Source organism: Sus scrofa, chromosome 6 (genome assembly GCF_054392235.1).
Source record: "Sus scrofa isolate SSC_HxYL_T2T_F1_AM1 chromosome 6, Sscrofa_HxYL_maternal_Yorkshire_Landrace_v2.0, whole genome shotgun sequence".
Lineage (NCBI taxonomy): Eukaryota > Metazoa > Chordata > Mammalia > Artiodactyla > Suidae > Sus > Sus scrofa.
In genome coordinates, this window is record NC_139388.1 from 91956818 (window position 1) to 92220444 (window position 263627).

At 44.5% G+C, this 263627-nt stretch overlaps 2 protein-coding genes, 5 long non-coding RNA genes and 4 other non-coding genes across 60 annotated transcripts; 3 read left to right on the top strand and 8 right to left on the bottom strand.

Moving 5' to 3' along the window:
• Nucleotides 1-2063: 2063 nt before the first annotated feature.
• Nucleotides 2064-40448, bottom strand: SDC3 (syndecan 3). The gene is made up of 6 exons (XM_084965703.1): nucleotides 40338-40448; nucleotides 39639-40196; nucleotides 10847-10964; nucleotides 9714-10327; nucleotides 7306-7597; nucleotides 2064-6062 (listed from the first exon to the last, which is right to left on the bottom strand). The coding sequence occupies exons 1-6, from the start codon at nucleotides 40446-40448 to the stop codon at nucleotides 5896-5898; spliced, it is 1860 nt and encodes a 619-aa protein (XP_084821829.1). The 3' UTR covers nucleotides 2064-5895.
• A 12927-nt stretch (nucleotides 40449-53375) lies between these two features.
• PUM1 (pumilio RNA binding family member 1) lies at nucleotides 53376-194704 on the bottom strand. 50 transcript variants are annotated; one of them, XM_084963640.1, is made up of 22 exons: nucleotides 194603-194704; nucleotides 190094-190467; nucleotides 158507-158575; nucleotides 137219-137324; nucleotides 136078-136256; nucleotides 124511-124677; nucleotides 122234-122504; nucleotides 110107-110200; nucleotides 108692-108793; nucleotides 103485-103636; nucleotides 96909-97047; nucleotides 95292-95435; nucleotides 94087-94383; nucleotides 92763-92999; nucleotides 76742-77009; nucleotides 75260-75389; nucleotides 73166-73294; nucleotides 69699-69836; nucleotides 67123-67248; nucleotides 65892-66013; nucleotides 59598-59790; nucleotides 53376-55249 (listed from the first exon to the last, which is right to left on the bottom strand). In XM_084963640.1, the coding sequence occupies exons 2-22, from the start codon at nucleotides 190454-190456 to the stop codon at nucleotides 55118-55120; spliced, it is 3558 nt and encodes a 1185-aa protein (XP_084819766.1). In that variant the 5' UTR covers nucleotides 190457-190467; nucleotides 194603-194704; the 3' UTR covers nucleotides 53376-55117. The 50 variants fall into 50 exon arrangements, with proteins under 50 accessions (XP_084819766.1, XP_084819764.1, XP_084819768.1 ...); XM_084963638.1 differs by having other exon boundaries at nucleotides 73160-73294; XM_084963642.1 differs by having other exon boundaries at nucleotides 93889-94383.
• Nucleotides 58649-58733, bottom strand: LOC146402644 (small nucleolar RNA SNORD103/SNORD85). Its single transcript, XR_014808731.1, has one exon. It is a non-coding gene; the product is annotated as a small nucleolar RNA SNORD103/SNORD85 (small nucleolar RNA).
• Nucleotides 71978-72062, bottom strand: LOC146402645 (small nucleolar RNA SNORD103/SNORD85). The gene has a single exon (XR_014808732.1). It is a non-coding gene; the product is annotated as a small nucleolar RNA SNORD103/SNORD85 (small nucleolar RNA).
• On the bottom strand, nucleotides 96718-96794 carry LOC146402646 (small nucleolar RNA SNORD103/SNORD85). The gene has a single exon (XR_014808733.1). It is a non-coding gene; the product is annotated as a small nucleolar RNA SNORD103/SNORD85 (small nucleolar RNA).
• LOC146402647 (U6 spliceosomal RNA) lies at nucleotides 111759-111864 on the bottom strand. Its single transcript, XR_014808696.1, has one exon. It is a non-coding gene; the product is annotated as a U6 spliceosomal RNA (small nuclear RNA).
• Nucleotides 115116-119955, bottom strand: LOC146402648 (uncharacterized). Its single transcript, XR_014807381.1, has 2 exons — nucleotides 116528-119955; nucleotides 115116-115512 (listed from the first exon to the last, which is right to left on the bottom strand). It is a non-coding gene; the product is annotated as an uncharacterized LOC146402648 (long non-coding RNA).
• Nucleotides 122791-130081, top strand: LOC146402649 (uncharacterized). Its single transcript, XR_014807380.1, has 2 exons — nucleotides 122791-126264; nucleotides 126549-130081. It is a non-coding gene; the product is annotated as an uncharacterized LOC146402649 (long non-coding RNA).
• On the bottom strand, nucleotides 141867-146965 carry LOC146402650 (uncharacterized). Its single transcript, XR_014807383.1, has 2 exons — nucleotides 146736-146965; nucleotides 141867-145826 (listed from the first exon to the last, which is right to left on the bottom strand). It is a non-coding gene; the product is annotated as an uncharacterized LOC146402650 (long non-coding RNA).
• Nucleotides 153700-159284, top strand: LOC146402651 (uncharacterized). Its single transcript, XR_014807384.1, has 2 exons — nucleotides 153700-155498; nucleotides 159024-159284. It is a non-coding gene; the product is annotated as an uncharacterized LOC146402651 (long non-coding RNA).
• Nucleotides 161043-169217, top strand: LOC146402652 (uncharacterized). Its single transcript, XR_014807382.1, has 2 exons — nucleotides 161043-162667; nucleotides 163738-169217. It is a non-coding gene; the product is annotated as an uncharacterized LOC146402652 (long non-coding RNA).
• Nucleotides 194705-263627: the final 68923 nt, after the last annotated feature.

The window sequence follows — 263627 nt, forward strand, 5'->3', positions numbered from 1 at the left end:
CAGGGTGGGCGGCCCTCGGAAGCTGAGCACGCTCTGTTCTTGGCAGCTTGGCAGGCGGCTGTGACCTCTTGGGCTTCGGGAAACAATCAGCTATTCTTTCTTCTTCCCCCTCTGTTTGTTGCGCATCCCTGGGCCAAGGGCCGCCCCCCGCCCCCCCGCCCCGGGAGAAATGCTCCAACTCCCAGCCCAGCCCAGCCCATCTGCACAACCTACATGGATGATTTCCAGGCATCAGCCTTGGTTCTCACTAAGCCTCCGTCAGAACTCACACATGAACTGACACCCAGCGTTCTGACTTCTCCCCAGATTCCCCGTCCTTTACTCATTCCCTAAGCAGCAGGCTGGACCCTGAAGGTAATACCAATAATAATGAAGTAATGACAACAACAAAAAGAATAGTAGCCCACAGTTAAACAACACCCACTGTACCCCAGACATGGTTCTGAGCCTCATGCATATGAGGTAGGGACTACTACTGACCCCAATCTGCAGGTTTGGAGACAGAGCACTGTGAGTTTGAATAACTTGCCCAAGGTCCCATAACTAGTAAGTGGTGGAGTTGGCATTTGAATGAAGGTTTTCCTGTTAAAAGATGGGTGCTATGGGGAGTTCCCGTGCGGCTCAGTGGATTAAGGATCTGGCATTGTCACTGTAGCAGCTCAGGTCCCTGCTGTGGTGCGGGTTCAACCCCTGGCCCCAGAACTTCTGCATGCCGCCATCAAGACCCCCCCAAAAAAAAGACCTGACGCTACAAGGAGGGAGGGAGGCCCAGCAGTTGGCAGCTGCCACACCTGCCAAGCTCCATGCTAGTTGCCTTCAACATGTTATCTCATTTAAGCCTCACAAGAGTCTCCAAATCTCAAGCTTTGCTGTCCACATTTGCGTGGGAGGCAACAGGCTCAGAGAGGTGGAGCACTGTGCCCAACGGCACACAGCTGGGTCCGCTTGACTCCAAGATCAGACTCTTTCTACCCTTCTAGGCTAAGAATACAATACAATGCACCACCCTTGAATTCAAATGAGGTGGTAAGGGACCCCTGCAGGAGGGCAATAACCATAGGCTGGAGGAGCTCAGAGAGGATGGAATTAACTTCCCAAAGCTTCCTGGGAGAGGGACCACATCAGGAGCTGGGACTTGACTGGTGGCAAAACCACCCTCACACCATAGCAGGCTTCTAACTGGGGCCCGGTCTTCTGTGAGATGCTCGATGTGGCAAAGCTGGCCCCTGCACCCCATCTTATAGCCGTGCAGCCTGAGATGATCTGGGGACATGTCGTCTGAGGCCGCACAGTGAGGACTCAGGCCTCAGAGCTCTGTCCTTGAACTCTCTGGCAGTGACAGACATGCTGCAGGGTGGGATGGGGGGCGGGGGTTGGAGGTGGGGGCTGAGGAGGAAAGACACTCCACCCAGACCAGCGTCATTAGCCAGTCATAAGCTCTCATCATTGGTCTGTTTCCGTGACTCTTCGGGCTCCCAATTCTAAGCACAGGTGCAGAGTTGACACTCAAGAAACTTGAGGGTTGGGGGAAGGTGGAAGGGGTGGGATCTTGTACCAAACCCAGGGGCCTCAGACACCAACTCAGCCCAGAAGCATCAGGGCCCATTCTCAGGTGAGAAGACCGAGGCTCAGAGAAGCCAAGCAGTGTCTCCAGAGTCAGAGCCAGGAAACTTCACCTGGGCTTGAAACCAGGCCCTTCAGATCTCACCGCGGCCAGTCTGACTCTGACATCCTGCGGCCCCAAGATTCTCTCCTTGTGGCCTGAAACCACAGTTCTTCCCCTGGGGGTGGACCACAGGGCCCCAACACCACCACGGCCTGGCCCCTGCCCAACCGCAGCCCCCACTCAGCCTCGCCACAGTCAGTTCCGTGGTTTCCCGAACACTCTCAACTAAGAGCAGCTTTTACCATAACGGTTCCCACGAGGGGTTGTCGGTCAGTGGTCCTTGCCTGGTTCTCAATTTCTTTTAAAGGGGAATGTGGCTGAGGCCCAAGCGGGACCGGGGGCTGCCCCTCCCCAAGTGACCCCCTCCACGTGGATCTCACACTCTGACCACAGTGCATCAGTTCAGCTTAATTTTATTTCCTCTTATAAATGGGCACAGCACGGGAAGTGTTAAAAAACAAAAAATCAATTAACCAAAAAAAAAAAACAAAAAACAAAACCCCAAACAGTTCCTTCGCAAGGCTGGGACAGTAAGCGCCCGCCACGGGGCAGGTGCCTTGGTTTCTTTTTCCACCGCTTTTTCTTAAAGTTTTGGCCATGAACTTAGGACAGGTATGGTTAATAAACAGGTTATGGGGGAGGGATGGGGCAAGGAAGCCTCGGGGAGGGAAGGGCACGCGCCCCCCAATCCCAGGCAGGGTTCTGTACAGGAAAAAGGACGCACGGGAGGGGCACTGTCTTCAGGGGGCTCCCTGGAGCCGCGCTGCCTACAGAAAATATTTACATGCATTCGCCACGCTGCGGCCGGTGCGCTGAGCTGCCTGGTGGGCGCCCGGGGGGATGCTGGGGCCATCAGCCCTTAGATGGAGACTCTGGGGCCCGGCCTCGGCGTCTCTGTAAATCTGTACACAGTTTGTGGGCTTCTATTTACAGGCGGGAGGCCTGGGGAAGCAAGTCCAGGGTGGTGGCTGTCAGAAGAAATCCAGGAACACCGAGGAGGCCCAAGCAACTCCTGTCCCAAGAGCCCCGGCCTGGAGGCCTGGACAGGTGGCTTTGCCAACCCCAGGGGCGGTCTGGGCTGAGCGCCCCAAGCCACTGCCTGCTGACCTGCCCGGCCCAGCTCTGGTGACCACCCACTGCTTCTAGCAATCAAGGGGATGAACCCTTCAGGAGAGGGACCCCACTCCAGCCCGCTGAGGAGACAGAGCCTGGGCTCTAGAAGTCACAGCAGGGGAAGGAGGGGTGGCCCTGGCCAGTGTCTAGCACACAAGCTCCCTCTTGCTTTGGACTTGGCCGCATTCCTCACAAGGCCCGGGCCCCACAGGATGCGTCCCCAGGCGCGCCAGGGTGGCTGGGGACCTATTTGGGCAGGACTTGCACGCATCACACACGTGCCCAGGCAGGGTGAGGCCTGCACCCACACTGCACCTAGGAGAGCTCCAGCTCGTCCTTTTCACCGCCTGCTGCCCGACTGCCCTGCGGACTTGGGCTGATGGGTCTGTGTTAAACCTCGTGAATACAAAGCCTGGACATTTGACTCATCCAGGCTGTGAACGAGGTCCTCGGCCTCCCACCTCAGACAAAGAGAAGAAGCCAGTGCCAGGAGGCAAACCCCCAGGCCTCACATTAGGCTCCAGCCCATAGAATGTGAGGAGTCGGGCCTGCTGGGGTCAGGCTGGAGCCACCCGGTCCCTCCAGCCAGCCCGTGTCCCACTCAGCTGTCCTGGGCTGGGCTCCACGCGCAGGCTGCACCCACTGCTGGGTCTCATACCCTAGTCCCAGCATCCTGGGGCTTTCCTAGGGGGGTCCAGATTCTCTCTCTGTGCTCCCTGGCTTCTCAGCCTCGGCCAGCCCAGGCCGTCTCACCCGAGCTGCTGCCCCGAGACAGCATCCTGCCAGGGAGCAGGGCGGGGAGAGACTGGGATTTTGGTCTCTCCCCAGCCCTTCCGTGCCCGCCCAGTGACGGAGGCCAGGTCACCCCCCTCGGATCCTGGGCCCAGGATGCCTCTCCCTGCTCCTGCCCCCCTCAAAGTCTCGGACCGGCTGGGTTCCTCACAGGCCTCCAGGCCCTGCCCAGGGGACCTTTGGGTCTCAAAGACGGAGCCCCAGGCTGGAAGCAAGAGAGTGGAAAACCCAGGCTGGGGAAGCTCCCCGGACCCCTCACCCTCAGCGCCTCGGGCACCCCCAGCTCTCACCCTGCGGAAGCCTATTGCCAGCCAGCAAGTCTTGAAAAGGGAACAGAAATAAAACCTGGGTTCTTGATTTTAACCTGGGTTGTGGGCAAGGGGTGGGGGGTGAGCCCCAGCCAATCACAACTCAGACCACACCCCTCGGCTCCAAGAGCCCCCACAAAGCCCACTCCCCCGGAGGAGATTTGTGACCCCACATTTAAAATATCTACATAAGTGGCCCCACTTGTAAGGGTAATAAAGAAGGGGAGGCGAGTCGGGGTGTTTGACACGCCCACCCCGCCTGCCCACAGCCCTCGGCCTGGGGTGGTGAGGCCTGGGGTGGTGCGTCTGGAAGGGCTGCTTCCGGCTGCCACCAGATGCGCCAGGTTGTTTGGTCACAGTCAAGGGCAGGTGTCCACCGGAGGGCGCCTGGGAGGGCCCAGGGCCGGGGCTGAGGTGGGCCTGGGGAGGCCGAAGGGAGAGGGTACCGAGGGCCTGGGCGCAGGGCCCACCCTCACAGGCACTTTGGAGACTTGTGTCCTGGGAGGCAGAGTCAGCCCCCTCACTCAGGGCAGGAGGGGGACGAAGGGAGACCAGGAGCCCCATAGCACACCCACTCCCCTCCCTGGGCCTTTGGTCCTGGGAGACCCAAGCCTCCTCCCCCAGCCTAAGGCCGAATTCCAGGAAGCAGCCTGCCTTCCTCTGTAAGCGGGGACTGGCCCCGAACCAAGCCCTTTGCAGACTACAGACTGGAAGGGAGCAGGCAGGGTGAGGCCGGGCCAGAGGGTGTGCAACGTCCTGCAGGGGGCGGGGGCGGGGGGGAGGGTTGTGGCGACGTCCCCCGCACCGCACTTAATTCCAGGGAAGGTGGGGGTCCACCCGTCCTCCTCCAGTGTGAAAGCAGGGTTGTGTGGGTGAGACTGTGTGCATCCACGTGGGATTGTGGCTGACTCCCGGGGGTTGGTGGCAATGTGGCTGGTGCAGGTGTTGTGAGGGCTGAGTGTGATGGGGTGACTCAGGGGACCCAATATGGGCTGATTGTTCCAGTCTAATTGCACCCTCCTCAGTAGCCTGATGGCTGGAGACAACGTGTGTGATGTTGGAGTGTGTGGGGGTGGGGCATGGGGGAAGGTGGCAGAGACGGAAGGAGGCCATGCCGTCACCACTGGGTGATGACTAGTGACTTGCATTGTCATAGCATCGGAGGGGGGGCACATGAGAAACGCACGAGAATAAGCATCTTTGGAAGGATGTGTGTGTACGTGACATGTCTCATTTGGCTGGGTGGTCAAGATTGCATACGATTTTGTCGTTGCGTGCTTCTGTCTTTGTGTGTGACGATATGTGCGACCACAGTGGAGGTGGTGTCTTGGGAGAAGGAGGTCCAAGCACCCCAGCCCCTCCTCACCAGAGGCTGCCAGGGCACTCTTGAGAAGCCAATACCTTGGGGGCAGACTGGGAAGGAGGTGAAGCCTGTGGGTGCATGGGGATCAGGCAAGGATGAGGAAAAATGACCCAACAACCCCAGAGACCAGGACAAAACAGGCTGGTGGTGAGGGGTACCCTCTCACCCAGGCAGAGAGGGGACCTGGGACAGGGGCAGGAGGTTGCAGTGTCTCAAAGATTTCGAGGGCTGAGCTTGCCAAAGGCTTGTCCTGGAAGCTAGCCTGCGTGCTTCTCTGCCCCTCGAAAGAAACCTCAGGCAGCCCTGCGGGGCCATGTTAGGGCTCAAGCCCCACCCCTTCTTCCACCAGCCAATCAGGAGCTTCCTTCCTCCTGTCCATCTGACATGAGGTCCTGAAGCCCCAGGCTGGTGGTCGGGGGGGAAAACAAGTGATGAGCTCATAAGGGCACAGTCTGGGGCAGATGGCAGTGCCCCCTGTCCCTTGGGGAAGAGCTGTGTGAGGCTGGCAGTCTAGGCAGACCTTGGGAGGGTGGCGGAGATGAACTGGGGCCAGGTTGCCTCCCAGGCCCAGTCCCAGGCTGGGGCTGGTAGTGCCAGGCTAGGGACTGGGCAGAAGGGTGCTGCTGCGGCTACAGGGAGGCACTGTGGCTCCGCTAGGCGTAGAACTCCTCCTGCTTGTCAGGCTTCTGGTACGTGACGCTTGCCTGCTTGGGCTCCTCCAGCGTGTAGCTGCCCTCGTCCTTCTTCTTCATGCGGTAGATGAGCAGAGTGACCAGGAAGGCGGCGAAGAGGGCCCCCACCACCCCGCCCACGATCACAGCTGTGGAGGAAGAGGGCAGAGGTCAAAGGCCAGAGGCAGGCGAGGGTGAGCCCAGAGCCTGAGGAAAGGGCAGAGGGCCCTGAAGGGTGGGACAAGAGTTGGGAGAGGGCTAGGAATATCCAGCCTGGAACCAGAGCTGGAGTGAAGCCTGGAGTCAATGCTAAAACACCAGCGCTGGCCACCATTTACAGCCCACTGAAGCGTGGCCCTGTTCTAGTGACCTAACACACAGGAAGGCACAGAATCTCCACCCAGCGCCATGAGGGAGGTGCTGTGCTATGGTCCTCATCAAATGTGAGGTGCCATTTGTTGGGAGGTGCTCCAGGATTTTACATACCCTCAGGAAAGAAGAAACTTCCAGGAGTTCCCGTCGTGGCTCCGTGGTTAATGAATCTGACTAGGAACCATGAGGTTGCAGGTTCAATCCCTGGCCTCGATCAGTGGGTTAAGGATCTGGCATTGCCGTGAGCTGTGGTGTAGGTTGCAGACGCGGCTGGGATCCCGCATTGCTGTGGCTCTGGCGTAGGCCGGCAGCTACAGCTCTGATTAGACCCCTAGCCTAGGAAGCTCCATATGCTGCAGGAGCGGCCCTAGAAAAGGAAAAAAGACAAAAGAAAAAAAAGAAAAAACTTCCACCTAAACTAGGCCACATCCTCACTGCAGAAGAGTTCACATAGGAACAGATGAGCACCGAGAATTCATTAAGTGCAGAATGATTATCCTTGTTCTACGGATGAGGAGAAGGGAGACTGGGGGCAGTGAAGGACCCTCCTGAGGCCGCACTGCTCTTAAGTGGGGAGCAGGGTTTGGACCATGAGTCCAGAGACTCTTCAGGAAATGTGGCCAGGGCTGGCCCTCAGGACTGGCATCAAGGCTGGGAGCAAGTCAAGCAAGGGATGGGGTCAGAGATTAGGATCCAGGGGGTGAGGGCCAGGAAGGGTCAACCAGCATGGCCCAGGGAAGCAAGGGTCAAGGGCAGAGTCTGAGGAGGGGTCAGCGGGTACTGAGGAAAGTGCTGCGGGTAGGATGAAGTCAGGGTCAGACCCTGGGACAGAGAAGTCCAGAGAAGGAACCAGAGGATGGTCCCTAGGGTCCCCAAGTCCCACGCTTTGCCTTCCTAGGAAACTAGGCTTCTAAGAAGCCCACACCCTGACCGCCCCCCCCCCCCCGCCGGGGTTCCTAGAGGGTAAGTGCAGCCCCACCAGCTGCTCCCTCCGGGGTCCTCCCAGGCCCCAAGTCTCACCTACGAGCACCTCCTTCCGCTCCAGGATGCTCTTCTGGGGCAGCTGAGCTGCCGAGCTGCCTGGGTCGATGGCATTGTCCAGGAGGCCGGGGCCTGGGCGGGCACCCTTGGGCAGTGTCCCGGGGGGAGGCGATGGCTTGGCCGCAGCTCCACCCACGGCCACTACCTCATTGGCTGTGTCTGGCTGTGTGGTCTCTTCCTCTGGCAGCTCAAAGTCCCCGCTGGGTCCCCCGCTCACTGGCACCTCCGGCTCATCCCGGATGGTGGTCAGGAAGGACTCTGGAGTTGGGGTCTGTAGGGAGGGTAGCATGAGCTCAGGAGCCAGGCCCCAGCACCTCCTGCCACAGGGCAGCCACACACATGGATACAAGGCCGCTACCACCACTGCACTTCCCTGGGCAGGGCTAACACTCACAAAGCACTCACCATGCGCCAGGCATTGTGCTGAGCACCTCGCGGGCAATTTATCCTCAACAATATCCCCATAAAGGAGGTATTACTACCCCTCATTTAGAGAGTAGGAAATAGGAGTTGCCATCGTGGCTCAGTGGTTAACGAACCCAACTAAGAACCATGAGGTTGCAGGTTCGATCCCTGGCCTCACTCAGTGGGTTAAGGATCTGGTGTCGCTGTGAGCTGTGGGGTAGGTTGTAGACACAGCTTGGATCCCACATTGCTGTAGCTGTGGTATAGGCCGGCAGCTACAGCTCCGATTCGACCCCTAGCCTGGGAACCTCCACATGCCGCAGGTGTGGCCCTAGAAAAGACAAAAAAAAAAAAAAAAAAAAAAACACACAGAGTAGGAAATAGGCTCAGAGAGGTTAAGGGAGTTGCCCAAGGACACACAGCTAGTGAGCAGCAGAAGCAGAACTAAAATCTCCAGATGCTGTGTTCCCAACCACTCCACTGCTCTGCCTCTGTTCTCACATCCTGGTCCCCATCCTGTCTCCATCACTTCCTTCTCTAGCTGCCTTTGTAACAATCCTTAGGGGATTCCTGTCAGGGACTGCTAGTTGGGGACAGCTGGGTGCTGCATCCTTGGATCCATGTGCCTGAGGCAGCCCCGAGTCCCTTAGCCTGGAGGTCAGTCCAAGAGCACGGCAAATCTCGATGGCTCCCACCACATGGAGACAGGACCAGAGCTGGGGTCACAGCAGGGATGGAGCTGCTTTACGGGTGGGCATGGAGAGAGCAGGCCTGGTGTCTGGGCCGAGGAAAGGCCATGTGCAGAGGCCGCACCAGCCACCTGGTCTCCGTGGCCCAGCCCTGTGTCCCCCGCCTGCATGCCAAACATCTGAGAAACACCAGGTTGCCCCAACTGCTCAGAGGCGCTGAGATCAGGGCCTGCGTCCTGCCAGGACTGGCTAAGGGATCGGAGGGGCTGATGCTGACCCAGGAAGGTAGCTCCATAGCCTGAGCGCCCTCCTCTGTGAGGCAGCTGCCAAGGGCTTTAACACCCCTGCCAATGCCACGACATCCCTCCTTGCCCAGCACACCTGGCAGGGACCAGGCTCCTTCTCCCATTTCTTGATCCCCCCCATCCTGGCATTCCTTACATCCTCATTCTCTTCCATATAGCCTCCCACCCCATCCCTAATACCCCAAACACCCACACACACTCTCACACACACACACCCGAGCTCTGGAGCTGACCTCAGGGTTCAAATCCTGACCCTGCCATTGCTGGCTGTGAAGCCTTGGGACGTGGCCTCACCTTTAAAGGAGGAGGGCTGCTGTGCCACACCCCGGGACAGGTGTGAGGGTGAGAGGAGAGGGCACAGGTCACGTGTTCAGCACCAAGCCTGCCACCCACGTGAGCTGCAGTATCCCTCTCATATCACCGGCTCTCAGTCACCCTCGGACAGCTAATAACAATCACAAGCACGGGCATGGAGATGACAATGACCCAAGTGAGGCCTCCCGTGTGCTTGGAATTGCCAGGCACTGTTCTTAGCATTTGGATGTGGCAGGAAATGTAATCCTCACCACCCTCCCGTTGGCATTCTAGAATGTGCTCCTTTTCGCAGGTAAGGGAAGGAAAGTAGAAGAAGGGTCCAGGACCTCCTGTAGGCGTCTGGCAATGGAGGCGTTCTGACCCGGGCCACCTGGCTCCTGCTTCTGTGCTGTTAACCAGCACCCCAGGCCCTCCCCCCTGCAACACTCCCATTCGACCAGCTCCTTCCTCGTCAGCATCTTGTCCCAACATCTGAAGACCGGGGCCTGGTCCCTCTTGTGTCGCCACCCACCTCACCCTCTGTCCTCACCCTGTGGCCCATCCCCAGCCTTGGCCCCCCAGCTTCACACCTCTCCCCCTCCCCACCTGGCTCGCCTCTGCCCAGCTCCATCCTCCCCGCCAGGCCGGACCCCCCTCCTCTGCTCTGACTCCCAAACTCTCCCAACCAGCTCACCTGAGCCACCTCCGTGGGTCCAGGGGCAGTGGTTCCCAGGGGCAGGGTGCTCTTCTCAGGCATGTCAGGCTCTTGGGTGGTCACCGGCCTGGGAAGGGCCCTGGGCCTGGAGGTAGCTGTGCTGACCAGCCTGGGTGTTGGGGCCTCTGTGTCCAAGACCGCCACCGTGGTAGGAGGTGAGGGCACCGCTGGGGTGGTGGCCCTGGCTGTGGCTGCCGTGGTCAGTGGAAGAGGCAGAAGCCTCCATAGGCCGGTGGTCCTTACGCCAGAGGTGGTGGCCGTGGAAGGGGGGGTTGCGGGGATACTGGGGGCGGCAGTGGCCACAGTGGCAGGCACCGTGGCCACAGTTGGGGCTCCTGTGGTTGTGGCAGCAGTGGTGGCCGTAGGAGTGGAGATGGTGGTAGCTCTCTGGCTGGGCTCTTCTGGGACCTCTGTCACTAGTGGGGGGCTGGTGGCTGGCTCCGGGGTAGGGCGCTCCGTGGGGAGCTCTTCGAAGGGTGTGCCCACAGGCTGGACGTCCATGGTGGGCAGCACCGCGGGTGTAGTGGACACTGCCAGGGCCACGTCTGGGCTGAACCGCATGGCTGTCTCAATGCCCGACTCCTGCTCAAAGACTGAGGGGGTGGGGGAGAGGAGAGAGCTAGGGAGCTGCGTGATTTGAGGGGCACGAGGACCCCGGGTAAGCAATGGCCACACGATGGGGACTCCCAACCCTCGCCCTTTGCATCGTTATCCCAGGACAAGATGCGGGAAAGGAGGAAAGGCACTGTCTGGCCACAGGTTACCAGTTGGCCGATGGCTAGGGGCGGTTCCCCAGCTCCTCTCTGCCTAGCCCAAACTTCTAAGGGACCACCTCTTCCAGGAAGTCTTCCCGGACAACACCAGGAGGGTGACCCAAGCAGCACTCACAGAAACAGAAGCACAGACAGAAACGGTGGGGAGGTAGGGGTACTGGGGCCTGAGGCCTTGAGGTCCACGAGCTGCCCCTGCCTGATCTCCCCCACCTCTACCCCCCACCCCGATTTACGTGAGCCTGCATGAGCTCCTCTTTCTTGCCACCAGAGCCTCAGACATGGGAGGCAGAGGGGCACTGCCAACGCAACACACACAGGAACAGGGAGGGAAGTACTCACAGCCCGAGCCCGAGCCCGAGTACAGGTCGTCCAGCTCATCATCCGGGAAGGAGTCGTCGTCCCCGGAGCCCTCGAGGTCCACGGGCCTCTCGAAGTTCTCGCTGCGCCAGCGCTGAGCCTGGGGGGAGGGCAGAGTTCGGGCACAGGGCTCAGCACCTGAGGCCAGCAGCCAGGATATGCCCAGCAGAACAAGAGATGCTCTCATGGGCCAAGTGACAACAAAGGGAAGGCATCAGATACAGTCTCTGAGGGGGTAGACAGAGAGCCGGGGTGGGCCTGATCGCCACTTCCCACCCTCCCAGAGCCCAGGGCAGCCACGCCACCTTCCTGCCTGATGGCCGCCACAAGGGACCCCGTCACTCCCTCATCTCCTGGCAGAACTGGAGTTAGAGCCAGAATGCTGGATTGGAGTCCTGGCTTCCTCACCGACTCAGTCTCTCCAGGCCTCAGTTCACTCGTTACACGTGGATAGCACCGGCCTTGCCCGTGGCTGGGAGCATGCAGTGTGCCAACCTGCTGAGCACGCCTCAAAGCAGCAGGTGCTCAACACAGGTCAGCCTTACCCTCGGTGTGGCCAGAACCATCTGCCTCCTTCCACAGAGAGGACAGGACTAGGGCCCCATTGCCCCAGGTCACCAGTGCGCATGTGATATGGTGAGATTCAGACTCTACTAGGGACCCAAAGTGTGACACCCCAAAACCCCAAAGGCAGGGCAGTTAGTTCCATCAGCTAGACATGAGTGTTGGGGAGCTTTGGGGCTCTGGGTGGGAAGCATCTTGGATAAGGGGGGGAGAGAGAGAAGGGAGGTGCGCTCCAGCCCTGGTCCTGGGTCCTCCCCAAGAAAAAGTCAGCCCCTCTGTCTCTACCTCCCCCCAGGGTATCTCAAAGTCCAGAGTCAACTCAGGGCCCAGATGCCACTTCCACCTCTGCCACAAGGGTCTCCTGGGGGCTCCTCTAGGGCCAAGCTCACCAGGCCCAAGATTCCTCCCCGAATCAGAACCTAGGGGGGCCTGATGCTGTGGCTCCTGGGACTGGAACACCCCTCCCCAATGCAACCCCGGGCTGAGAGCCAGCACTAAGGACATCTAGGACCAGAGCACAAACCCCACCACACCTGTGACCCTGGGTCCAGACTGAGCCCAGCTACAGTCCCTGCCCCCTGAGAGCTTTCAGAGAAAGATGACCTGGTGCTCAGGTCTGAAGGATTAGCACTTGGTCTTAAACAGCTGACATAGACAGAGAAAAGGCATCTCAAGCAGAGGGAACGGAATAAGTGAAGGCTCCGAGGTGGGGAAGAACAGTACACAGCACACCTTCCGAGCTGGGTCTGGTGGCCTTATCCAGGCTCCTTGGAACCCCTACCATCCCTGGATTCCGGCCACCAGGCCCCTATCTGTCCTTGAACATGCCTGGTCTCTCCCACCTCTTCCACTCAGGCTGCTCCCTCCACACTCTTCCCCTCACCCGCCAATATCCCATCACCTAACTCCTGCTCCCCTGTCACTTCTTCCGAGCAGCCCTCCTACTTTGATCCTTCGGAGCATCCTCCGCATCTGAATTTACGCCCCTCACTGCTTGTCTATATACCTTTGCTTGTGTATTTGCTGGAGTAGATACTTTCTCCATGACTGCGCCCACTCCCACTAAACTAGACCCCAGTGGAGGCAGGACAGTGTGGTGTCAGACACACAGTAGGGAGCAGGAAGCATCTGTTCAGGGGCTGGCTAGGAAGTGGAGGATGTGAATAATTAATTCCTAGGACCGGATCAGACGGGGCAGAGGCAGACCAGATTTGGGGTTGGGGAGGGGCCAACCTAGGCTCTCAGCATTCAGGCGATGACATTTCTCTTGGAAACTGGTCACTTTTTAAAATTCTGACTGCACACCAGAATATGGGGAAAAGGCGGTTCAGCGGTTCTGAGATGGAGTCGGGGCATCTGCACTGCCTGACTGATGTGGGGAGCCGTGTGAGCGGGAGAGCGGCTGGATGAGCACCACTCTCTGCCTCTGCCTCTCCCACCCCGACAGGCCCCCTCCTAGAGTTCCTCCTGAGCTAGAGAGGACCCCAGTCCTGGCTTCCAGCCCCAAGCCTCGACCACCTGCTCCAAAGCCCTACCCGGGCCAGGCAGGGCAGGAGGCCAGGGCAGGGAGCCAGGAGATTCCCCCCACCACACCCGGTTACCCCCCCCACACACACACACACGCTCAAAGTAATGAATTAATCAGTATTTACTTGCTACCAGTGAGTCATGGAGTGGAACAATTAGAGTAATTGCTCCGTGACTAATTGCTGGGTCTTCCTCCGTTTTAGACATTTCAGGAGCTCAGAGCAGCTACCCTGCAACTCCCCCCAGCTCCCATCTCTGCTCCCACTTCCCAGAAGGACAAATCCCCAGGACCCAAGGTGAGGGGGCTAGAAGCTCCCACACTCCCAGCTTCTACAGCCTGGCCCAGCTTAAGCTGGGCTCCCTTGGAGACTTTCGGCTCCATTCTTAGGCAAGCAGCCTGAAGCCAGAGTCGAGCAGCAGGCTCAGGACTGAGCAGGGACGGGGCTCTGACTGCTTCTCCTAAGCGGGGCCATCCAGGTCTTTCCAGCCTTCCAGGCAGCCCAGGAAAGGTTGGAAGCCCTTTAACTGGGAGGAGGAGGGCTAAGAAGTCTTTGGTCCCTGGAGACCCCAAACTGGGGTAAGCGGGGGGCCGAAAAACAAGGAGTCCTGATGATTCCTTGGTGACCAGCACCACACACCAGCCCCTAGCACCCTGCTCCCTCCCAGAAGGGCTGGCACAGATCCTGTGCCCCCTCTAGGTAAACCGCACACCCTCCCATGCTTGATAAATACATCCAAACACACCCCCACAAAGCCACACAGACCCTGGAAATGACACCCCCAGAGATACAGAAAGAAGACACAGAGACACACCCTGACATACACTCACCTAAAGGCAGCCACAGAGAGGTACCGCAGGTTGGCATGCCTTTGGGTACTAATAGGCACATGTCTAGGGGGAGGGGACGAGATGGGGGAGCATGCTGTGTGGTTCTGAGGCTCAGAGACAAGTATGGAGCCTCCTGTGAACCCATCAGCCTCCACTCAGGTAGCTCTCACCTAGCTACTATTCATCCCCAGCTCAGTAGCCATCCACATGACAACCGTTACCATGACGACCATCTCCTCCATGCTAAGGACCAGGAGCTCCAGCTCCCCATAGAGATGGGGGGGTGGGCAGGAGAGGGAGTGACATGGAGGAACAGAGAGGATGACAGGGAGGGGGAGGGGGAGACACTGGCTGGGGACAGAGATGCAAGGACAGAGGGAAGCCAGGGGTCAGAGGGGCACTGGGGGTGGGGACAACAGGGAGGAGGGAGGGGAGGGAGGACTCGGTGTGGTGCGCGAGAGAAAGGGAAGGCGAGAGTGGGAGGCGAAGGGAGAGAATTCTCTCACATCCTAATTTAGCCTCACGCTCATCAGACAAAGCTGGGGAAGGGGCCACCTCAGTGATTTTCCAAACCTGCATCCAAGAGAACATTCTTTCCAGATAAAAAGCAGCCCCCAGACAGGGGAGGCGGGGGTGGCGCGTAACCCAGTCACCCCTGAGTTCACCCTGGGAAACTTAATGCCGGGGACACCTGAGCCCTGTGGGGTACAGGTGGGATGCAAGGATGCCATCCTGCCAAGCACCCCCCAGGTCTGCTAAGGGCCAGCTGCATCCCTCCCAGGAGGGGCCAGGGCTCATGGGCTCCCCCAGGAACACCACAGGGGTGCAGAGGAGAGAGGAGGGGGTGGGGTTGGGGAACCAGGCCTGGGAGGCAGCCGGGAAAGCCTCAGAAGTCACAAGTGCCAGAAAAGAACGGTGACAAACAGCCTTTGACCCCCAAATGACCTCTCTATTTGCATAATTCCATGCATAATTAGCATAATTATCCATGCCATTCCCTTAAAGGAGAACTGAAACCAAATGCCGGCCTCCCCCTGAGCCTCACTGTGCCCCCTCCAGGTAAACCACACACCCTCCCGCGCTTGATAAATACATCCACACACACACACACACACACACACACACAGAGTCATGATCCCCATTTACTAACCCCAACCTGTGTGCCCATCACAGCTCACAGACAACAGCCCGGCACATACCATACGACAGGCTCACCCATTTACCGCCCAGCCCCCAGCTGCACAGAGACGCACGCGCACACACACACACCTGCACCCCTCCCCTCTCCTCACCTAACACACCCCACGATGCCCCACACGACTTCAGCAGGACCCTATAACCACATGTTGGTGCACACCGACCCTCCCCAGGTGCGAGCATATCCCCTAAGCCACTGCCCACCCTCCCCAGAGCAGGGACACCCTCGGACTCTGACGCAAACCTCACAACGTGTCAACAACCTTTGCTCGTGCTCCCATCCCCACAGCCACCACCCAGCCTACTGCTTCCCCCACCACCAGTGGTGAAGGTCCCAGCTCCCCAGGGAGCTGCTGAGGGTTGTTGGGGGTTCCAGAGACCTCTGCCCACCACTTCAAAGACCCTGCCCCAGGTCAGGCGCTGGAAGCACTTCGGCGCCGTGGCCTTCACAGCCTCCCAGGGTCTATTAGTCCCATTGTACAGATACAGGCACTGAGGCTGGTGTTCAAAATGGAGACATGAGCATGGCTCCTCGGCCTCTAGAACCCTTGCTCCTAACATTCCAGGGTCTCTGTCAACCTGCTGCTCATCCAGCATTCCTACCCCTGTGACTCAGAGCCCCTGTAACAACCTCAGCTCATAATGACCATCCCCACACACCCAACATCCACACAAGCCGTGCACACACGCCAGCACATGGCGAACACCCAAATGCTCCCAGATACCTACTCCTGCGCCCCACACGCTCCACCCACGTGGCCCTGAAAAGGCACCCACCGCACCATCCATAACGCCCCACTCTCAGATACCCCTCAGCAGGCTCCTAATGCCAGCATCCCACTCCTCTCCACACACGCGCGCACTCACGCACCAGGTGCACACACCATGCACACTTTTCCTCTGGGGTAGGTACAGGCACACACATAATGCCAGGGTGGGACATGGCACTCTTCCCAATGGACTGACACACCCCATGCCATTTTCCCTTACCGCCCTCTTGCCACCACCCCACTTTGAGCTGTTCCACAGCCTTTCCCCAAGAAGCACCTCAGGTTCCCCACCCTGATGGGATCAGGCCCAGTGTGACCACAGTCCCCACCCCCAGCTCAACCTCCCCACCTCAACGTGACCCTCTCCAGAGTTTCAGAGCCAATGGGGCGGGAGAGTAAATTCCACCATCACCCCTCCTCAGCCACTCACTCTGAGTGCCAGGCGGGTATGGAGGGACATTCAGAGCAGGCCGCCTCTCTCCTTCCACCCCCAGCCTCCTCTGAGCCTCCTCCAAGACCAGGAGAAGGCTGGGGTAGCTCATGCCCAGCGCCTCCCCACCTGCTCACCCCCATCAGGGGTCTTCCAGGGTAACAGAGGTCCAGCCAGAATGACTCAGCTCCTCCCTTCACTACCCCCTGGACAGCAGGCAAACCACTGCTCGGCATCTCAGTGTTCTCATCTGTAAAATGGGGGTGATGATAATAGCGTGTGGCTCACAGAGCTGTCATGAGCGCCAAATAAGACCATGCAGGGAGAGGGCTGAGCACAGGACCCAACACTGAGAACTGAATAAATAAATGTGGCTGAGATGACTTTTAGTTAATATTTCGATTATGTTAGTTCCTATCTCTAATGTTTCTATTATGAATTCTCAAGATTTTATCTCATTTAAACCTCACCAGCCTCTCGAGGGGAAAAGAATCTGAATAATTACACCCATGCTGCAGGTGAGGCTATTCATGCCCAGAGAGGCTAAGTGGCATTGCCAAGGCCACACAGCAGGGGAGAAGGCAGAGAGAGAAAAAAGGAGAGGCTGGATGGCGGGGAGGAAGGGCAAGTTGCAGAAACAGGCACAGACACACAAATTAGGTCAGCTGGCGGGGGGCCAGGAGCCCAGCACCCTGTGCAGTGCTAATCATGCTGCAAAAACTAAGAATAAAATCAAGTATAATTAATTCTGCCCGCACTTCCTCCCCACATCAGCTGGACTTGGGCTCCAGTCTCCCGGTGACTGGAGGCAATGTCAGCAGTGGTTGCTTTCGGCTGAGGCAGCTGGGGGTTCAAGTCCAGCTCTGCTTACTTGCTGGGTGACTCTGGCCAAGTTACTTAACCTCTCTGAGCCTGTCTGGTTAAACAACAATATCTTCTTCATGGAGCGGCTGTGAGAGTCCAGTGAGATGATGCAGCAAAAGCCCTCCTGCTGCCCAGCACACAGTCGGCACTCAATAACGGCTTGCTGGCGTCCCTGTGGGCACTTTCCCACCTCAGACCTCACCCGAAGGCCTGAGTCATCAGTGAGTTCGGCGCTCCCTGCTCACAGCTGTGGAGCTTGAGCCTCAGAGAGGGGACAGAGGGGTAGGTGGTGGGGAATGAGCCTGCCAAGCAGCACTCAGAGAGGTAAAGAGATCTATCCAAAGACACACAGCATCTTCACACTAGCTCCCGGAAGCAGGGTGGGCTCAACAGAGCCCTCTGGGTCCCCATAGGCTCCATCCTCATCAGTGCCCGTCCCCAAAGGCCCTCAGTCCTGTGAGAACTCCGTGCCCCTCACGCTCACCAGCTCCAACCCGGAGACCCAGAGCATCACCACAGGAATGTGGGCCGGGGCCAGGCTCTGGGCGGCAGGACGGCCAAGGGGGCTGCACAATGGACAGCCTAGACCGGGAAGGCGGGGGGGGGGGGGGAACGGTCTCCGCCCCCCCACGCCGTCCACAGCTGCCCTGGCTGGGAACTGGGCACCCTCCACATTCACTGGCTGCCGCAGGGTGAGGGGCACGAAGGCGGCATCTGCTGGGCAGGGGCCCCCAGCGCCCAGGTCCCAGAGAGCAGAGGGCCTGGGGGAGGAGCAGGAGCAGGAATGGCTGAGAAGGCCCGCTAGACAGCCCACCCCCACCCCAAAAACAATCAGCGAAGCCCAGACACACACTGACAGCCACATTCGCTCCCACCGCCCTCATTCCAAACACCTGCCCCCCAGATCCTCCACACGGGCAGCTGAGAGGGCAGGAAACACCCTTTGGCGTCCACCCCATCCCAGCCAGCTGTTCTGCCAGGGACATCCTGATAGCAGAGCCCTCCCTACCTGATAGATACCCTGTTCCACCAGCTCCAGCCCGCCCCTCCATCACCTTCTCCACTTCCCACCCCTGGGCTCCCACCATCCTCCCCAGAAGCACTGCCCCCCCAGCCCCCCACCTCCCAGACCCAGACAACCCCCTCCCCCTTCTCTGCACTTCCGCTGCCCCATTTGGAAATGAACCTTCTGCTTGGTGCTCTCAGCGCCTTTCTGAGGCTTTCTGATTCGGACACTCCCGGCGTCCAAGAATTCAGCCCTCAGGTCAAAGAGAGCCAGGACAGGATTATTTATGAGCAAAAAGGGGAAAATAACCTACATTTCCAGCATCAGGGGACTAGTTAAATAACTTAGGGCAGAGCTACGACACAGAACACCACGCGGCTATCAATAACTGTGTTTTAACCAATTCACACTTTATAATCAGGTCCTTAAAAGGCATAAATGCATAACAAAAGGCTTCTTTTTTTTTTTAATTTGTTCCAAAGAATATGCAAGGACATGGGAAATGTCTACACTGGCAGTCAGGAGGCAGTGAAGCAGGGCCATGACAGGATCATTCTGACAGGTCTGTTTCTCAGTCGGTACCTGGGTGACCTTGGGCAGGTAGATAACTCTCTCCTGGTTTTCCTGGTAAACAAAGATAATAACCACCACCTCGTGGGGTCTGCGGTAGGAGAAGCCATGTGCCCACAGATTACCGAATTGCTGGATGAATGTTGGCTACTAAGACTTCATCATCAAGTTTAAAAAATAGATTACAAAAAAAAAAAAAGTAGAGCTCAATCCTGTTTTAACGAACTTGGTACCCAAGTGTATCTCTAGACACTGAATTCTACTAGAGGTTCCCAGAGGCTCTCTCTGAGTGGTGGGATGACAGGTAGTCTTTCATTTTTTCCCTCAGGTCCTGTTTGTATTTTCCAAATGTTCTATGATAAACTCAGAGTACTTGGTTATTAGAAATAGCACGTTCAGGTTTCTGGGTTCCCATCCCTGTCACTCCCCGGTCTCTGAAACTCCGCAGCCCCTGCGTTCTGCTGAGACCCCACTGGGGCTGGTCGTGAGTTCCAACAGGGAGCAGCAGAAAGGAAATAAACACAAAAGCCTCTGAGGGAGCTGGCAGACCCGGTGGCCCTGTGCCTACGTTGCTGCGATTTGCTGCAGACAAGCCGGCTTGGCAGGGCCCGGCTCCCTCCCCCCCGCAGTGACCCGCTGGCGGCCACGGTTGGCTTCCAGCACCCAGACACCTTGCTTGGCCCACCCACTGCCTTCTTCCATCAGCCTAGTTCCCTGTCCCAGGCGGGGTGCAGGCTGGCCACCCTACAGCTGCTCACCCTTGTCACCTACACCTGGCCAGAGGATGACAGCGCTGCTCTGAGAAAACCAGCCCTGGTCGCCCCATCCATCCCAGCCACCTGCCCTCCGGCATCATCCTCGCAGCCACCCTGACTCACCCTGACTCACGCTGCTCATTTATCCCCGTCCCCAAGCTTGTGTCTGAGAGCAGGACCACCCACTGAGCACCCCCCCCCTTCCCCGGCTGCCCCTCCCACCCCCCACCCACTCTTCTCACACTGAATCCTTTGTGGATGCCTTCCAGGCCTTGCACATGCTCTTCCCGCTTCCTGGAAGACCCATTTCCAGTTCTGCCAGCCAGCACCTACACCACCAGTAAGTCAGGACATGCAGTATTTATTAAGCACCTACTGTGTACCCGGCACTATTCTAGACACCCAAGGTCCCACAGTCAGCAGGACAGGTATGAGCTCAGGCAGCTCTGGCAGCTCAAACACTGCCTCCCCTTCGAGGCCTCCACACACCAACCACCTACAGGGTCTGAATTAGAAAGTCCCTTCTTGGTGACTCTGCCTCCACTGTGTTGTCATTTACTGTGGGAAGAGGGGCCACCCACTATCTCCTGTCACTCCGGTGGGCTTCTACCAGATCTCACGGAACCCACTTGGCCACCTGGGAAGCAGGTATTACTGTCCCCACCTACAGATGAGGAGACTGAGCCTGCTAAGCCACCAGTAGGGGGGACACAGGGGGATTTTTTTCTGGAGAAGCCCTGGGGCCATTCTCCCCTGACCACAAACAATAGTTACAGCACCCACAGAGGCAGCACCCGCTGTATGGACATGGCCTTATTTCTCTTCACAAACATCTTACCAGTGAGGGATTATTATCCCCATTTCACAGACGAGAAAACCAAAGTTCAGAGAGGTGAGGCAACTAGCCCAAAGTCACACAGCAGTGGGGCCATATCTGAACCCGGGATTAGCTGAACTCCAAGGACCACACTCTTCATACTATAGCGTGCACCTACTCCGAGCCTTCACCATCCCCTCCACTAGGAAGCTCCTCAAAGGGGAGCAAGCTTTGGGGTCTACACATCGTCCCCCCCTCCCCAGCACCCTGCACAGATACAGACAGACTGAATAGGAATGAGAGGAAATGGAAGACAAGTCCCGCTCCCAAGACAGGTGGCCCGGCCCAGGTGAGCAGCCCCACCAGCCACCCCAGGACTCATCAGCAGGTACTCCTGGGATTGAGTTTCCAGGCTCTGCAACCATCCTTGCTGACGGACTTGGCAAGAGGCCATGCACTCCAGGGACCCCAGTCTCCATGAACAACCCAGTGTAGGGCTAGGTGTTCCATCCCAGCTTCCAGAGAGCCCTGGTCAAGGTCCTTTCCCTCACTGGGCCTCAGTTTGCCCTCCTATGCAATGGGAAAGATGGCTCCCAACCCACCAAGACCCCAGCTGACATGCGGAGCAGTTACTAGGCAATCAGTGGGTGCTGGGGTGTGACACCACCGGTGGCCTACTCAAAGCTCACCTCCTCAGAGAAGCCCTCCCAGACCACCGAGTCCAGTGACATGACCTCCTCACACTCCTTCGCTCTGGCAACACTGGACTTACTCCTCACAGCTCACTGCTGCCTGAAACTGGCTTATTTACATCCTTGTCTAAGGCCTACTCCTCCTCCAGCAGCTCCTGGGGGCAGTGACTGGGACACAGGCGGCCTCCATCAATATTTGTTCAGTGAATACTGCGAATGGGATCACCCTTAGGGACCCACATCACCCAATTTCCGCTTCTAACCTACCAGATCTCACGGTGTGTTCTGTGTGTTCCCGGGCAGGGCCCTGGCCTCTGGCCTCAGCCTCCCCATCCAAAACAGGTGGCTGGACAAAGGTTCTCTCTGGTCCCCCCCAAAATCCAACCAGGAGGGCTCCAACTGGCCTGGGAGGAGGAAAGAGGGACTGAGACGGATCCCAGCAGTTTTTCATAAAATCACTATGCAAATTATAGGCAAAAATATGCAGGTGAGCAGGTTCCCAGTGGAGCCTATGGTTCTGGCCACTTTACAACCAGACCTGGGCTGGGAGGAGAGCAGCATTTACTGAGCACTGACTAAGCACCAGGTCCCTTACTGATGGGACCAGGTGACATGAGCCTCCTAACTTCACACCCTCAGGCCAGGGGGCTTGCTGCAGGTTACAGAGAACTCAGGTGGTGACAGGATGGAGCTGAGGGAAGCAGGCAGCAGGAGGAAGGCCTGGTAGAGGGGAGGGGCTGGGAGACAGACCCCAGTGCAGTTCATCTGGTTCTAAGGAAAGGCAAGCCCGAAGGATCCAGGATGCCTAGGCCAGCTCTTAGGGGCCACCTGAAGCCAGGTGAGGGGGCTCAGAGGACCACGTCAGCTCCAGGGTTCCACTAGGCCTCCAGGAGACCAGAGAGACCCTTCTGGCATTAGCCTGGTTCTTCTAGCTGCATCGGGACACGGCACAGCTCTGACACTGTCCCCAAAGCTGCCCTCGGCAGGTGCTGTGCATACACCCCGAGGACACACAACAAAAACCCGCAGCCTGCCCATCTGTGTGGGTGAGTGTGTATCCAGGCCCAGCCTCCTGAGGAGTCCAGCTGTGGTGCCCCTCACCCTCCCGTCTGCTGGGTTATTTAGAACCTGCACAAACTCATGCTTGATGGAGATGCAACTCCCCCCCGCCACCGGCCAGGGACTGTCCCGCTGGTTTCTGAGCTGTCCCATTTCAAGGGATAGAAGATGCCAGACTCAGTGTGAGCCATGGGGCCCTCTGGGGCCGCCACCACCACAGAGATGGGAAACTGAGGTGCAGAGCAAAGAGGGAGGGAGAAAACTGGAGGAAGGACAGGCAGAGGCCCTGGAGGCCTGCCTGGGGCCACACTCGTCTCCAGGGTCACCTCCAGCCCAAGATGACACCCTGTGAGACACGGGTGGGAGGGATGCCAAGCTCTCACCCTCGTCTCCTGAGTCCTGGGGGACAGGCGGCGCTGTGCAATGAGGAGGGGCCCTGAAGATAGACAGTGTGGGTCGAAACCCCAGCACTGGCCCTCAGCAGCTGTGGGACCCGGGGCAAGAAAGTCCACCTCTCTGAGCCTCATCTTCTTCTCTTACAAAATGGGCATGATAATAGTACCAATCTAAAGGGCTGGGGTGATTAAACGAGATAATCCAAACAGGCTCAAGGCCCAAAGCCTAGCTACCTCTCGGCTGGGTGAACTTGGGGCAGGCTGCCTGGCCTGAGCCTCAGGTTTCCCATTTGCAAACGAGACAACAGTACAGCCCTGAGTCATAAGGACCCTCCCGAGAAGCAAAGGGCCTGACACAGAGTAGGTGGTCACAGCACCCAGGCTCTGTTCCCTTCCTCTGTTCTCATGGGGCCCGTGAAGCCTGACCACCTCGGCTTCTCCCCTTGACAATCTTTCCCCTATGGCATATGGAAGCTCCCAGGCTAGGAGCTGAATCAGAGCTGTAGCTGCCGGCCTCCATCACAGCCACAGCAACACTGGCTCCGAGCTGCATCTGTGACCTACACCACAGCTCTCGGCAACGCCAGATCCCCAACCCGCTGAGAGAGGTCAGGGATCAAGCCCACATCCTCATGGATACGAGTCGGGTTCATTACCACAGAGCCACGCTGGGAACTCCTGCCCCTGATAATCTTTATCTCTTGTTATGAACTGCATGGAATATTTGTTTTTTATAGATATGGCGCCACTGAAGCTTCTGAACAAGAATTCTCTTCCCAATTTTGTAGTAAGCACCCTGCCTTGTCAAATACAGGTGTTCTATAAATACCTGGGGGATGAATGGATGCAAGAATGAATGTGATCGGAAAGTCAGAAGATAACAAGTAGTGGTGAGGATACGGAGAAATCAGAACCCGCACGCTCCTCTGGTGGGGATGGCAAATGATTCAGCTGCTCTGGAAAACAGTCTAGCAGTTCCTCAAAAGGTTAACCACAGAATTACCATAGGCGCCAATAATTCTAGTCCTAGGATATATATATATATATATATATATATATATATATATATATATATATATCCAAAGGAAGTGAAAACACGTCTGCACGTTTTGTTAAAAGTAGCATCATTCATAACAGCCAAAATATCGATCAGCTTAGAGATGGATAAATAAAAGGCAGTGTATCCATACAATGGAATATTCATCAGCAAGAAAAAGAAATGAGGCACCAATACATGTCACCATGTGGCTGAACCTTGAAAATATTAAGCTAACCGAACGAAGCCAGTCACAAGAGACCACATACTGTATGATTCCACTTATATGAAATGTCCAAACTAGGCAAATCCAGAGGGACAGAAAGTCCATCAGTGACTGCCTGAGGCTGGGTGACGGGGAAGAAATGGGGAGTGGCTGCTAATACGTATCGGTTTCTTTGGGGAGGATAAAAGTGAATAAAATCAGTGATGGTGACACAACTCAATATATTTTAAAAACATGTCATTATGTGCTTTGGATGGGTGGATGATATGATATGTGAGTTAAACCTCAATAAAGCTGTTGTTTAGGTGAAAAAAAGAAGAATGAATGTGCGGTTGAAGCTCAGAAAGGGTGGGAAAGTTGTCTAGGGTCACACAGCAAAGCCTCAATTTAAATACTCAAAGCATTATCCCTGCTTACCCCTTCTCCGAACTCCCAACCAAGGCCCGGGAAGGCCTCCCCAGCCCCTGCCTCCGAAGCACAAACACTGACACTGCAGACCACAAACGGGAGTGACCCAGCCCAGCAAAGGCTACTTTGTCAGGTGGAAGGGGCAGGTTTGGCCCAGAGTGACCCGAGAGAAGAGGAGAGAGAGGCAACTTTAAACTCAGGCTGGCTGCCATCTCCATCACTAGACCCCAGTGTCCCCAGCTCCAGCCCTTAATGGTTCCAAGATGTCCCCACCCAGACCCTCTGTCCACGAGGCTGGCTCCTGGCTGACCTCGGGAAGAGGCTTGAGGATATGTCGCTGCCAGGGAAGGGGTCAGGAGGGAGGCAGGGCCCAAGGGGTGAAGCACATCTTAGTTGCAGACTGCCCCCTCCCCCTGTGGCTGTCTGGGGCAGCCTTGAGGAGAGACATGTCATCAGGGGCCCAACCACCATGCCCTGCCCCGCCTCCCTCCCCTTGGGTCCTGGGCACCAGCCTCCACTCAGCCCAGCCGGCAGCTGCCGAGCCCCAGGCTGGTTTCCGTTCCCTATTCTCTGCACAGAGGCCCATTGGTCCTGAGGGCTGAGCCCAGGCGCCAGCTGCAGGGCCTCTGACAGATGTTCAGTAACCCCAAACCCCAACAAACTGAATCCAGGATCCGGGGGGGGGGGGGGTTGGGTTTTGTTGTTGTGGTTGTGGGTTTTTCGGTTTGCTTTCTAGGGCTGCACCCACGGCACATGGAAGTTCTTTGTTTTTTGTTTGTCTTTTGTCTTTTTAGGGCCGCACCTGCAGCGTATGGAGGTTCCCAGGCTAGGGGTCTAATCGGAGCTATAGCTGACGGCCTACACCACAGCCACAATGCGGGATCTGAGCCACATCTGTGACCTACACCACAGCTCACAGCAATGCTGGATCCTTAACCCACTGAGTGATGCCAGGAATCGAAACAGCAAACTCATGGTTCCTAGTCGGATTTGTTTCCACTGGGCCACAACGGGAACTCCTGACATATGGAAGTTCTGAGGCTAGGGGTCAAATCAGAGCTACAGCAGCTGGCCTGCACTGCAGCCACAGCAACACCACATCAAGCTGCATCTGCAACCTAAGCCGCAGCTTGAGGCAACACCCAGATCCTTAACCCACTGAGCGAGGCCAGGGATCAAACCCACAACCTCATGGATACTAGTTGGGTTCTTAAGCCACTGAGCCACAATGGGAACTCCTAAATCCAGCTTTGAAGCCTGCACCTAGTTCCCTGCATCCAGCCCACCACCTGGGCCAGCTCTGCCATCCCTGTCCACCCACCCAAATCTGGTCACTAAGAGGGGAAGAGACCCCCTCGCAGTTCAGACCACATGGCAGGAGCCACAACAAATGCTGAGGAGGGGAAAGCGAAGGACACACGAGGACCCCCTGGCCCTCAGTCCCAGCTGAGGGTGGAGGGAACCAGAGCAAACCCCAGCCCCACGGCCCCTCCCCAACAGCCTTGCCAGCCTCCCGCAGGTCCAGCAACCCCCGTATCCAACCAGCCCATCCTCAGCCACTGCCCTAGGCTTGGCCCTCCCTGCCGAGTTCAGACAGAGTGCAAACACCCTCAGGGCTTTAGGGACCCTGAGTGGCTGGCCCCCAAGTGCCCTGCAGTCCAGGGATGAGGCATGCCTTCCTCTCCTCACGTCACTCGACCAAAAACTCCTTCAGCTGACCCTTCACCTGACCCTCTGTGGGCTGAACCAGAGGCCCCATCCTGGGCTCTTGTCATCAGAGCCCCAGTCACACCAGCTTGGCTCCCCTGCCCGTAAGGGACTCCACCAGGGCCAGACCCATGCCAGAGCAGGACCTCAGGCTCCAGATGGATGACCCAAGTGGTCTGACCCAGGAACTAGAGCAGACAGGGCTTGTGGGCAAAAGGTATAGGATGGGAAAAACAGGGCTCAAAGATGGACATGTGGGAGTTCCCAATGTGGCTCAGTGGGTTAAGAATCTGACATAGTGTCCATGAGGATGCAAATTCAATCTCTGGCCTCAGAGTGGGTTAAGGATCCATCACTGCCACAAGCTGTGGTGTAGGTCACAAATGTGGCTCGGATCTGGCGATGCTGTGGCTGTGGCACAGGCCAGCAGCTGTGGCTCCAATCCGACCCCTAGCGTGGGAACCTCCATATGCTACAGGTGAGGTCTTAAAAAAAAAAAAAAAAGTGGACAACAGTCAAGGGGCTGTTCCTGGAACCTAGTGTCTTGTTCTCCAAACCCCAGGACAAGGACAGGGTGATGGCTGTCACTTCTGCAGTGATAGAGGCCTCTCGCGATCACTGTCCCCACTAAGACCATCGTTGGTCACCAGCTCTGGGTAGGACAATGTGCTGGATTCTGGGCCAAGTAAACCCAAATTCGCAAAACTACCCTGCAGTGCAGTGGTCACCATCCAGCTTATAGAGGAGAGAGATGAGCTGCCCAAGGTCACCCACCTGACAAGCAGAGGTCAAAGTCAGAGCCCAAATGGGACTGCTGCCCCCACCACCCTTTCCCACTGTTATCACAGCCCCCCCTTACACATACGCATGCACATCCAGAGGTGGGAGGCCAGGCTGGGCTCAGCCTGCACAACCTCGGCACATCTGTACAGTGCCCTGGGTGGCGTGCATGGCCTTCCCTCCCACTGCGTGCTGGGGACAGTTCCGCCTCTGAGCTGTGGCCCATGCTGACCCCTCCCATCAGGAGCAGGACCTGACAGTGTTCTCAACAGGAGCACAAAGGACACTTGGGCGGGACAGTTCTCCAGGCCCTGCCGCCATTTAGCAGCACCCACGTTACTGTGGCAACCAGAAGAGGTCCTGTGCATTTCCAAATGCCCCAGGCGCTGACATCTTCAGCACCCAGCTCAGGCCCCACTTTCTCCTGGAGGGCCCCCCATCCCACCCTTGTCCCAGTGACCCACTCTCCTCCCTGCTCAGGACCCCAAATTCAGCATCTCCTGGTTGGGCCTCATTTTCCAGAAATGCTTCATCCAGAAACAGGGCTCTCAAGAGATCAGAATCCCCAGGACACCTCATAACGAGGACTCTGAGTCAGGGTCCACAGCAGGCAGGTGGTTAAATGAAGGGACTGCCTCCCTTGGCCCCTCTGACCCAGCTGCCCCTTTCCTTGAGGGCACACAGACACACCTTCTCCTCCCCAGCATGACTGCACCCAGGGTTTGGTAAATTACATGGAAGCGAATCTCAGAGGAAGCCACGTTTTGAGTCTGAGGTACCCCTTGGAGGTCAGGCAGAAGATAAAGCGCTGAGTCCCTCAGCACCGCCCCCGCCTTAATCACCTCTAAGGAGGCCAGATGACCAGCTTCCCCGCTGCCCCTTTGGCCTGGGCTCCCTCAACTCCGGGATTAAGAGCGGGGATTAAGGGCGGACACATGCCTGGTAGCTTAGAGCCCCAGCAATGCGTATGTGTGTGCACAAGCAGCCGTGCAGGTGCACACCTGCAAGCACATCCAGGGTGTTTCTGGGCATGCGTGCGGGTGCATTCGTGTGTGTACACCCGCGGGTTGTCTTAGGTGGCTTAGATGCCTGGGTGGGTCTGGGTGTGAGTACAAGGGCTGCATCTCCATGGGATACTCTTGAACCTGGGGGAGTGTGTGTCCCCGTCTTTGGGTGCCTGTGTGAGTTCCACTAAGTACGTGGGTCTCAGGCTCCCCGGGTGTGCACAGGACGGCGTGTGTGCTCAGGCCTGTGTACTCTTTCACATACACACGTGGGTCTGCAAGGGCACACGTTTCTATCTGAGCATCGACCGCCGCCCCCAGGGTAGGAGAGTGTCTCCCAACTTCCATTCTTTTCCCAGGAGCTGCTAATACCCAGTAACCCCAGGTGTTGGGAGCAAGCCCTCGTGAGCTAAAAAAGGAGAGATGGCAATCTGGGGGCTCCCAATCCCCCCAGCCTCACATCAAAGCCACAAAAACAGTCCAAGGCAAAGGAGCAGACCACAAAGGTCTTTCCCTACACAGACCCCAAAGCCCCCACACATCAGCACAGACACACAGCAACACACCACCAAACAGGTGCCTATGCACACAGACCCGGCCCTCACCTGAACCTAAACAGAAACATGGCCTTAGTGCCACACAGGTAAAGAAGATCGCCCTGGCCACAACCACAGCTTTGCAGACCGTCCCAAACAAGCCTCTTGGCTCCCCTGCCTCTTGTGAGATAAGAATTCAGCCAAGCCAGGGCTCAGCTTCCAGAGGCCAGGGAGGGGCCTGCCCTGGGGGGGCTCTTCTGCCTCTCATCATGGGGACTCTGAGCAGCCAAGTTCTGAGTTTGGGTTCCATGTCCTCACTTGAACAGAGAGGCGAGGGGCTGATTTCCTGTGGTTCTCTGCCCTTGAAACTGTACTTCTGGGGGTGGGAGCGGATGAAGGGCATGAGGGGTTCTGGGTCCAAAGAAGCAGTCATGTCATCCTTCTAGCCTTGATCCCAAACACCCCGTTGGCCCTGAAGACCCCTGTCCCCCAGGGAACTCAGGTCCTGGCCCCAGTGAGTCGCAGGCAGGGAGACGGGAGGTTTCCATCAGCCAGGGAGTGAGTGAGGTAGAGGCCTCAGGGGAACAGAGCAGGAGAAGAGAGAGATGAGCATGGGAGGGAAGCAGAGGGAACAGTGAGCAGATGGAGGAGGTGGGCAGGAGGATGGTCGGCGGGGGAGATGGAGGGCAGAGGGGGGGAGATCTCTCATAACCAAGCCTGAGCCTGCGGTAATGAGGCAGGAAGCGCTCTCATGCCCACTGCTCCCCGTTGCCAGCATCCACCCTCCTCTTCTCCGAGCTTGGGGATCACAGAAGCAGGGGGCTGGGGAGCAAGGACAAAGTGTGACAAGAGAACCAGAAGTAAAACAGACTGAGGTGTGAAAGCATGAAAATAAGGCGGCAATGTCCAAACTGAGGGAAATGAAACAAAGTCCTAAGTGTGAAGCTGACCAGGGAGATGATGTAATGGGGGATGAGCTGCTGCAACAACGTATCCAAGTGAGGGCTCCAAGGAGGTAACTCTGCAGGGAGCCAGACACTATGAAAAGATGTAATAGAATTGGGGCTTAGTAAAGAATCCTAGCATGCAGAGGAGCAGTGCCTGGGACACTAGAACAGGGAAGCAGGACAGAAGGGGCCAAAAAAGGGCTCACTGTGCTTGGGAGCTAGGAGGAGAGGCTAGTAAATGATTCCTGGAGGAAGGGGCATTTGTATTGGGTTTTGGAGGATGAATAGGAGTTTGATGGAGAAGGGAAAAATCCATGGGGAAGGAACAACATGGGGTAGACATGAAAGCAAGAGAGATAATGTTCGCTCTGCACGATCTGGCATAGAGTCTTGGGGATGAGAGCAGCAGGTCAGGTCAGGTCAGGAAAGGCTTCCTGGGAGAGGGGTGGGAGCTGGGCCTGTAGTCTGGGCAGAAAGAGACAAGTAGAGAGAAGAAACATGGTACGAGGGATGGTACCCCACCTAGGAGTTAGGAGACATAGCTCTTAGTCCCAGCTCAGCCACCAACCTGCTGTGTTACTTTGGGCAAGCCACTGTACCTCTCTGAGCCTCAATCTCCTCATATGCAAAATTAAAAAAGGCTGAACTACCAGTTGTCGGAAGACCCTCACTATGACTCGCGCTCACTCCTTCGGCTTCAGTCTTCCTTTCAGGACGATGAACACGCTGGATGGAGTGTTTCCAAGGGCACTTCCAGCCTCGGCTGGCCTCAGGCCATGGCCCAACTCAACAGAAAACATGCAGCAGAGAAGACCCGAGTGGAAGCCAAGAGCCCCAGGCCTGGGTCAGGGCTCCCCCACGCAGCCACACTGGCTCACCCAGCAAGACCTGCCTGGGAATTCCCATCGTGGCGTAGTGGTTAACGAACCCGACTAGGAACCATGAGGTTGCGGGTTCGGTTCCTGCCCTTGCTCAGTGGGTTAATGATCTGGCGTTGCCATGAGTTGTGGTGTAGGTTGCAGACGCAGCTCGGATCCCACGTTGCTGTGGCTCTGGCGTAGGCCGGTGGCTACAGCTCTGATTACACCCCTAGCCTGGGAAGCTCCATATGCCATGGGAGCGGCCCAAGAAATAGCAAAAAGACAAAAAAAAAAAAAAAAAAAAAAAAAAGATCTGCCTGGCCTTACATTTATCCTCTCAGGACACCACACTCAACAGTTTGCAGCGCACAGGGTAGCACGGAGCAGCACTTGTGCACCAGATGGGACTGAGGCCAGACTGCTTGGGTTCCAGTCCTGGTAAGGGTGCCACTTACGAGCTCTGTGATCCCAGAGAAGTTTCTTAACCTCTCTGTGCCTCAATTTCCTCTTTGGTAAAATGAAGGTAAAAATGATGCCTCCTTCACAGGGTGGTAAGGATTAAGGGAGTTTTTATATGTTAGACATTTGGCAGCAGATTCTCACACAGGGCAGGCACTCAACAGGCATAATTCAATACAAACAGTATCACATCCCCTTGGGGCAGCGTGGGGCTGCACCTGCTTTACAGACCAACATCCTCTGCCTTGACAAGGGAAGCCACTGTCTTGGTTTGGACTCAAAGCCCACCTCAGGAGTCACTGGGGTCTCCCATGCGGAGGCCCTGTCGTGTTCAACTGTTCAGCCCCCTAACACCCTGTGGCACAGGCCAGGCACCCAGGAGGTGCCCAGTGAATGTCTGTTAAATGCAAGAAGCAATACACCCTCCTTAGAAACAGCAGCCTCTTCAACACTGGCTCCTCCACCCCAAAGGGAGGCTTGTTCCCACCTCTGCACATGGCTCTCCTTCCCCAGCAAGGAAGTGTTACTTTTAGCATCTCTTCAGCTCCCCGACACATCAGGGCCTTTCCCACCTCTGAGCTTTCATCCACCCTGATCCCTCTATCAATGTGCTGCCCTCCTTCAAGGCTTGGTATAAATGACACCTCTTCCATGGAGCCCTCTGTGATTCCCCCAAGCCCAAAGCAATCTCTTTTTCTCTAGACTCACTCCCTCAGCCCCTCTCCTAACTAGGAGCTCCCTGAGGTCAGGGACCAGCTTGAGCCCCCTCGGGGTTCCTAGGGCTCAGCACAGGCCAGACACAGAGGGGAACATCAGGAAATGGCAGCTGAAGTGACTGGCAGGGAGCAGCAGAGTAGGGATAAGAACCCAGGAAACCAGACTCACAGCCCAGCCTCCAGTCGGCCCGGATCATGTCCCAGAGGCTGGGGAGGAAGGCAATGGGCAAGGAAAGAAACCCTTCCCAGCCCAGCCCAGGAGGAAGCATACCCAGGGCACCTGAAGGAAGCAAGCCTCCCGCCCTGTCCCCAGCCTGGCAGGCCTGCCCTTCCCTCCCAGCTGGGCTCCCCCAGGTCAGGCCCTGCCCTCTCTGGCCTCTGATGGTTCTTCAGATGTGAAGACTGGGAGGGCCTCTGGGCCACGCAGTCCCACTTCCCCACCTTACAGATGCGGAAGTAGAGGCTGGGAGGGTGGGGTGGGCAGCCTCCCACGGTCACTTGACAAGCCTGGAGCAGACCCACCTCTGAAATGCAAGGATCCTGGGGGGAGTGTAATAGTTAGAGTAAGTAAAATAAAAGCAACTGCACCACAGCAGCTTCCTCTTAACTAGCTGCCCCTCTCCCAATACCGCCCCTCACTTGGATACCCTGTTGCAGCGCTCCAGCCTGGTGAACGAGACATTACTGGCCCATTTGACCAGCTGCTTGCTGACTGCCTCGCCTGGAGGATGCTGCTTAAGCTCTCAGGTCTCTGTTGTGCCATCTGTAAAATGGGTAACAATACTCACTTCCTAGGCTCCCTAAGAACGGAGGTAAAACACGTAAGCACTTGGAACTGTGCCAGGTCGCAACACGCACCCTGTAAGGACTGGCCATTATCACCACCATCATCATGCCTGGCTCCCCAACAAGGGAGCGACTTCGGGGCGGGAACCAGGTAGAAGGCAGCTGCAGACACCCCCACCCCACCCTCAATGGCAGCCTGACCATGAGGAGGTGGCGGGAAAGGGCATATGGACATGGGCGCCCACCCTGGCGGTGCACCCTGGAGAGGGTGGCGGTACATGGGTCCTGCCAGCCTCCCCGAGAAGCAAGAATATGCTTCCCCTGCTCTCAGTATAAGAGCCCCCACCTATCCAGGAGCCTTGCCTGCTCAGCCCCCACACAGCCCCCCACACCCCAGCCCAGGGAGGGAGACAGGCCTAATGAGCCACCCACAGCCCCCTGGTGCCCGCAATCGAATTGGCAATCAGTTTGCTGCAATTAGATTTCCCAGATCTTGCTGGTGATTGATTCTAAATTACCCTTATTAAAGTCTGGGCTGTGAGCAGAGCTTGCGGGGAGGGAGCAGGCTGGGTGGGGCTTGGCTGGCAGGGCAGGTGGTACAGAGGCTGACCCTAGGGTGAAGCAAGCCCATGGGCCGTCCCAGAACCAAGATTTAGGCCCTAATCACATTCTCCCTCACTCCCACCCCTCAGATTCCTTCACACCCCACCAAGCCCCCCACCCTCCTTCTCAGCTTGAAGGGGTGTGATGACAAGGGTGGTCATGGGACAGACAGAACCCAGAGTAGGTGAAAAGTAACTGAACACCCAGCTCCACCAGTGCCCAGCTGCGTGAGCTCTGGCAGGTGGCTTAACATCTCTGAGCCTTTTTCTTATTTTTAGGGTTGCACTCTTAGCAGATGGAATTTCCCAGGCTAGGGGTTGAATTGGAGCTGTGGCCACCAGCCTACGCCACAGTCACAGCAATGTGGGATCCGAGCTGGGTCTATGACCTACACCACCGCTCACAGCAACACCAGATCCTTAACCCATTGAGCAAGGCCAGGGATCAAACCCACATCTTCATGGATACTCGTCAGGTTCATTGCTGCTGAGCCAAAACGGGAACTCCCGAGCCTTCTTCTAAATGAGCGGAATGCCACCAGGGTCAGAAGGCTCAGTGAGGCCACCTAAGGCTGGCGTAGAGTCCCCAATCCTTGGGCAAGGCCCGGGGCCACCTCCAGGCTTCAGGATTTCCACCTGTGAGATGGTAGGCTGTGGGGCCAATCACCTCTGAGGTCCTTTGCAAACATCAGCAGTCACGTCCTCTGGGCCAGGACCTGTGTGATGAAGGGAACACAGCCGAGATACTTCCTAGGTGGGAGGCAAACAGAAAGAGCCCAGTGCCACAAAGTCCTGAGTGAATACCACAAACAGCAAGGTCTCTCTGGGGTTCCAGGACTGGAAGGGCCTGAAGAGTCATCAAGTCCCATCTTCTGCCTCCAGACTGGCCGCCAACTGCTCCAAGAAACCAAATTCCCTGTGAACTTCATACCATGCGGCACTGGAAAGTGCTGCCTCTGATCTGGCCCCAATCCTGCCTGCTGCAAATGGGAGTCCTCGCCCAAATTCTCCCTTTTAGCGTCACCCCACCCCCACCCCCAGGGTTCTGCTCTGGGTCATCCGAAATCATTCAAACTTGGTCTCCACATTCTCCAAAGGAAAACCTTATCTCCGCCCCCCCTAAAAGCAATTCCTCCGTGAGCCTGGGAACAGAAGAGCAAAGCCAAAGCAAGTAAATGGGGGAAATCACTATTTGTGGGAGCAGCCCACTCTGTATTGGGCACTTTATTTTCTTGTGTTGTTCCTTCTCAAAGAACTCTGAGGCAGAAGTATTCTTTGCTCATTTTAAAGAGGAGACTGAGGCTCAGAGAGGTAAAGTAAACTTGCCAAGATCACACAGCAGGATATTGACAGAACCAGGACTGCAACCCTGGTCCACTTGGTTGTGGGGCCCCTGCTCCTTCTGCTGCCTCAAACTGCACCCTCAGGTTTGGAGACCCCAAAATAGAGAAAGTGCCAGCACCCAGGCGGGGCCTCGGAGTTGGGGTGGTGGGGGAAAGAAGGCAGCCCTCGGCCAGTTGGGGGGGGCCTGGAGGTTGTAAGGCCCTCTCCACCTGGTATAAAAGGCCGGCACAGGCATTCCCTGCCCTCCACCCTCAGCCGCCAGGTAGGGAAGGGGCCGGATCATTTGTCAGGGGCCACCCTCACCCCATCCCCCAGCTGGGCCCTCAGCCACCACTGCTCAGACTCCCCCTGTAATCGCGGCTTCCTGTTTGGCGCTGGGATGCGGCCTGGTCAGTGGGGGAGGGGAGGGGCCACCCCGCTGGCCAGGGCCTGCTCTGGAGGAAGGGGGGCCGGAAGTGAAGGCTACTCGGCCTCCTGGAATCCTGGGACGCTGGGAGCCAAGGCCAGGGGAGCGGGTGTCTGTCAAGAGATACACCCCTAGGTGGTCCAGGACCAGCCCAGACCCTGCTCCCTGCTCAAAGGGGCACACGGGGTGAGCAAGGGATTGGGCCCTGGGGCAGCTCCTAGATCCAGCCACCCTGCACCCTCCCCCCCTCCGCCCCCAACACAAAAATCACAGGGCTCCGAGCGGCTGGGCTGGAGCCCAGAGCCACAGGGCCTCTGTCCCTCCCAGACGTGGTGACCACACCTTGGCACTCAGACCACAGGCCCACCCCACGCAGGCCCCCCTCCCCGGTGCCTCCCAGCCCATGGGCACACGCCTTGGACTTAGCAGGACTCTGCTGGCCTCACTGTCCCCCTAATTCATTGCCACAGGAGAGAACGTAAAGCCCCAGCATGGGCTCCAAGGTTCCCGTCCTGGCTTCTCGCCTGCCTTCATTCGCTTCCTCATTCATTCATTCGCACCATTCAGTTCTGGGCCAGGCATAAAGGGGGCCTTATGGGTTCTGCAAAGAGCAAGGCAACCACAGAGCCTCCACAAAGGCGCTCGTGGTCTATCAGGAACGTATTCTGACACCTCTCCTGACTGCTGTGTGCCCTCCCCTAAGTCACTCCTCCTCTGAGCCTGTCACTCAGGCTAGAGAGCAGCTGAGGCACAGTGGGGCCAGGACTCAGGCCGGGAGGTAGACTGGGGTGGCAGGGAGGTAGACTGGGGCTCTGCACAACTTTCTAGGGGTCAGGAGGAAAGGCAGGCCTGGTCGCCTATGCAAAGAGTGCACCCCAGTGCTGGGGGCATCCAGCGTATGTCCAGGGGGGATGGTGACTTTTTGACCCCTCTCACCCTGCGGTTCTGAACATTTCCCCTCTCCTGTGCTATATACTCCCAGGACCCAGACCCAGGCCCCGCCCGCCCCATCTTGTCCGCAGCCCTCCACAATTTATAAAGCTCGCCCTTGCTCCAGCCCCAACGACCCCAGAATACCCCAGAATAGCTCGTTTGCAGATGACAGGGCCTTGGGAGGTGGTGCAGGAGCAAGGGCTCTGGGGACAGGCCCCAGGCAAGCCCTTCCCCACATCTGCCACAGCACAGCATCACCCACCTCCACGGCTAGGGTGAGAATTAAATGAAAAAAGACATGGGACACGCCTGTCCCAGAGCCTGGCAATGAGCAGGCATTCATGAAACAGGTAATGTGGGCATAATGGGGGACGGGAGCAGGGGTAGGGAAGATCCAAAGTACCCCGCCCAGGATCGCACAGCAAGAGAGGGTGAAATGAGGGCTGCCGTCCGGTTCTATTAGCCCGCCAGGCCCTGGCTCAATCCAGCTCTGCCACTTTCCAGCTGTGTGACTTTGGGCAAGTCATTTAACCTCTCTGTACCTCAGTTTTCCTCATCAGTAACACCTCCAAAGACGTTCTAACAGTCTCCATCTCCAAAGCCGACCATGAGGATTAAATGAGCCAATACACTTAAAGCGCTCAGTGGGCAGCGCTCTCGGCAAGCAGGAGCTGCTCTTTGTATTATTAAGCCCTCAGAGGTGTGGAAGCTGCCTCCCAAATCCTGGCCTCAGCCGCTGCCAGGCTCACTACCTCCCATCCCCAAGATGCCTGTGTCTGGTCCCGCCTTCAGGAATCCTATTGCAGCCCCTTCTAGAAGGACCCCTCCCCCTCCCCCAGGCAGCTTTGGGGGGTTGGTCCCAGCTAATGGGAGGGGCCGGAGAAGGCCTGCAGCAGGCCCTGGCTTCTGGGGGAAGCTCTGCCTCAACCCTCCCCGCTTCACAAAGCCCTCTCACCCACCCCACTGCTACCCCAGCATTTTCCAGATCTTAAGCTGAAGCTGCCCCTGCCCCAGTGCTGCCCTGGGGCCTCCTGGGCCCCCATGGGGTGGGACCAGCCATTTATCTTCAAAAGGCCAAAGTGCTTTTTCTCCAGCAGTGCTCAACTCCACAAGAGGGAACAAGAAACAAACGGAATTCACGGTGGGGGCACTGCACTGCTCCCTAGGGAGTGGGAGGCACCAGTTCCAGTCCCAGCTCCATCATGAGACTGTTGTAACTCCCAGGTAACAGTTCTATAAGCCAAGAATTTGTCCCCCGTTGACAGGTAAGAAAGCTGAGGCGCAGAGCAGGCTACAGCTTGCTCAGTATCACGTGGCAACCATTTGTATAGCTTAAGCTTAAAACCTCCTCCTCCAGGAAGCCCTCCCTGATACTTCCAGGCTCCCTCCTGCAAAGTCCCCAGCTCCTGACAGCTCACCACTGGCAGGCTGTGCTCAGTCCACCCAAGGAGCTCATTTTCTCATCACAACATCCCTGTGAGACTCCACTGTTATTGTCCCCATCTTACAGATGAGCAAGTTGAAAGAACAGCCCCTTAGCCAAAGCCTCTGCCCCTGGAGCCCCTGCTACCTTGAGTACTAAACAGCAATGGATCCCTAGGGTACCCCTGTGCCAGGGCCTAGTCTGAAGCAGCCCATGGATCCCCAACATTTAATTTTTACAGTGAGGACAACCTTGCCCTGCCAACCCAATGTCCCCAGTCAACCAGAATATCAGAGGGGAGAGGAATAGAGTTCCCGGATGCTTGAAATCCTGGAGGTGGGGAGGGAGCAGGAACCACCAGGCCTAGGGCTGGGGCTTCAAAAGAACCCCTTGATTGATTTCCCCCCCCTCATGGTCTCTCACCGTTCCCTTCCCCTCCCCACCCTGACCACATTCCCAATCACAGAATGGCAACCTTCTAAAAGAACAAGAAATCAGCATTACTGTGTGTTTACTATGTGCCAGGCACCGTACTAAGAGCTTTACATATTAACCCCAGTCTCTCTCCATCTTACAGAGACGGCAAATGAAGGCACCAGAGAGGTTAAATAACTTTCTCAAGGTCACACAGCCACAAAGTAGTCAACCTCCATCACTGAGAATTGGAACAAGACTAAGAAACACCTAAATCCCTTTTGGTCCTGAGCATCTAAAGAACATGCTTCAAAGCTAACATTTCCAGAATCCTCATACTCTGAGTCTCTCTGGGTGGTGACTTAGGTACAGAAAGTGAAGGGGCCCTGAAGGTAGATGTCCCTCAGAGTTGCACACACCCCCCAACCCACCATCTGCAGCATGAATGAGACCTACCGCCCCTGCTGAGGCCACCCTGCAAGCTGACCCCCCGACCTCCCTTTCAAGCTGGTGGGCAGACCTTAGGGTCACGCGGCCCCTCCTCTGCCCTGAGCCAGCCACTGCCCATCCCAGCGATGTCCTTAGGGGCCCCCGTGCCATGGAGGCCAGTCCTGGAGCCTTGTTGGTGGAGCTCCTCTGGTCTAATCTCCGTCCCTCCTGCCGCAGGCATCACCCTCTTCCTCTGGCATTGGCACCCCAGGCCACCAGGCACCACCCATTAACCCCTGCCTCCCAGACCAGTCAAGGTGACGTCCCTCCTGGGCAGCCAGGAGAGGGACTCCCCCACCTCATCTGGAGCCCCGCCCCGCCTCTCCTCCGAGTCAAGCCCGCCATCTCCGCTGCCAGGCCCAGACCCTGGGGGGTTTGCTTTATCTGCCACCCAGCACTGGATGCGAACCACACCCATTCTACCTTGGCCTCAGATCCAGGGGCACCCTGCCTTATCGAGGACTTTCACCTCAAGGGTGCTCATTTACTTCCTTCCACCGCCTCGTGGGACAGGGATTATGAGCCTTGCTTTACGGATGAAGAACAGTTGGATGAAGAACAGTTATCCAGCGAGGGACGCGACTTGCCAGAGGTCACACAGCTCCGGGTTCCCGCTGGGCTGCGGCATCTGAAGCATGGTGTCCTAGGCCGGCTGTCATGCATCTCTACACCAAACATTGACTGAGCCCCTCCTGTGAGTGACCACACACATCATCTCATTTAATCTCTCAGGAGGTGTCAGGAGCCCCATTGCGCAGGGAAGACAATGGAGGCTTAGAGAGGTGAGACAACTTGTCCAAGGTCACACCACGGATCAGGGGCAGGAGCAGGATTTGAACCCAAGGCTGTGTGAATTCCAAGTCTTTGATTTCCAAGATGGTCTTCCAGAAGTGAGGTTGAGCAAGTGGCCCAGCTGCTAGGATGGGCTGGGTCTCCCTGCCCACCCACCCTCCCCCGGACCTCGGCTGACCCTACCTGGGGGAGACCCGGGGAAGAGGCACCCAGCCCACCAGGCCCGGTACTCAGCTTGGCATTCAGCACTCCCCCATCCCCCACTCACAGCCTCCACATGGGGAGGGCTGGGGAGTAGTAGCCTGTGTGTCTGAGAAGCAACCTCTGAGCCCCTGCCTGACCTCCTCCCATTTTACAGATTGGCCCCAAGAGACTTGCAGGAGGAGACCAGGCACCTGGGGGTTGCCTGAAAGGCCTGTGTCCCTCTCAGCCTGGGAAAAGGGGGACAGGCGCAGCTCCCAGAACCAACCAAGGGAATTGGACAGTTCATGACCAGGCTTGGCTCCTGATATGTGCCTATGGGGAACTCACTTGGGACCTGGGTCCCTGAAAGGGGAGGAGGTGGCCTTTCCTCCCTATTGCTGCCTCCTCCTCCTGCTTCCCCTGATGGAGCTGGGACTGAGCTCAACTCCAACGCTGCTGCGGTCACTCAAAGGGACACTCAGGGGTCACCTCATACATACATATTCATCCCTACCTGCATACAATCAGCCCCTCAAGGGTGCACGCTCCATGCACGGGGTCACCCATGCACCTGCCTGCACACATATGCACACGCGTGCGCGCACACACACTCCCATGGGTCAGAGCACACACCCACCACAGTCTCTCCTCCACACACACTCACCCTTTGCCGGCACACATGGCATGGCCAACAGTCCCCATCCTCATCCCTTGCACACACCGTTCACAATGGGTCACCCTGACACGACCACACGCAGGTAGGGCAAGGGGGCCCCCACCCATGGTGGCAGACTCGTCCTCTTGCCTCATCCTTCGCCCATGCACACCCCACAGGTCCCAGCACCCTCCACGGAGGTGGCCACACACGCGGCCACCCTCACCCACCCCCTCAGGTCACCTTCACACAAATCACCCTCCGCCCCTCCCCTTCCCCTCTCGCAGCGACCCTCGGAGGGAGGAACAGAACGCGACCCTCCCCCCACCTGGGGAAAGGACCCGATTCCCTAAAAGTGGCCACGATCCGGGCACACCCACGAAGCCAAGCCACGTCCTCTCAAACCCGAGACACGCCCAGCGCGGCCTCGCGCCCAGACCCCAGCCCGGACCCGCCGCCGCCCGCGGGGAAGGGTCCCGCCGGCGGGGAAACGGGCCCGCAATGAGGCGCGGGCGGCCAGCCGCCGGGTCCCCCCCACCCCGCCAAGGCCGGCGTGGGGCGCGAGCCAGGGCGCAAGAACCGGCGGCACTCACCCCCGCGGCGCGCCCCGCCAGCAGCAGCAGCAGCAGCGGAGGCAGGAGCAGCCCGCGGGCCCCGGGCCCGGCCGCAGCCCCGGCCCCGGCGCCAGCCCCGTGGGCGGCCCCGGCGCGGTGCGGCGGCCCCGGCTTCATGGCGGCGACGGCGGCGGCGGCGGCAGCGGGCGGGCGCCTTTGTTCCCGAGGCGGCGGCTCGGCGGCGGCGGCGGCGGCGGCGCGGCCCGGCGGCTGGCCCGGCGCGCTCTCGGTCGGGGCTCCGGCTCGGCGGCCCGGCTCCGCCCGGCAGCTCCGCGCCCACGGCCGCCGCGCCCGCAGGAAGCGTGCGCCGCCGCCGGGCCGCCCCCAGCGCGGGGGGCGGGGCGGGGAGGGGCGGGGCCGGCCGCCGAGCGCCCCCCCCGCCCGCCGCCGCCGCCGGGGTCCTCGCGCGTCCCGCACGCGCCCGGCCGCCGCGGGATGGGCGGGGGAACCTGCGACCCGAGCCGGGCGGCCGGCCTCGCCGAGCCTCGCTGGGGCGACCGGGTCCGGCAGCGCGCGCCTCCGCGAGCCGTCGCGGGCCTCGGAGGGGAAGGACCCCAGATGGGGAGGCGAGAGACGACCTGGCTCGTTGGAGGGTCTGGGTAGCTGGGTAGCATCTGCGTGACCATTAGCAGCCTCCCGCTAAGGGCGTGATTCACCGGGTCTCCCAGGACCCATCACCCTCCCGCCCCCAAGCTGGTCCACAGAGGAGGCCAGAGGTCTTCCACTGGCTCCACTGGCTTTGATGTCTGCAGGACACACGAAAGGGCTGCGGGACCTCAGAGTTGGCATGGCTTCTTCCTCAGTCTCCCCTTACACATGAGGGTGTTGATTTCTGCCCCCTGTCACTGGGTGGGCAGACCTGGCCTGATGTCCCTACCCCACCAGCTGTGTGACTTCAGGCTGGCGCCCCCGGCTCCCTGAGACTCAGATTCCTCACGGTAGGATGCAGAACCCCTACTCCCAGGGCAAATGCGGTGTGAAAAATATGTCCCAGATTGGGTGTGCCCTGCCCCACGGTCTCCCCCTACTCCAAGAGTGGCCACTTCTTTGTTGCCTTTATCCCCTCTTGCCCTACCCCGTCATACACTTCATTTACCCATTAGGGTCTCTACCATGAGCACATGAACCCCAGGAGGGCAGGGGTTTGAGTCGACTTGTTTAGTGCTGTGTCCCCAACACTAGCACAGGGGCTGGTGTGTGGCAGTGGCTCAGTACAAATTGGTTGACTCCATGAATGTGTTTCCCCCTCACTCCCAGCCATTCACTGGGTGGTGGTGGTGGGGGGGATTATTTATTAAGCTCTGAGTCACCAGGCATGGCACCAAGGGCTTTACGTGGGTTATCTCACCACATTCTCTGAGCACCCCCACCAAGTAGGTGCTGTCAGTGTCTCCCTTTCGTAGATGGGAAACCCTGGCCAGAGAGGGGAGGTTATTTGCTAACGGTGGCAAGTTGGAGGTCTTTGCCCTTGCCCCCATGTCCCCACACCCAGGGCAGGGCCTGCTGTCAAAAAATGGGAAGTCATTCTCCGAAACTGGAACAATTCCCTCAAGGAGAAGGGAACTGAAACCAGGACTGGTGGAGCCAGTGGGGAGAGTGCTGGGGGCAGAGGAATAGACATGATTTTGAGGGTGTGTCAGAAAGACCTGGACTTGACTTTCACCTTGAGAGGAGGTCCAGAGCAGAAAGGTCAGCTCCACATTAGGCAGAACCCCACCCATTCCGTGTTCCCTGAAAGGGATTGCGAGCCCCCTCTCTAAAAGATAGGTAAAGCCAGGCTGGCTGCCCTTTGGCAGAGATTTGGGGAGGAAGGGAAGGATACTTCCTGACTCTGAGCTTCAGCAATCTCTGGGAATTCTGAGGTCCCAGCCTCTGGGAATCCCATTCCCAAATCTGTAGGAATTCTGACCCATAGGCCCCTTGGGAAGATGGGTGGAGAGGGGCTGAGGGGGCTCAAGAGGTAGAGAGCTGGCTGAGGCAGCACAGCATGGAATTGAACAACTCTGGCTCTGGTTTGGGCAGATACTTGGGTTCAAATCTCAAGGCTGCCAGTTGAGAGCTGTGTGACCCTAGGTAAGTGAGTGTACCCCTCTGAGCCTCAGTTTTCCAACTGCAATGTGGAAATGACCACAGGGAGTTCATTTTGCTCGTTCATTCATTCGTCATCCAAAGATAAACTGAGTGCCTGTGTGTGCCAGGCCCAGTGCCAGATTGTGACAATCAAATGAGCTCTGCCTGCCACGGTACTGGAGGGTCAGTAAAGGTGGCTGGGATGATTCTTATAAAGTAAGGGACCTGGATGTAGGGACCATCACGTCCCAGACGGATTGCCACTGGCTCAGGGAACAAGCTGGCTCTGAGGAGCCCCCAAAGGACAGAACTGAGGCCAACAGGGTTTAGGTGCAGGTACAAGAAGCCAGATGTCAGCTCAGTGTAAGGAAGGGCTTTGGAGCAATTGGATGGCCACAGAAGGCATGAGGTCGTGAGTACTCTGTCTTGGCAGGTGTACAAGGCTCAGCGAACTAGCTATCAGGGCAGTTTCCTTGCTCAGTGTGGGCAGTGAGCACAGCCTCCTTCCCCTTTCAAGGTTCCTGCCAGTTCTGAGACCCCTGGAAGCAGCAGCCCTCCTCCCTGACATCCTGGGGAGAAGGGAAAGGGGAGGGTCTTTGGGCTGGGCAGGCCAGGAGCGCCACCTGCTGCTCCTCAGAGACACTGGTCCCAGCCCCAACTGAGCCAGGTTTCGTCTTGCTCCTGACCCCCTGTACCTGCTACCCCACCTGCTTTCCTTGGGCTTCAAAGCTGCACGCATTCACCACGTTCTAGCACACGCAGCTCCACGTGATCACCCTCCCCCACGCCTACCTGTGCCATGCAGTCACATCCCAGCATCTCAAGGTCTCCTTCACCTGCCAACACCATCCACATAGGCGTCCACCGCTGCCCCGCCCCAGGAGCAGAGGTCCCACGGCCCCCTGGGCCCCTCTGGGGAAATTTCCCGACTTCCTCAGGCAGGGCTGGTCCCACCCCTGCCAGCGCCCCTGGACAAGCCCCATCTTTGTCCTCCCCCGCTTTCAGTCTCTGCTATCTGTCACCACCTCCTCCCCGAAGTGGGAACACCTCAGTATCCCCACCAGAACTCAAGCAGAGCTGACTCTGTGCGGGGCACTGCTCCCCAAAATGCACTCTGACATTGTCCCCGCTTTACAGATGACAAGCCAAGACCCAGAGAAGTTAGGAAATGTGTCCGGGGTGAGGAGTGAGGCCAGCACACAGCGGGCATTCAGTTACCACCAGCTGTCTTTGTATTAGTCATGGACAAACTCTATCATTTCAATTTGAACTCACGCTATAGGAACTGAGTGGAAGACATACATTTAAACTAACGAACTCAAGAATTGAGAATGCATTGTCTGGGGGAACAGTACAAGGAGCATTATAAGGAATGTTCCAAAAGTGACAATGTGTTTCATATTATGGAAAATGAGAAGATGGGGATGACACAAGTGACAGTGTCCGCTGAGAGCTTTGTGGAAACCGAAGGTGGTGGCGATGAAAGAATTTAGAGAGAATGCTTCAGTGGGGGTAGCAATATAAAAATTACAGTCTGAAGAGAAGTGTCTGAAGAAAAAGGACCATAGGGTCAACTTGTTGTTTCTATGAACTTCCTGTACTTAAACAAAAATGGTTATATGGCAGAGTTCAGAGATCGCGAGTGTGTCAACAAAGTTTTCTTTCATAACAAACCTTTACATAGATACTAACAGAACACGCCGTTAAATCTCCTTTTCACCGTTTATTAAGCTCTGTTGATCCACTTGAGTTTGTGTTACCATTTAATTGGGATTTGCAATATGTGAATACCCATTTAATGCCACCTAAAATATACAGCGATGGAAGTGTATGGATTATATATGTTTATCTTAAGCCATTATTTTATTTAAAGGATATCTAATTTTCTCTTCTGTGTTTACTTAAATTGAAACAGTAAAATATCTCTAACGCCAAAGGAATTGAAAATATCTATTTCAGCTTTGCTAGTATGTCTATAAGAACATAAAGTGACAGTGCAACAGCCTTCCAGTGACATCTGCTAAACAACCAAATTCTTCCTGTAGTAAATATAAAAGGAGAAAGTATTTCTGTTCGTAAAACAGAAGAAAAATGAATTATCTGGAATTATTATTATTTTTACAAAAGTAAAACATGAGATTTAAAGTCAGAAATTGGATGGATTTAAATTGTTAACTGTGACAGTATAACTAATTGAAGAAGAATCTTGACGATATTGACACATCAAGAAGTATAAATTATTGCCAAAGCATGCTGCCAATTTTCCTTCTCTATGATCCCCAATCCTACAAAAGTTTAAGAGAACATAGCTTTAAGAATTTTTTTAAAAAATTTCTTACACCAGGAGGTGCTGAAGATAAACAATGCAAATATAAGGCTAAAGAAAGTTGGAGAAAAGAACAAAAGATATACTTCATTAAAATTTTTAAAATGAAAGAAAAGTACCAGTTATTCTGTAAAACTGAACAAAAGGAAAGAGACATAGAAGTCATATTTATAAGAGCAAGCAAGATTTAAAAAAAAAAAGATAGAAAAAAATGAATAACACAGGTTTTAAAAAGTTTATAAAGAAATTAAAATAAATTATTTGAAAAATTCTAAAATAAAAAATTATTCATAAAATACATATTAGCTAAATTAATCAATTAATACCAGATAGATGTATGACATGGGTCAATGATTAGTGGAAATATATTAAATATTTTAATGTGACACGACCAGACATGACCAGATATGACCAGACCAGACACGACCTGACCAGACACGACCTAACCAGAACAGACCAGAACAGACCAGACACAACTAGACCAGACCAGACACAACCAGACATGACCAGACATGACCAGACCAGACACGACCAGACCAGACTCAACAAGACACGACCAGACATAACCAGCCCAGACAACCAGACCAGACCAGACCAGACCAGACACAACCAGACCAGACCAGACCAGACATGACCGGACCAGACTGGATCAGACCAGACCAGACCGGATCAGACAGGACCAGACCAGACATGACCAGAGAGAGGGCTAAGGTCTTGACCCTGGCTCTTAACGCTTACACTGTAACGCCAGGTGCAGAGGTCTGTCGGGAGCATTTGATGAATGAGTTAAAGAGTCAGGGCCACGTGGGCACAAGCAACTGGTGGACGCACTCAGATGAGCCTGGAAACCAGATAACCCCCTGCAGGCACACTTAACAGCCAGGCCTCACCACCCACCTTCTCTGCGCCCTTGGCAACTGCCAGACGCTCCCTCCCTCCTTCACGCAGGGCACATGTTGTGACCTGTGTGCAACAAACACACTTGCCTCCCAGCGTTGTCGCCAGCAGGACTGAACGAGTGAACCCTTGGGAAGCCTGGTAGGCGGGGAGCATGATGCATGTATGGGCAACCTCCTTGGTCCCCGTTGTGCAGCTGGGAAACTGGGTCCCTGAGAGGCTGAGTGGGTGGCCCCGGGTTCCACAGCCAGGAAGCAAGGTGCTGACAGGGCACTGCTGTGCCGTCCCCTTATGGCCCCAGGGGACTTTGTGCTCAAAGCAGTTACAAGACTGGAAAACCAGTCCTACCTCTATTCAGCCACCCCTACCTTCCCCCCCTTCCCCCGCCACTTCTCCCATCATAACTTCCAGTCTTGCCCAAGACCCAGGATGGAGCCTGGGTTTGCTTCCGAGAAAAGTCTGAGTGATGGCGTTCCTGAGGTCAGTGACCCCAAAATCAGGAACCAAAACAGGATTCTGGCAGCAGGACTCTGCTCTCGAGCCCACAGAGAGAACTTGGGAGACTTGGGCGGTCTGCTGTCCCGGGATCAGTGGAGGGGCTGCTGGGAGAGTCTGCAGGGCCTGGGGCCTGGTTGGGAGGGCTCGGCCACCATCTGTGGGGAGCCCTCTGCCCACCAAGGGGAGCGTCTCCAAGGGCTGCGCTGAGAGTCTTTCCTGAGCCATGTACAAGGCAAGTCCCTTCAAGATGAAGGGCAGGTGGTGCCCCTCCCCACCCCACAGGCACACAGCTGCCAGGATCTGTGAGCTGGGGGTTTGTAAACCAAGATGCCCAAAGGGGAGTTCCCCTGTGGCTCACTGGGTGACGAACCCAAGTAGTATTCATGAGGTTGCAGGTTCGATCCCTGGCCTCATTCAGTGGGTTAAGGATCCTGTGTTACTGTGGCTGTGGTGTAGGCCAGCAGCTGAAGCTCCCACTTGACTCCTAGCCTGAGAATTTCCATATGCTGCACGTGCAGACTTGAAAACCAAAAAAATAAAAATAAAAGGCCCAAAGTGTTCCTGGGAGGCCCCTCAGGACAGGCGTGGGTGAGAAGGAAGGAGTGAGGCTGATTTTGTTTGAGCTGAGTGACCAATGGGCCACAAAGCAGGCCTGGGCCCCAGCAGAGGAATAGAGGCCATGGAGCCCCAGAGTGGGGCCTGTGGGTGCAGGAACCTTTGTCTCTGGGTCAGTCTGGCCCAGGTGCCAGGGCTGGGGCAGGGGGCAGCGGGAGAGAAGCTGCTTAAAACAACTGTTCAGGGAGTTCCCATTGTGGCTCAGTGGTTAACGAATCCAACTAGGAACCATGAGGTTATAGGTTCGATCCCTGGCCTCACTCAGTAGGTTAAGGATCCGGCGTTGCCGTGAGTTGTGTGGTGTAGGTCACAGACGTGGCTTGGATCTGGCATTGCTGTGGCTGTGGCATAGGCCAGCGGCTACAGCTCCGATGAGACCCCTAGCCTGGGAGCTTCCATATGCTGCTGGTGCAGCCCTAGAAAACACCAAAGACAAAAGACAAAAAAACAGCTGTTCAGGCAGAGAGGCAGGCTCTGCCCTCCAGCTGCATAGGGATGAAAACGGGAGTGGCTCTGACTCTGTGGGGCCTGGAGTGTATATAGTTTTATGGGATCATGAATACAAAATAAGGAACAAGGCTTTTTTAAGGGGGTCGTGCCAATGAGGGGCCCCGAAGCTTAAGCTTCATGAATTTGACATTCATTCTGAACAGGAGCTCACAGCCCAGCCCAATACCATAGACTGAGTCCAGCGGTCAGCAGGGGGAATGGGCAGGGAGGGGTTAACCCCGCTCGGAGGGTTCAGAGGTCATGGAGGGAATACAGGCAGGCTTCCTGGTGGTGGTGCCATCTCCACTGAGCCCCAGCAGGCCAGTCATGGGGAGTGGGCGCTCTGAAGTGGTCCTACCACAGCTTCGCACCCCCCATCCCCGGAAGGAGGGATTCTGAGATCTTGAGCTCCAGCTGGAGGCTTCAGATGTCACGTGTGCCGACGAGATGGAGAACGTTCTGGAGGTCTTGCTCCCTGTCACCTAGAATGGATGGCACGTAGGGCCTTGAGTTGCTCTCTTCACTCTACTTCTTCATCTGCCCATTTCACAGGCAAGAACACTGAGGTCTGGAAAGCCGAGGTGACGGACCCAAGGTCACACCGTCCATCTGTGGCAGAACCCAGGCTGCTTCCCTCCCCCAACTGTCCCCCTCCCCCACCTGTCCCCCTCCCCTCTCCTCCACCCACTGCCCCTGCATCTGCAAAAGGGCTGACCTCATTCAACGCCACCTCCAAGGCCTCATTCAAATTCAAGACTCAGTCCCAGGGTGGCCCGGTCTGAAGTCACAGGACTAGAAAGAAGCAGGGGTGGGATGGGGTGGGCATAAAACAGCCCAGGCCCAGGAGCAGTGCTCCCCGTGCCTGCCCTCTTCTCTTGAGCAGGTGGAGGGGAGACGGGAGGGGGCAGTGGGGATGACGAGGACGCAGAGACAGCAGGAGGGGACGAGGCCACTCCCGAAGGCTGTCCGCTCACACACCCCCGTTCCTGGGAATAAATTGCACATTTGGCATCGTTTTCCTGAAAGAATTAAAAAAAAAAAAACTCTCTAAAAATATATTTTCTTTCTCACCTCATCCTGGGGCTAAACAGCCCAGCTGGGTGACAACCACAAAAAGCTGGTGGAGGAGCCTGACCTGGATTGGGGAGGCGGGGAGGGGAGAGTGAGAGGGGCTGAGGGGCGCGGGGAGATGCCCTGCCCTGAGACGGGGAATCCGGGGAATCCGAGTGAGCAGGACTGTCACTGAGATACTGAATGTGTCTTGTGGGGGCTTTTATCTTCCAGAGTCACAGAGGCCAGCGACGGTCACCCTGGGGATCCTGAGCCCCTGCTGTGAGCCCAGCAGACACGGATCTAAGCGCTGCAGGAGCTGCCTTCCCAGGGAGGGACAACGTGAGCGAGGACCAAGGACAGTCAGCCCTCCACATCCTTGGGCCCTGCATCTGTGGATTCCACCAAACCCGGGTGGAAAATATTCAGAAGAAAATTCCAGAAAGTTCCCAAAAGCAAAACTTGCATTTGCCACAGGCCAGTAGCTATTCACACAGTGTTTACATTGTATTAGGTAGAGATCATTTAAAGTACACGGGAGGGGAGTGCCCATCGAGGCTCAGCAGTCATGGACCAGACTAGTATCCATGAGGACGTGGGTTCAACCCCTGGCCCCTCTCGGTGGGTTAAGGATACGGCATGGCTGTGGCTGTGGCGTAGGCCGGTGGCTACAGCTCCCATTCGACCCCCAGCCCGGGAACCTCCAAGGAAGGAAGGAGGGAGGGAGGGGGAAAGAGAGAGAAAGAGAGAAAGAAAAGAAGAAGGAAGGAAGGAAGGAAAGAAAAAGAAAGAAAAGAAAAGAAAAAATAAGAAAAGAAAGAAAAAAGAGGAGGACGGGAATAGGTCCCATGCAGATACTTTGCCTTTTTACGTGAGGACATGGCATCCTTGGACTCTGGTATCCATGGGGGCTCTGGAACCCATCCCCTGTGGGGTGGGTCCTGAGGGACACCTGTAACTGCATTTGCCTGGGACAGATGGGTCCCTGCTCTGTCCCTCGCCCTCTGTGTGGCCCTGAGCAGGTCACTTCCCTGGCCCTGGGTCTCAGGCTCCTCCTCTATAAACAGGTCAGACCTGAAGATGCCAACTCCCTGCCGGGGGCCCTGGGACAGCGGCAGAGGGAGGGTCTCTGGCCCCTTGGCTCTGAGAGGAGGGCTGGGGGAGGCTGGGGTCAAATTCTGGGTCTGCCAGTTCCTGGCCAGTGCCTCGGAGGCCACTTTCCTCCCCTGGGAGCTAAAGGGAGTGACTGCTCCCCACTCCCAGGGTTCGAGACAGGTGAACGAGGTAACACAGGGCAACACCCAGCTCAGGACAAGACCCACAGTCACAGCTCAACTGGTCGCTCTTTTCCCGTCGCTCCCGCCTTGGTACAGGGGTGTGGCTGGGGTGCTCTCCTCTGGGCCCGAGAGACAGAGGCCAAGGCAGCTCCAGAACGGGATGGCTGTGGCCTCCTAGGAGTCCCTGGTCCACCCTGGGCCCTGAGGCACTCCGGGCAGTTTCCCTGGGTGGGCAAGGCGCTGCCGGTGGGGGTGGGAAGGGCAGGGGCAGAAACAGGCTCTCCAAGGCCAGGACAGAGTCAGGCTGCACCTGCCTCACGGGAGAAATGACAAATGGGCCTTCTGATTTGCGCGGAACCGTGCTGGGCTACACCAGGTGCTGTGGGTTAGTTATCCATTGCTGCATAACAAATCACCCCCAAACACGGCAGCTTAAAACAGCCACAAACACTGACCCTCTCACGCAGTTCCTGTGGGTCAGGGGTTAGGGAGCAGCGGAGCTGAGCCGTTCTGGTTTGGGATCTCCCGTGAGACTAGAGTCAGGGTATCAGCAGGCTCGAAGGAGGGCTTGACCGGGGCTGGAGGCTCTGCTTGCAAGATGGCAAGGGTGGCGGTGCGTTAACCCCGCCAGCAGCAGGAGCCCTCAAGTTCCCAGGGCATGGACCTGGCCACCGAGTGGCCTAGAAAGGGATCCAGGGCTCCCTCCCGGAGAGGGGAAGCGGGAGCTATGAGGTCTTGAGTGGCCCAACCTTAGAAGACCTACCGCACCCTTTCCACAGTGTCCTCTTGTTTCCAGGCAGAAGTGGGGCCACCTGGGAGGCTGCCCCCCATGGGGTAATAATTTAGTGGAACCACTTTCATGCTTGGAATTGTCCCCGTTTGGAAGATAAATAAAATCGTCACCCTTGATGAAAATTCCAAGGGCCCCAACAGAGCAGGGAAAAATTAGAGGCAATAGTAGTAAGAATAGTAACAACTTTTAAGTACGGCTTTGCTATGTGCCCAGCCCTGTGCCAAATGCTTCCAGGGTACCCTCTGAAGTGGGACTATTATTACCCCCCATTATAAGAGGGTAAATGACTCATAAAGGCCCCAGAGAGCTGGTGGAGCTGGGATTGAAGCTAGGCAGCTATGGTCATAAAAAGACTCGGAAGTCTTCATTGTCTGAAAGCTTGTGCATAAGCCAGAGATACAGCCCTGAAAAAGTGACCAGGGCCTCAGGTCATATTAATAGAAGCATGGGACCGCCCTCCTCAGCCCCAGCCCTCTGATTTCATACCAGCCCTGTGAGGGTGGCAGGGCTGGGCTACCACGCCAGGTGACAGCCGGAGAAATGGATTTGCCATGGTTTCACAGTGAGTCAAAGCAAAGTTATGGTCTACGAGCCAGAACCCTGATGGTACCCCGATGGTACCCTGCCATTCCAAGCCAGAGTGAGGAGAACGGGGGTCCTCTGTCCAGGACAATGTGGGAATGGAGGGAAGCAGAGAAGCTTAGTCTTAGGGCAGATGCCAGACCTCAGGTCTCTAGATGAGACTCTTCACTCCAGAGCCCCTCAAGCCAGGAGAAAGCCACCCCAAGCCCTGACCTTGGAGCCTTGAGCCGGTGGGCTCCGTAATGCTTTCTTTAGGCAGCAGCACCCCCATGTGGCCACATCTGGTAACTACATGAAGTCACAGGTTTCCTCCCCCTGCAAATGCTTCAGCACCGCAGTTTCTCCTGAAACCCGGTTGAAGAGAACAGCTTAACTCTGCACGGTGATGATGGAAGGTTGGCAGGAGCAAGATGGCACTGAACGTGGAGGAAGGAAACCTCAGATAACTTACTTGGTTACTGCCTCAATGTGTGGCTTGGGATGGACCGATGACTTCCACCCCCCTGCCTTGTGCCCTGAAGCTTTCATGAGGATCAAGGAATCACAAATATGAATGTGCTCTGTAAACTGTAAAGCACTGAGACCAGCTAAAGGATTATCATACCAAGTGTGAGAAATCGTGTTGGAGGGACTCTGGGAGACACCAAGAATGCAGGTGGTAGCAGCCTAGGACCTCATATCCTTGAGACTTCTTAAGGGTGGGCACAGGCAGCCAGTCGCATGAGGAGGCAGACACCGAGCTGAGGTCAGCCTGCTCCCTGAAACTCAAGCCTGCGGAAGGCACGGGGGCGGGGGTGGGGGGAAGCCTCAGATCCAGCGTTGGTGTGCCCCAAAGACTTGCCCCAGAATTCAGAGTCTGTTTCCATATCTACATGATGGAGACAAACACATTCCTCACAGGTTTGTCGTGAGGAATCAAGAGAATATGTACAAACCATCTCTTGCGTGGCCTGGCACAGAACTGGCTCACGACAAATGATAGTTCGGTTCCCGATAAACTTCTTTACATAATGGACAGGGATTGTTTGGTTCACCAAGACCTGCGCACAGGATGAGTGACGTTAAAGCTAAAAAAATGGTAAATGCCATTCAGGTAGTGCACCATTGGTGCCAGGCACTGTGCTCAGCGACATGATTCTTTTCATCTTCATCTTCACAACCAATCTTGCGCATAAAAGGTTTTCTCACAGTTCACAGAGAAGGAAACTTGGCCTCAGAGAGATGACCCAGGTAATGAAAGACGAGTGGGATGAAACCCTGTTTTTTTCTGTGGTTTTGTTTGTTTGTTTGTTTTGTTTTGCTTTTTAGGGCCAAACTCGTGACATATGGAAGTTCCCATGCTAGGGATCAAATCAGAGCCACAGCCATGCCACATCCTTAACCCACTGAACAAGGCCAGGGATCAAACCAGCATCCTCATGGATTCTAGTCGGATTTGTTTCTGCTGCTCTCCTAAACCCTGTATTTGTCTGACCCCCAAGCCCCCCCCGCCAGTCCTCAAGGACACAAGATGGAAATAAGGTGGGGGATGGATGTATCACATTTCTAACCTAGCACCTTGCTTTGTTAACACTAAAAACAGACTATTTCACTAAATGCTAAGAGCAAAGGGAAAGAGAGAGAAAAAAAAAAGAACAAAGTCTAAGTATAAATAGTCCGGGTGGAAAAGAAGAAAATGTACACTGCGTGCCTCCTCGGTGCCAGGCAATTGGACATGTTTAACAATTTCATGCTACTTCAGCTCCATGAGTTACTACCCCAGTTTTATAGAAGAGGAAACTGAGGTTCCTCCAACAGGCAAAAGTATCCTCTCAAGGTCACAAAGACTGTAAATCCCTGGGAGAGAAATCAAAGCCTCCTGCTTCACCTACTTTGCGCATGGCCTCTGTAGGTGCCCAGTAAAACCATCTAATAGCTGTTAACTTTCCAGGCCCTGATGTGAGAAGCACTTCACATACATGTAACACCACCTTGCAGCAATTTCCAGCAAGGAATTCAGTTAAAGACGGGGTGAACACCAGCCAGCACAGCGAGCAGTGGGAGCCATATTTGAACCCTGGGCTGATTCCAGAGCCACAATATTCAGAGCTGCACACACTACAGCCACGAAGGAGGCTGGGGGAGGACTCAGTTACAGCCACTAAAGCAAAATAAGGTCCTGGACTTGAAACTTCCCTTATCTCAACTACCCTTCCCTCCTTTCCTGGGACAAACCGCCTGGCCTGCTTGCCCTTGAGTGGGGCGGGTGGGGTGGGGGGCCCGCTAAGTCCCTTCCACACCCACCCTGAGTCCACTTCCAGAGCCCCTGGCTGAGCCCATCCTGTAGTTGCCAACATTGATCTGAGTTTCAGTGGTGGGTTTGGGGGGTTTTTCTTTTGCCCAAGCTGCTTCCGAAGCAAAGGTAATAAAGAAAGGAAGGTGGGCATCTTAAGGCACAGGTGACAGGTACCTTAGTGAGCTAGAGCCTCCTGAACTCAAAGCTGACAGAGATCTCCAGTGTGATGCTAAATTGAGTGAGCCAGGACACAGGGCCAGCGTGGGCCGGCCTGGGTGCACAGGCGCGGATGGGAGCAGCCCAGACAGAGAGGACAGGGGGCTCGGGACGCGGAGGCCTGGACAGATGCCTAACCTACTGCCTCATCTCAGACAATCAGGTGCCAACACTCGTCCTGAATGGGAGACGTTTGTAATCAGCTGGATTCTAATCTAGACCCTGGGCTCACAGAAGGTGCAGAGGCCAGAGGAGCAACGAGGAGCACCAGCAGAGAAGAGGGCAAGTTGCTGGGCTCGGGCTTTTTGAGGATGCTCCCCATGATGTGTGTGTCTATTCCAGGCCCAGGAAGGCCAATATTCTGATTTTTTTTTTAATAGAAGGTGGACATCCTGAGCAACGTGGGATGTCTCTGATTTCGAATGCACCGGGCAGTTTAAACCTGACATCTTTGGGGAAAACTGAGCTCAAGAGCCATCGGTCTGACACCCTGACCCTATTTCCATTCTCTAGCCTCCTGCTCCCTCAAGAAAACAAAATAAGCAGGAAGAAAGAGGCACAAACAAGGAAAAGGCTGTCTGTCCTGGGACACTACTTAGGAAAATAAATAAATCAATAAATCACAAACTCAGATTCCAAAGTTCTGTATTTTTCAAAATAAAGATCACACATTGTTTAGAGACAATCTACACAAGAGTTACAAAAAATAGTTGCCCAGGCATAAGCATACACAGGTTTGTTAATTATACACATATGGTTACAAGTGTGCTTGCAAAAAAGTTCATTGGAAATATACACAAGGCTCTGGAAATGTACACCGTGTAGTGTTACAATTCTATATTCAAACAAGGAAAATTGACAGTATGTTACATTCACTTACAAGTAGACAAAATGCAAAATACAGTTCATCTTCTGTACAAAAAGGAAGGGCAATTCACACTTTACAAGGTGAGAGGGGCTCTGATTGTAAGGAAAGTTAGGGCAGGGCTCAACTTTGCACGTCCTCTTGACTGTCACAAAATAAGCAAAACATTACTTTTTTTAGGATTAAAAAAAAAAAAAAAACCCACTAGTGTGAACTGAATCATCTTGAATAACATTTAGAAAGGATCTTGCTACTATCTGACTAGGTGACAAATAAAACCAAGCTATTTTTTTCTTTTTAAAAGTTAACTAGGCTGTATAAAGAACATTTATTCCTTCAAAAGAAAAAAAAAATTTACTTCTGGTTGAAATTACAATTTACAATATACAACACTATATGCTACGACCATAAAAGGTGTGAATATACACTGAATGCACAGGGCTGGCTAATTTTCTTTTCTTACCAAAAAACGTGTTTATGTTGATTCATACTTCTCCACATTTACAGTACAGGTATACAAATGTACAATTGTACAATCAAAAGTATGTTCGACTACTAGGGTACATTATAGATACAGATTAGACATCAAAACAAGAAAATACTACAAATTTGTATATATGCAAAGTCTACACCAAGTATACACTATATATTTATAGAAGCAAGACCAAAAGCAGAATTGGATTTTTTTTTTTTCTCATGCTAAATAATCAGATTTTTGCCTTTCAATGTTAACAGAAAAAAATCCAGTAGGCAGTAAACAATTACACCCGCCCGGCCTTGAAAGGCATTCAGGGCGCCCCCATCTCCTCCTCACAAAACAGGCTACATTATCTTCTTCGGCATAATAGGCTCCAAAAAAGGCAATTTTTAGAAGTTTCATAAACTTAATGTTATAAACTGAAGCTTTAGCAACTCTGAAATGATTTTCATTTTATATTTATATATATATATATTTATATATATATTTTATAAACATTGTTAAATGCCAGTTTGGGGTCATTTAACTAAAATTCAAACTTCTCAGGTTTTTTTGTTTGTTTTTGTTTTTTACTAAAATGAGGAGGTGGGGAAGAGCTATTTGCAAAACTTGCCGGCGAGGCAAATGAGTTAAAAACCTTTTTTTTTTCTTTTTTTTAAACTTTTTTTTGTTAAACCAACCACCCTGAAAGTTTCCACATGTGGAATATAGATACAACATTGAACAAAATATGTGGCCTCCCATGTACATTGGTTACCTATGTACAAGTATCCTATACACCAGTAAAACAACAGGGCAATTAGTCAATTAAAAAAAATAATTAGTACATGTTATGCGTAATAAAATTAAACAAATTTACAAAGGCTTTCCACTTGTGGATTTGATTCCTTTTTTTGGAGGAGAGGATAATCCTGGAGCAACCATTTACCCATTTCAGATTCTACATTAGAACATCTCTGGTTGCTGGTTGGATTCACCAGTGGGCCAGTGAGGTCAGTGGGAACGAGGGGACAGGGGTGACACTGCCTCAGATAATACCATTGGGGGGGCCACAGATGGGCCCCAAGTCGACGCCGTTCTTCATGTAGTACTTCTCCAGCTTGGCCAGAATGTGCTTGCCGTAAGTGTACTTGCGAAGAGTCGCAATGTGGGGCCGGATCTGGGGAGAAAGCACAGTTTGTGTCACTCTGGCCTGACACAGACTTGCACAGGCTTCCGGGTGATGCTCCCAGATGCCACGAGCACGCCCCACCAGCAACGCCTTCCACTGGCTTGGCCTGAATTCTAGGGCTACAGTGAGCCCGCGGAGGAAAGGAGCTCCTGCCCTGCGCAGAGAGGCAGGAGGTGAAAACTCTGGTCAGAGGGCCACAGACAGACCACTTCCCAACAGAGTGGGAACAAAGGGCACTGAGGGTCTGAGAGTCACACCTCCGCTGGCATGGCGCCTCCCCAGGGAGGACACTTTCAGCCCCTCAGGCCCCACGGCTCTTCTGAGCAGTGGGGGGTCTCTTTCTGGGCACCCTCGATTCTGAGCTCACCACCTGACCCTGATCTCCAGTTCACAGAGAAACAGAGAAGGCTACCGACGATGACAGCAAAAATGACATGAGCCCAGCACTGTTCACTGAAGCCTCATAAGAGAGGTGTGATCACCCCCATTTCACTGATTAAAAAATGGAGGCAGAGTGGTTATGTCCCTCCCCTAAGGTCAAGCGGCTAATAAGAGACGGCACAGACCTGCGCCCCACTGTCTGGCTCCCCCAGCAATTATTTTTCTCCCCACGGTGCCCTCAAGGCTCTGCTCCAGTCTCATCCTTCACCCTCTCCAAGTCCACTCGGCTCACCCCTCCAAGCCATCTCTTCTGTTCTCCCCACTCCAAGCGGCCCCACAACGGCTGGAAGATCTGTGCATCCCGGTCCCCTCTGGACCCACACTTCCTCTCCTGGGAGCTCACGGGGCCTTCTAGGTACCTCAGCTAGAGCATATACCACACTGAGTTCACAATCATTTGCACGACCACAACACAGGCAGTGAAGGCCCACAGCTCGTTAAGCTGCTTCCCATCCAGGTTCCTGCTTGCAGATCTCGTATTGGGGAAGAGGAAAGGTCCCAGGCCTGACAGCTCCATGCAGACTGTTTTGTCTGTTTGGTTGGGTCAAGTGGCTCTTGAAAGCCACTTCTGCACCCCGCAAAGGACACACCCCCATCGGTTTACATCTCACCTCAGAACCTGCTACAAGGGAAACCATTCACAGTCCTTGGCTCAGGCTCTGAGCTGCCTGACCCAGACCATTTGCCTAACCTTCCGAAACACATGCACAGAAAGGATATGACGAAGCCACACTTCCATGTTGGTTGCAGTCAGGACTATGCACACAGCTGATGTGTCTGTCATGAGAACTCAAGGCTCTGGACCCCTTGCTTCTGGCAGCTCCCCTTTCAGAAACGAAGTGAGAGTCAATCCACTCGCCTGTCTCTCCCCAGGACTGGCTCACTGGCCTTTACACCTGTCCTCTTCCAGACAAAAAACTAACAACACACGTGTATGTACAATATTGCCGAACTCCATTTTTTACTTGATTTGAAAGGAAGTGAGGAAGTTCCCTTGGGACGCAGCAGGTTAAGGATCACAGATGTGGCACAGGTCACTACTGTGGCGCAGGTTCAATCCCTGGCCCCAGAACTTTCACATGTCTCAGGTGCAGCCAAAATTCACTAAACAAACATAAAGAAATGGAAGGGTTCCTATTGTGGCTCCGTGGGTTAAGAACCTGACACAAGGAGTTTCCTTCGTGGCTCAGTGGTTAATGAGGCCAACTAGTAGCCATGAGGATGCGGGTTCAATCCCTGGCCTCGCTCAGTGGGTTAAGGATCCAGCATTGCCTTGAGCTGTGGTGTAGGTCACAGACACGGTTCAGATCTGGCGTTGCTGTGGTTGTGGCATAGGCCAGCAGCTACTGCTCCAATTCAACCCCTAGTCTGAGAACTTTCATGTGCCACAGGTGCGGCCCTGAAAAGCAAAAAAGGAAAGAAAAGAAAAAGGACCCAATAGTATAGTATCCACGAGGGTGCAGGTTTGATACCTGGCCTCACTCAGTGTATTAAGGATCCAGGATTGCCGTGAGCTGTGGCGTAGGTCACAGACATGGCTCAAATCCAGCATTGCTGTAGCTGTGACATAGGCTGGCAGCTTTAACTCCCATTACACCCCTAGCCTGGGAACCTCCATATGCCACTAGTGTGGCCCTAAAAAGGGATAGATGGATGGAAAGGAAGGAAGGAAGGAAGAAGGGAAAGAAAAGAAAAGAAAGGAAAGGAAAGGAAAAGGAAAAGGAAAAGGAAAAGGAAAGGAAAGGAAAGGAAAGGAAAGGAAAGGAAAGGAAAGAGAAGGAAAGGAAAGGAAAAGAAAAGGAAAAGGAAAAGAAAAGAAAAGAAAAGGAGGCAGACAGGTAGAGAGATATGAAAAGTAATCAACTGGCTCCACTCTCGATGTTTCCCCTTCCTCAAACAGATACTGTCTAGCACTGAATGAGCTGAAAACTCTTAAGATTTTTAGATTCTTGGGATTCTTCCTACTCTCTCAACTCTCTCAAGCAAATAAGGCACTAAGCCCAATTCTGTCCACTTCTCTTCATTCCCAAAGTCGCCTAAATCTCTTGGCTTAACCATTTTAAAAGCCCCAGTCCAGGAGTTCCAATCATGGCGCAGTGGTTAACGAATCTGACTAGGAACCATGAGGTTGCAGGTTCAATCCCTGGCCTCACTCAGTGGGTTAAGGATCCGGCATTGCCATGAGCTGTGGTGTAGGTTGCAGACCCGGCTCAGATCCCACGTTGCTGTGGCTCTGGTGTAGGCCAGCGGCTACAGCTCCATTTCGACCCCTAGCCTGGGAACCTCCATATGCTGCGAGAGCGGCCCAAGAAAATTGGCAAAAGACAAAAAAAAAAAAAAAAAAGCCCCAGTCCAGTCTCCTCACTGCCTCATCTCCCACTGCCTCCCCTTTCTCCAAGTTACTCATCAACCGAGGCCATTATCTGAAATGTAAGGATAATTTTGGTACCACAGTCCTGCCCTACTGGACTTGCTTTAATTTTTCAAATATACTCTCATGTATCCTGCTTCCAAGCCTTCACACACTTCACACTAGGTTCTCACTGCCTAGAAAAGTTCAGGGCTTCATTCAAATGTCACCCTCTTGGGGAGGCTTCTCTGTATCCCCACATCCCCGCTCTTCCACAGTCTTGCACAACGCTTCCCAAAGTTCCCCCAGCATCAGTGTAAATGTCTACAGCACTGCTGTGTCTATCAACGCAGCGCCCTGTTGAAAAGGAGGGCCTGCTGTAGAGCATGTGTCCTTGTAGCTATTTGTTGAACGAATGAAAGAACTCCGACCCACTGTTCTGTCTCCAACATTCCCTCTGCCTTCACCAGCCTCCTCACATGTGTATCTGGGCCTCCCAGTTGAAGGACTTGGACTCTCCAGCCTTCAACTGCCATCACCAACACCACTGCGGGGTTTTGCTGTTTTGCTTGGAACTGGAGGTGGTGGGTGCCTTGTCTGGCTCAGAACTTGAGTCCAGAACAAAGATTCTCATTACCGAACTCTGTTCTCAGAGAGGGCAAGTGGCTCATCATTGCCAGACCACCGCCACCTCCTCCATCGAGAAGGGCTGAGTGAGTTCAGAGCCCAAAAGCTGGGGCTTCACATCAACAGCACCCCGAGGCTCTCGGCGCTGCCCAGTGCAAACACTGCTGTGGCCCGCCTGCCTCTGGTCACCCTGGCTGCCCGGGCCTTGTGCTCTGTGTGAGGCCTGTTGGACCTGCTCTGTGACTGTTCTGTGCCCAGGGGCCTCCTCAGGTGCCTTCTGTGCCAGCTCCCCCTCACAGTACCCAACAGGTCCGAGTTCTGTCCCTTGTTTCCCAAGTCCTCTTTAGCCTGGACGTTTCCCCCTGCAAAGCCTCCCCTCAAAGTCCCGGGCACGTGCTCTCCCACCTCACCACTGCTTCCCACCACCCTTCCCCACACACGCTCTGTGGGCAGGGCTCAGTCTCGGCCATCTCTGTGTTAGTGTCTGGCCCAGAGTGGGCACCAGGTCCATGTGCCAGGCCTACGGCTGCCCTGAGCAGGCACTCACTCAGTAAATGGTGGTGGAATGAATGATGAGGAGGGAGAAAAAGAAGGTAAGCAAGGTTCACTTGCTGGACTGAGAAGCTGGTCTCCTAGGAGCCGAAGGGTAGAAGCATGGCCTGAAGATCAGAGAGGAGGCTCCCTCACAAAGCCTGAGTTTAACAGTCTTTCACACCAGTGATTTACTGTCGGGGGAGGGGGCGAACCCAGGGATGACAGCCATTCCAGGTAAAGGAAAAAGGAGCACAGCATGAGACACAGTCCAGGGACAAACTGCAAAAAGGTGCAGGAGGCCCGTGCTCCTGTGCATTTCAGAAATGAGAAGCACCAGGGGGCCCTGCACACGTTCTCTCTGGAGGTCTGCAACCAGCGGCTTACCTTATGCATGACGATCTTCCGCTGGGCTGGCTCTGCCACATCGATCATCTTCTGGACCACGTAGTTGGCGTACTGGTCCTTCATCATGGTGTATAAGGCACTGTGAGGACCGTCATTCATGGTGCACACCTCATCGATAAGCACAGCGCGCTCCGTACGGGAGGCGTGAGTGACACACTTCTCCACAACATTGCTGTAATGAAACAAATCCAGGACAGCTTAGAGGGACCCTGTTAGGCTGTATTTGTCTGGCCTCTGCCCTGACCTCAGAATTAGCAGCAAAGAGATGTTAATATTTTCGGGAGATTAATTCATCATCTGTTTGGCTCTATGAGACTCTTCCTCTGCCATCTATCACTTCCAATGCGAACCAAGGCTGAGAACAGGTCTTGGAGAGTACCAGACCCAACCCTCGAACAGGCGAGGGTAACAAGCCCCGGTAAGTAAAGGTTTACAAGGCTGGTTAACAGCTGAACTGGTTAACGAGCGTAACTTCAACTCTATCAAAATCTATCGTTCTCCCCTTGCCTCTGCGAGCACAGCCTGGCACTTAAGGGAGGCTCTAGACTTCCTGAGTGAGGGAATATAAAGAAGAAACCATAGTCCCCATTCAACTACTTCACATTGCCTCTTAAGAGTTTATGAACAAGAAGAACCCCCAGGTATGTCTGCATTTCTAAACACCTCACAGATACATCCCTTTTGGGAAAGGAAAAAAGAAATACGGTTTCATTAAATCAGAGTTTTCTACAATCCAGAGGGACTGGAGAGGCTGAGGAAATTAAACACAGCCATGCTAATGGGCATTCACCACCTTAGAGTGACTGATTACTCATGGTTTTGTAAGTCAGCAGTGCCCTGCATCTGTGGCTCTGCAGGAATGAGGAAGTTGTGTGATGTCAAAGAACAAGAAATAACAACAGAAGTTAGCACCATAAATCAACCACACTACATAGTATATAGAGTATCTCTAACTACAGAACATATGACTATACAGGTAGTATAAGTAACTATATAACAACTAAGTATTAAAAAAGAACAAGGATATTAGTTATTATTTGTATTCCTGGAGCTAATACTTGGCAGAGAGAACATCTGCAAAGAGTTCTCGACTGGGGCAAGAGCTAGCTGCTCTGGCTCATAGAACACTCAAGCAAAAGAGGAACTGTCAAACCTAGCCAATACAGAAAGTTCTTTTCTGACAATACTGAAAGATGGCCATTTAGCTGGGGAATTTCCTATGATTTGGAAGTGCTAGGATAACCTACCATAAAAGCGAATGGCTTGGTTAAATATTCTTTATATACTGAAATAAAATATGCTTTTCTCTCTGAAATTTCACCCATTTATCTTAATTTTGCCTTCGGGGGCTGAAAAAAGGAACTGTATGCCTACTCCAGGAGCAACAGAAGGCAGGGATGGTGGCTTAATCCTTCTTTCAAAGGCCAGGCCTCTGGATAACTGAACAACCACGACCAAAACAACTTCCTATCCCAGACACTTTTAAAATATAAGAGCCACTGGCTTCTCCCTTACCAGAAAAGGGAGTGAAAAGATTACTGAGCTGGTTCAGAAAGCATGAAGCCAGTGACAGTCTCCAAATGTTCAGGCAAAGAACTCATCAGATCATTTTTTTTAGGACTGCTTGGCTGGGTTGTACCTTCGTCCACCCCAGGGCTACTTCCCCTACAAAGTGATCAGGGTAAGAACAGGACTTTATACAAACAACTTATACAACTCAACAGCAAAAAAGCCAACAACCCAATTGAAAAATGGGCAAAGGATCTGAATAGACATTTCTCCAAAGAAGATATACAGATGACCAATGAGCATATGAAAAAATGCTCAACATAACTGATTATTAAAGAAAGGCAAATCAAAACTACTATGAGGCACCACTTCACACCAGTCAGAATGGCCATCATTAATAAGTCCACAAATAACAAATGCTAGAGGGGGTGTGCAGAAAAGGGAACCTCCTGCACTGTTGGTGGGAATGTAAATTGGTACAACCAGTATGGAAAACAGTATGGAGGTATCTCAGAAAACCAGACATAAAACTACCACATGACCCAGCAATCCCACTCTTGGGCATATATCCGGACAAAACTTTCCTTGAAAAAGACATGCACCCCTATGTTCACTGCAGCACTATTCACAATAGCCAAGACATGGAAAAAACCTAAATGTCCATTGACAGATGATTGGATTAAGAAGATGTGGTATATACACACAATGGAATACTACTCAGTCATAAAAGAACAAAATAATGCCACTTGCAGCAACATGGATGGAACTAGAGACTCTCATACTGAGTGAAGTAAATCAGAAAAAGAAAGACAAATACCATATGATATCACTTATATCTGGAATCTAATATATGGCACAAATGAACTCTTCCACAGAAAAGAAATTCATGGATATAGAGAACAGACCTGTGGTTGCCAGGGGGAGGGGGAGGGAGTGGAATGGACTAGGAATTTGGGGTTAATAGATGCAAAATATTGCCTTTGGCATGGATAAACAATGGGATCCTGCGGTATAGCTCGGGGAACTAGTCTGGTCACTTGTGATGGAGCATGATAATGTGAGAAAAAGAATGTATACATGTATGTGTGACTGGGTCACCTTGTTGTACAGTAGAAAACTGACACAACACTCTAAACCAGCTATAATGGAAAAAACAAAAATCACTATATTAGAAAAAAAAATAGGACTTTCAAAGGTTGGGGATAGGACACTCTTTCTGGGTGGAGGACTCGTGCTGACCTTCTTCCAAGAAAGGAAGCAGGGAGATCAGGATCCCACTTGACCAAAAGCTTCCCACCACCTTTGCACACAATGAATACTGTTCCAGTCTTTAAAATTTATCCTAGTGTATCTTAAACTATGGTTCCCAGCCCATTTGTGGGTGTAGAAAACGACTTCGTGATGTAAGACTAGCTTTAAAAAAAAAAAAAAAAGGAAACAGTAATAAGTATCGGAATTAATCATGGGCAGTACAGCTTCAATTAAGTGTGTATGCACATGTCTAGGCATTCAAAATTGATGAAGAATTTACTTTGTATTCTGGGTTACTACTATAAAGTGTCATAAAGTTGCTCACTTGTTTAACTGGTTTGTTTGTATTTTCTGACTTTCAAATTTACTGGCTCGCTCTTCTCTCATCTCTCACTGTTAGGGCCATACAGTGAAAAAAAAAATTTTTTTTTTGGTCTTTTTGCCATTTTCTTGGGCCACTCTCGCGGCATATGGAGGTTCCCAGGCTAGGGGTCCAATGGGAGCTGTAGCCACTGGCCTAGCCAGAGCCACAGCAATGCGGGATCCGAGCCGCGTCTGCAACCTACACCACAGCCCACAGCAACGCCAGATCCTTAACCCACTGAACAAGGCCAGGGATCGAACCGGAAACCTCATGGTTCCTAGTCGGATTCGTTAACCACTGCGCCACGACGGGAACTCCCATACAGTGAATTTTATTTCAGAAGTTTTATTTTTCTACTCTAGAATTTCCATGTTATTTTCTCTATAATAAAGCTTATAAATCTCTACTAACATTTATCTTTTCATTCACTACATGCATATTTTCCTTCAATCCTTAAATATAATTAAAATACTTTACAATACTTTAAAATATAGTATTTTGAATACTAATTACTTTAAAATATACTAACTTCATATATAAAATGCTTTATAATTCTTCTCTTCTAACTCCAACGTCTGGGTAGTATGGAGCTATTTTTTGAAGCTTTTTTCCATTTCCTCTTGAGCGCAGGTTCCATTTTCCTGTTACCTGGGTATGGTGACTGATGCACAATGGAAACTGACTCCGCCATACTCTTGTCTAAGGGCATTACTCCCCCTCCCCCGCCCCCACCTGTGTGTGCAGTTAACTTGGCTGATGGCAAACTGCAAAGTTCTCCCATGCAATAGGCAAGAGATGAAGTCTCATTTCAATTCTCTTAACCTTAGCCGGGTTGCCTCAAAATTTACCCTATGCAAATGTGGTTTCAGGAGTCGACCAGATATTTAGAAAGTTTAAATTTAGGCTTTCTCCTCCTCCCTGGTCCTCTTCCTTTCCAGGATTTCTCCCTGTCATTCTGTCACTCCAATTATCATGGCTGCCTGCCTTTCAGGAACACTAGAGATTTTCTATCCTAACTTAGGAGACCAACACGGACCAGCAGACTGGGAAGTACCTACAGGCTAAACTTTTCCTGATTATAGTCAACTACACTGTATTATAAACTCAAATGTTGCTAACAGACCAGATCCTTCATGGTTCTCAACATAAAAATGATAATTACGTGACATGACAACAACTAACGGTACTACAGAAATCATACTGCAACATAAAAATGTATCAAACCAACTGTACACTTAAAACTTGCACAATGCTGTATGTCAATTATATCTGCCACCCCAACAAAAATAAATAAAGAGGAGGAGAAAATTCCCCCAGTGCAATTACCTTCTTCCAAGTATTAACAACCTTGCCTACCCCTCTCTGGTTATCTCCTTGCTCTTGGTCACTTTCTGCTGTCTTCAGGTAGTTTTTGGCATTGTCTACAATTTATTGTAATTGTCAACTGTGAGACAGTTGGGCCCACAGTAGCTACTGGGTCATTATCAGTCTACAAATCTGCATAACATTAATACTTAATGCTAGTAAGGGTAAGATATAAAGTACACTGAACAAGAAAGTTAATAGGACAATGACCCAAAAAAAGAGACTAAGAGGAGTTCCCAACAAAATAAATGGCTCAGTGGTAGCAAATCCAACCAGTATCCACAAGGATATGGCTTCCATTCCTGGCCTTACTCAGTGGGTTAAAGACCCGGCATTGCTCTGAACTGTGGCATAGGTCAAAGATGTGGCTTGGATCCTGCGTTGCTGTGGCCGTAGTGTAGGGCAGCAGCTATAGCTCCAATGTGACCCCTAGCCTGGGAACCTCCATATGCTACAGGTGTGCTACCATCACCCACCTACCCCCACCAAAACAAAACAAACAAACAAAAAAAGGGAACAATCATGGCTCAATGGTAACAAACCAACTAGTATCCATGAGGAAGTGGGTTCAATTCCTGGCCTCACTCAGTGGTTAAGGATCCAGCATTGCTGTGAGCTGTGGTGTAGGTCACAGATGCAACTAGAATCCTGCGCTGCTGTGGCTGGGGTATCAGCCGGCAGCTACAGCTCCAATTTGACCCCTAACCTGGAAATTCCATATGCCTCAGGTGCAGCCCTAAAAAGACCCAAAAAAAACAAAAAACAAAACAAAACTGTGTGGGGGGGGGCAATTTAAAAACATCAAGGTCATAGGAGTCACACTTGCCTTGCAATTTATTTTTAAAACTAGTGGAGAAAAATATTCTACAAATACAGGGTACTATGTCAAGTGTATGAGAGGGTATAAAGACTCTCCTCACAAGATCAGACCATTAACCTGCTGGAGGGCCATCCATTTCTTCTTCTCCAACCTCTGCTACTTATAAGGTACCTAAAATATCTTTCACAACCTGGGAATAACTAGCACATTTTATTCTTTTTTTTTCAGCTGTGTCCATGACATATGGAAGCTCCTGGGCCAAGGATCAAATCCACACCACAGCAGCAACCTAAGCTGCTGCAGTTAACAACATCAGCTCCTTAACCCACTGTGCCACAGGAGAACTTCAATACATTTTATTCCTAGGCCAGTACATTTATGAAGATGGGAAGAGATTTTAAGAATACTAAGGCCCACTGTGGTTTAGTGGGCTAATAAGAACCCGACTAATATCCATGAGGATGCAGGTTCGATCACTGGCCTCGGTGGTATAAAGGATCTGGTGTTGCTGTGGCATAGGCCCCTAGCCTGGGAACTTCCATATGCCACAGGTGCAGCCCTGAAAAGAAAATAATAATAATAATAACAACAATAACAATAATAATATCACATGTATATATATACCTGCCTCTTAATTAAGGGGCCAAAAAGGAAAAACTGAGTAAAGAACATTTCACAATTCTAAACAAGTAAGTTACTGAAATATCCAGTTTACCAAAGTACAAAATATTCCCCAGATTTCAAAATAGCTGACTCTAGGGAAGTGAGGAGTCTACTAAGAGACTTCTGATGTTTTATACTTTGTAGTAGAACTCTGATTTTTTTAAGCTATGACTACTTTGAGGAAAATAAACATTAAAAAAAAGGGGGGGGGGGAGTATTAAAATCCACTCTTTCTCTAGACCTGAACTACTATTTAATCGTCTCTTTCGGAAAAACCGTCCATGTAATTCAAACCACATACCTTGCAAATTTGTGCTGACTCAATACAAGTACATTGCCTCGAATTTCTGCTACAATTTTACTTTTATCCTCAGGACGACCATGCTCCAATACATGCTGGATTACATAATTCCCATATTGATCCTGTTTGAGAAACAAAAGAAAAGTTTTAATTTATATAAACAAGTTCTATGTTACCTAAATCCTTATATCAAATCAATACCTATCTTCCGGTAGCACCGTGATGGTTTGTTTACCTGAATACCAATGAACACATGAGCATTTAAAATGAATAGGTAATGACAATTTTTCCCTATCACTATAAGACAGGAACACATTATTATGAGATAATGGAACACTTCTATATATATTTTTGCCCAAAGGTCCCAGTTAGGGTCTTCATAAAGTACTATACACAAAAAACTAGGCCTCCTCTCATTTAAAAAAGAGAGAAAGAGGTGGCAATAAAGAGCTATTTTGCTCTAAAACAGAAATGTGGAAAAGGGTCCTGCACCTATTACCAAAGAAAAACTGGAACTACCACTTATGTCCAACAAAGACAAAATGTAATTAAATAACATGAAAAGCATACAATGAAGGTATTCATCAAAAGTGAAAGATGCTTTGAAAGAACACATGTGTGAGCAAGGAATTCCAGAGGCAAAAATATTTCTTTGTAAGATGTAAAAAATTAAGTGTTTGCTTCTGCATGGTAGAATTAAGGTTAATTTGTTTTGTGGCTACTTTCTGCACTTTTTTTTTCTACAATTAATATTTAACACATTTATAGTCTCACATCTCTCACCAAAACAACACTGACCCCAAAATTGCTTCCGGACAAAATGATACATGCAGAAAGTGTTCAAACAGTATAATATGGGGGAAATTTTTAGTATAAGCAAGACAAAGTATCAAAAATAGACAAAAGAAATCAACTAATCCATTTAGTTCATTTGCAACTGTGAAACTGATACACAGAGAGACTTAATGGCCCGCCTGAGTGGCCACAGCTAGCTTAATCCCTGACAGAGCTCTGGCTTTTGACAGTTCTCGGCAGATCTCTTGAAAATCAGAGGCAGATCTCAGCTCTAAGGGCAGGGTTCCATTCATTACCCATATCAATAAAACATGAACCTGCCCAGAGTTTCAATGGGCATTTTGAACACGTTAACCTCTTCTGGAATGGATGCCTGTGCTGAGAAAACACACAAGCCCACAGGTGTTTGCAGTTACTGTACTGGTAACTCCACTACCTGTACAAGTTGCTCTGTGTGCTGGTGAAGCTCCTCTAAAATAGGGAGTGTCTGGTCAGGGAGACAGTGCTCCAGGATCCTCTGAATCACTCGGCAGCCATAAGGATGCGTGGACAAAGCAAACACCTAGGGCAAATCAAGACAATTAAGAAAGCCAAAAATGACAGTTGTTGCCACTTTCAACACTTCAGTATTGTTTATATACATTATCCCATTAATCTTTGATGACCTTGAGAGATAGTCATGGTTATTCCCAGTATATAGATGAGAAAACTGAAGCTCCTAGAAGTTTACAAAGTCTGACCCCGAAGTCCAAATTTTAGGTATGGCATTTAAGTTCTCGATACAAATAATAAAGTGTGTATGTATGTGTGAAGGTAAACTCATTTATTAAACCCATTCTAGGAATTCACAGATGTACATAAATTCAGAGCCTAAAAGGACTTCTCAAAAGGCTTAGAAAGGAACAGAAAATTAGTCAAGGCCATAGAAAACACAGTTACGAGTCCATAGTGTTAAAGGGCAAGTTTAAAAACAGAAAAAAGGGCTGGAATCAAAGCCCAAATGCTTTCACATAACTACACTACAATGCTCTGAATTGAGTCTGGGTGTTTTCCAGCAATAAGAAAAGCTTCCTCTTTTATTGAAGTCTGAAGCAAGACAAGCACCAAGCTTCAGACCCATAGCACCCATATTCTGCCCTTCCTGCCCGAATGACCTGAAGCACTGGCCCCTCAAATCTGTTATCAAGAATAACGTCAATACTCACAAGAATAAGACCAATAGCTAACGCGTGATAGATGTTTTACAAGTGTCAGTCATGGCACTAAGTGCTTTATACATGTAGCTTCATGTGTACAACTATATATACTTAATATACTGTACAGTTCTGCTCAATTTTAGCTTTATAAAAATGCTAAGCACTCCATCTGAAGCAACAGGACTTATCTCACTCAATTATCATATTTCAAATATTTACTTATAATACTCTAGGCTTGTATATGTATATAGTATAATGCTAGGAAACTATATGGTTTTTTGAACAAAGTTCAAACCAACCTGATCACTGCCCCACTCCTTCTCCCAGATTAAGACGCACTTTGTTAGATGCATGTAACCTGTATGACTGGTTCTGTAAATGAATTTTAAAACATGATAAAAAATTTTTAATTTCAGGAGTTCCCGTCATGGCGCAGTGGTTAACGAATCCGACTAGGAACCATGAGGTTGCGCGTTCGATCCCTGGCCTTGCTCAGTGGGTTAAGGATCCTGCATTGCCATGAGCTGTGGTGTAGATTGCAGACGTGGCTAGGATCCGGCATTGCTGTGGCTCTGGCGTAGGCCGGTGGATATGTCTCCAATTAGACCCCTAGCCTGGGAATCTCCATATGCCGTGGAAGTGGCCCTAGAAAAGGCAAAAAGACAAAAAAAAAAAAAAAAGAATTTAATTTCAAGATAAATAGTACTTAACCAAAGGAAAAATTCATCCTTCAAATATGAGATTTAATCTTAACAATTCTGATGACAGTATCTCATCTCAAAATGAGCAGACACCTGCACTGATGGAGAGGAGTTCCCGCTGTGGCACAGTGGGTTAAGAATCCAAATGCAGGTTCAATTCCTGGCCAGGCACAGTGGGTTACAGGATCCAGCACTGCTGCAGCTGCAACATATGTCACAACTGTGGCTCAGTTTCAATCTGTGATCCAGGAATTTGCACATGCTGTGGGGGCGGCCATTGAAAAGAAAAATAATGGGAGTTCCTGCTGTGGCTCAAAAAAAACGAATCTGACTAGTATCCATGAGGACACAGGTTTGACCCCTGGCCTCGCTCAGTGGGTTAAGGATCTGGCGTTGCCGTGAGCTGTGGTGTATGTGGAAGACTCAGCTCAAATCTGGCATTGCTGTGGCTCTGACGTAGGCCAGCAGCTATAACTCTGATTTGACCCCTGGCCTGGGAACCTCCATATGCCAAGGGACCTGCAAGAAAAAAAAAAGAAAAAAGAAAAGAAAAGAAAAGAAAAGAAAAAAGAAAAGAAAAATACTTAGATAGACAGATAGATTATGGAGAGAATATCCATGGACAATTAAGGGAAGAGCCTTGGGCACACAGAGCTAGGTACCTGACACCACTGAACAGGACTGCTACTTACTGCAGTCTAAAATACACTAAGCAGGAGTTCCCGTCGTGGTGCAGTGGTTAACGAATCCAACTAGGAACCATGAGGTTGCGGGTTCAGTCCATGCCCTTGCTCAGTGGGTTAAGGATCCGGCGTTGCCGTGAGCTGTGGTGTAGGTTGCAGACGCGGCTCGGATCCCGCGTTGCTGTGACTCTGGCGTAGGCCAGTGGCTACAGCTCCGATTCAACCCCTAGCCTGGGAACCTCCATATGCCGCGGGAGCGGCCCAAGAAATAGCTAAAAAGACAAAAAAAAAAAAAAAAAAAAAAAAAAAAAAAAAAAAAAAAAAAAAATACACTAAGCACTTGAGAATACGCCACACACCCCATTCTGTTCTCTGCCCACAATGGAAACAATCATCAACTTCTCTTCCTTGTTTCTTTTGTAAGTCACTTACCTGTCCCTTAAATGCATCGATGATAAATTGCAAAGACTGGGGCTGCACACATTCAATGCATTTTTGAACCACATGATTGCCATTCTGGTCTTTCACACACTTTAGGACGTGGCCATCTAGTTCCCGAACCATCTCATTCTATTGGGTCAAGAAAAGAAAGCACCACCAGAATCACAGAGAGCAAACACCTGAACATTCAATGTTCTCCTTACCAAACACAAAAGCGTCAAGCAGGGAATCCATGACAATGTAAGTGGGACAACTCAGCTGTGGCACTCTGACCTAATAACGAAGGAGGACTGGAGTTTCTTCCACAAGTTAGCAAATTCTGATAATAATAACCAGTCTTAAGCAAAGTTCTCTAACTTGTAAAAGACCTCTGGGGGTTACCAAAAAAATGCAGACATCTTCAAATAGGAGCCTACATCAGTCAAATACACTGCATTAGAGAATTTCACATACAACTCATCATATTTTTACCATGACAATCCTGTAGGGTATATATTATTAAATGATTGTAGTTAATCTAGAGCTTACTCTAGGCTAGGCAGACCTCTAAGTGCTTAATATGCTTTGATTCATTGAATCTGCCTCACAATCCTATGCACTGGATATTATTACACATGTGGAAATTAAGGCAAAGACAAATTAGTTGACTTGTTAAAATCATGTAGACTTGCCACCGACTCAAACCCAAGAAACCTGGCTCCTGTGTGTGGCAAAGCAACCCATGTCAGCAAACCACCTATCAATTATATATTACTCAGTACACCCTCCCTCCACTCATATGTATGTATATATGAAGAAACTGAGTCTGAGAGGGGTTAAATAACGTATTAAAACTACAGACTGTAACTGAATCAGAATTCTAGCCTGGGTCTGTGACTCCAACATGGTCTTTCCACCAGGCCAGAGTGACTGCAATGACAGCTGAAACAGTACTCTCAGTTAACAAAAATTGTCCAAACTCAGGGAAATACAGAAGAGGGCCAGACATGTGCGTACACACACGTGCACACAAGTGACAAGGGTAGAGGAAGAGCCATGGACCCCTTTCTCAAACTCACTGCCTCACATTTCAGGTATCCTTAAGCTGAATACCTGCACCATGGCTGGGCCCTAGTATCTGCTCCCCAATTTGCTTGATGTATCTATCCAATCTCTACATATTTATGGTAGCAGACTACAAGTCAGTTTAAAACAATGACACTTGTGAATACAATGTCTTACTTAAATCCCTGAGATGTTAAATATGTCAAAGCAACTAAGAGATTTCCTAATTAAAGAGATTACAATGCTAGGGACTAAACAAGAAAAAGACAACAGATTCAGGAAAGTTTCCTGAAGCAATAAATCAGATGTCAGAAAAGAGTAATTTATTATAGAAATATAATTGAGAAAATGATACAGAATGACATCTTTATAAAGATAAACTCAAGGAACATTTCTAACAATCAAAATGAAGGGGAGGTGGCTTCCTTGAAAATTTTCTTTAACTCAAAGAGGTAAAAACTCCACTGGAGATGAGTTAATTTCATCTAAAATACACTTACACTTGGAAATTACTCATATCAAGAACAGTAGTTTTGAACCAGAAAAAGAATCACAGAGAAACCACACCAGAAAAAAAAAAAAATGCAGAAATAGAGAGTAAAAAGAACAATAGCCAAAAGGAAAGGGAAGGGAGATTTAAAAAAAAAAAAAAAAAAAAAAAAAAAAAAAGCTACAATGTAGCCATTCGATCAGCAAACAAACAAAAAAATGAAAAGCTGGAGATAAAAATCAATCATATCTCATAATCATTGGAGAGGACAAAGACAGGGAAAAGACCCGAGAAACTGTAATGCTCCTGGTTTGCTTTCAGTCAGTGGGCATTACGGTCAAGAGAGGAAGAAAGTTCCATACTCAAATGAAACAAGAAAATTAACCAAGAAAGATTCAGTCATCAAATTTTCATCCCTAAGCATCCCAAGGAATATTAAAACAGATAACGTCTGAACATTAGAAGAAAACATACTAGTAGCCTAACCCCTGCTTCTAATTACCTTACACACAACACCCTCTTATTACTGCTGCATTTCCAGTACAAGGCACGGAATGAAAGAACTCCAGACCCACTGTTCTGTCTCCAACATTCCCTCTGCCTTCACCAGCCTCCTCACATGTGTATCTGGGCCTCCCAGTTGAAGGACTTGGACTCTCCAGCCTTCAACTGCCATCGCCAACACCACTGCGGGGTTTTGCTGTTTTGCTTGGAACTGGAGGTGGTGGGTGCCTTGTCTGGCTCAGAACTTGAGTCCAGAACAAAGATTCTCATTACCGAACTCTGTTCTCAGAGAGGGCAAGTGGCTCATCATTGCCAGACCACCGCCACCTCCTCCATCGAGAAGGGCTGAGTGAGTTCAGAGCCCAAAAGCTGGGGCTTCACATCAACAGCACCCCGAGGCTCTCGGCGCTGCCCAGTGCAAACACTGCTGTGGCCCGCCTGCCTCTGGTCACCCTGGCTGCCCGGGCCTTGTGCTCTGTGTGAGGCCTGTTGGACCTGCTCTGTGACTGTTCTGTGCCCAGGGGCCTCCTCAGGTGCCTTCTGTGCCAGCTCCCCCTCACAGTACCCAACAGGTCCGAGTTCTGTCCCTTGTTTCCCAAGTCCTCTTTAGCCTGGACGTTTCCCCCTGCAAAGCCTCCCCTCAAAGTCCCGGGCACGTGCTCTCCCACCTCACCACTGCTTCCCACCACCCTTCCCCACACACGCTCCCTGGGCAGGGCTCACTCAGTAAATGGTGGTGGAAGGGATGAAGAAGAGGGCGTAAGTGAAGAAAAATGGAGGGTGGACTGGATAAAAGTTGGGTTTGTTGGAGTGGTCAAGTTCAGATGGAAGAAAATGACTTTACCTAATTCAGCTCTTGCCAAACAAAGAACCCACCTCTAGGGAGTTCCTATTGTGGCTCAGTGGAAACAAATCTGACTAGCATCCATGAAGACACAAGTTCGATCTCTGGCCTCGCTCAGTGGGTTAAGGATCCAGCATTGTCATGAGCTGTGGTGTACGTCACAGACGTGGCTTGGATCCCGAGTTGCTGTGGCTATGGTTAGGCCAGAGGCTGCAGTTCCGATTCAATCCTAGCCTAAGACCCTCCATATGCGGAATGTGCAGCCCTTAAAAAGATCCACCCCTGCCCCTATCAAAAAAAATCCACCTCTAAAATTGCACCTACTAAAAAACTAAGTTCTGGTCAAAGAGCAGAGTGTTTGAAACCACTGGTTTTAACACAAGACGCTTGACCCACTACAAATTTACAAAATTAATTGCACAGTTCATGCTTGCCATGCACAGAAAGGCAGCCACAAGCAGTAAAGAAAAACTGTGAAAGAAAACTAAAGACTGACAAATTTGTAAAGTTCACTACATGTACCATGGAGAAACATCAAACACTAAGAAAAAAGTTAAAGGGGAAACTTACAATTACCTGCTGGTCTGAGGGAATAAACTCAAGAGCTTTCTGGATAACACGGCAGCCATACATCTGTAGCGCCAATGACAGGACATGGCCTCGAATCCGTTCTGCCAAAGCCAGCTTCTGCTCAAGGCTGCCAAACTAGACATAATGTGTGGGTGAACACCATTACTTAGGTAGAAAGAAAGAAACCAGAGAAAGCAAAGCATTCATTATTCTGTGTCTACACTGGCATACCTCTTTTGGTCCTGTCATTTATGATTAATCTTTCATTTAAAAAGCCTTTGATTCTCTGAGCCAGTACATCTCAGCCTGATTATGAGAAACTCTTTCTCACGTTAAAAAACTTTCCAGATATGCAACAGTAGTAGTGTCATTACTAGTATCTGCTAAACAAATACACAGTTCCTCACAGGCGCCCTTAAATTCATCAGTACCGTTACATTTATGTGTCATTAATTATAAGGAAATTTACATTTACTCTAAAAACAATAATGTATGTGGAAGATATTGTTTATTAAAGCTTTAGACGACATCTGAGGAAGATTTAAGAACTTCTCACAGCAAATCTACCTCACATCTCATACATCCTATGAGTTGAAAAGCTCTTCTTTCACTCACATGAAGTGTAAGCCAAAGCACACATGCACACTCTGTTCTGAAGATACTGTTTTACATTACTCTAAGAATTGATACTGTCTATTTATACAAGTCAGAGTCAGGGGGAAAGTTAGCAGAATCCAGAGGTAAGGCTGCACAATGTTAAAACGCTTCCTAAAATCTTTTTCCATCCATTGCTTTTTATTTTCATTTGAACAGTATGAGACTGGAAGAGACTTTATGAAAAAGGTTGCCCAACCCCCCCATTTTCCATACAAGGGAACAGAAGTCCAGGAGCATTCCCTAAGTAAGAGAAGTTCCCTAGTTTGTCCCAAATCATACTGCTATAACCCACTGTTCAATCAGCTACCCCTAGTTGCATTAACCTTAGAGTTAGAGATCTCTGTATTTTATACATGTGACAAAAAGGCAGTAAAAAGGCATTCTGAAGTCAAAATTATAAGATACATGTTTAGATTGATTTCTTAATCCATAGCTGGAGAATTCAGAGTCCAAAGAACTGAAGTCTTCATGAGAAAAGTTGGGAAGATAAAAGCTGAGCCAATTTTTTTTTAAATCTTCACACAAACCAAACAAAATAAGATATAAAAAATTTACAAATTCCCTGCCTTTCTCACATTCTAGTTTAAAAGAGGAAACAGATATTAATCCAATCATCTCATCAGTACTTTCCAAAGACAATGTTAATGAGAATGCACATTATCCACATTAATGGAGAAATATTAAAGAACCAAGGCTGAAGGATCACCCAAGAAGCAGCATTTAACAATCTTCTTGACTGTGGTTTATGATGAAAAACACTAGAGTTGGTGTTCACAGATATTTCTTTAGGAATCCATTTTTTAAAATTCATTTTCAGGAGTTCCCATCATGGCACAGTGGTTAACGAATCCGACTAGGAACCATGAGGTTGCGGGTTCGATCCCTGTACTTGCTCAGTGGGTTAACGATCCGGCGTTGCCATGAGCTGTGGTGTAGGTCACAGACGCAGCTTGGATCCTACGTTGCTGTGGTTGTGGTGGCTGGCGGCTACAGCTCTGATTGGACCCCTAGCCTGGGAACCTCCATATGCTGTGGGAGCAGCCCAAGAAATGGCAAAAAGACAAAAAATAAAATAAAATAAAATAAAATTCATTTTCAGAACTTTACTGTGTGATCTTGCTAAAACTATCTTACAAGGATTCTTCCTCCAAAATAGACGTGTTTAGTGAAACTATTTTAGTGATCAGGAATATTGTGCTGGATCCTAACTGGGGACAATGGTTCTCCAAACATATTTCTAAAATACACCAGCATCATCTGCTTGGGTATTTAAACAATGCACTTTTGCTAATGAATTGGAGAAACATTTAAACACACTTCAAAAAGACCACACACACTTATATTGAGTACTAGAATGAAAATGCAATTCTAAAAAAAGCTAATGAAAATCAAAATGCTGTGGAGATTCTCTAAAGTTAAAGGATAAAAAGAACAAAGACTTACTTCAAAGAACTTCTGAATGACGTAATTTCCAAATACATCCACCATAAGCTGGTAAGCAGCCTGGAGGATTTCATTGAAGACAAGCTGGCGCTCAGCTGGTGTGGCACGCTCAAGTTTCAGCTGAATGAATCTGAAGCACAAAGTAAAAAGGGCAATCACAGTATTTTAGGAAGACTTGAAAAGCATATAAAGATTAGCTCAATTTATATAACCTATCACTTCTAAAACTACATATATATGTGTGCATGTGCACAGACACACGGGTGTATGCAATGGTGAATGAATAATAATGAATCTTGTATACATGTTCTGTTGTAATGAAATATGCTGAAATTTAAATACACTCTTTTGGTCGCGCCCAGAAGTTTTGGGGCCAGGGATTGAACCCATGCCACAGCAGTAACAACACCAGATTTTTACCCCTGCTGAGCCACCAGGGAACTCCTATAAGTATTTATTTGCGGGGTTGAGGGGAAGATGAGGGAGGGTGGGCAGGAAAAGAGAAGAGGGTAAAGGCAGGCACAACACAGGGAGAACTCTTCTTTTAGAAACCAGGCCTACATAAACTCAAAGCCTATGGTCCTCATTTGGGTCTCTAATTTACATTCACATGAAGCACTACATATTCCTTAATGATGTGAAAGAGCTGTTACGAATGTGCAGTATCTTCTAAGGTAGTAGCTACTCAGTTTGCCTTAAAAGCTCAGGTGACTATATCAGAACAACCATGCTGTCTCTCAATCAGACCTCTGGGATCCAAATATGAGAAATCCTTGCAGAGGAGCAAGCTGGCGGAAAGAAGAGGTAGGTTCTCTGGGAGTTATTTCAATGGAACAGTCAGAAAGAAAGAAAAAGACAGGAGAGAAGGACGGATGGCATCACCATATTCTGCTTTTTCCCCAGGACCAGCATCCCTTTCTATAAAGCTCGCTGGAACAAAGAGGGAGGGGTAACACAAGCTAAATTCTGTGTTTTACAATAGCATCTTCCTCTGACCTCTATGGAGACTCTCACTTCTACAGAATGGAACAACAAAGAAAAGTGGGGGCGCCATCTTACTCTTGAGCCCAGAGATCCAAACCTGCATTTGAATAGTATCTCTTGGAGATCAAGATTCTTAACAGCGATTTAAACAGCAAAAGGGGATACATAACACCTTTGTGTTAGTGTTTCTGTTTTTCTTAAATTGGAGACATTCTGTGAGCTTCTCATGAACAAGGAACACCAGGCTAATCTTTCAGACTGTAAAAAGGTTTGTTTAAGCATGTGATCCAGAGTACTAAGTGGTTATTTTCAATCACTTCTATATCTGGTAAACCTCCTATCCATGTCTCTCTGAAATAAGTAACAGGAAGCATACTAAAAAGCAAACTTTGTTTCAATTATTTTACAGCAATTTCCTTAAGTGTATACCTTATCTGGGGCATGAAATGTAAGGCATTAAGATTTCAGTTACCTTAAGTGCCAAAGCCAAGTCCTCACCTGGACCCATGCTGGTCTTGGGAAAACTCCATTATATGCCCAGCAATCTCCCGCAGTTGTAAATTGGGATACCGGTTATTTCGAAAATCTTCCAAAAGCCTGCTCCTGCCAGAGGGCATGACATCAGACATTCCATATCGCAAACGGGAGGAGGAAAAAAGGGTGCTGCTGGGGCTGAAGAGGCTGGAGGCACTGCTCGCACTGCGGTACTTGGCTTCAGCGCCTGGAGCAGCAGAGATGTATCTTCCACTGCCATTTGTGAGTCCTCCTGTTGGTTACAGAACAGGAAAACTCAAGACTCATTCTGAAGGAACTTTGTTCAAGAGAGGAAAAGGCATCCCATACATGAAATCTTGGATCACCTCTGATTTTTCAATTCTGTTGCTTTTGTGTTAAGATTCAATCTTATCAGTATCACAACTTTCATAAGGCCAACTCACCAAGCTGGAAGAAAATTTTTGCAGAAATTGAGAGGGGAATGCTATTAACCACTGATGGGAGACTGCTAGCAATAATGGAGTAATGGTTAACGTAGCCCTTGTGGGTCAAATGATGGGGAACGGTCCTGCTGTATGACCCAATACCTGGGTACCAGGATCAGAAAAGATAAAATGCACAGTGACTTCAGTAGTTTTCCACTCTGAGCTCTGTGGAGATTCCTGCCATCAGTGAATAATCCCACTTCCATCTAAAACCCTCCCTTAAAAAATAAAAAATCAGGGTACTCAGCTTAGTCCATTTTATATAGTAAAAAAGTCCTCCCCCCAAAGCTTTGAAGGCATGGTTTTGCCACTTCATAAATAGAAGTCTAAAAATTACTAAGGCACGCCAGGCCAAGGATTAGGTATAAGGGATAGAAAAAATGGACATATGCTTTGAAATGGAAGGTTTTCAAGTTCTTCATCAGGACTGGGCAGCGTTTAACACCTTCTATTGGAACAGAGCCTGAAGTGATTGCAGTAGCAACAACTTCCAGGCCACAGATATTGCTGTTTTGAGCAACGACAAGGGAGTAATTGTGAACCTCCAGACATATAAAATAGAGATAAGACTGAAAGGCTTATCCAAAGGCAAAATAAAATAAAAAATTATAATGAGTATATATTTTCAATATTTTTTTCTAAATAGTGGGTTTTTTAAAAAATGTAATAGATTGCACTATAAAAAGGATGTGAAGTCTTTTTTTGTGTTTTTCCTCTATTCCTACATTGCAAAGTAGGTAAAAAATACCATTAAACAAGGAGCACAGATAAGTAACAATTCGAGATCCATGAGAAAAGTCACTCAATATGAAATGCATGTTAACTTCTATAGAGTTTCAATGAATGTATGGTTCGGGGCTTAATGTAGCTACAAAAAGATACCTAGCTTGGATTCCTCCACAGAATTCTAGGGTCCAGTTTCAAAGGTCTGGGTCTCAACGAAAGCAATGGAAACCAAAAGAAATGGCTCAATATTAACATTTGTTCAAATAAATAAATAAAAATAAAAACCACTTAAATGAGCAATTATCTTATGCCAGGCTCTATGCTAGAAGTATATACTTTCTATCAAATTCTCCATGGCAGAGTTCCCATCATGGCTCAGTGGTCAATAAACCCAACTAGTAACCATGAGGTTGCGGGTGCGATCCCTGACCTCGCTCAGTGGGTTAAGGATCCGGTGTTGCCCTGAGCTGTAGTATAGGTTACAGATGCGACTCGGGTTTGGTGTTGCTGTGGCTGTGGCATAGGCTGGCAGTTGTAGTTCCAATTCGACCCCTAGCCTAGGAACCTCCATATGCTACGGGTACAGCCCTAAAAAAGACCAAAAAAAAAAAAAAAAATTCTCACTGGCATTACAGAAAGAGAGTTTTAAAATCTCATTTATATAACAGAAAATTAAGGCCCAAAGAGGTAAAGCGATTGTCCAAAAATAGAAAACCCCAAATTATAATGGCCAGAATCTGCCACAGAACTCTTGACTCCAGAGTCACTGCCCTTACAACTACATGAGAAGCATTTTCAGACTGTTATACCCAGTTTTCTTGTTCTAAAGGACACTATTATTCTTGCTAAAATTTCACAATATTTCTTCATCCTAAAGGAAAACATCTCTTTAACGAAAGGAAGAGAGGAGGCTTATTAAGAAAAGAACAGCAGCCATATGGCTGTTCTTTATTCTACTTCAGAAACACTTCTTTTCTTCCCTGGCTTGAGATGGGGAGAAATAGTCAAAGATGTGATAATGAGGTAGGTTAGCAGGTACTGGGAGAATGTGATAATAGCAAAGAAAGTAGTTAGAGGAAGGAACAGCACCAATACACAGTTTTGAAAACAATTTAAAGGTATTTTAAGAACCTGGTCACTAAGAGAGGCCCTTATGCAAACAAAAGTAATATATCAACAGAGAAACAACTACACTCCTAAAAGGCCTGACAAACAAATTAACATGGAAGGTAGCCAGGTCATTGGTGACAAGGCCGAATGATGGGAACCAACCCTGAGCATTGCCCTACCTCTATACTTCCAGTTATATGAGCCAATAAATGCACTCATTGTTTAAGCCACTGTTAGTTGGATTTTACGTCACTGTGGTCAAAAGCACTCCGACTAATCTGTAACACAAAGGGCTAGAATGAATAATGGGCAGATTTATACTTCTGCCCTGAAGTCTTGATTTTTGGCTCTGATGTCCTGGATGCCAGACAAAATACACAGGCGTGCACGTGCACATGCACACATACAACTTTTATTACTGAGAGAGGAAGTATACAAATCCGAAAAAGAAATTTCTTCAGTACTATATTATATGGAAAACTGACAGTTCACAAGAATATGTTGTTTAGGACAAATAATTTTTCTTTAAACATTTAAACCAATGGTTACGGAGTTCCACGGAGTTCCCATTGAGGCTCAGTAATTGATGAACCCGACTAGGATCCATGAGGATGCGGGTTCGATCCCTGGGCTTGCTCAGTGGGTTAAGGTTCCAGCATTGCCATGAGCTGTGGTGTAGGTCGCAGACACGGCTCAAATCCCACTTGGCTGTGGCAGGCCAGTAGCTGAGCTCCAATTCGACCTCTAGCCTGAGAACTTACATATGCTATAGGTGTGGCCCTAAAAGGCAAAAAACAAAACAAAACAAAACAAAACAAAAAAACAGTGGTTAAAGTAAATTTCTGCTTAAAATGTGGTTTTCTGGTTGTTTCTGAAAAAATACCTGGCAAACAGAAGACAATTATTATTTGCTGACTGAATCTCCTTTAGATGGTAAATATGCAGAAAGGTGTTGCCCAATTCACTACAGTTTATGCACTTACATGTACTTATACTGAAACTATTATACTGAAGATGGCCCCGAAAATGTTTGAATTTGCAATGCTTGTTTTAAAAGGAACATTTCATACAGGACCTCCAAGGGAGCCTCCTAATGGTTTCACAAAGTTTTCTACAATATTTTGACAGGAATGGATTTCTTAGAGCTGTGTCCTATGACAACGTTATCTACAGAAATTAAGGACTTAAATGTTCTGTTTAAATGGTTTGTGCAGATTTCCCATTCTACATGTGAGGGGCATTCCATCATAACAAGTAAAAAGCTGAACAGACTGAAAAATCAAAAATTCTTGGATCCATAAAAGAGGAAAAGGCACAGAACAAACCACTGCCCCCAAGCTGGAGAGATACAGGTTATCACAGCTAACCAGATCAAGGGACACCAGCAGACGCCACTGCCAGGACCAGTACCACTAGGAAAACCTGAAGTGTGAATAGCAAATTGTTAAAAGGCTCAACATTGATGACTGAAGTTAAAAGTCCAGGAAACCCAGTCATAAGGCAGCCCCAACAATAAATACTGTGATATCTACCTCCAGGAGCCCAACCAGGTCCCACAATGAATACCAGAGCAAATCCTTCCTTGGAAAGGATGAAGCAAAAGGAACAACTGAAAAATTGCCACAGCACTCTGTTCTTCAAAAAACCTGCCCTCTGGGAACACTAGTTAACCAGAGCCTAACTTTCTGGGTTATTATCAGAAACTGACTTGGAGAAGGGAAATGCACAACTCTAGTAGCCTACTCAACTATCATACCCCACCAAAAGGAGGAGAAAAGAAAAGGGAACACTTATGAAGCTGAGAGTACAGAGGAATAGGCTCACTAAAAGACTGAGACCTAATTATAGATCTATAGAACACTTTCCCTCCCCCAAACCTCACCACCACATTTTTACTAAAAACCTATTTACAGTGCCTTTCACTCAGTATATCAGGTATGGCTAGCAAAAACAAACCTCAAGATATACCAAAAGCCCAAGCCAACTTGAGAGAAAGAACAAACATCAGAAACATACATGACAGAAACACTGAAATTATCAGACTGTAAATTTAAAACACTAATGATTAATATTATGCTAAGGATTCTAGAGGATAAAGTAAATAGCATACAAGAAAAAAACAGATGGACAATGTAAGCAAAGAGATGGAAATTCTAAGAAAGAACCAAAAAGAAATGTTAGAAATAAAAAACACTGTAACCAAAATGAACAGCACCTCCACTGGGTTTTCTAGTTGACTGGACACAGATGAGGAAAGCATCTATGAGCTAGAGGAACTATGAAGAGAATCCTTGAAAACCAAAAAGGAAAGAGACCAAAGATTCAAAATAACACAACAGAATATCCAAAGCATACCACACACATAACACACACATAATGGGCATACCAGGAGAAGGAGAGAAAGTAACAGAGTGAAGACCTGAAAAAATAATGACTGAGAATTCCTCCAAAATAATTTCACCAAACCACAGACCAGGAAGCACAGGGAACACCAAATAGGATAAACACCCCAAAACTATACTTCTATCATTTTCAAATTACAGAAAAGCAAAGATAAAGAAAAAATACTGAAAGGAGCTAGAGAGGAAAAAAAACACCTAAACTATAGAGGAACAAAGATAAGAATTACATCCAACTTCTCCTCAAAAAGCATGCAAGCAAGGGAGTTCCTGCTATGGTGCAGTGAGTTAAAAATCTGACTGCAGAGACTCAGGTCCATGCAGAGGCATGAGCTTAATCCCCAGCATGGAGCAGTGGGTTAAATGATTCAGCATGGCTGCAGCTGTGACTCAGATTCAATCCCTGGCCCAGGAACTTCTATATGCCATGGGTGAAGGTAAGAGGGAATACAAGCAAGAAGAGAAAACTTTTTTAAAGTTTTGACAGAAAAAAAAAAAACCCATCAACCTAGAATTCTGTGTCCTACAAAATTATCCTTCAAAAGTGAAGGAGAAATAAAGACTTACTCAGGCAAACAAAAATTGATGGAATTTGTTGCCAGTACGTATGTCTTCCAAGAAATGTCAAAAGAAGTTCTTTAAAGATAAGTATAAATAATACAGACCAGAAACTAATCTATATAAAGGCAGAGCATTAAAAAAGGAATAAATAAAAACATTTATTTCTAGTATTCTTTTTTTTTTTCATCTTTTGGTTACCCTGCAGAATAGGAGTTCCCGGGCCAGGGATGAGATCTGAGCAATAGCTTCAACCTAAGCAATGCCAGATCCTTAATCCACTGTGGAAGCTGGGGATGGAACCTGCATCCCAGTGCTCCCAAGATGCCTCCTGATCCCGCTGCACCACAGGGGGAACTCCCATTTCTCTTTTTTCTTGACTGATCTGACAGATAACAGTTTGCTCAAAATAATAGCAACAATGTATTTAATTACCTATGCTTATGTTTATTTTATACATACACACTCAAGTGCAAGCACTTATATACAGCTGAAATGAACTGCAGCAATGACAAAAGGGATGGGAAGGAAAAGTCAGGATTACTTTGTTTTTTTAGAGGCACGCCTGTGGCATATGAAGGTCCCCAGGCTAGGAGTCTAATTGGAGCTACAGCTGCCGGTCATGATGGGAACTCCGGGATTACTTTGTTATTATAACATACTCACACTACAGGTGAAGTGGCACAGTCTTACTTTAAAGTGGACCCTAGATAGGAGTTCCTGTCATGGCTCAGCGGCAACTAAGCCAACTAGGATCCATGAGGATGCAGGTTCGATCCCTGGCCTCACTGAGTAGGTTAAGGATCCAGTGTTGCCGCGAGCTGTGGTGTAGGTTGCAAATGCAGCTCAGATCCCAGGTTGCTGTGGTTGCCGAGAAGGCTGGCAGCTGTAGCTCTGATTTGACCCCCAGCCTGGGAACTTCCATATGCTTCATGTGGGGCCCTAAAAAGCGGAAAAAAAAAAAAAAAAAGTCTGCTGTAGGAAGAAGGCTCGTGCCCAGAAAGCTGCAGGTCAGAAGGCAGCACCTCCTCCAAAAGCTCAGAAGGGTCAGAAAGCTCCAGTCCAGAAAGCACCTGCTCCAAAAGAATCTGGCAAGAAAGGACGAGAGCATAAGAGGCTATTATAAACATAATAAAAGTTCTTTAAAAAAATAAATGAATAAAGTGGACCTAGATAAACTGCAAATGATCCTGGGGCAACCACCTCCTGGGGCAACCACTAAAAAAGTTACTTTTTTAAAAAAAAGGAAATAGTATAACTGATAGGTTAAAAAAGGATATAAAATGCTCAATTAAAACCACAAAAGGCAAACATATACACCCGACTATATATAAAATAGACAATCAACAAGGACCTAATGTTTAATATAGGGAACTCTACTCAATATTCTGTAATAATCTATATGAGAAAAGAATCTGAAAAAGAATGGACACATGTATAATTGAATCACCTTGCTGTACACCAGAAACTAACAACATTGTAGATCAACTATACTTCATTATAAAATTAAAATTAAACTTAAAAAAACAAAAAAGGCAGAAAAAGAGTGGAAGACAGAAACAAAGAAAAAAACAATAAACAACAAATATGGTAAATATTAATCCAACAACAAGAATAATCACTGTGAATGTCCAACGGCCTAAATGTACCAATTAAGGAGACTGTCAGAGTGGGTCAAAAAATGTAATCCAACTATAGGTTGTCTACAAGAAACTCACTTTAAAAATAAAGGCATAGGAGTTGTCCTTTGGTGCAGCAGGTTAAGGATCTTGAGTTGCTGCTGTAGCGCAGATTCTACCCCTGGCCTGGGAAGCTCTGCATGCCATGGGCATAGCAAAAATAAATAAATATATAAATAAAGACAAAGATTAAAAGTAATGGGGAGTTCCCGTCGTGGCGCAGTGGTTAACGAATCCGACTAGGAACCATGAGGTTGCGGGTTCGGTCCATGCCCTTGCTCAGTGGGTTAACGACCCAGCGTTGCCGTAAGCTGTGGTGTAGGTTGCAGACGCGGCTCGGATCCCGCGTTGCTGTGGCTCTGGCGTAGGCCGGTGGCTACGGCTCCGATTCAACCCCTAGCCTGGGAACCTCCATATGCTGCGGGAGTGGCCCAAGAAATAGCAACAATAACAACAACAACAACAACAAAAAAGACAAAAAAAAAAAAAAAAGGAAATGGATGGGAGTTCCTATCGTGGCACAGTGGAAAGGAATCCAACTAGGAACCACGAGGTTGCAGGTTCAATCACTGGCCTCGCTCACTGGGTTAACGATCTGACGTTGCTGTGAGCTGTGGTGTAGGTCGCAGACATGGCTTGGATCTGGCATTGGTGAGGCTCTGGTGTAGGCCGGCGGCCACGGCTCCAATTAAACCCCTGCCTTGGAACTTCCATATGCCATGGGTGTGGCCCCAAAAAGATCCCACCCCCCGACCCCCGCCAAAAAAAAAAAAAGTAAATGGATGGACAAAAACATACCAGACACTGCTCAGATCTGGCGTTGCCATGGCTAAAGCTCCAATTTGACTCCTAGCTTGGGAATTTCCATATGCCATGGATGTGACCCTAAAAAGACAAAAAAAAGGGGGGGGGGATATGTCTCAATTATTTTCTACTTTTAGCCTTCTACTCCATTTTCTGGCTATGTGGAATGTTTTTGTTCTTCTGGTTTTGCTTTCTGTACTCAGAGATCTAGTAGATGCCTAATGGGCAAAGCCTTGCCTTAAGGCTCCCAACATGTGGTTCTGTATTTAATACAGGCAGAGGCAATGCTGCTCACCAAAATGTTTACAAAATAAGTCCTCACCAATCATCCACTCCCCTAATACTACAGTCAGGTAGCCCTAAAAGGAAATAAGTCAAAGAACTGTCTTTAGTGTATAATATTGAATCAAAGTTAAGTCAATTTTTATATGGTTAGTTTTATAGATAAGTCACTTTCAGAGAACTAGGTAAGCAATCACAAAATACTACATTTCCATTTGGAACAGAGCAGTGCACACCCATGATCACTAAATAACCTAAAATTAGTACATGTTATTGAACAGTAAATTAGAAACACCTACTGCAGTTCAAGCAGGCAGGAACAGAGAAACCATTTGGTGTTTGATCTTTGCTTTTCTTAAACGACTAAGGGCACATACAACCCTGAATAAAAAGGACAGGAAGAATCAATTTTAAGAAGACAGGAATTCTATTATGATAATAAAACTAACTGCTTGCATTCTTCTGCCATGGACAAACTATGAACTTTTGAGCTCATTTTTACTATAGTTCAACACTGCAGGTTTCAGCAAGCACAATACTCTTCTCTCAGGACACATGAAAAGGCTGGAGATTTTCAACCACATGCACAATAATAATGAAGTATAACTGCTACTTCTTGATTAAAATTTTAAAATGGCACAATCTGAGAATTATGAGTAAACCATAAGCATGAAGAAAGAAGCAAGCATTTCAGGAAATGGGGAAGGGGTTGGCTCTAGGATAAAGAGATCTATGGGTAGGCAGAACAAAATCATTAAGGTAGGAAACAAACTTTTGAAACACATATCCGTATCTCTTGTTCTTTTTCATGTTGAGATAGGGAGTGGAATTTATTACGGATGGATGCTGTGGGTATATGTTCATGCTTAAAGATCTCATCTAACCTATATATAAGCTATAAGTGAGCATTACAGATGCAGTTGCTAATACTAATATTATTAGGTAATATTAATAATTCTTAAAACAACAACTAAGAAAGGAGAAAGGAGGAAGAGAATTGAGAGTGGGAGATTTCATTTATTTAAAAATTACCATCCTATGCCAAGAAATTTGACAATTTAGATAAAACAGATAAATTCCTAGAAACTCACAGATTATTAAAATCGACTCAAGAAGAAATAGAAAATCTGAGCCCAGAAGACATAAAGAAATTGAAGAAGTAATTCAAAATCTTCCCACAAGTAAACACCAGACTAGGATGGCTTCACTGTTCAATATTACCAAGTGTTTAAAGAAATAATACTAGTACTTTACAAACTCTTCCAGAAAGAGAGGGGAATGGTACACTTCCCAACCTATGTTATAAGGTTAATATCACCCTGATAACAAGTCAAAGACATCACAAGAAAGGAAAATGACAGACATCATTTGTGAAAATAGACGCAAAAAATTCGACAAAAATATTAACCAACCAAATCCAACGTGCCCACATGGGATTTATCCTTGGAAAGCAAGAAGACAATGCAACAAACCATATTCATAGAATAAAGGATAAAAATCACACAATCACCAATAACTCCAGAAAAAGCATTTAACAAAATCCAAGACACATTCATGATAAAACTCTTAAACTTGGAATAGAAGGAAACTTAACCTGATAAAGGGCATCTAAGAAAAACCTAAGACAATTATACTTAAAAGTAAAAGAGGGACATTTTATCTCCCAAGATCAGGGACAAGACAAGGATTGGTGCTTTTATCTATTCTAATAACACAGTACTAGAGGTTCTAGCCAGTGCAATCAGGCAAGAAAAATAAAAGGCACCCAGACTGCAAAACTGTCTGTACTCAGATGATATGACCCTACATAAAGAAAACCCTAAGCAACCCACCCAAAATTATTAGAACTAAAAAATAAGTACAGCAAATTTATAGACTATGAGCTCCATGTACAAAATTATATACTGTATTTCCCTAAACAAACAACAAAGAATCCAAAATCAAAACTAAAATTCGGAGTTCCTGTCGTGGCGCAGCAGAAACGAATCCGACTAGGAACCATGAGGTTGCGGGTTCGATCCCCAGCCTTGCTCAGTGGGTTAAGGACCTGGTGTTGCCATGAGCTGTGATGTAGGCTGGCAGCTATAGCTCCGATTTGACCCCTAGCCTGGGAACCTCCATATGCCATGGATGTGGCCCTAAAAACAAACAAACAAACAAACAAACAAAACCTAAAATTCCATTCACAATAACATAAGAAAAATAAAATATGTAGGAACTAGTAAGACCTACATTTTAAAAATTTCAAAACTTTGCTGGGTAAAATTGGGCATGCAGAAAGATGAACCATTATCTCATGCAACATACTAAATTAATTCAAAATGGTGACTGGGAGTTACCACTGTGGCACAGTGGGTTAAGAATCCAACTGCAGCAGGTCAGGTCACTGAGGAGGTGTGGGTTCAATCCCCAGCCCACCTCAGTGGGTTAAAGGATCCACTGTTGCCACAGCTGTGGCTCAGATTCAATCCCTGGCCTGGGAACTTCCACATGCATCAGGAGTGGCCATTTAAAAAAGAAAAGAAAAGAAAAGAAAAAAGATCACAGACAATAAGAGCTTAAAACAATAAAATTTTTAAAACAAAACATCGGAGAAAATCTTTTAGGATTAGGTAAAGATTTCAATACCAGAAAGCATGATAAACTAACTGAATCTCATCAAAATTAAAAACTACTGCACTTCAAAAACCCATTTAAAAATAAAAATACAAGCAAAAGACCAGAAGAAAATAGATATATGCAAAACATACATCTGATAAAGGACCTGAATCCGACGAGTTAAGATCTCTTACAACTCAGTAAGACAACAAGCAACTGATATCCAAAAATGGGCAAAAAAAATATAAGTAGACATTTCACCAAAGATATACAAGCAGGAGTTCCTGCTGTGGCTTAGCGGGTTAAGAACCCCACATGGTGTCCACGAGGAGGTGGATTCAATCCCTGGCCTCACTCAGTGGGTTAAGGATCTGGCACTGCCACAAGCTGTGGCATAAGTCAGAGATGCAGCTCAGATCCAGTGTTGCCATAGCTGTGGTGCAGGCTGTAGCTGTAGCTCTGATTTGACCCCTAGAGCCTGAGAACTGCCATATGTCACAGGGATAGCCTTTGAAAGAAAATTACACACACATACACACACACACACACACACGTATAAATTGTAATAAGCACATACAAACATGGGCAACATTCATTAGTCTTTAGAGAAATACAAATTAAAAGTACAATGACACAACCATTTCATGACCTCTAGCTATATCATATTAAGACAAAATGTTGGTGAGAAGGTAAAGAAATTAGAATCCTCATATACTGCTGGTGAGAATGTAAACGATGCACACCAAATTGGAAAATAGTTGGGCAGTGTCTCAGAAAGGTTAACACAGAACTTACACACAATTCAGAAATTCTACTCCTAGAAAAATGAAAACAAAGTGTCCACAGAAAGATTTGCATGCAAATATTCACAGCAAATATTTCTAATAGTCAAAAATTATAACCAATGAACATCCTCCAACTGCGAGTCATTAGACAAAATATGGTATAGCCACAAAATGTAGGACAATTCAGCAATAAAATGGAACAAAGCTACTGACAGATCATATATCACAGATGAAATTTCAAAATTTTGTGAAGGGAAAGAAGCCAAGCAAAAGCAGTCAAGTCACATACTATAAGATTCTATCTGTACGAAATGTCCAGAAAAGGCAAATTTCAAAACAGCAAGTAGAAGTTCTCTTGTGGTACAGCTGGTTCAGAGTCCGGTGTTGTCACTGCAGTGGCCTGGGTCATGCTGCTGTGGCATGGGTTCGATCCTTGGCCCAGGAACTTGCATGCCGCGTGGTCAGCCCCCAAAAAACTAGAAAGTGGATCAGTGGTTGACTGGAGCACACAAGGATGTGAAATGGGGACTAACTGTAAATAGTCAAGAGGAATCTTATAGAGGGGATGAAATACTGTGGTTACACAATATAGAAAGTTACTAAAAAGCACTGAATTGTACACTTGAAATGGTAAATTTATCATATGTATGACACAACTCAATAGTTGTTTTTTAAAAATACAAGTTTGATCTTTAAACAAATAGTGGAAAAAGCACTGAGGAATCTATAGGAGGCACTCAATAAGTGGGAGTTCTCATTATGGCTCAGTGACGAACCCAACTAGTGTCCATGAGGATGCAGGTATAATCCCTGGCCTCACTCAATGGGTTAAGTATCCAGTATTGCTGTGAGCTGTGGTGTAGGTCACAGATGCAGCTTGGATCCTGCGTTGCTGTGGCTGGGGCACAGGCAGGCAGCTGTAGCTCTGATTCAACCCCTAGCCTGGGAACTTCCATATGCCACAGGTGTGGCCCTAAAAAATTTTTTTACAAAGTGACTACTTAATAAATAATGAGAAAAATAACAAAAAAGACACCGATTTTTTCACGTATCCTTACACATGTCTGTCTAATGAAAGGAAGTATGAAAATGATATCATGGAGAAGAGATCCACACTGGGATAATAAGAGATTTAAGTGAGAGGGTGCATTCAAACACTGGCTGTGGAGTATTATGAAAGTCATTAAACCATGCTGAGTTTAGGTTTCTCTTTGTAAAGAGTTATTTGAGTATTTAACACAATGAATGAATGCTTAGTATGGTTGTTAATGATCCAAAAATTGATGGCTGGTGGCAGCAGTGTAGTATTAATAGTAGAAGCTATATCAGGAGAGGCCCAATATACATTTGGTAAAGAAATGTTACATTTCCTTGGTGACAGATGGTACCTAGACTTATTGTGCTGATCCTTTTGCAATGGTTAAGACTAGAGAACACAAGAATGCTTTTTTCAAGGAAACAGATGAGATGAGGCAAAGCACTACCAATTAAGACACAATGTTCCTCAGGAATGGCACGTATTATGAACGTGGTACATGCAGCAATGGAAGTCCAATACATACATATAAAGTGCTTAAACAAAGTAAAAAAATTTTAAAGGGAAGGGAAGTTAAAAATAAAACTAGACAGATAGCAAGTCATTAAAATAAGAAATAACTTGCAACAATTGTTCCTACTTCACAGGGAAAACATAAATTAAGAAGAAGAGGAGATTCCATTGTGACTCAGCAGGTTAAGAACCCACCTAGTATCCATGAGGATGTGAGCTCCATCCCTGGCCTCACTCAGTGGGTTAAGGATAAGGCATTGCTGCAAGCTACAGCATATATCACAGATGTGGCCCGGTTACTGTGTTGCTATGGTTGTGGTGTAGGCTGGCAGGTGCAGCTCCAATTGGACCTGTAGCCTAGGAACTTCCATATGCCACAGGTGTGGCCAGAAAAAGAACAACAACAAAAAGGAGCAAAACATTTTATTAAATTGCTAATATATTGGAAACAGGAAAGGCACCATGCATGCAAGTAATGTATCCAGCTCCATTTTCAAACACCAAGAGCCATAGCATTTACTTCAGAGGTTGCTAAGGCACAGCCCACAGGACAAATCTGGCCTGCTGCCTATTTTTATAAATAAAGTTTTATTGGAAGATAGCTATATTTATTTACATTTTGCCTGTGGCTGCTCTCGTACTTTACTGCAGAGCTGAATATCGACTACAGAGACCATCTGACCTGCAAGCCTAAAATATCCACTATCTGGCTCTTTACGAAAAATTTTTTGCAGATTTATTTAATTTACTACTTCCTTAGTATATGCTGACATAGTTCAAATGTTTAAACCAAAGAATTAAAAAGGGTACGATTTCTGGACCCGATAATGCCCTGGTTTAAAAGATATCCTGGGCACATTACATGGCAGGATATATACTGACACTGCATGCTTCTGAGTCAGAAAGGTATGACTCTAAATCTGCTCAGATATGAGAAACCCTAGGCAAGATATTTAAGCCAGTTTGCTCACTTCTGTATCATAGGCATAATACTCTATCTTCTGAAGTATAGCACCTAAAACCACAAATAGCCAGTAATGACCATTCAATAAATGTTAGTACCTTCCATCTAGATACTAAACTAGGACTTCCATCTCTCCCTTGTAATTTTGCATTAACCCTCACTCTTTAAAGCCAGGAATTCTCCCATAAGAAGCAACTGTCGTGCAATATACCCTATTCCTTATCCATCCAATATGGACTTGGGCAATCTGGAACGTCCCCACAACTTTTCTAAAGTAATATCCATTTCTAACTTCAGACAATGAGTTTTACAGTTATTAGGGTTCTTATCATGTGAAATCTCAGGATAAACATGCAGATACTCTCTTTTTCCATCTCTCAAATGTCTAAGTATATACATATATAGGTTTGCCTTAAAACTCATACCTCAACCTCAGATGTCACTCTTAGTTCTAAAATAATACTATCCTACACCCTCGAGGGTTTGGGGTTGGGTTTTTTGTTTGTTTGTTTATAAATCATTTCCCAGTCTTTGTTTTTCTAAATGAAGGTATACTATTTCTTTTTAGTCAGTCCTCATTTCTGAGTCCATAAAGCCACTGCTACTCTGATTAAAATCAAAACAAACAAAAAAACCAAACAAACAAAAGGTCCATGTCAGCTAGGAACTGTGGATGATAGTATGTGTCAATGCAGCTTCATCAACTGTAACAAAGGTACCACTCTGGTGGGGGATGCTGACAATGGGAGAGGTTACTGTATATGTGGGTATAGGAGAAATCTCTGTACTCACTCCTCAATTTTGCTACGAGACTAAAACTGCTCTAAAAAAATAAAGTTTTAATTTAAAAATAATAATAAATGAAAGTTTTAAAAACCAGAATCTTCTAGGCAAAGTGGTCATGCATGATATTTCCCAGAACAGTCCTGATTTAGGCCTGTCATCACAGAGTAATTATTAATAGCACCACATTAACTCTCAAAAGTGTCCTGGGTTGCACAATAACCTATATGGTCACTGTACTTCTATGCCTCAACTTTCGCCCTCTAAGAAATAAATCAGTACTTCAAAATCCAAACTCAATACATAACTAGAGGAAGGGATTGTGTACCATCTTCCATCTCTTAAGTCATCTGAAATCTGCCACCTCAAGATTTTTTTGAGGCAGAGGGGTGGTTTAATGGCTGCACCCAGGGCATATGGAAGTTCCCAGGGTAGGGGTCAAATTGTAACTGTAGCTGCTGGCCTACACCACAGCCACAGCAACACAGGATCTGAACCATGTGTGCGACCTACATCGCAGCTCACAGCAATGCCAGATCCTTAACCCACTGAGCGAGGCCAGGGATTGAACCCACGTCCTCAGGGATATAGCTGGAATCATTACCACTGAGCTATAAAAGGAACTCTTGAACTTCCCAAATTATTAACACAAGCTTCTTTTCACTCTTATAGCCTGCTGCTTAGCATCCTCTTTCCCCTCCTCATTTTCCAGGATCTAAATGGTAAAAAAATTTTTAACCCCATATATATAACAAGGTAAACATAAAATGGGGAAATACACATCTATACTCATTAGCATACTACATAGTTTAAGAATGTATATACAAATGTATATACAAACATATATTTTTAAAAGAATTTAACAAAATTTTTATAATAAAATGCTTTATGTGAGAAAGATATTAAATATGTACATGGGGGGGTCTGAAAATAAGACTAAATATTAATAGCGGTGATAGTAGGTGAATACATTCTTTGTCTCTATTTTCCAGCTTTACTTAAAATGAAGCTGTACTGTGTTTATAATGAAAGATTCTCACATGTAGCCAGAGAACAGCCAAAGATGTTCATACTAAAACTGAAGTGAATATACAGGGGGATGCACCCAAACTTTAATAAATCCAAAACTTATGTGCTATCTAGGTACAGCCTAAACAACATGAGGTACTTCAGGAAGGCAGAGTACACCCAGGACACGTCTAGGATAAAGGGACTGTCCTTTGCTTACGCAAAGTACTTCTAATGTCATCAGTGGCAAGAGATTTCTAGAGTTCAAGGTGGTGTTATAGTAATGGTTCTTACCCAGGTTTAAGCTTGAAGAGGATCCGTGTGAAGAGAGGGAAGGAGGTGGTGTCTGTGAATGTCCTGGTCCCTGACTAGGGAGAGGCATGCCCACGGGTCCAGGAGAGGAGGAAAAGCTAAGGCCGTTATAAAAACTGTGTCCAATGGGGGTCAAGCTGCTCGATGTCCTCTTATAAAGGTCACTGCTGCCAGTCAGGGAGTCACGGCGGGAGCCACTGCCAGTGTTGGAGTTTGCAACTAAAATGGAATTAAAACAATGCAGATAAGAACAGGCCTGTTCTTTGAAGAACAAGCCCAGTGATCTGTTCCTAACACTTTGATCCAGACTCCTTACCACCGCAAATTTGTCAGCAGAGACAGCCTAACTGTTCCTGTGGCAGTTCTAGGGGCAGGTAAAGTAATAAAGAGGACATGGCTCAGGTTAACATGAAACTCTTTCACAAACCGTCACACATATTCTAAATTTTCCTTCCTTTTGTGTCACATATTATGAGGGTGGGGGTGGGTTAAAAAACCTCTGACGGCCATATAAGTTATGGAAAAGGTGAAAGAAAATGGGCTAGAAAGACTGCCTTTCATCAACCCAAAGGTTCTAGTAGAAAAATGGAGTAGAAAAAAGATTTGTGAATGGGGTATTGCCCCACTACACAAGACTAATATGAAAGCCTGGTTTCTCAATGGGTTTAATCAAGAGTTATTACTAGCCCCCAATCTCCAATTTAAGATACTTTCTCGCAAATAAACCCTTCTGTTTTGAGATAACATTGTTTTACCAACATTATGATTATCCCATTGTTTACCTTACTACTTTCCTGCCTTTTTCTCCCACCAAAACATTAAAAATATCTTAGTCTCAATTTCCTTCCTCCCACTTTCCCATAATATCCACATTAATTCTTCTCAAAAGACTAGAGAAAACTCCTGACTCTTTAGGGCCTTGAGACTGTGGAGTTCACTACCCTGTGATCTTGGTAGGTCTTCCTTGGTTTTTAACATCCACATTTGTATACTTCCACATTCTTCCTCCACATTCTTCCCAATGCCTGCAAAAATCTCCCCGGATTTTCTAATCCCTGAAACAAACTGACTTCGAGAGTATAAATAAGTAGCAACATGAGTGTAAAACCTGAAATAGGCCCCAAATGTATAACTTGGTTTGAACAGTCCATCATCTCAAAGACATGTGGGACGGCTGGGTTCCCATGGGGCTCGGTCCAGATCTGCCTGTGGTATCTGTCCAGGGTTCCATGCATTGCCAGTGTTCCATAAAGATCGTAAAAATAATTAAAATTCAGTTTCAACAGCACATCAGTCTGATTTCTACCTGCTGTTCCAAACCCTCCAAGGGCTGATCCCAGTGTGGCGCCGAGAGAACTGCTACTTCCAAATCCCAAGGATGTGTTGGCAGGCTGGGCAGAGCCCTGGGAGAAGAGGGAGCTGCTCTGTGAATTGCTGCTCAGAGAGTTGTTGCCATAGAAAGAACTGGATGCCAGGTTGTTACTGGGCTGCTGCTGGGGCTGGGGCTGAGGCTGCTGGGTTCCTAAAGGGCGAAATGGTCCATTTGTTGTTCCAGCAAGACCACCGGCCGCTCCATTTGCTGAAGCTGCAGCTGCTGCAACAGCTATGAAGAAAGCAAATCATTTGGCTATGAAAGAGATTGACCACTTTTCCAAACTATATTGTTACCCTTTGAAAGCCTTTTAACGCTCCCATATCTTTTCAAAGCAGACACAAACCTTGTAAAGAACTATACATATCTAGCTTTGATGCCTTTATCTGAAGCTTCTATTTTCTATTTCTACTTTCAATTCAAAGTCAAAATACCACAGAAGCCAAGTTCACTATGTTGGCAGCTTTAAAGAATCTATAGTTTAAAAGCGATATGGATATCAAAAGTATTCATTTCAAATACAACTACTTCCTAAAATCTCAAGTTCTACAAATATCTACATTAAGGACTTTTTTCCAGAACCATATACTGAAGTCCCTCAAATTCCTAGGACACCTGAGCATGCTGCTCTCGCCTAGATGTCCCTATTGTTGTTCCCAAATTTACTATATATATATATATGACTTAAAAACCTATTGCTCCACCCAAGCAAAAAACAAAAACAAAAAACACATCTTAAAATCATGATGTGGATTTCTATGAAAATAGCCTTGTACTTTTGCCAACAGTGCCATTTTGTATGAGTAATCCAACTTCCTGTGTTCACAGCAGAGCAGGTCCTTGCTGCTACCCAGCTGGTACATGCTGTGAACACAATCAGAATCTATCAAGGTCATCTGCTGCTTCTGATTCTCTCTTTGAAATCACAGGGTAATTAGAATAGGTACACCGAGAACTGTCAAAGTATATTACAACATAGTTTAAGAATATCATCCGTCAGGAGTTCCCTTGCAGCACAGGTTCAATCCCTGGCCCGGGAACCTCCAAATGTCATGGGGATGGCCCGAAGGAAAAAAAAGAGTATATCATCAATCATTCCTTTCGGATCTAAGTGCATCCACTAAAATGTAAAAACTCACCTGCTTGTGCAGCTGAGGAACTAATGATGACTGGGGCAGGAGCTACAAGTCGAACGGGAGCTCCAAGACCATTTCTCGCTCCTGCATTCACCACAAGGGCACCAGTTTGGTCATAGTAAGCAGCGGGAGCCAAGACTGGATAACCTGAGAATAATAAGCCAACAGATAAGTATATATGAAACTAACAAATGTCTCCTAGGCACCAGCATAGTGTAAATAGTTTCAAACTCAGCTCTGGGGACAGAAGGACCTAGATTCACATCCTGGCTTCACCACTTAAGATAGCTGTATAGCCTTGAATCTCTGGGTATCCATTTCCTCATCTGCAAAATGAGGTTAATAATAACACTTGCCTCACAAAGTTCTTGTGAAGATTTAAAGATGAGTATGAAAGATGTACCATGCTACCTGGCACTTATCCTCCAAGCAGGACAAGGAATACCTGTGCTTTTTAAAGTGCTAACCAAGGTTATCACCAGCAATCATACGCTGACAATTTTTTTAGTTTTCTTTACTATACAAGTAACAGTGGGTACAAATGATTCCAGCAATCATGGAACTTTAATTCTACATAATAATCTAAGCACAAATATCCTGCAACTTAGCAGGGAAAAACCTAGATAGGACTCAATTAACAAGCTCTTTCAATACTCTGAGATGCAATCTTCAAATCCTATTGACCCATGCAAGAAATACAGTTGAGATCCTAACAAAAGAGAAATGCTTAGTAACTAAGAAAACGGATGATGTGAATTCATAAAGAGATCAGTTGATTTGGCTATGCACCATGATTAGTAAAAATCCACCCCCACCCCACCCCCCGCCAATCCTGCTTTTTAGGGCCGCACCTGCAGCATAGGGAGGTTTCTGGGCTAGGGATCTAATCAGAGCTACAGCTGCTGGCCTACATCACCGCTCACAGCAATGCCAGATCCCTGACCCACTGAGTGAGGCAAGAGATCGAACCCACAACCTCATGGTTCCTAGTTGGATTCATTTCCACTGTGCCACAACAGGAACTCCAGAATCCATAAACTTATACTGAGGTTTCATAAAGACTTGTTTCAAAGGAAGAACCTCAAAACTACATGCAATCCATGAAAAAAATAAGACCAGGCAAGAATAACAGCTAAGAATAACAAACATTCAGGATATATCTATCATGGATAGACAGCTACAAGGTACCTCTACTGCTGGTTTGGGTAAAACCCTAGAAATGTAAGGGTGACCCTATCAAGGAATATTAGGATTGTCTTCCTAATGATACTCTTCAAAGACATCAGCCTTGGAGTGATGGGTGATGAAGCCTGGCTGCTCTTTCCATTCTTGACACTCACGGAGAAAACAGATGATCACCAAAGGACAACAGAATACTCTAAGCTACCTGTGCACGTTGATCCATCTCTAACAACATGTAAGATTTAAGACTGGCTCAGAACACTAGGTGCTCTCATCAACGAACTATGGCCTAAGTGAGGGCAAGTGTATGTCATCCTTGCCAGTCCCCAAATCGTGACAGGCCTAAACAAGCCAAAAGTACTGACCATTCTCCCCTGAATGGCCTAATAAGCAGACTTTTTCTTCCTCAAAGGATTAGGAACAATAATGCAGCCTTACCTGGCATGCCTGCAGCTAGACCTTGTCCAAAAGCAAGGGCAGAATTCACTGCTGCTGCTGCCACTAGCGGATCTGTTTGTTGTCCCTGCTGGTTCTGATTTGGGGTCAAAGGGCGTTGGCTGGCTCCTCCTCGAAGAACCTGGGAGACAGAAATAAATCAACTACTTTCTCCTCAATGGAAATATCTAAGACCAATCACTTGCTTAAGCTGGAGCAACTTTAAAAACTAATGGCTGTAAATCATTTTTCCTATAATGGTTTTATATGGCATGGCTTTTAGGATTAAAAAAAAAATCAATTAGCAACATTTCATGTAGTGAAATTTTATTCTACCAGTCTTAGTTTAAACATACTACCTTTATAAGAAGCCAAAAGCATATAAAAGTGATGATTCACTCAGTAATCAAATACTTAACACTTAACATCTGGCAAGTACTAGGGATAAGGCAACGAACAAGATAAAGCCCCTGCCCTCTTAGAGCTTTTATTCCAACGAATGAGATAAACAGATGGTAACTCCATAATAACGTCAGTGCTCTGACAAAAAGTGGGTGAGAAAAGAGTACGCTGGAGTGGAGGAGAGGTTTGGATAGGGTAAGCAGGAGTAATTTACCAATATAATTAAGCTACAATATCTGTATTTAAACAAAAACAAACAAACAAACGAAAAAAAACTCACAAAAGAGGCTGCATTTTCTTTATGGACTATGAGAATGTTTTCTCTACTCTATAACACTATTCCCATTCATCAGAGCCCAAACGGCCCCAAATGAGAGCAATAGATTCAATTAGGAGGCTTCTGACCCGACTGTTTCTATTTCCTCTCTCATAAATTCTACAAACACGCAGCAATAAATGGAGATGGGTATTAGCCAAGAACACTGACATTTCAGTGCAGAATACCAGAGATGCCACTATGTTGAAGGATCTACTTTTTATTCATGAAACATAGGTATTAAGATGCTGGTAATCATTCTTATTCTGAATGCTCTGAAGAATCTATTCTAAAAGATCTAAGTACTACAGCAAGAAAAATGCAAAACCCAAAGACCAAGGCTCAAATTATCAAAGTTATTCATTTAGCGATATTTCCAAAGGCAAAGTGGTTTTTTGTTTATTTGTTTGTTTTTGCTTTTTAGGGTCACACCCACAGCATATGGAAGTTCCGGAGAGGAGTCTAATCAGAGCTACAGCTGCCTGCCTACGCCACAGCCACGCAGGATCTGGGCCTCATCTGCAACCTACACTACGGCTCATGGCAACACCAGATCCCCAATCCACTGAGCAAGGCCCGGGATCCAACCCGCATCCTCATGGACACTAGTGGGATTCATTTCTGCTGCACCACAATGGGAACTCCCTCAAAGGCAAAATTCTTAGATCATTTTCATTATTGCTCTGTTAATGTGATCAAGAATCCATATATAAATTCTTTTTGGTACCATTTGGTAAAACTGTAAAAGAGACATCACGAATAATCAAATCTATTAAATGAATATTTAAGGTGAACAACACTGTCCATATTGGTAAGAAGAGATGTGCAGACACTTAATTTACTTAATTTAAAAGTTTCTCATTTTCTTATCTGTAAAAGTAGAGTAACAGCTGATCTTGCAGGTTTGCAGGAAGCACTACAATTAATATCTGCAAGGCACAACAACTAGTACTGAGGAGATAATCAATAACCAACAGTTAACTACTATCAAAATATTAGGCAACTTATTTCTGTTTGGAATCTTAAGAATCTAATGGACTTTACAAGAGGAGGAGTGCTTCAATCTATATTAAAGAGAAGGAGAGGAAGGGTGCACAGGTCAGAGTTTGGGCCAAGATTTTGAAGATGCCTAACCAATAATCCAGCAGAGCGCTAACTCTTGGAAAATAAACAGCGTGTACAGAGATAAGGCAAATACTAATAGGTTAAGAACTTTAAAAAAAAAAAAATCAGTAAAAACATTCTCTGCATAGAGCATAATGAATTTGGCTTATATTTGGTTAGGAATTGTGTGAAAGGTCAGAGGACAAGGAAGTGAACAAGGTGCCTGAACAAAGGGATAGTCCGAGTTAGGGAGTCCTATCTTATAATGAGGACAGCAATGTTTCCTTTTTGTCAACTCTCTAGAAATCTATGTTGTACCCTTGACAATAAATCAAAGTTCTTAAGTCAGCTGCCAATATTCATATTTTAACTTCATAAACATCAAGCTTCAATTTAATGGACACAAATGCCGAAAATTTCACATTTTATATCTAATAAAATCCACAAAAATGATTAAGTTTCTACTTGTAAAACACTATCCTAGGAGTTAGTTTACTACCTATCTTCATGATGCAAAATGTGTTAAATTCAAATTTCTTTTCAAACATACTGATTTAAACATAGCATCTAAACTCTACAATACTGGAGTTCCTGTTGTGGCTCAGTGGTAACAAACCTGAATAGTATCCATAATGACGCAGGTTTGATCCCTGGCCTCATTCATCGGGTTAAGGATCCAGCGTTGCTGTGAGCTATGGTGTAGGTTGCAAACATGGCTTGGATCCCATGTTGCTGTGGCTGTGGTATAGGCTGGAAGCTGTAGCTCAAATTCGGCCCCTAGCCTGGGAACTTCCAGATGCTGTGGGTGCATCCGTAAAAAAGAAAAAAAAAATAAAAATAAAAATAAATAAAATCTACCAATACTTAATAAAAAAGGAGATATTTTATTAATAATCAATTCAGCCTTCTGTAGTTCATCATGCTTGGCACAATCATCAACTACACAGTCTCCCCCAGTCTACAAAGTTCAGAAGGCATTCTAAACTCATTTCTCACAGAACACAACATCCAACATCAACTCGTCTCCAAGTTTACCACCTGTGCTTGGGTTCAACCCAATACCTAGGATTTTTTCTGTAAGAAACATTCTGGGAGTTCCCATCATGGTTCAATGGTTAACGAATCCGATTAGGAACCATGAGGTTGCGGGTTCCATCCCTGGCCTTGCTCAGGGGGTCAAGAATCCGGCGTTGCCATGAGCTGTGGTGCACACCGCAGGAGCAGCTCGGATCTGGCACTGCTGTGGCTATGGCATAGGCCTGCGGCTACAGCTCTGATTAGAGCCCTAGCCTGGGAACCTCCATGTGCCAAGTATGCGGCCCTGGAAATGTCAAAGAAAAAAAAGAAACAAACATTCTGAAATAGAAAATAATAAATATTTGTATGAGGTGTCAAAGGAAACTTTAAAAAGAACAAATAAGAAATCAGAAGGAAAATGGAGTGGGTGGAAAGCAATTAACTCTACTGAAAGTTCCAGCAATCAGATTTGGAAGAGTTAGCATGCCTAGAACATAAAAAATGCTTTCTGAAAAAAGGTAAAGACTAAAAAGGCCAAAAGCAAAGTTTAGAAGGGGCCTCTCATTCAGTGACAGTGATAAATAAGTTCACCAAGAAAATCATATTTTCCTAAAATACCTAAAGCCAGAAACTGGCAAAAATAACACTGAAACTAAAACACAGCTTCTTACTAAAAGGTAATGATAGTAGTAACTTTTTCACAGTAGGGCTTGTTATTGTGGATGACACAAAACTTCGAAACACACATGGTTATCACACCCCTGCCCCCATCTTATAGTTAAGGAAATCTATATTGTGCAACTTCCCCTAGCTGCAATTAGTGGCAGAACAAAAGCCAGATCTCAGGTTTTCTATCACTCCATATATCACAATATGGTCAGAAGAAAGCACAAATTGTGAACTTACAGATTTGGGTCAAATCTTAAGAACTTAATAGGTGTGGAGTTCCCGTCATGGCACAGTGGTTAATAAATCAGACTAAGAACCATGAGGTTGTGGGTTCGATCCCTGGCCTCGCTCAGTGGGTTAACGATCCGGCGTTGCCGTGAGCTGTGGTGTGGGTCACAGACCTGGCTCGGATCCCACGTTGCTGTGGCTCTGGCGGAGGCCGGTGGCTACAGCTCCGATTGAACCCCTAGCCTGGGAACCTCCATATGCCACAGGAGCGGTCCAAGAAATGGCAAAAGGACCAAAAAAGAAAAAAAAAAAAAAAAAAAGAACAGGTGTGACCATGGGCACAAAATCCCATTTCTTCAATCTTATGCTAGCAAGCCATAAAATCTACTTATCAGAATTAGAATTAAGTGAAAGAAATTATAAGTAGAGCACTTAGCTTTAAACAAAAAGCTTTTAAGGAGTTTCTATCATGGCGCAGTGGAAACAAATCCGACTAGGAACCATGAGGTTGCGAGTTTGATCCCTGGCCTTGCTCAGTGGGTTAAGGATCTGGCGTTGCCATGAACTGTGGTGTAGGCAGGAGGCTATAGCTCCAATTCGACCCCTAGCCTGGGAACCTCCATATGCTGCAAGTGAGGCCCTAAAAAAGACAAAAAAAAGCTTTTAATAAGTATTTATTAATATTTTTCTTATTGGAGTTCCCGTTGTGGTGCAGCAGAAACGAATCTGACTAGGAACAATGAGGTTGTGGGTTCCATTCCTGGCCTTACTCAGTGGGTTAAGGATCCAGCGTTGCCGTGAACTGCAGTGTAGGTCAAAGACATGGCTTGGATCTGGCGTGCTATGACAGCTCCAATTAGACCCCTTGCCTGGGAACCTCCATATGCCACAGGTGCAGCCCTGAAAACACAAAAAGACCGAAAAAAAAAAAAAAAAATTTCTTATTAAGTCTATTAGAGCTAATTTTAAAACATGGCAATTACTTTAGTCTTCCAAATCCAAGATTTGGCTGCCGTTTAAACACAAAAATCATCATTTGATAAATACCAACTATCCACAAAGAGTAGCTAAGAAATTTATCAATAGGTGTTACTTATTCTGTCAACAAATTATCTGATGAACTCCTTACACACTTGATACTGAAATTGTATCTGTAACATGAACTTCCAAAAAATTATCTTAGTGTAAAATACTGATCAAAAATTCAAAACCTGTGTTCCTCCTATGATTTTGTGGAATCTCAAAAATTAAACATAGACTCTCTTAGTGAGACTGAAAAAGTAGAGGATTCTTGTTTGAATGATATCCTATGTACACACATGAGCATGTTTTTCCTCAGGTTTGATAATGTACATCGGATGGCTAAATACTCATTTTATTTGCTAAAAAAACAAACAAACAAACAAACAACTCCTTTTCTAGGAGTTCCCACTGTGGTGTAATAGATTGGCAGGAACTTGGGAGTGCTGGGACGCAGGTTAGACTCCCGGCCTGGCACAGTGGGTTAAGGATCCAGAGTTGCTGCAGCTGTGACATAGGTTGCAACTACAGCTCAGATCTGATCCCTGGCCCAGGAACTCAATATGACACATGGCAGCCAAAAAAGGGGAAAAAAATTTTGATTTCTAGGACTTTATTCCATGGAAATAATCATGAATTTATGCAAAGGGTATTAATCTTATTTATAACAATAAAATAGTGCTGAGTTATAAATAACTGCTAAATTATAACTAAGTTATAGGAATAGTTACATAAATGTAACATAAATAATAACGAACAGACTGCTTAAAATAAAAAATAAGATACTCTTTGATGGATTTACAAACATTAAATAACATGGAAGAGTGTAATAACAGAATGTAAAGCCATATGAGCAGCATAATCTAATTTATAAGAAATTAATTAAATGACAAAGCTAGAATGACAGATACTAAATATTTATATTGGAGTTTTTTTCCTGATATGAGGACTCAGGGGATTTATTTTCTTTGAGTAATCTAATTCATTAGAATTTTCAGCAATAAGTAGGTATTACTCCAGAAAGCAAGAGAAAGTAGCCTAAACTAATATAAAATGATACTTAATTTTACAATTAACTATCCTTTCTCAACTCAAAAAACTTACTCTAATACAATACTGTAAATAAACTATATCCCAGTAAAAAATTGAAAATTTTAAAAAAATTTTAAAAAGCTTATTCTAAAATAAAAGAGATATAATAACAGGTTTAAAACAGATAATAAGGACCTACTGGATAGCATAAGAAATTATACTCAATATCTTATAATAACCTATAATGGAGAGGAATCTGAAAAAGAAAACACACACATATATATGTATATGTGTGTATAAATCATTTTGCTGTACACCTGAAACTAACATATTATACACAAATCAATTACACTTCAATTTTTTTTTAATTGATGTTATATATAAGCAATGTGAAGAACTAGTATCTACCCTTTGGTGGCAAGCTACTTAAAGAGAGAGCCAGACATGATCTGAGGATGGTGCTTAAGGTGATTATAGTATCAAAGAAAGAAGACTATCTGTATGCATACTCACTTTGCCACTTGCTGACTATATACACTTAACTGGAAAATCCTCTAAGCAGCCTTACATGTGATACTATAATCTATTCACCTAGTTACATTAAGCAAGGTCCTGATACATGAAAGGCACTCAGTAAAGCACAGTTAAGTCTGAGTCTGAACCCAGGTACCACACAGGGGAACTCGCTAATTTACTATTCACAGTTTCCCTATCAGGAATAACATTACCTTTTAATTACATATAACATCTAAAATTCACACTTAGATGGGGTAAATTTTATTTCCATTTACCTGCTGCTGCCCCTGCTGAGCCTGTGGGGTGGTCTGCTGATTAGCAGAATTTGTTGCTGCGGCGGCAGCAGCAGCTTGCTGCTGGAAAAGACTGGCAGGGTAGACTCCCCAAGGAGTAACTCCATAATACTGGTGAGGGACCACAGCTGGGCCTAGAGACAGCAAGAGAAAGGTAAGAAAAGTTTAAACTCTTAAGAATCATCTCAGAGTTTCCAAAGACAACATCTGACTCAGAAGACACTACTGTAAAATATTAACTTAAGAATATATTGATTCTTTCTAGATAATCTTGAATTCTGTTTTTAAAAAATGATACATTATCCCCATACAAAGTCTTTTCAAGTCAGTAATATACTCCAGGCCTAGAGGAAGAAGCTTGTGAAGGACAAAGCACTGAAGGTATTAAAAGGTAGCATAAGTGACAGAAGTTGGAAGCAGTGGGTATAAAGGCAGATGGAGGAACTGGCCTTAGTCAAGAAGGCAAAGGCATAATTTTCCACTAAGAAAAAAAGGATATAGGATAGGTACAGACAAAGTTTGTTGTAAGAAAGGAAATAAATGGAGAGTTTGTATGCTTAAAGTGATGGAACACAACAAAAGACTGAGTTGTACCATGCTTTCTGTGGGATGGATGGCACCTGAGGTGACTAATAGGCAGGGATAGGGATACTGGTGCTTCCTGAACTGCAGAAGTGTGAAAATCCATCAGCTGTCTGGCAACAAAGCCCAGATACACCACTGGAAGCTCCAATGCTCCAATTCTAAGAGGTCTGGTTTTCCTATTTCTATTTTTAATGTCACAAAAAGCAATCAACCCAACAACATTCAGAGAGTGACATACATGAAATTTTAAATTTAGGTCAAAACAGAAACAAAAAAACTAACACATCTTATAGACGTGAGTATCCTCAACAAAACGAAGCATTCTGCTTTAAATAATCTGTTCGCCTTCTTTGGCGACAAGCTACAACTGTAGTCGCTGACGAACAGAAGAGGCAACAGAGAGGTAATAGAGCTATGCAGACAGCAACATGCATAATCTAAACCATAGAATGTGGCAGAAATCTAAACCAGATAATTCTCTGAAGCTAGTGGCAGGAAACACCAAAGTTTATTTGCCAACCAAGACGAAGACTCAAAGCCAGCTCCTCACATCTACAATAAGCACTCCTTAGTTATAGCACAGAGCCTCAAATATTTGCAACTTAAATAATAACTATGCTTTTCGGTGAAGTTCCATAGAGCTGTTTCAAACATATCCATTCTGACATAGTAGTCAATCCTATAGAAATATAAATTTCATTAAGTTGAAATAAATTGGCACAGGAGTTCCCGTCATGGCTCAGTGGTTAACGAATCCAACTAGGAACCATGAGGTTGTGGGTTCGATCCCTGGACTTGCTCAGCGGGTTAGGGATCCGGTGTTGCCGTGAGCTGTGGTGTAGGTTGCAGATGCGGCTAGGCCAGTGGCTACAGCTCCAGACCCCTAGCCTGTGAACCTCCATATGCTGCAGGAGCGGCCCAAGAAAATGGCAAAAAGACCAAAAAGAAAAAAAGAAAGAAAGAAATTGGCACATGTTTTTTGTTTCCCCATTTGGAAGTTTTTAAAACACAAATAAGTCAAATTATACCACCATCCGATATTGCGCTGACATTTTTTTTTGCTTTTTAGGGCCACGCTCATGGTGACTGGAAGTTCCCAGTCTAGGGGTTGAGTCGGAGCTATAGCAGCTGGCCTATGCCACAGCCATGTGCCATCCAAGCCACGTCTGCAACCTACACCACAGTTCATGGCAATGCTGGATCCTTTGTCCACTGAGTGAGGTCAGGGATCGAACCCACATCCTCATGGATACTAGTCAGATTTGTTTCCATTGCGCCTCAAAGGGAACTCCTACTCCTACTCTGACATCTCTAATTTGGCATTTTCTGTACCTGTGGGCTTAGTCCAAGATCAAGAAGCTGTTTATAAAGATGCCCACTGTGAAACAGCGCAAATTGGTACAAAAAGAAAGTGCTACTTAGAAAAGCTATGTTACAATGTGAGCTATTTTTTTAATAATGAGCAAATATCTAGTCATTTGTGATGGAACACGACAGAGGATAATGTGAGAAAAATAATATATATGTATGACTTGGTCACTTTGCTGTACAGTAGAAATTGACAGAACACTGTAAACTAACTTTAATGGAAAAAATAAAAATCATTAAAAAATATATATTTTTTTTTAACTTGTAAGCATCTAACTAGTTTAATACAGGAGTTCTCTATGACATGGGTTCAAGCCCTAGCTCAGGAACTTCCCTGCCTCTCTGCCCCCAAAAAAGAAGTCTAAAAATGGTAACACTTCAAGTTGAAGAGAGCGGCAAGGCCCCAACCTCGTCTGACTAGTGTTTATAAAGTGGGGTGGTCTTGGACAGTTATTCAGGAGTTCCCATCACCGAGCAGTGGAAACAAATCTGACCAGGAACCATGAGGTTGCAGGTTCGACCCCTGGCCTCGCTCAGTGGGCTCAGGATCTGGCGTTGCTGTGAGCTGTGGTATAGGTCGCAGTCGAGATTCGGATCTGGCATTGCTGTGGCTTGTTGTGCAGGGCGGCAGCTGCAGCTCCAATTCAGCCCCTAGCCTGGGAACATCCACATGCCACAGGTGCGGCCCTAAAAAGAAAAAGGAAAAAAAAAAACCCACAACTCAACAAAGACTCTGCGTCTTAGTTTCCTCGCTTGCAAAACGGGTGTTTAATAGATGTTAGGGAGTTGCCACATCTATTGTGAAAGGTTAGGCTGCAACCTGCAATGATAGTCCCAAGGCTCCCCCAAGAGCCAAAAAAGAGCAAATCTCTTCTGTGCACAGACTTCTGTTACCATAAACGTGTGCACTGTCCTTTAAATTTTCTCAACTGGCCTTTCTACTACTTTCCTTGGTCATGTGGCTTATGACTGCATTTAGTAAAATAGCTCAGGGTGCATCATTCATTGGGTTTGACTCCTCAGGATGCCTGCTTCAATTCCTCCAATTAACACTCCAAAAAAAAATAAGCAGTTTTACAGTTTGGGTAGTTAAAATTTCTGGTTCTACATGAAAACACTTCATTTTCAGTCTGGCTCAGCTAATGAGTATAAAAATCAAGATTCTCATCACGAAACTATGATATCAGTGAGAACAAGTGTGCCATCCCTAAGACGAGTTCTTTGTTTCAAATAATATATAGTAGGTTAGTAGAGGAAAAAAGTACAGAGGAGATAATTCAAGATAACATGGACACTGGAATTCCTGTCATGGCACAGCAGAAATGAATCCGACAAGAACAATGAGGCTGCAGGTTCGATCCCTGGCCTCACTCAGTGGGTTAAGGATCCGGCATTGCCATGAGCTGTGGTGTAGGTCGCAGAAGAGGCTCAGATCCCGAATTGCTCTGGCTGTGGTGCAGGCCAGCGGCTATAGCTCCAATTAGACCCCTAGCCTGGGAACCTGTATATGTCGCAGGTGCAACCCTGAAAAGACAAAAAAAAAAAGATAGGATGGACATTGTATACTAACTACAGTAAAGTACACGCATGAGGCTTTGAATTAGATCTGGCTCAAACCCCAACTCTACAACATATAAACTGTGTGACCCTCAAACAAGACAGCTCTTTGGAGTCCCAAATTCCTAATATGAAAAGCCATCATCCAACAACTCCTATCAAAGGAAAGCATTTACTGGCAAATAGTTAATAAGGGTTCAATAAATAGTAATGGTGGTTGGCAAAGATTCTATTTTCCCTAAAGGCAACAGGAGCAAAGAAACTGTATTACATATGTTCTGATCACAAGCCATGCCAAAATGCGAACAATTCAAAAGAAAAAAAAAATGAAATTCTATACTGCATTTGAGTTCACAATTACAAATCACATGCTACACAATAAGGACAGAGATCTCACAAATAATATTTAGTCATGATTAATATGACTTGGAGAGTTATATCTATCTCCAAAGAATACTTATTCTGGAAGAAATTAAGTTTGTCCTAACACTGAATTCAATCTACCATATATTTATGACCCCACTATTTTGAGAGCAACTGTGCCATACAGAGTCAAAGAACAAAAATGACAGCCTTTGAAAGAGTTCAATCAGGGCGTGGGGGGGGGGGGGGGGAGACCACTCATGAATACATCCACACAGGCAAATAAACACAAAGTGATGACAAGAGAAAGAACAGGAAAAGATTAGCAAAAGAAGGCTTTTCAGAGGGAACAATACCAGCTAAGGAGATTCCCAGGCAAAGAATGGGGAAAGAGTTTACTCTAGAAGGCTAAGAAGATCATAATGTCCAAAGACACAGAGGCCTAAATCTGTGCGGTATGGATGTGTAGCAAACTAAAATTAATTTAGGGCTGCTGGGAGTTCCCTGGTGGCCTAGTGGTTAAGGACTCAGTGTTATCACTGCTGTGGCTCAGGTTCGATCCTGGTCTGGGGATTTCTGCATGTCATAAACACAGCCAAAAAAAAGGTATGACTAGTGTATACAGTGGCAGCCAATTTGAAGAGGGAGAAAGTGGTGCATATACAGAGACATCCACAAAGTCATGGAGAGAAACCTATACACACTGGTGTTCTAATCCTCACTAATCCTCAGGAACAGTGATTCCAAGGAACAACCCATGAGTACCATTACCACCACCACTCAAGTACGTTGGAATGACCAGCAGCATCTGACAACAACTGCAGTACACTTTATTAGGGTGGGTAAGACAGAAATCAACAAAGGATTTAAGTAGAAGGGTGAAGGGTAAGATTTGTGTTTGAATCAGTTCTCTTGAACAACTTGGGTGGAGCAGCAGGGAGAAAGAAGGAAATCGGAGTATGTACAGAGAACAGCAGAGAAAGTCTAGGTAAAGATTAAAAGGTCCTGGACTACAGTAAACTAGAGGTAGTAGAAAGACCTGAGCAAGAGAAGACGTTTCCCGAGGTATGTATGAGCAACTGGTGGCCCAGTGGATCAAAAACGTCTATACATGAGGTAGCTGATTAACCGGCCTTTAAATACCAAGCCAGAGGTTATAGCCAAGCAGAGATACCTAAATGGCAGGCAGATGGCCCTGGAAATCAGGAGAGAAATCTGCACAGGAGACGTGGTTTTGTGAAAAAATATAAAGAATGTGCGCCCATCAAAACAACTTTAGTGGGTGAGAAAATCCCTCGTGCAGCAGAATGGCTCACCTAGTGTCGCTGCTGCAGCCAATCCAGCTGTGTAGGGGTCCGTCCCTGGGGGCGCGGCACTGATGATGTATGGATTGGGGACAAACGCAGCGGGAGCTAAACCTGCTGAAAACATACCTGTCAGTAAAAACAAACTTGACTAAAACTGCAGCCCTACCAAACACCTACACAGTTTGGCTAATCATTCCAGGCTATAGGTGAGGAAAAAAAGAAAAAAGAGAAGAAACGATAGGTTGAGAGTAAAAAGGACTTTTAAAAAGATATATTAATCCCTACACTAAAGATTATGGTGTCATCTATTTTTTTAACCTTTGCTGAAGAATTACAATTAAAATCATTATGCGGCTTTAAATTCAGCACAATTTCTAAAAGACTATCAAAATTATAACAGGCTAAAATAAAGGAATTTAAAAGAATTTGTAAAATGGGATGGAGGGAAAGATTTATTTCCATTTAAACAATTTTCCTGTTTTCCGCAAAGAAAATGTACACATATGTATAAAGAGTGCTATCTATAAGTATAAACTAAATTGGACCCAGGCAAAGGCTTTTGTGCCTAGTTAATACAGTTGACCCTTTGACAATGCAGGAGTTAAGGGGTGTCGATCCCCATGCAGCCCAAAATCCGTGTGTGACTTTATAGTTGGCTCACCACAGCCATGGTCCTGCATCAATGATTCAACTAAGAATTGACTGGTACCGTAGAACGTATCTATCGAAAAAATCTGCGTATAAGTGGACCTGTCCAACTCAAACCCATGTTGTTCAAGGGTCACCTGTATATCTAGGTTGGAAGCAAGTCTTTTCTTCCACCGTATTCCACAATCCAGGACTGGTGATTTTTATCTATTCAATCACATCATTTGGACACATTTACAATTTTTTTCTACTTGTACTTGTCTATACTTATAGCACTTTGTTTCAAAGAGATCTGAGGAAGGTGGGGCAGGAGGGAGGTCTACACATTAAGACTAAAATACGCACATCAAAACATCAAATGTGATAGGAAAAGGGCAAAGCTACTTTAAAAGCCAGTAAGATAATACTTGTAAAAAATTTTCAATACATGCTACTTAACAAATGTGATGTTGACATATCCATAGTCTATATAACCCCAACAAGGACAAAACTATTGTTATCTGAGTTCATCCAAACAGAGTTGATGCCAGGCACTACTATAGTAAATAAATCCTGAAACAGATGAAGCAGAGCAATAATTGGATACTAAGAAATCTTAGGAGCTGAGGTCTAGAAAAAGAATGTGGCTAGAGACAACTGGACAAGAGTAAGAGGTCATTTGCTTTGAGGAATCTGCCTGGACTTTGATCATCAGCCTATACTACTGAGTTTCATTGCTGCCGCTATCCTTAAATGGGGGCCACACCTATAAGGGCGCTATCGGCTTAAGGACTTACCGATGTGGGGCTGATGCGCGGCTGCCAGCGCATACTGCTGTTGCTGAGCGGCTGTCAACTGCTGGACAGCAAGTGCGTTAGGTCTTTGGAACAGCTGAGGGAAGAAAAGGACATGATGAGGTGAGGAAATCTGTCTCATGAAATATAAAACCTTTCTGATTAAAAATTTCTATAAGCCCTTGTTTAAATGTGATACTTAAGACAAAAATGTTCTCATTCTCTACTCATTCCTTTAGTATCTCTGATGCTTCATGGTTTCATTTTCCCTGTCTTTACCTCAATTTGGGGCACCCAGTTATCATGTGCTGACTACTTCTCAGGCTCTCTGTCCCCTGAACCACAAACATACATACGAATGCCCTAAGGCTGTCAACAGGGCTGAGGGTCCTGCCTGATCCAGAGCACTCTTAAAAACTAAACAAATGTACTATAAATGACTTACCACATTGGACCTAGTGCTGTCACCTCCCTTCAGTTCTTTTGAAGCCCCCACAAACACTCTGAATTAATTCTTACCTACTCACGTTTTGGACAGGAAAAATAAAGTATTTATTATATCATCCTCTGGCTGCCTCTTCCCAGGGGAATGATATTGGATACCTTCCTCAACCAGTGGCTTATCCTAATGGGTAAATTGCACAAATGGGGGTGTGGGGTGTGCTGAGTTTCCTAGAATACCAATTCTTGTATATGTAAGAAATAAAATAACAGAAATACAGCTACTTTAAAATAAATAAATAAATAAAGACACCTAGGAAAGTTCCTGCTGTGGCACAGAGGGTTAAGAATCCCACTGGAGTGGCACGGGTCACGGTGGAGGCCCAGGTCTGATCCCCAGCCCAATGGATCCAGCACTCCTGCAGCTCAGATTCAATCCCTCACCCAGGAACCTCCCTATGCTGCAAGTACAGCCATAAAATTAAAAAAAGAAAAGAAAAGAGAAAAAACTATCAGCTCAGATTCAGCATGCTGCTTATGTCCCAAAAGAAAAAAAGGAGTTCAAAGGCCTTGACAATAGGAATATCCAAGATTCCCTCTTGTTATAAAGTCAATCATCCACTCACTCATTCCATAAATATTTATGAAACAACAACAACAAAAAAAAAACCCTGGTAGGCACTGTGCAAGGAACTAGAGATATAACACTGAATTAAGTGTCCATACATTTTAGTATGAATAGTATTGGTACAAAGAAAGGGACACGTGATTTTGGATTGCCCTGTTATGCTTCCTCCCAAGGAGTCATACCGAAGACTTCTTTATTTGTTGAAATCAGAATGGAAGAATTTACTGACAGGATCTCCCTAGAAAGGACCTTCAATCTACCTGCTCTTTCTACAGGACTTCTCAACAGCCCAACTAACATCACTGGATGATATATAATAGACACCATGGATCTTGAATTACAGATGTCCTCATAAAGAGACCTGACTGTTTCAGACATTACAAGATAATGCCATTCCAACAACTCAGCTTAATTATATCACAACTGAACTTCTAATATTATCCAAGGTAGTGGACTTTATTCTACAACTTGGCTAATTCTACGCCTCGAATATATGAGTGCACTGATTTGAAATTTTTTTAAAAAGGTGAAAATTCTAACACACTAGCCAACCTCACCACTCTTTCTATATATTTCCCTTTTTTTTTTTTTAATGGAACTCTTCATGTATTTGCTCGTCATCCTTGCACAGGGGCCATGCTAATCTCCTCCATCTTCGTTCCTTTTTTTTTAAAGTATATGTGCTGCAGAGAGAGAACTATAGACATCTTTCTAAAAACCAGAGTAGGAGTTCCAGTGGGTTAGGAATCGATGCAGCACAGTGGGTTAGGAATCGATGCAGCAGCTTGGGTCGCTGCAGAGGTGCAGGTATGATCTCCCACCCAGTGCAGTGGGTTAAAGGATCAGATGATGCCAAAGCTGCAGCGTAGATTACAGCTGTGGTTCAGATTCAATCCCTGGCCCAGGAACTTCCATATGCCACAGGTGTGGCCATAAAAAAAATAAAAATAAAACCAGAGTAAAGTAGTTGGAGAGGCCAAGATGGCAGAGTAGAAAGACCCTGAGCTCACCTCTTCTCCCAAGCACGCCAAAATCACAAGTAACTGTTGAACAACCATCAATAAAAATAAAGACTGCAACCGACCCAAAAAGGTCTTCTACCAATAAAGATATAAAGAACAGACCACAAGATGGTAGGAGGGGCACACTCGAGATATAAGCAAACCTCATACCCTCTGCATAGATAACCCACAAACTGGAGAATAATTATATTGCAGAGGTTTACCCACAGAAGTGAGAGCTCTGAGCACCAAGTCAAGCTTCCCAGCCCAGGGGTCCAGCATCAAAAGAGCTCCTAGAGCATCTACTTTTGAAGGGCAGTGGAGCTTAACTATAGGAGCTGTACTACAGGATTGGGGGAAAGAGAGACCTCACAATTTTTTTTTTTTTTTAGGGCCACACCCGCAGCACATAGAGGTTCCCAGGCTAGGGGTCTAATCGGAGTTACAGCTGCTGGCCTACATCACAGCCACAGCAACATCAGATCCGAACCATGTCTGCAACCTACACCACAGCTCATGGCAACGCCAGATCCTTAACCCACTGAGCAAGGCCAGGGATCGAACCCGCAACCTCATGGTTCCTGGTCCCATTTGTTTCCACTGCACCACGATGGGAACTCCCAGAGACTTTTAACTTTTTAAATCTCACATTCAATAAATAAATAAATAAATAAATAAAATCTCACGTTCACCAGGACCAAGGGCAAAATTGGAGTAGTTTTTTGTCTATGTTTTCACAGTATGGATGTAAAAAGTCACCATGTAGTACAGGTTTCAAAATTACTTTACAGCATTTTATTTTCAAAAGTTAAAGAAAAGCCTCATTATGATGCTGAAAAGACAGCAGTACTTTATAAGCAGTGATTAAATATCAAGTATTCAAAAGAAATACAGGAATCTATTGACAATTATATCAAAACAACTGTTCGTTCCAGGAGGGGAGCCAACCGATAGTGTTTGGTAACTACAACCCTGTGATTTTTCCCAAACTGGTTTCACATTTCTGTTTCATTTAAAGGACAGTACCTCATAGTACTCCTACCAACAGGAGGCAGCCCACCCAAAGGGAGCAACCAGGGAGGCAGGAAACAATAAAAGAGTGGAAAGTTGTTTAAAATTGTTTTCCAAGGTTGTAAAAATATCTCATAGTTCCACTAAATATCCACTGTTTCTTCAATGGGTCTCTGGGATTTTTCTAGCCTAAAACCTTTTGAAATATTTAATATCTCAGACACTGCTCATAGTAGTCTCTTCCCTCTACTCTTCTTTGCCCTGCTGCAAATGAGATAACTCATTTCATTCAACAAACATTCTCTGAGCACCTATTATTAGTTAGGTGCTAGGACATGGAGCTAGGGAAATAAAGTTGAGTATGTTCAGAATATAAATCGTGATGTTCTCTTGATTTATTAACCAAAAACAGCATCCCAATACCATTCTACATGACTTATCCTCACTTCAGATGTTTTTAACATTACATGTAACATACGTATGTACTGTACCTCTAAATATACATATAAATCCCAAAGTGTGTGTGAATAAAAATCAATCCACTTAATACTAGTTTGTGGTTCTCACTACCATGTTACCACACTTTGAGAGTGGGGGTTATTGCTTTTAACTAAAAACATATAACCCTCCCCCCAAAAATATACAGGCCCTCTAAGAGCTCCCATATATCCTGTGTTTGAGAGTTAACATCTCAGTGATTATGGCAAATAGAGAAGGAATTATTTTGAGTGCATCTTGCAGTAAACAATTAACATAAGTAAATTATGCATCAGCAGCAGGCAGATTTGATTATAGCACAGATTACAGCAATTCTGGCACATTCTCTTTATGTAAATGGTTCAACATTAACTGGAAATACAGGTTATTCAAAACAAAATTGGGTAATTGGCAAGTGATGGATTCCAAAGGATCCTGAAAAACTCATATAAATGCCATCTGCTGGGCAAAGCACTGAGCTCTGTTAACATTTTCATGATTTTCACAGTGCAAGCCAATAGTTAACTGAGAAACACAATACTCAAGCGAAATTTGGGGAAAATGCTTATTTTTAGGTCAGTATATGATAAATGCGCCACTATTTATTACAATCTTCTTGTGTAGAATTCATAAGCTATTAAAAAAACTACAGGGGGAAATACATTAATTATTTCAAGCATATCAAGGTTCCTAATATGAACTATTGAAGGCATAATTTGGCAACCACACAAGCAAGCTGGCTTGGCTCCCTTCTCTGTCACTACATGACCTTACAAGAGATACTCTGCAGGGTTTATATTCCAGAAATGGTTCCGGGCAGTCAAAAACACCCAACACAGTGACTGGCATACAGCTAGCACCTTATAAGAGTTAGCTATTATTATCACTGTTATCAATACTAATTGTTGGCATAAAAATATTGGTGTCAAGTTTTCAGAATCTAGACGAGTAATATCTAAATGTGGAGTTAGTAAATGTCAAAGACTACCCTTTCTCTCCTCAAAATAAAACTAGCTTCTTACAGTTTAAGGCAATCTATATAATGGAGAGAGGATAAGAGCACAGAATCTGGGGCCAGAAGGCCTGGATTCAATATCTCAGCTCCACCACTGACTGTGTGTGTGAGATGCTGTGCCCTACTCTCCTCCCCTCACTAACCAGGGACAATAAAGATCTAACTCATAAGGTTAAAATCAATACACATACAGGAAGCACTTAAAATAGTCCTTTACATGTGATATTCTTTCTGATGAATGAGGACAGCACACTCTCCCGCCCTGACCCCCCACCCACAGTCCTTCTGTGGGTCACCTCTTACAGCTCCTCCTCCAGCAAGGCAATCCAGAAGGGAACATAGAAAGCAGAGGGCAAGACTCTCTGAGTCAGTATTTAAGTCAAAACCCCACTGAGTTCAAGCACCAACTGATGTCCAGTCACAAAAAGGGAGAAAAATATTTTTGTTGTTTTTGTTGAGTACTTTTAAAAATATACTCCATGCAGAAAAAACTAAGAATGCAGCTGAATGTGAAGGTGAGACAAGCCCACACAACAAAGAGCTTTTTGTTTCTAGCACTAGGTCCAAAGCTAGAAACCAAAACAAAGATATTACACAGCTTGCAGTATATGATCTTCAGTACGTCTCTCAGCTTCATGATGGGTAAGTTTTTTTGTCTATAAAAATATAGTAGCTGCCCTACCTCATGGGGCTGTTGTCAGAATTCACAAAGAAAAGCCCTTCAAACACTAACAGCATTACATCAATAGCAGAACAATTTTTTTTTTGGGGGGGGTGTCTTTCTGCCTTTCCTAGGGCCGCTCCTGCGGCACACGGAGGTTCCCAGGAGCTGTAGCCTCCGGCTTACGCCACAGCCACAGCAACGCGAGATCTGAGCCACATCTGCAGCCTATACCACAGCTCACGGCAACACCAGATCCTTAACCCACTGAGTGAGGCCAGGGATTGAACCATCAACCTCATGGTTCCTAGTCAGATTTGTTAACCACTGAGCCACGACGGGAACTCTGAGAATAATAAATTTTTTAGAAAAAATTATACCCTGGCGCTAGTCCTCAGTACATGAAATGTGTAAAAGTTTGCTACTGTCTGAAGCTTTCAGATCAAAGTCCATTTTTGGCCAGGTTGTCTGAACAGCTACAATGATCAACTAATAATTACAATGATTTTTGGTTTAACAGGTACATAAAAATGATGCTGTCAATTTTTTTAAAAAAAGAAAAGAAAATCACATTTCATAAGCAGATGAAGAATCTGATTCCAGGAGTTCCCTGGCCGAGAGGCAGGTTAAGGATCCAGCACTGTCATACTGCTGCAGCACAGGTTTGAACCCTTGGAACTTACACATGCCATGGATGTGGTCTCACACACACACACACACACACAAAACCTCTTGATTCCAAAATAGATGATTTCTAAATAAGGTGAGAAAAACAAAATATATCCTTCCATCACGTAAATTTTAATACCTTTTGAAGAAAATCATATCCTAAAATTTCAGGGAAGTCAGTACGTTTCAACTAACCTGTTAGCGAAAGTCAGCATTGTAACAGTGACAATACACATGATACTGCTAGAATAACGTTCCTCTCATTTGTAAACTGAAAAGAAAGCCAGGAACTCTAAACACCTATATTAAAACCATACACCCACTTGGCTCAAGAATCACTACCGGAGTTCCCATCGTGGCGCAGTGGTTAACGAATCCGACTAGGAACCATGAGGTTGCGGGTTCGGTCCCTGCCCTTGCTCAGTGGGTTAATGATCCGGTGTTGCCGTGAGCTGTGGTGTAGGTTGCAGACGTGGCTTGGATCCCGCATTGCTGTGGCTCTGGCGTAGGCCGGTGGCTACAGCTCCGATTCAACCCCTAGCCTGGGAATCTCCATATGCCACGGGAGCGGCCCAAGAAATAGCAACAACAACAAAAAGACAAAAGACAAAAAAAGACAGAAAAAAAAAAAAAAAGAATCACTACCACACTTTTAAAAGTAACGCATGCCAATTTACTCGCCCATCTAACTAGGACTTCCAGAGGATTGCTTTTTTGTTAAAACAGGTCAGAGTTTTAGTGCATCCGTACACAATTTTGTAAAACACACCACATCATTGGGTTATTTTTAGATTAATACAACCCTAAATAAAGAACATCAACAATTAACCAGATTAATATACCTCATTACTAACTTAATTCTGCCTTTGGATTCTGTTAAATATATTCTGTAATATAATGAAACCTACTAATAATTTTCTAAAATATATTTAGGCAAATATAGCTAATTGAATAGCTACTTAAAGACTACTGCTCAAGCATCAAAACACAAAATGATATGAACACATTGTATGTGAACTGTTCACTTTCTTTGTCAGGATTAAAAGACAGGGGAAAGTGGTATCAATGAGCATTTCAAACTACCCTAAATTAATGGTTCTTAACCCCAGATCTTTGTACCTGGGACAGGCAAAATTAATTTTATTTTCAGGAAATTTGACACACCCTACAATAATTATTGAATATATCTGTGATTTAATCACCAGTAGAAACTATCATTATTTTCATGTTACTTCACAATTGCTGAACGTCTCCAAAACTTGCTTCTGTTCACTATGGCAGCTAGTACCACTACTTCTATTTCATGCATCACATGATAAAGAAGCAAGTACATCACTAAATTTGTTGTTAAATATTATGATAGCTATTTTTATATAATTGGCTTCCTTTGTAATCCTACTTACACTATACATCTTAAAATATTCTGAAAACCTCAGTCCATAGAGCTCACCTAACTGCTAAGGAGCTCATGACACAAAAAAAGGAAACCCTGTTCTAAATACATCTTAGGTTAAGTTTGTGATTATATAAGTAACTTAACTACCCACAACCAAAGTACCCTAAGTACAATGAGTTTGTAATGGACCAAATGAAAATTACCTTTTCTATATTTTCATGCTACTCTGTATAAGTGTCTAAGTATAAGCTATAAAGTCTTACGAAACCAACTTATACCAAATGAAATGAAATGAAATAGGATACAAGAAGGAGTTATCTGTCCATTTCCAACCCAGATCTCCTCATAAAATCACAAAGCTTCTCTACTAATTACAACAAATAACTCAAAACTTAGGGAAAAAAAAACCTCTGATGTCCATTTAAGAAATGAAAGAACAAAATGTACAGGAAAAAAAAATGTGTGTCCACTAGATCTTTGGCTCAGTCTGCACAATCATTAACAGGTCTGTACTCAGGTCTGGCTCTCAAGGCCTCTGTGACTCAGACTCAACAACTACATGCATCTATCTCCTTTTTCCCTTCTACGTGTATCTTTACTCTTGTCAACCTATGATCAACCTCAACCTATGACCAACCACAGTCATTTTCACCTACATACCTCTGCTTTCTTAACTGTAGCAATATACATTCCACCTGTCATTCAAGTTAGGTCTATGCAAACTTGGCCTTCATTGAGCCCTGCTCTGGTCTGACAGCATCCCAGACCAACCAACTTTAGCACTTAGCTCCTTAACCATTCTAATCCTTACATGTATGATAGTCTTACTATGAATACTAGCTCTGTTCACTACAGACAAAAGCTGAAGTTCCTTGAAGGACACAACCGTCAACAGTTAGCTAACTAATATGGGTAAAAGAACGTCTAAAGCTGCTACTAAACTAAGAGCACAAAAACACGATAATTAAGTCATCACTTCTTAAAAAACGTCTTGTCAACACCTATAAGGCAGCACAACAAAGTCAGTAAGACTCAAAACACTATCTATGCAACCTCACAAGTCACTTTTTTTCAACCTCAACCACCAGCTGGGGTGACTGTTTCTACCTTATCTACTGAATACATATATGTTAATTTCTAATTTTAAGCCTTTTATTTACTCCTCCACTGAAATTTTCATTCTTTTCCTGGTATAAACAACTCTTTCAAGACACAGCTCAAGATCCACCTCTTCCACAAATTTTTCCTTCCCCCAGCTAACAAAATTTGTTCTCCTTGTGTAAGGTTCCTAGGACATGGGCATAAATGGTCTCATCCCTTGTCATCAAGTATTTTCTTGCACTATTTCAATGATCAAATGAGTCATAATAGCTAAACTGAAAGAGCCATGGAATTGGGGGAGCCCAGTGTATGCGTGAAATATATGCTTGACTAAAAGTGACAACAAAAATGTGAACAGAGGTTACAGTCTTCAGTCCACAGGTCTGTGATCTCCCTGAAGTTATCCACAAAATTAGGTGTCAAGTGAATTGTGTATGGAGTTCCTGCTGTGGCACAACAGGACTGCGACATCTTGAGAGTGCTGGAATGCACTCAGTAGGTCAAGGATCCAGCGTTGCCACAGCTGTGGAGGAGATCAAAATTGTGGCTCAGATCTGTTCCCTGGCCTGGGAACTCCATACGCTGTAGGGCAGCCAAAAAAAAAAAAAAAAAAAAAAATTGTGTATGTTTTTCTGAGGAGAGGACTACGGCTTTTGATCAGATGGCCAAAAAAGGGCTGTGATTCTAAAAAGGCTAAATAGTGATTCAGGCGGGAAATTTCCTGGAAATTATAAAGGTCCAGTTATTTGTCTATGAGACACAATATAATGGGCTAGACCTAAAGAACTCACTCACATATTAGAATGCATGCAAGGCCTCAAGGAGTGGTCTCCAGACCTCTTAGAAGGCTAGTTTTCAATTTCAGTCTGGGGAAGTATATTAGATACAAGGGACATTCTGAGATAATATTAACAGGGATGTGGAAAAGGTTCCCAGAAAACTTGGTCCAAAAAATAAAAATAAATTTTTAATTAAAAAAAACTTGGTCCACTAAAGCAAAGGACAAAGAAGGATCAAGACCTTTGCTTTACTCTCAAGGGGCTTACAATCTAGCAGAGGACTATTAGATATGTAATCATAAAACAAGGCAGAACCCAGTAACTCCTTTTCTTAGGGGAAGCATAAAGCACTACAGACTTCAAAGGCAACAGACAAGACAACTTTTATTTGGAGATCAAGATAGGTAACAGCACTGTAACCTTGAAGAATAAGAACCATTTACGTTAGTAGAAATGGAAAGGGAAATAAAATGTAATGAAAAGCAAAAGGGTAAAAAAAATTAAAAGGATAAAATCTAGGGAAAAAACACCAATTTCCTAATAACTACTGCCTTTATGCAAGAGCCTTCAGGAAGTTAAGGGCCTTAAAAATACTTAGGGGTCTTGAGCCAATGGTTCCCAAGCCTGTTATTAGGACATCTAGTACAAGAATGTACACAATAATCTACTCAGAACAGCAAGAAGTATGAGCCCATGGGACAAGCTAACAATGATCACATCCTATGATAGGTATACCTGCCCCCATATTGCAGCAACCAAGTCACACATGGGAAGCCAGAACCCAAAAGTAAGTTAATTTTCAAAATAATAATGTTTGCTTCCAAAACCTGCTGAAATGGGATACATGGCGAAGGCATTCCAGGCTTTATACATCTGAGTGGGTGTTACCTCTGACGTAACCATGCTAACGATTTGGGGGATGTGAAAAAGTACATTTCTGTTGAAGTTCTAATAATTATCCAGCCTCCTCAAAAATTGATAGAATTATTTTGAAACCAAAGATCAATAAATCAAAGGGTAATCCCAACTCTGACTATAAAGTAAAGAACAATTAAATGAAAGAGAGTCCGATGTTCATTCATAAGACAAACACTTCTTAAATAGCAAGCAGAAACTGGGTTAGACTGGGAACAGAAGCCAAGAACCAAAAACAACCAGAGTTCTAAGGGTTACTAGGGAAGCCAAAGAGAGAGAGTAAAGAAAAGAATTCAGATAAAACTTCTTGATATAACTAGGTTAGAGGATCCTGACCTACACTTAACACACCTCAAGTTAGGCAGAGAAGTTACCATAATGTTCTAAGGTGGACAAGTTGATGTCTACACAATAATAGTGTATCCCTATGTTTGCTGACCTGACACAAAGCAATCTTAAGTCTAATGTCTCCTCAGTACCTGAAGTAATTTCTGTCTTCACTCAAAACTGCTGTTTTGAGGATTCATTGTGAAAAGAGGCAAAACAGAGAGAGGAGACTTTCTTATAAAGACAAAAAGCACAGAAAGTCAATTCCTATGGAGAAGAGGGCATATCTATTGGGCACTACAGGGAGAAGAGTGTATACTTTTAGTTTAACTCTCTCTGGAAAAAAGGTTAATCAAACCTAATATATCCATCTGATAAGAGCACAGAGCATGCTTATCACATCATCCCTTACAGGGACTTGTTTTTTTAAACTTCATATGGTTAACTTTATTATCCATTTATCTATCAATCAAAATTCATTTAAAAATCAGCCATTTGCGACAACAGCTAAAGGAACAAAATGGTACAACTGATCTAACAAAGACTATAAGCCAATCCCCCATACATATATAGTTTCTAAATTTCAAAATGAGATTTTAACCTTTCAAATCCATAAGTTTGTATTTATGTTCCAATCCAAAATTAAGGAGTATCAGAAATTCATGGCCTATCAGACAGCTTGTAGCCACAAAGGAGAACTTGTGGCTTAACATAATCAGAAAGTACCTGCCCCCTTTTTATAATTCAGACAACTAATTTTCCTTTTTAAAAAAATTGAACAGGAGTTCCCGTCGTGGTGCAGTGGTTAACGAATCCCACTAGGAACCATGAGGTTGCGGGTTCGGTGCCTGCCCTTGCTCAGTGGGTTAACGATCCGGCGTTGCCATGAGCTGTGGTGTAGGTTGCAGACGCGGCTCGGATCCTGCGTTGCTATGGCTCTGACGTAGGCCGGCGGCTACAGCTCCGATTAGACCCCTAGCCTGGGAACCTCCATATGCCACAGGAGCGGCCCAAAGAAATAGCAAAAAAAAAAGACAAAAAAAAAAAAAAATTGAACAGAAGAATCAATAAACCCCAGTGTTTAGTCATACCACGCCTTCAAAACCAGAAGGCACACACACAGTATCTTCTAAGGACTTATGAATAAACGTAGAGCCAAGTAATTTCACTGTAGATTTTATGTTGAGTGATTTGTATGTGTTTTTTCCCCTAATCACATTCTAACTCTTGAAAGGTACCAGGTAAATCTGTTATCTACAGTAACTCTCTTAATTAAAAGAGGGGACTAATAAGATATCTGGCACTGGACTCCTGACTGTGGTAGACAAAAGGTTCACTATTTTAAAAACAAAAAACTATAGCAATGCAATCACATTAATTTTCAGTGAGACTGATTTAACATCCAAGAGGATTGTGTTACAGAGGTAACACCACCACACCCCTCCCCAGGCCCTGGAGAAAGAGAGGAGCCAAAGGAAGTATACAGAGCAGGGTGGTGGCTTGCAATCAACCTTAGCATGGGAATCAGCTTCCGGAGGGGAAGATGCAGAGGCTCTATAAACCACATCACTGTTGGGTTAATAAGGACTGGCTATTGAAAGCCTAAAATAATGTTACCCTCCTCCCATCCCCCTCCCCATCCTCAATTACTTTGAATAAGGTGCTGGCTAGAGGGAGAGCAAAAAGAGTGACAGAGACACACACAGTACCTGTTGTTGAGAATTGTAGTCAAAAAGTCCCACAGTTGCTGCTGCTGAGTCCACAGGTACCTGCGTGCCTGAATAATCAAACTGAAGAGGCTCCATGCCCACATGTTCCATGGGGTCCAAGGGGACACTCTGGGACTCCATGTTGGAGAAATCCTCCACAGGCTTGGCACCATTGGTGCTGGTCAGCTGGGCTAAGCCCTCAGAACCATTCTGGTTTGGACCCAGAAGATCCACTTCATTAGCAGAGTTCTGGCAATTACCAGGGGTACGGCTAAACAGAGAAAGTAAAGGGCATTAAACCTTATTTTAAGTGGGGAGGGACACTACAGCAACCTAAATTTAAGGACAAGGTCCTTGATACAGCTTATTACCAACAGTATTTAAAACTATTTCTAAAAAACAACCAGAGACCCTTTATAGTGCTTACACGTTATAGCCTATAAAATCACTCTTCTATTGCTGGTCTTCCCACAAGAACCCATCCCTTAAATTTACGTTAACTGCTATTAATTTACAATTCCTTTAAACAAGGGGCCCAGATTTGATGAACACTGGATGAACTGGAAAAAAAAAAAAAAAAAAAAAACATACTGCCTGTGGCATCCATGAAAATAGAGACCCCAAAATACAGGTAGTAAAGTATGTTCCCTCTACTCTTTAAATAGAGTCAATGGACAAAGTAGTTTCTAAGGGGAAATTCCACATCTGAGAATTATTCTTTTTTTTTTTTTTCAATTTTTTTAATAGGCGAAAAAAAATTTAATGTATTTTCTAGGTACCATGGGCCAATGCTAATAAAAATGTCTCCTCTTTTCCCCTTCTATGAAACTTTTAAGAAGACCATTACAAAATAATACAAAATAAATTCACTGTCTAGGCTAAGACCCTGCGCTAAGGAGACAATTCTAAGAATTAAAAGAAATGCGAGGACGTTACTTATTATTCAAATCAGGACAACCATAACAGCAAAAAGAAGTCACTATTAATAAATATCCTGGGACACAGGTACAAACAAACACTGTCCTGGCTAATCCAAGACACATGATCACTCTACATAAAAAGATTACAGGACTATATAATTCCAATTCAGACTAATATAGAAGAATATTTTATTCTAGTCAGGGGAGTGCAGCCTGTGGCTACATTCTAAGCCTAAAAGAAATCCTATAGCTGGTACAAATTAAAGTTCTTGTCATGTTCCTTGATACACACACACCCTACCACCACACCTGCCTCAAAGTCAAATACCACACAACAGTGCCACAGGCTGCTTGAGATTTTGGATGGAGAGGCTATCCAAACTCATCTGAAAGAACTTAGGTAAGTGTTTATTACTCTGTTCCCCAAATTTCTTCCAAAAACTGTACTTCTTTACACTCACAAGATACAAAAATGAGATTAGGAAGACTAAACAAAGAACATTGTTCTACAATGACCCATAATATATTTTAATTTTGACTCTGTGGATTATTAGAATGTGTTTGTGTTTAGACACACACATATTAGCTTTAGACTAAAATTACTCAAAATTAAATTCTCTAATTACACATAACTAAGGATTTTTAAATGTTTTAAACCATATATGATCACTAAAGGTTACCAAAATAAATAAAAAATACTTGCCAAATGTGAAGACAAATAAACATAGTATCTTTTCAATATTGTGCATATTAAATTAGAGGCTAAAACCTGCAAATCAAGCATGACCAGAGATGGAATGAAAAGCATCCATAGAAGGGATATGATTAAGAACAAGTCACTTGAGCTGCATCTCTGGTTCTTCAAAATGAAGAAAATGACACCTGAGCAACCTACTTCAAAAGGAGCTTTCAAGTCTCAAGTGAAATAAGTTTTCGACTGTTTTTCCCTCTACTCTAACATGCTAGGGGTGATATGACATACTCCAATTAGTAAGCCGTGACTTCTCCCCAATATAGTAATTTGGGAGAAACTTGGAAGAACTCCCAAGGCACCTATCCCAGGCGATTTTGGTATTTGAGAATCACTGAAATGATTTTATGGAATCATTCTGCAAATTATAGTGCTCTATACAAATGCAAAGCCTATTGTTTTGGCAAAACACCAGGCATGGACAGATCTTAGAAAATCCCACCTTATCAATTAATTCACAATCTTTGTGGTATGGCCTACACTAGACCCAATTCTTTAAAAAGACACATAGGGAGGGAAAAAGAAAACTAAAAATAAAAATAAAACTAAATCAAAACATAAACCCATAGCCCCCATTCAAAAATCAGAAGTGTAAAACATACAAACCTAAAATCTTTGACGTCTGCGTCAATCCCATTCTGCACTGGTAAACCATTGGTCTTGTCCATCACATCACCCTCCTCCTTCAAATCTCCTAGCTTATCTCCATCAAACGTACCCTTGTTCTTCTTTTCACCTTTGTCGTTTTCATCACTGTCTGCATCCCTTGGGCCCTGTTTAAAAAATAGCTTCAGCTTCACTAATCATTATTAACTAGTAATAGTGGGCAGCCACTATGGACACCAAGCTACACTAGATGCTAATTAGAACAGGATAGTGCCCATGCCCTTTCAAGACATTACAATCTAATTAACAGACAACACAGAGGCAGGAACACTGCAGAATGTCTTGCCAAATGGGGGAGACAGACATACATTTATGTTACAGAGTTTAGGACAGTCTTATCAGGCCCAATATCCCACCACCCCATTTTTTTCCTTTCTACCCCAAGCCCAACCACAACTTTGTATCTCTTAGTTCTACTTCTCTCCTCTCAAATCTAACTCTACATAACAGCACGACTCCTAGTAAGCCCAGGAGTGACAGTTAAGAGCATAGTTAAAAAGTGGTAAGCCTATAAAATGAATTTCCTACTTCGCCACTGCCTATGTAAATTCAGCCCTTACTTCTGAATATTGGGCTAAGTGTGGTCTAACATTATTCCAATTCAATTACTCTGTACATTTCATCTTGGGATATATGACCTGCCAATCTGTACCACCACCACCCCAGTTCCACAATGTCTCACACTTTATTGCATCAATAATTCACCGATCATCCTTAACTTGAATTTTTTAATCCTTCAAAACATGTTACATGTAACCGTGAAATTCTCTCACAAAGAGTACTCTAAAAAGTGTTTATTGGTTGTCTTCCAGTGCCTGTCTCTTAGTAGGGAGACTTCAAGCGAGCATGTTAAGCTGAAGCATTGACACAATAGAATCTACCTCTCAACTGCTTCAAACTACAAAGATTGAAAGACTGGACCTAAAAGAACTGACATGGTGCCAAGCACACTGATGTCCTGTTTTCTAAGGAAATTCAGCCTACCTCCTCTTACCAACATCCTAAGACAAGGCCTGGACATTTAAAGCAAATGTGTCTTGGTTTCCAAAAGGAAAAGGTTTGGTATAGTGACCTGACATGGTACAGAGAGCTTTGCAAAACTAAACTGAAGGGTTAGGTAATTGTGGCTTTTGTAAAACTAAAGAGAGGTGACCTCGCTTGTCCCCAGCACAGACTTCTGCTTTAAGAAACAAACAAATACACCTGCACCAAAAGAAAGCTCCAGGTAAGAAGTAAGATCCAATCAGAACATGATGAGAGCTACTGTACAGCATTTGAGTCACCATAACCAAAATTTCACTGAGCAGGGGGGGAAATCACAAATGGAAGCTCAAGTAGCAGACACTCTGTTGTGAAGAGGTAGGCCTGTAAATGCAAAATAGATATTCTCAAAGTAGTTCTTCACCACCTCTGGCCCAGAAAGACCAGACTCAGGAATCTTCACAATCTTGGACCTTATAAATACCAGTTCAAAGCCCATTTTACTTTCAAATCATTCTTTGCTCAAAAAAGACAGAAAAAGAAAGATCTCATGGCTAATATGAATAGAGGAACATACAAGAAGGAACTGAAAAGGAATACACAATTTAAGGTTCATGTGGCAATAAGATGTAAACTATAGTTCTGGTTCTGGCAGCAAATGAGATATGACTTTCACATCTTCTAAGTGTAAGACCGTTATTGATTCAAAAGGAGTAAGTGGAGTTCCCGTCGTGGCGCAGTGGTTAACGAATCCGACTAGGAACCATGAGGTTGCGGGTTCGGTCCCTGCCCTTGCTCAGTGGGTTGACGATCCAGCGTTGCCATGAGCTGTGGTGTAGGTTGCAGACGCGGCTCGGATCCTGCGTTGCTGTGGCTCTGGTGTAGGCCGGTGGCCACGGCTCCGATTCAACCCCTAGCCTGGGAACCTCCATATGCCGCGGGAGTGGCCCAAGAAATAGCAAAAAGACAAAAAAAAAAAAAAAAAAAAAAAAAAAAGGAGTAAGTAACAGCCAATTAAGCACGGAGATCCCAAACCAGATGTGGGAATATGACAGGATTCTAAAAACAAGAAGAGCTTTCAAAATGTCCAGAGGTACAGCTCCCCCTCCCACAGAGGTAAAACTGACAGAAGCTATGTACTCATTTTCATATCCCCAGCACTGATTATAGAGTGCCAAGCAGAAGCTCAAAAACTACGACAAGGAAAACCGAAATGATCCAAAAAACCCTGCAAAACTAACTGCTAAAATAAGAAGGATCCTCCCATCATTTTTATCACCAGGCGTCCAGGAGGTGGTGATAACTCTACCTGAATTAAACACCACTAATGTTAACAATAAAAAAGTATCAGAAGATCATCCTACCAACAACACACTTAAGTGATCATCCACAACTCTATAAATCAAGTCACAGACTCAGGAAGAGCAAGTTCCACTCCAATTTTTCACAAGGAGTTCAAAAGGGCTATAGTCAAAAATGGGAAGGAAATGCAATAAAGCAACAGTAGGAAGTTTCACTGACAAGAAAGAAATCTGGGTACAGAACAGACTCACTCACCAAATGAACATTCTTCATGATCTCTCCTCAGTGACCCTTCACGAGGGCTTGCCAAAAAGCTATTCCCCTTCTGTATGCCAAATGTTCTGGCCTGAACACTCATCACTAAGCTTACATTCTCAATTATACTGCCAAGGGCTAGATTTTCAAAGATATCCCTGGAATGAGCTGGTTTTTGCCAATAGTGTATAGTCTATTATGTAAAATACAGCTACCTGGTTCTCCACTCTGAACAGTCTATTAATGCTACAGCAGAACAACAGGTTCCTTCTATTTGTTGGTGAGGGACTTCCACACTTAATCTGGATGGAATACATGGGGTATTTTCAATGTGCAGAAATTAATGAAGATGAATATTTATGACCTGTATCCTTTCATATACATGGGTCATATTTCAATAGAACGTTTTAACAATTCAGTAAATCAATAAAAGCCCTAAATTAAAATAATTGACATGAAGCCTAATTTCTGAATGACACCAAAAGCACAAAGAAAGCTATTCTGTCCAAGGTCTATTATTAAGAGAATAACAGGAGTTCCTGTTGTGGCTCAGGGGATTAAGAATCTGACATAGTGTCCGTGAGGATTCAGGTTTGATCCCTGGCCTCGCTCAGTGGGTTAAGGATCTAGCATTGCCACAAAGCTCGCAGATGCAGCTCGGATCTTGAGTTGCTGTGGCTGTGGCTGTGGCTGACAGCTATGGTTAAAATTTGACCCTAGCCCAGGAACTCCCATATGCCTTGGGGGTGACCATAAAAGGGAAAAAAAGAGATAGAGAAATACAGAACACAGGGTTTAAAATCATAAAAATTATCTCTTAGAAATCTAAAGACCCTACAGAGAGAATAAAGGTAAAAATGGGCTGATATGTTTTATGGTATTCTCAAGTTGTTTTTAGGTTTTTTTTGTTGTTTTCAAAGGCCACACTCAAGGCATATGGAAGTTCCCAGGCCAGGGACTGAACCTGAGCAGCAGCTGTGACACTGGCTCCTTTAAACCACTCCGCTGAGCCAGGGATCAAACCCACGCCTCTGCAGCAACCCAAGGCACTGCAGTCATATTCTTAACCCATTGCATCACAGCAGAAACGCCTCAAAAGTTTTTAATGTTTAAGAGAAGGTATTCATAGCCATAGGATCTTTAGGAAAATACTAACACAGACAATACAGAAACTACAGTCTATCTCAACTGCTAACACTTACTGGTATTAGTATTTACTGGACTTTGAACAGGTCATTAAACCTGAGTCTTTAGTTTTCTTGTCTATAAAACAGGGATCATTTTGTTTAAAACAGAGCAGTTATAAACATCAATAAAATGATACATATGGAAAAGTTTTATAAAGTACAAACCATTTTATACAAATGTAATATACTAGTAAAAACTATACACTGGGGCAGTATTTCCTATGTAACATTATCTATGATATTAAGATTAAAAATCTTCACTGATCCCATTTAGGGATAAATGTACAGAGCCAATCTGGCACCGCCAGAGAGACAGTCGTTTTCACAATGCAGTGTGGCTCTATGGTTGGTATTGAACATCACAATCTTTTTAAATTTTACAAATGTCTGGGCTTTCTCCCAGAGATTCTTGATTTAACTGGTCTGTAGAGGCTCCCACAAATGTTTTTAAAAGCTTTTTCTTCAAATGAGCACTCACAATTAAGTACTGTTTAAGTCCAAATTTCATCCTAAAGGCAGAAGTTAGGTTTTGCTTTTTGTCAATATTACCTAGCACATATTAAGACTAAAAAAAGTCTATTAGATAAAAGAAATAAAAACCAAAGCATTAATAGAATTCTTTTGTTGTGGGCTTCCTTAGATGACTGTTAGGCCAAAGCTATAACTCAAACAAAGGCCTCAATGAGTGCTCAAAATGCAATTGGCCAAGCCCAATCAAAATCTCTAGAATGGAGCCAAGGAGTCTAGACAGCTCAGACCCCAGATCTACACAGAGATGGAGAAATATGTTCTGTCGCTAGAAATCAAAGAACTGGGAGAGGAGCAGGCAGAGAGAAGAACCACGTACTATGGAGGTCAGAATCTATCCATTCATCCAGGTTCCTCAAAAGGCTCACATAACAGGAGGAATACTTCAGGGAATATCTATTTATTCTGAATGAAGTCAGATAAATGAGGACTTAATTTCTCCTGTTATTATTACAAGACCTCACCATAAAGCTCCATTATGACAGAGGTCATGACATTCAATGAAATTAGTAATTTTCTTCCCTTTTTTCTAAAAAGAAATCTTTTGTGTATTTGCTTGACAAACCTGACTACAGAAATGACAACATTAACTAAAATACTGGTTACCCCTGTGTACACTTCTCAGTTTTTCAAAAAATGCCCCCAAAAAAACAAAATGCCAATTTTCTTTAAAGTTCAGCAATTTATAGCCCCACTAGCAATAAAAAATTTCAAATATTAGGAGTTCCCGTAGTGGCTCAGTGGTTAACGAATCCAACCAGGAACCATGAGGTTGAGGGTTCGATCCCTGGCCTTGCTCAGTGGGTTAAGGATCTAGTGTTGCTGTGAGCTGTGGTGTAGGTCGCAGATGCGGCTCAGATCCCGCATTGCTGTGGCTGTGACATAGGCCAGTGGCTACAGCTCCAATTCGACCCCTAGCCTGGGAACCTCCATATGCCATGGGAGCGGCCCAAGAAATGGCAAAAAAAGACCAAAAAAAAAATATATATATATCAAATATTAAAAAGAATAAGTTTGAAATTAGTAGTCATTTGAATTACTTTTAAAGTAACATACTGGAATTCCCGTCATGGCACACTGGAAACAAAACCAACTAGGAACCATGAGGTTGCAGGTTCCATCCCTGGCCTCAGTGGGTTAAGGATTCAGCGATGCCGTGAGCTGTGGTGTAGGTCAAAGATGTGGCTCAAATCTGGAATTGCTGAGGCTCTGGCATAGGCTGGGGGCTAAACCTCCAATTAGACCCCTAGCCTGGGAACCTCCATATGCCACGGGTATGGCCTTAAAAAGACAAAAAGACCAAAAAATAAAAATAAAAAATTAAGTAATATATTAAATATGACCCTTTGAGAGAAACTACTAAACAAGCCAGTGTAGCATATATTATAGTAGAAAGCAATACAGCTAAACACTGAAATTAGAACAAAATTTGAATTCAAATCCCACAACTTCCCTTCTAAGCTTCATTTTCCTCATCTATAAATCCATAGGAACAACAATATCTACCTCAAAGGGTTGCTCCAGGTATTAAATAAGGCAATACATGAGTGTACAATTCCTTTTGAAAAATTCTTGGCATTCCCGCTGTGACACAGTGGGTTAAGAATCCGACGACAGCAGCTCAGGTTGCTGCAGAGGTGCAGGTTCAGTCCCTGGCCAGTTTGATCCCTGGCCCAGTGCAGTGGGTTAAAGGATCTGATGTTGCTGTGGCTGTTACAGGTCACAGCTGCGGCTCAGATTCAATCCCTGGCCCAGGAACTTCCATTCTGTGAGTGCAGCCATTAAAAATAAAAACTCTTAAAAATAATTTATCTATTTTTCCCACTGCCTTTCTTAGATACATGTACCCTCACCTCCACCCCCCTTAAAACTTCAAATTTGCCAGACATCTTATGATTTTACCTCATGACTCTAAGCATTAAACCCTCCGTCTCACTGATTTTTCTGAAATATCTGTACAGAATCAAGTCACCACGAATTACTACATTTCATCAAATCTGAGATACCATCAATTTATAGGACATACCATCATTTTATGTGATGCTAGAAAGGAAAACACTGGCAATTAAACTATATCATTTAAAAAATGCATCCCAATTTCAAAATGAAAAGTAGGAAGGTATAAGCGTTATAAACAGTGGAACATGGATATACCAGGCACTGTGTATACAACTTCCCAATTCCAAGTGTGCAAAAAAGGTTAGAAAAATGTTCCCCTCTGCTGTAGTAACCACCAGATCCAGGGGAGTTGGAAAGAGCTGAAAATCATAAAAGGTTTTCTGAAGGTTGTGGGCTTAACTTTTTATTTAGTCCATGTCTGAAAGCTTGACACTACAAAGCAGAGCACATAGATTTCTCACTCCAGGGAAGCTCAAATCTGAAGGGGTCCTAATTTGGGAGAAAAGTTTCTGAATTTGATCTATAACCTCCTGGTAATTTAAACCTCCAAGAAAATTATTTTCAGGAGTTCCCATTATGGCTCACCAGTAACAAATCTGACTAGTATGCATGAGGACACGGGTTCGATCCCTGGCCTTGATCAGTGGGTTAAGGATTCAGCGTTGCTGTGGCGTAGACCAGCAGCTGCAGGCTCTGGGAACTTCCATATGCCGCAGGTGCAGCCCTAAAAAAAAGGCAAAAAAGAAAATTATTTATCAAATTTAATGTGTATGCAAATCACCTGTGGGTCTTATCAAAACACAGGGGTTTTTATGCTTTTTAGGGCTGCACCTGCGGCATATGGAAGTTCCCAGGCCAGGGGTCAAAACAGCTGCAGCTGCCAGCCTATACCACAGCCACAGCAATGCAGGATCCGAGCCGTGTCTACAACCTACACCACAGCTCACAGCAACATCGGATCAAACCTGAATCCTCATGCATACTAGTCACGTTTGTTACCATTGAGCCACAACGGGAACTCCAACATGCAGGTTTTTAGTCAATAAGTCTGGGGTAGAATCTGAGAGCTTGCATTTCTAATAAGCTCCCATGTACTGATAATGCTACTGGCCCAAGGACTCTGTGGAGCAAAAATTTATAATAAAGCTTACAAAGCATTTCCATATACATTACATAGCCATATGAATTTGCGGGTTTTTTAACTGTCCTCCCTTTGCAAATGAGGAAATTAAGGTCCAGATGGGGACTCAAACTCCTATATTATACTGCATGAAGTTTTCCAAAAAATCAATTAAAGTAGCACTGATTACCTAAAACAAATGCAATGGAGACAAGAAAAGCAAGTCATCAAGTTCTGTGACCCAAGTGAATTGCTATGAGTGTGCATGCATCCTCCAGGTCAAAAAGCAGCCAGTATCTACAGTTAAGCAGAAAGGCCTTTCTCCAAGATATTTTCTAAAAATCCTTCTTCTTTCTTCTGCAAACTTAGGGTGGCCTTCACCCTAACTGAAGTTTACAGTGGTCTTCTCATTTCCTAGGAACCATAAACCAGAAATGTAGAAATTATGATCCACTTTTCTGACTTGCTGGGCTTCTATCTATGTGAAGATCAGCTGATATTCCAAAAGGCCAACAGCGGGGTCCTTAAATGGGCAATTTCACCCAGTGGCCTCAAAATATAGTAGTTACATGTGATTATGTAACCACTCAGAACCATGTTTGGTTTGGAGATTTGGGGGGGGGGGGAGTGGGAGGAGGAGATACAGGGACCTATCTTCTTTCCAGGAATAAGTAAAGGATACAAAAAGAAAATAAATTAAAAGACTTGACTCTGACTTACTAGTATTCTGAGTTTTTCTGTTATTGTGAAAACTGCTACCCTGAAGTTTCTGATTCACAAGTGGAGTATTACCAAAAATTTATGGTGGGTACTGAGAACAAAACACTGCTGTTGGATTCTTATATCAGCCTGTAAGTACTCTTACCACAGAAGCCAAAAATGACTAAACTGAGTCCACTTGTACAATTAAAATGAACTTAAGGAAGGCTCAGGAAAGCTAAACAGAGTTAAACACCTTCATTCAAGCTATAACCATGAAACACCCTTACTGAAGATAGAAAACCACTGTAGAGTAAGTAATTAGTTCTAAACAACTTTAACTGAAAAGTTCATCAGGAGTTCCCGTGGTGACGCAGTGGAAAGGAATCCAACTAGGAACCATGAGGTTGAGGGTTCAATCCCTGACCTCACTCAGTGGGTTAAGGATCCGGTGTTGCCATGAGATGCGGTGTAGGTCGCAGACGCAGCTTGGATCTGGCGTTTCTGTGGCTCTGGAGTAGGCTGGTGGCAACAGCTCTGATTAGACCCCTATTCTGGGAACCTCCATATGCCGCAGGGGCAGCCCTAAAAAGACAAGACGGAAAAAAAAAAAAAAAAAAGTAAGAAAGAAAAGTTCATCAGAGTCTGGATTATCTATTGTATGTATCTGAGAAAGGCCCTTTACTACTTGATCTGGGGCCTACATTATGCCATCAGAGATGATGTTTTCAGCTCTCAGGGGATTAAAACACGGCTTACTGGAGATAATACTGGTACAATCACCCTGAAAAGAAAAACAACTGAGTGTTCTGACCCGTAAACCACCAATTACTACTCTCTAGAAGAATTATCTATGAGAAACAGATATTCTGTCTTCCTTGGCCTCTGAACTCATCAGCACTCTGAATGACAAACTATCGCCTCTTTCAAGAAGATGCACGTACACTATGACAAACAAAAAGTGATTCAGGTTTCGATGACCAGAGCTTTGTTCAAAAGTCACCCTAATCAACAAAGAGCAAAGCCAAGAGAAGTATAAGATCAGCAGGATATAGCCAAAAAGCCAATAAAGCAATTCACTAATCCTCCAGTTCTCCATCCACCAAAAAACTGGATGTGCCATTCTGGTGGTTTAATGTTCCTGATCAATTCTTTTGTATCACCGTTTAGGTCCAACTCAAATCAAAATATGACATAATATTTCACATTACCCATAACCTTCCTTCTTAGAAGTTGAAACACAGACCTGGAGAATTTTCACTTATCTTTATGCAAACCTCAGACGCTCAGTACAGTATCTACTTTTTTGAGAGTTCAATTTTCTGACCTCTATCCTGAGGTCTTAATTTCCTCTGGAGATAGTACTATAAAAGAGCTATATATCACTAGCCTCACAAGACAATTAACAATAGAAGCCACCTTTACACAACTGAATACAAGACACTGAATACAAAAGATACAGCTCTGTCAGAGATTAATGAAATAACTGTTTAAAAAGATAAAAACAAGCAAAAGTAATGTCAGCCCCAGCATTTCATCTTTCTCCTATTTCTAATTATTTTTCTGCTTTCTACAAACTTCACAGTAACCCAGGGATATGCCTCATGATTAATACCAAAGGAAAAGCTGGTCACACACTTGACAAAGAATTCATGGCAAAAGTTATACAGGTTCCAAAATAACAGCTTACCGACACTCGACACTAACTTTTCTCCTATAGTAAGTAACTAAAAGTCAGAAGCAGAAGACAGGAGGCAGTACTTTCTCTAAGGAATCTGCACTCTTGAGATGAGCAAAGTGGGTAAGAAAAAGAGGTGAGCTGGGGTAAATTGAAAGAACAGAAGAAGTAACACCATTCTTCCCAAGGACAACAGACAAATGATCACTTTGCCTGATCCCACTCCTCATATCCAAAACGTAGGTCTTATTCTTCCCAAGTAGCCTCACAAAAAGGTTTAGTCTTTTCCAATCTGATCTACAAGCCACTAAACCTGCCCTATGTCTTTGCAAGGTCAAAAGACCCAGAAGTAATCAGGTTAGCTTTGCAACAGCTAGTATGCAAGACCCAAGACAAAAGCCCCAGTTTAGTCCGTTGAGCTACTAAAGGTTATTATAAAAACAAAAAACCCTATTCTGGCTAAATTCCTCAAACCAAACTTCTAGGTGTGGAGCTGGGAGAAATCCACACCAGCCTCTTAAGTTCATTCCCCCACCCCTTTTTTTGATGGAATTAAAAGCTTCAGCCACATGTCAAGTGTCAGTGTCAGCTGAAACATCATCTTTGACAAGCCTAAAATAAAGCTAACTCCATGTGGCCTCTAGTTACTTTGGATGCCACCAGTTTTCTTCCTGCCAACCAAGTCAACAATCATTCATTTAATGTCCACATACATATTAAAGTATTCAACTTGACACCTTAGAAGACCATACCAAAAATGTACTACTGTGACCCCAAACAAGTTTAAGTGGAACTGGGAAAACAGGACCAAGCCTCTGATACCTAGCAACAGATGTCTGACAATAAAAATACTGACAACAAATGCTATCTGATAAAAAATGTAAAAGGCAAAATTATTAATATGATTTAGGGGAAAGAAGGTCTCTTAAATGATTGCCAACAGGTAGTGTTAGCTCAAAAAGACTTCAGAGAGAAAGGGCTCTGAAAAGGTACAAGCTGAGTCAGGAGAAAAGGAAGAAAGATAGATTCAGAATGCCTTTCATGGCCTTCCTAGCTGACTTAGAATATGAAACCAGTCACAGAATACAAAATGAAGAAGACTCAAACAGAAATGCATCTTAAGACTTCTAGATCTAGAAAGTTAACAGTGTAAGAAAGAACTAGTTTTGAGAAAGGCTATCAAAGACGCTTGAGGAAAACTGCTTAAGACTCAAAAAGAGAAGAGGCTATAGACAGAAGCTGCTTTGGCTACAATTTTGCATCAGAGAGGTCAATGGCAATGAATCTAAAAAAAAACTGTAACCCAGAATTAACATCCTGGGTTAATAATTAATATCCTGACAGGCTGGATATAAGAAGCAAAGCTATTCGAAGAGGGCCAAAAGATCATTCCATAATTAAAGCCTAGCTAGCAAAAACAAGAATGACCTCATATACCTGATCCATTTTAAGGATCCTCAGCTACTGGCAAATCACTGCTCTCCTTATTGACATCCCACCTTCAGCTTTGTGTACATTCCGTCTCTTTTCATTTTTGTTTTAAATTTAAAAATAGTGTTCTCTGGTAGACCAATGAACTGAGATCTAGATTTCAGTTCTCACCTCACATTAGTATCAGTGAGTCCCCCCAAAACATCATTTCTCTACTTTTAAAAAGTTTAGTTTACATTTCCTGCTGTGTCTGCTGAGATCTAATTGCAATAAAAGTGTTTTTAAAAACCCTGCAATTAGTGCTGTGCATATCTAAGGAAACTAAACAGGCATGTTTTGCTTTAGGGGTGGGGGTTGGGGGGGGAGGGAGGGAGAGAGAGAGAGAGAGAGAGAGAGAGATAGGAACAAGTTCCTCAAACCAACTTACAAATCCTCCTTTTCTTAGACAGGAATCGCCCGGGGATGAGCTCAACACATACTCCACCATGCTAACGCCTAGTCCCCCACTCTCCGACCGTGGGGACAGTACAGAATTGACCTCACTGTTCACATGGAAACTCTGACCAGGTCTTCTCTGCACCATGATTGGCTGGGAAACTGAATGATCTACAAAAAAGATACACAAGCATGATACAGTGCAGCCAAAGGCTCAAACAAATTATGAGTGATGACTCATGGATAAACCAATGACTGGGAATCAAGAAACCTGCCATGGTCAGTTGAGCCAAAACCTCCTATTGTGTTTTCCCTAAGTATAATACTGGACATAAGCTAAGGCAACGGAACACATCCCTCATATACCCAGGATAGCAGAGCAGTACAGCAGTTCACATAACTAACTGGTTTATCTAGCTAAGTGGATAAATTAACGTTTACCCCTTTCAAGTAAGCAGGATTTCTTCTTTAATATATTTTATTGGTAATGTTACTAAAACAAAATGTGATTTTACTGCCCTTTTTAAAAACAACCTAATGTAATTTGATGTTTTCTGATGACCACTGTCATCTGAGGTTCCATTATTACACTGTGCTGTAAACACAGCACATCAGCTTTTGAATTTTCTATTCCCTTCCTCCCTATCATCTGTCATTTCTTTCTGCTGTCAACGTATTTGCCTCAACAAGCTCTCCCATCCCTCTCTTCAGGAGTAGTCTGTCAGAAGAGCATCCATGCCCAGTGACTTATCTGGCCCCAACTACATTTACAGATCACCCCATATTCGGGAAGAGAAAGAAACATGAACTTCAAATGGCAGGCATGGATTTTCTAATTCCAAGTATGCTGACAGCAGTATAGAACAAGAAATTACAGCTGAAATTATGGTCATTTTCAAATAAGACCATTCCCCTGTAGCTAGCACTTCAATAAAATTGAAGATCTGATTTCGTGTTAATTATGTTTTAATAAATTACATCATATAAGCTCCTTCATGGCAATTATACTACAGGACAGGACACTGCTTGACATGCTTATGTCACTGATGTAAAATTCATGACTTGCCAATTTGCTGAGGAAAGGAGCTCTAAAACAGGCATAAATCACAGTACAGATGCTAGATCTAGATTACCTGATGTTCCCCAGGCACTGTCTCGCCATTGATCACCCAGGAATATTCCTTTTGGTCCATCTTTGCTGGATTCATCTGTTTCCCAAAACTTTTTACCTGGCAAGAGCTGCTGCAAATTAAAAATAATAGATGCTTTTAAAGAATTCATAAAGGATGAAAGTACAGCAGTCAACACTTTCTTTTAGACAAGGGTACTGAAGATGCTCACGTGCCCTGAAGGTCTTTAATCACAGTGTTCTGACTACATAGATTGTGGTCAGAGCACTACTACATCTTTGGTAAAGGTCACAAAGAGGCCTAAGGCAAGGGGGGCTACAGATCAACCCATCACAATAGAGACTCAGATTAAATATCTAGAATTATTCACTTACTCTACACCAAGATTTTTAAAGGAGGGAGGGGGACTCATAGTTGACCTACTAAGTGCTCGCTAAGAGGATTCTTACTGAAAAAGAAAAGTACCTACAACTACTAAAATGCTTCTTCTGCCTACATGTGTATGAACTGACCCTACAAAGTTACTCAAGCTGGGACATGAACTCAGACCCCAGCTAAGGAAGACTAGAGGCAAAATTCACCTCCTTCATACACAGATTATTTAACCAACACACTTTCAACACCACAATGAAAAAACTAAAAACAAACCAAAAAACAAAAACAAACTTCCCAACCACAAAATTAACTACTCCAGGATTCTGGAAAGACAGAACAGCTAATCCTCCACTACTAGAAGGAAAATGAAACTTTCAAAACCTCAGTTAATTTTAAGAATACTTAATAACGCCATTAAAGAGACTTCACAAAACCTTCCACATTTCATAGAAATGCAGGCATCATGAGCCCTTCCTGTACGAGGACTATAAATCAGCTTCAACCAAAGAAATGCAAACTACCCTTCGAGTAAAACAGAGTACAGTAATTTCGCACAAGATCAAAGCATTAGTGACCACGGTTACAAAATAAATTTCCACTAGAATCCCATCACTTTTCATTCTGGTCATCAGCTTTATTCACTAAAATGTACCTCTTACTTCTAATTATGTTTTCATTTCAGTTGCTGCTAGTCATACAAGAAACTCAAAAGTCCGAACACAGTATAATCACTGCTTTTGAGCATAAAAGACTGCATAGAGAGCTGGACTTCTCAGAGGACAGAATAAAAAACCAGAAAGCCCAAAACATTTGCTCTCCTCCTCAACAAATAAAGGTTTACCTTTACTTATTTATAATCTATAACCCAATGAGGAGAAGTATCTTAACCTTCCCTCACTAAAACGAATCTCAGCTTTCCAAATCTAAATTCTAGGTTTCTCAGCATAAATTTATTCTAGCTCTATAAAACTATCTGGTAGACATGGGTTACTATCCGGACCAAAGCAGTTTCCCACATACTTTTCAGACCCTATCTGTTATTTTCTAGTCCAACGAGATCACGAAAAAAGGCACGTTTTGGTCTGACATTTAACTGCACAGCTGCAATGGTTTATTTGAAGATGAGCAGCTATAAGCAGCCAATTCCCAGTATGCCTCTAGGGTTCATTCTCTGAGACAAACAAGGACACAACTAGTACGTTAACCTGAGAGGATGGGAGGGGACAGGGAGGGAGAGCCAGACCATAGCTAAGCAGTGGAGTCAAGAAGCCCTGAACTAGACAACTCTGATGTGTCCTAGGACAAATTATAGGACTGCCCTGGGCCTCATTCTCTTTGTACTGATGAAGGAAATACTTTTCGGGTTGCTGTGATTAGAGATATTGTTGATGTGTACCTAATACAATGCCCACCATAAAGGAGATTCTCAATAATTGTATTCAGTGGCATGATACCAAGGCTGTAAACCACAGAAGGGACAATGAAAACTAATGTGAACTACTCAAGCACAACTCAAGACTTCTTATTTTTAAACTTATTTTTCTCCTCTTAATCTCAAGAACACCCTCTCATAAGATTACAATTTCTTTCCCTATTGGTTGTACCCTTTCCAACTAACATTCTAATTTTTCTCCTTTATTTTGCAGAGAATGTGAACAAACCAAGGTCTGCATTAACTTCTCCTCACTTGTTGGTTAACCCTGCACCAGAAAAAAAAAAAATGTCACACAAGGGACACCTCACTTGTTGGTTAACTTTAGTCTCCATTCATTGGAAAGAGAGCAAAGGTAATCAAATATATTCATTATGGTACTCATCCCTCTCAACACAAACTTGGATATCTTTACTCAAAACTCAAGCTTCTACAAGTACAAGCCTCCATGTGCAAACACAGTCTGTCTGTAATTTGTCAAAATGCTTACTGAAAGCAGCAGCCCCGGAAGTCAAGGTTTCAACAATGACTTCTGAGATCCTGTCATCTTTCACTGTAGTTTGTCAGGCTGTCATAACATGCAAAGCCAACAAAAGCAGGTACACATATAAGCAGGGCTGTTTCCAAGCCAAATTTTTCCAAAAGTAAACAATAAAGCAGAAAGGTACCAAAAAGTGGAGCCTGAACTTCATAGTAATAAATGCACCAAGTCTCAAAGAAATCCCCCAAGGGGGATCGATTCCAGCAATCTCCTTGGATTGCTCAAGTCCCTTATATAAAATGAGGTAGCTGCTCAAGTCCCTTATATAAAATGAGGTAGTGCAAAGCATACATTACACACCAAATAATTCAAGACCCTAGTCAGATGCCAAGAGGCAACTGTGTCTCCAACTATAGACAATATATGTAAATATAAATGCTAAAGAGATGCTAGGGAACAGCCTCAAAAGTAATAAAACTCCATATGCTTTGGGAAAGTAGCAGCAAGATCGATTAGCTACTATCAATGAAAAGAGCAGGGACTGAAAAGGCAAGTCTCCAAGTGATAAAGAAAAAGGAGGTGAGAGAAGGTGGTAGAAAGCCAACCAATTCTGGGAGAAAAGCTATGGCGAAACCTATGGTTTGCTAGAGTGCTCTGCAAAATGGAAGGAAAGTAAACTACTGAATCAAGGTACCTAGGCAAGGACAGAAGCAAACTTAGCATAGTTCCTCAGTCCCTGGAGCTTACAGACAACCTAGTATTTCTCTCTTCTCCAAAATATACCCTTCTCAGAGTTCCTGTTGTAGCTTAGTGGAAACAAACCCATGGACTAGTAACCATGAGGATGCAGGTTCAATCCCTGGCCTGGCTCAGTGGGTTAAGGATCCAGCATTGCCATGAGCTGTGGTATAGGTCAAAGATGTGACTCGGATCTGGTGTTGCTGTGATGGTGGTGTAGGCCTGCAGGTGCAGCCCTAGCCGGGAACTTCCATATGCCACAGATGCGGCCTTAAATAAAAAAATACAAAATAAAAATTAAAAAAAAAAAAGAAAGAAAACAAACTACACCCTTCTCTACTTCTCAGTTTGTGGCAAGCAGCATCTCTGCCTCTTGGTATTCAATCCCTTATATAAGTCCCCCTCTTCCCTTGACTATGGGATGGACCTAGCGACTTGCTCTTAAGGAGTAACACAGGCAAAAGTGATGAGTGTGCCACTTTCAAGACTGTGTTTAAAATACTGACTTCCGGAGTTCCCGTCGTGGCGCAGTGGTTAACGAATTCGACTAGGAACCATGAGGTTGTGGGTTCAGTCCCTGCCCTTGCTCAGTGGGTTAAGGATCTGGCGTTGTCGTGAGCTGTGGTGTAGGTTGCAGACGCGGCTCGGATCCCGCGTTGCTGTGGCTCTGGCGTAGGCCAGTGGCTACAGCTCCGATTAGACCCCTAGTCTGGGAACCTCCATATGCTGCGGGAGCGGCCCAAAGAAATAGCAAAAAGACAAAAAAAAAAAAAAAAAAAAAAAAATACTGACTTCCAAAAAAGGGGGGCGGGGGGGTTTCCTGCCATGGCTCAGTGGAAACGAATCTGATTTAGGCCTGCAGCTCCAGCTCCGATTCCACCCCTAGCCTGGGACCCTCCATATGCCTCAGGCATGGCCCTAAAAGACAAAAAAAAAAAGGAGCTCTCACAGTGGCGCATCGGAAACGAATCCAACTGGGAACCATGAGGTTGCAGGTTCGATCCCTGGCCACGCTCAGTGGGTTAAGGACCCGGTGTTGCTGTGAGCTGCAGACGTGGCTCAGATCTGGCATTGCTGTGGCTATGGCATAGGCTGGTGGCTACAGCTCCGATTAGACCCCTAGCCTGGGAACCTCCATGTGCTGCAGGTACGGCCCTAAAAAGACAAAAAAAAAAAAAAAAAAAACTGACTTCCATCTTGCTTCCACCCTTCTCTCTCCTCCTCACTTTAATGAAACTAGATGCTATGCTGTGAGCTGCCCAAAAGAGCCCACATTGCAAGAAACCAAGAGAGACCACTGGACGTCTATTCATTAGAAATTGAGGCCCTCAGTCCAACAACCTGTGAGAAACTTAATCCTGATATCAACCAATGGAATGAGCTTAGAAGCAGCCTCTTCCCCAGTTGGACTCTTGAGATGACTACAGCCCCACCTAAAATCCTAATTGCAGCTTGTGAGGGACCCTGAAATAGAGAAACTTACAAAGTCATGGCTGAGATCCTGACCACGGAAACTGTGAGGCTTAAACAACTGTGTTGTTTTAGGCCACTAAATTTTGGGGTAATTCACTATACAGCAACAGTTAACTAACATAGCTGTGAATATACAGAAGAGTTTTCTTATATTTATTTTTACCTTTTTTTTTTTTTTTTTTAAGGGCTACATCCATGGCATATGAAAGTTCCCAGGCTAGGGGTCAAACTGAAACCCCACAGCAATGTGGGATCTTCGACCTACACCACAGCCCACAGCAAAGCCAAATCCTTAACCCACTGAGTGAGGCCAGGAATCAAACCCACATCCTCATGGATACCAGGCTGGATTCATTTCCACTGAGTCACAATGGGAACTCTGACTTTCCCGATATTTAAAACATATTTAATTCTTTGTTTTCAAGAAGCACTTCTTGTTCCATTTCTAATATCTAAAGCCTTGGAATTTAAAAAAAGTTACATCCGTTCCATTTTATGTTCTCCCCTTTGTCATAGCCCTTCTGTATTTAAAAACAAAAAAAAGACAGGCTTTCCCCGCCTCCTCCCTTTCTTTGGCCACACCCATGGCATGTGGAAGCTCCCAGGCCAGGAGTCAAATCAGAGGTGCAGCTGTGACCTACACCACAGCTGGGGCAATAATGGATCCTTAATCCATTGTACCACACTGGGAACTCCCATGACAAGCTTTTAAATTCTGCAAAATGTAATGGACTTAGACATGTTAAGCTTACTGAGAATTAGCATATCATAAGGAGCAATAATCTACTGATGTAAAACAAAGTGATCGTGAGTATCCAATTGTTACCTCAAATTCAGATTCAACTCCTTTGGAGGTAACATCCACAGCACTGGCTAAAACATCCTGCTTAGCCAACTCATATAAGGAGTCGCCAAAAATTCATTTAAGCTATACCTAAATTCAATCACTAAACATTTAAATGCAACTACTGTATGAAAAGACAGTTGCTGCTTACCGCATCAAGAACTTGGAAATTTAGATTTCCCTGACAGGGGAGTCCTAGTTGCGGCTCTAAGGGCTAAGAATCTGACTAATATCCATTAGGATACAGGTTTGAGCCCTGGCCTCATTCAGTGAGTTAAAGGGTCCTGCATCGCCTGGAGCTGAGGTATAGCTCACATTGTTTCTGTGGTTGTGGTGAGGCTGGCAGTTGCAGCACTGATACGACCCCCTGGCCTTGGAACTTCCATGTGCCTCGGGGTTCAGCTCTAAAAGACTTCTCCTGACAGAACAAAGAACAGATCACAGAAGAGGTCTACAAAATTCACTTTAAAGAAAGATTAGGCAATAAAAGGATCAAAAGATTTGACAATTCTAAAGGTAGATAAGGGAATTAAGAATTGGTCCAACAAAAGCAAAATAGATCAAGGAGTCAGTGGTAGCAGTTTTATCCAGCACTTGTATGTTTAGGGAGAGGGCATGTGATGTACAAACAAATCTGTCCTTATAAAAGCAGAATATATCAGGCTAGGTAGTAACTTGTTACAGCAGTCACTAAAAACATCAAAGTAACTTCCCTGGCTCAGACTCTGCTTACCAAGTAAACTTCTTAAGAGAACTTTGCTTCCTCCTGTTGCCAAATATGCTAATCACTGAACACATTCATCCTGTCTACTTGAGAGTTATTATTTCTCCTTGTAAATTAATTACATACATTTTGGGTTTTAATACATTGTGGTTCTAGTTAGTATAGGTCAGTTCTAAAATCCAACTGTCTCTAAATTAGTAATCAAAGTCCCATTCAAAACCTACAAACTGAGAATCAGGGCTTGGGGAGGTCCTACCATTTGCCATAGCAATGCAATAGACCTTGTAACTCTTCCTTGTATTGGAAATTAAATGGGAGTCCTAACCACCCCTCCAATAGTACTTGTTCTCCACAGTCTATGAGAGAAAAACACATACAGTATTTATCCCTGTTTGAACCATAGGACTGTAAAAGAAAAGACTTAAGAGAGCAAAGAAAACCGTAAGCTTATTCACAAGACTTCTGGAGAACAAAGTAGAAATCAAGTGCTAGTTTATGAGCAACATTACCCACTTAGGAAACCTCCAAATCTTGTTTGGAAACACCTTTCATTTAATCATCCAACAAAAAAGACAATACACAAAGCCACACTTGCACAATCAATCATCAAATTAACCCCTACTAAGAGCCCTTTAAACAGAAGTGGAGACAATAAAGGCCTGAGAACATCAAGAAGCCTTACGCTTCTTATTTTAAGAAGTAATACAGTGGTAAAGTACATATAACTACTCTGAAATCATTTTAAAAAACAAAATCAGGAAGTTTCCTGGTGGCACAGTGGGTTAAGGATCTGGCAATGACACTGCTGAGGCTTGGGTTGGACCCCTGGTCTAGGACTTCTACAAGCCATAGGTGTGAAACAAAAGAAAAAACAAAACAAAACTAACAACCTTGGTTTCAAATCCCAACTGTGTGAATTTAACTCATCTAGGCCTCAGTTTTCTCACCTATATATTAAATGAACTGCTGTGAACATTAATAACATAAAATGTAAAGAAACAGCACAACTCAGTAACTGATCCAAGAACTAGCTGCTACTATTAATTTAATAACAGAATATTAACCAATAGACTTCACATCACTAATAGCTTAGCGAATGAAATGCTCCTGTGTACTCAGCTAGCCTGTGTGAGCATATCGTTCACCCTCCTTCAGTGTAAATCTCATAAAATTAAGAGCCCTAACAAAATACTGCAAGAGCCATGATTACAGCTTTGCAGAAACCAAGAGACAAGCTGATTATTAAGGCTTGGATGTGTTTAACTATACCACCACTAATATTTGCACAGGGAAGTATCAATGCAGTTTTCTGCTGCAAACTCCAATAAGCACTCTGTCAAGACGAATAAAATAGTAAACTGCCTACACACTCAACAGAAGCTACATAGGGCTATCTCTCAGAGCAGAAATGTGGCTTCCTAAGGAGTACTGTTCAGAGAGATGCTACAGACAAAAAGGCAAGTACAGGTTTGATCATCTCACAGGGCAATGGAAACTTACAAAACAAGCTTAGTTTCATTGGAATGGAGCCAATGTGGAGTCAAATACCTGGTATTTTAACTAGCTGGTAAGATATAGCCCCTCCCTCTAAATTTTTTAATCTCTTGGTAAATATTCTCATTCCATTCTCATTCCATTTAGGAATCTGACATCAACTCAGAGAAAGAATCTTAGCCTGACTGAAATAACGTATTATTGGTAAACAATGATAGTCACATGTTCTGGTCTGAAATTCTTGATTAAGAAAACTGTAATTTTCAGAAATCCCTTCTCAAAATGTCAATGCCCTAGGGGATTTGCCTCGCCCTCCACATCACAGAGGGTTATTGTGAAATCAAGTGAGACAGTTCATAATAAATACTAGAAACTACACACATACTTATTACTAAAGCTTTAACAAGAAACAGTTTAAATATAAAAGTATTAATATCCTTTACTAGGCCTTTTTTTTAAAAGGTGCATACATCTATTCACCGTTAGGACAATTCTTTCGGAAAGAGTTCTGAAAAAATATACACCAAGAGTCATATTCACTCCTGACAATTTATCTGAATGTTAAAATAATTCAAAGGAGGAGGGAAAGCTCTATATTTCGAGTATAAGAGCAAAAAAGTTAGGAGCAAACTAAATGTTCAATAAAGTAGCTGTATACAATAGTGTAAGTTCACCCAAAATAGCAATGACCATATGCATATTTATAAAGTAACATTTAATTTTAAAAACAAAATACAAAATGGTACATGTAAAGTCTGCTTCCCATCACACCCTTCCCTTTGGAATCAAGATCGGAAAGAAAAATAAAATATGAACTAGGTGCTTGTTGGTGTAATGGGATTGTGGATGACCTGTTATAAAATATACTTTTATTATGATTTAGAATCTTTAATAAATAAAAATGGAGATTATGGTGGTACAGAATTCACTACAAACAAAAGGCATCTTCTCTTAAGCAGATACATTTCACTTCAATATAATAATTTCAAAGTAACAAAAGTTAGTGGGAATTTAGAGTTTCCGTCCTGGCTCAGTGGTTAACGAATCCAACTAGGAACCATGAGGTTGCGGGTTCAATCCTTGGCCTTGCTCAGAGGGTTAAGGATCTGGTGTTGCCGTGAGCTGTGGTGTAGGTTGCAGACACGGTTCAGATCTGATGTTGCTATGGCTGTGGTGTAGGCTGGTGGCTACAGCTCCAATTCAACCCCTAGCCTGGGAACCTCCATGTGCCCTGAGGGAGCGGCCCAAGAAATGGCAAAAAGACCAAAAAAAAAAAAAAAAAAACAAAGTTGGTGGGAATTTTAAGGAGGAGAGCTCACACCAGGTTTCAAATATTTTTAAGCAAGCAGATAATAATCTCCAATCCACTGTGAAAACTGTAATTTAAATAATGAATGCTGAGAATGTTCAATGGTTTAATCACAAGCCAGTTATTTTTTAAATTAAAAATAACCAAGTATGAGAGTTCCCACTGCAACAAGTGTGTTAATGATCTGGCTTGTCTCCGTAGTATTGCCGGTTCAATTCTCAGCCTAGCACACTGGGTTAAGGATCTGGCACTGCCACAGCTGTGACACAGCTTGCAACTGTGGCTCAGATTCGATCCCTGGCCCAGGAACTTCCATATGCCACGAGTTCAGCTGAAAAAGCAAAAAAATTAAAAATAACTAAGTATGTAAAAAAACAAAGAAGAATTTTTTTTTGTTTTTTGTTTTTGTTTTTGTCTTTTTGCTCTTTCTTGGGCCGCTCCCGCGGCATATGGAGGTTCCCAGGCTAGGAGTCTAATCGGAGCTGTAGCCACTGGCCTACGCCAGAGCCACAGCAACGCGGGATCGGAGCCGCATCTACGACCTACACCACAGCTCACAGCAACACTAGATCCTTAACCCACTGAGCAAGGCCAGGGATTGAACCTGCAACCTCATGGTTCCTAGTCGGATTCGTTAACCACTGCGCCACCACAGGAACTCCCAAGAAGAGTTTTTGTTTTCCCCTTCTTGTCCAGAAAGTTTAAGAAACACGATTCCCTAAATTCTCACTTTCCATTTATATAAATATCAACTAAGTGTCCTGAATTCTTTTTTTAATCAGTTCCTCAACATTAACATGTAAAGGTTTTCTTTTTTTTTTTTGTCCTTTCCGCTATTTCCTGGGCCGCTCCCACGGCACATGGAGGTTCCCAGGCTAGGGGTCCAATTGGAGCTGTAGCCGCTGGCCTACGGCAGAGCCACAGCAACGCGGGATCCAAGCCGCGTCTGCAACCTACACCACAGCTCACGGCAACGCCGGATCGTTAACCCACTGAGCAAGGGCAGGCACCGAACCCGCAACCTCATGGTTCCTAGTCGGATTCGTTAACCACTGCACCATGACGGGAACTCCCAAAGATTATTTTTAAATGTTTAAACATTTTTCCTGTTTCGTTTTATTCAAATCACCAAAATACTGCCTACAAATCAACATTTGCTAAATTTTTTCACATTTCACTAAGAGGCAGCATAACAATCTTGAATCTAGTAATTACTGCCTAAAATTTTTAGCCTATCTAGCAAGATGATTATTAGTGAAAACAAATTTTCCTGTTAATAATCTCTCAACTAAATCTCTTTTGAAGGAAGTCTAATATATTGCTCTTAAAGAAAAGTTTAGTTTTTTGCATAATTTATAACTGCAGTATATAAAATTTATAATTTTTTTAAAAAATATCTTCCAAGGTTATCAAGCACTTTTCATAAGCTTTTTTTTTTTCCTTTTTAGGATTGCACCCACAGCATATGGAAGTTCCCAGGCTAGGGGTCAAAGACCCCTGCTGGCCTACATCACAGCCACAGCCACACCAGATCCAAGGTGAGTCTTCGATCTACACCACAGCTCACAGCAGAGTGGGATCCTTAACCCCCAAGGGAGGTCAGGGATTGAACCGCATCTTCATGGTATTAGTGGGACTCGTTACTGCTGAACCACAACAGGAACTCCATAATAAGCATTGTTAATAGTTGTATCTGGAGTTCCTGTCGTGGCGTAGTGGTTAACGAATCTGACTAGGAACCATGAGGTTGCAAGTTCAATCCCTGGCCTTGCTCAGTCAGTGGGTTAAGGATCTGGCGTTGCCATGAGCTGTGGTGTAGGTCGCAGACATGGCTCATACCCCGTGTTGCTGTGGCACTGGCGTAGGCCAGCGGCTACAGCTCTGATTAGACCCCTAGCCTGGGAACCTCCATATGCCACAGGAGCGGCCCTAGAAAATGCAAAAAAAAAAAAAAAAAAAAAAAAAAAAAAACTTTGTATCTAATGTCCTGTAGTAACACTTCATCACTAAGGATTAAGTTTAAACAAATCACTTAGGCTAGGCAATGAAGTGATCTGACCTTTTCTCCCACAGTTAGAAAACCACTACTGCTTTTCTGACTACTGAAAAAACAAAAGTTCTTTTACCGATGTCAGAAAGTAAACTATTACTTGAACATACACTGAAATGCCTGAATAAGCCACCACTGGAAGTAACAAAAGTAGTAAAAGACAGTCTTTGCCCTGAAAGAAAAGATTAAGATTCAAAAGATTAAATTTAATTTAAAATTAAGATTAAAAAGATTAAACCAGGAATCAAACTGACAGTTACAGGGCACTTTAAAATAAGCACACTAGATGTTCCAGCATGGCAAAGCAGGTTAAGGATCCTGTGTTGCCGCAGTTGTGGCCTAAGTCGCAACTGTGGTGGGAGTTCAATCCCTGGCCCAGGAACTTTCACATTACACAGGTTTGGCCACAAAAATAAAATAAACACACTAACAGTGTGGCACAGGTTATTAAACTTCAAACAACCTACTACAGATGAAGAAAGGAACAGCACAGGGACAGGATGGTCAAGGAACACCTTAAAGGAAGGGGTAGTTCAGAGTGAGAAGACAGTGGAAAGGACTTTTGAGAAAGAGCAAAAGTGAAATGAAAGCAAGTAGGGCAGGTGCCCATCAATAAGAAAGGAATCAGGGCATCAACGAGAGGAGAAGTAAGGAAAGGGTGAAAAAGCACAACTAGTCCAGCTGCCAGTGAGACTGAGGAGCTAGGCTCTAATGGAACAAGCAACAACAGGGAGTAACATTATGAAGATTCATTTTAAAAGATTCATTTGACATTTCCTCATAAAATGGAGCGAGAGAAAGCAAATGGATGCTGAGAAACCACTTGCTGCAAGGAGAGTTCACTGCGGTAATTCAGGCATACAATGTTAAGAGAAGGGACTGTGGAAGTGGGAGCTGAAGGTACAAACTTTTGCTTAGATGCCTCTCTCAGCTTTCAAAGCACTTTTAAAGTTATTTAATTTCAAAAGTGAAGCTTCACAGCCCATCATGATGATTGAGAATGAAGTCCCTACGAATACATAAAGCCAGACTACCACTGAAGTTCTTTTGATCATGAATCTGCTCCACAGAATCAGCTGAGTGCAAAGGCTACATGAAAACAAGATCCAAGTATGTAAAAACATGGTGTTGCAAGTTCAAGTTTACAAGTCCAATGGGTAAAGTTTTAAGGTTGTCCTGAAGTTCCACTGTGGGGTGCTGGGGAACAGTTAAGAGCAAAAAGAGCAATCAGGTAAAGAAAAGAATTTGGTAGCTCTTAAATTTTAGGACAACCACAAACTAGACTGAATTGCAAATAGCTAGTTCCTCACCTGATGACTGCTGTTAAACTTAAAAACATACTTTAGAGTTCCCACCATGGTTCAGTGGTAAGGAACCCAGCTAGTATCCACGAGGATTGAGCGTTCGATCCCTGGCCTCACTCAGTAGGTTAAGGATCAGGTATTGCTGTGAGCTGTGGTATAGGTCGAAGACGAGGCTTGGATCCTGAGTTGCTGTGGCTGTGGTGCAGGCTGGTGGCTACAGCTCCAATTCACCCCCTAGCCTGGAAACTTCCATATGCCAAGAGTGCAGTCCTAAAAAGACAAAAAAAAAAGTACACTGCCCTCAAAGAGCACAAGGGTTTCCCAGTGTTCTTTACCACACAATCACTGTTAACAACTTCATCCCTGAAACACAAAAGACACTGGTTGTTCTTTCATAAAGCATCCCCTTCAGAAAAATTCAGATACTGTTAGCATTTCAATCACCACAATATTTTGTGGTAAATTAACCTGGGGCAAGCTCCACACTAATCCTTTCTCCACTGCACGTCCCCTCCTGAATCTACTGAAAGTAAAGTTTTCTTTATACCTTCCTATTTCATGTTACTGGAACAGAGCCAAGAGAAATTTCTTTTGCCTATCAAATTTTTCTTCATTTAAAAAAAAAAAGTTTTCTTCATAAAACCTGATAGGCTGACAGTAAGCTAAACTATGTTCAGAAAATGAAGACATGGCCAAGGTGAACCAGACTCTTCTCCATGATATAGGAAAAGCATGTAAATTAACAGAAAACTATATTACCTGGGCTACTTTATGTTACCTATATATAATGTCTCATTTGTTTTTATCTAAGTAAAATTACATGGTTTGACCTATTACATAACCACATTACAATTATACTAGGACTAGACTTAATAGCTATATAAATGATTCCCTGCATAGTACCTGAGAGCCTGTGTGCAAAAGAAAAACCTCCAGATCACTTAGGATATCGGTAAAGTTCATGAGTAAAACCATGGAAACATCTAGATTGCTTCATGACCTACCCCCTGATATTCCCAAAGCAGAAAGCAAACAGCTCAATTAAAAGAGGATAAAGTGTCCTTTGGGAGTTCCCGTTGTGGCTCAGCAGTAACGAACCCTGAAGATGAGGGTTATATCCCTGGCCTCGCTCAGTGGGTTAAGGATCCAGCTTGCCATGAGCTGTGGTGTAGAACACAGACTCGCCTCAGACCCTGTGTGGCTGTGGCTGTGGCCTAGCCTGGGAACTCAATATGCCGCAAGTGTGGCCCTTTGCCTTAAGATGGGACCAAAACCTCTAACCTACTCATATAACCAGTCAGGCTCAGGGTATTTTTAATTATTAAACTGACAAGTGTCTCAGTATGCCAGATATGGACAAGTTCCCTCTTTTCATGTGTTCCAAGAGTAGAAAATTTCACAGGTTTGTATGTATTTAGGCAAGACCACCACAGAGAAAATAAACTATTTCTTCTACATACTCTGCTAGAATGAGGACCACAGCATGCATTAGATTAACTGGAGACAATGAATTAACTGTGGTGGTTCTGGTTCCTCATCAGCAAAATAACAGGAAACAAGAAAGAATTACACACAACATAGTTTAATACAAGCTTGAACAAGAAATGTTAACAGAAGTAACTACAATTTTCTCAACACCATCATGTCTGTGCATATATAATAATGAGGATATTCCTATGCTCCAGCAGACAGTCCCAAAAAAAGTGTCCTATGGTTACAACTACATTATACAAAAGATCCTTTATAATAAATGCCTTTATATAAGATTCAACTTGGATGATAACAGCATTGCTGATATGCTATTCATCTTATGTACGCTTGGTAAAATAATTACTCAATAGCTCAAAAATGTAAAAATCTGCAGGGAAGGTTGAATAAATGTTTTTCAGTTTTGTCTGCTCCTCATGTCCCTCACTTCACACCCCCACTTCCCTGAGGAGAGAAAAGCAATATAAATAAAGAATACAGGCAGTATTAACGGAATTGAACTGAGGTCCCTTGGGGTGGGGGCGGGAGGTGGGAGGAACCTTCTGAAGTAAAAGAAAAAATAAAGAGGAATCCATATTTAAGAAAAAATATTTACTGGTACACAATATACCAGGCAGCCACTGTTTACAAAGTACATTATTAGCTGTGTACAAAGTACATTATTAGCTATCATCATTATACATGAAATAAAATTAGGGCCATAAGAATGATACAAATAAACTTGCTACTTGAATCCCCCTCTGTAGCTTCTGGCTGGTAAGAGCAGGAAAGCTTTTATAAAAGAGCTGACGACTGAGCTGGATTTTTGAGGAATGGGTAGGCTCTGGACACAGAGATGAACAGCTGAAAAGCTGAGGATCTAGAGTGATAAACATCTTAGTTTAAACAGATGGCTTGTGTTCATACTGATCTCCCTAAATGCTATCTGCTGTATATATAAGGGCATCATCACATTGCAGGACCACTATGAAGATTATATATACTGTATATGTTGAGCACAGCACCTGGAAAATCGTATATGCTCAACAGACTGCAGCTATTATTATTTCTGAGTCTAATAAAATAGAACTTGAAGTCAATCTACATCTTGAAACTTAAGATCTTAGCTGGAGTCACCTGACCTTAGAACTCATTTTCCTCCTGTAAAACTGGTACTAATATCTCTCAAAAATCTATTGGGAAAGTCACACAGGTAATGAAATCAATGCCACAGTATCTTGAAAAATATTAAATATATTATTATAGTTAGTTATTCAGTTAGCTTACCTTCAAATAAAACATACTGATATAGACGAAAAGAATGACAATATTTTAGATAAAGGAGGCCAAAAGGGGGAAATTTAATGAAGACATATTAAGTAGTATGTGGATCAGCTATTTCCTGCTGTAAAGAAGCATATTTTACTACATTCAAACATTCTGAGACAGCTCAGCATATACAATGATAGGTCTCTCTATTCTTCCCAGAGCTGGATAGAGGCAGATAATGGAATGAGTGGGGTTCAAAGTGACAGGACAGAACTGGGTGCCAGGTTCCAAATGTCAGATGCACCCACATTCTCAGGGTTAGAAGACACCTTCTTATCTTCTTCCTCAAAATGCCCAATCCTAATTCCCAAACTATTATGAGGTCCCAGGAACTTCTGAAACAAGATTCATAAAGAGGTCACATCGCCTCTTAGCAGTCATTAACCTAAAACAGGAAAGTTAATAACTTCCTCCAGGTCACTTGGCCTGGTTAGCTATGTCTCATCTTAAGTAATCATTTCATTTTAATGAACAAGATGTCAAAAATATCTAACAACCAAATGGTATTAATACGAAGTTAATGGAACCAGGCAGCTGTTAAGATTCCTATGCACACTCAAAAGCTGTACTGGTGGGGGGGAGTGTGTTACACTGTTTGGTCAAATATTTTTATATCAATACACCAACAGGCTTTATTTTCTTTTCCTCCCTTCTGCAAGAAAGGCTACACAATCTTGCTGGCAGACAGTATATCACCTTTCCAAAATTCAATCCATTTTGGAGTCAATTCAGTTACTCTTACGGGACTCTAACAGCAAGGAACTGACAGTACGACGGAGGCAGTCCCTCTAGAACTTTGGGTCATAAAACTATTTTAGGCTACCCAAAGGCCTCCAATTCTATGAGCCATCATGCCATGATGGAAAGATATGCAAAAGAATCTAAAAGATTTGGATTCTTGAGGCTCCTACTTGCCCCAATTTCAGATTCACTAACCTATAAGCCTTGCTGGAGAGATATTTCACAGTGCCTTATACAGCTGAGACAGTGAATGAAGCACTTAAGAGAACCCAATGAAAAGATACAGAACCTCTACATTACAAGGGGAAAGTCACCCAGAAAAGGAATATTTTAGATACCCTTTGGCATATCCTAGAAAAAGCAGATATAGTCCTTCTTTATATCTTTTGAAAGCTAGAAATAAGGGCAAACTCCAAGAATCTTAGACTTAAAAGGGTCCTGGAAAAAAACTACATAGTCCAACATCTGTGTTTTCCCATCTTATGGATGGGAAAAAGCTAAGTCCAAAGAAGATGAATGTCTGAGGCAAGGCCAGAAGCAGTGGTATCAGGGTTCTTGTCCAGTGAGATCTCCAGCCCACCAGGTTATACCTTTTGCAGCGTTAAGAACTCTCCAAATCATTGTCAAATTCCCTCCTCTACAACCCATTCTGCTATCTCACACTTATGGGCAGAATTCCTATGTAATGTCTAAAGAGAATCTGCAGCTATATTTTTTGGTGGGTTTTTTTTTTTTTTTTTTTTTTGCTTTTTAGGGCCACACTTGACAGCATATGGAGGTTCCCAGGGTGGGGTCCAATCAGAGCTACAGCTGCCAGTCTACACCACAGTCACAGCAACACCAGATCCAAGCCACGTCTGTGACCTATACCACAGCTCACAACAAAGCCAGATCCTTAACCCACTAAGTGAGGCCAAGGATCAAACCTGCAACTTCATGGTTCCTAGTCAGATTGGTTTCCGCTGCGCTATGATGGGACCTCCTGCAGCTACGTTTTAAACTATCTCCTTGTTCTACTTCCAGGGAACGTGGTAGGGTTCATTATTACTCCACATACAGAAGCACTTTCCTCAGGTTTACAAACTTGTCTATTAACAAAGGTAAGTTTTTCTATGCTTCTGTTTTCTAAAACAAAGATGAAGGGCCAAATATCTAAATACATTCCATTTATTTCAGAAATAATCACTACTATTTTAACATCTCTGAACGCTGTCAAGTTACTACATGTAGAACATTGAGGAATCTTAAAAAGAAAAAAGGTCCTTATTTTTTAAAGTGAGAAAACCAAATTATTCAGAATAAGGTGCCTTTTCTGTCAAAGGCTCTCCAAGTACTTTCAAATGAGAACCACTACCCTCTTTGCAAATCCATCCTTTGTAGGACATGAATAGGTGGAGTAAATAAGTCATGCAAAACTATAAACCAACCAAGGTAGAAAGCCCAGCAACCTCAGGTCAATGAGCCTCCCTCAGTACTACAAATATAAAGATACACCTTTGAATACTCAACAGGAAATAATCTGTGCCTTTAAACTTTTCAGGACTGAATTTAAAGTTGAATAGAAAGGTTTGCTAGCAAGGAGAAAGGATGAAATATTTGAAAATAATTTGTAGCCCTAAGCCTGAGACATTTTCCTGTCCTGCTGTATGTTGACTTTTTAGAATAGGAGGCACAAACAGAACAACTGTACTGTGTCCTTCAGCTAAGAACTACTATACTTCAGACAATAACAAGGTTTGAAGGTGAAGTTTTAAGTAACCACTTCCAAGTACGATTTCTAAGAAATGCTCTAAATCTTGCAAAGTGACTCCAAGAGTCTAATAGTGGCCCTGATGAAAAAAGAATGTTAACAAGAGCCAACCAGCACTAACTTTACTCAAGTCAATTACTTGGAATGGAGCCAATTCTCTTTGAATTCTAAAGATTCATGCATTCTTGAACGACATGGTATTATGTGCTCTAAATGAGGACTCTCACACAAGCACACAGATACACACAAATACACATAAAATAATTGCAGCAAAAAATATTGTGCCTGGCCTTAAAGTCCATACAATTTACTTGAAATTTTACTGTTTATGTGAGTAAAGACAACATTTACACACATCCCCTTCCAGAGATATTTTAATGTTTTAAAGGGAAAGAAATTTAATGAAGTTAAACTAATTAGAAATTGCACTTTATAATTTTATCATAAAAGCTTATTTTCTTCATTTCTCCTTTGTGCCAATCTTCCTGTATCCCTACAAAAATTTTCCAAACCTACACTTATATGAATCCTACTAAACTAGAGGACGTTTTCCAAGTCCTATACCTCCTCCTCCATTCGAGTAATCACAAACTAGGCCTGCCAATATCGATCACTCCCTTCTCTAATCTTGAATCACACACAGAAAAACTGTGCACACCTTCAGCTGTTGTTTTTTTGTTTGTTTGTTTGTTTGTTTTAAAGGGCTTCCCTTTTATTGATTTATTTTTGTCTTCTTGTCTTTTTACAAGGGCTGCACCCAGGGCATATGGAGGTTCCCAGGCTAGGGGTCGAATCAGAGCTGTAGCCGCCCGCCTACACCACAGCTCACAGCAACGCCGGATCCTTAACCCACTGAGCGAGGCCAGGGATCGAACCTGCAACCTCATGGTTCCTAGTCAGGTTCGTTAACCACTGAGCCATGAAGGGAACTCCTCTGCTGTCATGTTTATTCCTCAACTAACTAAAGAAAGAGTTCCTTGAGTACAAAACCTCACTCCATACTTAGTCTGTCCTCTTTGTGCCTGGACACTGGGTTATGTTTTCAAAAAAATAACTTCAGTTAAGTATCTGTATTTTCAGAGGGAAGTGTATTAAGCATTTGTTTAAAATCCTTCCCCCAAATATCAATAGTTACAAAGCTTACTAAAATGAGATATTTACCATCAATTATTTTATAAGTATTGGCTTCATTTACTCTGAGGGCACATGCTTTGGAGAGGAAATCAGACACAGTCCTAGCTCCATCATTTTCTAGATGTGTGACCTTGGGTAATTTAATTCATCTCTCTCAGTCTTTTTCTTTAACTGGATAATAGAACTGTCCTGAAAGAGTTATTGATAAGATAAAACATGCAAACTCCTTAGCATCCGCCTAATAAATGGCCAACAAATGATAATTATTATTACTTTGTTAGTAAATAATGAGGACAGAAAGAAGAGAGACACTGTATTACTTTGTTTCGTTACTTACATATGCCTACACCCAGGTTTGGGGAATTACATACAAACATCAAGAAATGACAATCCTGGAGTTCCCGTCGTGGCGCAGTGGTTAACGAATCCAACTAGGAACCATGAGGTTGCGGGTTCGATCCCTGACCTTGCTCAGTGGGTTAACGATCCAGCGTTGCCGTGAGCTGTGGTGTAGGTTGCAGACACGGCTCGGATCCCGCGTTGCTGTGGCTCTGGCGTAGGCCGGTGGCTACAGCTCCGATTCGACCCCTAACCTGGGAACCTCCATATGCCGCAGGAGCGGCCCAAGAAATAGCAAAAAGACAAAAAAAAAAAAAAAAAAGAAATGACAATCCTAAGAAAAATGAGGGTGTGGTCTGGAGACCTTGGTGGGGGAGGGACATTTCTGGAAGAAAAAAATGGTTTTTAAACATCTTTGCTCAAAGTTGTTAATTTAAATAAAATCCACTCTCTATTCATTTCTGTTCACTATTCATCAATTAAAGTTAACCCTTTAGACATTATGAAATGTTGCTAATAAAACAGTAAAAGGGAATTATTTTTGTGTAACTGATTCTAAAAGAGTTAGATTAGATTTTTAGTAGAGTAGGGAGTTCCCCTCATGGCTCAGCGAAATGAATATGAGGACGCATCCATGAAGATGCAGGTTTGATCCCTGGCCTTGCTCAGTGGGTTAAGGATTTGGCATTGCCATGATCTGTGGTGTAGGTCGCAGACACAACTCAGATCCTGCGTTGCTGTCTGTGGCTGTGGCACAGGCCAGCAGCTGCAGCTCCAATTCGACCCCTAGCCTAGGAACCTCCATATGCCGTGGGTGTGGCCTTAAAAAGATTTTTAAAAAGAAAAAAAAAGGAAAAAAAAAAAGGTTTTTGGTAGAATGGACCAGGTTAGAATCACAGGAGTGAGGAAGCAGACGAACGCATATCCCCATCTATACTTACGAGACACATCCATTAACTTTCTGTCCAAACTTTGCTCCACAAATTTAGTGAGAAAATCATTTACTCAATAACTATACAGGGTTTAGTGAGGTGCACTGTTTCAATATCAGGCAAGCATAGGAAAAATAAGGACACCTACCAATCTTAAAGCTCTAGAGGAAAAACAAGAACAGGCCAAAAACCCATGAACCCAAGATGATAGGACACTGGACTCTGATCACAAGATGATCCAGAAAAGTTGAAAACAAAATCTTATAATCAAAGAAGCAAGAATCTTAGGCTCAAAACACCAAAAGACATTAACTAATGCCTAGCCATAATGGCTGTCAATCAATATTTGCTATAAATCAGGAAAGAAATTATCTTAATTTTGAGTCCTCAGAACCTAGCACAGTGCCTGGATCAAAGAATATTGGCTAAATCAAAGAACAAATGTTATTTAATGAATGGTAAAAAGAGAATCCAAAATATAGGTATTCTCCTTCCTTTAAAACATTTAAATAAATGTGAAGAGCTTTTGAATACTAGATATACAAAAAATAAAACGGAAGAAAAAACCTAAGGCTACTCTCTAGAACAAGAGAATCACACAAGCAAATGTCCCCAGTTTGTGAACCTGTGACATCTTTAGCAATTAATTCAAATTGTATGTTCTACCTATCACCAATACACTCTTATTGTCAACATTTAGAAGCACCAGAAACCAGCTATTCTTTACTTATACTCCTCTTTCTTACATAATTATGGTGATATTCCTTATCAATCTAATGGATGATAATAAATTTTATTTTTGCAAATTTTAAACATTACAAAAGCCAAAATTCTTGTTTCTAAATTCTACAAATGTAAGGGATGGCTGGCTCAGACCTCTAGCTTCTGGAATTATTTTACTAAACATCTAATAATTCCCTCTACACATGGAGCTCTAAACAGCTTCCTCAAAAATGGCACTGCTCTATAGGTTACCAACATATTCTGACTAGCAGCCAATCTATAACTCCCTTTCACTGCAAAAGAATCTAACAACTGAAAAATAAGGCAAAGGTAAGGACATTTGATGCATATAAAACTAAATTATTCCATAAAATGCTAACACCTCAATTTACAACTGGTTAAGATAACATCAACGATTTGTGCTCATATTTTGGTTGCTTTGTTTTGTTTTTAAGAAACTAGGCTAAAGTTAACATTCTTCTTAAAATGAGATTGTTTTGGCAAATTCTGCAATATCCCACTCCTAGCATGAGGATGGCAACAAGGAAAAGCAAGCACATACTCTGGAGACTAGATTCGGACACAACTGATGAAAGACAGCTCCAACCTTCCTTAAAACAGGCCTATTTTTCTGACATACCAGTTCACTTACCTCTCCCATCGCTCTTCCCTCCAGAGCAAGTGCTTGAAAATCATGATTCAGTTCATCCATAGAACGTACCTATTGTTTAGAATAGAGGAGGTAAAAGTTGCAAGTTAGCATTTTGAGTTTTACATATACATTAAACACAACTGAAAATCTCTTCTATGTTTACTTTTAGATATTGACAAAGACAATAATAATCAAGTAACTGAGATTAAAGATTCACTTACCTTTAACCATCAGGGTTCAGCAATGACCCCTGCTTTATTCCCCTCCCATTCCCTTTTCTTTCCAAAACATAAAAAATACATAATCCAGAAAGAGAAAAAGCAAATCCATTACACGAGAATTACAGTAGCTATTTTTCACATATTTTTAACTTAGTAAGTAAAGACTAGCATATTGAAGACCAATGATGTATGTAGATGATTACGTAACTTAAACCTCTCTACTGAGTGAAAGACCACAGTGCTTGTCCCCAACCGTAAATGGTTAAGTATGAATTAGCTCCCGCCCCCCAAAAAAGGAGTTCCCATTGTGGTGCAGCAGAAATGAATCTGACTAGTAACCATGAGAATACAGGTTTGATCCCTGGCCTTGCTGAGTGGGTTAAGGATCCAGCGTTGCCGTGAGCTGTGGTGTAGGTTGCAGACGCGGCTTGGATCCTGCGTTGCTGTGGCTGTGGTGTAGGCCAGCGGCTGTAGCTCCAGTTAGACCTCTAGCCTGGGAACCTCGATATGCCATGGGTGCAGCCCTAAAAAGCAAAAAAAAAAAAAAAAAAACCAAATTAGGGGACTCATCTAATTCAAGCCAGTATTTCTTTCCTTTTCCAGAGAAAGAAGTACCCTAGTATTTCTTCATACTGGAAGACCTCTGGGGGCTCAGAGAATCTCAAAACCAGGAGGGGAAAAAAAAAAAAAAAAAGAAAAAAAAAAAAAAAAGGACATATCACAAGAATCCCTTCAAACTTCACCTAACATTAAACATACTACCCACATCATAACAATCTTTCTAGAATTCAATTAATTAATCTCCAAAGTCACTTAATATTTAAGAACTAGGATGGAGTATAGAATAGATTACTCAAAACAGTCAGAATTCAAAAATCCTTGTTGCCCAATAGTCTATTGGTCTTCTTAGTTATAAGCAACAAACCACCTATGCTGCCTGAGGCAAGATTAAAGAGAAAGGCTATTCTCCTACCTGAGAAAGACTGCCTGATGTAGGACTTTCTCAAACCCTCCAAGTCCAAACATCACTACCTCCAAAAATATGTGTACAATTTCTAGCAGTGGGTAAAGGCAAAGACAGTCAAACTAAGGCCAGGTAGGGAGAGGGTAGAGTATGAAACATGAACCAGATTACAGCTAGGGAGACCAATTTAAGAATTTTGTTAACATGCCACCTGTATGTCACCCAATAATCTTAATTTGACTGAACTAATATACAGTGAACTAAAAATAATTACATTATTTTTATTTATTTATTTTTTTATTTATTTTTGTCTTTTTAGGGCCGCACCTGCAGCATATGGAGGTTCCCAGGCTGGGGGTCGAATTGAAGCTGTAGCTGCCAGCCTACGCCACAGCCACAGCAACGCAGGATCAGAGCCGCGTCTGCGACCTACACCACAGCTCAAGGTGATGCCGGATCCTTAACCCACTGAGCAAGGCCAGGGATCAAACCCACAACCTCAAGGTTCCTAGTCGGATACGTTTCCACTGTGCAACGATGGAAACTCCTAATTACATTATTTCCAAAACCCAGAGCTGATACTATGCTATAAATGACACACTCTGTCACTAAGATACAACAGCCTTTGGATGCTTACCAAAAGTATAAATTGATAAAATACAAAATGATGTTAATTTCAGTCATACGAGAACAAACAAAGGCATAGAGATAAGGCTTATTATTTTGGTGAAACAATTCCAAAGCGCCTTGAAACAAGCTAGGACCACAGTGCAAGGTGTTTACATTGTTTAGGTAATCACACTGAGTAAGTTCCTAAACTACAGGTGGAAAAATAAGGGGGGGTGGGATATAAGGACAGGATCTTAGCTGAAAATTCTACAAATGTTAGACAAAACCACTTTGAACCTTCAGGCCAGAGTTCACATTTACAAAGCATGTAAATTAAATGCATAAAGTTTCACATCTAGTTCTTTCTGTGGAATCTAACCAATACATTTAACTAGATGCTTGAAAATCCAAAAACCTACAAATAGTTTTAACCAAGGAAGTTGGAATTCTATTTGTATTGCCCAAGAGAAAGGTAGGAGTAGCTACAAAAATGGGGGGGGGGGGGGTGAGTGATAAGGGAAGGAAGAATCAATGTAATATGCTTATTTCTATAATCATCACAACCTCACAGTAATTACTCACATATAAGAGATCACGACAACCTCACAGTAATTACTCACGTGTAAGAGATCACAACACTAAGCTTCAGAAAAATGCCTCTTCCCCAACCATCGTTAAGTAGGGAGATTAAATGGCATTTCCAAGATCTAAATCTAGGTTTTCCACCTTAAAAGGCAATGTCTTTTTTGTCTTTTTTTTTTTTTTTTTTGTCTTTTTAGAGCCACACCTGCTGCATATGGAGGCTCCCAGGCTAGGAGTCAAATCCAAGCTACAGCTGCTGGCCTACACCACAGCCATAGCAACACCAGATCCGGAGCCGCGTCTGTGACCTACACCACAGCTCATGGCAACGCCAGATCCTTAACCCACTGAGCAAGGCCAGAGATCGAATCTGCATCTTCATGGATCCTAGTCAGATTCATTTCCACTGCACCACAATGAGAATCCCATAAAGGGCAGTGTCCTTTCTATGTCACCAAGCTGCCTCCATGACAGCCATAGGAAGTTTCCAGCCCCAGATAGTGCTGCCTTCAGTTTCTGTCATGGGCTTTGATGAGTGTGCTTTCTTGGTCTTCTTGCCTTTGCTTTCCACTGTCTCCTCCTGCCCCCTTCAAAATTTGCCCATCCTGCACTCATTAGCAATTCCCATCCCTTTCTATACTGCCTTCCCACCCATTAGTCTCTCCCCTACCACATCCTACATGCTGGCTCCCCCCTCTCTCAGGTCTCCTCTCTTTAACTCTCCCTCTGCTGGGGGGGTCTCTCTCTGCCTCACCTACCTCTGTGACATACCTCCTGTAGATAACCACTGAGAACGGGGCCTCAATTTCTGAAGTCTTCTTTGCTAGTCCAGAAACTTCATTTTAAACCACTTGTCCACAGTTGAGTAGACAAATTAAGTCACTCTCACAAAAGTGTTTTTCTAACTAATCAGAAACTTATCGTTTATAATGGGAGCTATACCTGGTATGGTCATCAACACCAGGTATAGCAGACTCTCCAAACAAAATTCTTCCTAACAAACAAAACTAATGATCAGAAGATGCTCAGGAACCAAGAGAAATCAAAGAATGAAAACACAGATAGTTGTTAAGAAATTACCTGGGCAAATAACAAAGAAGCCTTTTCTATCATAAAGGAGAAAAGCTGGCAATAAATTATAATCAAAGAATATGCTCCCATCAGAACAGAACCATCTTTGCAAGTTCCTTGTCTCTACCTCCCTTTCTCCAGAATTCAATATGGTGGTGAGTTAAGGTTAATTTCTAGAGCAACTTACTAATTTAATTTCTTCTTCAGTTTTGCTAAATGTCTATGACTTCCTTCCACTAACTAATTTTCTCTCCTTTGGTTTCACAAAACTATTTCTCTTTTTCTCTTTGGGCACCTTGCCAGTCGCCCATCTCACACCCACCCAGGACTTTTTCTACTGCCGCCCCTCCCCATAAAAGTATCCTCCATTCCCTTTACTAAAGAGGCAAAGTGAGACAATCACTTTAGTATCTGACCTACCTCATATTCCTCACTTCATCACATCCAAGGATAGCATCTGTACAAATAACCTAGCTTGAGTTTTCTTTCCATTTCCCAGATCCCAGAACTTTCTTTTGTATCCTGCAACACATGGATCTTCTTCTAACTAGAATCATAATTTTGCAAATTAAGGTGTTTTACCACACAGAAGTTACAAAATCAAAAGAGATAAACTCAGAACTATATATCACATTGAGAAAATGCAAAATTAAGCAAAAGCATCATGTTAAGAATAATATTCTAAAATGAACTCCTTGTTCCCGTCGTGGAGCAGTGTTAACGAATCTGACTAGGAACCATGAGGTTGCGGGTTCGGTCTCTGCCCTTGCTCAGTGTGTTAACGATCTGGCGTTGCCGTGAGCTGTGGTGTGGGTTTGCAGACGTGGCTCAGATCCTGTGTTAATGTGGCTCTGGTGTAGGCTGGTGGCTGCGGCTCCGATTGGACCCCTAACCTGGGAACCTCCATATGCCGCAGGAGCGGCCCAAGAAATAGCAAAAAGACAAAAAATAAATTAATTAATTAATTTAATTTAATTAAATGAACTCCTTGAGAAGCCCTGCCTACTCAACACCGAACATACACTTAGCAGAATCATCAATGAATGATATACACTTCACTATTTCCTCATCTGTAAAACTGAGATAACACTGGCTACTGTACATGTTTGTTGTAAAGATTAAATGAACCAACATGTCCAATACTTAGTAGGAACTTACACAACTATATCCACCTCATAGTTTATTCCCTTTAAGTTACTGAAATGCCTCCTTTGCACATTCTTCACACATCTCTTCTTTCCCTATCCTCAGTTAGTAGAGGGCAGGTTTGAGACATTTGCAGGGGGTGGGGGCGTCTCGCGCTCTAGTTCAGCATTTTCACTTTTTTTTTCTTTTTTCTTTGCAAGACCGCACCCACGTCATGTGGAGGTTCCCAGGCCAGGGGTCCAATCGGAGTTGTAGCCACCAGCCTGCGCCAGAGCCACAGCAACACGGGATCCGAGCTGCGTTTGCGACCCACACCACAACTCACGACAACACCAGATCCTTAACCCACTGAGCGAGGCCAGGAATTGAACCCGAAACCTCATGGTTCCTAGTCAGATTCATTTCCACTGCACCACAACGGGAACTCCTAGTTCATCATCATTTTCATAATCAGTATTAGAAGTAACTAGATCATACAAACCCCTAACTTATTTTCTAAAACTCAGCATTTCAAAGTATATCCACTTTTCTCTTTTCTCAATTCCCAGGAAAAAAATCATCCATTCAGAGAAAGTTCCATTCTCCATTCTAATCCATTTAGAAACTTCCAAAATATAGGAGTTCCCATCGTGGCTCAGTGGTTAACGAATCTGACTAGCATCCACGAGGACACAGGTTCCATCCCTGGCCTGGCTCAATGGGTTGAGGATCTGGCGTTGCCGTGAGCTGTGGTGTAGGTTGCAGATGATGCTCATATCTGGCGTTGCTGTGGCTGTAGCGTAAGCCAGAGGCTACAGCTCCAATTGGACCCCTAGCCTGGGAACCTCCACATGCCACAGGTGTGGCGCTACAAAGACAAAAAAGAAGAAGAAGAAGAAGAAGAAGCAAGCTTTGACAGCATTCTGGTTCAGTTCTTGGCCTTACTTTACTAGAATTTACTTACTTTCCTGTCCTTGGATTACTGTCCTTTAACTGCTCCAGTTATCTTTACAATGAATGTCCCTACACCTGAGCCAGTTTGACCATTTCTCTGTTGCTTGTATATAAGAACCAAACTCAAACACATTATGTATCACTGAGTTGGTACTTATAAAATCTTACTGGAAGTTTATATTTTAAAACAGTAATTCAGAGCTATGCACTACACTTAGAAAAAAAAAATGCAACAAATCCACACTTTTTTTAAATATTTTCTATAACAGACATATTTTAAGACACCTGCCTAAAAGGGGCAACTTTGTGACTTCCACAACCTCTGGCCACAAACAACATACCTTTCCTAAATGGCCAAAGCCTCAGCACCTGAAGAGAAATGATAAGGTAACCTCTCTTAGCATTTAGGCCAGATAGCCATGGAAAAGTAAAGTGAACTTTACTAAAGACTTGGCAGTTGTGTCTGCCACTTTGGGTCAAGTATAACCTGGTGAAATAAGCAGAAAATGACAATCAACATAGCAAAGAGAAAGAATATGCTGAAAAAGGCAGGAAAAAAAAAGACCGTGGAACCCCTATGAAGTAGAAAGCCTCCCAGTGCCCAGGAGGCCCACATACGTATTTCCTGCTCTGAGGCTCTGAAAGAATCCCTGGTGTTCTTTCATTTAATGTCCTGAATTTTTGCTAACTACAACAGAATTCTGTGCCTTGAGACTAAAACTGCCTTTACTATAATATTTATTTCCTCAATCACTGAATCTCAGTTATCAGGCACTTTTCTCCTCCATACCTACCTTGGCTCCCTGGAGGACATTTTGCAAAGAAAGGCATGCCTATATCACAACGCCTCCATCTCGCTCACATAGATCCAGAACAATACAAGCAGAACAATACAAGCAAAACCATTACAGGAAGGAGATACCAGTGAGAAAAAGTCAGGCAAATCCAAGACAAATTTGAGCAATGAGAAGAAATGGAATATGAGAATTAACCTAATTTGAATTTAATCATTAAGAGAAAAACATTTAATGTCTGTTCTACAGCATCTTCTGCTCACTATATTGTATTATAAATAATAACAAATATTTACTCAGACTGACTGTGCCAGGCCCTATCCTATAAAAAAATCTTTATATACTGTATGATCTCTTTAACAATCTGAAGATGTAGGTACTCTTATCCTCATTTTCTAAGAAAAGCAAAAAAGTTATTATATTCCTCCAAAAAAATATAAGTAAATCAGCATTCTTTAGATTACTGGTAAAAAAAATACTCTTTTGGCTTCAGAGGATGCGAACCCTACATGAGCTTATCTATTCACTGTCAATGACAACATTAAATACATTAAATACTAGAATTTTCTGAGTTTTGAAGGTATTGTACTGCAAAAGACATTATTCTATTTTATAGATGAGGAAACCAAGGTTCAGAAATCTAATCTGTCCAAAATCATACACAGCAGATGAAGATCTAAAGAGGAATTCAAATTCAGGTCTTTACCCCTTTATTAGCACTTCTCTCTGTTCTGTTCACATCAAAGACAAGCATAAAAGCTCCAGCACACCTGGCTAAACAGCTATTGTTTCAGAAAGCCATTACTACACTATTTTTATAGTCTCTTCTGTGACAATGGGGGTGGGAAGGGGGAATGAAGTCACCACCATGGCCAGGATTAGGCTGAACTTCCATTTTTTTAATTATTATTTACCACTAAAAACTGCTACTACTTTCAGCAATTAAATACTATTAAAGTTACAGATTATCGGAGTTCCCTTGGTAGCACAGCAGGTTAAGAATTATTCAGCACTGTCACTGCTGTGGCTCAGGCTGCACCCGTGGCATGGGTTTGACCCCCTGGCCTCAGAACTTTCTGCATGCCATGGGCACGGCCAGAAATAAATACATAAAATTCAGATTATCTAATATGTTTATAGCATTCAGCTTGGATGGTTAACAGACCCAAGTGATAAACTATAATTATCAAAGCTATTTTGCTACCTTACTACTATAATATGTACCCCTCATGTAAATGTCAGCATTTCCTAAACAAAAAACAATTTAGAAAGTAAATAAGTAACATTTTCAAAATCAGTTAATGAGGCCTATGACACTAGTGTCTTGTAAAAACAAAAACCTCACAACTACTGTTCTTTTTCTTAATTTTCACAATCATGACCAAGCTGAAATTAGTAATGAGAACAAGGCCATTATAATTGGAGAGAACTGTTTAACTGATATGAAAGAACCTAATAAAAAGTGTAAGACTTAAGGAGTTCCAGCTGTAGCACAACAGATCAGCTTCAGTCTCTGAAGCAGAGACACAGGTTCCATCCTCGTGGCATTGCCAGCTCAGATGTGATCCCTAGCCTAGGAACTCCATATGGCACAAGGCGGAGGAAAGGGAAGGGAAAGGGGGAAGGCAATGAAAGGAAAAGAACTAACCGAAGTTTAAGACCTAAGATAATGATAGGGAGTTCCCATCATGGCTCAGCAGAAAAGAATATGACTAGTATCCATGAGGATGCACATTCAATCCCTGGCCTTGCTCAGTGGGTTAAGGATCCGGTGTTGCCGTGAGCTGTAGTGTAGGTCACAGGCATGGCTTGGATCTGGCTTGGCTGTGGCTGTGGCGTAGGCCAGCAGCTGCAGCTCCAATTGGACCCCTAGCCTGGGAACTCCCATACGCCGTGAGTGTGGCCCTAAAAAGACTCAAAAAAAAAGGATAATGATAAACCTCATCTCTGCTAGTCTAGAAACTACCACCGAAAGCCATTCATCTGAACAGATTACTCCTGGCTTCCAAAAGTACAAATTCCAAAAACAAGAAAGAAACTCCTACTTAATTACTATTATATAGGAGGATCATATTTACATCAAAAAATGGTTATTTGAAAATAGAGAACATATCAAGGGTCCTCATTAGTATTAAAAAGTTTCATTCTGAAATACCAATCTTAAAAGATGACATATGGAAAAAGGAAAAAAAAGGATAGAGTCTTCATCAAGGGAGTTCCCGTTGTGGTTCAGTGGTAATGAACATGACTAGACTCCTTGAGGACACGAGTTCGATCTCTGCCCTCGATCAGTGGGTTAAGGATCCACCGTGAGCTGCAGTGCAAGTCGCAGACAAGGCATGGATCTGGGGCTGCCATGGCTGTGGTGCAGGCCAGCAGCTGCAGCCCTGACTTGACCCCTAGCCTGGGAACTTCCATATGTCATGGGTTCGGCCCCAAAATGACAAAAAAAATTTTTTAAATGTTCATCAAAAGTTCTTACATCAAGTTGTGGCAAAGCTGTATCAGCCTCTTTTCAAAAAATGATATTAACGTATTTTTCATCATTGTAATCTTACTAGCAGAGTATAAGCAGCTATGTAAACAGTAAGAAAATAACAAATATTTGTCCACAAAAAAAAGACCCAGAACTTGCTAAAATCAATTTTTGAGATTCACTTTGTCATCCCTTCCACTAATGGACATGTAATAGTAGGAATAAAAGGTTTATAAACACCTTTACCATAATAGTTTGTGAATGAAAACAAATTATGGGCCTCCACAGACACTGATACAAATTTCCTACAAATTATATAAGACTGAATATTTTTTAACAGATGTACAACTTAGACCACCAGTGAAAACAGCAACTGTGGAAATTAAGTAGAGGAACTACCAGCTACAAGGAATGCCTACAGTGTTAGTTTCTGCAGATTAGGGGTTGGGGAACTACTGATATAAAGATTACTTATCTAATTGTGTTTTCCCTTTTTGACAGACTAGGAGTTGGAGAAACACAGAATAAGGTTCAAAGACCATGGTATACATGTCTTAACTGCTTTCTCCTCAACTCCTGAAATATTATCCACTAAATAACCTAACTGTGCTTTAGCAATAGTACACCATGGTAGTTTGTCCTATCTCTCTAAAAGTAAACAAACCCCACAGTATAAAAACAAGACAGATATTCGTGATGTGAGAAATTACAACTTAGACTTAGGAGTGATAAAATAGCAGAAACAGGACTCCTAGAGCCAGTTTCTATGACAATAAAAGAACACTGGCATGTTTTTTTGAGCTTTTGAAGAAAGAAATATGACAATACGCATCAAATTTTACGAACATTCATGCCCTTTGATCCAGTAATTCTACTTTTAGGAATTTAGCCTAAGCAAATAACTAGAAATATGGGCCTCTGCCCATATTAACAACAAATCTTCAACCTGGCATTGTGATGTGAAAAGTGGTTTAAAAAACAAAGTTTTAAAATAGCAGGGTTTACTAAATACAGCATATATTCATTTACAGAATTTTATGCAACTATTTAAAACACCTTTTAAAGTCTTAGATGAAAATAGGTTTATGTGTAAGGATTCTAAAATAGGCTACAAATCTGTACACATAAAAAGATAAGTATTCAGGAGTTCCGGCGTGGCTCAGTGGTTAACGAATCCAACTAGGAACCATGAGGTTGCGGGTTCGGTCCCTGGCCTTGCTCAGTGGGTTAACGATCCAACATTGACGTGAGCTGTGGTGTAGGTTGCAGACGCGGCTCGGATCCCGCGTTGCTGTGGCTCTGGCGTAGGCCAGCAGCTACAGCTCCGATTCGACCCCTAGCCTGGGAACCTCCATATGCCGCAGGAGTGGCCCAAGAAATGGCAAAAAGACAAAAAAAAAAAAAAGGTAAGTATTCATAGAGAATAGACTCATGGCTGCCAAGGGGGAGAGGGGAGGGAATGGGATGGACTAGGAGTTAAGGATTAGTAGATGCAAACTATTACATTTAGAATGGATAAGCAATGAGGTCCTACTGTATAGCAGAGGGAACTATATCCAGTCTCGGGATAGACCATGATGGAGGATAATATAAGAAAAGGAATGTATATGTATGTATGACTGGGTCACTTTGCTGTACAGCAGGAATTTGCACAACATTGTATATCAACTATAATAAAATTTCTTTAAAGATATGTTATTATATTTCCATAGAGACATACACAAAATAAGACTGGAAGGTAATACACCCAATGTTAACTTAAAATTTCTTCAATAGTTTCTACATTTTCTAGAATAATGCTAATGAAAAAAATGAGACTCTTCTGAAAACAAATTTAACATTTACGAAGTCTTTAACATTCTACCTTTCACAGCAATAATTCTCTTCTAGAACCATCTTAAATAACTAAAACAAAGAAGCTTTATAAGCAAAGGCGCTTGCTATGCACTTATTTTTAACAATAAGAAATGAAGAGAGAGGTAGGAAGGATACCCAGAGTAAATAAAATAGGTTAAGCAGAAGCAGTTTCCAAAGAGGCAGGATGTGCCCTCTATGCACAGAATAACTTATCACAGCCAGTACTTACTGTGTCCTAGGTAGCAATGCGCATTATTTTATTTTCAAACTATGAAATAATAATAAATAATTCCTAATTATCCTCTATACTTCACTTTAACGGAGGAGGAAAGTGAGGCAGAGAAAGGTTAAATAAACTGTCCATAGTTATACAGACATACTGACCCTAGATCTAGAGTCTGACTCTGAACCAGTGCCCTGTACTTGGGGACCAAAATGTGTCTGGGGTACTCCATCTATTTAGGTAACAAAGCTGTACCAAATGAAAGCCTGCTAGAAACCCGTAAGTGGAGGAGATGAGATTACCCTGCCACCTAGTTCTGTATCTCTAACAACAAACTATGCAGCCCATCTGTGGCCAAACTTTAGGATTCTTCTGTTAATTTCAAGGATGATCTGAAAGAGTTAAGTCATCATGAGACTATAGGGAGCAAACTACTTAATCAGGGAAAGGAAATCTCATCCTGAAGATATAAAAGACAAGACTTCTGAAAATGACTCACCTATTGGGGGAGAGAATAAATGGAGGTTAAAAAGACAAAAATTCATAGCAAAAAAAATTTTTTTTAATTTTTTGGTCACATCTGCAGCATGTGTAAGTTCCTGGGCCAGGGATCAAACCCATGCCACAGCAGTTACCCAGGGCACTGCAGTGACAATGAATGCCAGACACTTAACCTTGCCCCACAAGGGAATCTGCACTTTTTTTTTTTTTTTTTTTTTTTGTCTTTTTGACTTTTTGTCTTTTCAGGGCCGTACCTGCGGCATATGGAGATTTCCAGGCTAAGGGTCTAATCGGAGCTGTGGCCACCAGCTTATGCCACAACCACAGCAACACCAGATCCAAGCCACATCTTTGACCTACACCACAGCTCACGGCAATGCCAGATCTTTAACCCACTGAGCGAGGCCAGGGATCAAACCTGCAACCTCATGGTTCCTAGCCGGATTCGTTTCTTCTGCGCCATGATGGAAACTCCTGGAAATTTTTTTTTTTAATTTCATTGGGGTGGAGTTCCTGTCGTGGCACAGCAGAAACGAACCCCACTAGGAACCATGAGGTTGCAGGTTCGATCCCTGGCCTCGCTCAGTGGGTTAAGGATCGGCTGTTGCCGTGAGCTGTGGTGTACCTTGCAGACTCAGCTCAGATATGATGTTGCTGTGGCTGTGGCGCAGGCCGACAGCTATAGTTCTGATTAGACCCCTAGCCTGGGAACCTCCATATACCTCAGGAAGCAGCCCTAGAAAAGGCAAAAAGACAAAAAAAAAAATAAGAAATAAAAAATAAAATAAAATGGAAGATAATTTTTTGTTGTTGTTGTTATTTCTTGGGCCGCTCCCGCGGCATATGGAGGTTCCCAGGCTAGGGGTCGAATCGGAGCTGTAGCCACCGGCCTATGCCAGAGCCACAGCAACGCGGGATCCGAGCCGCGTCTGCAACCTACACCACAGCTCACGGCAACGCTGGATCGTTAACCCACTGAGCAAGGGCAGGGACCGAACCTGCAACCTCATGGTTCCTAGTCGGATTCGTTAACCACTGCGCCACCACGGGAACTCCTGGAAGATAATTTTAAAATACTGAAACCCAAATGCCCATCAACTGATGAGTGTATAAACAATACATAGTATATATCACACAAAGGAATATTATTCAGCCAAAAAATGAAGTACTGATACATACTACAATATTCATGAACCTTAAAAACATGCTAAGTGAAAGACACAAAAGACCACACATTTTATCATTCCATTTATATGAAATATCCATATATGAAGTTCCCCTTGCGGCTCAGCAGGCTGAGGACCTGACGTTATCTCCATGAGCATCTAAGTTTGATCCTTGGACTCGCTTAGTGGGTTAAGGATCTGGCATTGCCATAAGCTACAGTGTAGGTCACAGACTGTAGCTGGGTAAGGTCCAGTGTCGCCATGGCTGCAGCTCCAATTCGAACCCTGGCCCAAAAAATTCCATATGCTGTGGGCATGGCCAATAACTAAAAATAGGAGATGGCAAATACTTTCTGTAACAGGCTAAATAATAAAAAATCGGGTTTTGTGGGCTATACAGAGTCTTCGTCATACATGCTTCAGGTTTTGTTTTGTTTTTTCCGTCTTTCATCATTTTAGGGCTGAACCAGAAGCATATGGAGGTTCCCAGGCTAGGGGTGGAATTAGAGCTGTAGCTGCCAGCCTAGGCCACAGCCACAGTAACACCAGATCCTTAACCCACTGAGCAAGGCCAGGGATCAAACCCGCATCCTCATGAACACTAGTTGGGTTCGTTAATTGCTGAGCCACGACAGGAACTCCTATGCTTTGTTTTTATTTTCAACTACATACTTTAAAAAGTAAAAGCCATTCTTAATTAGCTCAGGGCCATATACAAACAGGCAGGAAGCCAGATTTAGCAGAGGCCATAATTTACCAAATCTAGTTTAAAAATAAGCCATTCCTAAAATGTTTACAAGTGAGTATGTGCTAAGTTAACATTTATCCACAAGCTAGGCAAAGATCTCTTACCAAACTTATAAATGGAACTTCCACAATGTTATTGGATGAAGAGAACATAGAGAAACCTATCAAACAGAATTTAGTACTTTTATTAGTAATTAGGACCACATAAAATTAAGAATAAAAAATTACATTAAAAAATAAAGACGCTGTTCACATGGAAAGATGTTGAACACCATCAGTCATGAGGGAAGTACAGATTAAAACCACAGTGAGACAGGAGTTCCCATCGTGGCTCAGCAGTAGTGAACCTGACTAATATCCATGAGGACACAGGTTTGATCCTAGCCTCGCTCAATGAGTTAAGGATCCGGCATTGCCATGAGCTATGTTGTAGTTCACAGTCGCAGCTCGGAGCTGATGTTGCTGTGGCTGTGGTGTAGGCCAGCAACTGCTGCTCCAATCCAACCCCTAGTTCAGCCCTAAAAAGCAAAAAAAAACCAAAACAAAACAACAACAACAACACAATGAGACATCATTACATATGTGTCAGAATGACTAATATAAAAAAGTTAATACCACCAAATGCTGGTGAGGGAACAGAAAAATTGGATTATTGAAACATTACTGGTCTGGAAAACAAAAACTAAAACAGGCAACTACCATTTATTACCCAGAATTGTACTCCTGAGCTTTATCTGATGCTCACACAAAAACCTGTACATGAATGTTCATAGAAGCTTTATTTATAACTAAAGACTGGAATCGGCCCAGGTGTCCTTCAACAGGTTAAACAAACTGCAGTGCATCTACACTATGCACACTATGCAGCAATAAAAAGGAATGGCCTACCACAGCAACAACTTGGATGAGACCCCAAGAAGGTATACACAGCAAAAGAGGTCAGGCCCCACAGGCTATATGTATGCTATAACTCCCTTTATATGACAATTTTGAAATGACAAAATTGTGGAAACATAGGATAGGACAAATTAGTTGCTGGGCAGTGGTCCCCTATCCCTCCTAAGTGAAGGTGGGTGTGTAAAAAGGGCTATTCAAGGGTCCCTTGTTGTTCTGGAACTATTCAGTACTTTGTGGTGGTAAATACATGAACCTACACAGTAAAATTTTCTGAACTTCATACACAGAGAGAGAGAGATTCTAACGCGTAATAAATATGGAGAAATGTGAATAGGACTGGGTGTATTTTATCAACATCAATATCCTAGCTATGATCTTATACTACATAACGCTATCTGTAAAGGCTACGTTATAAAATGTTACCATTGGAGAAATAGAGAGCAATATACAAAGGATCTCTCTGTATTATTTCTTATGACTGCATATGAATCAATGAATAACTAAGCCAAAATTTTAATTGATGTCTACTATAAAGAAATAATGAAGATACAACTTAAAATCAAAGTTCCCAGGCAAAAAAAAAAAACTAAATTAATCAAATTATTACCAAAGGAACCTTTCTCAAGCTACAAAACTGCAGATCGAAAGATCTTACCCACATAATACACAAAAATCTCATCCTGGCCAAACTGTTCTAAAGTTAGAGAATTCAGTAAGTATTCCAGCAAGGAAAAAAAAAAAAAAAAATAGATTTTACCTTCGTGTCTCCAAAACACTACCTGGCAAAGACAATAAGATCATCTATCGCCCAAAGAGTTTATGTCCTAACACAATTGTCTTTTCAGATATAAAGGCTATAAGAACACAATATACAAAAGAATACAATATGCCACCCACTTGCCATCTGTCAAGTAACAACTGTACTAAAGCACTCTAGCCAATCAAGAGAATTAAAATTAAGCATACAAAATGGATAAACTGTCATACAACTATCTAGTGGAATTCTACCTAGCAATTAAAAGGATCAATCTGGAGTTCCTGTTGTGGTGCAGTGGTTAACAAATCCGACTAGGAACCATGAGGTTGCGGGTTCGGTCCCTGCCCTTGCTCAGTGGATTAACGATCCAGCGTTGCCGTGAGCTGTGGTGTAGGTTGCAGACGCGGCTCGGATCCCGAGTTGCTGTGGCTCTGGCATAGGCCAGCGGCTACAGCTCCGATTCGACCCCTAGCTTGGGAACCTCCATATGCCGCGGGAGCGGCCCAAGAAATGGCAAAAAGACAAAAAAAAAAAGATCAATCTACTGTTATATACAATATCAATCTATTGTTATATAGGAAATACATTATGTTAAATGAAAGAAATCAGATTCAAAAGCTACATATATTTATAGTACATATATGACATTTTGGAAAAGGCAAAACTACAAGAAGAGAAAACAGACTAACTGTTCGCAGTGGCTGGAAATGAAAGAGAAGTGCTATGAAGGGACTCCAGGGAATTTGGGTAAGTATCAAAACTGTTTTTGGGGGGGTTTTGTCTTTTGAGGGCCACACACTTGGCACATGGGGGTTTTCAGGCTAGAGGTCTAATCGGAGCTGTAGCCGCCAGCTTACACCAGAGCCACAGCAATGTGAGATCCGAGCCACAGCAATGTGAGATCCGAGCCACATCTGTGCCCTAGACCACAGCTCATGCAGTGCAGGATCTTTAACTCCACTGAGGAAGGCCAGGGATCGAACCCAAAACCTTATGATTCCTAGTTGGATCTGCTTCCACTGCACCACAACAGGAACTCTGATCAAAACTGTTTTATTATCTTGATTGTGGTGGATACATGAATACATGCATTTGTCAAACCCTACAAAAGTGTATGCTAAAATAATGGCGAATTTAACCTACGCAAAACTTTATCTTAAAAATAAGGGAAAATTAATTACACAAGAGATGGAACAGCATTATAAAGGAGTAACAGTACTGTTTCCATTCCAAAAATGTAGGTAAAGAAAACAGTCCAAACTCCAAGTTTTTTTGTTTTTTGTCTTTTTGCCTTTTCTAGGGCCACTCCCTCGGCATATGGAGGTTCCCAGGCTAGGGGTCTAATCGGAGCTGTAGCCACCGGCCTACGCCAGAGGCACAGCAACGCAGGATCCAAGCCGAGTCTTCGACCTATACCACAGCTCACGGCAGTAAAAAATTTAGCAATCTGGAAGTTCCCATTTTGGCTCAGCAGTAACAAATCTGACTAGTAACCATGAGGACACAGGTTCAATCCCTGGCCCACTCAGTGGGTTAAGGATCCAGCATTGCCATGAGCTGTGGTGTAGACTGCAGAGGAGGCTTGGATCTTGCATTGCTGTGGCTGTGGCACAGGCTGGCAACTGAAGCTCCAGTTCAATCCCTAGCCTGGAAACTTCCATATGCCACCAATGCGGCCCTAAAAAAGCAAAAAACAAAAAACAAAACAAAAAAACCTCATACTGCCCATCAAATTAAAAAAAAAAAAAAGCAAAGTTCAAGAAACAATTATCTTTGTTAAGACAAATGAGATTTACTTTTTTTTTTTTTTTTGGTCTTTTTGCTATTTCGTGGGCCGATCTCCCGGCATATGGAGGTTCCCAGGCTAGGGGTCCAATCGGAGCTATAGCTGCCAGCCTACGCCAGAGCCACAGCAACGCAGGATCTGAGCCGCGTCTGCAACCTACACCACAGCTCACGGCAACGCCGGATCGTCAACCCACTGAGCAAGGGCAGGGACCGAACCCGCAACCTCATCGTTCCTAATCGGATTCGTTAACCACTGCGCCACAACGGGAACTCCGGAGATTTACATTTTTAAGTTTTAAATAAAAACACTAGGTAGATATATTACAAAAGGTAAACAGACTCTGAAGGTTGAATTATAGTTGGAATTTGGTTGGTTTTTGGTTTGTTCCTTGGCTGTTTTTATTTTTTAATTTTGTCTATACTTTCCAAAATTTTTATAATGAGCAGTAATTAATTCAAGAAATCAAAAATATCTACAGGTAATTATTTTTACTGGGAAGTAAAACACTTTTGCTTTTTTTTTGGCTGCACCCCTGGCATGAGGAAGTTCCTGGGCCAAGGATGACCAAGCATCGCAGTTGTGGCCTGTGCCACAGCTGTGGCAACGCTAGATCCTTAATCAGCTGTACCACACAGGAACTTCCATTTTATTTATTTTTTATTTTTTTATTTTTTGCTTTTTTGCTTTTTATGGCTACACCTGCAGTATGTGAAAGTTCCCAGGCTAGGGCTCGAATCAGAGCTACAGGGGCCAGCCTACACCACATGGAATCTGAGCCAGGATCTGAGCTGCATCTGCAATCTACATCACAGCTCACAGCAGCAAAAGAGCCTTAACCCACTGAGCAAGGCCAGATTCTCATGCATACTAGTCAGATTTGTTTCCACTGCACCACAACGGGCACTCCAAGAAGTTAACATTTAAGCAAAGGACTGGAAGGAGATGAGCAACTCTGATAGACTTCTGAGAGAGACGCACTCAAAGAGAACATCAGTCAAAACCTTGTGATGATGGGGCATGCCTGTGACTCTAGAAATAGCAAAAATTGCTTTAATGTCATTCCATTAAAGTACATCAAATAGGAGTTCCCGTCGTGGCACAGTGATTAACGAATCCGACTAGGAACCATGAGGTTGCGGGTTCGGTCCCTGGCCTTGCTCAGTGGGTTAACGATCCAACATTGACGTGAGCTGTGGTGTAGGTCGCAGACTCGGCTCGGATCCCGAGTTGCTGTGGCTCTGGCGTAGGCCAGTGGCTACAGCTCCGATTAGACCCCTAGCCTGGGAACCTCCATATGCCACAGGTGCAGCCCTAAAAAGGCAAAAAGACAAAAAAAAATAAATAATTAATTAATTTTTAAAAAATTTAAAAAATAAAAAACGAAAAACTCTGGAGTTCCCGTCGTGACTCAGAAGTTAACGAACCCAACTAGCATCCATGAGGATGCAGGTTCAATCCCCGGCCTCACTCAATGCATTAAGGACCCAGCAACACATGAGCTGTGGTGTAGATCGAAGATGGGGCTCAGATCCCAAGCTGCTGTGGCTGTGACCTAGGCCGGCAGCTACAGCTCCGATTCAACCACTAGCCTGGGACCTTACATATGCCAAGAGTGCAGCCCTAAAAAAGACAAAAGACAAAAGACAAAAAAAATAAAAGAAAGAAAAAATGTAGACCTAGGCTAAGAATAAACAGCAATAAAACAAAAGAGGCAAAACAGATCCATAAATGGGGAAACAATTTATTATAAAGGAGGTCTTTCAAATCAATAAATTTTGCTAGGATCACTGGTTTCCAATTGAGGGAAAGTAACATTACATCACTACTTCCTGCCTACACAAAACACAGAAATAAACCGCAGATTAATTAAGGATGAAAACATAAAACCAGAAGTGCAAAAATAACAAACACAAGAAATTGGGTGAGGGACGACCTAAGAGCATAAAGATAAAGAAATCAAAAGGTACAATAAACAAAGTTAAAAGACATATAAAAGCAGTTTTATAAATCTAGAAAAATAGTACAGAAAAAAGTGGACAAAGAACACACACGGTATTGGTGAAACTTTAAATTGGTACAGTCTATCTGTAGAACAATGTGGAAATATGTATCAAAATTTTATTTTGGGGGCATTAGGATTTTTTATTTTTTAATTTTTTTTAATTATTTCCCCAATACAATTTTTTTTTCTACCATACAGCATGGTGACCCAGTTACACATACAGTATAGATTCTTTTTTCTCACACTATCATGCTCCATCATAAGTGACTAGACATAGTTCCCAGTGCTACACAGCAGGACCTCATTGCTATTCCATTCCAAAGGCAATAGTTTCCATCTATTAACTCCAAGCTCCCAAACCACCCCACTCCCTCCCCCTCCCCCTTGGCAACCACAAGTCTGTTCTCCAAGTTCATGATTTTCTTTTCTGTGGAAAGGTTCATTTGTACCATATATTAGATTCCAGATATAAGTGATATCATATGGTATTTGTCTTTCTCTTTCTGATTTACTTCATAGTATGAGAGTCTCTAGTTCCATCCATGTTGCTGCAATGGCATTATTTTGTTCTTTTGTATCAAAATTTTAAATGCAGGAGTTCCCGTTGTGACTCAGCAGTAACGAACCTGACAGTATTCATGAGGACAAGGGTTCGATCCCTGGCCTGAGTGAAAAAAAAAGGTATTTCAAAATCACCCATCCTGGAAGAACACAACTAGGATCCATGGGATGCAGGCTGAATCCCTTGCCTCAGTGGGTTAAGGATCTCCCGTGAGCTGTGGTGTAAGTCACAGATAGACAGTTCAGATCCAATGCTGCTCTGGTGTAGGCCAGCAGCTATAGCTCTGACTAGACCCCAACTTGGAAAACTTCCATATGCTGATGGAGCAGCCCTAAAAAGTAAAAAAATAAAGAAGTGACTCCAGAATACAAAAATATAACTACAATACTATTTACTACAACATTGTTTAGAATGTCAAAAGCTGAAGACAACCTAAAAGTCTATCAGTCTGGGATAAATCAGTCAAATTATTGTATGCCCATATACTACCGCCCTTAAAAAAGATAATAGAGGTATTTAATGATCTGAAAGAATGATCACAAAGTATTAAGGGGGAAACAATTCCCATGCAGTGTATATGTGCCTGAGCACAAGTATGCATGTAATACATTTAGAGAGAGAGAATGATCCTATTGGTTTAAAACTACAAAGTACTGATATAACTACAAAGAAACAGACATATTTCTGTTTATATATACAGAAAAACTCTAGAAGGAAATGAACAAAATTGTTAGAAGTAGTTAACTCTGAAAAACAGATTGTTGACATTTTTTAGAACAATCATGTACTATCAAAAAAGTGTTTCCATTTTAGACAGAAAGTAGATTAGCCTAAGGCTGGTGGGGGGAATGTAGGAAGAGAATGACTGGTAATAGGTACAGTTTCCTTTGGAGGTGATGAAAACATTCACTTGGTGGTGGTGGTTGCACAACTCTGTGAATATACTAAAAACCACTAATTAGTACCTTTTAAATGAGTGAATTGTATGGTATATGAATTATATCTCAATAAAGCTGTTTTCAAAATTCCACTTCAGGAGTTCTTGTCGTGGCTCAGTGGTTAACGAATCCAACTAGGAACCATGAGGTTGTAGATTCAATCCCTGGCCTTGCTCAGTGGGTTAAGGACCCGGCATTGCTGTGAGCTGTGGTGTAGGATCCCGAATTGCTGTGGTTCTGGCATTGGCCAGTGGCTACAGCTCCGATTAGACCCCTAGCCAGGGAACCTCCATATGCCATGGGAGCAGCCCTAGCAAAGGCAAAAAGATAAAATAAATAAATAAATAAATAAAATTCCACTTCACTTATTTTTTTTATGGCCACAGTCATGGTCTATGAAGTTGCCAGGCCAGGGATCAAATGCAAGCTGCAGTTGTGACCTATGCCACAACTGCAGCAATGCCAGATCCTTAGTCCACTGCACCAGGCTGGAGATGAAACCAAGGCTGCCAGAGATAACACAAGATCCTCAACCCACTGTGCCACAACAGGAAGTCCTAAAAATTCCACGTAAGAACAATATCCATAACCGTAATACAGAAGAAAAATTTTGCAATTTAACCTTCACACTGTATTTATACTACGTCTCAACAGAAACCTGAAACCCAAACAGCAACTCTTAAAAAGCTTCAAATGGGGTGTTCCCATCCTGGCTCAGTGGTAATGAACCCAACTAGCATCCATGAGGATGCAGGTTCTCCCTGGCCTCGCTCAGTGGGTTAAGGATTGGCCATCGCTATGCACTGTTGTGTAGGTTGCAGACGTGGCTCAGATCCCAAGTTGCAATGGCTGTGGAACAGGCAGGCAGCTGCAACTCTGATTTGACCCCTAGCCTGGGAACTTCCATATGCAGCACGTTCGGCCCTAAAAAGACAAAAAAAGGGGGGGGGGCTTCAAACAGGAAAAATGAGTCACTAGTCTTAACAGCAATTAACCACCGACAATATAGGAGTAAATTACAATCTTCATTCTGTCTTTATAAGGATACTATCCTTCTTGAACTGTTGGAGTAGGTAAGAGTCACTTCTAAGAACAGGAATGAACTCTGAAAATGTATTTAGTTAATATAATACAGCACTGATTCCTAATACGTGATGTGACTAGGAACAAAAACAAAGTTTTGGTATTTTACAAATTAAGGAAAGTAAATCTTGTTCCTACAGGCCCCTCTGTTTGCCCATCTCTGATATGGTTTCAAGAACTCTTCCCTTCCCCCCTCAAAAAAAGCACAAAACCAGAGCTGACAGGAATTACTTTAAAAGTTCTTTAATGCAATTCTACAATAAATTTTTACTAGCTCCTTATCCTCATGCCCAAAAGCTTCTGAAGTACTCAAGATCCTACACTCTGTTACACCTTCTCAATTCAAAATGAAAAGACATCTTAATAGCACTCAAAGTAAAACACTCTACTCACTAAGTCTCTTCAATATGTCCTAATGACATAATGTATTCATTCACTATTTATGAGATTATATACTATTTGCCAGGGGCTGGAGATTTAAGGCTGAAAGAGTCTTAAATCTCCATCATAGTGGTTCTTAATCAAGATGCACATGAGGATCACCAGCAAGTGCTTTTAAAAAATACATGAACAACGGAGTTCCCACTGTGGCGCAGTGGTTAACGAATCCGACTAGGAACCAGGAGGTTGTGGGTTCCATCCCTGGCCTCGCTCAGTGGGTTAAGGATCCAGTGTTGCCATGAGCTGTGGTGTAGGTCACAAATGCGGCTCGGATCTGGCATTGCTGTGGCTGCGGTGTAGGCCAGCAGAGCTGTAGCTCTGATTTGACGCCTAGCCTGGGAACCTCCATATGCTGCAGGTGCAGCCCTAAAAAAAGGAAAAAAAAAAAAAAAGGAAAAAAAAAGGAAGAAGTAGAAACAACCCAAAGATCCATCAACTGATAAACGGATAAATCAAAGGTGGTACTTATCTATATAATGGACTATATTCACCAATAAAAAGTAATGAAGTACTGATCCATGCTACAAGATGGATGAACCTTTAAAATGTTATGCTAGGTGAAAGAAGCCAGTCACAAAGGACCACAAATTGTAGGACTCCATTGAGATGAAACGTCCAGAAGTGATAAACACATAGACACAGAAAGTAGACTGGTGATCAATAGGGGTAGAGAGTGAATGCTACTGTTACAGATTTTGAGGGGTAATAAAAATCTTCTAAAACTGATTGTGACGTGGCTGCACAATCTGTGAATATACCAAAAATCACTGAATTGTGCACTTTAAATGGATGAATTATATACCAATAAAGCAGTTATGAAAAATCTTTAGGGCTCCCAATTTTCATGAACTAAAAGTTTTCCTAATGAGATTCATAAAAACACCAAGAAAGGTACTTTAACAGTAAAAGGGCACTTACTAAAAGGCAATAAATATCATGTATGCTAAATTATCTGAAACTACTAAGAAGACAATTTAAAATTGACAGTTCTCAAAAAAAATTACATAAAAAAAAACATGAAGAACATTCCTCTGGACAAGGCCCAGTAACTCTTCAACCGCAGGTTTTATCACCAATACCAAGTATACCCTTCAGCCCAAGTTCTTCCATCAAATTCCCAAATATTAAACTCACCCAACCTACTCCATCACTGACCACCACTTCTCACAACAATCACAGCAGGGAGCAAAATGCCAGCGCACTCTACTGAGCTAAAGCCACACTCCAATTTTTGGCTCCTTACCACATCTAGAAGATACAGAAACTGAATAGAAAAATTAGGGAAGAAGGGGTCAGAAATCCCTCAACAAGAGCAACAACAACAAAGAAAAACCTCTTATCCTATCTTCAGCACTTCCTACTCTCTTGGCCCTGTGTTAACTGTCAGTCCTATGTTTCTCTGCAAGTATTAAGCCATTTCCCAAGAGTGAAGAGACAAACTCTAAGCAAGGGCTAGGACATTTTTTTACAGTATTCTTTCCACATCACCCAGAAGCCTAATTCTGTACTCACGCTCAGCCTGTACAAGGTATTAAACAAATGCTGTTGCCTGAGAGAAAATGGACACATTACAAAAGATATGTGTCTCTTCTGCAAGTACTGAGGGGTGTGATGAAAAACAGTATCATCATCATTTTATGGTTTACAAAGCACTTTAACCACTTCCATAACTGAAATCTGAAACACAGCTCTTCCTGAGTAACTACTATGTTTTTCTCTTACTAAAAATCTCATGATTCGTTCCATTTCCCTCTTTTCTTTGGCCACAGGAAAATTCAGAGGAAATTCTATAACCAACTGCTCTGTATGTATTTCTAAATTCTACATGTATCCCCTTCATCTTTCTGACATATCCCTATTTTCCTATTGCTACATCTCACTACCACCTATAATTTTTTTCCCTAATCCCACAACAAAAACCTTTTGAAACAAAACAAGTATCATAAACCACTGCCAGGTGTGATCTAAGAGGCACATACAATCAAGTACCATGAGAGAAGGGGATCTGAGTACCTTTTTTTACTACTGAAACCTAATCCTTAACATTGGTAAGTAATTCTTAAAATAGTCAAAGAAAGCCTACTGATGAAACTTTCAGGCAAATGCCTAACATTTTAAATCTCTGTGAACTGCAAATATAATGAAAAAGCCTCCAGAGGAGTTCCCATCGTGGCGCAGTGGTTAACAAATCCGACTAGGAACCATGAGGTTACGGGTTCAGTCCCTGCCCTTGCTCAGTGGGTTAATGATCCGGCGTTGCCGTGAGCTGTGGTGTAGGTTGCAGACGCGGCTCGGATCCCGAGTTGCTGTGGCTCTGGCGTAGGCCAGTGGCTACAGCTCCGATTGGACCCCTAGCCTGGGAACCTCCATATGCCGTGGGAGCGGCCCAAGGAAATAGCAAAAAGACAAAAAAAAAAAAAAAAAAAAGAAAAAGCCTCCAGAGTATAAAAGTTTAAGAGAAAACACAAAATATTAAAGCACTGATTACTCAGTTTTTTGGGGTCTTTTGTCTTTTTTTAGGGCCACACCTGAGGCATATGGAAGTCCGAGGCTAGAGGTGGAATCAGAGCTGTAGCTGCCGGCTTCAGCCATGGCCATGGCCACACCAGATCCAAGCCGAATCTGCAACTACAACATAGCTAAGGCAACACCGGATCCTTAAACCACTGAGTGAGGTCAGGGATGGAACTCATGTCCTTATGGATACCATTCGGGTTTACTACCAATGAGCTACAGCAGGAACTCCTGATTACTCAGCTTTAATGCATGACGTTAACTAAATGCTCCTGACCCAAATACAGGGCCATCTAAGCAATCTACCCAGAAAAACAAGAGAGGCATGGTCTAAGAGAGTCAAAGAGCAAGGGACAACAGAAAAAGATCTCCAGGGAATGAGAAGGCTCCCAGCATGGGGACGGACTACTTGGGCTCCCTCCCAGTTTAACATAATATTTATTAATTATAAAGTATGAGGAGTTCCCTTATGGCTCAGTGGATTAAGGATCCAGCAATGTCACTGTAGCTCCAGTTACAGCTATCGTGCAGATTTGATACCTGGCCCAAGAACTTCTGCATGCTACAGGCACAGCCAAATAAATAAATAAAAGTGTGAGGATTAACTCACAGCCATTGGAATTTATGAAAGATAGATATGTCAGGGGTGGGTGTCAGGATACCACTAGAAGATGGCAACACCAAGTGAAAAGAAAAGAAGGATACAAAGAGTCAAAGATTTAGCTGCTGAATTCTGCCTGGCTGTCCAGAATTATCTCCTGTCATCTGTCAATCTACAGTGGATACTGATATATCCTAAAGACTGGTAGGCCAAAAGACTACCAGCAAAAATAAAACACTGGAGCTGTCCTCCAAATTTCCTTTCTCCCAAAGCAGAGCTTCTACCTATCTCTGCCCCTTAAAGTCCAATACAGAGGCCACAGTTCAACTAATTGCCCTTAAAATTTGTTTCCCTATTTCATCACCCACTTTATCTCACAGCAGTTCACAGAAAAAACAGATTTCACAATGAGAGAACAAAATAATCACAACAAGTCAAAGACCTGACCCTAGGCTTTGCATGATGAAACAATACTGTTCTGGATAAAAAGATCTTAAATCATAAAAATTCCTGTTAAATATCCAAATTTTTGCAGGCAGTATTTTTAAATTATTCACTTAGGGAGATGTGTTTTCTAGCATTTCATATCTTTTTTTCTTTTGCTTTTTAAGAGCCACGCCCATGGCATATGGAAGTTCCCAGGCTATGAGTCCAATCAGAGCTGTAGCCTCCGCCTACACCACCGTCACAGTGACTCAGGATCTGAGCCAAGTCTGTGACCTACACCACAGCTCATGGCAGCGCTGGATTCTTAACCCCCTGAGCAAGGCCAGGGATCCAACCTGAATCCTCATGGATCCTAGTCAGGTTTGTTAACCACTGAGCCACAAAGGGAACTCCCTAGCATTTCATATCCTGATTCACATCCATGGCCTTGTTTACTATGAATAAATTTTACAGGCCAAAACTGAAAAAAAAAAAACTATGGTACTTCTTCCCCCACTCCCATCCAAAGACCTCAATTTGGCCCCAAATGAGGCCTCTAAAGTTTCCAACTATACCAAATACAACAATTTTGTTATTAAAACAAGTAATACATAATTTTTATGGCCACACCCACAGCACATGGAAGTGACTGAACCCACGCCTCCACAGGGACCCAAGCCAGAAACCCAAACCCCAGCAGTCAGATTCTTAATCCACTGTACCACTTAATATGTTTAAGATAGAAAATTCAATTACAGAAAGATCATAAAGTTTTCACCATACAACTCTTTTAACTAAACATATAAACAAATCTAAACGTCCTTCCTTACCTCAAAATATTATTTCAGTTTCTAAATTTCACTTTTTTTTTTTTTTAATGGCCACACCCATAGCATAGGCACATTCCTGGGCCAGGGACTGAATCTGTGCTGGGCTGGGGATTGAACCCGAGCCTCCACAGGAACCCAAGCCCCTGCAGTCAGATTCTTAAACCATTTTTCACTGTGCCACAGAGGAACTCCTCAACTAATTTTAAATATCTCAGTTCACCAGATTTTTTTTTTTTTTTTTTTTTTTTTTGTCTTTTGTCTTTTGTCTTTTTAGGCAGGGATTGAACCTGCAACCTCACAGTTCCTGGTTGGATTTGTTTCCACTGTGCCGTGACGGGAACTCCTACAAGATTTTTAAAGTGCTGCATACTACCTCAATATACATTCTCAAGCTGTTAAGGTTTTAAACTTTTATTTAAAGGACATCATGTTAATTATCAAGCTTCATAGAAAATAAAAATTAAATATTAAAAAAAAATCAGTCACATAGATATACTTAGGCATAGCTTAAAGAACACACTATCAAAAGATGGAAAAACTCAAGAGTTCCCATTGTGGCTCAGAGGTAAGGAAACCAACTAGTGTCCACGATTACACTGTTTCAATCCCTGACCTTGCTCAATGGGTTAAGGATGTGGCATTGCTATGTGCTGTGGTGTAGATCAAAGATCCTGTGTTGCTGTGGCTGTGGTGTAGGCCAGCAGCTGTAGCTCTGATTCAAGCCCTCACCTGGGAGCCTCCATGTGCCATGAGTGCAGCCCTAAAAAGACAAAAAAAAAAAAAAAAAAAAAAGGAAAAAACTCAGACACTAAGAGATTTTCTACATAAGGCAGGAAAATCCTAACTTCAAAGGCTAAAAAAAAAAAAAAAAAAAAAAAATTGCTCATAAATGGGAGTAATAATAAGAGAAATGGATGCAAAGTACCTGGCACAGTAAATAGTTCCCTTCCCTCCAACACTGCTGGCTGGCTCATGGCCTGTGATATTCTTTACTTCACCAGCTCACTGGTAAAAGCATTCTGCCAATTTGATCTTAAATTTTGTTCCATTATGCCAAAAGGTCTTAAAAAAAAAAGAAAAAGAAAAGAAATAGGCCCACCAAACAGGAATAATATCCCACCAGAATGGTGGAATGTGCTGGCAGAAGAATCACTTTATACTGAGTCATTCTGTCTCAAAGAGATGTTTTCCACAACTGCTACTTTAAAATACACACATATAATTAGTTTTTTAAAAAATGGACTTTAGCATTACTGCTCTTGTGGGAAAAAAAACTCTTGCAATTATACATTATTTGTATTTATCAAATTTATCATCTCTAAAACTCAAGCAAAATTATGGCAAAATAACTCTTGACGTTGGAATGTGTTCCTTCATTTGGTTTAGTTTTTAAGGCTAGAAGTATTCTTACAGAGACAGAAATATAGCAAGACCATGGGTACTAGAATCACAAAGGCCTGATTTTAAAACCAGATTCTACCTAGTAACTAAGAATCAGTTTCTCATTTCTCAAAAAAGGATATCACCTCCCTCAAGAGATTGTTCTAAGAATTAAATATAGGAAATAGCCCAGTGCCTAGAACCTAAGTTTCAGCAAATGTTTCTACAATCACCAGTGATTCTCAACTTCTACAATCCCACATGACAGATCAGACGCCCTCTTACTCCACAAATCAGTAACAACAGCTAATGAGGGCAGTGATTCTTCATGTAGGGACATGCCCCCACTCTTCGATTATATTACACTCACCACTGCTGCTTGTCCAAGTGGCAACTACCTGCTGTCATGTATTTCTCAGCAGGACAGCTGAGCTCTGAGATTCACAACTTTACCTGAGTGCAAATCTCTGAAAAACTTTGTGGTATTCCTTCATTCAATCAACACGAAAATTCCAGACACTTTTTGAGTGGGAAAGAACCATGAAAAACACAACAGTCTCTGACCTAGCATAGTTCTCAGTCCAGGAGGTTAATCTCAACACCAAAACAAGTAAATACAATACATGTTAATGACTGCAGGAGAGGTAATTTGTAGGTGGCCCATATTGCAACACAGCAACTACCCTAGTGCAGTTCCCTAATGCTGTTCATTACAGCATGCATCCGGACCAAAAGAATTGTGTATGAATGCCAACTCCAAGTTGGGTCACTGATTTAGGTCCCCCTTCCCACCCCACCCCCCAGGTATGGAACAGGTGTTGCCATTTAACATTAACTCTGGTTTGCAAACTGACATGGATAAAATTGGTCAAAAAATCAGATGTGATTCCTTCTGATAGGGCTCAGCACTAGAGCCCAGAGTAAGCCCTCCCAGTATAGCACAACCAGATTTTAGATCTTAGAGCTCTGCCAAAGACAGATCCAGAGTTTGACCTGCCCATCTAGCAAAGGACGAGCCAAGCACCTTGATTTCCCTTTCAGCTTTTACTCATTAGCCTACCATCAGGAAAGCTGACACAAGATTTTACAGATCTATAATACAAACTATAATACAGATATTAAAAACCAACATTCATGATTTTTAAACAGTGTTCAGCCAAATAAGGCAAAAACTACAGGCCATCCACCTTTGCCGCCTAGAGAGATAGCATCCAAGCAAAAAAACACCTCTCTCTTACCGTGGTCTCACCCTACACATACAGCTGCACATCTCAAATTCAGTAGGTATTCTACCAAATTTAATTAGCTTGTCCCCAAACCAGATCCCTCTCTATAGTCCTTTTCCTCTATTACTTCATTTTCCCAGGGACCTAAGCTTTCTAATTTAATTATCAAATAAATTCTGTACATCTCACAGTCCCATCCCTTCTTTTCCACATACCAGGTCTGTCAGAGTAGTTAACTATCCAATTAGTCCCAGCCCTTACCCACGCCAATCTTATTGTTGACTCAATCTTCCCAAAACATCACTGGGTAAGAAACCACTCCATATATACACACTGAAACCCTCTGCTGCCAGAATTCCCACTGTGGTGCAGTGGGTTAAGAATCCAACTGCAGGAGTTCCCGTCGTGGCGCAGTGGTTAAGGAATCAGACTAGGAACCATGAGGTTGTGGGTTCGGTCCCTGCCCTTGCTCAGTGGGTTAACGATCCGGCGTTGCTGTGAGCTGTGGTGTAGGTTGCAGACGCGGCTTGGATCCCGCGTTGCTGTGGCTCTGGCGTAGACTAGTGGCTACAGCTCCGATTCGACCCCTAGCCTGGGAACCTCCCTATGCCGCGGGAGCAGCCCAAAGAAATAGCAAAAAGACAAAAAAAAAAATCCAACTGCAGGAGTTCCTGTCATGGCACAATGGTTAACGAACCCGACTAGGAACCATGAGGTCTTGGGTTCGCTCCCTGGCCCTGCTCAGTGGGTTAAGGATCTGGCATTGCCATGAGCTATGGTGTAGGTCGCAGATGCGGCTCGGATCTGTGGCCCTGGCATAGGCCGGTGGCTACAGCTCTGATTAGACCCCTAGCCTGGGAACCTCCATAAGCTGCGGGAGCGGCCCTAGAAAAGGCGGGGGGCGGGGGAAGAATCCAACTGCAGAGTTTTCCTGTTGTAGCTCAGCGGGTTACGAACCCAACTAGTATCCATAAAGATGTGGGATCAATCCCTGGCCTTGCTCAGTGGGTTAAGGATACGGCGCTGCAGGGAGCTATGATGTAGGTCGCAGATTCGGCTCAGACCCCTAGTGGCTGTGGCTGTGGCTGTGGATGTAGGGTAGGCCAGCACTTGCAGCTGCAATCCATAGCCTGGGAACCTCCATATACCACAGGTTCAGCCCTAAACAGGCAAAAAAACCAACCACCACCTGTTGCCTACTGAATTAAATCTAAGCCTGGCATTCAAGGCCCTTATCTTCAGAACAATGTCCTTTTTCCCCAGCTTTAAGGCCACAGGATTGGGGGCCTTATGCATTTAATGACTTTTTTCTGAAGCTCTATCATATGTCATATTCTAAGTATTGAGATATTGAGATGAATAAAATTTGGTCCCCACCTCTAAGACTCCAAGCAAACAAGAAACATATACAGTGCCTTAACAAGTACATAGCAAAGATTAAAAGGGGCCTAAGTGTCCAAGAAGCCCCCTGTACCTCATACTTCTTGTATCACTCACCTACACAAAGTAGATGCTTATGAAGTAGCACTGATATTGATGATTACTCCAATAAACCAAAGACATGCTCAGTAAGCCTCTGCTAACTAAGAGGATAAATTCCACCTCTTCACTTCTACTATAGTTCTCTCCAACTACGGTACCCTGGATGCCTATATACGAAGGGTCAAGCGGAAGCACAACTGAGAGTTCAGATTTGCAAGTGTGCTTGTGCCTTGTTAGTTTCGGAAGAACAGAAGCACTAGAGGCCTTGTGAAAGACATCAGTTCTTTTTTTGCTAGTCAGTACTCAAATGCTGGCAACATAAAATAAACCCTTGCAGGAGTTTCCTTGTGGGGCAGTAGGTTAAGGATCCAGCATTGTCACTGCAGCAGTTGCTGCTGTGGTGCAGGTTCACTCCCTGGTCTGGGAACTTCACATGCCCAGGGTGTAGCTTTGCAAATTCTATCTATACCCACTTCCACAGAATAGCTAGATGAAAACATTATAACCCTTTTATCACTATCAGGAAGTTAGGAAACACAGATCAAGCTCTTCTCAGTAAAATATGCTATGCTTCCAGCTTCAGTTTTGGCTTACTAAAAGCAAGCATGTTAAAATTAACCAAATGAAACAAGTACTTAGACAAGAGGACAAAAATGATTAAAACATAAAAGCCACCATCACTCCTAACACAAAACAGACATACCAGTTCTGTTTCAAATACATTTCACTTGAGCAGCTGATTTTTTTTTTAATCAACTTCCTACTACTTTTAACCATAACATCTTTTTTTTTTAAAGGCCACACCCACAATATACGCAAGTTCCCATCCCAGCACATAGCTGCAGCAACACCGGATCCTTTAACCACTGCACCAGGCTGGGGATCAAACCTGCACCTCTGAAGCGACCTGAGCCGCTGCAGTCAGATTCTTAACCCACTGTGCCTTGGTGGGAACTCCTCAACTATAACATCTTAAAAACAAAAGTCACCAACACCTAACAGGAAAGACTCTATAGTAAGTATTAAGCCTATAAACGGCTCAAACAGATCTTAAAAGATTATATGTCAAGGGGAAAAAATATTACCTGTTTAAAAAAGCATACTCAGAAATACAATGTGCACATTAAAACAAGCTTAAGTCTTTTTTCAAATGAATTGGTCATTTGCTCTTTGGCACCAGAATGATAAATGAATGACTCAGTGACAACATTATAACAATCATCCTTTAAAACAAATGACTGTTTAGTTTAGACCAAATGAAATCATTAGCAATTTAGGCTTTTAAAGACATTCAATGAAAGCAGATATCCTAAGTGGACAGTGATTATAAAAAAGAGTTTCAAAGCTGAAAGAGTGAACTTTTTTTTACCTGATGTTCTGCATGAATGTTATCCCCAGTAGGCCATCGATGTTTGCTATTATTATAGCCGCCTCCACCACTTCCTCCTCCCCCAAGCTGCTCACCATGCTGCCTCTGAAAGAAGTAGTCCACCATAGCGTCGTCCTGGGAACGGCCTGCAACTCCTATGGATCCTGGGACAGGGCTGGAGTGTGTCCCAGCTGCAAGAGCCTGATTTGCAGCTGGTTGTGGCTGCGCTTGCGACCCTGTTCCAGATGTCAAAACAACAGGCATGTTGGGATTAGCTGGTTCTTGAGGGTGATGTTTCAGGTGGGGGCTGAAAGAGTCCTGCCAAAGCACTGCTTTTCTCTTCAAGACACATGCAACGCTCATTCCACCAACACCTAAGGACAAACAGGTTACAAATGTTTAAAATCTGCATTTGTTTAAAACATAACTTGATATTTGCATCAAGATAAAAATGTGAGCCCCATGTCTTTCACAATAAACCTATCATCTAAAACCAGTTTCTACCAAGCAGCTAAATGTTTTACAACATATACAAAATTTGCTCAACTGAACCCTCTATTTTTAAGTTGCTGAGAGTGTTGAGTGTGTGTATGTGTAAATAAATGCAGCTGGTGGCAGGCACTCTGACAATAGTGAGATCAAGACTCAATACAGCAATGTCAGGAAAACTTCATTGTAACCAAAGGTTAACAACATGGAATTAGACTTCAAGCCACAGCTCTTCCATCCCACTTATTTACACCTTAAGCCAACTGTGGCAGATACTTTTTAAGTGAACAAGAGCTTCATAAAATATCACTTTACAGCTGGAGCAGACATACGCCAATAAACTAAACAAAAATTCAAAGCCCATATATAATTAGCAACAACTCAGATTGTCGAACACTTCAAAGGACCCTTTAAAGTGCCCCACACATTCATAGGATGCTTTCTGAAAAAACAATAATGCGCTGTACAGTATAAAATTGACAGAACACTATAAACCAGCTATAATGGAAAAAATAAAAATCATTGTATAAAAAGAAAAAAATAATAATAATGCCCCTGACCAAGAACAGCAATAGAATACTCTTAGCCTGAAACAACTCCTCAGCTGCTGTACCATGAGAAAAATAAACCCAAAGTTTTTACCAATAACTTACAATTATAACTGTAATCACATCATTATTCTATTACTCTGACTCCTACAAACAGGATGAGACTAAACCAAATTCAAACACTTTTCTTATATAGAAAGTCTCACTGTAAAAAAAAAGAAATGCTTCAATGCAATATTTGTATGGCAAATATACTGCAGATCTTTTCTAATCATTCCTATTTTACAGACAAAAACATAAAGGTATGGAGGAAAAGTTGCGATCACCCAAGGCCAGTTAGCTAATGAGCTGAGGAGAAGGGATTCAAACCCAAATCTGCACCCAAGTCTGGTTCTTTCTATCAACCCCTTGCTACCACACTCCAATAAAGTAAAACAGGTACTATTTCTCTCACTTGTATCTGCTATTCTTGTCTAGAAGCATCAACAATCTCAAAATGTTACTCTGAAACATTACTATTTACTATGTTTCTTAAAATCAAAAACTACATTTGTATCACTGGAAACAGATGTCAGCCTGAGGGAGCTTTTTAAAAAAAAATGCTTCAAGGTAATCAATTAGTTACCAACGAGAAAATACCTGTTCATAGCCACTAGAGTCTAGCTTTAAGGCTATCAATTTAACAGTCCACTGCTACAAATGCTTTGTCTTTTGTTAGCCCTACTACCACATTTCAAAAACAGCCTCACAGATTTATTTAAAAATCTACTATTTCCCTTTATAGAATAAATAAATGCTCTGATAAAGAAGCATTTCCTTCTCAGAATTAATTCATCTTTTCAAGTCACAAGTAAGAAGACACAATGGAATCTGTAATTTGTTCAAAGCCTAATTTGGAAATTCACAGTTTCGGCTAACAATTCCAATCTATCAGAACCTTTCTAGGGTACTGGAGTAGTCCAGCTTTCTAGACTTCAGTTCCTGCTTTCATGAATAGAATCGTGTTCATGTTTAAATACCAAAAGCAGAAAGTCATAGCTGTGTTTACCACTGGTCCTAGCAAAGTGCTAACCAGCCAAATGCCGGTCTGTTTGATTTTCAAAAGAACTGGCTGTCCTCTTATTACCAATAGCAGCCAGTCCCATTTTCTTCTACATGGGACTATCAATCTAATAGCCTTTGTTGTAGAGCTAACCTAATCCCCAAACTTAGTTGTACCACTAAACTTCAACCTCCTTGACCCTGTTTCCTCACATAGAAAATGGAAAAAACCCTTCCTCTATGACTCACAGTCTTTTTTTTTTTTTTCAATCAAAATGTAAGATAAAAAGTTTTTGGTAAATTTAAAGTCACCATGCCAAGACCCCAAGAATTGTTATCACCAGTTAAGAAAATGGGGCTCCAGTCTCTAAGAGGATTCCTAAAATAGCAAATGCAATTTTTTCTGAAATAAAAGATTTGCCATAATACTTATCTAACAAAGAACTTTCAGATGAAAAGGTGTTCACCACTGAAACACACTGACCACAACACACAAAGCATGGGGGTTATGGGGGTGCCTATAATAATGTTCAAACAAAACAACCGGCTTTTGTAAAGCTATCTGTATGCCCTGATACTTCCTGCTTTACCTAAAGAGACAAGGCAGTGTCTCAAAGAGGAGAAAACCTGGCAGAAGGGACATTTCGAAAGTGAGCAAATACCTAAGCAATTAACATGTGTCTTGGGTGGCTTGGTAATATCTTGACAATTGCAGCATTAAAATTAAGAAATTAATCACTTAAATATTAGAAAACATTTAAATTGCGGATGCCTTTTAAAGAACTCACAAACCCACGAAAAAGTTACGTGGAGCATTTGATTTAAAAAAAAATTTTTCCATTATAAATATTTTAAGTAACTAAAAATAAATGTGGATTCTAGTTATTCTCCACCATTTTCAAACTGTTTACATCAAAGGCTTTTTTTTTTAAATATCACTAATAGGTTTTATTTCAAACAAAGGAAAATGATTTAATCTATCTCCACAGCTCACCTTTTATTTACTGAAATGCTTTGCGGTTCAAAAGGTGTATATTTTTACCGCACTGAAAAAAATATCCTGTGGTCATGAATTTATTTTAAAGCAGTTCATCTCAAACCCAAACGAAACTTCAAACACAACTTCAAAAAAAACTGTGGCCTTGAACAAAATGAATCCAGTTGTGGCCAAGGCACAACGCTAACTCATAAAGTTCAAAATCCAGTGAGTATTTCTCAAAAATCTAGATAAAGAATCAACAGCCCCCAAGAGTGTTTTATAAAGTTAAAATCAGCAATGAGTCAAAATGTTTATTTTGCTTACTAAAACTGCACTGGGAGCCACCTCTGTCCTGGCGAGTTTAAATGTGTTTTACTTAAAACAAACAAAAGCTACAACTACAAACCTACGGTTTCAAAAAGACCTGATTTTAAAACAGAACCCCCAAAATAGCCTTATAAACTCCCAGTCTCGATCTCAGGCAGAGCAGGAAGGGAACGAAGTGATATCGACAACTAAGAACCGTGTTTTCTTAATCGGACAACGAAGAGTATCCTTCCAGTTATAGAGGATAAAACCTACCCCGATAATGTTGTGGGGGAGGGGGAATGTGGGGGGGGGAGCAAAGTTACAGCAGAGTAGTCCTCACTTGACGTGGGAGTGGTACTGACAAGTATAACAAATTATCTATGTTTACCAAGAACGTCGGTGAGGACTAAAACTATCTAGCACTCTGTATCTGTTTACTTACTAGCGAGGCGTGAACCCCTCTCCGAGTTGAGACAGACACGCACCAACACCGGGAAGCTCCAAGAGCGAGAACCCACCAAAAACAAGCTCTCACGGAAACAAAAGGCCACAAGTACCCAGGAGCCTAAAAAGCGATCTGAAACTTCCTGATCGCCTACTTCTCCACATTTAAGGCTCGCAAAGTTCCCCCACGGTGGGTTCTCGCCTGCAGAAAAGGGCCACGGCTGCTTCTAAAGCGATTTATTGTTCCTCCTGCTCCGGCGCTGCCTCGGAAGCTCAAGAAGTCGAAGAAATCCAGGGTGGCACAGAATTACACTCCACGGCCACACAGAAGACTCGGGGCTTCGCAAACCCATCAAAAAAGCAACGCGAACGGCAACATCAATCTTCGGGGGCTCCAACAAGGCCGAGCAGTAACGTAAAGGCACGTCTATGCCCTGGGCCCGGGCCTAAACCCCCTGCATTTTCCTCGCTCGAACCCCGCTCCCCACCCCCTCCCTCCTTTGATAACAATAGGGGCCTTGCTGCTGACTCCAAAACATGTACGAGGAACAGCGAGTGAGAAGCCTCAGCCAGGGCCCCGGCGGCTTTTCCAAAGCCCTTCTCAACCCCCCAACCGATCTCAAACACCAATACAAAGGGACAATCTGCTCGCTGGGGGTCCGGAGCAGCGTTTGGGGCTGGCGGGGTGCGGATACTCACAGGCGGAGCGGTAGGATGAAGATGGATTTCAGCCCCCCGATCTTCTCTCTCCAGCGCTCTCGCTCCCCCTTACCTTTCACTCCGACAACATGGCGGCCCACTGGGGACTGGGCTGGCGCGGTGCATCATGGGATAGGCTCGGGCCCGGACTCCGGCTGTGGCAGCGGCATGTGCGGAGAAGGCAGGCAGCTCTGGAACAGGTTGCCTGGTTGCCATGCCAACCTGGGGCCTGTGTGAACTTGGGAAACTCGCAGGCAACACAACTGCTGCGCGCGCGAGTGCCCGCCCGCTAGGCGAGCGCGCGCCGCCGCGGACAGAAGGCGGCGTCCCGCGGGCCCGCACTGGAGCGCCGGCGGTGCGCATCTCCCAACCCGGCACCACCGCACGGAGCTGGGCACGCGGCGGGGTCCGGGCAGTGACCTTAGCCGCGACACCTCCCGCCCCCGCGCTCTCCCAGTTTCACCGGCAGATTGTACCTGCCTACAGGTTAATGGTCTCTTATTCCAAGGCTCTGGCGTGACAGGTGCTGGGTTCCGACCCCTTTGCTTGCAGCTTTTTACCTCTGTAGCTTTGTTTATAATCTTCCTGCCGCTTTGCCCCATTTGTAAAATGGGAAAATGAGAATTGCTACCTAACACCCTTGTACTGAGGATTAAATGCATTATTATTGTATTTAATAATGTGAAATGCTTAGTGCAGTGCCTGGGACTTGTAAACAGGCCACTACAGAATTTGCACAAAATGAAAGTGCGGGGGGTGGGGGACTGGGGGGTCTTGTTCAAAACTGTTAACGAATTTCAAGACTGCGATAGAACATTAAACCAAAACCAAGACCCAAAGCCAACCTTGTTTGTAGGCACTCATTCAGTGTTAGCTGTTGTTACTCGTTACAGTATCGAAAAAGAATAAATATTTGGCCATTTGATGAACGTGACTTTTCAAATCAGTAGTATTTCATAAGATACAGTTACTATATCTCAAACTAAACCCAGGATGGATTGAAAAAGTATGCAAACCACAACACTATAAAAGACCAGAAGAGGACATAGGGGGGAAAGCTTTATAATTAGAGAAGGGAAATGTTTATACGAAATGTTTATAATGAAACAAAATCAATAAATTATTTTAAAAATTGAAGTGTTCCTGCTGTGGCACAGCAGGTTAAGTATCGGCATTGCCACAGCTGTGGTGTGGGTCACAGCTGTGGCTTGGATTGGATCCCTGGCCCAAGAATTCCATATATCACTGGTGCAGCCAAAAAAAAAAAGATCGAAAGAAATGTAAACATCTATACAGTAAGAGATGCCACCATCAATGAATAAATGAGAAGATGGCTTTAAAATATTGTAATGCTCATAGTAGACAAATGGCTAATCTTCATATAAATACAGAAATTCTCTAATCAATTAAAAAAGAGCAATCCAAAATAGATTTAAAATCATTAATGGCCAATAAACACATAAAAGATAACTAATGTGGGACTGAGGGATGAAGGGGGGGGCAGAGAGAGGGGACTGCTAGTAGGTATGTATTTCTTTTGGGGGTGTCTAAAAAGTTTTAGAATTAGATTGCAGTGATGGTTGCACAACTCAGAATATGCTAAAACCACTGAACTATGTGAGCTTTAAATGGGTGTAGTTTATGGTATGTGAAATATCTCTCAATGAGGCTGTAAAAATGAAAAAAATAATAAAAAGGAATGCAAATTCAAAATACATTTTCATCTATTAAATACACTGGCAACAATTTAAATGAAAATTAACACCTTGTTTTAGCAAATTTTGTGAGAAAATCAGCACTCATACTGTTCATACTGTTTGAGAAGGTATTACTTTCTATGTTATTTTTATTTAAAAGATAAAAGAGTGAGATTTTTATTTCTGGGAAAGAAGATAAGACTTGGAAGTTAAAGACCTGAGTTCCCCTACTTCCGGGCTGTTTGACCTTGGATAAGTGCTTGAGTGTCAACTCCCTCACTTGCAAAATAAGGGTGTCAATACTCTTCTCACAGGCTGGTTGCAACAGTTAAATAAACTAACATGTATAAAGTGCCTGGCACAGAATTAGCACTCAATAAATGTGGCAGTTGTACTCTAGTTGTAGACTTGCATTCATTTCTGAATCCCCAGGGACCAGCTTAGGGCAAAGCACAGGGTCATTGCTCATTAAATGTTTGCTAAATGAATGAATGTAACAGCCACTTAGAGCGACAACCCTCAAAGCCAGCAATCCTAGTATGTTGTATTCAGAGATCCACCTCTTTTTTTCTTTTTCTTTTCCTTTTTTTTTTTTTCTTTTTCTTTTTTTTTTTTTTTCTTTTCATGGCCTACACCTGCAGTGTTTGGAGGCTCTCAGCCCCGGAATTGAATCGAAGCTGCAGCTGTGTCCTATACCACAGCCCCAGCGACATGCGATCTGAGCTGAAGCTGGTGGCAACATCAGGTCCTTAACCCACTGAATGAAGCTGGAGATCAAACCTGCATCCTCACAAAGACAATGTCAGGTCCTTAACCCACTGAGCCACAGTGGGAACTCCAAGAGATCCTCCTCTTAAACCAGATCAGAAATTATGTACTTACCTCTCTAAGCCTCTAATTTCTCCCTGGAATATAAACTTAGTATAACAGCACTAAATGAAATAAAGCAGATAAAGCATTTAGCCCCATGGGGGCAGGACAGTGGAATGGCTGAGCAGTCATGATAGAAAAACATGTAAGAGGAGGAAACATAGCCAACACGAGAAAGTTATACAATTACAGAATTTCTAGAACTTTACCAGGCTCTGTGATCCATGATTTCATTCTGAGAGCCATGGTTAACTCAATTCAAAGCTTTACCTTTCATTACTCAGGTATAGAGATTCTAATATCAGTTTAGCCACAGTCATGTGGTACCTCTCCCCATTCAGGCCTCTCCTAGGTAAAATGCTGTAATCCCAACACAATACCAGCCAGCAGCCCTGCTTTCCCTTAAGAAATGGCTCTCAAAGGATGTGAGGCTCCTTCCAGGCCCCCAAAATAACTCTATCAGAGCATCACCTACAACAAACTCATAAGACATCTTATTATCCAATGCTTACCTGTGTGCCATGCTTTGTGTTAAGACTTTTATAAACATTATTTCATTTGAAACTCCCCAAATATCTATGACATGGACATTATTATTCCCATTTAAAAATGAGAAAACTGAGACTTGGAAGATTAGAATACCAGATAAGCATTTATCCAAGCATGTTATCTAAGGCTATTTGCTGAGTTATCTGGTCAGGAGGTTGTCGAAATCATCCCTAAATTTTAAAAATCATCACAATTCAGTGAGTAAACTGTACATAACAAATGATGTCATCAATCTTTGGGAGTTTTCAAAAACCAAGATCTAATCAAACTGACCTGGGGTGAGGATTAGGGTGGATTTGAGAAGGGTGTTGTTTTAAATCTAATCAGTAGAAACTTAATCCATTTCTCTGTAAATTAATCGGACAAAGAGATCTCAGATCTTGAGGCTAATGTCTAGAGAAGGCCATTCAAAAACACCCTGGGTCAAGAATTTCAAATGTTACCTCTTCCTTCAAATGGTAGTGTTTCTGGAAGTTTGGTCTGATGCTCGCAGGTGAGTCAGCAATCCTGGCCATGCTGACAGGTAAAAACAAATCCTGGAGTGGACAAAAACTGCTCAATTCCACACTTTCATTCTCTGTTACAGCCAACTGCTATTGGCTGGTAAGGATTATTTTACGGTGTGGTTTTCCTAAAGTGAGTATAAAGCATTCTCAAGCAAAGCTAAGACACCCCTCAATTTTCTGGAAAGATATTTTGTTATCAGTGTTGATTTGAGTTGCTCTTTCAATTGCTACACTTGTGTTTTCATATATTTGTAGACTCTCCCTTGAATGGCACTTCCGCTCATTGTTTTGGTGGTTAGGTAATTGCTACATTGTTAGCATTTCTATTGTCATTTTGTTTCTTAGCAAATCTTGGTTATTAGAGTGCTTTTCCCATAGGAAGGTGGGAGTGAGGGAGGGTTTGAGCTTCCAGCATTGGTGACTAAGCAATTCTGACCAACTCTCCCACCCAGGAAAACTGGAAAAATCTAAAAAATCTCTTCTTGAAACTACTGAGAAGTTATCAAGTTAGTGAAGAATTACTGAGCTAAGACAGAAATTGAGAAATATAAGCCCCATAAATAAATGGAGTATTTTTCCAGGCAGGGCATTCCTGAGAGGTAGTTTTCCTGAGAGGTAGCTACAGAGACTGGAGCCCAGAACCTGCTAAAAGAGAAAGAACAAGTAAACAGCTCTTATTTTGAACTGAGACCCCAAAAGTCTGCACCCTGAAAGCAATGAGTAGAATTGGAGTTCCAGTTGTAGCTCAGTGGAAATAAATCTGACTAGTATCCATGAGGACAAAGGTTCCATCTCTGGCCTCACTCAGTGGGTTAAGGATCCAGCATTGCCATGAGCTGTGGTGTAGGTTGCAAACTCAGCGGGGATCTGGTGTTGCTGTGGCTGTGGCATAGGCCACCAGCTAGAACCCCAATTCGACCCCTAGGCTGGGAATCTCCATATGCCACAGGTGTGGCCCTAAAAAAAAAAAAAAAAAAAAAAAAAAAGGATGAGTTGACAGGCCTTTTTTTTTTTTTTTACCGCTCTATATTTTTTTATTTTGCCTGAGGCTCGCTGAGTCCCCAGGACTCTATATATGTTTAAACTCCAATGTGTTTTTTATTTGTTTGTTTGTTTTAAGGCCGCATCTGTGACATATGGAGGTTCCCAGGCTAGGGGTCTAATCCGAGCTGTTGCTGCTGGCCACAGCCACAGCCATAGCAATACCAGATCCGAGCCACATCTGCAACCTACACCACAGCTCACGGCAATGCCGGATCCTTAAACTCACTGAGCAAGGCCAGAGATTGAACTTGTGTCCTCATGGATGCTAGTCAGATTCTTGTTAACGGCTGAACAATGACGGGAACTCCTAAACTCCAATATGTTTATTTTATTTTATTTTATTTTATTTTATTTTATTTTATTTTATTTTATTTTATTTTATTTTTTGGCTGCCCAGTGGCATAAGGCGTTTCCCCACCAGGGATTATATTCCAGCCTCAGTTGCTACTTAAGCCACACCTGCAGCAATGGCCAAATCCTTAACCCACTGTGCAGGCTGAGGATTGAACCTGTCCCCGAGCTCCCAAGAAGCTGCCTATCCCGTTGTGCCACAGCAGAAACTCCCCAATATGTTTATTTTAAATATTACCCTCTTTAAAAAAAAATGGAAGTATGTTGGATTACCTAGTTCTCTTATCAGTCTCTTTTTATGCACTAGCATTGGAAAAAAAAATATGCCAGGGTTCTCGGTTCACATTCTTTGTTTTGAAGGCCCCAGCCATGGCCCCCCAGCCCCAGCCCCAGCTCAAGAAATGCACACCAGGAGGACTGGGACCTGATCCTGTGCTGGGTATTGGGGCCGTGGAGGTGGGGGGTTCAGCAACACAGCGATCCCAATGTGTCCATCTGGCTCACTCCACTGTCATCCTAGACAAGCCCTTATGAAGACTGAAACCCAGAGGAAGTTCCCCTGTGGCTCAGCGGTAACAAGCCTGACTTGTATCCATGAGAACTCAGGTTTGATCTCTGGCCTCGATTAGTGGGTTAAGGGTCCAGCATTGCCATGAGCTGTGGTGTAGGTCACAGAGTAGCTTAGATCTGGCATTGCTGTGGCTGTGCTGCAGGCCGGCGCTGTAGCTCTCATTTGACCCCAGCATATGGAACTTCCATATGCTGCACTTGCAGCCCTAAAACGCAAAAATAAAATATAAATAAAATAAATAAAAAGACTGAAACTCAGCTTTAAACCATCCCAAACCCTGACATTGTCTTAAAACTATGCCAGAGTGGCAGTGTCCAAGTACTTGGCAGAAAACAAGGTGAATCCTCTCTGGTTAAATATATCATTATTCTAGGCTTCAAAGTATTTCTATGAACAATTAGGCAAATTTAATATTCAGTTCACAAAAATAATCACATGTTAGAAGGCAACATAACATTTTAAAAAAGGCAATCACAAAAGACAATTGAAAAGCATGCAAAAGAACCCCATGTTGTAGTCCTTGAATTGTTTTATTATGTTCAAGAAGATAAATGAGTTCCCTGGTAGCCTAGAGGTTAAAGGATCCAGCATTGTCACTGCTGTGGCCTCGGTTTTATCCCTGGTCTGGGAACTTGTGCATGCTTCCAGCACAGAAAAAAAATTTTTTTTTAATTTTTTAAAATAAAAAAAGGGGAGGGGGATGGAGTTCCCCTTGTGTACCAATGGATAAAGACCCAATCTTGTCTCTGCAAAGGTGTGGGCTCAATCCCTGGCCTTGCTCAGTAGGTTAAGGATCCAGCATTACCACAAGCTGTGGTGTAGTTTGCAGATGTGGCTAGGATATGATGTTGCAGTGGCTGTGATGTAGGTCTCAGCTGCAGCTTCTGGCCTGGGAACTTCCATATGCCACAGGTGCAGCCATAAAAAGAAAAAAGAGACAAAGAAAAAAGAAATACCCATAATAAACAAATGTAGAGAAACAAGAATAGAATTGTGTTTGCCAGGGCCTTAGGAAAGGGGCAAATAGACAATGACTACTAATGTGTACAGAGTTTTTTGGGGGACTGCTAAAAATATTCTGGTCTTGTATAGTTGCGTAGTGGCATGTATCTGGTGTTGCTGTGGCTGTGGTGTAGGGCCGCAGCTGCAGCTCCAATTCAACCCCTGGAACTTCCATATGCCACAGGTGCAGACATAAAAAGAAAAAAAAAAAAGGAAACTAACTCCATTTTTTTTTTTGATTTCTTTGTAAATTTTAGGTGTATTATTAAACTGCCAAGATTAAAAATAAATTTGAGAATATATTTAAGGCAAACACAATCTAACTTCCTCTTCTGTTTTATTTTGTTGGAATGTATGAGTAACTTAACCAGAGAGGGAAAAGATTCCTCTTGCAGCTATGTTGTCAAAACATTTAAAGTGAGTTCCCATTTAGGATGAAATGATGCAATGTCTGGGATATGATTCAAAATAATCTGGAATGGGGAAAATATGAGAAGGTATAAATGAGGCAAGATGGCATAGGAATCAATAATTGTTAAAGTTGAGTGACAAATATATAGTAGTTTCGTATTACTACAGTAAGAGTAAAAGACCAGGAGTTCCCGTTGTGGCTCAGTGGGTTAAGCACCTGACAGAGTATCCATGATTATTTGGCTTGGATCCCTGATGTCGCTCAGTAGGTTAAGGATCCAGAATTGCCTCGAACTGCAGTGTAGGTGGCAGGCCCAGCTTGGATCTGGTGTTGCTGTGGCTGTGACAATGGCCATAGCTGAAGCTTGGATTCCACCCCTAGCCTGGGAACTTCCATAGGACGAAGATGTAGCCCTATAAGAAAAAAAAAAGTTTCCACGTTAATGATAGTATTTGCTGTAAATTTTTTATAGATGCTTTCTTTGGGTTACTGTTCTGTTTCTTTTTTTTTTTTTTTTTTTTTTTTTGTCTTTTTAGTTATTTCTTGGGCCGCTCCTGCAGCATATGGAGGTTCCCAGGCTAGGGATCAAATCGGAGCTGTAGCCGCTGGCCTACACCAGAGCCACAGCAACGCGGGATCCAAGCAGCATCTGCAACCTACAGCACAGCTCACGGCAACGCCGGATCGTTAACCCACTAAGCAAGGGCAGGGACCGAACCCGCGACCTCATGGTTCCTAGTTGGATTCCTTAACCACTGCGCCACGACGGGAACTCCTCTTTTTTTTTTTTTTTTTCTGTTTCTGATTTATGTTCAATTTTGTCAAATAATTTTCCTGCATTTACTGAAATGTTCACATAGGTTTTTTTCCTCCTTAATCTGTGGTTATAGTAAATGACATCTATATTTATTCTAAGGTGTAGGTATATCATTCCTGTGATAACCCCAACCTGGTTATGGTATTTCTTTCTTTCTTTCATTATTGAATATTAGTCACTAATATTTTGTTTAGAATCTTTGCGTAAAGATTCTATACTCACAGGTAAAACTCATCTCTAATATCTTTTTCCTGTTTCAACTTTATCTGAATTTAGTATCAGGGTAATATTGGCTTCATGGGACTGGCAGAAGGTAGTATTCGCTTCCAGCTTACACCACAGCTCACTGCAATGCTGTATCCTTAACCCACTGAGTGAGGCCAGAGATCGAACCTGTGGCCTCGTGGATACTAGATGGGTTTGTTACCACTGAGCCATAACGGGAACTCCTAGTATTCTCTCTTTCACTATCCTCTGAAAGAGGTTGTGTAAGGTGATCTGTGTATAAGAATAATCTGTGTCTTAAAAGTTGACAGAAATTTCCTGTAAAAACATCAGGGCCTGGTGTTTTCTTTGTTGGAAGTTGTTTACTCCTTCAATGCTTAAAAACTTTTTATTAAAAATGATGATAGTGGAGTTCCCATCGTGGCGCAGTGGTTAACGAGTCCGACTAGGAACCATGAGGTTGCGGGTTCGGTCCCTGCCCTTGCTCAGCGGGTTAACGATCCGGCGTTGCCATGAGCTGTGGTGTAGGTCACAGACACGGCTCAGATCCTGCGTTGCTGTGGCTCTGGCGTAGGCCGGTGGCTACAGCTCTGATTTAACCCCTAGCCTGGGAACCTCCATATGCCATGGGAGCGGCCCAAGAAATAGCAAAAATAAATAAATAAATAAATAAATAAATAAATAAATAAATAAATAAATAAAAATGATGATAGTTACAGGAAGTTGCAAAAAAAATGTACTGGACGATCCTCTGTACCCTTCACCCAGTGTTCTCCAATGGTAACATCTTGCATAACTATAATAAAATATCAAAACTAGAAAACTGGCCTTGGGAACAGTCTACTCAGAAGACAGAACAGGCTTATTCAGATTTCACCAGTTTTTGGTTTTTTTTTTTTTCTTTTGTTTAGGCCTTATCTGCCCCATATGGAAATTCCTAGGTTAGGGGTTGAATAAGCCTATGCCACAATTACAGCAGCACAGGATCCTTAACCCACTGAGTGAGGCCAGGGATCGAACCTGCATCTTCATAAACACTAGGCAGTTCATAACCCACTGAGCCACACGGAAGCTCCAAGATTTCACCAGTTTTACATGCACTCATTTGTGAGTATATAGGTATACACTTTTATGAGTTTTATCACATGTGTGGATTGGTGTAATTACTATCAAAATCAAGTACAGAACTGGGAGGAGTTCCCATTGTGGCTCAGTGGAAACAAATCTGACTAGTATCCATGAGGACGCAGGTACCATCCAAGGCCTTGCTCAGTGGGTTAAGGATCTGGCAATGCCATGAGCTATGGGGTAGGTCACAGACATAGCTCGGATCTGGCGTTGCTGTGGCTGTGGCATGGGCCAGCAGCTACAGCTCTGATTTGACCCAAGCCTAAGAATCTCCATAAGCTGTGGATGTGGCCCGAAAAAGACCAAAAAAAAAAAAAAAAATCCTTCTACTCTCCTATACAGCCAAATCACTCCTCTCCCCATTTCTCACTTCTGCTACCATGTGTCTATTCTTGAAATAACAAAACTATATCTCTATCTATCTCTGTCTCTATCTTCCACACCCGAAGCATGTGGAAGTTCCCAGACTATGGGGTCTAATTGAAGCTGCAGCTGCTGGCCCACACCACAGCCACAGTAATGCAGGGTCCGAGGGGTGTCTGTGACCTACACCACAGATCAGGGCGGATCCTTAACTCACTGAGCAAGGCCAGGGATTGAACCCAGGTCCTCATGGATACTTAGCTGGGTTCATTACCATTGAGCCACAACTGGAACTCCCTACCTCTATAATTTTGTTATTTCATGAATGTCGTATTAGTGAATTCATACAGTATGTAACATTTCGAGGTTGGCTTTTTTCACTCAGCATAATTCCTTTGAGATCTGTCCATGTTGTTGCATGTATTAATGTTCCTTTTCAGTGTTGAATTAAGTAGTATTCAGTGGTATGGTTGAACCACTGAATTCAGCCACTAAAGGACATTGATTTTTTTGTAGTTTTTGGCTATTATAAGCCAAGCTGCTATAAACAATCATGTACAGATGTTTTGTTTTGTCAACAAATTTTCATTTCATTGGGGTAAATGCTCAAGAGTACAGTTTTTTTGTTTTTGTTTTTTGGCTGCCCTGGTAGCATATGGAAGTTCCCAGGCCAGGGATGGAATCTGAACAACTGTGACCTGTGCCATAGCTGTGGCAAAGCCAAATCCTTTACCCACTGTACCAGGTAGGGGATAGAACCATTTTGGCCTCAGAGACAACACCAGATCTTTAACCTGCTGTGCCACAGTGGGAACTCCAAGAGTACAGTTTTAATCCTTAAAAGATTACTTGCCTTTTTGGTTTTTCTTGACTCAATTTTAGTTGTTATATTTTTTAGAAAGTTGTCCACTTCATATAAATTTTGAAATTTATTGGCATAATTTTAAGATAGTTTTCTCTTGCTATCTTTTGAATCTTGTTTTCCCTGCAGTTATAGCCCCTTTATTATTTGTATTATTTATTTGTGCTTCTCTTTTTATTATGTTTTCTTTTTTTCTTTTTGGTTTTTAGGGCCTTTTAGGCGGCATATGGAAGTTCCCAGTCTAGGAGTCGAATCAGAGCTGCAGCTGCCAGCCTATGCCACAGCCACAGCAATGTGGGATCTGAGCCGAGTCTGCAACCTACACTGCAGTTCACAGCAATGCTGGATCTTTAACCCACTAAGCAGGGCCAGGGATCCAACCCACACCCTTGTGATACTAGTCAGATTCTTATCGCTGAACCACAATGGGAACTCCTCTGTTTTTATTTTTATTAAATCTTAGCAGAGATATTTTTACTCTAACTTTAAAAAAAAAAAAAAAACAACTTTTTTTTTTTTTTTGTCATTTTAGGGCCACACAAGAGGCATATGGAAGCTCCCAGGCTAGGGGTCAAATCAGAGCTGCAGCTGCCTGCCTACCCCACTGCCATAGCAACATGGGATCTGAGCTGCGTTTGCAACCTGCACCAGAGCTCACAGCAACTGCCTGATCCTTAACCCACTGAGTGAGACCAGGGATTGAACCTGAATCTTTGTGGATACTAGTCGGGTTTGTTACTGCTGAGCCATGATGGGAACTCCTAAAAAACCTATTTTTTTCCTTCCTTTTTCCAGCTGGAACCATGGAGGTACAGAGAAGGAGAAAAAGCTTCCTGATAGACAGAAACCCTTAAGGATGGAGTTCCTATGTGTCTCAGAGGGTTAAGAATCCAACTAATATCCATGAGGATGTGGGTTCCATCCTTGGCCTTGCTCAGTGGGTTAAGGATTTGGCATGGCCCTAAGCTGTGGTATAGGTCTCAGGCTTGATTCGGATCTGACATTTCTGTGGCAGTGGCATAGGCCGGCAACTACAGCTCCGATTTGACCCCTTGCCTGGGAACTTCCATAAACCATGAGTGCGGTCCCAAAAAGACAAAAAAAAATTTTATTATGATCTTGTAGACTCCAAAAATCTTTGGATCACATCTGCTGCTATGTTTCTACACCATGAAGTCATTGTTGAGTCTGCAACTAAATTTACTAGTGCTTTCATAATGACACAAGTTATTATGTGATAACTAGCAGGAAAAATTTACAAAGAACTACACAGATAAAATTTAAGATTATTGAGGAGTTCATATGTGGCTCATCCGGTTAAGAACTCAACATAATCTCCATGAGGATGCAGGTTCGCTCCCTGGCCTTGCTCAGTGGGCTAAGGATCTGGCTTTGCTCCAAGCTTCTGCACAGGTCACAGATGCAGCTTGGATCTGGTGTTGCTGCAGCTGTGGTGTAGGCCTCAGCTGCAGCTACAATTTGACCCCTAGCCTGGGAACTTCCATATGTTTCAGCTATGACTGTAAAAAAGAAAAAAAAAAAACCTTAAAATTATTATATAATCAATCTGCTAATTACATTATATCAATGGTTTATTTATTGTGGAAATTTCATTACTACAAATGTTATATACTGTTTATTTATGTAACACTGATTATATTTTTAAGTGTTACAGTTAATAAGATAAAATACTAAATCATAAAATTATTTCTTCCCAGATATTAGAAGAAAAAACTTTTTCTTTTTTTTTTTTTCCCAGTCTTTTTAGGGCCACACCCACCGCATATGGAGGCTCCCAAGCTAGCAGTCAAATCAAAACAACAGCTGCTGGCCTGCACCACAGTCACAGCAATGCTAGATCCAAGCTGCTTCTGTGACCTACACCACAGCTCACGGCAACGCCAGATCCTTAACCCACCAAGCAAGGCCAGAGATGGAACCTGCATCCTCATGGATACTAGTCAGATTCATTTCCACTGAGCCATAAGGGGAATTCCTACTTTTTTATTTTTTTAAAGATTTTTATTTTTTCCATTATAGTTGATTTACAGTGTTCTAACAATTTCTACTGTAGAGCAGTGACTCAGCCATACATATATCTTCCATTATGCTCCATCACAAATGACTGGATATAGTTCCCTGTGCTATACAGCAGGACCTCATTGCCTATACACTCCAAATGCAATAGTTTGCATCTATTAACCCCAAACTCCCACCCTCTCTTTCCCTCTTGGCAACCACAAGTTTGTTCTCCAAGTCCATGAGTTTCTTTTCTGTAGAAAGTTTCAGTTGTGCCATATATTAGGTTCCAGATATAAGTGATATCATATGGTATTTGTCTTTCTCCTTCTGATTTACTTCACTTAGTATGAGAGTCTCTAATTCCATCCTTGTTGCTCAAATGGCATCATTTTGTTTATTTTTATGGCTGAGTAGTATTCCATTGTGTATATATACTACTTCTTCTTAATCCATTCTTTGTGTGTGTGTGTGTGTCTTTTTGCCATTTCTTGGGCTGCTCCCTCAGCATATGGAGGTTCCCAGCTAGGGGTCAAATCAGAGCTGTAGCTGCTGGCCTGCACCACAGCCACAGCAACTCAGGATCCAAGCTGAGTCTGCAACTTACACCACAGCTCATGGCAACACCAGGTCCTTAACCCACTGAGCAAGGCCAGGGATGGAACCCAAAACCTCATGGTTCCTAGTCAGATTAGTTAACTGCTGAGCCATGACAAGAACTCCTTAATCCATTCATTTGTTGATGGGCATTTATGTTGTTTTCAGGTCCCTGATATTGTGAGATCCAGAGAAAGAAGTTGGAAAGCTGTTAAATAAATTTTATTAATCTAAAAAAAATACTGGAGTTCCCATCATGGCTCAGTGGGTGCAGCCCTAAAAAAAAAAAGTAGAAGTGTCCCGGTTTGGCTTAGTGGTTTAAGGATCTGGTATTGTCTCTGCTATGGCTTGGGTCACCACTGTGGCTGGAGTTTGAATCCCTGGCCAGAGAACTTCACCTTGCCTCAGGCATAGCCAAAAAAAAAAAAAAAAAAAAAAATTGTTATTAATTAAAAATAAACAAAGATACATATGTAGTTGCTCACAATAATCTAGGCACTGTCTTCAGCATTTTGTTTCCATCAACCATACTTAGTGACTCCTCTAGGTGACTGGATTTCTGGAAAAATTAGATGAATTGCCAGAAGAAAGGAAACAGTTCAGAGGTGCTAGTTTTAGCAAAACATAGCACTAAAGTATTGCTGGTGAGGCAGGATGTGAGTTTACTTTGGACTTCCATACTGTATAACTGATGGAATTCAAGACAAACTAGAAGAGAGAAAAAAAAAAAAAAAAGCAAAGGATCCTTTAAACCAAATGTATTTGCTGCCTGTCAGGTACCTGACCACATAACTTTGCATATTAAACAGACAACTCTGGTTGTAATGCTTTATCTCAGGTAAGAAATGCTAAGTTTCCAGGTAACGACACTGGTTGGAAGTTTACCAAAAAAAAGTTTTGTTTTTTTTTTTTAGGGCCGCCCCTGCGGCATATGGAAATTCCCAGACTAGGGGTTAAATTGGAGCTACAGCTGCCAGCCCACACCACAGCCACAGCAACACCAGATCCTTACTTAACCCACTGAGCAAGGCCAGGGATCGAACCCACATTCTCATGGGGACCAGTCAGGTTCATTATGCTGAGCCACAATGGGAACTTCCTGGAAATTTAATACTCACAATTCTTCTAGGGGAAAAAGAAAATCACTAATTCCTGGTTACTTCATTCTACCTCAAAAACATTCCATATTTTGTCTACATTGTAAAGTTTTTTGAGGACAGGAAAAGATCAAATCAGCACTAGAATGAGAATGAAAGCAAAGATTGGCAGCATTTACTGCATATTTCTAATAAACACAAAGAAAGTGAAATGCACACTGACCAAATTGAAATCTGACTCCCAAAATATACTACGTAGAAATGAGAAAAAAAATGGGTGATGTTTTGAACATATGATACTTATGAATCACTTTTTGATGAAGGAATATTCAAGCTCATCCAAGAAAGTTAATGAGTGTAATAATGGAAATATTCTTAATTTTGGCAAGAGTCATAGCAGGATTTTGACACAACTATGTTAGAATATTTATGTAAAATATAAACACTGACACAAAATAATTTTACACATTGTTTAGGGAATAAAATTCAAAACCAAAAAATTAAATATATATAAATATAGACACAATGCATAAGATCATGTTGGATAAAGTAAGAAATGTTAGGCATAATTCCTCAGTTATTTTAAATACAACCTCAGGAAATCCTTGGTGGCTCAGCAGATTAAGGATTCGGCATTGTCACTGTTGTATCGAGGTTCTGGCCCCAGAACTTCTGCCTGCCTCCCGCAAGACGGGGGTGAGTGGGCAGGGAGGGGAAGGAGTTAAATACAATGCCAGGAACAAGCTAGGTAGAACACATAACAATTATTTGAGATTTGTTGATTTCCAAATACAAAAATACCTGTATGTGAACATCTTGGGAGATGTTGTTTACCAGATGAATTACTAGGGAAGGATTTTGCATTCTCAGTCAACCACTTGCAAAAACTGAATCTACACAAAAATAACCCAAGGGGCCAGGAATATGGCATTGCAACAAAATAAATGCAAAACCATAATGGATTGTAACTAAAGATCCTATTCTCTTCATTCTGTGTATTCTTTAAACTTGATAGTGAATGATTTGGTTAAAAAATTCTTATGACATCACTGGATTTTAAAGTATTGTCTAAGGGGTGTTTCCACTGTGGCTCAGCAGTAATGAACCCGACTAGGATCCATGAGGACTCAGGTTCGATCCCTGACCCCATTCATTGGGTTAAGGATCTTGCGTTGCTGTGGCTGTGATCTTGTGCAGACTGGCAGCTGCAGCTCCAATTCAACCTCTAGCCCTGGAACTTCCATATGCTGCAAGTGCAGCCCTTAAAAAACTTTAAAAAGTATTGCCTGGGAACTCTTGAGCAAAATTTCAGTTTTGATGAGATGTTTTGGACATGTATTTTCAAATGTAAATTTTCCAACTTTGAATGTCAAGCTTAATCCACAATGACAAAGTTGAGTGAATGCCATAGTGTCACTAAACACTCAAGAAGTAGAATGCAAAGCCCTTTTTAGGAAATTTTAATTATATTAATAAAGATACAGTTCCTAGAATGCACAGCATATTCCAGTAAATTTTAACTTTTAACTGTATTTGCTCAGGTCTAATATGAAATGGTATTTAGGTAAAATCTTACAAATAAATCATTCAAGAACCAAACCAAAATTTAATATTCATAATGCCCTTGAGGAGTTCCCACTGTGGCCCAGCGGTTAACGAACCCGACTAGCATCCATGAGGCTGCAGCTTCAATCCCTGGCCTTGCTCAGTGGAGTGGGTTAAGGATCCTGTGTTGCTGTGGCTGTGGTGTAGGCGGCTATAGATCTGATTCAACCCCTAGCCTGGGGGCCTCCATATGCCACAGGTACGGACCTAAGGCATAATGCCCTTGAAAGCATTGGAAAAATTAAGATGCAAGATTTATGAAAAATAGGTTATTGATGCCAAGTTACAGAATTTCATTCAATATTGATACCATTACCCATATAGAAAATGAAAAGGAGGAAGACATTTTATTGTGTTTTCTAAGATTCAAAATTACATTTCAAAGTTATCTTATTTTGCTATACCTGAACAACAAATAATATCCTTTAAAAAAAAAAAAAAAAGATTTCTAGGAGTTCTTGTTGTGGCTCAGGGTAATGAATCCAACGAGTAATCCATGAGGAGGCAGGTGTGATCCCTGGCCTTGCTCAGTGAGTTGAAGGATCCACTGTTGCCATGAGCTTCAGTGGAAGTCTCAGACAAGGCTTGGATTCCATTTTGCTGTGGCTGTGGTATAGGCTGGCAGCTGTAGCTCTGATTCAAATCCCTCGCTGGGAACTTCCATATGCCATGGGTGTGGCCCTCAAAAGACAAAAAAAAAAAAAAAAAAAAATCTGATACTGAAGGAATTTCATAACCTTTTTAAAAAGCTCTAATCCAGGAGTTCCCGTCATGGCTTAGTGGAAACGAATCTGACTAGTATCCATGAGGCTGCAGGTTCGATCCTCTGACCTCACTCAGTGGGTTAAGGATTGTGGCCTAGGCCAGCAGCTGCAGCTCCACTTTGGCCCCTAGCCCCATATTGCACAGGTGAGGCCCTAAAAAAAAATGGTAATAATAATAATGATAATAATAATAAAAGTTCTAAAACAGACAACATAAAGGGACATTTTGAAGAATATGATACATATGGACTACTGAAACTCTGTAAAAATTTACTACTAAAATCAAATTTAGACACATACATAATTAATTAATAAGGACCTACTCTATAGCACAGAGAACACTCTTCAAAATCATATAATAACTTATATGGGAAAAGAATCTGAAAAAGAATGAATATATATATATACATATAACTGAATCACTTTGCTGTACCCCTGAAAGTAACATAACAGTGTAAATCAACGACACTCCATATAAAATAAAAATTAAATTAAAAAAGAAATCATTAATATATTAAGAACCAAAAATCTGGAGTTCTCTTGTGCTAAAGCAGGTTAAAGATCCCGAGTTGTCACTACAGTGGCTTGAGTCACTGTTGTGGTACAGGCTTGACCCCTGGTCCTGAAATAGCATGCTTCAGGTGCAGCCAGAAAAAAAAAAAAAAAGAACAAAAACCTTATTTTCTAAACTCCAATACGGCTACCGTTGAAAAATTGCAATATATTTGCAACAGTGATCATTATCTATTACTTTATATTTAAAGCTTGATTTATGTAATTTACACAGAATGCCTTCATGTTTCTTATCATTGTAAATATTGAGAAATAATTAACTTATGTCTACTAGGAGGACAGGGTGACTTTTTCTAATTCTTTAAAATAGGGATCAGTTAAGTATAGCCTGCATGCCACATTCTCAACCTGCTCTCTGTTTTATATCATCCCTACAAGCTAAGAATGGTTTTAATATTTTCAATGGCTGAAAAAAAGATCAGAAGAAGTATACTATTTCTTTCTTTCTTTTTGCTTTTTAGGACTGACCCTGCATCATTTGGAAGTTTACCAGGCTAGGAATCAGAGCTGTAGTTGCCAGCCTATGCCACAGCCACAGCAATGCCAGATCCAAGCCCCATCTGCGACCTGCACTGCAGCTCACAGCAATACTGGATCTTTAACCTGCTGAGTGAGGTCAGGAATTGAACCCGCATCCTCATGGATACTAGTCGGGTTGTAACCCAATAAGCCACAATGGGAACTCCTAGAATACTATTTCTTGACAGGGAAAGATAATATGAAATTCAAATTTCAGTATCTATAAATAAAGTTTTGTTGGGACACAGCCATACCCATTGAAGTAGAGTCTGTGGCTGCTTTCATGCTCCAACAGCACAGTTGAGAACTTTTCAACAGAGGCCATATGATCTACAAAGCCTAAATATGTACTAGCTGTCCCTTTACAGAACCAATTTGCTAATCCTTGGGCTAAAAGGCACCCTATGGGGAGTTCCTGTCATGGCTCAGTGGTTAATGGGTCCAACTAGGAACTATGGGGTTGCAGGTTTGATCCCTGGCCTTGCTCAGTGGGTTAAGGATCCAGCGATGCTGTGAGCTGTGGTGTAGTTCACAGACATGGCTCGGATCCCACGTTGCTTTGGCTCTGGTGTAGGATGGCAGCTACAGCTCAGATTAGACCCCTAGCCTGGCAACCTCCATATGCTGCGGGTGCGGCCCTAAAAGGACAAAAGACAATAAATAAATAAATAAATAAAAGGCACCCCATGAGCTTGGTGCAGCCCTGCAGAGATATGAACCCAAGCAAAGTTCCCTATAGATCTCACAGTCACCTAGCTGCCCACTGAACATCTCATCTCGATGGCCTACAGACATCCTTTTTTTTGGTCTTTTTAGGGCCGTACCTATGGTATATGGGGGTTCCCAAGCTAGGGGTCCAATCAGAGCTGTAGCCGCTGTCCTACACCACTGTCACCACAGCGCCAGATCTGAGCAACATCTGCAATCTACACTACAGCTCATGGCAACACTGGATTGTTAACCCACTGAAGGAGGCCAGGGATCAAACCTGCATCATCGGAGTTCCCACTGTGGCTCCGTGGTTAACCAGTCCAACTAGGAACCATGAGGTTGTGGGTTCGATCCCTGGCCTTGCTCAGTGGGTTAAGGATCTGGCGTTGCCATGAGCTATGGTGTAGGTCACAGACGTGGCTCGGATCCTGCATTGCTGTGGCTGTGGCGTAGGCTGGCGGTTACAGCTCCAATTCGACCCCTAGCCTTGGAACCTCCATATGCCATAGGAGCCGCCCAGGAAATGGCAAAAAAACCCCAAAAACCAAAAAACAAACAAAAAACCTGCATCATCATGGATACCAGTCAGATTCATTTCTGCTGAGCCAGGATGGGTACTCTGGCCCACATACATCTTGAATTCAGCCTGGCCCATACATGCTCATGCTTGCCCCTTCTGGCACCTCCATCAAACCAGTGGTTCAAGTCAGAGCTGGAGTTAATTTTTTTTTTTTCCACACCTGCAGCACCCTGGAGTTCCCAGGCCAGGGATCAAGCCCTTGCCATAGCAGTAACCCTAGTAGCTGCAGTGACAACTCTGGATCTTTAACCCACTGAGCCACGAGGGAACTCCTGGAATTATTCTTGAATCCTCTCCACTTGAACTTCCTTGCTGCTCCATTCCATTAATTACCTTTTTTTTTTAGGGCTGCACCCATGGCATAAGGGGGTTCCCAGGCTAGGGGTCCAATCAGAGCTACAGCTGCTGGCCTACACCATAGGCACAGCAACATGAGATCTGAGCTGCATCTATGACCTACACCACAGCTCACGGCAACACCAGATCCTCAACCTACTGAGTGAGGCGAGGGATTGAACCCGCAACCTCATGGATGATAGTGAGGTTCATTAACCAATGTGCCACAACGGGAAGTCCTAAGTGGCATTTTGTTGATTTTAATCAAGGAACTCTAGCCAACATTCTCTCTGTGGTTTCTCACCGCCTTGGGGAACACAGGTCACACACCTTCAAAAGAGCTCAGGGTCCTGGGTGTCCCAGCCCGTCAGTCTCCCAGCCTCAGATCTTTCCATTGCCACTCTCACCTCTTCCCCTTCCAGCTCCTTGTGTGTCCCTGAATTTGCCAAGCTCTCCCTCTGAACCCTGGGTCCAGATTCTCTGCTTCTGAATCAGGAATGCCCTCCCCCAGCTTCTACACACTTGACCTCCTCCACCCTTTAGGGATCAACTTTTTAAACTCCTCCCCATTCTGGTAATAAAAACAGGTCACATTCACGCACTCCTGATAGGCCCCTGGAAGGCGGCAAGGCCCTGTTTCTCATCCCAGCTTGGGATCACTGACAGGAAGAGACTTGCGATGACCTCTCCGACCAGATTTCTTGTTTTTTTTTTTTTTTTTTTAGGCTCTTTAGGGCCACACTAAGGGCATATGGAAGTTCCCAGGCTAAGGGTCACATCGGAGCTACAGCTGCTGGTGTACACCACAGTCACAGCAACATGGGGATCTGAGCCACGTCTGCAACTTATACCACAGCTCATAGCAACGCCGGCTCCTTAACCCACTGATCAAGGCCAGGAATCAAATCCTAGTCCTCATGATACCTCAGGTTCATTACCGCTGAGCCACGCTGGAAACTCCCATCTGACCAGGTTTCTTGACCAGATTTCCTCCCTTTTATTTTTTATTTATTTATTTTTGTCTCTTGTCTTTTTAGGGCCTCGCCTGAGGCATATGAAGGTTCCCAGGGTAGGGGTTGAATCGGAGCTGTTGCTGCCAGCCTGCACAACAGCCACAGCAATGCAGGGTCCGAGCCTTGTCTGTGATCTACACCACAGCTCGTGGCAACGCTGGATCCTTAACCCACTGAGTGAGGCCAGGGACTGAACCTGCAACCTCATGGTTCCTAGTCAGATTCGTTTCTGCTGCACCACTACGGAAACTCCTCCTCCCCTTTTATTTTTAGGACCTGCATTAAGAAAAAATAATAATAATAAGCGTTCCCTTGTGACCCAGCAGGTTAAGGATCTGGTGTTGTGGTGTGGTCTTGATCCCTGGCCCAGGAACTTTCACATACTGCTGGCATATCCAAAAAAAAAAAAAAAAAAAAAAAAAAAATCAAGTGGCAGAACCTCCTTGCCTGCCCGTTTACATCTCTCACAAGCATCCTATCTTAATAAATCTATTTCTTGCCTATCACTTTGTCTCCCGCCAAATTCCTTCTGCAAGGAGGCATGAAGAACCTGAACCTCAATGAGTCCAGACACTGGCAATCTTCATTCCAGAGAGAAGGTCAAGAAACGATAACCCAGAAGACACCAGAAACTATCACCTGACTCACTGACACCGGCCTTGATGACTCAGATGATCTAGGGATAAAGAATAATACAGACACCTTAATCAATAAGCCTGTCTTCTGAGCTAAACCTATAAAACCCCTTTCTGTTCCCTCCTAAGTCAGGACATGGTTTTGAGGCACTAGCTTGTCGTGTCCTCCTTTGCCTGGCAAAGCAATAAAACTGCTCTTTCTCTTCCTAAAAAAAAAAAAAAAAAAAAATCAAGTGGATGGGGTGGGGAAAATTAGAAATTTGGGATTAGCACATACAAACTACTATAAATAAAATGGATATAGAACTAGGTCTTCCTGTATAGCACAGGGAACTATATTCAACATCCTCAACATCCTGTAATAAACCATAATGGAAAAGAATATGAATAGTTGTAGGTGTGTGTGTGTGTACACCTGCATAACTAAATCCCTTTACTGTACAACAGAAACTGATACAACATTGTAAATCAACTACACTGTAATTAAAAAATTAAAAGTTAAAAAAATTGGAGTTTTGTTTTGCATATTCCCAATAAAAATGCTCTTCTAATAAATAACACTTTTTTTTTAGGGCCGCACCCAGGGCATATGGAAGTTCCAGGCTAGGGGTCGAATTGGAGCTGTAGCCGCCGGCCTACGCCAGAGCCACAGCCACGCAGGATCCGAGCTGCGTCTGTAACCTTCGCCACAACTCACAGCAATGCTGGAGATCCTTAACCCACTGAGCAAGACCAGGGATCAAACCCACAACCTCATGGTTCCTAGTCGGATGCGTTAACCACTGCGCCACGACGGGAACTCCTACAACACTCTTTTTAAATAGAGTGTCTCCTACATTCTCTCCCTTCCCACCTCTCTCTCCTACATTCCTGGGGCACCCCCACATTCAGGATTTCTTACTTCTCCCTAGTCCCCAGCAGGCTGAGAGCTCTTGGAAGACCCGGACCTCAGCTTCCCCACCTTGGAGGCCCCAGGGCCTGCCCAGGGACGGGGGTCAGTTAATGTTCAATGAGAGAGTGAATGGACGCATTTTCCAGGGAGAGATGAAGGAAAGAGGGCGCCACCCTCTGCCCTCTGGGGCCCTCTCCGCTGAGTCAGGGGCCCAAGACGGAATCTCTGGTCACCTTTATAGCCCAGGGAATTCTTTCCTACAGCAACAGAGGAACAAATTGATGCCACTCCCTGTTCAGTTCTCCACTCTGGAGGGCCCTCCAGGTAAACCTCTCCCAGAGCTGCGCGCTAGACTCCGCCCTCTCCGCTCTAGACTCCTCCCTCTCCGCACTAGACTCCGCCCTCTCCGCGCTGGAGGGAGGCGCTGGTGAGGGTCCCCCTCCCTCCCCCCGACCCCCCCGCCACTATTTGCACCAAGGCGCCCAGTGACATGTAGGGAGGGTGGTGTCTGTCCCAGACCGAGGGGTAAATAAGCGTCATAAATGTCCTATGACCCAAAGAAAAGAAGCAAACTGTTAACAGAAAGGTTAGCTAGCACCTGGAATCGCTGTGTTTTCATTTTGTGTTTTCCCTTTGAAGCTGTCTAGAACCTGTATTACCTCTTAAAAGCAAAACCAGAATAAATATTGCTTTCCAAGTTGACTTTTTGTGTATGTGTTTTGATTTTTGTGGTTTCCTATTCTTTATTTGCAGTTGGGTGAAGCCAGGGCACATACAGACTTCGCACACACACGCAAACCCCAGGAATTAAGCCACTCTAGGAAATTATAGGTAGGAAGAAGCGCGAGGGAGTGGAGCCAGGCCCTGGAGAGGTCCCAGTGTGGAAAGTCCTTTGAGAATGAACTAGAGCAGCTCTGCACACCCGGGGTCCTCTGGACTGCGACCCTGCTGCCGGCTCTACCTACACCCCCTCCCCACCCCAGAGCTGGGCCACACCTAGTGAGCGGGGTGGGGGTGGGGGATGAGGAGGGGGAGCACAGGTGCACGCAGCCCAGACAAAGCCTTGGATTTTGCCACATTCCCTCTGTGACCTCTCTTTTCGTAAAAAATAATGATTTCACATCTGCTCTTTTTCTGTAAATATCTAAAATTTTTGAAACCAAACAATTAAGATATTTTTAAAATGTGATTTTTTTTTTTTTTTGGTCTTTTTAGGGCCGCACTCGCAGCATATGGAGGTTCCCAGGGTAGGGGTTGAATCGGAGCAGTAGCTGCCACATCAATATCAGATCCGAGCCGCATCTGCGCCCTACACCACAGCTAATGGCCACACTGTATCCTTAACCCACTGGGCGAGGCCAGGGATTGAACCTGCGTCCTCATGGATACTAATCAGATTCGTTTGCACTGAGCCATGATGGGAATTTCTAAAATGTGGTTTTTCAAAGCAACTTTTGGAATGGCGCTCTTTTGCATCTTTCATCCTTCCCCTGTCACTACAGTGTCCCTGGCGGTGGGGGAGGGGTGGTCCCCAACCGACCTGTGAAGTTCCCGCCAGGCCTGCTTCCCCCCACCTGCTTCCCCCGGCTGGAATTTTGGAGGGAAGCAGTTCCCTCAGGGCAAATAGGAAATGAGTCCCCACAAGATGCCTGACCCCTAGACTCTCCCAGGGACTTGCACAAACTCATTTTACAACCAGCAGAAAAATGCTGGGGATTTTGGAGTGTGAAGCGCTCTCCTTCCGCTTTGCCTAAGGCCGTCTCTCTCTTTTCTTTTTTTTTTTTTTTAGGGTCATACATGCTGCATATGGAGGTTCCCAGGCTAGGGGTCTAATGGGAGCTACAGCTGCTGGCCTGTGCCACCAGCCACAACCACACCAGATCCAAGGTGTGTCTGTGACCTACAATGCAGCTCATGGCAACACCCGATCTTTAACCCGATGATTAAAGCCAGGGATCAAACCCGAAACCTCATGGTTCCTAGTTGGATTCGTTTCCGCTGGGCCATGACCAGAACTCCAGGCTGTTTCTTTCTTAATTAGGGAAAACACTGAAGAAACACGGGAAGGATCTAGAAAGGAACTTCTCGCAACTCCATCTTCCCCATTCAGCCTCCAAGTGAAAGTTTGGCTCCCCAAATGGGGCTGACTGGAAGGGTGGGCATTGAGCTCTGGGGCTATTGGATGTGGGCTAGAATCCCTGCTGACTTCCCTCCATTTCCTCATCTGTAAAACTGCCAGGCCTTGCTGTACAGGCTTGATATATATTAATTCAATTTGTCCTGGCCACAACCCTGTGATGTATGTGCTATTATTATCTTCATTTTAGGGAGAAACTGAAAGTGAAGAAAGTTGCTAAGGTCACACAGCTGGTAAATGGCATAGCTGGGATTTGAACCTAAGTAGTTGTCAGCATTAAGCTCTGCTGCTGCTCTGTGTGGAAAGCAGCTTTAGAATTACGGGAGATAAGGAGTTCCCATCGTGGTGCAGTGGAAACAAATCTGACTTAGAATCGAGTTTTGGGGTTCAATTCCTGGCCTCGATCAGTGGATTAAGGATCTGGCATTGCCTGTGAGCTGTGGTGTAGGTCACAGATGTGGCTTAAGGATGTGGTGTTGCTGTGGCTGTGGCATAGGCTGGCAGCTGTAGCTCCAACTAAACTCCTAGCCTGGGAACCTTCGTATGCTGTGGGCACAGCCCTAAAAAGACAAAAAGACCAAAAAAAAAAAAAATTAAAAAATAAAAACAGAATTATAGGAGATAGGAATGTTAAATGCTTCCCACAGAACCTGAGACTTGAACTATGTCTAGATACTCATGTTGCAACAGAAGAAAGGGTGGGGGAAAAACTGTAATTGTAATGTATACATGTAAGGATAACCTGACCCCCTTGCTGTACAGTGGGAAAATAAAAAAAAAAAAAAAAAAAAGAACCTGAGACTTAGTGAAACTCTCAGTCAACAGCCCATCATCAATTGTCTTATCTGGTCCATTCATAAGCTGCCACGGCCTTGGCCCTGGCTGCACCAACATGGTAGAGGCCTTAGGTATTTAAAAGTACAGAGATGGGAACTATGTCTAGTCACTTATGATGGTGCATGATAATGTGAAAAAAAAGAATGTATACATGTATGTGTAAACTGGGTCACCATGCTGTACAGCAGAAAATTGACAGATCACTGTAAACCAGCTATAATAAAAAAAAATAAAAATCATTGTAGATTAAAAAATTTAAAAAAAATATCACTGTCAAGGTGAAAAAATAAAATAAAATAAAATAATAAAAATAAAAGTACAGAGAAGAGTTCCAATTCTGGCTCAGAATTAACGAAACTGACTAGTATCCATGAGGACATGGGTCTGATCCCTGGCCTTGCTCAGTGGGTTAAGGATCCTGGGTTGCTGCAAGCTGCAGTGTAGTTCTCAGATATGGTGGGATCCCACATTGCTGTGGCTGTGGTGTTGGCTGGCAGCTGCAGCTGATTCTACCCTTAGACAGAGAACTTCCGTATGCTGCAAGTGTGGCCCTAAAACGAAAAAAAAAATCTGTGGTACATCGGGGTCAATGGAATCTCTATGCCAGGACACAGGTTTGATCCCCAGCCTGGCACAGTGGGTTAAAAGAATCCGACCTTGCCACTGCAGCAAAAGTTGGATCTGATCCCTGGCCCAGGAACTCAATGTGCTGTGAGGCAGTAAAAAAACAAAAAAAAGAACATTCACATTTTATTAAATTTTCTTTGTTCTTTTAAAAGTTGTATTTCACATATGTGCTCATTATAAACATTTCGAACAAAATCTTAAAAAGTCATAGCCGTTATGGAACACAGTGTGGAAACTCCTCAAAAAATTAAAAATAGAACTACCATATGATCCAGCAATCCCATTCCTGGGTACATATCCGAAGGAAATGAAACCAGAATCTTGAAGACTTATCTGTACACTCATGTTCACTGTGGTGCTAGCTACAACAGCCAAGCTACAAAAGCAACCCAAGTGTCTGCTGACAGACAGAGAGATAAAGAAGATGCGATATACATACTATGGAATACTATTCAGCAATAAGAATGAAGGAAATTATGCCATTTGCTACAACCTGGGTGAAACTGGAGGACATTATGCTAAAGTGAAATAAGCCAGGAGTTCCTGTTTTGACTTAGCAGGTTGAGAACCCGATTAGTATCCACGAGGATGCAGATTTGATCCCTGGCCTTGCTCAGTGGGTTAAGGAACCGGCATCGCCGTGAGCTGTGGTGTAGATCGCAGAGGCAGCTTAGATCTGGCATTGCTGTGGCTGTGGTGTAGGCCAGTAGCGATAGCTCCAATTCTACCCCTTACCTGGGAACTTCCATATGCCATGGGTGTGGCCCTAAAAAGCCAAAAAAAAAAAAAAAAAAGGGAAATAAACCAGACAGAGAAAGATAAATACTGTATGATCTCATTTATGAGGAACTAATTAAAAAAAAAAAGGTGAAATTCATAGAAGCAGAATGATGGTTACCAGGGGCTGGAGGGATGGAGGAAATGGGGAGATATTGGTCAAAGGGCACATGGTTGCAGTCATGTAGGATGGATGAGCCTAGAGTTGTAATGTACAGACAGAATGGCTATACTCACTACTATGGTACTGAGCACTGGAAATACATTAAGAGAGTAGATTCGAGGTGCCATCAACACACACACACAAAGGTAACTATGTGAGGAGGTGATATATGTTCATTAACTTACTTTAGTAATCATTTCACTGTGCAAATCAAATCATCACATTGTATAGCTTAAATATATATGTTTATATATAACTTTTATTTAAAAATATATGGGGTTCCGGAGTTCCCGACGTGGCGCAGTGGTTAACGAATCCGACTAGAAACCATGAGGTTGCAGGTTCGGTCCCTGGCCTTGCTCAGTGGGTTAACGGATCCGGCGTTGCCGTGAGCGGTGGTGTAGGTTGCAGACGCGGCTCGGATCCTGCGTTGCTGTGGCTCTGGTGTAGGCCAGTGGCTACAGCTCCGATTGGACCCCTAGCCTGGGAATCTCCATATGCCGCGGGAGCGGCCCAAGAAATAGCAAAAAAAAAAAAAAAAAAAATATATATATATATATATATATATATATGGGGTTCCCATTGTGGCTCAGTGATTAACGACCCCAACTCGTATCCATGAGGATGCAGGTTCGACCCCTGGCCTTGCTCAGGTGGGCTAAAGATCCAGCATTGCCAGAAGCTGTGGTGTAGGTCGCAGATGCAGCTTGGACCCTGTGTTGCTGTGGTTGTGGTGTAGGCTGGCAGCTATAGCTCCCATTTGACCCCTAGCCTGGGAATCTCCATATGCCTCAGGTGCGGCCTTAAAAAGACAAAATAATAAAACAAATAAATAAATAAAAATATATAAACTTGAGTTCCCACTGTGGTGCAGTTGTGGCTTGGATTTGCTCCCTGGCCTGGGAACTTCCATATGCTGTAGGTGTGGCTGAAAAAGAAAATAAATAAATATAAATTAATTAATTAATTAATTTAAAAAGCACCCCAAAGTCAAACATGGATGTCTCTCTCAGCCTACATCTCTTGCTATACAACTTGTTTTTCTTCCTCAATGAAATATCCAAAGCTATACATTCAGCTCTACGGCATCCTTTTTATCAGCTGCATAGCATTTCGTAATTGTGTTGTTGTTGCCTTTTTGTCTTTTTTAGGGCCACACCGTGGACAGGGTATGAGATTTCCTCTTTTTTTTTCTCTCTCTCTTTTTAAATAATTTTTTTAATGCTTCTCTCTCTCTCTTTTTTTTTTTTTTTTGTCTTTTTGCCATTTCTTGGGCCGCTCCCGAGGCATATGGAGGTTCCCAGGCTAGGGGTCCAATCAGAGCTGTAGCCACTGGCCTACGCCAGAGCCACAGCAACACGGGATCCGAGCCGCATCTGCAACCTACACCACAGCTTATGGCAACGCCGGGTCGTTAACCCACTGAGCAAGGGCATGGACCGAACCCGCAACCTCATGGTTCCTAGTCGGATTCGTTAACCACTGCGCCACAACGGGAACTCCTAATGCTTCTCTCTTATTAGGGAACATTTATTTTGTTTGTAACTTTCTTCTCACTATTTCATTTAATGCTTCCATAAGTATTTTTATAGAAATATTGTTGTCTCCTTATGAAAGTATTTTTCAATGACAGATTCCCTCGAATAGAATTTCTGTACTTAAAGAAGTGTGAATGTAAAATCCATGCTTTCATTGAGTGTGTTAAATATTTATCAGAGGTTTGTGCTGCCATGTACTCTTCCCAGTGCTGGGAAAACAGCAGTGGATATGACAGATGAGGTCCTTGCCACCATAGATCTTACCTTCTTGGGGGTGGGGAAGGGAAGGGAAGGCGCAAAAAGCAAATGTTTCAAGTGTTAAGATGCACAAAATGCTCTCCAAATGGTTGCCCAATTTCAAATTCATTAGTAAAATAGGAGTACACAAATACACACAAAAACTTCACCACAAACACAGGCTAACATGAACATTTAAAATTTTGTCAATCTGATAGATTAAAAAATTGTTTTTTGTTTTGTTTTTTTTTTTTTTTTTGGTTTTTTTTTGGTCTTTTTAGGGCTGCACTTGTGGCATATGGAGGTTCCCAGGCTAGGGGTCAAATCAGAGCTACAGCTGCCGGCCACAGCCACAGCCACAGCAACTCAGGATCCAAGCCACATCTGTGACCTATATCACAGCTCAGGGCAATGCCAGATCCTTAACCCAATGAGTGAGGCCGGGGATTGAACCTGCATCCTCATAAATGCTAGTTGGGTTCGTTAACCACCAAGCTGTGATGGGAACTCCTAAAAACTTGCATTCTTTTGTTGGATATTTTGCAGCTTTAGGATTTTAGAGGGATAGTGAGCATTTTAAAGCTCCTTTTAGGTTCCTCAGCCATTTCTTCTGTGAATTGCCTATTTGTACTCTTCATTTTTTTCTATTAAGTTGTTTATTTATAGGTACTCTGTTCTTAAGATATGTTTATCAGTTATATATATTGTGTTTTCTACCAATCAGCCATTTGTCTTTTAACTTAGTTTTGGACTCTTTTGCAGTACATAAGTTTAGTTTTTTTCTCATCAAATTAATCGATCTTTTATTTTTTTTATTGTATTTATTTATTTATTTTTTGTCTTTTCAGTGCTGCACCCACAGCATATGGAGGTTCCCAGGCTAGGGATCTAATCAGAGTTGTAGCCGCCAGCCTACGCCACAGCCATAGCAACTCGGGATCTGAGCCTCATCAGCGACCCACACTACAGCTCATGGCAACGCCGAATCCCCAACCCACTGAGTGAGGCCAGGGATCAAACCCACAACCTCATGGTTCCTAGCCGGATTCGTTAACCATTGCACCACGACAGGAACTCCTAATCGATCTTTTAAATCATGATTTCTGGTTTTTTTGTCCATCAAGAGCACTTTCCTTAGCCCCATGTTATAGACTTATTCATCTATCCCCCACTTCCTGAGCTTTAATAGTTTTAGATTTAACATTTAAATCTTCCAGAGAGCTAGATTCCATCTGGATGAGAATCCAGCTTCTGAGACCTGTCCCTCCTCAACCCCGAGCAACCTGGTAGGTCCTTAAATCTGATGGCCCCGAGTTCCCTGTTTCAGACATTGACACAGAGTGAGCCATCCTCAAACAAAGAACTGTTTTCCTTATAATCCCGCAAAAAGTCACTGCTAGCTATGGGAAAGTACCTTTCCAGGCTTCCCTCCGGCAAACTCTGCTAATCCATAAAACCTACCCTTTGTTCTGGGTGCCCGCTTCTCCCTGTGTCTTCATCACCCTTAACTGGCAATTAGAGGTTCACACTGGCCCTGTCACCTGCACACAACACCCAGTTCCCACCACTGCAGATGCCTCCCACCCTCACTCAGTGAATCACACTGGGAACATCATCAGGGCTCTGATCCCACAAGCTCTAATGTGCTCCCTAAATGTTTATTAAATAATTATGTACACAAAGAAGTGAATTAATACCAATTGATATTGACTATGATATTGCTTATACATGGAATCTAAAAAGAGGATATAAATGAATTTATTTACAAAACAGAAATATACTCACAGACATAAAAAAACAAACCTATAGTTACCAAAGTGAGGGGAAAGGATAATTTAGGAGATTGGGATTCAAATATACACACTGCTATATATAAAATAGATAGCCTACAAGGACCTACTGTATCACACAGGGAACTATACTCAACATCTTGTAATAACCCAAAAGGGAAAATAAAGTAAAAAAAGAATATATATAGATCTCTCTATATATCTAAATCACTTTACTGTATACCTGAAACTAACACAGCATTGTAAATCAACTCTATTTCTCTCTCTCTCTCTCTCTCTCTTTTTTTGGCCACGCCTTTGGCATGCTGAAGTTCCAGGGCCAGGGATTGTACCCACACCACAGCAGTGACTCAAGCCACAGCAGTGACAACGCTGGATCCTTAACCCACTGAGCTACCAGGGAACTCTCAGTAAGTCAACTATATTTCAATACAAATTAAAAACAAACAGGAGAACAGGAGTTCCCGCTGTGGTGCAGCAGTAACGAACCCAACCAGTATCCATGAGGACGAAGATTTGATCCCTGGCTTCCCTCAGTGGGTTAAGGATCTGACATTGCCATGAGCTGTGGTGTAGTTTGCAGAGGTGGCTTGGAGCCCATGCAGGCTGGCAGCTGCGTCTTCGATTCAACCCCTAGCCTGGGAACTTCCATGTGCCTCAGGCGTGGCCCTAAAAAGACAAAAAAAGAAGCAGCAGGGGTCCCTAAGAGTTTCCACTTTTGATCTTCCAGGAATTCTAACATTCTGGAATTTGGTGCATAACCCAGGATCGCACATGGTGTTCTCTGGAAAAGCCAGGTCCTGGATAACTCAGTCACCAGCAGAAGAGGTAGTAGCCCTGGGCTGGGCCTGGGAGACGGTGTGATGGTGGAAAGCACCCTAGACAATGTTCAGGAGACTGGAGCTCTAATCCTGGCTCTGCCATATCCTTGCTGTGTGACGGTGGCCAGTCACTTCACCTCTCTGAGTGTCCCCTTTGTGGTTATAAAATGGAGATGTTAAATCGGCCATCACTGAGTCACAGAGTGATTGGGAGGCGATGGGCATGAAATGGATAGTTTGGGGGAACCTCCCGCTCCCTAAAGTCCCTGGTGCTTCCCTTTCTATTTGTACATACCCTTTTGTATGGGAAATATCGTTTTACCAGCCGGGTATCCCTGAGAGGAAGAAGGGAAGCAATTACATATGAATAAATATATATAAATGCCAAGTCCATGTGTGCGTGCTAAGTTTGCTGTACAACATCATGGTTAAGCTTGCAAACTCCAGAAACGGACTGCCTCGCTTCAAAATCCAGCTCCACTACTTAATATGTGAATGAATTGGGGCAAGTTACTTAACCCCTCTGGGACTCCCAGTTCCCTCATCTGTAAAAGAAGGATAAGGACAGCATGTAACTCATCCTATTGCTGCGAATATTTTTTGAATTTTATTTTTATTTTTATTTTTTTATTTTTTTTGTCTATTTGCTATTTCTTGGGCCGCTCCCGCGGCATATGGAGGTTCCCAGGCTAGGGGTCTAATCGGAGCTGTAGCCACCAGCCTACGCCAGAGCCACAGCAATGCAGGATCCAAGCCGCGTCTGCAACCTACACCACAGCTCACGGCAACGCCGGATCGTTAATCCACTGAGCAAGGGCAGGGACCGAACCCGCAACCTCATGATGAATTTTATTTTTATTAATGTATAATTGATTTACAGCGTTGTGTCAATTTCTACTGTATAGCATAGTGACCCAGTCATATATACGTGTGTGTGTGTGTGTGTGTGTGTGTGTGTGTGTCGCACATGTCGGGGTTCTAGTAACTCAGCATCATCCACCCATCAAACATTCATAAAACAAATATTCATGGGAGTTCCCGTCGTGGCTCAGTGGTTAACGAATCCGACTAGGAACCATGTGGTTGCAGGTTCGATCCCTGCCCTTGCTCAGTGGGTTAAGGATCTGGCATTTCTGTGAGCTGTGGTGTAGGTTGCAGATGCAGCTCGGATCCTGCGTTGCTGTGGCTGTGGCGTAGGCTGGCAGCTACAGCTCTAATTAGACCCCTAGCCTGGGAACCTCCATATGCCCCAGGAGCGGCCCAAGAAAATGGCAAAAAAGACCAAAAAAAAAAAAAAATTTATGGGAAAACTCTGGACTTCACTGTTTCCCTGCTGGGGCTGCAGGTGGAGCAGGTAGGCAGCTGGTGGGCTCCTGCCCACGTCCTTACTGCTGCAGCTCAGAATGGGACAGAAAGCTCTGCTGGAGGATAACAGAGGCTGGAGGCTGAGAACAGCTATGGAGACAAAAGACATGGCCGGGCTGCTGACTCACGCATGGAGGTTTGTGTGCCCGTGAAGTGGAGGTATGTGTTTCCCTGTGAACTGGGCATCATAAATCTCTACTGGTTTGAAAGTTCAGGGTTTGGAGTCAGGCCAACATGGACTTGAATCCCAGTTCTAGCTGCTATTTTTGTGGCCTTGGGCCAACCACTTCCTGTCCCCAGGCCTGGAGGCAGAAATAACCTTATCAACCATCCAGGCTGAAGCCTTCATTTGGCAGTTAGGGGTTAAATTGTGTTCCCCTAACATTCGTATGTTGAAACCCTAACCCCCAGTGGGTGTAGGGTCTTTACTGAGGAAATCAAATTAAAATGAGGTCACTAGTGTGGGCCCCCATCCAATATAACGAATGGGGGACATTTGGAGACAGACAAACACACAGGAGAATGTCGTGTGAAGATGAAGAAAGGGATTGGGGTGATGATTCTAGAAGCCAAGTACTACCAAAGAGTGCTGCAAAAAAAACCCAGAAGCTGGGGGAGGAACAAGGAACACATTTCTCCTCATAGTGCTAAGAAGGAACCAACTCTGTGTACACCTTTATCACAGACTTTTGGCCTCCAAAACCATGAGGCGATAAATTTCTGTTGATTAAACCAACCAGTCTGTGGTGGTTTGTTACGGCAGCCCTAGCAAACTGAGACCCATGCTGAAGCCAGGAGATTTGTATTCCCTAGACCTGTAGAATTAATCCTGTCTTTTTTTTTTTTTTTTTTTTTTTTAGAACAGCACCTGTGGCATATGGAGGCCCCTGGGCTAGGGGTTTAATTGGAGCTGCAACTGCCAGCCACAGCCACAGCCATACCAGATCTGAGCTGCATCTGCAAACTACTCCACAGCTTGCAGCAAGCTGGATCCTTAACCCACTGAGCAAGGCCAGGGATGGAACCTGCATCCTCATGGACACTATGTTGGGTTCTTAACTCCCAAAGCCACAGCAGGAACTCCACTGAATCCCGTCTTTTTTTTTTTTTTTTTTTGTCTTTTCTAAGGCTGCTCCCACAGCATGTGGAGGTTCCCAGGGTAGGGTCTAATCGGAGCTGTTGCTGCTGGCCTACACCACAGCCACAGCAGCGCAGAATCTGAGCCGAGTCTGCAACTTACACCACAGCTGATCGCAATGCCCGATCCTTACCCCACTGAGCGAGGCCAGGGATCGAACCCAAAACCTCATCGTTCCTAGTCAGATTCGTTAACCACTGTGCCACAAGGGGAACTCTACTTAATCCTGTCTTAAGGTCAATTTTCTCATTTATATTTGTTTATTTATTTTTTGTCTTTTCTGGGGCCGTTCCCACGGCATATGAAGGTTCCCAGGCTTGGGGTCTAATCGGAGCTGTTGCTGCCAGCCTACACCACAGCCATAGCAACGGGGGATCAGAGCTGCATCTGCAACCTACTCCACAGCTCACAGCAATACCGGATCCTTAACCCACTGAGCAAGGCCAGGGATTGAACCGGAAACCTCATGGTCCCTAGTCAGATACGTTAACCACTGAGCCACGACGGGAACTCCAGTTTCCTCATTTATAAATTGGGACCATGATCCTACCAATTCAACAAATAGTTTGGTCTCCTCTTAGTTCTAGGCTCTGGGCACTCAGAGGTAAATAAAACCCAGTTTCTGCCCTTGGAGAAATCACAGTGGGGGCTCAATAGTGTGAATTTATGGCAACTTCTAGTGCAGTAGAATATTATCAGCAGCTTGATAGAAATCACTACAGTGGAAGCAAAGAGGAAGGAAACGTTGATCCTGCCTGGGAGCTACCAGGTGACACATGTGCTGGGTAATGAAAGACAGGTTGGTGTCAACCAGGCTGACAAGGCAAGGCAGGAAGGGTGGGTGAGGCATTCTAGGCAGAAGGAAGAGCTCAGGCAAAAACCCAAAGGCATGAGACAACAAGACGTGTTTAGGAAATTGCAAGTCATTCAATACTATCAATCCATCAGGGAGTAGAAGATGGGAGGTAAGGCTGCCCCTGAGTGTTACCCCGGTCAATGGACTAGAGTTTTAGGGGCCATCATCTCTCAAGGCAGGTAGACATGGAATCACATTACCACTTACCAGTATCCAGTGTGACCTTGGGCAGGTTAATCAACTGCTCTGAACCCTGATTTCCTTCTTTATTCATTCATCCACCTCTTAACACAATTGCAAACAGGGCAGTCAGGGCTGATGGGTTCTTGCCCTTGTGGAGCTTAAAGTCTATTGGGAAAGAGACTATAAAACAAATAATGTTGATTAGTATTAGGGTTAGCTGCAAAGGCAGTTAAGCCCAAACTAACTGTGTCTGGGTAAATGGTTCAAGGTTTGTATATCATTCTATTGCTAGGACATCGTTTTCCTCTATTTTTGTGGCAACATCATGGTTGGTCTCAAGATGCAAGAAGTCAGATCTACACTCCAGGAAGGAATGAAAAAGAAGTGAAAGGGCATGAATGATCACACAGAATCCCTTAATAAGAGTTAGGACTCTTCAGAAGAGTGTCTTAAGACTAAAGCACTTTCAGAGTTCGCTGGTGACTCAGCAGGTTAAGGATCCAGTGTTGTCACTTCTGTGGTGTGGGTGTGATCCCTGGCCTGGAAACTGCCAGCGGGCACAGCCAAAAAAAAAAAAAAGAAAAGAAAGACAGACTAGAACACTTCCACCTCCATCCCATTGGCCAGAGCACTGTCACGGGCCACACTAGACAGACACAAGGAAGTCTGGGAGATGCAGTGTTTATTCTAGGCAGCTTTGTGTTTGGCTGAATGTTGGGAATTCTTATTATCAAAGAAGAGGAGAAAACTAACAGGCCCTGTCATGCAAGTATAACATGAAATTGAGAGGACATTTTTCTTTTGTATCAGATTTGGGGTTTTGGCCCCAAAGTGGAACAAAGCGATGTAGTGCCTCAAATTTGAAAAAAAAAAACCATAATTACTGGGAAACTTCTAAATAGGGCCAACTTCAGGTGTGTGAACTCTGCGATCTCAGAGAAGCCCCATTCTCCCAAAGGCAAAAGGCTTAGCTAATGCTCTGCTTTCACCATCTCGATGTTCTTTTTTTTTAAATTGAATTTGCAGCATCTGGAAATTGCCTGGGCTGGGGGCAGAACCCATGCCACAGCAGCCACCCGAGCCACAACAGTGACAACACTGGATCCTAAACCCACTGAGCCACCAGGTAAATCCACCATCCTTACATTCCTTTATTTATTTATTTATTTATTTATTTTGCTTTTTGCTTTTTGCTTTTTTTTAGGCTACTGTACAGCACAGGGAACTATATCCAATTCCTTGGGATAGAGCATGACAGAAAATAGTATGAGAAAAACAATGTGTGTATACACACACATATATATATGTATGAATTTTACAAAATATGAAAATACAGGAAGTTCCCCTTGCGGTGCAGCAGAAACAAATCTGACTAGTATCCATGAAAATGCAGGTTTGATCCCTAGCCTCACTCAGTGGGTTAAGGATCTGGCGTTGCTGTGGCCTGCGGTGTAGGCTGGCAGCTATAGCTCCAGTTCAGCTCCTAGCCTGGGAACCTCCATATGCCTCCGGTGTTGTCCTAAAAAGCATTTAAATAAATAAATAAATAAAACATGTAAAATATAAAGAACGGCAAATTTATGCTAATAATTTATCATTTTAATTTTTTACTTAAATGACATTAAACAGCAAATGAAAAATACCATAAGACAAGATTCATTCCTTTTTATGGCAGCATATTATTCCATCACATGGATGATGCACCACATTTTATTTATCCATTTATCAGCTGATGGAGATTTGGGTTATTTCCATTTTTTGGACATTATGAGTAATGCTTCATATACGAAAATTTGTGTACAACTTTTTGTGGATGGATGTTTGCAGTTCTTTTGAGGATATACTTAGAAGTGGAATTGCTAGGTCATAGGGTAACCCTAACATTTTGAGGACCCGCCACTCTTTGTCAAGGCAGCTGTACCATTTCACCTTCCTACTAGCAATGTATGAGAGTCCTAATTTCTCCACATCCTGGCCAATGCTTGATATTATTTATCTTTGTGATTATCACCATCCTGATGGGGTTAGCTAATTTTGCCATGGAGGGCAGGCTCTTTCTCAAATCTGATGACCCAGCAGAAAAGCAGCCAAAGACAATATAGAATGAATGAGCGTGATGGTTTCCAAAAAACTTTATTTATAAAGACAGGGCCAGGGGATTTGGCCCAGAGGCCATAGTTTCTATCCCTCCTGTAGATGATTGTAACATGTCAAATCAGACATATAGTTAATATACCAAAGTGACAGAGAATTTGTGGACTCTGACCTAGATGTCATATCATTAAGGGTTTTATTACTCAGCTGGAGGTAAAGATAGAAGAAATAGTGAATTGCAATGTTTGTTACAATAGCAATAACAATGCAGTGGTATAAGGGCTATGGAAGCTCATTGTATGACTGTCTAACCTAACTCAGGATGAGGATGAAACTATTGGGGGCAGGGGAGGGGGGGGCGATCTGGAGGCTGAAGCCTGAAGAGTGAGTGGCAGGCGATGGCAGGAAAAGTAGAAGAGTGTCCAGGTGGAGAAAAACCGAGTGGCAAGAACAAGTTTACTACACTGAAGGGAGAGAGAGAAGTTGTTGGAACTGAGTGTGCAAAGCAAGGTAAGAGAGGTGTAGGGGACTGGGTCCTAAAGTGCCGTACTAGAGTTCCCTAGTGGCTCAGCTGGTTAAGGATCTGGTGCTATCACTGCAGTGGCTTGGGTTGCTGTGGTGGCTTAGCTTTGATCCCAGGCCTGGGAACTTCTGCATGTGAGGGTGTGGCCAAATAAATTAATTAATTTAATTAAGTGCCCTATACACCAAGCTAAGGAAACATGAATTTGATTTTTATTCTAAGGGTAGCAGGCATCCATGAAAAAATTTAAGTATTTAAGAGCTGTGTTTCAGAGTTCGTGGCTCAGTGGTTAAGGAATCCAACTAATATTCATGAGGACGGTGGTTTGATCCCTGGCCTCACTCAATAGGTTAAGGATCTGGCATTGCCTTGAGCTGTGTTGTAAGTCGCAGATGAGGCTTGGATCTGGCATTGTTGTGACTGTGGTGCAGGCTGGCAGCTGTAGCTCTGATTCAACCCCTAGACTGGGAACTTCCATATGCCACAGGTGCAACCCTAAAAAAGACAAAATAATAATAAGAAGAAGAAGAAGAGCTGTGTTTCAAAAAGCCTTGATTATCTTGTAATAAACTATAACGGAAAAGAATTGAAAAAAAAGACTCTGCATATATATGTATATATGTATAACCAAATCACTTTCCTGTATACCTGAAACTAACACAGTTTTGTAAATAAGAGTACACTTCAGTAACAACAAAAAAGTTTTTCTGCACAAACAACCTCACGTATATGATGGAAAAGTTAGTATCTACTTCCCCGTGCTGCTGTGACTGTGAAATACAATTACGTTCATAAACTACTTAGCACAATGCCTGTTATTAAATACCCAGCAAAGTTGTCATCAGTAGCAGGAGCAGTAAAGTGACCCATAAATCAGATCCGGTTAGATACCTTAGGGAGTAAATCAGAAGTAAAAAATGTGGCCTCACAGCATGTTTTCTTTGACAAAACACTATTTTAAACTTTTAAAACATAGTTGCTCATACTTAAAAACTTAGAATTTGGGGGTTCTCATTGTTAAGGATCCGGTGTTGCTGTGAGCGATAGTGGAAATCGCAGATGTGGCTCAGATTCTGAGTTACTGTGGCTGTGGTGTAAGCCGGCTCCTGCAGCTCTGATTTGACCTCTAGCCTGGGAACCTCCTTATGCCGTGGGCGTGGCCCTAAAAAGAAAAAAGAAAAGGCTGAGGGAATGGGGGCACGCGGCTTAGTCTAGGGCAGAGAGATACAAATGGAGGTGCCCCTCTATCTGAGAAATGTTTTGGTGACCAGCAACAGATGCAAATTTCAGCCAGCTTAAGCAACAAAGGGAGTTCTATGAAAAGATGACTGGAGAGGCTGTGGTTCAAGATGGCAACCTGACTCTTCCATTCTGTTCTATCTGGAAACCCAACTGAAATGGTAGAAAAGGAGTTCCCTCAAGCCGAAGTGGGTTAAGGATCCGGTGTTGTCACTGCAGAGGCTTGGGTTGCTGCAGTGGCATGGGTTCTAATCCCTGGCCTGGGAACTTCTGCCTGCCTCGAACGAGGCCTAAAAGATAAATAAATAAAATAAAATGGTAGAAAAATATTTACAGAGTTCCCCGGTGAGCAGGCAGTCAAAGATTTAGTGTTGTCACTGATGTGGCTCAGAACTGACCCCAGGCCTGGGGAACTTTGGCAAAAAAAAAAGAGAGAGAGAGATTCATTCAACTGTAAAGTGGAAGATTCAACATTGTTCAGGATGAAGGCAATTGAATGGCAAAGGGTTGACGGATGACACGTATCCCAGGAAGCAGCAAATCAGAAAATGTGGGAGTTCCCGTCGTGGCGCAGCAGGAACAAATCCCACTAGGTACCATGAGGTTGCAGGTTCGATCCCTGGCCTCGATCAGTGGGTTAAGGATCTAGTGTTGCCATGAGCTGTGGTGTAGTTTGCAGACGCGGCTCGGATCCCGCATTGCTGTGGCTGTGGCGTAGACCAGCAGCTGCAGCCCCAATTTGACGCCCAGCCTGGAAACCTCCATATGCCGAGGGTGCGGCCCTAAAAAGACAAAAAGACAAAGAAAAAGAAAACGTGGAGAGGAGAGCACGAAATGAGAGGATCAATATTCTTGGCAGCGTTTTAGAAAGGGGGAGTTCCTTTTGTGGTTCAGGGGTTAACGAACCCGACTAGGATCCATGAGGATGAGGGTTTGATCCCCGGCTCAGGCAGTGGGTCCAGGATCTGGTGTTGCTGTGAGCTGTGATGTAGGTTGCAGACACGGCTCCGATCTAGTGTTGCTGGGGCTGTGGCCGTAGGCTGGCAGATGTAGCTCTGATTCAACCCCTAGCCTGGGAACTCCCATTTGCCACAGGTGCGGCCCTAAAATGACAGAAAAAAAAAAAGAGTCCTGGAGAGCTCCCTGACTGGGAAATGAGAATTGGGATAAAGGGTTGGAATCAGAAATGGGCTGTAAATGCAGGTGCTGACTGAATGTCCCACCCGAAGTCCCTTCTGCCACACAGAACCGCAGAGGCTATGACAGAAGGCTCCTTTCAAAAGAAACTGAAGTCTCTGGAGACCCTGAAGCAGCTGGAGTGGGAGCTACTGCACCAGTAAATCTCTTCTTTCCAGGCCTCCAGCATCACGACGGCCCCTCCCACTCCTCCAGGGAGGAGGCCTTCCGTCGGAAAGCCTCTGGCAAGTTCCCACAAGTCCCAGAGAGCCTCTCAAGGCCTCTTTTGCTTACAAGTACACACCGACAGGGCCTGCCAGCCACTTGACGAAAGCCTGCTGTGTGCAAGCCTGAAAGAGGAAGGCCAAGGTAAACAAGAGAAAGAAAAAAAAAAAAGATTGTAGTGGTAGTGATAATTTAGGGACCCTCGTTGGTATCCTTGGAAAATTTTGGAGTTACTATAATCCATTAAACAGCAACAGCATACTTTTTTAAATGAATGGAACAAGAAAGACTTCTCAGAATGAATAATGTGATTGCTTAAGTTTCAAAAAACAATGTAGAGGAAGTATTTTAAATAAAAATTCTCAGAATGTAAAAAAAAAAAAAAAAGAATTTTCAGAACGTAGAACTGAAAAGACGGGCAGAACATTTTTTTAAAAAATTGAAGTATAAGGGAGTTCCCATTGTGGCGAAGTGGAAATGAGTAAGACTAGGAACCGTGAGGTTGCAGGTTCGATTCCTGACCTTGCTCAGTGGGTTAAGGATCCAGCATTGCTCTGAGCTGTGGTATAGTTTGCAGATGTGGCTTGAATCCTGCGTTGCTGTGGCTGTGATGTAGGTTGGCAGCTGTATCTCAGATTCGATCCCTAGCCTGGGAACTTCTGTATGCCGAGGGTGCGACCCTTTTAAAAAAAAGCAATAAATAAATGAATAAAAATAAAATAAAAATTAAAAATTTCAGTATAGTTGATTTAGAATGTTGTGTTAATTTCTTCTTTATAGTAAAATGATTCAGTTATATATATATGTATTGATTCAGAATATATATATATATATTCTTTTCCATTAGGGTTTATTACAGGATACTGCGCTATACAGTAGAACCTCGTTGTTTATCCACTCTCCTAAACTCCCCATCAATCCCTTCCACCACCCTACCACACTGACCCATTGGCAACCACAAGTCTGTTCTCTATGTCTGTGAGTCTGTTTCTGTTTCATAGGTAAGTTCATTTGTGTCATATACATATATATGTATGTACACCTTTTTTTTTTAAGGCTGCACCTGCAGTATATGGAAGTTCCCAGGCTAGGGGTCCAATTGGAGCTACAGCTACCAGCCTGCACCACAGCCACAATAAGACCAGATCCAAGCCATGTCTGTGACCCATGCCACAGCTCAAAACGCCATATCCTTAACCCACTGAGTGAAGCCAGGGATCCTCATGGATACTAGTTGGGTTTGTTTCCGATAAACCACAACCGGAACTCTCATGTCATATTTTAGATTCTACACATAAGTGATGTCATATGGTATTTGCCTTTTTCTGATTTACTTCACTTTGTATGTTAATCTCTAGGTCCACCCGTGATGCTGCAAAAGGCATTATATCATTCTTTTTTTGTGGCTGAATAGTATTATATGTATGTACCACCATTATATATATGTACCACAGCTTCCTGTTCTCTCCCCCTCCACCCCCCAACCCCACCTTGTGGCATATGGAAGTTCCTGGGCCAGGGATCAAAACTAAGCTGCAGCTGCAACCTAAAACACAACTGCTGCAATGTTGGATTCTTAACTTACTGCACCACAGCGGGAATGCCTGTACCACATCTTCTTTATCCATTCATCTGCCGATGGACATTTAGTTTGTTTCCATGGTTAAGACAGGCAGAACATTTGAGAGCTGACCCAAAAATAAATAGAAAACTCGAATCGCCAGTCATCAAGAAGAGATTGGGGAGTTCCCGTAGTGGCGCAGTGGTTAAAGAACCCGACTAGGAACCATGAGGTTGCGGGTTTGATCCCTGGCCTTGCTCAGTGGGTTAACGATCCGGCATTCCGTGAGCTGTGGTGTAGGTTGCAGACTCGGCTCGGATCCTGCGTTGCTGTGGCTCTGGCTTAGGCTGGCAGCTACAGCTCCGATTCGACCCCTAGCCTGGGAACCTCCATATGCCGCGAGAGCGGCCCAAGAAAATGGCAAAAAAAGACAAAAAAAAAAAAAAGAAGAGATTGGAATGTGAACTAAAGATCTGTTTTTTCTTTTTTAAGATTTGAGGCCAGATGTTCAAAGAGGAATTGTTTATTGAAGAGATCTCAAAGTAATATCCCACAAATATTTATTAATCACAAGGAGCAAAAGTGACACTTTTGCAATGAAAAAACTTGGAGGACACCGACTCAATCACATGGTCAAGGTTAACATCCCCATGAGTGGGACAAGCTAGGTTTGTCCGGTTTTGTCCCTTGAAAAGGACACAGCTCACTTTTGTGATATTCCTGTTAAAAATGCACAGCCTTAATCCAATCAAGAGGAAACGTCAGATAAAACCATCTGAAGGATATTCTACAAGACAAATAGCCCAGCCACTTCCAAAATGCCAAGGTCAAAAGAAACAGATTAAAAGAGATTAAAGATAGGACAGTTAAATGCAATTCATGATCCTGGATTAAGACCCTAGGCCTGGGAAAACTAGCTCTAAGGGCGTTATTGTAACAATTGATGAAATTTGAATATGGATCATATACTAGGTAATAGTCGTGTACTAATATTAAAGTTCCTGATTTTCATAATTTTACGGTGGTTATATAAGAGAATGTCCTTGTTTTATATGTGGAGGGTTGGGAAGAAAAAGAGAGAAAAGATGAGAGAATTATGTCGAACAAAACTAAACAATTATTGACTCTGAATTCTTTTTTTTTTTTTTTTGCTTTTTAGGGCTGCACCTGTGTAATATGGAGTTTCCCAGGCTAAGGGTCCAATTAGAGCTGTAGCTGCGGGCCTACACCACAGCACAGCAATGCCAGATCTGAGCCTCATTTGTGGACTATACCACAGCTCATGGCAATGCTGGATCCTTAACTCACTGAGAGAGGCCAGGGATCGAACCCGAAACCTCATGGTTCCTCGTCGGATTCATTAACCACTGAGCCATGACAGGAACTACAAAAAATTGTTTTAAAAAAGATACTATATCAGGTTATTTCACAGCTGACTTCTCTCTAATCATTAAAAATCAAGTATATCTAATTTTTTTTTGGTCACGACTGTGGCATACGGAAGTTCCCAGGTTAGGAATCAAATCAAATCTGTGCTACAACCTACACCAAGCTGCGGCAATGCCAGATCCTTAACCCACTGGGCCAGGCCAAGGATCAAACCCACGCCTAGGTATCGACCGGAACCACTGCAGAAACACCCGTGATTCTTAACCCACTGCACCACAGCAGGAGCTCAATCTAATGTTATTTTAGATCACAAAATTGAGGAGTTCTGTGGTGGCATAGTGGAAATGAATCTGACTGGGAACCATGAGGTTGTGGGTTCGATTCGATCCCTGGCCTTGCTCAGTGGCTTAAGGATCTGGCATTGCCGTGAGCTATGGTGTAGGTTGCAAATGCAGCTCCGATCCCGAGTTGCTGTGGCTCTGGCGTAGGCCAGGGGCTACAGCTCCGATTCGACCCCTAGCCTGGGAACCTCCATATGCCGAGGGTGCGGCCCTAGAAAAGGAAAAAAGACAGGAAAAAAAAAAAAAAAAAAGAAGGGTTGATGTTTCAATCTGATTACTCCCAGAGTACAAATTTCCTTCCCTCCTCCAATCTCCATCCAGACATCAAATTGTGGAGGTAGCCCCTGTCAGGCCACAAAGTGTAGCTTCATACACACACACACACACACACACACAACTAATAAGGGTCACTCTAGGAATCCTTCCTTGGATGGCTCAGCTGCTAGATGACTTTCTGTGTTCTTCCAGGCTGAGAAGCAAGCAGAAACATTAAAATAGCAGCTTCTGGAATTCCCATGGTGGTGCGGTGGCGGTAACAAACCCGACTAGTATTCATGAGGGTACAGTTTGGATCCCTGGCCTCGCTCAGTGGGTTAAGGATCTGGCTTTGCCATGAACTGTGGTGTAGGTTGCAGACGTGGCTTGTTTCCTACATTGCTGTGGCTGTGGCATAGGCCGGCAGCTACAGCTCCAATTAGACGCCTAGCCTGGGACCCTCCATATGCCGCGGGTACGGCCCTAAAAAGACAAAAAGACCAAAAAAAAAAAAAAAAAAAGAGAGAGAGAGAGAAAAGAAAAGAATATGTGCCACAAATAAGTAATTACTTCAAAATGAAAAGTGAGGAGTTCCCGCTGTGGCACAATGGGATCAGCGATGTCTTGGGAGTGTTGGGTTGCAGGTTCCATCCCCAGCCTGGCACAGTGGGTTATGGATCGGGTGTTATGACAGCTGTGGTGTAGGTTGTGACTACAGCTCAGATCTGATCCCTGGCATAGGAACTCCATATGCTGCAGGGCAGCTCAAAATAAAAAGGAAAAGAAAAGTGAGTAATTAGAAAGAAGAGCAGAATTTCCCTTTCCTATCTTTTACAAACCTAAGTGTCCAGCAACAGATGCATGGATAAAAGAATACATATACATGGTGTAATCATTGTGAATACATATACAATGGAATACTACTCAGCCATTAAAAAAGAAGGACATTTTGCCATTTGTAGCAATATAGCAATATGGATGGACTTGGAGGGTATTATGCTAAGTGAAATAAGTCAGATAGAGAAAGACAATTACTATTTGATATCACATGTGGAATCTAAAAAATACAACAATCTAGTGAATATAACAAAAAAAGAGATAGACGCACAGGTATAGAGAGCAAACCAGTGAGTCATCAAGGAAAAGAGGGAAGCCAAGAGGGAAAAAATAGTGTTAGGGAATTAAGAGGTACAAATTATTATATATAAATAAGCTATAAGGACATGTTGTACCATGTGGAATATACACTTTTTTTTTTTTTTTTTTTTTTTTTTTTTTTGCTTTTTTAGGGCCAAACCTGTGGCATATGGAGGTTCCCAGGCTAGGGATGAAATCGGAGCTACAGCTGCTGGCCTACACCACAGCCATGGCAACGCGGGATCCGAGCCACGACTGTGACCTACACCACAGCTCACAGCAATACTGGATCCTTAACCCACTGAATAAGGCCAGGGATCGAACCCACAACCTCATGGTTCCTAGTCAGATTCATTTCCACTGCATGACGACGGAAACTCCTAACCAATATTTTATAATAACCACAAATAGAGTATAACATCTAAAAAATGTGAATCACTATTGTACACTGGTAACTTACATAATATTGTACATCAAATGTACTTCAATTTTATTTATTTATTTGGCTACACCTGTGGCATATGGAAGTTCCTGGACCAGGGATTGAATCCCAGGCACAGCTGCAATTTTAACCCACTGTGCTGGGCCAGGGATCAAACCAGCAATGCTGCAGAGACAAGCTGGATCCTTAGCTTGGTGGACCACAGTAGGAATTCCTAAATATACTTCAATTTTTATTTATTTATTTATTGCTTTTAAGGGCTGTACCCATGGCATATGGAAGTTCCCAGGTTGGGGGTGAAACTGGAGCTGTAGCTGCCAGCTTACGCCACAGCCACAGCAATGACAGATCCGAGCTGGGTCTACAACCTACACAGCAGCTCATGGCAATGCCTGATCCTTAACCCACTGAGCAAGGCCAGGGATTGAACCCGAGTCTTCATAGATATCAGCCAGGTTTGTTACTGCTGAGCCACAATGGGAATTCCCCAGATGGTTTTGTTTTGTTTTTTTTTTCTGTCTTTTGTCTTTATAGGCTGTACCCATGGCATATGGAGGTTCCCAGGCTAGGGGTCCAGTCAGGGCTGCAGCTGCTGGCCTACACTACAGTCACAGCAACACCAGATCCTTAACCCACTGAGCAAGGCCAGGGATTGAACCTGCAACCTCATGGTTCCCAGTCGGCTTCATTAACTCTGATGGGAACTCCCCCCAGTATTTTTAATAGTCAATCTGCTATAGAAAAATCCATCCAGTGATAAATCCATCAAGTGATATTTGTAAATGATTTGTTCCAAATATTTCTTTTGAAAGAACATTTGAGAGTTATGATGTATAATAGAAATTGACACCATGAAGGAGTTCCCCTCGTGGTTCAGTGGTTAACCAACTGGACTAGTATCCATAAGAACACAGGTTTGATCCCTGGCCTCGCTCAGTGGGTTAAGGATCTGGCATTGCTGTGAGCTGCGGTATAGGCTGCAGACAAGGCTCAGATTTGGCATTGCAATGGCTGCAGCGTAGGCTGGCAGCTATTGCTCTGAATTGACCCCTAGCCTGGGAACCTCCATACGCTGCAGGTGCGGCTCAAAAAGACCAAAAAAAAAAAAAAAGAAAGAAAGAAAGAAAAAAGAAATTGACACCATGATATGAATGCTTGAATAAGCACCTAAGTTGCTTAAAGTTTCTCCAGAGGCAGCTAAATCAGATCTTGTGTTATCAGAGGATACTCAGCTGAAGCTCTATGTGTGTTGCAATCCACTTCCCAGGTTTTCTTTCTGTCCAAATATGCCTTGATGAGTAACGAACCAAAGTACAGCAAAAGGAACAAAAGATAACCTGTGGCACTGTGTATAGCAAACGTTCTCTGTCACTAGGAAATAGAAATACATCAAGTGTATCTGGGAAAAACATCTCTTGACACAAATGGCAGTCATAATTAGTAAACAGGAATAGCAATAAAAAGACTTTACATGGTTGGGGGTCACAGGTTAAGGGCGTCTTAGAAAGTAATTTAGTTTGCTGCCACAGGATCTTTGTTCCTGGTGAAAGCCGTTGGTTGGGACTGGCCAGCTTTCCAGGCCCTCTGACCTTAGGGCTATTGAGTGTAATCTGAGTGGCCGTTTTGTAATCATTATGATGCTGAATTCCTAAGTGAGGCAGAGGGATTGCCTGCTTATGCACGGTGGCCAGGCATGGGGAGGGGCGGGGTGGACAGCCTGATACCAGAGATGGAGGGATAACGTCCCTACATACAAAATGGCACATTTTGTGGTGCAAATGAACCTATCTACAAAACAGAAACAGACTCACAGACATAGAGCACAGACTTATGGTTGCCGAGGAGGAGAGGGAGAAAGAGCAGGACGGACTGGGAGTTTGGAGTTAGTAGATGCAAACCATAACATTTAGAATGAATAAGCAATGAGGTCCTACTGGATAGCACGGGGAACTACATCCAGGCACTTAGGATAGACGTGATGGAAGAAATATAATAATAGGAGTTCTCTTTGTGGCTCAGTGTGTTATGAACCCAACTAGTATATCTGTGAGGATGTGAGTTCGATCCCTGGCCTCGCTCAGGCATTGCCTTGAGCTGTGGTGCAGGTCATATACACGGCTCAGATCCTGACTTGCTGTGGCTGCGGTGTAGGCTGGCAGCCGCAGCTCCAATTCAACCCCTAACCTGGGAACTTCCATATGCTGTGGACGTGGCCCTAAAAAGAAAAAAAAAAAAAAAAAAACCAAAAACAACAACAACAACAAAAAAAACCCAAAACGGCATATTTCACCCTTACTTCCCTTGGCCTAAATCAAATGAACATTTACAAGCTGATTGTTAGTCCCTGCCTTTGAAAAATGTCTCCACTTCCTAATATTTTTATCATGGATAAAATACAAATGTCATCGAGTGGTTTTTGCAATTTTTTGGTGAAACACATTTTTTCATGCTAAAAAAATTTTAATTCAAGCGTTCCCATCGTGGTGCAGTAGAAACGAATCCAACTAGGAACCAGGAGGTGTCGGGTTCCTGGCCTTGGTTTGAGCTTATCTAACCCCCAACTGTGGGCACAGGACACAGGTGCTCACCAGATGCTTCACTCCTCTGGCCACAGCATTTGACGGATTCAGGGACAGACACAAGGCACTAGCTAAGTCAAATCTTTCTCAAGACTTTCAGTTCCCTTCGTGAGAACCCCACAGCGGAAACGAATCTGACTAGGAACCATGAGGGTGCAGGTACGATCCCTGGCCTTATTCCGTGGGTTAAGGATCCGGCGTTGCCGTGAGCTGTGGTGTAGGTTGCAGATGTGGCTTGGATCTGGTGTGGCTGTGGCTGTGACTTAAATTTTTTTTAAGTCACTGTTGGTCTTTCAAAATGGACAAGACTTTTAAGAGGATTGCAACTACATTTTACTTTCCACTTTTGTTTCTTTATGAAATTTCTCTATTTCCATATTTAATATTAATATCATGTGATTTCTAAAACCGTTGTAGAATATATGATCCATCACTAGATTTGAAAGCTTTCTTGCTCTATTATAAAACAATCAAATTTCAGGAAAAAAAATTAAGGATAAAACTAAGAAATTGACCCAGAAGGAAAAGAGGACAGAAAAAAGAGAGAAATTAAGAAATATAGAAGCCAGGGAGTTCTGGTTATGGCTCAACGGGTTATGAACCTGACTATTACCTATGAGGATGAGGGTTCAATCCCTGGCCTCACTTAGTGGGTTAAGGATCTGGCGTTACTGTGAGCTGTGGTGTAGGTCACAGACGTGGCTCAGATCCCCGAGCTGTGGCTGTGGCATAGGCAGGCAGCTGCAGCTCAGATAAAACCCCTAAGTTGGGAACTTCCTTATGCCACGGGTTTGGCCCTAAAAATCAAAGAAAGAAAAAAGGAAACAAAAAAGAAAAAAAAAAAAAAGAGCCAACTGAAAGCAGTGGTTACCTCTAAAAGAGTTGGGGAGTTCCTGTCGTGGCGCAGTGGTTAACGAATCTGACTAGGAACCATGAGGTTGCAGGTTCGGTCCCTGCCCTTGCTCAGTGGGTTAAGGATCTGGCGTTGCTGTGAGCTGTGGTGTAGGTTGCAGATACGGCTCAGATTCTGCGTTGCTGTGGCTCTGGCGTAGGCTGGTGGCTACAGCTCCGATTAGACCCCTAGCCTGGGAACCTCCATATGCCACGGGAGCGGCCCAAGAAATAGCAAAAAGACAAAAACAAATAAAAAATAAAAAATTAAAAGAGTTGGGATTAGCACGATGCTCAAAGCAGATTTTAGCCTTAGCTATAACACATGCATTTTTTATAAGGAGACTGCGTCTGTGTATTTCATATGCCTCTGGGACCTGCTTTTAAAAGAACCTAACCAGACTTAAATGTTGCGTTTCTTAGTGGGAAGCCAATCAGTTGGAAGCCAGGGAAAGAAGTCTTGTGTGAGCAGCCACTAGGATCACCACCTGGGGTGTCCGCCCTGGAGATGCTGATGCCAGGGGAGGAGACAGAGCCACGGAAAAGTACGCTGTGGAAGCTCTCAAAATAGATGGTATCACCAACTGCTGGCAGCAGCAGCTCCTGTTCACTGTATTCTAAGATAATGCCAGGTGCTAAACAAGCAATGGCTTGGTCCCAATCTCACTACACTCCAGCCAGGCTGGGCTATCTTGATTTCCATCTTAGAGGTAAGGAATCTAAGGCTTAGAAAGAATAATGTGCTTGCTTGAGGATCAGGTTATATGTTAGCAATCACCATAGCCAGCACTTACTGGATGCTCATTGCAAAGCAGACACAAAGAACTTGTTATAGGCATGTCTTAACTCATTTAATCCTCACAACTCTGTAAGGCAGCACAAATTTACCCCATTTTAAAGATGAAGAACCTGGAGTTCCTGTCATGGCGTAGCAGAAATGAACCCGACTAGGAACCATGAGGGTGCAGGTTCGATCCCTGGCCTCGCTCAGTGGATTAAGGATCCGGCGTTGCCATGACCTGTGGTGTAGGTCACAGATGCTTGGATCTGGTGTTCCTGTGGCTCTGACATAGACTGGTGGCTACAGCTCTGATTGGACCCCTAGCCTGGGAACGTCCATATGCTGCAGGTGCGACCCTCAAAAGACAAAAAAATAAAAAATTAAAATTAAAATTAAAAAAAATAGAGATGAGGAACCTGAAGCCCAGATGGGTTAAGACCCTTATTCAAACACGTAGGTGGTACAGCTGGGATTTGAATTCTATCTGAACAGAACCTATGCCCTTAACTTCATAACATTGTGCCTATGTGCCGAAGACGCAGAGGAGTCTAGAAAGTAATCTGTACCTGAGGATGAGGAGTTCAGGATGGAGCAAGGCAGGAATATTTTGAGTGGGCTTAAAGGGCGAATAGGACTTGGCCAGGGGAAGTGGGGAGAAAAGACCCGAGCAAGGTGCCTGGGCTCTCTGTGGCCTGCAAGGAGTAAGAGGACTGGAGGTGTGAGCAGAAAGGGAGGGTCCCATTGAGGAGAGGGTCTCTGATGTAGTTGAGTTTTAATATCAAAGTAGTGGGGTGCACGGGGAGCTTGGGGTTCATAGATGGAAACTATTGCCTTTGGAATGGATTAGCAATGAGGTCCTGCTGTGTAGCATTGGGAACTATGTCTCGTCCCTTATGATGGAGCAGGATAATGTGAGAAAATAGAATGTGTACATGTATGTGTGACTGGGTCACCATGCTGTACAGTAGAAAAAAAAACTGTATTGGGGAAATAGCATTTAGGAATAAAAATTAAAATTAAAAAAATATATATCAGACAAAGTAACCCACTTGATTCTTTATCTGTTTTATGGAGATGGTAATAGGATTGACCTCAAGGGTCTATTAAGAGGATTAAAGGAGATAATACACTGAAAATGCTTGCACAGTGCCTGGCACATCAGAAATCTCAATGCTGGAGTTCCCGCTATGGCGAAGTGGGTTAATAATCTGGCTTGTCTCTGTGAAGGCTCTGGTTCGATCCCCAGACAAGCGCAATGGATTAAGGATCTGGTGTTAGTGTAGCTGTGGTGTAGGTTGTAGCTCTGGCTTGGATTTGATCCCTGGCCTGGGAACGTCCATATGCCATGGGTGTGGCCAAAAAAGAAAAAAAAAATCTCCATCCAGGAGTTACTGCTGTGGCTCAGCAGGTTAAGGATTTGGTGTTGTTATTGCTGTGGCACAGTTTTAGTCCCTGACCAGGGGAGCTTCCCAATGCCAAAAGAGCGGCCAAAAAAAATATTAGACACAGATCTTTTTTCGGGGGGTAGGGGAGAGCGTACCCATGGCATGTGGAGGTTCCCAGGCCTTAACCTGCTGAGCTACCATGGAACCCCTGTATTAGGCACAGATCTTTGTTTCAAGTGATGGAAACCCAGATCAGACAAATGCTTTTGGCTTTCTTTTGTTTTGGAAGATTCACTTGGCCATGGAAAGTACAGGGATCCAGCCTGCATTAGATTCAGGGACAGCTGGCTCACAGGGCTCAGACATTGCCAAGTCTGTCACCTCTGCCTCTCTCTGTCTGAAATCTACTCTTTCAAATGTATATCGGGGTCATGGCCAGTAGCTTTAAACTCTCCCATCTTTGCCACCCAGGAGAAAGTCGGATTCATTCTCTCTAGCTCTAGAGCTAGACAATCTTGGGGAGGTTCTGATATAACATGGCCAGGGAGGTGGGGGAGCTCCCACTGGAAACACAAGGTATCCACAGGGGAGAGAGAGAAAGGGACCATTTCCCAGAAGAGTGAGGTAGAGTTCTGGGCAGACAAAACAACAGAGTATACCCAAACTTCACTCTCTTCTGAAAAATCTACATCCTTGCATATACTGCTTTTTGCAAAGTAAGAGAGTCAATGGCTTCTTCTTCTTTTTTTTTGCTTTGCTTTTTAGGGCCCCACCCAAAAGATATGTAAGTTCCCAGGCTAAAGGTTGAAGCTCACTGCCAGCCTACACCACAGCTCACGGCAACACTGGATCCCCAACCCACTGAGCGGAGCCAGGGATCGAACCCGCAACTTCATTCATTCTAGTTGGGTTCTTTACCGCTGAGGTGCAATGGGAATTCCCATCTTTTTATCTTTTAATTTTTTAATTTTTTTAAGGGCCACACCAGCAGCATATGGAGGTTCCCAGGCCAGGGGTTGAATGGGAGCTGTAGCTGCTGGCCTATACCACAGCCACAGCAACACGGGATCCAAGCCACATCGGCAACCTACACCACAGCTCATGGCAACGCCAGATCCTTAACCCACTGAGCAAGGCCAGGGATCGAACTTACGTCCTCATGGATATTAGATTCATTTCTGCTGAGCCACAATGGGAAACTCCCATCTTTTTTTTCCCCCTTGGCTTGTCCCCACTGGCATTAAGAAGTTCCTGGGCCAGGAAGTGAACCCAAGCCACAGCAGCCAGCCAGCACTCTGAGACAATGCTGGATACCTAACCCACTGTGCCGCAAGGGAACTCCTCACTGTCCTTTGCATCTCAACCAGACTCCAGGTGTGTGCGTGCTTGTGGAAATCTTGTTTTTCTCTCTGAACTCTTATAACATCTTTTTTCCCCTGTTGTTCTGAAATTTCCTGCTGATATAAAATGGTATGGACTGATTTTCATCTAATTTTCTGGGAACTCTGTGGACCTCGCCAGGCGGACTAGTGTTCTTCTGAGTTCCTGAACTGTTTCTTTGAGGATTTCCTCTCCTCTGTTTCCTCTTTTCTTTCTGGAACTCCTAAAACTCAGATATTAGACCTTCTGGACAGGGCCTCTGATTTTCTGATAACTTCTCTCCCTATTTTCCATTGCTTTGTCATTTCACTTTCTTTTCTGTGACATTTGCATCATGTTCTTTCCAACCCTTCTGTTCTATTTTTTTTTTTTTAAATATCCACACCCATAGCATATGGAAGTTCCCAGGCCAGGGACTGAATCTGAGCCGCAGCTGCAGCAAGGCCAAATACGTTAACCTACTGCACTGTGCCAGGCTGAGGATAGAACCTTCACTTCTGCAACAACCTTAACCCACTGCAGCACAGTGGGAACTCCCCTTCAGTTCTAATTTTTATTGCTATTATCATCACTTTAATTCCAAGTGCTGCTTTACGTGTGGGTGTAACATCATTTGACACAGAAAAAAAAGTTTGCATTTTTTTTTTTTAACTTTGAGTCTGGTTTATTTCCATCACATATAGTACCTTTCCAGCAAGAGCATGTACATTCAATATAGAACATTTCCAGCAACAGTACAGTCTTTCTAGTTTCCTTTCACAGTATATTTTAGTGCAAAGCACCGGGAAGGGTAAATGTAAAAGTTTGCATTTTAAAAGCATCTCTACATGCAGGAGTTCTCCATTGTGGCACATTGGAAACAAATCCAACTAGTAACTATGAGGTTGCAGGTTCAGTCCCTGGTGTCATTCAGTGGATTAAGGATCTGGCGTTGCCATGAGCTGTGGTGTAGCTCGCAGATGTGGCTCAGATCCTGCATTGCTGCGGCTTAGGCCAGCAGCTGTAGCTCTGATTCAACCCCTAGTCTGGGAACCTCCACATGCTGCAGGTGTGGCCCTAAAAAGCAAAAAAAAAAAAAAAAAAAAAAAGAAAAAGAAAAAGCATCTCTATGTGCAAAATAAAGAATAAGGTTCTTCTTGGAGTTCCCATTTGGCTCAGGGGGTTAAGCATCCAGCATTGTCACTTCAGTGGCTGGGGTCAATGCTGTGGCGAGGGTTTAACTCCTGGCCTAGGAAATTCCACATGCCCTAGGCACTGCTAAAAAAAAAAAAAACCCTCACACCCCAAAAGCAAAAAAACAAAACTCTTTTTATGAGATGGGTTTTCAAAGTGTCAGAGCTAGCTCACAAATATACTTCCTACTTCACACAATTAGTGACGAAAACCAAGACACCCTCGTGTAATGGCCCAAGTGATTTTACTGGCTTGCATGGAATTATCAAAGATTGCATTTTGGACCAAGAGAAACACCACATTTGGAAGCAAAAGGCAATGGGAAATGTGTCACTTTAGACTAATACTGTGTCGTGGTCAGTGCATTGACAACATGTCAAATCATTTAGCATTAATCCAGAAAACCGTTAAATACCATAAAGCTATTATTACGGATTGATGATTTTACAAACTGTAGTGATGGAGTTCCCAAGGTGGCGCAGCGGAAATAAATCCGACTAGTATCCATGAGGATGTGGGTTCCATCCCTGGCCTCTGTCCGTGGGTTGGGGATCCAGTGTTGATGGTGAGCTGTGGTGTAGGTCACAGACTCGACTTGGATCTGGTGTTACTGGGGCTGTGGCGTTGCTGGGGCTGTGGCTTAGGCTGGCGGCAACAGCTCCGATTATTCCCCTAGCCTGAGAACCTCCGTATGCCATGGGTGTGGCCCTGAAAAGACAAAAGACAAAAAAACAAAAACTGTAGTGACTGTTGTATTTATGTGGGACCAGTTAGAATCCCCAAAGAGAAATGTCTGGAAGAACCCATGAAGTTTCAAGACAATCTGCTGGAGATGAAGTGGTAAGAAATAGCGTGAAACACATGAGCTATTTTGGAAACAGTGGTTAAGCCTGGGTACTGACAGTAGGGCGGGAAGTGTCTGCTCTACATCAGGAATTCCTCCTGGGAAACCTGCAAGTCAGGTAAGACTTGTCTTATTTGTAAAGAAGCTTTCCTGCATAAGCTTGTAGAAGGGCCTATAACTGAATTTCACATTAAATGAGGTTAGCAAAAATGATGAATCCTAGTAAGCTGCTAATCAAGCTGCTATAATCTCTTCTGTCTAGGATCAGAAAAGCACTTCTGGAGTTCCCGTCGTGGCGCAGTGGTTAACGAATCCGACTAGGAACCATGAGGTTGCGGGTTTGGTCCCTGCCCTTGCTCAGTGGGTTAAGGATCCGGCGTTGCCGTGAGCTGTGGTGTAGGTTGCAGACGCGGCTCGGATCCCAAGTTGCTGTGGCTCTGGCGTAGGCCAGTGGCTACAGCTCCGATTCGACCCCTAGCCTGGGAACCTCCATATGCCACGGGAGCGGCCCAAGAAATGGCATAAAAGGACAAAAAAAAAAAAAAAAAGAAAAGAAAAGAAAAGCACTTCTGATATTTCTCTTCCTTTTTTTTTTTTTGGCCGCACCTAGGGTACTTTAGTTCAAAGGAACACCTATTATAGTATGTGTACAGTCTGCCGTATTTAATTGGAAATAATTTTTTTATCTCTTTTTTTTAAACCAGAGAAACTTTTTTTTTTCTTTTTAGGGCTGAACCTAAGGCATGTGGAAGTTCCCTGGCATCTGCCAGCCTACACCACAGCCACAGCAACCAGGGATCCAAGCCATATCTGTAACCCACACCACAGCTCGGGGCAACATGAGATCCTTAACCCACTGAGTGAGGCCAGGGATTGAACCTGCATCCTCATGGATACCAGTTGGTTTCATGGGAACTCCAGGGAAACTTTTTTTTTTTTTCAGAGAGAAATCACTTTGAAGTCCAACTTATAAAAGAGAAAAAGTGGAGCTGCTTTGTTGGACTTGCCGTTGTGGCTTGGCAGAAACGAATCTGACTAGCATCCATGAGGACGCAGGTTCGATCCCTGGCATTGCTCCGTGAGTTAAGGATCTGGCTTTGCCATGAGCTGTGGTGTAGGTCACAGACACAGCTCAGATCTGGCATTGCTGTGGCCGTGGTGAGGCTGAAGCCCACAGTTCCAATTTGACCCCTACCCTGGGAACCTCCCTATGCTGCGGGTATGACCCTAAAAAAAATAATAATAATTTAAAAAGTGGAGTTGCTTTGGTTGGGGTGGGCATGAGATTGTTTCCACATGAGATATTTTTTATCTCTGAATCCCTTAATCCTTAGACCAAGGTTGTATTTGACTCAATTTGACTCAATTAATTGGCAGCAATAATGTGATTGTTCTAAGCCAGGCCCTGTGCTAAAAATTCCTGAGGAGACAGATATGGATAACAAGCCCCTGCCTCAGGGAGTTCGTGGTCCAATGAGTAGAGACAGATGGGTATATAAAGAACGAGGAGGAAGAGTTCCTGATGTGGCTGGTCGGTGATGAACCCGACTAGTATCCTTGAGGATGCAGGTTCCATCCCTGTCCTCACTCCAGTGAGTTAAGTTGCCGTGAGCTGTGGTGTAGGTCGCAGATGTGACTTGGATTTGGCGTTGCTGTGGCTCTGGCGTAGACCGGCAGCTGTAGCTACGATTTGACCCCTACCCTGGGAACCTCCATATGCCACGGGTATAGCCCTAAAAAGACAAAAAAAAAAAAGAAAAAAAAGAATATGCTATAAAGGTTAAGTCTGATATTTTCACTCCTCTGCTCCACTCTTGCCAGAGGCTCTTCTCATTCACAAGGCCCTACAGATGCAGCCCCCAGGGGTTCTCTGGCCTTACCTTCTACTGCCTCCCTCTCACTCACTTTGCTGCTGCCACAGTGGTCACCAGGCCGGCTCTCACCCTGAGGCCTCTACCCAGATTGTTCTGCCCCCAGGGCCACAGGACCTGCCGCCTCTCTTCTTTCATATCTTTACTTGCCACACCTTCTTGGTGGAGACTTTCTTGAACACCTTAACCAACATTTCAGTGCTTGCCCCCACACTTCCGATCCCACTTTCCAGATTTATTATTTTTCCTCCTTAGCTCCGAGCATCATCCAAGTTTTTCTTTCTTTCTCCCTTTTATTTTATTTTATTGTATTTAATTTAATTTAATTTTATTTTATTTTGTCTTTTTAGGGCACACCTGAGGCATATGGAGGTTCCCAGGCTAGGGGTTGAATCGGAGCTGCAACTGCTGGTCTACACCACGGCCACAGCAACGCGGAATCCGAACGGCGTCTGCGACCTACACCACAGCTCACGGCAATGCCGGATCCTTAACCCACTGAGTGAGGCCAGGGATGGAACCCGGGTCCTCATGGATACTCGTGGAGTTTGTTAACCACTGAGCTGCCACGGGAATCCCTTCTTTCTTCCTTCCTTCCTTCTTTCCTTTCCTTTTTAGGGCCACACCTTTGGCAAGTTCCCAAGCTGGGGGCAGAACTGGAGCTACAACTGCTGGCCTACATCACAGCCACAGCAATGCCAGATCTGAGCCGCATCTGGGGCTTACACCACAGCTCGGGATCCTTAACCCATTGAGCGAGGCCAGGGATCGAACCTGCATCCTCACGGATCCACTAGTCGGGTTCTTAACCTGATGAGCCACAACAGGAACTCCACTTGCTTGTCTCTCCCCTCCCCCTAAAAGGTACCCTCCGAGAGAACAGGAATTTTTACTTTCGTGGTTCATTGACTTATTTCTAGCAGAGGAAAAATGCCTGATACATGGCTGTTGCTCAGTAGAGATTTATTGGATGCAGGAAAGTCTAGTTCCTCTTCACTTTCTGCAGTTTGCCTCCCCTCCTCCCACCTTCGCCTCCTCCTTCTTGCTTCTGGAGGTAAATGCTGGGTCAGTTCTGGAGCTCTGTGATAAACTCCAGCTTCTCAGCCCAAGGACTCCGACTGACCCAGTCTGAGGCAGCTGTTCTGCCCTGTACCAATCAGCTATGACCACTGGGGTGGGATCATGGGCACCCCCTTCTCTGTAGTAGGGGTCAGGTCCAGAGAATCAGAGCTGGATATACAGCCCCCAATGTCTCTATGAATGGGAAGAGGCAACATAACATTTATCTAGAAAGTGGATATTGCCATATCCATTCTTTTTTTTTTTTTTTTTTTTGTCTTTTTAGGGCTGCATCTGTGGCATATGGAAGTTCCCAGGCTAGGGGCCGAATCGGAGCTGCATCCGTTGCTACATCACAGCCACAGCAACGCCAGATGTGAGCCACATCTGCGACCTACACCACAGCTTCCTGCAACAGTGGATCCTTACCCACTGAGTGAGGCCAGGGATCAGATCTGTGTCCTCATGGTTACTAGTCAGGTTCGTTACCACTGAGCCACAACGGGAACTCCCAATATCCATTTTTTTTAAATCAGAGGAAAAAAAAAACACCTTTGTATTTGTGGTTCCTTCTTTACATTTGTGGCAAAAATGCCAATCGGGAGTTCCCATTGTGGCGCAGTGGTTAACGATCCAACTAGGAACCTTGAGGTTGCGGGTTCGATGCCTGACCTTGCTCAGTGGGTTAAGGATCCAGCATTGCCATGAGCTGTGGTGTAGATTGCAGACGTGGCTCAAATCCCGCGTTGCTGTGGCTCTGGTGAAGGCTGGTGGCTACAGCTCCGATTAGACCCCTAGCCTGGGAATCTCCATATGCCACAGGAGCGGCCCTAGAAAAAGCAAAAAGACCAAAAAAAAAAAAAAAAAAAAAAAAAACCCAGTCAGATTTCCTGCCACATTCAGCTTCCCTGCTGATTTAGGCTTCCCCACAGTCCTTCTGCTGCTGTTCTGGCCAGAGAGGAATGGCAGGGGTGGATCTCTAACCCAAGGGAAAGCGTTCCTTTTGTTGGCTTGGACCAAGAGAGACTCTTTCCCAGGAACTTGAGCAAAGAGATACACAGGCCGTGGTCAGCCTGTGGTGGACTCCAGGGTGGAAAGGACCTGATGGGGAGCCAGGACCCACCAAGGTCCTGGGGCACCTGAACTGTGGGAGGCTAAAGTGAGGGAGGAGAGCAACCAGCTGTGAGTGGCTGTCACTGATCTGTAGAGAGGGGGGCTCAGGAGGCCCAAGAGCGCAGCAGAGACAAGAGACAGCGTTGCTCAGAGAGAGGGAGACAGAGAGAAGCTCTCTGCCTGTCTGTCTTTGCTCCCTCACTAGGCATCCTCACTTCCTTGCCTGAGACTGTGCTGGTCCCTAGGGGTGCAGGTGAACAAGATAAAGGGACTATCCCTTGTGCAGCTTGGAGGAGAAAAACACGACAGGGGCAGTCATGTGGCTAATCAGCTCATTAATTAGAAGCATAATCACTGACAATTAATGACAAGACAAACGAATTATTTATGAGTGCTCCAAAGGCAAATAGAGCATGCTATAAAGACCCAGGACACAGGCGATCACTCAGCCTGGGGCTCCAGGGAAGGGCTCTTCTACTGGACTTCAGAGATAACTAGGAGTCAGTCTGACAAAGAGGGAAGGAGAAAGGAGTTCCCCTTGTGGCGCAGCGGAAATGAATCCGACTAGGAACCATGAGGCGGCAAGTTCAATCCGTGGCCTCCCTCCGTGGGTTAAGGATCTGGCGTTGCCATGAACTGTGGTGTAGGTCGCAGACATGGCTCAGATCCTGTGTTGCTGTGGCTGTGGCTAGGCTGGCAGCTGTAGTTCTCATTCCCTGGGAACCTCCATATGCCATGGGTGCAGCCCTAAAAAAAAAAAAAAAAAAAAAAAAGAGGGAAGGGGAAGAACATTCTAGAAAGAAGCAAGGGCTGCACAAAGGCCCTGAGGCAATAAAGGGTATGGCACTTTCTAGCACCTGAGGAGGTCCAGAGTGTCTGGAGTGTAGTGCACAAGGGGAGGAGACTGTGAGAAGAGACGGAAATGATGGTTAGGGCCCTATCAGGCCACCCCTGCAGCTTTGGAAGGAGTTTGGATTTTATTCCTCCAAGTGCAGTGGGAAGCACTACCTCAAGGCCCCTAAGCAGGGGAGTAGCCCGATGTCACGGGCAGTTTAGGAAGGTCACCCTGGAGGCAGGTCTAGATGTGCTGACATGGAAAAACTTTCAAGACAGATCTTTAAAGAAAAGAGGCAGGTTGCCAAATGCAACACACAGAGTGATCTCGGCTCTGAAAAAAACAAGCAAATAAAAGACAAGTGTGGGTGAAAACACAGAGCTAAAGGTCTGAAAGGACACACATGTAATTAGCAGGACCATTTGGCCTCTCTGGGAGCAACAGACTTGGGATTTATGCAATTGTCAGTGCTCTGTGCTCAGTTTCGTTTGAATTACGGCGATAGCCAAGTATATGTCTGTATTACTTGTTTAATTCAATGAATGAATGACTAAATGAATGACTAAATAAATATATGTCCTGTTTTAATAAAAGCAAAGATTCAAACTGGTGGGTTTTTCCCACAGCAGAGCAGATCCCAAGATGAAGATTCTTTTTTTTTTTTTTTTTTTTTTTTTTTTTTTACGGCTGCCCTATGGCAGATGGAAGTTTCCAGGCTGAACACCAGATCCTTAACCCATGAAAGGAGTCCAGGGATCGAACCTGCATCCTCAGGAATACTATCAGTAACCTGCTGAGCCACAAACAAGAACTGTTTGTATTGTTTCTTATTTTCCTTATTTCATGTCCTGGAGATGGTACCATGGCAATACACGGAGATACGCCCCAATCATTTCAGTGACTGATAGTATTACATTATATGGCAGAGTTTATTTTAAGCATTTGAGGAACATGAGGTTATACCTAGTCTTTACTATAACAAACAAACTGCAGCAGTCTTTGCAAATGTCTCTGTGTACACGTAGATCTGTAAGTCAGATTTATAGATGAAGAATTGTTTGATCCAGAGTCATATGCAGTTATATTTCCAAAACACATATTCGTAGTTTGCCTTCCATAGGCTTCATACTGAATTACACCGTCACAAATTATGAAAATTCTCACAGGCTTTTTAACTCAGATAAGGGCATCTTCCATAGGAATCCTTTACGTCTGTCCTTCTTTCTCCTTCCTCTTCTTCCTCTTCTTCCCCTTCTTGTTCTTGTTCTTCTTGTTCGTCTTGTTCTTCTTCCCCTTCTTCTTCTTCCTCTTCTCTTTCTTCAGCCATGCCAGTGGCATGTGGAAATTCTGGGCCAGAGAATGAACCAAAGCCACATCATCGACAGCACCAAATGCTGCACGGCATCGACTTCTGACACATCTTCTCATCGAGGTGTCTTTCCAAGACAGAAAAGGAAAGGAACTATTTGTAGATGAGCACCTACTAGGCCATCTATTGACACCTATTACCTAAATTGGTCCTTGGTGTTTTAGTCCCCATCTCCCACATCCTTTCCACACCCGGGTGATGGGTTGTCCAAGCTGGTCATGGTCATTCCACTCCCCCTTGACTGTGATGGATCAAGAATGACCACAGGACCCAATTCTGCCTGGTAGGACCTGAGAGAGCTCTGCTGGAGGGCTTCTGGGAAATGTTTTTCCCTAAGAGTGAGTCACAGAATGGCATGGATCCCCTCTCCCCCTGAGCACTGTGGTGCTTGGATGTGAGGGCTGGAACTGGAGTTCTGTCATTCAGCAGGCCTGAAGATGAAGCCAACATTAAGATTAGCAGAGCAAAGGAGTGTTCCTGTCGTGGCTCAGTGGTTAATGAACTCGACTAGTATCCATGAGGACTAGGGTTCGATCCCTGGCCTCCCTCAGTGGGTTAAGGATCTGGCATGGCCGTGAGCTGTGGGGCAGGTTGCAGACTTGGCTCAGATCCCGAGTTGCTGTGACTGTGGTGTAGTTGCAGCTCCGTTTCACCACCTAGCCTGGGAACCTCCATATGCTATGGGTGCAGCCCTAAAAAGACAAAAAATAAAATAAAAAATAAAAAGGTTGGCAGAGCAGAAAAATGGCCAGATCCTTGGTCCTGAATGGCCTTGTGGAGTCACCAGCCAAACTAGAAACCCTCCCTACCTCTGGACCTTGTTTTATGTGCAGTAATAAATATCCTTGGGAGTTCTCTTGTGGCAAAGTGGGTGAAGGGTTTGGTGTTGTCACTGCAGTGGCCTGGGTCCCTGCTGTAGTGCAGGTTTGATCCCTGGCCTGGGAACTTCCACATGCTGCAGGCGTAGCCAAAAACAAAACCAAAAACATACTTACCTTGGAGTTCCCTTCGTGGCTCAGTGGTTAATGAACCTGACTAGGATCCATAAGGTTGGGAATTCGATCCCTGGCCTCACTCAGTGGGTTAAGGATCCAGCGTTGCCGAGAGCTGTGGTATAGGTTGCAGATGATGCTTGGATCTGGCATGGCTGTGGTATACGCCAGCAGCTGTAGCTCCATTCAACCCCTAGCCTGGGAACTGCCATATGCCATGGCCCTAAAAAGCCAAAAAAAAAAAAAAGTACATATCTTGTAAGCCGGTTTGATTTGGGTTTTCTGTCCTGGGCCACAGAATGCACTGCAACTGATTGATGGTGATATTATCAGGGGTCCCTCATCATGCAGTCTTCACAGGTAAGCTGCTGAATTTGGATCCATATGTAAAATGTGTTTACCATGCTTTACCTGAAGATACATACTGTTACCACGACGTCTGGCAGACAGATGGCTGAGAGGTGTAACAACTGCAGCTAATGCCCAGGAGAGAGTGTGTCTTGATTGTAATATACAAGATGTAAGCCTTCTGAGTACAAGAGACCATGGTGAAGGCGGGAATTGTTCTTCTCAAACAGTAAAACAGTCCTAAAGGCCCCTGACCCAGCAGGATACCTGTGAGCATTCTGTAGACATCGTGCAACGTCAGGGTTCTGTGGTTACATTGCATTGTAATTACTTCTAATTTGCATGGTGTGATTACCAGTCTTTTCATCCTTACAAGGCTGCTAGCAAAAAAATTAAAATGGGTGCAGGGGCGGGGGGGCGGAGGGGGGCAGGGAAGGAGTTCCCATTGTGACTCAGTGTGTTAAGGAATCTGACTAGCATCCATGAGGACACAGGTTGCATCCCTGGCCTTGCTCAGTGGGTTAAGGATCCCGCGTTGCTGGGAGCTGTGGTGTAGGTTGCAGATGAATCTCAGATCCTGTGTTGCTGTGGCTGTGGCATAGGCCTGCAGCTACAGCTCCAATGCTACCACTGGTCTGGGAATCTCCATATACCATGGTTCAGCCCTAAAAAAGCAAAAAAAAAAAAAAAAAAAGAATCTGACTAGTATCCATGAGGATGCAGATTTGTTCCTTGGCCTCACTCAGTGGGTTAAAGATCTGGTGTTACCACAAGTTTTGGCATAGGTCTCAGATGCAGTTCAGCTCTGGCATTGCTGTGGCTGTAGTATAGGCTGGTGGCTGTGGCTCTGATTCGACCCCTAGCCTGGGAACCTCCATATGACTCAGGTGTGCCCTAAAAAGATTAAAAAAAAAAAAAAAAGGTGAAGTAAACACAGAAAGGTCAAGACTGAAGTTCCCGTTGTGGCGTAGAGAAACGAATCCAACTAGTATCCGTGAGGATTTGGGTTCAATCCCTGGCCTCGCTCAGTGGGTTGGGGATCGGCTTTGCCGTGACCTGTGGGTTGCAGACTCGGCTCAGATTCCACATTGCTGTGGCTGTGACATAGGCTGGCAGATGTATCTATGATTCAACTCCCAGCCTGGGAACTTCCATATGCCACAGGTTTGGCCCTAAAAAGCATACACACAAACACACACACACACACACACACACACGCACACGCACATGCACACGCACACAGGTCAAGACTGAACCACTGCTATATAACAATGCTTTGAGTTAGCAGGAGAGGTTAAAAAGGTCCAGGGCTTGACCTCAGAACTGTTTGCCTCCAAAATCTGTCCTCTTTTCAGCACAAGTTGTAGCACAACTTCCCAGATTCAATTACATGAAGTCATAATGGCATGGCCAGAGTTTCTTGAAGAAGACTTTTTGCACTGGCTTGCCCAGTACACCTCCCCTATCCTTTTGGGGATAAAAACCTCCTTTTTTTTTTTTTTTTTTTTTTTTTTTTTTAATTCCACACCCATGGCATGTGGAAGTTCCCAGGCCAGGGATGGACCCAAACTGCTGCAGTGACATCATTGGATCCTTCACCTGCTGCACCACAAGGGAACTCCCCCCAAACCTCCTTTTTTATGTGTTCATGCTATGTGGTTTAACTGAAACTAATTCTAACTCATCTATTCCAGTGTGATAGGAATGGGCATAAAGCCATGCCTTGCCCAGTAATTCTATTTGCCTAACCTCAGTGGTTGGTTCAGGAAAAGAATAGGCACTTACCTCTAACTGAGTCAAATGAGTCTTTCTGAGATATTTTCTCCCAGGACTGTTGGAGAAAATTATCTCTTTCCCTCGAAATTTCTAAGCTAAAACTTGGATGGTTGGAAGCCATTATATGTCCCACCTAGAGATCCTATAAGGCAAGAGGAATGGAAGGTATCATTTGAGCTCCTGGATCCAGCCATACCTGAAACCAATCGTGTTATATTTGGAGTTTTCTAATATCATTTTTTTCAACTTATTTGATCCAAGTTTCTGCCCCTTTCAAGAGAATCAGGCCTACCAAACATCACAACTTCCAATACTGACACATGTGCTCCTTGGTCTTTCCCATACATGAAGATACTTTTATATATAACTCAGAGTCAGTGTTAAGAACTTATTCGAGAACATTGGGATACCATTCATTTTGCATAGGTAACTTTTGGACGCTATGTAAATAGGTAGATGGGATTCTGGCCACTTGGGGGTTCCTTTGGTGTACAAGGCCTCACCATGAACTGTGGAGCTACAAGGCCTTGGATCCTCCCTTAGGATTGAGCAGAACAAACTGAGTGCCAGCCAAGAAGTTGATATTAGGTAGAGGGGAGGGAAAGGGCATAATTTACCATTGGTGCCCTGCAGGGTTAATTGCATAGCTTCAGGGTTAGTGACTCTGAGTCTCATCTCTTCCTCTTAATCTCTGCATGGCCCTGGGGAATATACTTTTCCTCTCTAAGCCTCAGTTTTCTCAGATATAAAATTGGGCTAATAATAGTGGCAATCCCACAGATTTGTTTTAAGGATTAATGAAATAATGCACATAAGCCAAGACTCACTTCATTTCCAAGTGATAGACCCCAAATCAAAGTATCTTTAGTCATAAAAAAGAATACATTGGCTCATATAATTGAAAAGTCCAGGAGAAACAGCTTCAGGCATAGTTGGATCCAGGGACTCAAATAATGTCTTCAAAAATAACTCTCCAGTCTCTGTTTCCATTCCCAAATAAGCCATGGCAAATTACTCTATTTTTCACCACATCTACTAGCCTAGTCCAAAGCACCATTGTTTCTTCCTTGATGACTATAATTGCCTCTTAACTGGTCTTCCTTCTTCCTATACCCCTCTATCCCTCACTCCACAGAGTTCTCTTTAAAGAGCATGAATCAGATTAGATAATTCCCCTCCCACTCCAAGTAGATTCTTGGAGTAAAATCCAACTCCCTCTCTATGGCCCACCAGGCCCTTCAAGACTGGCATCTGCCTGACCCCCTGAACTTACCTCCTGTTTCCCTTCTCTCTCACTCTACTGTACTGGCCTTCTTACCATTGGTCCTCCTGCTAGGAGTGTTCCCTCTCCCAGGAACTTACCCTGTTGCCTGCTCCCTAACAATTCATAACTCAATTCCCTTGCTCTCATTTCTCCAGGCTTCTATCCTCACAACTCCAAGTCCAGTAAGAAAAAGAGAGCTGGAAGTTCCTGTCATGGCTCAGCAGTAAGGAGCCCAACTAGTAGCCATGAGGATTCAGGTTCGATCCCTGGTCTCACTCAGTGTGTTAAGGATCTGGTGTTGCCTTGAGATGTGGTGTAGGTTGCAGACGAGGCTTGGATTCCATGTTGCTGTGGCTCTGGCTGACGGCAGCTGCATATCCGATGTGACCCCTGGCCTGGGAACATCCATATGCCGAGGGTGCAGCCCTAAAAAAAAAAAAAAAAAAAGGAAAAAAGAAAAAGAGAGCTGTCATGCCCACCAGTTTGTACACAAGTAGTCCTGGGGTGGCTTTCATTGGCCCAGATTGCACGGGGGCACATCCCTGAGCCAATTACTGTTGCAAAGGGGCTGGGATGACCTGACTGGTTAGGCTTGGGTCAGATGGCCACCTGGAACTGATGGACGTGTGGGCTGCATGGAAGAAGGCAATACCCAAGAGAAAAACTGAGGTCATGTTACCAGAAGGGTGAAGTAATGCTGGGCAGCCAAAATAACAGATGCCTATTTTCCGTGTTTTCATAAGTGCCTGATGAATAAGTGTTGATGGGGGGTGGGGGATGCTGTTTGCATTGCCCGCAAAACTCCCCTGAGATCTTCTTCATCAACATCCACTCATTTAACAAGTTTTTATTGCTATCACTCAATTCCCCCAAGCTCTGTCCTAAGGGATTCCGCTACTCTCTTAAATCAAAATATGATAACATAATAGATTGTATGCTTTGTCTAGAACAGTGTCTGGCACTCATTCAACAATATTTATTGGGTTTTTATTAGCAGTGGAGAGGAGCTCAGATCACAGCTGTGAATGCCATAGGTGGTCCCTCTCCTCCAGAGGCATATATTCTAATGGAAAAGAAACAGATAACCAAGAATATTCAATCTGAATGGAAGCACAAACCACTCTCGAGGCTGATACTTTCCAGGGAGAAAAAAGGAGTGGCCTAGGCCTCTTTACTGATGAGACTTTTGAAACTTTGGAATTGTGTGCTTGTATCAATCATTTTAAAATATATTGATTCTTTTCTTCCCCCCAGCCATGCCATGCAAAATTTCCTGGGCCAGGGATCGAACCTTCATCACAGCAGCAACCCAAGCCATAGCAGTGACAATGCTAGATCCTTAAACCCCTGAACCACCAGGTAACTCCCTCGATACATTTTTCCCCCTCTTTGGCTGCCCCAAGGCATGCAGAGTTCCCAGGCCAGGGATCAGATCTGAGCCACCGTTGCAACCTAAGCCACAGCTGTGACAACCGAGGATCCTTAACTTCATCCCAGCATCCCCAAGATACCGCTGATTCCCTTGCACCACAGTGGGAACTCTGATTCATTATTTTTCATTTTATTTATTTTTTATTTTTTTGTCTTTTGTTCTTTTTTTAGGGCCACACCCGCAGCATATGGAGGTTACCAGGCTAGGGGACTAATCAGAGCTGTAGCCACTGGCCTACACCAGAGCCCCAGCAACGCCAGATCCGAACCATGTCTGTGACCTACAGCACAGCTCACAGCAACGCCGGATCCTTAACCCACTGAGTGAGACCAGGGATTGAACCTGAGACCTCATGGTTCCTAGTAGGTTTCATTTCCGCTGAGCCACAACGGGAACTCCTAATTCATTATTTTTTTTTTTTTTTTTGTCTTTTTGCTATTTCTTGGGCCGCTCTGAGGCATATGGAGGTTCCCAGGCTAGGGGTCGAATCGGAGCCATAGCCACCAGCCTACGCCAGAGCCACAGCAACGCGGGATCCGAGCCACGTCTGCAACCTACACCACAGCTCACGGCAACGCCAGATCGTTAACCCACTGAGCAAGGGCAGGGACCGAACCCTCAACCTCATGGTTCCTAGTTGGATTCGTTAACCACTGCGCCATGACGGGAACTCCTAATTCATTATTTTTTAAAGTAATGCCATAAGGAGATATATTGCACCCATCAGAATAGCTAAATTGAAAAGACTGGCAATGCCAAAAGCTAAGGAGAATGTGAAAGAACTGGAAATTTCTTACATTGCTAGTGAGGATGTAAATTGGTAAAACACTTTAAAGAACTATTTGGCAAGTTCTTATAAAATTAAATCTACAACAACTCTATGATCCAGCAATTCCACTCCTTTACCTAAGAGAAATAAAACTCAGGTCCAGGAGTTCCCATTGCACCTCAACAGGTTACGAACCCAGCTAATATCTATGAGGATACAGGTTTGATCCCTGGCCTTGCTCAAGTGGGTTAAGGATCTGGCATCGACGCAAGCTGTGGCATGGGTCGCGTAGATGGGCCTCAGATCTGGCGTTTGCTATAGCTGTGGTGTAGGCTCCCGTCTACAGGTCCGAGTCAATCCCTAGCCCTGGAACTTCCATCCGCCACAGGTGTGGCTCTAAAAAAAAAAAAAAAACAAAACAAAAAAACCAAAAAACCAAAACAAAAACCAAAACCCACCCAAAAACTCAGGTCCACAAAAAGATTGAGATATTCAGAATGTAATACTAGCCCCAAACTGGCAACCCAAATGTCCAGCAACAGAAAAATGGATAAACAAATTATGGTATGGCTATATAAAAATACTACTTATCAATGAAAAGAAAAAAATTACTAATCATACAATATGTATGAATCTCAAGAAGACTATGCTGAATGAAAGAAACCATTCTTAGGAAAGTTATTCTGTATTCTTTAGTTTATATTAAGTTCTAAAACAGGCAAATATATCCAGGATGATAGAAATGGGAACAGCGGTTACCTGGGATGGGAGGCGAGATTCATTGGGAAGGGACTTTCCTGTGGGGCTGCTCCGGTGTAGGTTACAGGGGTGTTTTAATTTTGTTGAAATTCATTTTGTGGAACTGCATGTTTAAGTTCTGTCTGTGCATTTCATTAAAGGTAAAGTATACCTCAAATTTTTTTTTAAAGGTTTTTTATTTTTATTTTTTTATTTTTTGGGGTTTTTTTTTTGCTATTTTTTGGGGCCGCTCCCACGGCATATGGAGGTTCCCAGGCTAGGAGTCTAATCGGAGCTGTAGCCACCAGCCTACGCCAGAGCCACAGCAACTCGGGATCCGAGCCGCGTCTGCAACCTACAGCACAGTTCACGGCAACGCCGGATTGTTAACCCACTGAGCAAGGACAGGGACCGAACCCGCAACCTCATGGTTCCTAGTCGGATTCGTTAACCACTGCGCCACGACGGGAACTCCTCAACTTTTTTTAAAAAAGCAGGAGTTCCCGAAGCTCCTTTCATGGCTAGCACTTACCAACCCGACAAGGATGCATGAGGATGTGGGTTCAATCCCCGACCTCAGTCAGTGGGTTAAGGATCTGACGTTGCCTTGAACTGTGGTGTAGGTCACAGACACTGTTTGGATCCTCCATTGCTGTGGCTGTGGTGTAGGCTGGCAGCTGCAGCTCCAATTTGACCCCTAGCCCAGGAACTTCCATATGCCTCAGATGCGTCCATAAAAAAAAAAAGTATTTGAATGCAGAAAGTTATTGCCTACTACTATCCTGTGTGACAGGATAACTCCAGGAGTGTGTAGGTGTGTGGGAGCAAGCAGGGAAGACCTTTATTTAAGTGAGACTTTAAAGATCTGAAGAAGGCAGGCGTTCCCGTCGTGGCGCAGTGGTCAACGAATCCCACTAGGAACCATGAGGTTGTGGGTTCAATCCCTGGCCTTGCTCAGTGGGTTAAGGATCCGGCGTTGCTGTGAGCTGTGGCGTAGGTTGCAGACACAGCTCGGATCCCTTGTTGCTGTGGCTCTGGTGTAGGCCTGTGGCTACAGCTCCAATTCGACCCCTAGCTTCGGAATCTCTATGTGCTGTGGGAGCAGCCTTAGAAAAGGCAAAAAGACAAAAAACAAACAAACAAAACAAAAATCTGAAGAAGGCAAAGAATCGTCCTGCAAAGTGGGATGAAAGGAAAGAGGTGAACTTTAGCTAGCTTTTTATCAGTGGAGACTTTCCAAAGCCAACCACCTAGCATTCACTTTGTGCCTGCAGCTTTCATAGCTGTGTTTTCACAGTTAATCTCCCAGCAGAGTTCCTTTCTGCAGCGGAAAGGAATCCCACTAGGAGCCATGAGGTTGTGGGTTCTATCCCTGGCCTCACTCAGTGGGTCAAGGATCCGGCGTTGCCATGAGCTGTGGTGTAGGTCGCAGACACAGCTCGGATCCTGAGTCGCTGTGGCTCTGGCGTAGGTCGGCAGCTACAGCTCCTATTGGACCCCCTAGCCTGGAAATCTCCATGTGCCTCGCGTGTGGCCATATTGAGAAGAAAAAAAAAATTAATCTCCCAGCAACAGTGATCAGCATTTTGGCTCCCATTTTACAAGTGAGCAAACTAAGGTACAGGGAAGACAAAAGAATTGCTCAACGCCAACGAGGACGTGGCAGGAGCCAGGTTTCAGGGCTGCAGATTTGGTGTCATGGTCCCAAACCGTAACCTGAAACATTAACCACAGACTCTCCAGGTTGGGAGGGCTAGAGCAAAGGAATGTTCTATGGAACAAAAGAAGGGCTGGGCCGGCGCGATCGCACCTCCCACCTCCCCAGGCGCCAACCGCC

Excerpts from the sequence above, each read along its gene's own strand:
- SDC3 (XM_084965703.1), bottom strand. The coding sequence starts at position 40,448 with ATGCCAACTCTGAGGTCCCGCAGCCCTTTCGTGTGTCCTGCAGACATC. Across the intron at positions 40,197-40,337 it reads ACCAGCTTGGGGGCGGGAGG|GCCCGCGACGGCTCGCGGAG; the intron begins GTGATGGGTCCT and ends TTCCCCTCCGAG. Across the intron at positions 10,965-39,638 it reads TGGCGGGGCGCGCCGCGGGG|GCTCAGCGCTGGCGCAGCGA; the intron begins GTGAGTGCCGCC and ends CCCTCCCCCCAG.
- PUM1 (XM_084963631.1), bottom strand. The coding sequence starts at position 190,456 with ATGAGCGTTGCATGTGTCTTGAAGAGAAAAGCAGTGCTTTGGCAGGAC. Across the intron at positions 158,576-190,093 it reads ACATTCATGCAGAACATCAG|GTACGTTCTATGGATGAACT; the intron begins GTAAAAAAAAGT and ends TCTAAACAATAG. Across the intron at positions 122,505-124,510 it reads GCAGACGTCAAAGATTTTAG|CCGTACCCCTGGTAATTGCC; the intron begins GTTTGTATGTTT and ends TTCTCTGTTTAG.